Raw genomic sequence first — 288358 nt, 5'->3', positions numbered from 1 at the left:
TGTGTCATTTATTTAACCAGGTTATCTGTTGTTCTTTATCTAGGCTTATGGGGTTAGATTAAGATCTATTAACATTTTAGGTTGGAAATATGTGACAATCCTAAGGCATTCACAAACTTTCTTGCCACTGTAACATTATTGTTTGGGAATTTCTAGAGGTTTCTGACTGGCTGCTTTCAGAAACAGAATGCTAGACGCTAGATTGAACTGCTTGACTCTGCAAGGCAGTTCACAACTTGCAGTAAGCAGAACAGTGGAGGTACTTAAGGCATGATGATTGCAACATTTATGCAAGCTTTCTGGGCCCAAATGTGATGTGTTTCCAACTCAACAATACTATACCTGTGCAGATATCATTGCAGGATTAGGCACTTTTTGTTCATCATAAAAGTCATTTTGCCAGATGGTTAGATGCTGAATGTTGGCTCTTTCTCTATCACTGCAGGAGCAGCGCTGGCTTGTGAGCGTGACATGCAGTACCTTCAGAGGATGAAAGCAAAGTGGATGCTGAAGACCAGCATGCAGAATAATGCTACCAAGCAGATGCACTTCCGCATGCAAGTCAGGTTCTGAGAGTGCCTAAAGATGAGCATTAAAAGCCTGAGCTTACCTTGTTCTCTTGACAATAGAATGTAGGGAGGATCCCATCACTGAGTATTGTGGTACTGAAATGGAGGCAGATGCCTTACCAGTGGCTTCTTGTATGCTGCTATTTCAAAATCTTTCCCAAGAAGATCTCTATCCAGTATAACTTTCCTTCAGATCTTTGACTTCAAATCAATAAATGTCATGCATAAACGCACCCCCCATGTATTGCAGATTATTCCCAGTACCAACTCCCAAACATGTATACAGGTATACCCCACTTTAACATACGCAATGGGACCAGAGCATGTATGTAAAGTGAAAATGTACTTAAAAGTGAAGCAATTATCTATGCATGTACTGCACTGCAATTGCCACTAGATGGCAGCGGCGTCATGCCATTAAGTGTCCGTTATTGCGAAGCACGTGTATGTTAAGCGGGGTATGGTGGCGTATGGAGCCTGTATGTTATAGCGAGGCGACGTTAAGTGAAGCGACTTTAAGCGAGGTATGCCTGTACTGTGCAGCTGAGTTTCATGAACACTTCAAAGTGTTTCATACTACTTCCTTAAATCTTTCAAAACCATGTCAGATAGATAGGTCAGTATTATCTGCATTTTGAGATGTGCAGGGTGCTACCTGGGCTTTCTGCTTCACACCCATTTCTGAACATTATAGAACACAGAGAAATATCAAGCTTTGGTTCAGAAAAGACTACATTTTTATATATACCAGAGTGAAAAAGGCTGTGCCAAAGTATGTGTGTTTGTGTGTTTTGAGAGAGAGAGAGACTTCAAAGATGAACAGGAAAATGAGATAATGTAATTGGCATTAATTCTACCAAAACCAAATTCAGAGCCATTGACACTTCAGTCCAAATCTCTGATAAATTCCAATGGGACTGACTGATTTCCTACCAGGTTTTAAGATTGCCGTTGAAAGTGGTCATTATAACATCTTACACTGCAAACACCAGGAAGTTGTTTTCCTGTGGTAATGTTTTTGTATCCATGGACCACATGGGCAGAATCAGTGACATGTTTCAATTAAATGGTATCCTAAGTGAAACACGGACAGAAGTGTCTTATTCAGCCTCACTGGCTGTCTAGATTCCCTCTGCCACTTTTTTTGTCGGCACACATATGCCATAATGCTACATCAGTTTTTCTCAACTGGGTGCCCTCAAGATGTTTTGTACTAGCTCTCCCATCACTCCCAGACAATATAACTGGCTACAGAGTCATTTCCATGACGGAGAGAAAAGGCGCTTTCCTTCTGCTGTAGCTTGCAGCCTTCTACCATGTTATCCTATTGCTGTGCAGCACAGCTTGGACTCAGGCATTTAATGAGAGATGAATTTTTGTAAGTAGGGGGAACCTTAGATATATGCAAACTCACCTGGCTCAGTTTGTAAATCTTCCAGCTACCCAGGTTCAGCTCGCTTACTGGAATGCTATTGAATGTCTGACTTGGAAGAATATTTTTCAAAAGATAACAAATCTCCATAACAAGTGACCTTTCTCACTGAGATGTCACTGTGCATGCAATTAACATTTATCACATTCAAACTGTGCATCTCAAGAGAATGAAAACAAGGAGAATGCAAATTTATAAGAGGAAGCTGCCTGACCTCTGAGCGTAATGCCTAGCTCATCATCTTAGCGTGAGAGTTTTCATCTTCATATTCATTTGCAGTAAAGCTCTGTCACTTTTCTTTGGCAAAGATATGTTTGTAATGTTCTTCTAGCAAGTTTTCTATGGAAAGCTAGGTAAAATAAGCACAATGTTTATAGATAATCCACTATAAACTCCTATCTGCCACTTCTTGCCTGTTTCCAGATCTAGAATAACAAATCAAAAGGACTTGGAAAGCATCTTAAGAGAGATTGTTTAGATATTAACCTACAACTTCACCATATTCCTCTTAATCCCTGCCTTGTGTAGAAACTCTTCTCAGTGATTCTTTATTGTAGGGTGCACAAACGGAGAGCATATGGCAAGGTGCTAAAGTCGCCTGCATGATTCATGGAGTCTGGTGAACCATGTATACAAGACTGAATGTACATACATTATACAGCCACAGGAGTGTCTGTATACTATAGTCAGCATGGCCTTTTTGCATTCCGGAATGTTAAAGTGAAAATACCCCCCATGCCATTCTGATGCTTCCCATAAGCTCATTTCAAAACAAAACAAAAACTTATAGTCCTGAACTCAGAAACACTTGTTTAACAATGCTCTAAATTTTCAAGGCAATACACAAATCAGTTAAAGAGAAGCGAGGGTTCAAAGTGTAATAAGAGAGGGAAAAAGCCAGACCCCTTTTGGACTTCTTTCTGTCAGAGTTCTCATAATTTGTTGAAATTAATTAAAAATCAGCCATGTTCACAGAGTACCTGTAATCCTATTACTGACCTTGCCCCATAGTCTAATCTTCTGCAGTTTAAAGTTTAAAAAAATCTGGCTGATTTTCAATTAAGAAATTTAGCATTGAACTCTGTGATAAGGCCAGGCATGCTCAGTAAGAACCAACTATTAGTGTTCTTTAAAAAAAAGCCAGATTTACATCTGCTGGGCTTGCTTAATCGGAGCCACAACCACACCAGACCTTTATTTCACTTTAGACAATCATGGCTTCCCCCAAAGAATAGTGGGAAATGTAGTTTATGAAGGGTGATGAGAGGAGACTCTTACTCCCCTGACAGCTCCAGTGGCCAGAGTGGTTTAATGGTCAGCCCCTCTTCTGGGGATTGTAGCTCTGTGATGGGAATAGGGCTTCTCCTAGCAGCTCTCAGCACCCTTCACTAACTACACTTCTCAGGATTCTTTGGGAGAAGCCAAGACTGTCCACAGTGCAATAAAGGCCTGGTGTGGATGTGGCCAGGGACAGCTTTGATTTAAGTTTGGGTGGGAGACTACATGTGCCTGCTGTAGAATAAAAAGATGGGGAAAACTCTGAAAAAGAATGATACTGTTCACAATGTTTTCCTTTTGGAAAGGAAAGGGGCTTCCCCTCTGCCAGTGCCCATCCACCCAACCTCCTCCCTCTCCCCTCCCCTCTCCCCTTATCCTTCCTCCTCTTCTCTACCCCTCCTCCTCCCCCTCCCTGCCCCCCCAGATCAGTTTCACCTATCCTAAGCATGAGTGTACAGGAGTAAATCCCATGGAACTCAAAAAGCATGCAAATCTTCAAAGGTGGAGGAAAAAAATTCTGAAAAAGAATGATACTGTTCACAATGTTTTCCTTTTGGAAAGGAAAGGGGCTTCCCCTCTGCCCAGTGCCTGCCCATCCAATCTCCTCCCCTCCCTGCCCCTCCTCCAGGTTAGTTTCACTTATCCTAAGCATGATTGCACAGGAGTAAATCCCACTGAACTCAAAAAACATGCAAATGATCAAACCTGCCCTCCCCTCCTCCTCCCTCCTATCCCCTCCCTCTTGCCCCTTTCCTCCTCCTTCCTTCAACCCTCCCCTTCCCCTCACCATCCCCTTCCAATTCCCTCCTTTCCTTTCCTCCCCCGTCCCCCTCCCCCATTGTCAGTTTTACCTATCCTAAGCATGATTGCACGGGAGTAAATCCCACTGAACTCAATAAGCATGCAAATGTTCAAACCTGCCAGACCTTCCTCCTCCCTCCCATCACCTCCCTTTTGCTCCTTCCCTCCCCCTTTCTTCTCCCCTTCCCCTCCCCTTCTTCTGATCCCCTCCTCCCCGCTTCCTCCTTCCCTCTATTCTCTCTTCCCCTATGGTCAGTTTTACCTATCCCAGCCATGATTGCTTGGGAGTAAATCCCACTGAACTCAATAAGCACACAAATGTTCAGACCTGCCTTTCCCCACCTTTCCCTCTCCTTCTTTCTTCCTCTTCCTTTTTCCTCCTCCTCTGCCCACTGCAGGCCTCCCTCCCCATAGTCAGTTTTCAGTTTTACCTATCCTAAGCATGATTGCACAGGAGTAAATCCCACTGAACTCAATAGACATGCAAATGGTCAAACCTGCTCTCCTCCTCCCCCTCCTGCCTGCTCCCCTCTTCCCCTCCCCATCTCTTGTGGTCAGTTTCACCTATCCTAAGCATGATTGCAGGGGAGTAAATCCCACTGAACTCAATAAGCATGCAAATGATTAATCCATTTTCAGCAGACTTGCACAGGATCCCATTTCTTACCTCCCAAATTTAAAAGCAGAGAAATTCACTAACAGACAAAAAACCTTGCAGTTTTAAGAACATACCTATAGCCCACAGCTATTTCTATCAAACATTAAAAAGCAAGGAAATTGGGCAGCTATAGTGAATGCACCAGGGGAACAGGAGACCTGACCTCTCTGAGATATTGGACTGCCCTACACATTTGTCAAAATGCAAACACAATTTGGGTTGGTCTTTCACAGTCCAATCCACTTCCTGTGTAGCTTGGAAGAATTTGGTAACATCTTTACCTGGTGCATTCACTATAGCTGCCCAATTTCCCTACTTTTTAAAGTTTTATAGAAATATCTGTTGGCTATAGGTACGTTCTTAAACCACAAGGGTTTTTTTTACCTGTTAGCGAATATGTGCTAAATTACAAATGATCCAATGCAGCCTTTCCTAGCCCCGTGCTCTCCATTTATTTTGGATTACAACTCCCATCAGCCCTTGCCAGTGCATCCCTATCATGTGCACAGTCAATGTAGTGGGAGAATTTGTAAGCTACCTAAGAGCAATCAGGCTAGGTTTGAGCAGAGATATCTTCAAGATGCAGACCTTGAAAAAAACAAAATGAACCTATGTATCAGATCATAAAAAATAGTGATAAAAATATCAATGCACAACCCCTTTTCCATAGAGTCAGGGTTTTCTTTCATATGCCATGCTGTTCCCAACAGTTTCCTCTAGCTCTTCTTAACATTCCCACAGTGCAATTCTATACATGTCTACCCAGAAATAAGGCCATTGAGCTCAATGGCACTTACTCCCTGGTAAGTGAATATAAAATTGCAATCTAAAGGAACAAGCCTTTAAGCAGCATGTTTCTTATTCCTGCTGGTCACCTGAACTAATAGGGATCCTCTTTTTAGATTAATTGGCCCTAACGATAACCCCCATTCAAACAAACACATGACCTAAAACAGCGGCACAGACACAAGCCTCACTTTCACTCAGTCCCTTCAAAATATGGAGCCTCCCTAGCACAGCATCAGGGTAGGAGCTTCATAAATGCTTACCTGTTCGTCTGTTCAGGTACCCTTGCTCAGAGTGCATGGTCTTCAGAGAGCCTTTGTTGAGAACACCTTGCAGCTTCAAGTATATTGTGAAGGTGAGAAGGCTACAGCTCCCTGCGGTTCTTAACTTCTAAGGAAAAGAGTTGATGCTTTCAAGAACAGAAAAGGAGCCTTGCTGGAGCAGCTGTGTTGTCTAGCAATTCTCTTTCCGACAATGGCCAGGTAGATGCCTCTGGGAAGCAAACATCACCTTGAAGTCCTCTCCAGTTAGGCTAAATTGAGCCTCCCAGTCACAAAACATTTAGTACTGTGAACTTGCAAAAAAAACACAATAATGCATTTACCAGGAAGCCATTGCAATATTTAACAATCCAGGATTGTTAAACTGAAAAACCTCTTCAGAGATGGATGTTTGGAATAATACTCCATTCTTATTGCCATACCAACACATTTGACACTAGATTCCCTTTGCAGAAATAGGGTCTCTGTCTTCTACTACTTCAGCGTTAAAAACCTGGGAAACCGATTTTTTTTTAAAAAAAATCTGTAGCAGTTTATGAATGGAACAATATTAAAGAGCCATTCAGCCTCTGACCTTAGCATCTGACTTCCTGTCTCCAAGGAAGTTAGGTGGGTTGTGGCTTCTTGGTTGCAGTTTTTTACCCTTCACTAATAATAGCATGTAATTAGTGGCTCATACAATTAGTGTTATCAGTGAGTCAGCAATATATGCCTCTTGCTAGAGGTGGACAGTTCTTGTTCTCTGCTAGCAGCACTTAACATTTTCAAAGATTGGTTGCTCATTGACTACCAGCAGCCCCTGGAGCCTCTATTGAAAAAGGGTAAAATCCAACAAGACAAACCATCTAAAAGCTTTCTAAAGTCACTCGGGTATAAAACCTACTCCAGATGAAATTCAGTGTGCACATAGTCTAGGACTCTTCTTACCAAGAACGTCTGAGAATAGAAATGTCCCCCTCTCACTCTTGAAACTTGGAGCCTGATTTTCCCTCCTCATAGAGACCAGCACTTCAGCAAGCCAAAATATACATTGGAGGACAGCAGGGGTAAGAGTTTCCCCTTCACAAACCTCCATCAGCCTTAGTTTGCGGAATGTGTAGTGCCAGCCAGTAAGTCTCAAATGGGATGTCACACAAGTGACATCTTGTAGGAATTTGAGACTCCCTCCTTCAACCACTTTAGCAATCATGGGACCGGGGGAATGAGGATTTCTACCAGCAGCTGGGATAGTATTTATGGTCACATAATGCAAACTGTTTACTGGTACGCATATTCCACTATGCAATTAGATCACACAACTGCAAAAGTTATGTTCAACCTTACCAAAGATGCACAGGGTGAAGGTGAGATCACCAAACTGCAACTGGCCTTTCCCGGGTCAGAACTTAAGCTACTGGGGCTGACTTCCACTGGATTGTATCCTGAAGCCTCTCACAGCTGACTCACAAGGCATCCTTCTCCAAAACACACTGGGGTCCATGTACACAAGCAATATGGGGATGGGGGAGTTGTATCCTTTAACACTTCCTCTCTCATACCCAAACATTTATTTAACTCCAGAAGAGAAATTCAAATCTACCAGCCCCAGAAATGGAAGTCTGATAAATGAACAAACAGCACATTGATAAAACAAAGTGAATTTGCCATCCACACATGTTCATAATCTTGGGATTGGAAGAGGGGCTAGGCAGGCAATCAATATTATTTGGAGCTTTGTTGTTTCATCTGATAGGTGCAGGAAATGTTATAAACAAACAACATAAAAAAGCGTTCCATTTAAGTCCATTAAAAATCACTCTGGTAATATTACAGTCACTTCCTTTTTCATGAGATGAGTGAGCAGGTGCCATATACTGAACTGCTGAAAATCTAAAGGATCCCACTATATATACTGCCCGCTCCATAATAGTGTGTTTAGACTGTCATTCAAGCTGTGCAGTCCTTGGCATAATGGTTAATCTAGTCCAGGCTTTCCTTTCTAGAAACTGATATTTGCCAATCTTCCCAAGCAGCAGACAATTGTGCCATCATCTTGTATGAAATGTGGTGCAGTTTTAAAGCTTCCCCACCCCCCACAATCATATCATAGGCTAGTCTTAAAATCAGGCTTAATCTGAGAACCATTCTAAACATTATACAGAATAATACATTACTTAAAATATATTTCTGATTTACACAGAGCTTCCAAGGATATTTCAAGCACTTTCAAAACACACTCTGGCATAATGTTTGTTTTGTTTAAATGAGGATCACAGTCGGAAGGGGAGTTTAAGACATTAAGGGCAAAGGAATAGAGAAGATTATCAGGGAGGAAAAAACCAAGAAAAGAGGTGGGTCTTCAACTGCTCTAAGATATGGTAAAATAGATGTAGATGACAGAAGGTGAGGCAAATAAGGCAGAGAGTACAAAAGGACAAAGACAGGAAATAGAAGGGGGGAATCTTAGGTTTGGTGGCTAGAGGTTGCAGCTGATGAAGAGAGAGAATGTAGGCACTTTAAAGAAGAAGCAAAACTTTTAAATAAATGCAATATTTAAAAAAAAAACTAGGAACATGCCAGAAAAATGACATTATTCCATTCATTTTCATTACTACAAACCACACTAATTTAATTACTTATTCATTTAAAGTACTTTTTTTGTTTATATTGTTTTGCTGCAGCCTTTAGCAGCAGAGCTAATTTCAGCAGCACTGTGCTAGTCACAAACAGTATGTACTGAGACTGCATAATTCCAGGACCATGTCACTCAAGAATCCAACATCAAAGGCACTACGTGGGACTAAAATGATGGCTTCTCGGAGGTGGCTGCTGAAATCAGCCCCTGATACCAAAGGAAGGCAAGCCCCCTCATCCCCAAGTGAGCAATGAATGGGAATGAATGAGATACCATTCAGTTCAATTTTTAATTTGTTTTTAATTGAATGCACACTCATAAAAAAGGGGTGTGCCACAGTTTGCAGCTGATGAGGGATTATATATATATAAAAACTCTCCTGCATGTAGCAAACTGGCACACCAGGATTCCCTCAGCTGTTGTCTGTGAAGTTATTCAGAATCCTTCCACTCAGTCTATCTCTTCACTGGGTATAACATGTAGAATAGTGCTCAGTATGATCAATCTTAAGCTCAGATTTATGCAGTGCCTTAAAACAATACAAAATGGTTCTTGTCAATAAAAACATTGTTGACATGCTGGGCAATTTAGGAACACTTGAACATTTTCATAACCCATATCTGATTGTCCTTTCTTCCCATTTCCGTGTCAGTCTGTCTTACCCATCACATTGCCATATCTGAGTCTCTCGAAGTATCACATTTAATGGTGAAATGTATATCTACAATATCTCCAGTTTGTGATATGATTACAAGAGAAGAAGAAAGGAAGATCAATTTTTTTTAATTGCTTTGATATAGCACACAATCCCAAGGGGCTCTAGAGAGTGCTTGCTTTTAAAAAAAATAGAAATAGTGCCATAATGTTCTACATTACTAAGAAGATGTGCTCAGTGATGCAGAACCATTTTTAAAAAAACATATTAAGTCCTCCTACATGCGGAATAGATTGAATCAATCATATTTGTCATGGATTGCTGTCCTCAACTGAATCAAGGTGTTTTTGAATACAGGATTGGAAAAAAGCCAAGAGTTTCTGAAGATGCAGTCTCATATTGGATTGAAACTAAAGACTAACCTATTCTGATAAGTAATGTACCTTACCTAGGGCAAAACATTAAACTGACCACTGGGAAAGAACCACCAAGGATTGCTTTAAAAAGAAAAAGGAAAGGGGGGGGGGGAACCTACTCCCCTGACTAATCGTGCAACTGGGTTTTATCCAGTTGTTCAGCCCATTCTTTTTTCTCTAACTCTCTCTGTCCCACCTCTTCTCCTCTGCCTATCTAGTTACATAGATATAGAATGCCACCTCAAAGGTCAAGGGGACTAATAGGAACGATCCTTTCACATCTATTGCTGGATAACAGGCCAAGAAAGCAACCAATTAGGAGCTGATGTTGTTTAGTCTGTGAACAGAGTGTTGGACCAGGGCCCCAGGATTTACACTTCTTCAGAGGAAGCTCAATAGAGAAAAGTCATTATATCTGTTTAACACCCCTCTTTCCTCCACATTGGCTCATACAAATATAAAAGGAGTCATACAGGTGCTTTTCTTTTGCCACCATTAATTGTACACCATGGTATAGTGCAGTCTCATATATGAATATGAGAGTACATGCACACACAGACAGAGTAAATAAAATTGCCTCATACATACCACTTATATAAAAGTTATATATATATTTTAACATAAATCAGTCATGCAGCCAGCCTTACTGTTCTGAAATATTATAACCTGCAGAAAGCTCTTAGTGCTTCTGTCTTCACATTATGGACAAAGCAGTGAAATACAGAATGATATAGTACTATTGCAAAGGTGTCAAGATTATGCTTTTGCAGGTTGGGAGAACAGGAAAAGATCCTGCCCATTATGTTCTTTACTGTCCTTTGTATAGAGGTCCACAACAAGCATTGTTGGATTAACTGACCAAAATTGTCCATGGTAGTGCACTACAGTTAACTTGATTTTCTACAGTTCCTATATAGAGGACAAGCTTTTTCATTCTAGACTGTCCGATCTGTAATTGAAAGCCTGGTGTAGGGTTCTTACGAAAACATGAACAAAATCTACTCCCCCAAATAGACAATAATCAAAGGGGTTATTCAGGTCATTGTGATGTGACAAACATACCACCTAATGTGGCTCTTCAACTTTCATGTACACCAATACTCTCAGATGAAAATTATACTAGTTTTATATCATGTGAAATGCTTGTCGCTTACAGTAAAGAGAGATCAAGCCATGTGAACAATTCCTTTTTTACAAGAATCTTTCATATAGTACATTCATGTGCAAAAAGCCATATTATCTTTTTTTGCCTTCCTAATGGTCCTGGTATGTGCTTTCCCATTTTGTAGATAGAAAATTGAAGCTGATGCTTATTTAAAGCCACAAAGTAGGTAGATAGCCAAGCAGAGATTTAAACCTAGGTTATCCAGCTTGTCAGCCTATCAATTGTAGGTTATATTTGGCACAAGTTTAAATGCTAACAGTGAGATATACATTTCCCTCTACCTAGGAAGGTGGCTTTGCTGAGGCATTGGTTTTTTGGCAATTACCTGGAGGTGGAATTAAAATAGTGGCTTCATATAGTCCTTAATATAGCTGTATATCATCCAGGAATGCCCTTCAACTCGAGCAAAAGCCTTCTTTAATGTTTAATCACTAGTAAGTAGTGGGTTGTACATATTGGTCAAACATTTCACTCCTTGTCTACAATTTGAAAATTCTGCATTTTTGAATTAGTTCTTGGAGTAACAACACTTTGGTTGAAATCAAATGACTAAAAGCACACAGAAGAATGACAATTAACAGGAATAACACTGCTGAAAGAAAGAAAAAACTGAGTAAATAAGGGGATTAATGGCTGCCATCCCTAATTCTCCAGTTTGATTCTGAAGAACCATGAAATGAGATATAATCCTGAAGATCTCAATTATTATTGGTATAATTAGGAGAGCTTCATTGTTTCTTATAAGTGGCTATAGCTTAGAAAATTTGTATTTTGTAATTTTCTGTACTTGTATATACTTGTATACTTTTGTATGCTTGCATATGTTTACATGTATAGTTGTTTATGTTTAATTAATCATTTTTTATATTATTTCATTGTTGGGTTCCTGTGACTTTGTCTTTTTGTTACTTAATCACAAGGCAGTCCCATTCAACAAAGGTTCTCATCAAAGTTAATTAGTAGCTTTTCCCCTGCAGGTTCTGGTCTTCTTATTTCTTCTTGTTCAGCATGTCTGAAGGATTATTGATGAATTGCCACTGAATTAGTTTCTGTTCCTTTAATTATTGGTTTCCTTTCCTTTCTTTTGTAGCGAAAGAGCACTATTTCAGTAGGAAACAAGTACTTGAATTCCCTGTTCTTTTCTACATGTTTTGACTATTTGTATTATTGTAATAATATAATAATATTACATTATGCTGGCTATTATTGAAAAACCCAAAACATTGATGTAAACTTTATAGCTATAGGTGCCATTAAGTGCTTCAGGAGGAAAATGGCTTCCATAGATTTATGCCAACCTGCACATGATGCCTACCAAGTTTTTTTATTCCAAATGATGTCTTCTGTGTCATCCAAATGGAATTTGCGATCAATAATGGCTTTTCTATGCAAGTTTATTATAGGGACAGGGAGGGACATACAGTGGATGACTAGAAAACCACCAGCACCAGAGTTAGTTGTGGAACTCTTAGACCAAACTGAGCAAAAGGTGTGAAACTATTTTTTTTACACATTTTCTTTTTCGGCAAAGCTACTTATTGCAGATGACCAACATGGCAGATAATTAAACCATGGTTATGGGCTATCAAAAAAGGCTTGTGTTTGTTATCACATGGTAACAATCACTCCATATTTAGACTTCTGGCTCATAGATTTTTGCCTCAAAGTCTCTTCTAATGGGTTATATTGCAATACTATGGATCTTCTTTTATAGAGCAGCATATAAATAATGTAGATAAGTAAATAAACTATCAGTTCAAGCAATGCCAAATGGATACTATGTGCAGTCCTAATCTTGGAAAGAATAGTCTTCCAGAACTGGAAGGCCACAGTTACTCTTTGTCTCAGTTTTATAAGTAGTAAGGTTACTCTCTGCTTGGTTTTCAGCCTGCCTTTGCTCTTTAATTTTTAAGTATTTAGCTCAAAGCCATTTTAAATCTGCATTTGTTTAAAGGAGTTAACATTAGAGCACTGTTTTTCTACCCTTGGGAGAGATGACGACTTTACTAAGTGTCAAAGGTGGCACAGAAATTTATGAAACTGTTCTCATAGGACAATAGCAGAATGATTGTGTATAAATCAGAGGTGTTATTCCAGTGTCAGAAGGCTGTAAGTCAATTCTAGAAAAGAATTTAGCTTGTGATCTCAGTTCCATCAGCTTTTTTATGATGTGCAAACAATGGCAAAACATAGATCAGAGCAAATTTCAAGAAGCACTTAAATTTTGATAGACAAAGTTATTGAAGTCATTTAGAAAACAATTAGATGGCTCTCTAAGGAAACAAAGAAATGAGAAACAAAGTTGCATATTAGTGTTGATAGCTACATGCAAATATTTTGTTGACAACATAAAGAATGTGATTGCTTTAGGGCAAGTGTCCATATATTATGGCTATTAAAGCATCAGTAGAGAGTCCTTTCAGGAGGTTTCAATGATCAACGGATGACTAAATGAAAGTGGAGCTTCAGGCTGTTAACCCAGACTATAACCTCTATTAGCTGTGAGAGATGGAAGCAGAAACAAGATGTAGCTTGAAACGAAGGTATCTACATGAATATGGGGAATCAATAGATCTCATGTCGCTGGAATACCATAGTTTTATTTACAATAAAATTAACATCTTAGGATTGCCAAGAGCCTTTAACTATAACAAACTCATTTGCCTGCATACTGATTTTAGGTCAAGGTGCAAAAATAAGATGGTTGAGACAATAGTGGCAATAAAATCTAAAGATATTTAGAATAACTTGTGGGAAACAGACTAATATGAAACCACTGATAGCAGCACATAATTCTCCTAAATTAACTATTATATATATATACAAGTTATTATAAATATCACCCTTCTATTGCCACTATTGTCTCAACCATCTCATTTTTGCACCTTGACCTAAAATCGGTATTTGATTTATTTATTTTATTATTATTATTTGATTTATTTTATTATTATTTATTTAATTGAGTATGCAAGCAAATGAGCTTGTTATAGTTAATGGCTCTTGGCAATCCTAAGAAGAATCCTAACATATATATATATAAAACTCTTTTTTAAGTATCAGTTCAAAGCTACTAGTGATAAATGTGGAAACCTAAACTATCGTTCTTTTCTACTTATGTGAAGGCAGATGTCACATTTACTTGGTTGCAAAGTTGTAATCTTATACAACTTTTCTAAGCTGCAAACCTATACATATTTACTTGGGAGTAAGTCCCATCAAATTCAATGGGACTTACTTTTAAGTAGACCTGTATAGGCTAAGATTGCATCGTTAGAGATTTTGCTCTTTTATTGTTTATCACTCAGGTGCCCTTTACTCAACTATCAGAAATAGCAACTGAAGGTTCATTTACATGCACACTATCACAATTTAATATGAAAACAACTGTTACTATCGTGGTCCACATCACATTACCTTGTGAACAGTTCGGTATTTATTTCATGGTATTATTAAAAATTATATTAAAGTGACTCTATAGTCTGTGTGAGAGCCAGTGTGGTGTAGTGGTTAAGGGACTACAACCTGGGAGACCAGAGTTCGAATCCCCAGACAGCCATGAAGCTCACTGGGTGACCTTGGGCCAGTCATTGCCTCTCAGCCTCAGAGGAAGGCAATGGTAAACCCCCTCTGAATACCACTTACCATGAAAACCCTATTCATACCATGAAAACCCTATTCATCCATAAGTCGGAATCGACTTGAAGGCAGTCCATTTCCATTGTCTTTGTAGGAAGTTTTTTCACAGGAATATATCATAAAATGAAAGTGCCAGCGGTTCTGGGATAAGGAGAAATGATTTCCATCCATTATAGATCATTTCATAGGAGTACCAGAATGACTATCTGGTGGGGAGGGGAAATAACAACATGTAAAATTCTATATGAAAGTAATGAAGAGCATGAAGAAGATCTAAAATAGTGACTTCTCCATAGCAAGGTAAATTCTCATATTCCCTATAGTAAGAGCTACTGTACATATATATGTCCCCAATAGTTACCCAACAGTGGCTATTTTCTAGAGTTGTAAAAATTCAGAGGCAAAGTGGTGAGATGATAATTGTAATCCCATATGGACATCATGCTCACCTCCATGGTTCTTGTCAATGCCACAAGTAACATGCATTACAGCCAAAAAACAGGCAAACTAGACTGTTTTTGCCTTACCTAGAATAATAAGAAGAGCCTGCTGGATCAGGCAAATGGCCCATCTAGTCCAGCATCCTGTTATCATGGTTACTCATGGGAAACCCACAAGCAGGACCTGAGTGCAAAGAGAAATCTCCCCTCCTGCGGTTTCTAGCAATTGGTATTTAGAAGCACACTGCCTCTGCCTATGGAGGCTGAGCATAGCCATCGTAGCTAACAGCCATGGATTGCCTTATCCTCCATGAATTTGTCTAATCCTCTTTTAAAGGCCATCCAAGTTGGTGGCCCTCACTGCCTCTTGTGGGAGCAAAGTCCATAGCTTAACTATGTCCTATGTACTTCCTTTTGTCTGTCCTGAATCTTCCAAAATTCAGCTTCATTGGATGCCCATGAGTTCTAGTGTTATGAGGGAGAAAAGCTTTTCTCTTCACTTTCTCCATGCCATGCATAATTTTATACGCTTCTATCATATCACCTCTAACTCACTTTTCCTCTAAACTAAAAAAACTCAAATGCTGCAGCCTTTCCCCATAGGGGAGTCCCTCCATCCCCTTGATCATTTTGGTTGCCTTTTTTAAAGCTTTTCCAACTCTACAATATCCTTTTTGAGGTGAGGCGACCAAAACTATACACAGTATTCCAAATGCAGCCACACCATAGATTTGTATAATGGCATGATACCAGTAGTTTTATTTTCAGTTCCTTTCCTTAATGATCCCTACCATGGAATTTGTCTTTTTCACAGCTGCCGCACACTGGGTCAACATCTTCACTGAACTATCCACTACGCCTCCAAGGTCTCATTTCTGGTCAGTCATTGCCAGTTCAGACCCCATGAGCGTTTATGTGAAATTAAGAATTTTTGCTCCAATATGCATAACTTTACACTCGTTTACATTGAATTGCATTTGCCACTTTACTGCCCATTCACTTAGTTTGGAGAAGTCCATTTGGAATTCTTTGCATCCCCTTTTGTTTGGAAAACTCTGAACAATTTAGTATCATCAGCAAACTTGGCCACCTCACTATTCACTCTAGATCATTTATGAACAAGTTAAAAATACAAGTCCCAATACTGATCCTTGAGGGACTCCATGTTCTACCTCACTCCATTGGGAGAACTGTCCATTTATTCCTACTCTCTGCTTCCTGCTACTTAACTAATTCCTGATCCACAAGAGGACCTCTCCTCTCATTACATGACTGCTAAGTTTACTCAGGAGTCCTTGGTGAGATATCTTGTCAAAAGCTTTTTGAAAGTCCAAGTACACTATGTCAATTGGATCACCTCTATCTATATGCTTGTTGACATTCTCAAAGAACTCAGACTAGTGAGACAGGAGTTACCCTTGCAGAAGCCACGCTGGTTCTGATTCAGCAAGGCTCGCTCTTATATATGCTTGGTTATTTTATCTTTAACAATACTTTCTACCAGTTTTCCTGGGACAGACATTAAGCTAACCAGCCTATAATTTCTGGGATCTCCCCCAGATCCCTTATTAAGATTGGTGTTACATTGGCCACTTTCCAGTCCTGAGATATGGAAATGGATCTGATGGACAAGTTACATATTTTTGTTAGAAGATCAGCAATCTCACATTCTTTGAGAATTCTCAGCTGGATGCCATCTGGATCCAGCAATTTATCAGTTTTTATTTTGTCTGTTGAGCCTAGAACTTCATTTCTTGTTACAACTATTTGCCGCAGTTCCTCAGACTGCCTTTCTGTAAAAGTTAGTTCAGGCACAGGGATCTGCCTTATATCTTCTGCTGTGAAGATAGATGCAAATAATTCATTTAGCTTCTCTGCAATCTTCTTATCGTGCTTAAGCACACCTTTGACTCCCTTGTCATCCAAGGATCCAACCGCCTTCCTAGACAGTCTCCTGCTTTTAATGTATTTAAAGTTTTTAAAATGTTTTAGCAATGCGCTCCTAAAATTCCTTTTTAGTATCCCTTATTGTCTTTTTGCATTTCTTTTGCCAGTTTGTGTTCCTCATTCGGACAAGACTTCCATTTTTTGAAAGAAGCCTCTTGCCTCTACTAGCTTATTTGACTCTGCTTGTTAACCATGCCAGCATCCTTTCCTGATCTGTGGTATACACTCCAGCTGAGCTTCTAATATTGTGTTTTTAAACACTCCCAAGCTTTTTGAACTGACCCTCTGGACTCTGCCTTTCAAATACCTTTTGACTAATCCTCTCATTTTTGGGAAGTTTCCCCTTTTGAAGTCAAATGTGACAATGTTGAATTTTCTTGGCAATTGGCCATTTACATGTATGTTTAATTTAATAGCACTATGGTCACTGCTCCTAATCAGTTCGACAACACATCTCGCATTAAGTCCTGGATGCCACTTAAGATTAATTCCAGGGTTGCCATCTCTCTGGTCAGTTCCATGACCAACGTTTCTAGAGCACAGTTATTTAGGGTATTTAGAAATTTTACTTCTCTGTCATGACTGGAACACATATGTAGCCAGTCTGTTAGGGTAGCTGAAGTCACCCATTACTACATTTCCCAGTTTGGATGCTTCCTCGATTTCATTTTTCATCTCAAGATCTCCTTCAGCATTTTGGTTAGGAGGATGATAGAATGTCTGCAGTACTAAATTCCTGCTGAGGCCTGGTTACCATATCACCACACACAATGATTCTGTGGAGGAGTATGCCTCTTTGGGGGTTTCTAGCTTGCTGGATCCAATGCCCTTTTTCATGTATAGAGTGACATCATCTCCAATACATCCTTCCCTGTCCTTCTGATATAGTTTATATCAAGGGATAATGGTGTCTCACTGGTGTCTCTGTTCTACCATATTTCTGTTAATTAGGGTTACCAGATCTCCAGTTTTCAGCCGGAGACTCTGGTTTTTGGGGGTACCCTCCAGGTCTCCAGGTGTCTCACCTTAATCTCTGGACTTTCAGCTTTCATTAAAAAAAAGTTTCTAAGTGGTCTGGTTCCAGAGATATACACCAAAATGTCAACCACCCCTCACAATGTCTTAGTTGCTCTACATTCTGCTTTAATCCCGGCCCTTTCAGATTTTTATCCAATAAGAAATCAGGGTTGTGATTGACAAGGAATTATAGAGCCAAAAACCAATGGAGTCAAATTAAATAGTCTGCCTTCAAGTCTATTCTGACTTATAGCAACCCTATGAACAGTGTTTTTATGGTATTCGGTATCCAGAGGGGGTTTACCATTGCCTCCCTCTGAGGCTGAGAGACAGTGACTGGCCCAAGGCTCAGAAATGTGTTTTTCCCTGCTTTTCTGAACATCTCACAGATTGAATAAGTAAGCTTTCAGTCTTTTTCTCTCTTGTGTGTAGGAGTCAGACAGGTTTAAATTTTGAAGAGGGCAGCGTTTTGCAAATTTCGCAAATTGAAGCTTTAATCCAGTACTTGCTTTCCAGAGTAAACATACCCAGAGTAAACCCCACTGAATTCAATAGGACTTCCTTTTGAGTAGACATGATTAGAATTGTACTGTAAATTGATGGGACTTTTGAGTGAACATAGGAAAGAATTGTGTTTGTATTGTATATCTTTCTCTCTCCCTCCAATCCTATTTTAAAGCAATTAGGCAGGATTTACTTAGGTATCACTGTTTTTATTATGTAGGAAACTAATACCGTTTTTTTTAAAATGTTCTACAATGATCAACTGGTTTTGACAATGAACTATTATATGGGGTGTATGCATTCCTACATCTCCAGTGTGTGTGTGTGTATGGGAATATTTCCAACAAATCTGTGAGGTAGGGTTGCAGTCTGGAAACCAAGGCAGCTCACAATACGAAATAAATCCCTTTAAAAACCAATAACCATAAAAACAAGTATAAACAGTTGCAAAACAACTTAAAGTGGCATGATTCTGAATTTTGGGTTGCATGAATGAAGTTGCTTATCACTTGAGGTTGCAGTTCTGTCCCTGTTTGAGTAAGCCCCCCGGAATACATTGGGACTTGCTTCTGAATAAATAAACGTAGGATATCTTTACAGGTTGTGTAAATAATAAATATATTTCATAGTCATGCTTATACAAATATTTCCTCATTTTTCATATTTTTGGTTTTTGGTTAGGAACCCTGACTGGTTGTGGGATGCTTAGTTTTCTGTCTTACTCGTAGGAATCTTGTTGCTGAACCCTTTTTTCCAGAAGCAAATTGGCTAGGTTAAACGTTCCCTACCCAGGCTCCATCTTTTAGCTAAGATTTCTATCTTAATTTCCAATCAGATAAATGTTTTTATATGCAATACAGATAAATGAATTGTATGCGCCAAGCAACTGTGGTTGATGCTTAATGTATCATGTTTAATGACATCACTTGGACCTGCCCCATGATGTCACTTGGACCTGCCCATGACATCACTTGGACCCGCCCCATGATATCACTCAGGCCCGCCCCCAAAATCTCAGGTTTTGGGATACTTCTGACCTGGCAACCCTAGTTATGTTCACTATATCAGTGCTATCCTCTAAGACCAAGCACTCCAGTTCTCCCATCTAGCCTCAGAGGCTTCTAGCATTAGCATATAAACAATTGTATACAATGTCTCTCTTCAGGTGTCTTTGGAAGTTTTGAGTTGGCCTGTGGTACTTTTGCCTCTCTGGATTGCTATCTTGTGCCTCTGCACTCTCTCTGTGACTAGTTCAAGGCCTACCCCATTTACAATTTCATAATTTAGGGGTCTTTGTCTGTGGGGGAGGGATTTGTTCTGAATTAGACCCTCTTCAGTTCCTGTTAGCCTTCCCCTCTCAATCAGTTTCAAAGCTGTTCTGCTATCTTTTTTTATTTTAAGTGCCAGTAGTCTGATTCCATTCTGGTTCAAAAGGAGACTGTCCCTTTTCTACAGGCCCAGCTTGCCCCAAAATGTTCCCCAGTGCCTAGCAAATCCAAAACTCTCCTCCCGACACCATCATCTCACCACTGAACTGGTCACATTTCATCAAAAACTACCTTGGAGGTCCTGGTTTTCAGCATCCTACCTAGCAACCTAAATTTTGCTTCCAGGATCTCGTGATTGCATTCCCTCACATCATTGGTGCCAACGTGCACCACAACCCCTGACTCATCTGTAGCACTCAGGGCTGGTCCCAGGCATGCGGGGCCCTTGGGCATCAGCTTGCCCTGGGCACTGGCATGTGCACACGCACGCATGTGCATGCACATGGCCCCCCATGCCCCCCCACCTACCAGTCTCCTGTCTTTTACCATTGTCATTAACCAAGATGGTGGCCACGGTTTCCCTACGGGGATGAAGCTTTCACCGCCATCTTGGTTGATGGCATGCATGCATGCTACACGCATGCATCTCTGTCATCAAACCTCAGCCCCCCAACTTCATTAAGGGCAATGCTAAAAGGCAGGAGACAGGTAGGTGGGACAAGGGAATGGCAGGCAGGTGGAAGCTCCTGCTCTGCGATCTGCGGCTGCTGCTGCTGCTGCAGATCAAGGAGTGGAGGGGCCCCTGAGGGGGCCCCTGTAGCTCCAGGGGCCCTCAACCAGTGCCCCACCTGGCTGCCCTTTAGAACCGACCCTGGCAGCACTATTTACCAAGCTACCTAGCTGACAGGTGACATCTGGAACCTCCACGCCAGGCAGGCAAATCACCTTGCAGTCTACAGACCCATCACACATGACACTATCTATGTTCGTAATGATTGAATCACCCACTTCCAGGATCCCTTCACCCCCTGGAGAAGTATTCTTGGCACAATACGATAAAGTATCTGCTCATCCCCCATGGAATGGGTCTCTTCTAAGGGATTGATTACATCTTCCTTGGATGGATTCTGTCAATCCCCAAGGCCCTCATTCTCCATGATAGCAGAAAAGCTATAATCTTGGGAGTGGGACACAGATATAATGTCCTCAAAGGCCTCATCCACAAAGCTCTCTGCCTCTCTCAGCTTCTCTAGGTCAGCCATCTTGGCCTCAAGGAAACAAACTTGTTCACAGAGAGCCAGGAGCTCATTGTATCAAGGACACACCCACAACTTCTGTCCAACAGGCAGATAGTCATATATGTTACTAACAGTGCAAAACACTGCAAAGCTCCCACACACCCCTGCTAACTTCCTACCTGCATAATTGTTTTTGTAGTTTATTGAGTTTTGCTTAGGTCATGAAACAGAAGGGCAGAGTGAAGTGCCCTGGCCTCCTCATGCTGCTGCCAAACTCGCTCTGCTGCTTAACTCACCTTGACACTTTGTCAGCTGGGGCTGAGACACTTCATCAGATGGGATCTCCCTTTAGCTCATGGAGCAGGCTCCCTCACTAGGCTGTTCTAAATTTATATGTGTGGCTGGTTCCTCCCAGCTGCTACTGCCAGTGAGTGAGTCCAGAGGGTATGGCTTAAATTCCTGCTGTAGGTCAGTTCAGCTCCTGGGTACTGGGAGAGAACAATGGGAAGTGAACAAAGGTAGTTGATTGATACCTCACACTCACTTTTCTTCTTCCCATTTCTCTTCATCATGTAAGGAAAAATTCTGTGAACGTGCATTATAGATTTACTAGTAGATTAGTAATTTTTACTTAAAATGCCAACCATATGTGAAAAACAAAGAAATATGCTAGATCTTTAAAAATAACAAAGCATCACTATATGAGAGAGATATCCCTTTTAAAATTATTCTGATGTTTCATTTTTACTTGTAAGTCTCATATAGATAATTACTGAAATAAACTGTACACATTTCCAAATAAAGGTACCAGTCCTCCCCAGTACTGTGCCCCTCCCAGATATTTTGGATTACAGCTTCCATCATCTATGACTATTGGCCATGCTGGCTGGAATTGATACGAATAATAATCCAACATCTGGAGGGCACCAGGTTGGGAGAGGCTAATATGGATCTATCTTATTTAACCCTTCTGTCATAACCATATAGTGATTGACAAGAATTAGAGTAGCAAAATTTCATCAGTTGGAGACATAGTCTCCTGTCAAGCACTGCCCCAAATAGATCAATAAATCAAGAATTTTGAGAGATTATAAAACTCTTTTCCTTGCAACAAGATAAATGTGTTGATGCGTAATAGTTATAATGTATATTTAGCTCATTCTTTCTCCCCCTCTCACAATACTAGAACTCGTGGACATTCAAAGAAGCTGAATGTTGGAAGATTCAGGACAGACAAAAGGAAGTTCTTCTTTACTCAGCGCATAGTTAAACTATGGAATTTGCTCCCACAAGATGCAGTAATGGCCACCAGCTTGGATGGCTTTAAAAGAAGATTAGACAAATTCATGGAGGACAGGGCAATAAATGGCTACCAGCCATGATGGCTGTGCTCTGCCACCCTAGTAGAGGCAGCATGCTTCTGAAAACTAGTTGCCGGAAGCCTCAGGAGGGGAGAGTGTTCTTGCACTCGGGTCCTGCTTGCAGGCTTCCCCCAGGCACCTGGTTGGCCACTGTGAGAACAGGATGCTGGACTAGATGGGCCACTGGCCTGATCCAGCAGGCTCTTCTTATGTTCTTATGTCAAATCTCTTATATAATAAAGAAAAGATTTACAGTGCATTCCTATACATTTGGGCTCAGAAGTGAGTCTCATTGCCAGGTAAGTATGCAGCTTTACAGTAATAATAAAAAAAGCTAATTGGCAGCTCTTTCATAAGTAGCATGAAGAACAGACCATTATTATTCAAAATTTCCAGATTCAATAAGTATCTCAATATTATTTTCAAGTACTCTAGTAAAATCATGAGATGAAACATAGAAAAGTACATACAAATTCAAGACACTAGCAATTGCTCAACAGAGTCATATTTCATCTGAGAACAAAGTCTACATTTTATTAGTTCTTGTTCAATATGAAACAATTTAGGGTTTTTTTAAATGAAGGGCAGCACTCTTCATATGAAATTTTCCAATCTTCCTAGACATTATTTAGATAATATTCAGTATTTATCTGGCAACAACATCTGCTTTGGACAGGTAACATTATTTCAGTCAGGATCCCAAATCTGCTATGTTAAAATACATAGCAGACCCCCTTCCCCTGACCTGATCTTATAATATTGTATTATCTTGGAATAATTTTGAACAGGTGACTGAAGTATATGATTTGGTGCAAGAAGGACAATTGGAGAAACCTATCTAACAAACCTGCATTAATTTATTAGTCCTTAAAGGTTTGGTACAAATTAAAGAAAAAATCAAGTCCAGAAATCTCTCATATCTCTCCCTTCATTCATGAATGTGTGGCCTTTACAAGTGATATGCTGAGGGATTTAAGCATATGATACCAATGAGTAGCAGATGGCATGGAGGCAGCACCACTCATTTGACCTCTGGTCATTTGCATTACTGCTTGTTACTGGGAGACAGAGAGGGCACGGCAAGGCAGTGGGAAAGTTGGCATAGTGCAAGCACATCAGCTGGAGTGCTGGATTAGTTCCACCAGTGCATTTGCACTGCACCAGACCTACCCCTCCACCTCTACCTGCCAGTAAGCAGCAACAACGCAACCAACTAGTGGTCAGCTGAGTGATGGCAGCCTACCACACCACCTGCTACTGGAACCAATCAGGTCTAGAGTATATGAAAGATACAATGAATTGGCATATTATTATTATTATTATCAACAACAACAACAACAACAATAATAATATCCCGCCCTTCCTCCCAGAAGGAACACAGGGCAGCATTATTTCCCACTCAGAGGGAGTATAACCTTACTACTCAGGAAAGATGAGTTGCTAAGGTAGGTAAGCAAATGTGAAAAACTATCTTCTGGCACAAACAACAAGAGATTAAATAGGGTAATTATATGACTCAAGAGCCGTCAAACAGATAAGATATGTTTATGAGGATATAGCAAAGGAATAAAAACCAAGGGGTGACTATTAATGTGTGGAAATGGATGTGGGCTCAGATCTTAGCAAATCTGACTTCAGCAGATTTGAAAGAGTTTTTTGTAGATTCATGCAGATTTGTGGGGTACTTTTGGAACCCAGGTACATTTTTCAATGTGTAATTTACACATAGGTAGACCTACAGGGATGCTCCTCTAGGACATTGTCGCAAAATTTAATCTGCACAACGTGCCCAAATTTCAGCCAGTTACCGCTTGCTGTTTTCCTTCTGCAAACAAAAAACCAATGGGGGCCAAAAATATTCCATCAAAAAGCCCTTGGGGCAAATTTCTGCCTTTTGTTGTGGAATTCACACATGAGTAGACCTACATGGTTGTTCTTCTACGACATTGTCACAAACTGTCACCCATGTAACATCCTCAAATTTCAGCTAATTACCACTTGCTGTTTTCCTTCTAGAAACAAAAAAAACCACTGGGGGCCAAAAATGTTCTAGAAGTCTTGGGGACAAATGTCTGCCTTTGTGTAATTTACACATGAGTAGAGTTTTTCCTTCTAAAACACAGTCATCCATACAACGTCCCCAAATTTCAGTCAGTTATTACTTACTGAAACCCCACTGGGGTCCAAAAATACACCAGTTTACTCAATATGCATCAAGAAGGAGCCAACATACACTGCTAAGAAAAATTCTATCCCCTCTGAATAAATATGGGTTTTTTTGGCTCAAGGTGCTTTGGTAGTGCCAAGCACACTTGTGGTAACCAAAAAAGGGGGGTCTCTGGGGTACAAAATGACCCCATCCTTCCACTGGAAATCTCATTGGGGTCCAAATATATCCAGTGTGCTTTTTTTGCTGGGTCTGCATGAGGGGTCAATATCAATGACCACACAGATTTAGTTATATAGTCAAGAACTGAGGATAAATGTTGAAGGTGCAGACCCTTGGGGCAAATTTCATCTTCATATTATGGGGATGCCCAATAATACACATCTGGGCAACAATTGAACAAACAGTTAACAAAATGACAGGATATATTATACCCCTAGAACCTAATGTTTTACTACTAGATTATTTGAAGTATTCAGTATTCGTGGTATATAATGGCCAGTTGATTGACTGCTGCAAAGATTTGCATTGCAAAGAATTGGAAAAAGAACACTGCTCCAACTGTAACCAGTGGCAGCTGGTGCCCATTATACCTGATAGGGTTGCTATGGGAGTATGGCCAACGAGAACATGGAGGAGTGGCCAAGTTTTAGTTTTCTCCCCATCCTTCTCCCTTGCAAACATACTTAAGCATTCCAGTTTTGCATATAGCACCTAACTGTAAAGTGTCTTGCTTTTGTTCAGAAAGGATTCCAGCTGTCATAGCAGTATGATGGATAATAGTTATGGCATAAAGATCTCCAGAGTTTCTCTTTTATAAAATAAAGCAATCCTATTAACTGTAAGTTACTATCATTTGGAGAAAAATATATGACAGGTGGGAAAAATTTATTTAATAGGTAGTTAAGCTTGCTGTAAAATAGCAATTTAGACTTATCAGTTTATTTTCTGGATGGACATCTGGAAGACTTAGAGATTCTCCGGAGGAGAAAAGTTCAGCTACAACAGGGCAGTTTGCTGTTTGTGTCACAATCCTGCTTTAGTTTGTAATACATTCCAATTCTGTCGTTCTCCATTTCCTGCACTATTCTGTGAGATTTCTAAAATGTGCCACAGTGGAAGGACTAGAACAGGTAGTCATGGATATTGTAGTGGTGGCATAATGGTATGGGTGGAACCCCCTGATGTTTCAGGATAGCTGATTTTGAACCTGGGAAGGAACTGGAAGTTAAGACCCTCTATTACACACACTCCACATAATAAAGCTATTTCAAGAAAACAAGTTTGGTTAAATAATGAAATGGATTAGTCTTTTTAAAACAAGTCATTTAAAGATTAAACAGGCAAAAATGTTAGGATCTATGGATTATAATGGTATTTTGCAGAATTAAGAATGTGCAATAAACACTAAGCAGTAGGTACACTTTAGCTTGGTAGAAATTACACTAAGACTCTGCTATGGGAAAAATAACTATGTTTATTGTAGGAAATATTTAGGTCGAAAAGACCTACATCTGACTAACTAAATAGGATATGCTGCCTAAAAGATTCTGCTGCATCTGTGCTCTTCCTCAGGGTGCCATGCTGGCAAGAAGAACAAAAGAAGACTGAGATCAGAGAAGGAGCAGGCAAGGAGGTCAGTTTCCCCTAAGAGGAAATTTACACCTGGAGGGAAAGGTCAGTTTAGGTGACAGAACAGTCTAGAAATTTAGGAAGACGTCTATCTCTCCACTCCCATGTAGCATGCAATCCCCTCCTAGGCTTCAAGCTGAGTTGCACTGCCACATTTCCAACAAAAAGACCTGTATTTAATTAAGAAAAATCTTAGTAGAAAAAAGTAATTATCAATATACCAGGGGGGGGAATCAAAAGAAAGGAGTGGCTTACTTCTTTTTTTTCAACCAAATAGCACTTGGCAGATATTTAACTTTATTCCACCCACATGTGAAAATAAAAGTAAAAGGTTATAAGTATTTTAAATCTCTTTCTCTTTCATGGCTGTTAAGGGAGGACATTTATTCTGCAGTTGCCTCAGCCAAGAACATACAGAAAACATTTGAATGAGTTATAGTTCTGCTATGTAAGTTTATCTAGCAGCAACAGCATATCATCAGAAGGCTAACACTAACTCATGAACCAACAGATCTATTTTGAGTTTTTGGAGAAAATATGAAGGCAAGATGTTTGTTTGTTTGTTTATAAGTTACAAATGATAAGATTTTTAAACACAGAAGCATCTGTCCAAGAAGAATTACACAGAATCTTTGATGAAGTATGATTATAATTCAGATGTTCTGACTCAAAGAGCTCCATCCTATTAACCACCTTAATATTTTCTTTATACATGTTATTTCTTACATACTCCTACAGTAAACACACACAGGAAAAAAACCAGCAGCACTACAAGCAGGCTATCAGATGTGCAAATATTTTTTGAGCATGAAGAAATTCTTGGACAAGAATCCTTTAACATATGGAGGGTTGGTAACCTTTATAAGTGTTAGTTGCTCTTAGTGGAAGAGTGCTGAAGAAACATGGGGGAAGAAAATATTAAAAAGAAAAGAATATTACTTCATAATCATAAAACTTGCAGATATTAACAAAGGAAATAATCCAACATTTTATTTTAGCTGGATTCTTTGTGTGGTACACAATCCATCTCTTTCATTCCCTATAATTATAGTTTGAAACAGAGTATGGCTTTTGAACTATCTGTGTAAAAATTAGTTTCAGCGCTGCACTTGTCTATATTTATACTACGGTGTAATTTTCTCATTCAGAACGCTTAATGTGTCTTCATGCTTAATTGATTTGAACACATACAGTCCAATATTATGCATATTTACTTGGAACCCCATTGAGTTCAGTGGGGTTTACTCTGTGTGCATAGGATTGCAGCCTTAGATTGATAAATGTGCTTCAGAAAGATATTTGACACTTTCTTCCTGTGAGGCTGTTAAGTGATCCCTAAATGCACAGCTTCTATATTTTTAAAGTTTCCCAAAGTAAACATAATAACATGATATACAAGATCCTTGGATCTTCAAGGCAATTTATGAGCTGGAGTTAGAGGCTGCAATACAGAATATCTAATGAAAGTAGGTCTGAATGCTAACAATAATGGCAATGATCTAAAAGCCAACTTCATTACAGTAACTAATTGATTCATTTTTAATGGTGCTTTGTTAAAGAGGTCATATTTTAGAATTGGAGGATGTGGATGTGTTTACTAAACAGAAAGCAGGATAACATCTGCCCTTTCAATTGTTCCTTTTCTAGGAAACAACTTCTACAGTAGAAACACGGACCTGCATAGACTGTGGTAGTGTCAGAAGGTCACAACTTTACTGGATATAGCTCACATGTTCTGGCAGGACATAGAGCAAGGATCCAGTGATCAGGCAGTCACCTGCTGGATGATGCAACCGTTCCACCCCACTTACTGGGATAACATTGATGGGGCAAATTTCAAACTTTTTGCTCCTGTAAATTACAGTGCAGTGAGTCAACTTGTGGTTTGTGTTGTAGTCACTAACGCATGATCATATAGTTGATAGTTGGATCAATTTGGATTTTATTGAATTTTTAAATTTTATGTTTTTATTTTGTAAGCCCCTTTGGAGGCCTTGGCTGTAGAGCAGGATATAAATTAAATAATCATAGATACATACGCAAACCTAGGCACAAGCACTGTCCTGCATGTTTGGAACCCACTCTCTAACTACTGCATTTCCCAGATTCCATTGCTGCTATGGGGTGTGCTATTGTGCTTTGAGTATTATAAGAAATGCTGAAACCTAGAGTTGCATAAAGAACTTAGGAAGAGACAAGAGAGTGAAATAGCTACCATTATCCATCTTTGGTGTTTTTGCCTTTTACTGATTATCTACTTTTATTCATATAAAATTTGGGGCACACAAAGTGGCCTCCGCTGCCCTCCCTGGCTACTTTACTGCATTTGCAGGGTTTTTTTGTGCATCTCAGGGGAAATTGTTTGCTTGGGTCGTTGTCCCTTAGTTGGTGGGAGGGCAGCATCTGGGAAATAGTTGAGTGAGAGAGATGATGCTTGCTGGCTGAGTGTGTGTGTGTGACAGAGGGGGGGTTGCTCTTGGTTTGACGTGCAAAGATCTGAGCAGTGGCCTCTGCCTCCCTTCCCACCTCTCTTACCAGTGGAGAGACCACCATTGATATCTTATGGATAAAAAGAATTATTCTACTACCCCCTCTGTGTGTGTGTTTATTTTTAATGTTGTTTTAGGCAACTTAGGTATGCTGCAGCCAAGGCCAGCACCTTGTAGGCACTCTAGTTTTTTTTAAAAGTAACTTCAGTGTAATTGTACTGATTACTTTTGAGTAATGGTAAAGTAATCAATTCCTTTCAGAACAATTGTAATTGTAATGGTGATTTATTCCTTTTGGGGGCCATGTAACAGTAATTGTAATTTATTCCTTTTTAAAAGTAATCATCCAAGCTCTGATTCTGCTGTTCGATATGTGCTCTACCTTGACAAATCTTTAAAGCATGATGAATGAGGAACAATATGTTTTTGTAACATCCTTCTGCACAGCATAACAGGGAAAGAACAATAATTTCATGAATATTATCTTGTGGTTTTTCACACTATATTACTATATATTCTCCAAATTTTCAAGTAGTTCATTTTATTTTTGGTAATTTTTGCAAAATGTTAAATTTGAACAATATTAGTACTTGATATAAAAGATAAGCAATTCTATAGATTTCTGTTTACTACTTTTTCTCCTTTAACTGATTTATGTTATAGGGTAGTTCTTCAGCAAAAGACTTTTATTGATTTTGTATGTGCAAAGGACCAAAAAGCAAAGCTATATGTGGTGATAAATTGCTGTTTGCTACAGAACTGTATTTCAATTACCAATTAATTTATTTTGTGGTTGTACTTCATAATTGTTGTGGCTTTCTATTTGCATCAGCTTGCATCTTCATTTCCATATTGTTTGTTTTGTTAATGTATAACGATTACATTATAAAAAGTGTTATCCAGAACAGAAACAGAACTGTAGTGCTGAAAAATTCTCACATGAACATATGGAGCTCTAATACTGAATCAGAGCATTGGTACATTTAACCTAGTATTGTCTGCATTAACTAGTAGTAGCTCCCAAAGTTCTCAAGGCTGAATTAGGTGTAATATGTATGCATGTTATAAATAAATAAATAAGAGCCATTGAGATGGGAAAGCAGCATCAGGACTGCTTCAGATGGTGGAGGAGAGTTTAATCCTCCCCTGTTGTGGTACTGACAAAAAAAACCCAACCCTATCCCAAAACAGCCATTGGCCCCTCCATTGGCAGCTCTACCTTATTCAATATATCTACTGTAGCCCAGGTAATAGTTGATTGTGGCTTATACATGTCCTATAATTGGTAGTTAACAAAAAACTCTAACGATCTTGCAGACTCAAAACTAGATAAAAACAATTAGATACACACAGATTGCTCATCCAACAATACTGGAATGCACCTAGTCATTAGATTAAAACTGACAGCATTTATTTGCCTTAGTTTTTAGTGAATATATGAAATACCACCTAGGATATGTGTCCACATCCACTAAGTGTTCCTGGTATATTCTGGGAATACATTTATGTATCTGTTCTATTGTCTTTGTTAATATGGGGACTGGCTTGCTATGATCAGAATCTCGTATTTTGAGCCTATGTTCCTGAATTTTCAAAAGGTTGCTGCTAATGAGGAGCAAGCAATGGTTGAGACAATGGTCAGGGTGATCAAAATGCCCAGGATGAACTTAAGATAGAGAATTAAATCAAGGAGGCATCCAAACGATGGCATGCTGTAGTCATGGGAATTACAATCACGTAGACTGGGTATGTATGTGTTCCACTCATGAGAAAGAGGCAAAATTTCTAGATACACTGACTGTTTCCTAGAACAGTTGATCATGGAACCAACCAGAGGGGTGGCAACTGTGGACAATCTTAAGTGGTGTTCGGGATCTGGTGCATGATGGGGTTGAACTGACTGGTAGCAGTGACCATACTGCTGTCAAATTCAGCATATTTGTAATTACAAGCAGCTCCCTGTGCCTAAATTGACGTTCTCAGGAAGGGACTGAGACAAAGTGTTGAGAAGAAACAAAATTCTAGGTCTTATTGACAAACTAAAAAATGACAAATCAGCAGGTTCAGATAGGATTCCTCCTAATAGTTCTTAATGAAGTCAAATGTGAAAATTTTCTTCTTAATAAAAATATGTAAAGGGTCTCTAAGACCAGCCTCCATACCTGAGGACTGAAGATGGCCAACGTAACACCAGTTTTAAAAAAGGGATCTGGGAAATTACTGGACAGTCAGTGTAATAATGTCTGTTCTGGGAAAACATCACAAAAGAAAGATTTCCCAAGCATAAGGACAAAGCCTTAATGAAGCAAACCAGTATGGTTTCTGCAGGGCTAAAGTCCTGTCTCACTAACCTTTCAAAACTATTTGAGAGTGACAAGAAGCATATAGATAGAGGTGACATAGAGTGGACTTTCAAATTGCAAAGACTGTGAGGAACTCCAGCAAAAGGATCTCTCCAAACTGAGTGAATGGGTCAGTAAAATGACAAATGCAACTCAGTGTAAGCAAATGTAAAGTGATGCACATTGGGACAAAAAATAATAATCCTAATATCATATACATACACAAATGGAGTCTGAATTGCTGATAATGGAACAAGAAAGAGCTCTTGTGGTTGTTGTTGGTAGCTTGATGAGAATGTCAATTCACTGTATGTGTGGCAGCTGTGAAAAAGGAAAATGTTAGAGATAATTAGGAAAGGGTTGGAAAATAAGACTGCCAATATGATAATGCCATTATACAAATCTATAGTGTTATCACACTTGGAATAGTTCTGCTTGTCTCACCTCAAAAAGGATATTGTCGAACTGGACAAGGCTCAGAAAAGGACAATTAAAATGATCAAGGGAATGGAACAACTCCCCTATAGGGAAAGGTTACAACATTTGGGGCTTTTTACTTTAGAAAAAAGAAAAGGGGGACATAATAGAGTTTTGTGCATAGGGTAGAGAAAGTGGGTAGAGGGAAGCTTTTCTCCCTTTCATAATACTAGAACCTGGGGTCACGTAATGAAGCAGAATGTTGAAAGATTCAGGACAGACAAAAGAAAGTATGTCTTCACACATCACATAGTTGAAGGACAGGAGGAGTGCGACCCTGTTATTCTTACTTGATCTCTTGGCAGTTTTTGATACCATTGACCATGATATCCTTCTGAACCAACTTGGTGTTTTACAGTGATTCTGATCCTATCTTAGGGTTGTTTTCAGAGAATAGCATTGCATGATTGTCTTTCTGCCCCCTCAGCAGTTGTGCCGGGGGGTGCTGCAGGGTACCATCTTGTCCCCCATGCTGTTTAACATCTATATGAAGCCCTTGGGAGCACTTCTCAGGAGATTTGGGGTAAGGTGTCAGCAGTACACTGATGATACCCAGCTCTATTTATTTTTTTTAACATCAGTCAGGAGAAGCTGTGTGAGCCCTGGACTGCTGCCTGGACTTGGTGGTGGACTGGATGAGGGCCAATGAACTGAGTCTGAATTCTAGCAAGATGGAAACACTGTGGGTTGGTGGTTCCCGAATTCTGATAATTGGTCAGTTGCCTGCTTTGGATGGGGTCGTACTCCCTCTGGAAGAGCAGGTTCATAGTCTGGGGGTGCTCCTCGATTTATCTTTATCGCTAGAGGGCCAAGTGATCTCAATGGCTAGGAGTGCCTTTTATCAGCTTTGGCTGGTAAGACAGCTGCAGCCATTTCTGGACCGGGATAGCATGACCACTGTTGTCCATGCACTGGTAACCTCCAAGCTGGATTACTGTAATGTGCTCTATGTGGGGCTACCCTTGAGGTTGATCTAGAAGCTGCAGCTGCTGCAAAATGTGGCAGTGAGACTGTTCACTAGGGCAGGGTATCGCCAACATGTCACCCCACTGCTGGAAGAATTGCATTGGCTACCTGTTAGCTACTGGGCTACGTTCAAGGTTCTAGTTTTGGTGTATAAAGTCCTATACAGCTTGGGACCAGGATACCTGAAAGACTGCCTTACTCCTTATATACCCAGTTGATCACTGTGCTCTGCAAGTGAGGGCCTCCTGCAGATACCATCTTATCAGGAGGTCTGTTCTGCACAACATAGGAAACAGACCTTTAATGTGGTGGCCCCTACCCTGTGGAATTCCCTTCCCTTAAATATTAGACAGTTACCATCTCTATTATCTTTTTGGTACCTACTGAAGACCTTCTTTCAACAAGCCTTTTTAAGTTGAGACCTTATCCCAGTCTGCGTCTGTGTTGGAATTGCTTTTTAATATGTTTTTAAACATTTTCTTTTTAAAAAAAGATGTTTTAAAACTTAAAAAAATGTTTTTAAAGGTCCTTTGTTTTAATATATTTTAAAGTCTGTTTTTTATGTTTTAAAGTGTTTTTAGTGCTTTTGTTTGCCACCCTGGGCTCCTACTGGGAGGAAGGGCAGGATACATACAAACAATGGAATTCACTATCACAAGATGTAGTGATGGCCACCAATTTGGATAGCTTTAAAAAGCGCTATTCATAGAAGATAGGGCTATTAATGGCCACTACCATGATGTCTTTGCTCTACTTCCACTGTCGGGGCAGTATGCTTCTGAATACCAATTGCTGGGAATCATAAGTGGGGAGAATGCTATTCCACTCAGGTCCTGCCTATGCACTTCCAGTAGGTATCTGGTTGGCTAATGTGAGAACAGCATGCTGGACTAGGTAAGCCTTTGGTCTGATCCACTGGAGCTCTTCTTATAAGAACACATGACATGAGGCAGCAGCATGTGTCTCGTAAGGAGAGCTACATGCTTATGAGGATGGAGAAATTGTCCTTTCAGGGAATGTGAGGGAGCAGCTGATGCATGTGTGAATGTGTTGCCAAATGCATGAGAATTCTAATACATTTTTGAGGATCAAGGTATCCATATGAGGTGCAATTTTTCCATCTTATTTAAATATTCATCCCTAAGTGGGCAGCAGGGTAGCAGTTCCTGGATGGTCAGCAAGTTTCAAGCAACAGTGTCAATGGTAGCATTTGTTGAATGACAGGAGAGGGGTGGCTTTTATCTTTTCTCCTACTATTATTTTTCCAATCAGGGGTGATTTGTTGCTAGCACTTAAAGATGATTGATGACACAGCATCCAGCAGTATCTATAGCAGCAAAATAGGAGGCAGGTGAGCCCACTCTTTTTTCCTTTTTGGGTGGATTGTAGGCTGCTTCTCTGCTCTGGCAGTACTCTGTGTGTGTGCCTGCTCATGCAAAGTGGGAAGAGTGGAGGATTTTTTGTGGGGGTGGGATGGGAGTGAGCGTTAGAGCAGATAAGAACAGTCGTTCAACCCTTAAACAAGATTAGGCTAGCTGAGTTGATATGATCCATCTCATTCCTGTCTGAGGTGAGATGATCAGCATGAGAGCCATGCAGTCTGCAAACATTTTCTTCAGGCTTTTGGTACTGCTGTGGAAGAAAAAGGAGGGTAGCAAGGGGAGATAAAGGGTGAAACTCAATGCTAGTCCCACTCAGAGTAGACCCATTGAAGTTAATAGGCAGGACTAACAGGCTCATCAATTTCTGTAGGTCTACTCTCAGTAGGACTTAGATCAGCCTTTCCCAACCAGTGTACCTCCAGATGTTGTTGGACCACAACTCCCATCTTTCCTGACCATTGGCAATGCTGGCTGAGGCTGATGGGAGTTGTGGTCCAACAACATCTGGAGGCACACTGGTTGAAAAAGGCTGACTTAGATGAATACAACCCCAAGGTTGGCGTTACTCCTTCACCACAACAACCCATGGAGAGGTCTCAACAAAATCTAAGCTTTTGGGGGCTCTGAGGCGAACAGCTGCCAAAACTCAAGTGTGAGACAAATTCCAGTGAGGCGCTAGTCGGGCAGGGGCTTGTGTGTCAGAGGAGGAGAGCAAGTACATGAAGTCACCGTAGTTTGGAAGAACGGAGGCCGAACTAGTTTCCTCGAAAGAAAGGTATTATGAGGTAATTATACACTGTGACCGCGTATTGACGGCTGATCACATTTTGCCCTTTGTGGGCAAAGGTAGCCACGCAACTATAAACAGGGAAGGAAGGGTGGCTGGGAGAGGGTAATTAATTATGGCGGGAGGGGGGCGACGGCCTCGTCTCATATGTGCGTGTGTGTGTGGAAGGGTGGTCGTGAGGAGGCGCCTGTCGTTTGCAGCTTGAGGTGCCTTCCTCGCGCCCTCCCTCTCCCCTCCCCCCACTTGGGCTCGCGCCCGGTAACGGTCTCTAACGGTTTCTCCCCCGCCGCATTCTGAGGCGGCCGCTGGCGTCAGATGCGGGGACTCGCACGCCAGCTCCAAGCCACGGGGGGGGGGGGAGGACGCTGACACGCGGCGACCGCTTCCCTTGCCCTCGTCAGCCAGCCAGAAGGCTCCTGCCTCCCCTCCGCAGAGAGGGAGGGGGCGGAGACGACCTGGGCGTGTGGAGCGGACGGGGGGGGGCTTGTTAGGGGGCCGGTGCCATTGACTGCTCGCTTCCCCCATGAGCTGTGGTGGGGGGAGCAGCGGCAGCCCCGGCGGCGGGGAGCCGCCTAGAGACCCCGCCCCACTTTCCGAGACTCCACCGCCGCCGCCTGGGATAACGGCTGGGAAAGCCACAGGGGTACCGCCGAGCCCGGGCCCCAGTGGTTGCTCTGTGGAGGGGGGCGCTGGCCAGGGCGAGAAGCCGGAGACCCGCTCGGTGTGTAGCAACAGCAGCGGGGAAGCCGGCGGGGGCGGTGCCGGCCCCATCTGCAAGATCTGCTTCCAGGGCGCCGAGCAGGTGAGCGCTGAGGGCGGACAGGCGGGCACTGAGAGGCGGGAGGTTGCTGCAGGCGAAGGATGGGCAGAGAGACTTGGATTACCCCCCCCCAGCCCCACCATCCCTCATTCGGAAAAGATAAGCATGCACGCTTGGGACAACCGACTGGGAAACACGACCCCCTCGCGACGCAAGGTTAAGATCGATGAATGACACTACGGGGGGGAGGAGGAGGGGGAGGAGGATTCACACACGTGTCTCCCGTCCTCTCTTTAGACTATAAAGCACAAACACAGGGGAGAGGAGGGCAACCACAACCGCACAGGGCGGCCATCAGCACCACGGACAGAGCTAGTAGCCGCAAGGAAAGCTTAGCCGAAAGGAGGAAGCGAGGGATCCAGCTTTCGCATTGTCATGATAACATTGTAGTGGGGCGGAAGAGAGAGTCACAGACTTACCAACTATGACGGGGAAGCGGAATGGTGGCGACCACCGTACCCCTTCTAGACTTGTACGGATAAGTGTCCGTCACAACCTTTCCAAACTACTGTGTTTGGCCTTATACCGACAAGTTGTGTACAGTCTGTAGGTTGAGCTCGCATTTATACACGGTTGGCCATTGGCAATTTCCAGGTGCAGGCGGTAGAGAACGCTGACATTGATGAATATGTCAGTTGCGATAAAGATAAATCTATTTTAAAAAGAACATTTTTAAAAGCCTGTTGGCAAGCAAGGCAACGTGTGGATCGACGACAGTACATAGAACTGGGTTGTTAGGGAGTGATATGTGCTTAATACTGCAGTTAATAAATATTCACTAATAGGCGAAAAACCTTGCAGTTTAAGAATGTACCTATGGATGGCCCATAGATATTTCTATTAAACTTTAAAAAGCAGGGAAATTGGGCAGTTATAGTGAATGCACCAGGGGAGCAGGAGAACTGACCTCCTCTCTGAGATATTGGACTGCCCTACAAATTGGTCAAAATGCAAACACAATTTGGGTTGGTCTTTCACAGTCCAATCCACTTCCTGTGTAGCTTGGAAGAATTTGGTAGCATGTGCCTCTGAGCATATGGTGAGTGGTGGCAATACCTGTCATCTCCAAAGATGGAGAATTATATTTTTGTATGATTGTTGGTATTCTTACTTTGCTTCTTTCCTGTGTTATTAATGTTTCTACAGAGAATCTAAACTAGAAAATTTTATTTCTCTCATTATTCATCCCAGAAATATGTGTCAAATTTATTTTTATTAATTTCAACGCCTTTTTATTGGTCTATGTCATATGATGGTGAAGACAGCCTTTTGTATTTCAAATTGTTGGTTATGCTCTATTTCTATTTTGAGTGCATTAACAGTTGAATCTGAAACTGCAGTTTGATGTAAAATCAGGCTGATTACAATATGTTGCTACTTCAGCAGTGAATCTATCTGTTGGAAAAAAGGGAACACATGTTTTCAGCCTGCTATGTTTAAACCACTTCATGTAAGGCAAGGTGAGCATGGTCAATTAAAAACCTAGAGCACACGTAGAATTTTGCTAGAATATATTTCACCTCCCACTGTTTTATCTTGTGCAAATTGAGACACTCCTGAGGTCCAGTGGAGACTATTCTGCAGAACACTCAGTGGCATTATTCCACAATTATGTTTGGAGTTCTTTTAGTGTAAATTTTGCAAAGTGTTGCTGTACTTCACATATTCACAGAAATCGAAGCAAAAGAAAATGATTTCCTATAGGAAACTTCACTAAAATTGCAAAGGAAATCAAACATATTTAAAGTGACCATCTGAACTATATCCACTGTCTTAATAATGTTGCTTCCTCCCTGCTAAAACAAGATCAGCACAGCACATGTCTTCTTTCTATTATTTGGGCTGATTGCAGGTGTTGCCACCACTCACCATATGCTCAGAGGCACATGTTACCAAATTTTTCCAAGCTACACAGGAAGTGGATTGGGCTGTGAAAGACCAACCCAAATTGTGTTTGCATTTTGACAAATGTGTAGGGCAGTCCAATATCTCAGAGAGGAGGTCAGGTGTCCTGCTCCCCAGGTGCATTCACTATAGCTGCCCAATTTCCCTGCTTTTTAAAGTTTGATAGAAATATCTGTGGGCTATAGGTACAGTCTTAAGCTGCAAGGTTTTTTTTGCCTATTAGTGAATTTCCCTGCTTTTTAATCTGGGAGGTAAAAAATGGGATCCTGTGCAAGCTTGCTGAGAATAGATTGATCATTTGCATGCTTATTGAGTTCAGTGGGATTTACTCCCCTGTAATCATGCTTAGGATAGGTGAAACTGACCACAGGGGATGGGGAGGGGAGAAGGAGGAAGAGGAGGAGAGAGGGGAGGAAAGGCAGAGGGGAGGACTGGGATGGGAGCAGGCAGGAGGGGAAGGGGAGGAGAAGGACAGGTTTGATCATCTGCATGTTTACTGAGTTCAGTGCGATTTACTCCCATGCAATCATGCTTAGGATAGGTAAAGCTGACTGGGTGGGGAGGGAGGGCTGGAGTGGGCAGGGGAGGAGGAAGAAGGAAGGGGGGACAAGGAAGGGAGAGGAGAGAGAAAGGAGGGGAAAACCAGGTCTGATCATTTGCATGCTTATTGAGTTCAATGGGATTTACTCATATGCAATCATGGTTAGGATAAGAAAAACTGACCATGGGGGAGGGGAAGGGTGAAGGGGAAGGAGCATATTGGAGGGGGGCAAAGGAAGGGGGAGAGGAGGGTAGGTTTGATCATTTGCATGCTTATAGAGTTCAGTGGTATTTACTTCCATGCAATCATGCTTAAGATAAGTAAAACTGACCATGGGGAGGAGGAAGGGGAGAGGGGGGAGGAGGAAAGGGAAGGAGGGGATTGGAATGGGATGGGGATGGAGGGGCAAAGGAAGGGGAAAGAGGGAGGGGATAGGAGGAAGAAGGGACAGTGGGTTTGATCTAGGGGTGCCAGGCTCAGGGCCTGAGAATGATTCTGTATCTTTAAGAGAAGAGAAAATTCAGCCAAGTACAGGTTTCTTGCAACACTGTAATGGGAAAAACCACAAGGTGAAATTCTCTCTTCCCACTGCACAACTTTTAAAGATACAGAAGACCACTTGGAGGCTGGACCTGGCAACCCTAGTTTGATCATTGCATACTTTTTGAGTTCAATGGCATTTATTTCTGTGCAATCATGTTTGAAAATGGAAAGGGACTGCTTTCAAGTCGACCGAACTTATGGCGACCCTTTGAATAGGGTTTTCATGATAAATGGTATTCAGAGGTGGTTTTTCCATTGCCTTTCTCTGAGGCTGAGAGGCAGTGACTGGCCCAAGGTCATCCAGTGAGCTTCATGGCCGTGTGGGGATTCAAACCCTGGTCTCCCAGGTCCTAGTCCAACACTGACCTGGGGGAGGGGTGGGGAGGGGGAGGGGAGGAGATTGGGTGGGTGGGCACTGGGCAGAGGGTTTGAAAACCCTTTCCTTTCCAAAAGGAAAATATTGTGAACAGTATCATTGCTTTTCAGCGTTTCCCTCACCTTTTTATTCTACAGCAGGCACATGTAGCCTCCCATCCAAATTTAAACTAATGCTGTCCCTGGCCACATCCACACCAGGCCTTTATTTCACTGTGAACAGTCATGGCTTCTCTCAAAGAATCCTGGGAAGTGTAGCTAGTGAAGAGTGTTGAGAGTTGCTAGGAGATGCCCTGTTCCCCTCACAGACCTTCAATCAGGGTGGCTGATTATTAAACCAGTCTGGCCACTGGAGCTCTGTCAGTGGAATAGGAGTCTCCTCTCAACACCCTTCACAAGCCACACTTCCCAGGATTCTCTGAGGGGAGCCATGACTGTCTCATGTGAAATCAAAGTCTGGTGTGGCTGTGGCTCCCTGATTAACCAAGCCCAGCAGCTGTGAGGGTTTTAGAACACTGACAGTTGGTTCTTACTGAGCATGCCCCGTGTAATCATAGGGTTCCAGCCACAATTTCTTAAATTAATTAAAAATCACCCAGGCATTTTTTTAACTTTTAAACTGCAGTAGATGAAGGTCAGAGTATGGGGCAAGGTCAGTATTAGGATTACAGGTACTCTGTGAACATGGCTGATTTTTAATTAATTTCAACAGATTATGAAAACTCTGGGTTTTTTAAATCTCTTTTTAGACTTTAAACTCTCTATTCTCTCTGACTTTTTTGTGTATCGCCATGAAAATTGAGAGGGTTGTTAAGCAAGCATTTCAGAGTTCAGGACTATACGTTTTGTAAGGTTTTGTTTTGAAATGAGCTTATGGGAAGCATCAGAATGGCATGGGGGTATTTTCAATTTAACGTTGCGGAATGTGACAAATCTATGCTGGCTATAGTATACAGCCACTCTTGTGGCTGTATAATACACACATACACACTTCTTGTATGTAGTGTAATGAAAGTTTCAAACTGTAGGAAGGCATAAGGCAGATGAAGGGAGGCATGATTCTCAGGTCTGAGGAAGCAGTGCTACACCCTCATTTTCCATGAATAACCCTATTCAGCTTCATGTCTTTGCTACCTCCCAAGCTAGACTTGGCATGCTAGGAGAATGTGCATTGCTGGAGCCAGGCAAGAAAATGGCATTTATAAGAGAAAGGGAAGAAGGTAAAACCCCCCCATTAAATATCCATTTGTTCCAATCCAAGGAACATTGCATACAGCTATACATGCATTGCTCTGTATAAAGATTCCTGTCTGCCCACCTTCACCCACCAACAATTTGGTTTGTTACTTGGAAGAAGTCACAAAAGGTAGAATCAGTTTAAAAGGAAAGGGGCAAGTTCAAAGGGTTTCAGAAATACTAAGAAAGATATGTTTTATGGAATCAGATTCCTAGGCCATTAAAACAGTGCCTAATCCAAAATTAGTTAATCTGTTGAGTAAGATGATTTGATCTACAAAATGTTACATTATTGACATGAAGTAATTGAAGTGTTTGCGTATGTAACTAACTGGTTTCTCTATGTAGTTAGGTATTAACTATCTTTCCATCCTGTCTGGTGCCTTGCAGAGAGAGAGAAGTTATCTAATTCAGCACTATGTCCTAAAAGACTATGTCCTAAAATAAAAGAGAGATTATCTAATTCAACACTATGTCCAAGTTGATAATGTCCAATGCATTGTTTTAAAATCTTCAACCAATTTATTCTATAGTCTCACATGTAAGCTTATTAGTTGCATATTTTTGTTAGAAGATTATCAAGTTCACATGTGAGTTCTTTGAGAACTCTCAGTGGATGCCATCCAGACCCAGCAATTTGCCAATTTTTATTTTGTTTATTAGGCCTAGAAGTTCATCTCTTGTTATAACTATTTGCCTTAATACTTCAGACTGCCTTCCTGTAAAAGTTAGTTCAGACACAAGGATCCCCCTTGTATCTTCTGCTGTGAAAACAGATGCAAAGAATTCATTCCGCTTCTCTGCAGTCTCCTTATCCTCCTTTAGCACACCTTTGACTCCCTACCAATTCTCTTACCAGTCTCCTGTTACTAATGTATTTAAATAATATTTTTTGTAATTGGTCTTTATGTTTTCAACAATACATTCCTCAAATTATTTTTTAGCAACCCATCCTGTCTGTATGCATTTCTTTTGCCAAAGTTTGTGTTCCTTTTTTTCCTCATTTGGACAAGACTTCCATTTTCTAAAAGAATCCTTCTTGCCTCTAATAGCTTCTTTGACTGCTCCTTAACCACTCGGGCATCCTCTTAGCCTTTATGATACCTTTCTTGATTTGCAGTATACATTTTTGCTGAGCTTCTCATATTTTGGTTTTAAACAACTCCCAAGCATTTTGGAGAGATTTGACCCTCTTGAGCATGATTTTTTCAGAAGTTTCCTCTTCTGATGTCAAATGTGACCATGTTGGATTTTCTTGGCAATTGGCTATTTACTTGTATATTTAATTTAATAGCACTGTGGTTACTGAACTTACAAGATCTGAACTTACAGCATCTGAACAGGGTGGTTTATGACAGATGCTATTGGAGGTCACTGATTCATAGGGTCGCCATAAGTCATAACCGATTTGAAGGCATATAAGAACAACAATGGTCACTGCTGCCAAGTGGTTCAGCAACACTTATATCTTGCACCAGATTCTGAGCACCATTTAAGATTAAGTCTAACGTCGCCATCCTTCTGATTGGTTCCATGACCAACCGTTCTAAGACACAGTCATTTATATTATTTAGAAATTTTACCTCTTTGTCATGACTGGAACATGCATATCCCCAGTCTATTTGAGGGTAGTTGAAGTATCCATTACTACAACATTTCCTCTTTTCGATGTTTCCTTGATTTTATTCTTCATCTCAAGATCTCCCTCAGCATTTTGATTAGGGGGATAAAAGCACATACCCATTACTAAATTACTCTTGGGTCTGGTATTACCACCCACAATGATTCTGTGGTGGAGTCAGACTCTTTTCAGATTTCTAGTTTGCTTGACCCAATGCTCTCTTTGACATACAGAGTGATACAGTACTACCTCCAGGGCATCCTTCCCTGTCCTGTTATCTCCAGAATACCTAAATTAGACTTCTCCAAGCTGGTGTCCTCCAGATATTTTGGACTCCAGTCCACTCCCATCAGCCCCAGCCAGCATGCTCTACACCACAGCATTTATATACAGTTCTGGAATTCTGTGTTGAAGCTTTACAGAATATGCAATTAAGTAAATTAGAGAAGTCTGGAAATGACTTATTTGCATGTTCCACACTTTTTGTATAGTTGGACAGTTAGTTTTATTTTCTGGAATTTGGAATTTTAAGTTCTATTTTTTGCGAAGCAAAGGGAAAGAAGCTTTAGGATTCTTGGAAAGGAGCTGGAAAGAGTCTAATTCTGTTCAAGTGGGAAGGCATGGATTTTTGGCCAAAGAAACAGGCTGAGGAATGACAAAGACTTGCTCAATGACCAGTGAAATCTGCATTCACATGTGCCTACATATTCTCAGGTTTTCTTGGCAAACATAAGAACTGGAAATCTGCATTATTTTAAGAGGAAAATTTAGATTTCTGGGATTAAGGTGCAGGATACATTACTAAATGCCACATTCACCATAATGCTAATTGGGATGCCAGTTTCAGAGCCTATCAAATGCATTACAAGTGTGGACTGTGTACTCTCATGACAAAAGATGAATACACCACTTGAGTTAATGCAGCCTTACTTTATAGCTCTAAAATTATTGAGTATACAGTATAAAACTATACAGTATAAAACTTAAAATATGAAGGCCACTTGGATTCCATATATTTTTTATTAGACTAGAGTAAGAATAGCTGCAGAGGAACATTTATTACAAATGCAATACAAATAATATTGCTTTTTGCCCAAAGAGATCATTTATGTATGGATGCATTAATTTATATTTATCTCTCTTTTTTGTAAGCCTGGGATGGAAGAAATAAATAGAATAATATTTCTGAAATAAACATTAGGGGATATATTCCAGTTAATGTACATTTTTTAAAATGCTGGAAAATTGATTTAAACTCATCATTCAAGGATTTGGAAGCTTAATATATTTATGCACATATCCATTTGACATCTAAGTTTTTTTCCCCCTAGGGTGAATTGTTAAATCCTTGTCGATGTGATGGGTCAGTACGGTATACACATCAGCTTTGCCTATTGAAATGGATTAGCGAAAGAGGGTCCTGGACTTGTGAACTCTGCTGTTACAGATACCATGTTATAGCAATTAAAATGAAAAGGCCTTGTCAGGTAACATTTTAAAATTTCCAGTAATCATGACTGTCTGACTATGGTAACCAAATTATTTTTATATCTTGGTTTATTCCTCATTTTATGAACTGCTCTACTCTTTACACTGAGTCTACACATCTTTATCATAACACATGGTAAATAATTTCCAAGAAGTTCATTAGTGAGAAAGACTGTAGCAACCTCAAGCCTAGGCATAAAAGAACTTATTATCTCCGTCAATGCAACCTAGGTTAACGGCTGCTTTGAGTTCTGCTCAAATTCACTGAATAGCATAGGGTTGTGCACACCCCAATCTCTGAGTGGTGTGAGACTTCCAGGGATTCCTGCACTTATCCAGAGTTTGGTTCCCATGGAATGAAGGTCAGCGGAGACTGTGGTGTCTTTATGATATGTGATTTATTTACACATATATACAATCTGAGCATAAGATGGAGGGGTTCTCAGCATCAAAAGTCCAACAGATCTTGCTTCTCCATTACTTTTCTAGGAAACTCCTCAAAGTGCATGGGGTTCAGCACAGAGTGAGGTAGGCCTCTGTGTCTTTTCAGCTTCCAGTTTCACCTAGCCTAACACAGAGAATACTCCCTGGAGCGAGGGTGACTCCAGCCAGGTGAGGAGGGAGGAGAGTTCCCATAGCAACTCTCCTGAGAGAGTTCCCATAGCAACAGAGCTTCTTTTTAAGTATGTAGATCAGCCCATCAACAGGCCCAATAACTCACAGGCTGCCTTGGCCAGTGGAGCAGGTTTCTCTGCTAAAAACGACATGCTTAATCTCTGCAGGCAAATGGATATAGGCTGGGAGGAAACTCACATAATCCTTGTTCCAGAAGTTAAATTCTGCTCATCAGTACTTTGGTCACTGCCAAATTCCTAAATCTGGAATATGCAGGTAAAAAATGATGTACAGAAACATAAAATTATAGAACAGTAGACACATAGTATACAACCACTTCCTATATTCCTATTCCTCTGAGGCTGAGAGGCAGTGACTGGCCCAAGGTCACCCAGTGAGCTTCATGGCTGTGTGGGGATTCAAACCCTGGTCTCCAAGGTCCTAGTCCAACACTGACCCAGGGGAGGGGCGGGGAGGGGGAGGAGATTGGGTGGGTGAGCACTGGGCAGAGGGTTTGAAAACCCTTTCCTTTCCAAAAGGAAAATATTGTGAACGGTATCATTGCTTTTCAGCATTTCCCTCACCTTTTTATTCTACAGCAGCACATGTAGCCTCCTACACAAATTTAAACTAAAGCTGTCCCTGGCCGCATCCACACCAGGCCTTTATTTCACTGTGGACCATCATGGCTTCTCTCAAACAATCCTGGGAAGTGTAGCTAGTGAAGAGTGCTGAGAGTTGCTAGGAGATGCCCTGTTCCCCTCACAGACCTTCAATCAGAGCGGCTGACTACTAAAGCAGTCTGGCCCCTGTCAGTGGAATAGGAATCTCCTCTCAGCACTCTTCACAAACTACACTTCCCAGGATTCCTTGGGGGAAACCATGACTGTCTCAAATGAAATCAAAGTCTGATGCGGGTGTGGCCCCCTGATTAGCCAAGCCAAGCAGCTGTGAGTCTGGCTTTTAGAACACTGACAGTTGGTTCTTACTGAGCATGCCCGACACTATCATTCAGTTCCATGCAAAATTACTTAAAAATCAGCCAGCCATTTTTTATACTTTAAACTGCAGACGATGAAGGTCAGGGTATGGGGCAAGGTCAGTAATAGGATTACAGGTACTCTGTGAACATGGCTGATTTTTAATGAATGTCAACATATTATGAGAACTCTGACAGAAAAAAGTCCAAAATGGCTCTGGGTTTTTCTCTCTCTTTTTAGACATTGAACTCTTGATTCTCTCTGACTGTTTCATGTATCGCCATGAAAATTTAGAGGGTTGTTAAGCAAGCGTTTCTGAGTTCAGGAGTATAAGTTTTGTAAGGTTTTGTTTTGAAATGAGCTTATGGGAAGCATCAGAATGGCATGGGGGTATTTTCAATTTAACATTGCAGAATGTGAAAAATCCACGCTGGCTATAGTATACAGCCACTCTCGTGGGTGTGTAATTTATACATACACATTCCACCTCTCTGCTGTAGGAAGGTATCAAAACATGTATTTCCCCATTCAGGATGAATTACCATCTGTTAGCATACATTTCCCCTACTACATTTTTAAACAGTAATTTTCTATGGAACATTGCTTGGAAAAAGCTCTTTCCCCCCCCTCTCTCCTTCTAGAGAGTTATGTGTGGGGACACTGGAATAAATCGCACATTTTGGGAAAGTAAACTACAGTTCCCAGCATACATTAGGGGAGAAGCCATGTGCTTCAAATGTACTTTAAATTTATGGTGCAGATGTGTCCTAATCCAGGGATGATAGGTTGTTTCCTCCCTGCACAAGGAGAAGGATCAAAACAGTCCAGATACATGTGTTCACAATAAACCATTAACAATGGTTTACCTGCTATGACATGTGAACTGGCCCGGTGTCTCAAAGGGTTCACCTGCATTTCTTCGGTACTGTACTTTGTTTCTTTTCCTTTGGCCCTATTTAATGTATATTCAAACCATGGAATACCACAAAATCTTCTGATATTTATGTCTGTTTTGGCCAAATGACCATGTTTCCCCACATTCTTATTTATCAAGAAGACTGTTTTTCTAATTTATTTTCCAGTCTCTGCCTTTGCATTTCATTTTCCTCCCAATATTTTGTAAATTGCAATGTTATTTTGGTGGGAAAGGGGAGAGAATCTGGCTAATTGGAGATAATACATGGTTCTGAATACCTAAAGGATAGCAGCAACGCAGCTTATCCCTTCAATTTGCAATTCTCTGTTTTCAGGGGAAACTTTTCATAACGAGAACTGTTTCCTAGGGAGCAGTTCTACTAGGTTTTAGGTCAGAAAATGCTGGCAGTTCAGTCCTACAATACAAGTGTATTGATACTGCTTGCACTAGTGCAAGCCCAGTCAACATTCCATGCTCATGCACAGCTGCAGGGCTGACATCTCTTGACCCATTCCTTTCCTGTCCTCCATTTACAGCTTTGCAATAAAAGATCTGGGAGGCATATTGTTATTCTTACACCAATTTCCCTGAGCAGTGAGAACTCCAAGGGGGCAATGCATCCCTATGTTCCATTTCCTTGCAGGTTTATGACACTTATGGAATATATTTTTCTCTCTCCACATATATAGCTTACTTCCAACAGATATAGCTTACTTCCAACAGATGTTCTAAATTCACTGCTTCCCCTCATATTTCTAGGGACACTAGCAGCTCCATCAGATACCTACAGAGTAACTCAACTCTCTGTAGATCACTTCTCTCAGCCTTGCTCAGTCTGAAGACAAGCTTAGCTTGTCGCTCTCCTTCTGGCCATGTGGGGGATGAAAGAAGGGGTCATCTTTCTGCTTTTCTGACCCATTCACAAGCCAGTAGCTGAGCTGACAGCCATCAGTTCACAGGACATGTTTGGGCAAGATGTGGCCCAACCACAGACACACAGGGTGCAGGATCAGGACCCTTGTGAGATGATTCAGACCAAACCCCATCTCATTACAATATGTTCAGAAAAACAGGTGCTACAAGAGCAAGGTCAAAAAAAGCAGCCTCTGAAGTAGTGGACAAGTGGGAAAGAGGGCTGCAAAAGGAAGCAGGAAATGTGGATGTGAGCCCTTTTCTTGGAAGATACTGTGGCTCTGCCACAGATAAGTATATTGTGTTATTTTAGAAAGATAAATACTGAATGGAACTGGCAGAGGCGGGGGGGGAAGTAATATCAGCAGGTAATGAGTTAAAAACTCTGCGTCCCATTCCAGGGAACAAGCGCCTGACCACACAGCTATAGCACTGGACAGACAGTACACTTAAAGGATATGATACATCAACTTCCCTTCACTCCTTCAGTTGTGTATAGACAACCCTGGAATAGTTTTAAAAGTATTGTGACAACATCATTAAGCTATCATGCCAGCAGGTCCCTCTGTTTTCTTTCCATAGTGGAGTCCTCCCTTACTTTCCTTTGTGGGGTGCTTTGTTCTTATACCCCTTGTTACAGCTGCAGGGTTAAGATGCTTAGTGGATGTTTGTGTGCAGAGGCTTGAGGACAGATACCTGTGAGGAATCTGACACTGATGTTACACAGCTGCCCTTCTTTTTTTCCCCACGAGACCCTGCTGCCTTTGGATGTTGGATTGAAGAAAATCTGCTAACAACCTGCAATTGGCAAGCGTAGAAAGTGAAATGTTACATGCTTTCCATACATAGCTTAGGCATAATATTTAAAGGTGACCAGTAAATTGATTTTTAAAACTTTCATCAGCCTTAGTTATACCCTCATGGCCGAAATAATCATCTAATTTATTATTTAAAATTGGTTTACTTATTTCTTCATATTGCAGTAGCAACTTGTACTGTGAAATGTTTTGAAATACCAAGTTTTCTCTGAACCCAGAGTGGTTACTTATATTATTCATGATAAATAAAATTTATTTGCAACATTTTGCAAAACTGTACATAGCCTTATGTCAAAATATTTCATTTTATTACTGAATATTATAGCAATGTAGCCATTTGGAAAATTTCTCTTTCTCTGAAGAGGGAATAACCTTTGACTAGAAGGCACCGGTCTACATTCCTTCTCTCCTTTGAGGCAACATGAAATACCTTAATGTATACTTCACAGCAAAGTGACAGACACAGTTTCTATAATATTTCAAGAAAAAATGACTAAAGTCATACCTCGACTAGTCCCAAATTCCCAACATATGTGTCTTGCTCCAACACAGAGAGTGTATGCACTTCTCTGTATGATCTAATCAAGAAGCAGCTCCATGTGTGTACTCAGAGATAGTCCTGCCATTGAGGAGAGGGAAAGCTATATATGCATCAGAAAGTCTGTGGATCTCTTGATTTGGGTCACTATGTATAAAGCTACTCCTCTCTGGATAGGTTTTTTGGAGAGCGAGACAACTTTCAGAAGTTACTTACTGTTATAAATACAAAATAAAGAATACACATTTTATTTCAGTGACACTTTATATTTACGAACCATATTAGGATAAAACCTTTATCAGGCCAACCAAAACATCAAAATAATGTTACTGGACTACATTTTCCATCAGCCCCAGCCAGCATGGAAAATGGTTAGGAATTATGGGAACTGTAGTCCAGCAACTTTTAGGGACCCAAAAGTTGGGAAAGGCTGGGCTAGATGATGAAGAGTTCTGGAGTACTTGAAAGCTTGCACGCTATTTTTTGATATTTTGGTTCATCTAATAAAGCTATGGTCCTAATGTGTTTTTGGAATTTTTCTTATGGGCTAATCATGCTACCTTTACTTTTTACATTTAAGGACTCCCACAATCACACCCTTTTATACTAATATTAGCATACTAGTAAGAATATAATAATATTGTTATAAATTATTCTGGCACATTTTTTGTACATTAGAAAAAAATGAATCCTTTAAAATTCCATTGAAGCAACATATTAAATGTTCATATGGTTATGAACTTGAGATGTAGCCATTGCAGTGATAAATGTGGTTCTGTCTCCTTTGATAAATGTGAGGAAATAGCTGTGACCAAAATGTCTGTAATTTGATAGCATCTCTCACAGTTTTCTTCCAGAAGTTTTACTAAATAGCTGAAGCTGACAATCTTAAAAAATTATTTTTGCTGAGCATAGTTCTTTTCTTTCATCAAAAATAAAGTTTGGTTTTACAGTTTGAAAAAGAGCCTTTTAGAAGAGTAAATTATTTTCCACATGAGCATATGTGTTCTCTCTCTCTGTAGCAGGATTTTCCTGGAGACTTTCTTTCCTTTAAATATCAGACATGCTTGAAGCATAGTGAGACACATCTATTGTCTCAGCTTAAGTCAAACACTTTTTATGTTTTGTTGATTTCCATGGAGGTGATAGGCTTCAGTCTTATATCCACTTACCTGGGATTGTCTCACTGGAATCAGTGGGTTTTTTTTCTTCAGTCATCTTCTTCAGTGTATAGAATTGCACTGTAATATCTAAGCGCATATCTAAGGCTGCAGTTCAGTGCACTCTTTCTTAAGAGCCAGTTCCATTGAATTCAATGGGATGTTTCTGAGAAAACATACATAGGATTGCACTACACATCTCTCAATAAATAATGGGTCTGTGCTTAATTTTGACCTACTTGTACCTAAGGTAATTATTTTCTATTCAAGGATTCCTCTTTCATGCTACTCTGTGGTGTATATTTTCCTTTGATATATGTCCCAATGTAGCAGCATTTGTTATTATTCAATGCTAGTCCTGCTTAGAGTAGACCTGCTAAAGTTAATAGACATAATTTACTTAGGTTCATTAATTTTAATGGGTCTACTTTAAATGTAAAAATAAGTATAAACCCCATTGTTTTCTTTGTCCAGGAATGGCAAGGAGATTTTAATGGCCTAAATAAATAAATCTGTTCTTTTGTTCATGACAATAAAGGGTTTACACCTACAATAGTTCAGAGCTACAGAATTATATGAGAAATATTTCTGGAATAAGAAACGCTTGGTCCCAATCCATAAAGTGTTCATATCTTTGCACCAAGTATTTAACTGTAATTTCTAAATAGATCATTTCTGTGTGACACTCCAAGCTATTGTTTAAGTTGCTTCAGCTTTAAGCAGATTTAATGATGGAGGGCCTGTTGTAATGGTATGGTGCAGCATACGTGTAAAGAAGCTTTATGAACATTTTCATGGGTAGTCAAAATTGACTTTGTATGTTTTTGTAAAGATTTTAACCCTTATTACTTCTTCCTTTTAGTGGCAAAGCATTACTGTAACTCTGGTTGAGAAAGTGCAGATGATTGCTGTAATTTTGGGATCACTGTTCTTAGTAGCAAGTGTAACTTGGCTTCTGTGGTCGGCCTTCAGTCCCTACGCAGTATGGCAAAGAAAAGATATCCTTTTTCAAATCTGCTATGGAATGTATGGTTTTATGGATCTAGTGTGCATAGGTAAGCTCAAAAATGAAATCATTTATCCATCTTGCTAAATGTAATAAGAGATAATTTGGAATTTGTCTCTTTCTCATGTTTGTGATATATGTATGACCACCACTGGTGTCCCATAATTTGTTATTATTTATTTATTAAATTTATATCCCGCCCTTCCTCCCAGAAGGAGTCCAGGGCAACAAACAAAAACACTAAAAGCGTCTTCAAAGCAAAAAACTTTAAAACATATTAAAACAAAACATCTTTAAAAACATCTTAAACAAAAAATATTTAAAACAAGTTTTAAAAAATCATTAAAAGCACTTTCAGCACAGATGCAGACTGGGATAAGGTCTGCACTTAAAAGGCTTGTTGAAAGAGGAAGGTCTTCAATAGGCACCAAAAAGATAACAGAGATGGCGCCTGCCTAATATTTAAGGGGAGGGAATTCCAAAGTGTCAGTGCCACTACACTAAAGGTCCACTTCCTATGTTGTGCGGAAGGGACCTCCTGATAAGATGGTATCTGCAGAAGGCCCTTCACCTGCAGGAGTGCAGTGCTTGACTGGGTATATAAGGGGAAGACGATCTTTCAGGTATCCTGGTCCCAAGCTTCATAGTGCTTTGTACATCAAAAGTAGAACCTTGAACTTGGCCCAGTAGCTAATGAGCAGCCAGTGCAATTATTTCAGCAGCGGGGTAACATGTTGGCGATGCCTTGCCCCAGTCAGCAGTTATGCTGCCGCATTTTGCACCAGTTATAGCTTCCAGACCAACCTCAACTCCATATAGAGCACATTACAGTAATCCAGCCCAGAGGTTACCAGTGCATGCTCCAGCCAAAGACAGGGAGACCCTCAAGGTGCCAAAACAGAAAACAGTCTCCCTCTCTTTGGCTGGAGTCTCATTGCGTGCCTCCCTCTTTGCTTTTTTGCTACCAGTGTATGGACAACAGTGATCAGGTTATCCTGGTCCAGAAACAGCCACAGCTGTCTTACCAGTTGAAGCTGGTAAAAGCCACTCCTAGCTATTGAGGTGACTTGGGCCTCTAGCAACAAAGATGTATCCAGGAACACCCCCAGACTATGAGCCCCCTCTGTCAAATGAAGTATGAACTCATCCAAAGCAGGCTATTGACCAATTATCTGAACTCAGGAACCACCTACCCACAGCACCTCCATCTTGCTAGGATTCAGAATCAGTTTATTAGCTCTCATCCAGTCCCCTACTGAGTCCAGCCACTAGTCCAGGGCTTGTACAGCCTCTCCCAGTTAAGAGTTTACAAAGAAATAAAGCTGGGTATCATCAGCATATTGCTGACACCATGCCCCAAATCTCCTGATGTCTGCTCCCAAGGGCTTCACATAGATGTTAAACAGCATTGGGGACAAGATGGTACCCTGCGGCATCCCACAGCACAACTGCCAGAGGGCCAAAACACAATCACCTGATGCTACTCTCTGAAAATGACCCTGGAGATAGGATCGGAACTACTGTAAAACAGTGCCACTAATACCCATTTCACCAAGCCAGCTCTGAAGGATACCATGGTCAACGATATCAAAAGCTTCTTAGAAATCAAGTAAGAATAACAGGATCACACTCCTCCTGTAGTTCTCCCAATAAAGGTCATCCATCAGGGTGACCAAAGCCAATTCAATCCCATAACCTGAACCCAGATTAGAATGGGTCAAGATAATCTGTTTCATCCAAGAGTTCTTGTAGTTGCCGTGCCACAACCCTCTCGATCACTTTCCCTAAAAAGGGAGTATTTGTAACCAGGCGGTAGTTGTCACAAACCAATGGGTCCAGGATGGGCTTTTTCAGGAGCAGTTGGATCACTGCCTCTTTCAGGGCAGCTGGGACCTCCCACAAAGATGCATTGACCACACCCTGGATCCACTCGGTCATACTTCCTTGGCAAGCTTTAATAAGCCAAGAAGGGCAAGGGTCGAGAAGACACATTGCTGTCTGCATCATCATCATCAGCACATTATCCACGTCATCAGGCTGCATCAACTGAAACTGATTCCAAGAAGTTGTGGCAGACATTGGATAGCTCACTGGGGACTACAGTAGATGTAGATGGGGCATCAAAATTGCTATGGAGGTGAGCAACTTTACCCTCAAAGTGCTGTCTAAACAATTCACAGTGGGTTTCCAAAAGGTCTAAAACTCCATTTCCTGGAGTTGGTGTTAACAGACCCGTGACAATACAAAAAAGCTCCACTGGATGGCTACTTGAGGATGCAATGGAGGCAGAGAAATGAGCTATCTTTGTCACTCTCACCGCCACACAGTAGGTGCGGTTATGATGTTTTCCTTGTGCTTGATCAGCCTCATAGCACATCTCTCACCATTTGCACTCTAGCCATCGTCCAGCCTGTTTCATTGTCCTTAATTCACTGTTGTACCAAGGTGCAAAGGAAAGGGTGGTCTTTCACCGGAGAGGCCGCTCAGGGGCAACTGTGTTAAGAACCTGATGCATCTTGTTGTTCCACAAGGGCTTCAACAGGGTTACTTGCTCTATCTGTTGGAAACTCCCCCAGGGCATTTGGAAATCCAGTGGATTCCATTAGTCTCTGGGGGTGGACCATCTTAATCTGTCAACCACCCCACAGGGGAGGATTGCAGCTGTGAATCTAAACTTTACCAGGAATTGGTCTGACTATGGTAATGGAGTGACATTCACCCCTCACCTCCAGACAACCCTTTCCTCCACCTGGAGCAAAAACCAAATGGAGAGTGTGCCCTGCCCTATGTGTTGAACAACGTGAGACAGTCCTATAGTCGTCATGGAGGCCAACACATCTCAAGCTGGAACACTAGAGGCAGACTCAGCATGGACATTGAAATCTCTCAGGACTATTTTTCTGGACTCCTCCAATACCACAGCCACGAGAGTCTCTGCCAGGCTGGGCAGCAGGGTGGATGGTATACCAGCAGCAACCCTAGTTTACTGTCTCCTTGGCCTGACACCAGGTGCAGGCCCTCATAGCCAGCTCCAAGAAAGAGTGGTTTCTTCGTGACATAGATTGACGTTCTGTAGACCACAGCAACTATTCCCCCCCAGCCCTGTGGCCTGTGCTGGTGTTGCACTGAGTATCCAGGTAGACAAAGCTGGGTCAGCTCCTCCCAGCTCACCCACCTAGATGATGGAGGTAATGCATATCAAATCGGCACTCTCATCCATGATTATGTTATGAATGAGTGGGTCTTATTGGATACTGATCTGGCATTAAACAACAGCATACATAGGGTAGTGGGAACAGCAGACGAGCAACCAGGAACCTATCCGTGGGAGGAGTGGGAGTAAGGAACAAGGCATAGATATTCTTACCCTCATCTTACATGATAGCCCATTGCCTCCCCATGGCTATACCTCCCTCTACCCATGATCACTGAAATTGGGGTGGCATCATCTATGTCCCCCCTTCGCAAGACGCCTCCTAATTTCTCACTGATACAAGAATTTCTTATAAATTGTTATATAAATATAAATGCAGTAGCAGTTGGCAGGAGGGCATAGGTGATGCAACATTGCATGCCTGGCTTTCCAATGCCAAGTGTCATTGCCACTTACTGAGAGGGAGAGAGGGGAGGCACATAAAGCTCAGCATGGCATGATTTGGATTTGGAGCCAATTCAAAACTCTTGTCACCATACTTGGACCACACTGAGCTCCCCATGCCTCTCCCCTCCCCCTCTTGGTAAGTGACAGCAATATTGGGTGTTGGGAAGCCCGGTGCACTACATTGTCCTGCCTGTCCTACCCTGCCAACTGCTGCTGTATAAATGTATGTCTGTTTCTTCAGAAGCAAATAGAAAACATGGATCAGAGTTTTTCAGTTTTAGTCACAGCAGTATTCTCAAGTGTACTTTTAATAGTCAATACATAAAACAAAGGTTGCCTGACAGCAATAATTCTTACACACAACCTGACATATCAAATGTTTTGGGGTCAGGATAAATGGGATTACAGAAGGCTTTAGATTTGTAAAAAGCCCTTAATAGGTAAAAACACATAGTGGACACACAGTATAGCATCCTATATTTTATTGAGTGGAATTAGGGTGAAGCTGTTTCTTCCCTAATAACTTTGCGGAATTATTCACTTTGAAAACTATTGTCAAAAAGGAAAGGAAAGCAAGGCAAGGCACAAGGGGTGCACCTAAGAGGCAGGCTAAGACAGAAATCTAATTCTAAATATTTCCAGTGTCTGGAATATTTGGCAATCCTGAGTTCCTCTCACTCCTTTCAGACCTCCCTATCTTATGCAGTCTTCACTTTTCATGCTTTCTTTCCATTCTTGTTTAGGTGCTAGTGTACCCTCTAATTCTTCCTACATTTGCCTCTTGGGCAGATGTTAGGGATGCCTTTTAATCTTTTTTTTAGTTTTTAGTTTTTCATAATTATTTTAAAGGCTCAAACCACTGCCCAGAGTTTCTAGAAGTCTCATGTCTGAATGCAGGACAGGCATCTTTCTGTAGTACACATCCATGTAAACGTATGTGCATGACCACTAAAATGTCTCGAAGTACACATCCAATCACTTCACATACTGGGAAGTTCCATCCTTTTGAAACAGATTGTTTGAAAAAATATCTTTAAGCTAAAGAACCAACACTTCTTAGCGTTGGTTATTGTAACAGGGCGGTTGAGTTTATTCCAGAGAAAATTTAATGCAGTAGACAGAGTACAGACCCTCCGTGGGGCAGAGTGGTAAGCAGCAGTAACGCAGCCGAAGCTCTGCTCACAGCTGGAGTTCGATTCCAACGGAAGGAGGAAGTGGAATCTCCGGTAAAAGGGGTCGAGGTCCACTCAGCCTTCCATCCATCCGTGGTCAGTAAAATGAGTACCCAGCATATGCTGGGGGGGTAAAGAAAGGCCGGGGACGGAACTGGCAATCCCACCCCATATATACGGTCTGCCTAGAAAACGTCGCAAGACGTCACCCTAAGAGTCGGAAACGACTCGCACTACAAGTGCGGGGACACCTTTACCTTTTTAGATAGAGTACTGCTTGGACAGTAATCCTTGATATGAGATTAGGATGTCTTTGTTTTCATTTGTGAAATTTTGGAGGGCATGTTTTAGTGACAGGTAGTGCCTTTCTTCCAGTCAGGGTTGGAATTGGGTTGAGAAAACTACTATTTCTCTCAAATCACTGAAAATGGCTCTGACCTGTCACACCCCTGATTATGTCATTGAGAATGTGACAGGATCTGATGAACCATCCTTCCTGATGAGCCTTCAAACTCCCCTCCACCTACCACTTTATCTGGATTTCTGCTCCAGTGGCTCTGATGCAATAGAAAACGTATCTCACCCCTCCTCCGTAGCACTTAGTCTGCTGCTACAGTTGTGAGACAGGTGACAGATGGGTGTGGTAGGGGGAAAAGAGATCTTTCTTCCTTCTGTTCTACTACAGCAAGAAAGGTAATGGGTGGAAGACAGGAGGGAAGCAGGGAGGGCAAATTTAAGTTCTTTGAGAACATAGGAAAAGTGGCTTCTATGTTTTCAGAAACAAAATGATAAAAATAGTTTAAAAGAGTACAAAATAGAGACAAAAATGACTAACAAGTCCACCTGCTACAATATTCTTTAAAAACTGCTAAATCTTTTAAGCCTCATTGAACTAAATTGGGCCTATTTCTGAATAGATATGCATATGGTTGCACAATAAATCTTTCCCACTAAAATTAAAACATGCCATTTATAGGCAAGGTGCTCTTACATGTAGTGGTTCAAATATCTCTGGATGATACTAATTATCTACATCCTTTTCAGTTTGGGCTTTAATAATTTGTTTCCTTTAATTTCAGGACTTATTGTACATGAAGGAGCCTCAGTTTGCCGAGTATTTAAGCGATGGAGAGCTGTCAATCTGCACTGGGATGTATTAAACTATGACAAAGCTACAGACATAGAAGAGAGCAACCGAGGAGAATCCTCAACAGCTAGGACTTTGTGGTTACCTCTAAATGCATTTAGAAGCAGAGGTTTAGTTCATTCAACACAGCTAACTTCACCAAGATTTCAGTGTGGCTATGTTTTGTTACATCTCTTCAGTCGAATGAGACCGCAGGAGGATTCATCAGATGACAACAGTTCTGGAGAGGTTGTTATGAGAGTGACTTCAGTGTAAAAGTTATGGTCACTGTGGTACATGCACAAGGACAATGTGCCCTGAACTCTCGTGCAGTATTCTGGAATGTAGTTGCAATGAATGGTGAAACCATAGCACATAAAAATATATAAACTTTTTTTAATTTATGCTTTTATATGATCAGTTGAATTGCAAATACATCTTCCTGAAAAGAGTTTTTTTGTTTTTATACCATGATTTATCACTTTTTATCTATTTGTACTTGACATTTATAAAAATATAATTTAACAATAGCTTTAATAATGTGGAGACAAATATTTTAAACTACAGCTATTTTTGATAGTTTTAAGTGTATTTTCACAGTTTTAAGCCATCTATAATTTTCAGGACATGTAAACAAGATTAATTGGATGACTTGTGTTTAGTATACCAAACTAATTCATCCAATGTGTTACTTCCAGTTGGGTAAAGGTATGTCTTTGATTTTTGTCTGGGGAAAACATACAGTATTAGGGGAGTAGGGTGGGGTCTTGTATACTGGATATATAACAATGAAATAAAGTTTAAAGTTCATGGAAGAACTGTGCTCAAAACTGATCGGTAAAAGACAACACTTTTGCAACAGTGAGAACACTGAAAATCTCTGGATTAGTATGGAAGCCTTATTTCGTGCCATCTAGGTGATAAAAATATTATCACACATATTTAATAATATATGTACCATGGGCTAATTTTTTTCATTTGTATTTTTAGTCAGATGAATGAATGAATGAAAATCAGCATTCATTTAAACATTTCAATTGCAGGGAAGAAGTATATTTTCAGAATTGTGTTCAGGACTTCTGACTACTACGCAAGCATTTAGCTGGAGTGATTTGTTTCTCAGTTTCACAAGAATTAAATTCAGTTACATTGAAAGAAGTTGTTCTTGATTGTATTCCAGTTTTCTCCTTCTTTCTTTCTTTTCCTCTGTGTTACAATTTAACACATTTAAAATTTAAGATTTAGAGTCAAACTTCTCTTTCCACTAGAAAAGAAATTCCTGGAAAGATTATCTCTGCAGAAAAACATTATTTTTTCCTTTGATCATGAAGAGCTCCAAGACAGAGTTCCTGCTGTGATGGGGCTTTGTGATACAGAATGGACTAGAAGCAAATTTGCATTCTTTCAAAATTGTCATGGTACTTAACCAACTTTATCTTATGAGCAGAGGTGTAGTTGTCCAGGGTCTCAGACCCCTTACTTTTTTGGGAGTAGGGTCCCTATGTCTCCAGCATCCTGTGAGCCAATCAGCATGAAAGTGGTGTGTGTTTGCCACTGAGAAGAGTCTTCTTACATGCTTCCTTATCCTTTCCTGCTGATTGAAGCCAATCAGAGTGAAAGGAGGTGAGGAAGCCACTGAGAAGACTCTTCTCAGTAGCTAACACTCTCCTCTTTCACACTTATTGGCTCCTAGGGGCATCTGTTGTTGTGGGAGAAGACAAGGATCTCATTCTCAATCCGCAGCAAAAAAGGGGGAGGGGGCATGGCTATGATTAATATGAAGGGACCCTGCACTTCTGAATTTGGCACTACACATCTGTTTATGAGACTGGAAGAGGGCAAGGATTGAGGGCTGGACAAGATAATTTGTAGAAAATAGGCTTTTCATTTTTTGCTCAACTGAAGAAGATGTAGGAACCTAATAGCTTGTGCTGCCTGATTCTTTGCAGGGTTAGCAGTGCCTAAATCCATTTGAAATCAATTGGATCAGTATGCAAGGTACCCAGGCAAAATTTAGGTTTTACAACCTTCTTCAGATAAAAGGTTTGTGGATATATTTAGCTTTGTGTTTAAACCTGGAAGGCTTACATAGCTGGGCAGTGTGCAATGAGCTGGGGGAAATGGAGGACCAGAAATTTTAGATTTTGAGAACACCAGAAAGCATACCACATATCTTTGAGATTTTTAGATCATGAATTGGCAACTCACATAGCCAAGTCTAAATTCAGATTCCTATGTCTGCCATAGGATGACTTAACCTTCACAAACATGCTGCAGTAATTGATTGACACCCAATATACAATATTTTCTCAAAGCCTTCCACAGCAATTGATTTCAATTTGCTTCCCATGTGGATACAGAGCTAAGATCCACCATCAGTGTGGTATCAGTTTGAAACATCTGAATGAAGCTTTCTGAACCTCAGAAAGATTCAAGCAATGGCTATTTACTGTTGCATGGGGCACACAACATACTTTATCACATACTGTTTGCTTCAAATAATTTCATTTGAGTACGAGAGCACACTTTGCACCACAGAAATATTCTGCTTGCCCATCCTGTTGTCCGTTCCTTCCTCTCAATGCCTGCAACAGCACAGATTAAGCAAAGTTGTTCAAGTAACAAGGAAGAAGAACTTTTGGCTTGAATCAGGATAGTCTAGGCAGTTGACAATTTATGCCAGGTTGCTGAAATTAAGATTCTGCTGCATAGAGTTGGAATTATCTATAGATGCTTTTTAAAATAGTAAGTAAATGTGCTAAAATTATTAAAAATCAAATAATCTAATCTTTTGTTATTACCTCCTGAGCTTCAAAGATAATTGAAAATGTGTCTGAATGATACACTGGAGAACAACTATAAATTTTTGCCAGCCTGTAGCCATCGATTTCCTTCAATTTTCAGCCTCTTTCAAACTGAACTACCATTAACTTTACTTATCCGCCATTATTTTTGTCCTTTTGAAATCCCATGATGACATGAATTCAGTGACAAGTATGCTCATTTATCCAGAGTTCTAGGATTGCCAAAGTAGCTGGACATTTTTTTCTTCAAGGTGATTAAGAATACAATCCTATGCACACTTACTTGGAATAAGTCCTATTGAATACAGTTGCATTTCTAAATAAATATGCATATCCTTGGGCTGCATTAAATCTATTACTGTATCCCAATCCTAAAAATGTTTGCTTGGAAGTAAATCATGTTGAATTCAATGGGATAGCTGGTGTTATGTATGTTCACAATGGAATCCTGTTTTTTACTTAGTAAATCCTACTGAGTTTGATGAGATTAATTTATTTAGAAGATTTATATCCAGTTTCTACTCCATGTTTTGACTACAAAAGACCCCAAACTGTCTTATGATATAGATTAAAACCATATGCATTTAAATAATAATACCACAAAAAATACAAAATAACTGCAATTAAAAACCAGAACAATGCTAAACCATGTGTAGTACTAAGTGCAAAGTTAAAACTGGAATCAACACCAGTCAAATAGTCTGGTAAGTATATGCTGGATGGACCATATGCTTTATTTTATCTCTTTTATTTCTATATAACATATTGTTAATGGGGGGAAGCAAGTTAACTGCCTGGAAAATTTTTAAAATGTTGGCCAGTAGGGGATAGAATTTGCTGATCAGAAAGAAACTAGTCTGACCTGGTTTCAATATTATCTGTTACACAGGAATTAACTTTTCACAGCATGGAGCTAAACATGATCATATCTTAATTGCTGCAGATTAAGCCTCTGCTGAAGGAATAGCTACAAAGCTTGGTTGTAAAACTGGTAACATATAGGCTTTGGTCACCTGCATTCTGTACTATTCTGTAGTAAGAAATATAATAGAATATGTCTCTGCTCCCACCTCCACATTTTGAGGGTCCAGTGAACTAACATGGAAGGGTCTGCCTGTCTCAAGCTTTTGAACACAGAGGAGAGCCATGACACCACTCAAGATTTGTGAGGCCTGAAAGCCTCCAAATGTGAAAAGTTGGAACTTGTTCAAAATGGCTGTCAGAAACACAAGCCAATGTAAAGCCTCAGCTGCTACAACTATACCAGGAATATATTTCTCCAGAGATTTTATTTTGTTTTACTAGCATGGAAAAACTGACAGATGACTATGTTTGGCTGGCTTGTTTGCCAGCCCAAAGAGAGTGTTTGCTTTGGGATGTCTTCTTTACAAAGCAGGAAATGATTACTGTATAAATGATTCCAAAAGCTAATTTACAGTCCAAATCTCAAAGGCTTCTCTACTTCCCTGCAATTTCTGTTACGTAACCTTCTAAATCCAAAATTAATATTGTTTGGATGAAGAAATATCATTGCTCCTTAGCAGCCTCTGTGAAGTGCCTGATTTAAAATGTCCATTCAAAGACAATTCACAGAGCCTTCTGGAGAGCTCAGCGCTATTTAGAAAGCACTTGGTTGGCTCTGTCCTTGGCTAACAGCTTTTCATACCTTCAGGAGCTAAGTGGTGGAGCCAATAATTAGAGCATATCTATGTTAGATGTGCAGCCCAATCTATTACATGTTTACTTATGTAATCCTGCAGAGTTCAACGTAACCTATTCCCAAGTAAATAGGCACAGGATTGCAGCCTTAAACTGGTTTAATAGTGTGCTGAGATTCCTTGTCTCAAAGCTTTATAGTTCTTGGGGCTGGTTCAGGAGGTTCAGAAAGTGCCTGGGTCTGGGAACTGCATGGCTGCCATACTGCTTGGTGAATTAGCCTTTTCTCCTCATGCAGCAATGAGCCCAGGGATATTAGCTGTCCCCACACCTAGCCTAGTTTAAAGCGGTGAATGGTTACCTGGTGCTTGAAGTGGGAGGCAGGCAGGATATAATTTCATTTCAAGTTAGGTTTGGATCAATTCAGCTTGTGACCTCCATTTACCATCATTAAAACTGCATGAACAATTTGCTAACAACCTTGAATGAACTACTAGGGTTTTACATTTTGAAGCAATTACAGCCAGGGATCATTAACATGAGCAGAGCAGTTAGTATAAATGAAGAAAAAAACATTTAATGAATGTAGCTTAGCATTAGGCATGACACACCTTCAAAAAAGTTTCCAAATAGTCTTATGTAGTTGTTTCATGCACTTCCCCGAGGCAGGGATAGGGCAAGAAGTATAGTCAGCACAATGGTATCCTTTCCCCAATCATTTTAGTGGAGGTCCAGCCACTGATGAGCATCAGGATGAGCGCCGATTTTAGTGACATGAAGTTTCTTATTGGAGAAATGATAATATTCATAGGACCAAATGACTGAGCTTGCACAGCATGGTAAGCCAAACAGTGGCTTACAAGAAACTGCATGAATGCGTGGACTCCCGGAGTGTCAGGCCCAGGATGCGACTCAGGAACCAGACCAGAGGTTGTAGTTAATTCGTGTTTTATTAGAGTAATGTCCAACAAAGACTGAGCTTTCTCATGAAGCAATACAGGGATACAGGTCCTGCAACATTGGGAGAAAGTTGACAGAGCAAGGGGCTGTTTCCTGCCTGTTCTTTAAGAAGGGGCTAAACGGGCGCGCAACCTTTCGCTCCTCCTTAACTCCCCTCAGGTACTGCCCGCCTTCCCCCCCTTCTCTCCTGTCTTTTCAACCGTCTGCGTGTGCGTGGTGAGGGGGGAGGCATCACCTCCTCCTCTTCTGAAGTGTCCGATTCCCCTATGGGTGATAAAGAAGGGGCTGAGGGTAAACCATCTCTCCGCCTTTCTGCTGTGATCAGCCCTCCCTCTTGCTCTGAGCTGCGGAGAAGGGAGGGCCTGGGAATGTCTGGGGAGGATTCTAAAACTTCAAGGCTCTCAGGCTCCCCGTTGCTAGGCGACCCTATCTCTGGCATGTCCTCTGTTTCGGCTTCGCTCCACAGAGGGTAAGTTCCTCCCTCCTCCCTCTGCCAGCCATTTGAATCCTCTTCCGACAACCCCCCAGGAGCCCAGCTCATCCTCCCGACACCATCCTCCTTCTCAAGCTGTTCCCCCCTCCCCCTGTCTGGCTTGGGGCGGTGAGGAAAACGTTGATGGAAAAGTTTTACTAACTCTGGAGCATGCACATCATCTGCATTTTCCCATGATCTGTCAGCCACTCCATAGCCCTTCCAGTGAATCAAATACTGCAGCTTGTGGCGTCTGATCCTGGAATCCAAGATTTCCTCAACTTCAAACTCAAGCTGCTCATTTATCAGGAGTGGGGACCCAGGAGGCTCCTCCGGCCGCAGCTCACTGGGAGGGGCAGCTTTCGTCAAGAGGGATCAATGAAACACAGGATGTATTTTAAACGTGTCAGGTAGCTTCAGCTGGTACGCCACGGGATTAATTTGAGTTTCTATTTCAAAAGGACCCACCCTTTTGTCTTGTAATTTTCTACATTTGCCCAGCATCTGGAGGAAACGGGTGGACAGCCATACCTGGTCTCCTGGTTGAAGGGGGGGGCCCTCCTTCCTGTGCAGGTCAGCAACTCGCTTGTACTCTGTTTTGGCTTCGTTTAACTGCTGTTTTAGTGTTTGTTGCGCCGCTTGCAATTCTTTTAGGAAGTCCTCAGCTGCCGGTACCAGCATTCCTTCTGAGCTGCTTGGAAAGACTTTAGGATGGAATCCATAATTCGCGAAGAATGGGGTTTGTTGAGTGCTGGAGTGTAGAGAATTGTTGTAGGCGAACTCTGCAAAATGCAAATATGATACCCAGTCAGTCTGTTGATAGGACACATAACTTCTTAAATATCTTTCCAAAACGGCGTTCAAGCGTTCCGTTTGCCCATCTGTCTGGGGGTGATGGGCGGAGGAGAGTTTTAATTCCGTCTGCAACTGTTTCCACATTGCTCTCCAAAATTTGGCTGTGAACTGAGTTCCTCGGTCTGAGACTACACTGTTTGGCAACCCATGCAGTCGGTAGACTTCTTTGATGAATAACTTGGCCGTTTCCTTAGCCTCTAAGGCCCCTGCACAAGGGAGGAAATGCGCCATTTTGGTGAGTAGATCTACCACGACTAAAACGGCTGTCATTTCTTGGGATTTGGGTAGATCAGTTATAAAATCCATGGAGAGATCCTTCCAGGGTTCATGTGGGACAGGTAGTGGTTGTAACAGTCCTGCTGGTTTTCCTGTTTGTGTTTTTGTCCGCAGACAGACAGAACAGGACTTTACATAGCTTTCAATATCCCTACGCATTTTAGGCCACCAGAAGTCCTTGGCCACGTTCTGAATGGTCTTGTAAATCCCAAAGTGTCCCGCTGTGATGGAATCATGGCACTGGCGTAGGATTCTGAGCCTTAATTCTCCTTCTGGCACATATCTGGCTGTTTTGAACCATAATAGTCCATTCCTCCAGTGAAAGGTTACTTCTGAGTCTTGACTTTGTCCCGTCTCCTGCCCATATTTTAGTACGTCTGCATCTTCTTGTTGTGCCTTTTTGAGTTCCTCTTCCCACGAAGACTGGCATGATCCCAACATTAATTTCTCTGGCGGGATCACGTACTGAGGCTGGTCCTCGGATTCACTTTCTTTGTACTGTGGCTGTCTGGATAAGGCATCATCTCTCTGGTTTTTGGCTTGGGCTTGGTAAGTGATCTTGAAGTTAAACCTGGTGAAGAACTAGGACCATCTTATTTGTCTCTGGTTCAGCTTTCTGGCAGTTTGGAGGCTTTCCAGGTTCTTGTGGTCGGAGCGCACTTCGATCTGATGAGGGGCCCCCTCTAGGTATTGTCTCCAGTTTTCAAAAGAGTCCTTGATGGCCAGCAGCTCCTTCTCCCAAACTGTGTAATTCTTCTCTGCAGGCTTTAACTTCCGAGAGAAGTACACACAGGGGTGCAGCTCCTTTCCTTCTTGGTCTAATTGCAGAAGGACCCCCCCGATAGCAAAATCTGAAGCATCTGCTTCCACAATGAAAGGGCGGGTCGGGTCAGCAAAGTGCAGAATGGGCTCGGAAGCGAACCTTCTCTTCAGCTCCTCAAAGGCCTGGGTGGCATTCTCTGTCCATTGAAACTTCTTCTTTCCCCTTAAACAGTCAGTCAGAGGAGCTGTCAATTTGGAAAACCCTGGAATGAACTTTCTGTAATAATTGGCAAACCCCAAAAACCGTTGTACATCCTTTTTGGTGACAGGTTGGCCCCAGTCCAATATACAGCTTACTTTCCCTGGGTCCATCTCCACGCCTTCCGCTGAGATTCGATATCCAAGGAAGTCTAGAGACTTGAGGTCAAATCCACATTTCTCTAATTTAGCATACAGGTGATTTTCTCTCAGTCTCTTCAACACCGTCTTCACATGCTGGTCATGGTCTTCCTGGTTCTTTGAGAACACCAGGATATCATCTAAGTAACAGATTACATATGTGTCCAACAAGTCTCTAAACACGTCGTTCATGAATTTTTGAAAAATTCCTGGACTTCCACAAAGTCCGAACGGCATGTCCAGGTATTCATACTGTCCGTAAGCGGTCAAGAACCCTGTTTTCCATTCATCTCCCTGCTTCATCCTGATCAGATTGTACGCTCCTCTCAAATCCAACTTCGTGAAGATTTTTGCAGAGCGCAGTCGGTCCAACAACTCTGAGATCAGGGGCAGCGGGTAGCTGTTGGGGATGGTGATCTGGTTCAATGCGCGATAGTCGTTACAGGGTCTGAGTCCCCCCCTTCTTTTTCACAAACAATAGTGGCGCTCCAGCAGGGGATTGTGAGGGGGCGTATGAATCCTCGTCTCAGGTTTTTATCCAGGAATTCCTTCAGGGCCTCCCTCTCAATCTCTGTGACAGAGTAGATTCTCCCTGATAGAATGCTGGCTCCTGGCACTAGATCAATCGCACAGTCGTAAGGGCAGTGGGGGGGTAAAGTCTCTGCCTCCTTTTCATCAAACACATCTTTGAATTCTTCATACTTTGGTGGCAGGGTCACTTGCTCGATCTCTTGCACTGCCCCCGCTAAGGTGTTCTTGATTCCTTCAGGTTGACAGTTCTCCTGGCAATACTGTGAGGTGAACCACACCACCGCCTCCTTCCAACTTATTTTGGGTTCATGCTTTGCTAGCCAGGGCATTCCCAGAATCACCTCAAAGTTCGAGAGATCTGACACGTATAGCGAAATGAACTCTTGGTGCCCAGGGATTTGAAGTTTCACTTCCTCTGTGGCTTGTGTCACCCCTCCTGACTTCAGGGGTCTCCCATCGATAGTCTCCACAGCTAGGGGAGCGTCCAGTTTCCACCGGGAAATTCCATGACGCTTGACTAACTTTACATCAATAAAATTTGTGGAGGCTCCACTGTCAATTAAGGCAGTGGAATTAAACACCACTCCTCTGGAAGTTGTAATCCGAATAGGCAAGACCAACACCCCCTTTGAGGGAGGTTGGATCGTTGGGGGGCCTTTATACAACGCTGCCCCCAGTCCACCGGCCTGCACGTGGACTGGGTGTTCTAGTTTCCCGACGGCTCAGCTTTCCCCCCTTTTAGTCCACAGTCTCTGGCCACGTGGCCCGGCTTTGAACAATAAAAGCATAAACGTTCTCGGCGGCGTCTTTCCTTTTCTTCTTCCGACAGTCTTGGCCTAGCCCCTCCCTGTCCCTCAGCTGCATTACCTGCCATTCCTGCAGAGGGAAGGGTCTTGCTGCGAGATGCCGAGGCTGAGTATCTCGGGACCTCCTGCTTCCTTTCCAGGTGCCTTCCTTCCATCCGGTGATCTATCTGTAGGCATAGCCGGATGAGCCCTGGTAGGTCAGCGGGGGGGGGGGGAGGTCCTGGCCAACTCATCCAGGATTTCAGCATTTAATCCACTCCGGTACATAAACATCAGGGCGGCGTCATTGTAACCAGTTTCCTGGGACAGAATTTTAAAAGCGTTAGTGTACTCGGAAACAGTCCCTTTAGCTTGCTTCAGAGCGCCTAGTTGCCGCGCTACTGTTTCAGCTCTTTGCGGGTCTTGGAACATCTCGGTCATCTCCTGTATAAATCCTCTGTACCTTCTTAAGACAGTATCTTTTCTCACGAGATACGGAGTCACCCATTTTGCAGCTTCTCCCTCCAGGAGGCTAATCACGAAGGCCACTTTAGCCCCATCGTCTGGAAACTCCATGTGCCTGACATCCAGATATAACTCACATTGAGCCACGAAAGTTGCCAACTGATCACTTTGTCCCGCGTATTTTGGGGGCAATCCAATGGGAACCTTTACTGCGGCAGCTGGAGGGGCTGTTTGCATCTGGTCTATCGTGGCCTTCAAGGTTTGATTATCCGTCTTCAGCGCCTTGACTGCTGCTAGCAGGGCTTGGACATCCGTCTGCAATTCAGCTACCTTAGTCCTCAAGAGTTTCACTTCTTCCGTCTCAGAAGTGGGGTTCGTCCCCCCTGCTGCTCCCTTTGACATCTTGTCCCAGTCAAGTGAAGAGAGCGTTGAGGGTGATTTAGGTGGCTCTGTCAAGCTGTCAGGCCCAGGATGCGACTCAGGAACCAGACCAGAGGTTGTAGTTAATTCGTGTTTTATTAGAGTAATGTCCAACAAAGACTGCGCTTTCTCATGAAGCAATACAGGGGTACAGGTCCTGCGACACTGGGAGAAAGTTGACAGAGCAAGGGGCTGCTTCCCGCCTGTTCTTTAAGAAGGGGCTAAACGGGCGCGCAACCTTTCGCTGCTCCTTAACTCCCCCTCAGGTACTGCCCGCCTTCCCCCCCTTCTCTCCTGTCTTTTCAACCGTCTGCGTGTGCGTGGTGAGGGGGGAGGCATCACCTCCTCCTCTTCTGAAGTGTCCGATTCCCCTATGGGTGATAAAGGAGGAGCTGAGGGTAAACCATCTCTCCGCCTTTCTGCTGTGATCAGCCCTTCCTCTTGCTCTGAGCTGCGGGGAAGGGAGGGCCTGGGAATGTCTGGGGAGGATTCTAAAACTTCAAGGCTCTCAGGCTCCCCGTTGCTAGGCGACCCTATCTCTGGCATGTCCTCTGTTTCGGCTTCGCTCCACAGAGGGTAAGTTCCTCCCTCCTCCCTCTGCCAGCCATTTGAATCCTCTTCTGACAACCCCCCAGGAGCCCAGCTCATCCTCCCGACACGGAGACAGGCTTGCAGCTGCTTTGCTCCTTCCCGGACCTTTTTATTCCAGTGCCATGCTGAGCTAATCCAAACTTGTCCAAATCAGGACACATGGTTAAACTCTTGGCTACAGGTCATGGTTCGTGAGGAGAGGTTAACCATGAGTCCCAGTTCCGATGACATGCTAAGCCAAGGCTTAGTTTAGCTTAGTGCTGCTACAGCAGTAAAAAGAACTGGGTAGGAGGAGGAGTAAAGTGCCTGCAAACTCCTCTCCAGGAGCTTGCATTTTCTCATGGTATATATGGTGTAGATCAGTGCTTCCCAACCTGGGGGCTGTGAAATAATCCAAAGGGGGCCATGAACAGTAAAGATGTTTTTTTTTTAAAAAAAGTCTTCACTCCCTTGGTGCTGTCTGCTCCCCACTGCCACTGCAGATGACATCTTGCTCCAAATGAGAGGGGAGGACTTTTGCTGAAGCAGCAGAGTGTCTTTCAGGCATGCCCAGGGCAGAAGAGGGAATTACTATTGTGGACTCCCGTCTCCTGGTGCTGCCGCTGCTGACGACACCCTTACTCAGAATAAGAGGAGAGGGCTTTTCGTGAAGCAAAAAGAAGCAAGGCTGCAAGGAAAGACGGCTTTCCCCCTTCCTTCCTGGCAGCCAGCCTGCCTGCCTTTCTTGGCTCCTGCTTTTCTGCCACCTCCTTAAAAAAAATATTATCTGTGAGGCTGCCCAGATCTTGCCTTCAGCCCAGACGGAGCCAAGGAGCAGTGAGGAAGCTCAGGACCTGCTTGCCCCCCATCTCCCAGCATCCCCCCTTTCTTCTACCTACCCTCCACCCCCCAATCTCTCTCTCCAAGACATTGCCACAGTTGAGAGCTCCCCCTCCCACTTGTCCAAATGCATGCACGCCTGCAGATGCTTGCAGGAGGGGCAGGTGTGTTTGTGGGTGTGCGTGTGCTGATCTGTCTTCTGCTCCACTCCCATTCCCCAAGTGCACGTTAACCAGGTCATCAGTTCTGATGATCATCCCAAAGCCTAAAAGTCCTAACCCCCCTCCTCAATCTATCCACCCTGTTGTCTGCAGTGCACAATCTAGCATCCCCATCACCACCACAATTTATTTATTTAATTATTATTACATTTATACCCAAACTTTCCTCTAAGTTGCTCGAGGTGGTGCACATTTATCCTTGCACCGACCCTGTGGAGATAGGTCAGGCTGAGAGACTGTGTCTGGTCCAAGGTCACCCAGTGGGTTTCATGGCTGGATGAGGATTTGAACCTGGATCTTAGTTCAACACTGTAAGCCACTGGTGTTGGGAGACAGAACTGTACATCTTCAAACTGTGTGTGTGTGTTGGGGGGGGGGAGGGAGATACCAATTTCAATCTCCATTAAGATTCACCATTAAGATTTACTATTAAGAAAACAAAGCAATACCTCTCTATCTGCAGGGAACTATTTGTGGAAAGGGATATTTGGAGATGTGATTTTGCCATGCACCATTTTTTCAATTAACAGAGGCTAAAATTACCATTAGTGGGGGGGTGTCATGAACTTTTTGAGCTTACAAAGGGGGTCTCATATTCATAAAGGTTGGGAACCACTGGTGTAGATGACAGGGTCGTCTAAGTGGCTCTCTGGGAGCCCACACGTTCTCATGTTCTCGGTAGCCATTGACTGACTTAACCTGTTGTGCAAACCAGGTCAGTGCTGGCTCGCATTCTGCTGTTCCTTCATCAAAGTAGTAACTGCTGCTTTAAGCGGCTGAAAGTCCTTTGGCATATTGGCACAGTCAACACTCATCAGGCCCAGCTTCCTGCCTGTAAGGGCTAAGTATTCTGTAGAAAAGGATATTACAGTAGAGCAAGAAAAGTTTCAGAAAAGGGCAGCCAAAACGCTCAAGGGACTGGAGAAACTTCCCTAGGAGGAAAGATTGCAACATCTGGGGCTTTTTAGTTTAGAAAAAAGGCAGGCAAGTGGGATGGGTGGCATGATAGAGGTGCATAAGATTCATTCATTGGTGATCACTCGTGGCCGAGTAAGATTGTCTTCCATGGGGTGGAAAAAATTAAACTATGGCATTTACTGCCATATACTGTAGTGACAGTCATCAGCTTGGTTGGCTTTTAAAAGCAATTAGACAATTTGATGGAGAATAAAGCTATCAATGGCTACTATCTACAGTTGCTATATTCTACCACCCCTGTTGGAGGTGGGATGCCTCTGAATGCCATTTCATGGGAATCACAAGTGGGGAGAGTGCTGTTGCATTCAGGTCCTGCTTGAGGGCTTCTTATAGGCAGCTGGTTGGCCACTGTGAGAACAAGATGCTGGACTAGATGGACTTTTGGTCTGATCCAGCAGAGCTTTCTTTATGTTCTGGCCTGGGCTAAGTGACTTTTTGTAATTCTGATGTAATGCTGCTCTAAGTAGCATCCTGGGATAGTTTTTACATTAATTGAAAAGAAGTGGGATTTTTTAAGGTTCACCTGAAAAGAATTCCACCCCATTTTGAGCACCAGGGTGACCCCTTCTCTGCTCACTTCTGTTCCCAAAATAGCCTCCCCCCTCCACTCCCTCTATGCCTGATGCAGCCCAAGGTCAACCTTGGCAGACTAAAGGAAGGAGAAGTGCTTGCTTGTTCTCTCCCTCACACTCTGTTGTTACTGATGGTGCTACACTGGGGTGTGTGTGCAGAAATAGTGACCCTAACCGCTCTTGAGACTTGGTGGCCAAGCTGGAAGCTGTTACCAAGCTAACCAAGTTAGGGCTGCACTTAGCAAACACACTGAATTCTGGTATATTGGTAACGTTCTGACTTCTATGGAGGCCTTGATTCTCAAAGCTGGCAAGATTGGGTCAATCTTGGCGGGGGAGGGCTCTCTAACAGAATTCTCAGAACCTCAATTTCCAGGATTGTTTGTGGGAAGACATGATTGTTAAAGAGGCATAAAAACCAGTATTAATCCCGTAAGCCCTTTTACTTTCACCAAGAGGACATCAAGAAGAAGACGTTCAGGTCAAACTTTACCTCAGTGCTTCCCTGAAACTTAAGGGAGTCTTCCTATTCCATATCATCTCAACATGGGAGTAAGAGGCTGGATAACCTTTTCAGAAATAATCCTTGATCCATATTTAGTCAGTGGTTTGGAAATAGAAGATTTTGCTAGGGAAGAATATTGTTCCTGCCCAGTTTTCTTCACTTTTCATATAAACAGTGTTATGATTTACTGTATTAGTGCCAGAATATTATAGTTCAGAATAAAAGATTTGACAGTAGTAAATACTTTTGCCATCTGTGAAACACTATAATGTGCATTGGGCAGCAATGGAAGAGGAGAGGTTGAAAGGAAGGAAGAGAAGGGTTTGTTTTATTGTGCTCCTGATAGAGGGAGTAGAAATTACTATTTGATCATTGTTTCTGCAGAGTCACATTGCAATTTATGGTAGTGTTGTGTTTCACTGACTCAGTGAAACAACCTATAAAAGCTCACTAATGCCCTTCAGTATTAGCAGTGAGGTCTGCTAAGACTTGCTTGGACATCTCAGCAAAGCAAACAGCTAGTATTTATGCATTTTGTAAGCTTATGTGAATCACAATGAAATCAACTGCAATATGAAAGGCAATATTTGTTAGTCAAGCCAATTTTATACCTAACAACAGCACAGACTACTCCTCAACCCAGCTTTATTTAAATGTTGTCATATGGGACTAATTACACCAGAATATGGATGGGGATGCATATGCTCATTGAAAGCCATGGAGTATGGATGGACAGCATACACATTTAGATCTTCTTCTCTGGTCAGAGCATTATTATTGTATCCAATAAGGCTCCAGGGTAATTTAAAAATGTAAACATTAAAAAAACAGTTTGAGAAGTTAGCATCAGTTTTACAGTATACAAAAGTTAAGCTCTTTCCAACATCAAGTAGGCTTTCCTCTATAATTGTGGAAGAATTTCTGTGCTAAACCTAGAATTTGCTATTAAAGGGCACTCTATGCATGTTGTATGAAAATTTGAGAATTTTAATCCTCTTGAAAGTACCATATAAGTAGAGATATGTATCAGCTGCTTGCTTGGGGCAGGGGACATGGATATAAAGCAACCCTATGCATTTTTTAAAAAGAAAACCAGGTCACCTCTACACTAAAAAAATGAAGTAAGTGATAAAATGGTTTAAGTTATGGTTTCCCCTAAGGAAAAGTGGGAACAATAGTTTGGAACACAAGGCTCTTGCAACACAAGGATTCTGTTAGAACTCTCACAGAACATGGATCCCCACAATTTCCTGAAATGAACCAATGGTGCAACTTCTTTATCAAATTTACGTAAGTAATGATTAGCAAGTATACTGCATTGTTGTCTGTGATGTTCCTTGTAATATGTAAAGGTGCATACCTTTTATTTTTCGCTATGTGGATTGGACACTCAGTAGGGAACCGTGGCCAGTACTGGCTCCCTGTAGCATTTGAAAGTAGTTTCAAAAAGACATGCATGGCTCTCAGGGATTATGGGGAATATTGGGTGTACATATACTTTTAAAAGTGCATGATGCACAGGAAGATATCCATTATTTCTGTAATGTGTGAAGATATTCTGGATGGCTGGGTGGAAATTAATTAGATTGGGGCCATGTAGTGTATGATTCCAAAACTGGGAATACAATTTATTCTAGCTGGTTGCATTGCTGAGGTTTCAGGGTGCTGATCCAGTTTGCAACACCGTTCTGCAGTGCAATAAAATATTATAGTTGCCATTGTTGGTCTGCTCTTGAGTGCAGAACATTAACTTGTGGAATTGTTATATGCTTTTGATAGTCTTGAACAAGAAGACAAGTATGCTGGGAGGATTAATCTGAACCACGATAGGGCCCCCTTTTATGTGACCTTTACAGGTGTGGGAGCTGCTAGAGATCTATTAGAGTATTAGAGTAGGAGATGAAATTGGCCATCAAACTGGCAAACATGATGACCTTCTGTTTTTGCTTTTCAGTTGTAAGCCCTCTGATGGTTACAGTGCTTTTATTCTGTGTAGGTCTTCAAACAAGTGAATATGCCTTGGTGGCTTCATTACAATTTGTACTCTGAAGTATATATCACTCTTAAATTGCTACTAGTACTAGCTTAGTGCTTTCATGTTTGTTTGTTTTGGCAGTGTAACTATGCTGAATGGCCAATCACTGTTTAAATTGTATATAGAAGAGAGAGAAACTGAGATTAACTAGGGATGCAATGGTGTGTTTTGTCAGTAGAAACCGATGAAACCCACACCCAAAGGTGTCACTCTGGTTCTAAGTGTGCACAGTTGACAGACAGGGATGCCTGTTCTTCCACTGCATCTAAGGATGAATATAGACTTGGGCTTGCCTGGATGGTCCCAGATGAGCATTGCAATCTTAAAGATGTGCATCCAGATGCATATTTGCACCTGCATAATTTTCACACATTGATTTTCCTTGCTTGTGTGTGGGGTGTATGTGTTTCATAATCATTTGAGGATCTAGTATGAATGGAAAACACACACACACACACAGTTTGTTACAAGATTTTGTTCCTTATTCTGTTGGATTGAGCTGTGTCCCAGTGGCATTCAAAGTGAAGATCAATTAATCAGAACACCAATGCTATTATCATTAACTGATTCTAAGGAAAGGAGAATTTCTTATATTAGTTCTTTTCCCCAGGTACAGTTTTAATTCCAGTTATTGATTTATTTTCCGCTTGATTACACCAGTGGGGACTGTGTAGTATCATGTAATTGCTAACAGTTATTGCACATGATTGGTAGAGGCAAAATTTTTTAGCTCAGGATCAAGTTTTCTAACTACCAGGGAATATCCTCCTCCCCCTTTTAAAACAGACCTTTAGTGGGACAACTTATGTTGATGGACGAATATGAGCTTTTTGAGTTAGTCTGAACTATTCACTGGCAGAATAAAAAACTAATTTCCGGAAGTAACTTTCCAGTAAGGAAGGTTATCTACTAAGGAAAGGATTTGTGCCCTGATTTTATGAGCCATTTAACTGAAGGAGGAGATCATGCAATTAAGTGCCCTCTGGCACTTTTACAGCTAGCTTCTTGCACCAATGTTGGGACGTGACCCAACTTCAGTTCTGCCAACATAGCAATCGTCCATCTGTAGGGCTTGGGCTGCAGAAGACTCTTGTGGCCATTTAAGAAAATTGAGACAAAGATGAATAGAGGGCCAAGAAGATTTGCACCTTATCCAAGGATACGTTGCAGTGGTCTTCCCAAGGTACTACACGGCCATATATATGTGCAGAAGGCAACAAGGTTGCCATTAGTATCCTTTCACTATTGTCTTGGCCAAGGAAGGGGAGCCTGTCTCCCTCCAAATGTTGTTGGGCTCCAACTTCCCTGACCACTGGCCATGTTGGCTAGGGCTGACGAGAGTTGGAGTCCCACAACAGCTGGAGAGCTATAGGGTCTGCAGCCCTGACCTAGGCTCTCCTTCCCTCTTGGTTGTCTCTTTGGCGGCTCTCACTGTTAAGAAATCATCGTGATAAAGAACCATATCATCTTTCATCTCAACTCAAGCAAGATGTCCAGGGTACGGGATTTCAAAACTTTCCTTACTCCTTTAGAAGGAGCTCTTGTTTCAAGAAAGCAAGAAAGAAGGTGCCCATGTACCATGTAAGAGAATATGACAACCCATTGGTACTAGGCTACTGCTGATATAATGCCCTGCAAGGAACCATGTCAATGATCACTGTCTTCTGTTCTCTTTGCTGGCATACTAGTGATGGCAGTCTTATTAATGTGTGCTATGTAGAGTCACAACCCCCAGTTGAGTCTTCTGTAATGGCTGTGTCAGGAATACCACCAATGATATTTAGTTTATTATTTATTTTATTTTTTTAATTTATTTTATTTCATTTTTAAACCGCCCATAGCGAATAGCTCTCTGGGCGGTGAACAAAACAAGATTAAAATACAATATTACAATAAAATTACAATAAAATCAGCAACAAGTTAAACGAAAAAAAAATTAAATGAAACACATTGAACATTAAAATGCCTGGGAGTATAGCCAGGTCTTAACCTGGCGCCTAAAAGAAAGTACCGAAGGCGCCAGGCGTATCTCCACAGGTAGGCTGTTCCACAGTTCGGGGGCCACCACAGAAAAGGCCCTAGATCTAATAACAATCCTCCGGGCATCCTGATGAGTTGGTACCCGGAGGAGGGCCTTGGATATTGAACGAAGTGAACGGGTAGGTTCATAGCGGGAGAGGCGTTCCACAAGGTATTGTGGTCCCACACCGTGTAAGACTTTATAGGTCAAAACCAGCACCTTGAATCTGGCTTGATTTATGACTTCACAAAAATCAAGTAAGCCAATGCTTGCCAATAATAGTCTTACAGCAGACTCCTACAAGTTAATCACAAGTAAATCCCAGTGTTCTATAGGTCTTTACTTCCAGGCAATTGTGCACAGGATTGCAGGCTTTGACTATTCTTAGAAAATTGTCCCAACTGTCTTTATTTAGACAAGCCTTTAACCCCCTTTGGAAATGGAATGGCTCTGGTAGTGCTGTAAATTATTCCTGTCACGTTGTCTTATAACATTGAGTTATATTTATGCTTTTATGTTTTTTGTGTATGTTGTTGTTGAACTGGCCTTGCATGTTTTTGGTGAAAGATGGTTTTAAGTATGGTGGAGGAACTATATCAACTAAAACAAATTTAATACTTATTAAATACTTACAGCAGCTAAGCCCTATGCTTACAAACAATAACACAGTCATGGTCCCTTCCCTCAGGGTTGCAGTCTACAGCAGACTGACAGCAAAGGAGGGTGGAGGATATTTTAAATACAGGAGATGCAAGTGGAGAGAAGAAAAAAAAGTTAAATTAGAAAATATAAGAATGAAATGACATTTTAAGGTTAAAGTAAGCTGAAATGATTCCAGTGGGACTTACTGCTTACTGAGCAAGTGTACATAGCACTGTATGTGTTCTTTTCAAATAAAAGCAGTTTTGACGCATCACAGGGCTCTGGAAACTGAGCCAAGATTAAGTGATGGATCTGCCAGCCTTGTGGTTTGGATACAGTCTTTCACACATTGTCTTGCCATTTTATAGCACACAAATGTTTATTGGCAAGACCAACAGTTTATGAAACATCTGGTGACCTTGCAAAATAATTACAATATCAAGATCTCTGTGATTATATAGCTCCACTAGGAGTACTAGTGAGAAGCAGGGCAGAATCTGGGGAAGCAGGCAATGCCTTGGCACTGTATCTCATATGTGTATTTGGTGTTTTCTACAAATGGATGTTTTTCTGTCATGCCCCCTTTTGTTTCCACACACTGCCAGTATGCTCAGGTATGGTTTCCATGTAAGCCTGGTGAACCCAGTGGCCCCATTCAAAGATACCTGGAATAAAGTGTACATTGTTTCTTCTATGTAAGATCAAGGAGTCTATTCACAATGTTGTCAACCTCAAGTGTGAAAACATGCATTTCTCCATGTGTGTGTATACACAATGATCAAATCAAGCCATTATACCAATATATTGCTTTATTTCTTGGTAGTAGTAAATTAAGGCTTTATAGTGAGTCACATAGTACAAACCAATCTAAACATTAAAGCCCTTTTGGAACCAAGTACTGTTTTCCTTTTCCATTTAGCACAGCCAGCAAGATACCAACCTTCTTTTTAAGAAAGAAGAAAACCACACCCTTAAATCTTGCTTGAGAGACCTTACAGGTTCAAAAGGCACAATTCAGATCACAACCACTTTCCCTTCAGGACAGGGTCCAAATCTTAAGTCTAAATCTTTCCTTACAGTGAGCTAAGTGAGTGAAGAGAGTAGCTGGCAGAGATAAGGTAACATCATACTAAGTAGTCGCCTTTTAAATGGAAAGAGAAAAGAAATTAAATGGATGTTAGCTGGTATATTATAGTATATCCCAGAATGGCTTTCTTCGAGGTGATCCCCATCACCACTTCGCCTTTATCATTTTTGGACAGAGATGATCCATTTGTAGAAGAAAACTATAGAATGCTATCAGTTGGTCCATGGAAAGACAGTATTGTACAGAAGGAATGGACGTGGTCATACACACATATACCTATGCAGATATGGAAGGCTTCACAGTTCACATATAAATAATCATTCCAAAAGCTTCTCCACTTTTCCCATTGGTTTTAGTAGGAGAGATTTAAGCACATCCTTTAACCTTCTAATTGCAACCACTGGGATGTAAAAGAGCTTCATTTTGCAGAATTATACTTAAGGCAGGGGTAGCCAACCTGGTGCCCTCCAGATGTTGTTGGACTCTAATTCCTATAAGCCCGAGGCAACATGGCCAATGGTAAGGAATGATGGGAGTTGTAGTCCGGCAGTATCTGGAGGGAACCACATTCGCTAGTCCTGCTCCAAGGGAACTCTACTACAGGAATTCATGATTATGTTTTCTTTCTTTATATAAATGGAATTTCCCTCCATATCAGTGTCACTTCTTAATGTCTCCAGTACAGCTATTCCCTCCCCCTTTTTAAAAATGAAAACCAGACAGGGTGTTTCCCTTCCCACATCTCCCTATAAGAGATGTTTTCAGCATCTGAGCCTTCACTCATAAACCAGTTGTCATGTGCGCACAGGGCAGTCCATCTGGAGATATAATCACCTATGGCTGGTTTTCATATTGAAGGACAGGGAATGCCTTGCCAGACATAAAATGGGAAAGCATTTACCAAAAGGCAGAGTATCTTTGAAATGGTCTCACATAAGGAATCAAAGAAGGGGATGATAGGAAAATTCTGCAAGCTTTCCAAAGGCAACTTTTGGGTATTAATCTTAATGTCTGTGTCTTTGAAAGCTCTTAGTAATCTAGAATGAAGGTAGCAGTTTCTCTTAAATCAAAGAGCTGTCCCCTGCAACCTGTAGCTACAAGAGAGTGCTTTAGGTTACACACAAAGTTCATGGGGGGCAATGGTGAGGCTCAACATGCCAAGTCAATGGCTTGTGTGAACTAGTACGCATCCTGAAATGCGCATCCTTGGGATTCTCTGCAACACCTAGAGGTTCCATGGCAGTTGTGCTGAGGGTTCCTCAGGAGATGGGTCAATGAGGACAGCATTTTCCTGAAGCTAGAAAGTCTGAAAACCACTGATTATAAGAAAAGAAAGCTCCAATATTTATGTCAAATATGAAAGGCAGTAATTCTCTGACCTTTAGGTTCTTGAGTTTGAGAGGTGATTTCTGAGGCTGACAGTGTCATGATTTCCCCTAAACATTTAGTATTTTTCAGTCATGATTTTAAACACACTTAGTAATCTGGGCTGAGTAAAGTTTGGCTTGTTCATAAATACTAGCACCTTCAGCTATTCCTTTACAAGACACTCATGGGGTAAGACTAGAGCTTCCATGCCTACCACAGCTTGCTGGAGAAGGGCAATCGTGTTGATTAATGAGAGTCCATACAGGGCATTGCCCTTTAGGTCTGCAATGCTGCAAAAGTGATAACAATTGCCCTGCCATTTGTGTGTTTTCTTGAGCTAGAGCAGCCTTTCCCAACCAGTGTGCCTCCAGATGTTGTTGGACCACAACTCCCATCAGCCTCAGCCAGCATTGCCAATGGTCAGGAAAGATGGGAATTGTGGTCCAACAACATCTGGAGCCACACTGGTTGGGAAAGGCTGAGCTAGAGTATACAGCATCCAAAATCAGTGTTCCCAAGGCTATGACTTCATAGGTGAATTGTTTTACTGCCTGGAAAATATCTCTAGGTCCAGACAAAGAAACAGAAAATGTGAGCCCAAGTATTTTTGACAGCACAAGGCACCTATGCCATTGAGAAACAAGTATACAATGTCTGTTGTTCCTAAATGATATTACTATGAGAATTTTGCCACTGAAAAGTACAAAAATAAAAATAAAACCTATTGCCTTAAGAACCTTTGGTAATAAAATAGGATTGCTATTGTTCAAACTGCAGCTATCAAACACACTGGGTATGTAGGCTTTGCAGTTTCCCTGTCTGAATGCACCAACAGGCGGTATTTTTCTAAAGCTCTAGTGACTTTTAATATTTGGGGACTTCTCCAGTTTAATAGGATAAACTGGTTTCTATTTTGCTTTATTAAATCCCAAGCTTTTGAAAAGCATCTACAATACAGTAGGCCTTCTAGAGACAGCACAGTTTTCTTAAATGTTATTCATAAAGAAAGAATGGGCTAAGCCTCCTCAAATGTACCTATGGGCTTCATTCAGATCTGCCACACCCATGGGGTTTTTGGGGCATAAGTAATATAGCACACATTTAATAGTTGCTGTTTGCATCATAAACACTTGGGGGAAATATAGTTGCAGTTATTATCACTCTGAAAACTACCAGTTGAAAAGAGGGAAATATTTTCCCCACTTAAAACTCGTGCTGCTAAAAAAAAAAGGTGTGTGAAGAGAAATCCCTGGTCTGGATTATTGTGACTTCAGTCTATATGCAAAGCCTGCTCTGTTCTCCTTTCCCCCTTCCCCTCTATGGGGATATTTATAGATTTATGAAGAAATTCGAAAGTGCCTGCATGGATGGAATGTGAACAGTGAAGCACTTGAAAGGCACAGAGGGCAGCAGGAGGAGAGGAGTGGGAAAGGGAAGCAGGATACACGAGAGCTGGCTTAGCCCAATGAAGGTTAAGGAACCTCCAACCTTAGGTCCTTCACATTTTTCAAAACACTTCCTTCAGAACTCATGAATAATAAGGAACTGCCTTTAAACCTCCCCAAGAAGCTAATGCTTCATACTGTCTTGTCAGACTAATAAAAAACATGATGGGCATGTTTAATATTGAGTTTACTTTCACATCATGTTCTGGAGGCACTACAGGTATTAACTGAAAGTGTTGGGTGAGGACTGAAAGTGTCGTGAGCAACGATTCCATTACATTGTTTTGGCCCAGCCATGTATGAATTACTATTGGGAGCACCTCCCCGTGCTAACCTTTCATATGTTGCCTATTCCACTGAGAAAGGCGAAAGGGTTAGGCTTTGTCCACAGAATGATAAACAGACCTTTGGTACCTTTGGGACATACACAGCCTCGTGAGCCTCCGCATAGCTGTGTTTTTAGTGTACTGAACCAAGGAGCAGGCAATAATACCAGAGCCAGGCAGAAATACAAGGCCTGGTTGTGCCATGGTAAACCTTAGGGGTTCTCTGCTTGTGGCATCTGCAGCATAGGTTGGCCACCCATGTGTTAAATAGAAAGAGACAAGGCAAGCAAATCCTGAGGGGATGAGGAGAACAGGCTGGAATTGCAGGTCAGGATTATGAATTACAATGATAAAGGAATTACTCCTGTATTGTGAAGGAGAGCTGTGAGATGCACAAGAGCTTCCAGGGGTCTGAGAGAAGACCCACATCCTTTTAGATCAGGGATGGGAACTTGTGGCTTTCCAGATGTTGTTGAACTCCAGCTCCCATCAAAGTTCAGCAACGCATAACAAAACACAAAAAAAATCTGGCGGGCATCAGGTTCTCCATCCTTGTTTTAGATAAACTGAGGAGGAAGGAAGGTCTTCTAGAATAGAGTGTTGCAAGAGCTACACCATGTGCAGCCTTTGAGGGAAAAGGCTGTAGTGAGAATACTTGATTAAGTTATGCATATGCTTCCTCCGGATGGAAGGAAACGGATGCAATCTGAGTTAAAGGAAGGTGGCTTATGACACGTTTCACTTTTAGAGAATAGCTCTCCACAGGACTCCTGAGAGACGCAAAAAGCAGGGGCAGGCAATTTGTTCAGCACTGAAAGTCACATTCAACATACATATGCACCAAAGCTAGTTTGCTGACACTTGCATAATTACGATGGCTAGTAACCCACAGCTGATGGACATATTGCACTTCTGTTTTGACACCACTGTTCTTTAAACTGTAATCTTGGCACCAAAAATGTAAAACCAAAACTAAAACAGACAAACTTGACAATCTCTCAAATGCTAAAATGGGCTAAGACATTATGGCTCCAATTCAGCTAAAAGGTACCTGTGACAAAGTTCTGTTGAAAGCAACGAGACTTGTCATGCCTTCTTCCATTTGTTTCAATGGGATTTCCAGTACAATCCTATGCATGTCTACTTAGAAGAAAAGCTCATTATTTTCAATGGAGTTTACTCCCAGGTAAGTATGTATAGGATTGCAGCCTTAGTCACAATTCACTTTAGCTGGATCAGGACCCATGGCATTTGAAGTCAAACTGGGACATCTGTTACTTGCGTTCTGCTTTCTGAACTGTACGTATACCCTACTGTCATGTATCTCAGTAACCATAAAGGCTAGAGAATTATGCTTTTCAAATACCAAATGCTGGCATTTTCAACATTTGAACAAGGCTGCTGAAAGATGTCTTAGGGACCAAGTGTAGATGCTAAAGCTCTCTGTTTTCTGCCTCTGGCACAGAGAAAGCACAGTTACTGTACATGGACATACTGTGCAAATGTACATACAGACATTTTTAATACTTTGCTTTCATCGACAAGTGTGAGGTGTCATTTCAGAAAAAGGCAGGGTTGGTGTGCTCTATAATACAGCGCTTGCAATGACGTTTAACAAACCGCAAAGCTTCCACTGAGGTCTCGCAGTCCTGCACGTTCAGCATCTGCAGATCAAAGCAGTTGGCGGCTACAATCTGCAGGCCTTGTCCAGAGATGCTTTCGCATGATTTCAGGCTCAGTCTCTTCAAACTGAAGCAGTTCAAAGCCAGAAACTCCAAGCCAACATCGGAGACCAGAGGGCATTTCCCAATGTCTAGTGACTTGAGTTTTGTGCAATTTTTGGCAAGATACTCCAGTCCATGGTCCGTGATACCCTCACAGCCCCGTGCGTTGAGGTAGCGCAACTTGCTGCAGTACTTGGTGATGTAACGGATACCTACATCAGTGATGCGGGCACAGTGGGCGATGCTGAGGTACCGCAGGCGCAACTCCAGCTTTGCAATCTCACGCATGCCAAAATCACTAACAAAGCGGCAGTCGCTCACACTCAGCTCCCTGATGGACGTGCAGTAAATCATCAGGTAACGGAGACCTTCATCGGTGATGCGGATGCAGCGGCGCAGGTAGAGGTGTGTCAACTGAGTGCAATGGGCGGCAATGGTGTGCAGTCCTTCATCTTCAAGGACAAAGCAGTCAGTCATGTCCAGATAGCGGATAGAAATCTGTTTACCATGTAAAGGAGACAATTTGATGGAAGCTTCACGGGTTAAACTGATGCATGTAACTTTGGAACAACCTAAAGTTGGGGGAGAAAAACAAAAGAATTAACAACCATTTGCAGCTCTGCATCTATATTTTCTTCTCCTTTAAGAAAATGACCTTATTTATGTGGAATCTTCCCTGCTAGGAATTATGGGACGGGAGGGGCAGGGCCCAAACACCCAGACCAGGACAATGGAATTCTGCCATAAATTTGATGGGTCATGCTGGGAATGGCCAAGTTGTGGCCTGCTAGTCAGATGCACCTCCCACAACATTTTTATATGGTCTCTAGTAGCCCCATCGAGTTTGAATAAAGATATGGTAAAATATCTGGCCACAGTCTTCACAGTTTGTAAAGAAAACAGTTCACATCTTCAAGTTACACAAAATAGACATATTCCACACTCTGGTACCTCTCTCTATTTTGTATGTAACATGCAAGTAATATATAAGCTTGATGGAAGCTTACCTACCTTGATTATCTGTCTGTAAGCAATGCTATCCCTGAGTACATGTGCTCTATAACTGTAAAATGCTTCTGCTAGATGGAACCAGCTTTATCCTGACAACTACACGTCTGTCCTGGACCACAGGTGGGAGAGCAGATTGGCCACCAAGAATATGGAAGCTGGCCATTTCTGGCTTACACAAAACTGACAACCTGTGTCCATATGAGTGAGAGGAGGGAAGATACAATTCACATGCTTGTACATTGGTCTTTAGATGGGTCCAGCTGCAGTTAGGATCAATGATGTAATTGATTAATGCCTGTACCAAAAGGCTTTTGCCTAAGCTGTGGTCTGCACTCCACATATTGTGCCTCTCCTAAAGAATTATGATGCAATGGCAGAGGGTTAAAAGGAGCATAATCCATGCTAAGGAAGCTGCAATTGTTTAGTGTCATGTGAATTGTATCTTCCTTGACGCAGCACGACTATGAACAAGGCTGATGTAGCCTGCAGAAATCAGGATGATTTCTCAGATGAATACCATCTATTAGGGGAGTCTGCATCCCCTACAAGAAAGGCAGGTGCTCACCCATCACTTTGTCATAGAAAGACTTTCTGCTTACCTGAGGTTTAAATATAATGACATCTTTCCTGTGGCTTCAAGTCAGACAATAAAGATGTAAAAAAATGCAGACTCATAGCAGTTTTCCACAAAGGAAATTTAAAGGATTTAAAATGGAAGAAGAAAGTTTCAAGAGAGCTGAAAGAACTTTGGCCACTAGTTTGCAGTCAAGCTTACATGTATAGGAAGCCTGCCCAAAATGGATTTCCCCCCTAAAATGAATCATGGAAAAATCTGAATGCTAACTTCTGTGTGGTTTTGACATGAACGTGTTATTTCTAGGATATCTAATTGGACAGAACCTAGAGTAGGCTTTCAAATCAAAACAATGACTCAAATTAGGCCTTGGAAAACTTTCTAGCTGTCACTGTGATACCGATAAAATCACCTCTTTTAATATAAACACCTACATAATACCACACATCAGGCACTTTAAAGACAAATAGGGGTGTGTGGCAAGGACTGGTACCCATGCATGGTTACAAAAATATCCCCAGCAAAATGCACATTCAACAGCATGCACCCACACTTAGAAACATACAAGTGTAGCCCATGCATGCACTGAGCTGGAAACACGCCACATTCCCACACATGTTCAGTGAGCTCCATGTGACTGTGCACCCAAACTCACTGAACTTCCCTCTCTTGTTTGTTCCATCTTTCTGTCTTAATACTCACACTGTGTGCATTTGCTCATTCAGGAGAGTTCTTATACAAAGAGAAATTCAGCATATGCTTCTACTCCAGAAACTGTGGGAAGGAAATGTGCATACGTATCTCATTTTCTCACATGCACACCTCCAGGATCACTGTTTTCTGTCACATATGCTTGGAAGTGAAGGGAACATAAACTGTTAAGTCATTCCCCCACCTTTCTTCTCTCTTTTTCAGTGCTATTGGTAATTTATGCAGCTATCTGCAGTGTTTGTCATTGTGATGAGATCTGTTTAAACCCTAATGTCCCTGAATGATGTGAGATCAGTAAACTTCCAAAATCAGAGTTGCCGGAACAGTCTTCACCAGGGAAACTCTCATCAGGGGTGGGGAACTTTTGGCCCTCCAGATGTTGCTGAACTATAATTCCCATCAGCCCCAGCAAGCATGACTGATGGCCAGGAATGATAGGAGCTGTAGTTCAGAAACATCTTGAGAGCCAAGGGTCCCTCACACCTGCTCTGCTTGCGTTCAACCTTTTAAAGGTCCCTGAAATATGTTGATCGGCTAGGGGGAGAGAAATCACTGCAAGTTGAAAATGGTAGCATGAGGATGTTCTGGGATCAACTTTACAGAAACCAAATTTTTCCTGTGTAGGAAAATACACTGGCACACTGAGGTCGGGGGGAGATTCCATCTGCCTCACATGTGAAGATTGTATCCGATTTTGGGGTGTGTGCTGAGATGTCTGAAACACCTGACTCATTGGGTTATGCTCAGTCATCCATTCCCAACCTGAGTTTCCCAGTGAATGTACACTTGCCAACGCAACTACTTAATGTGATCTTAATGTGACTGGTGTGCAATTTTCCTCCACTCATACGCTGGCTCTGAGACAAGGACCAGCAGGATGAGAAAGTGAACCTAAATTCTTGCAGGCTTGAAGACACATCAGCTTGCTTTTCCCTCCTCCCATTCACCTCCCAAGCCAGAAACTGCTAATGCTGGCTTTTAACTCCTACTAGTATTCGCCTGTAATATTCACAAGGAGCTGCTGTTTGTGGATCAATAGAGTACAGATGCTGATATACATCAGTGTAGACTTCCTACCCTTTTAATATGGCAATAAATTGGGCTCAGAGAAGGCAACTGGACCGGTATGCCAAGCCGCATTAAGAACAACCTGCATATCCGTTGTTTCAGACAATCTCTCCAGCAGAGGGCAGTGCTGCACACACCATTTAACACAACAATTCTGAGACTGGATTCCAGAGGGGTGGCTGTCTTATTCTGTTGCAGCAAATGCAATGAACAGAGCTTGTGCAACAAAAACTAGCTGTTTTATTGTGTCTTGATGCAGTTTCATGCAGATCACAAGGGATGAGAAAAGTTTATCCCTTGCAGTTGTTTCCTTGCCGCTGCTGCTTGAACAGTCCTGGAATAAGAGGAAAGGACTCCTAGAAGTATCTGCCTCAAGACTAGTCCTAGGGCTAGGGGGTGCTGCCTTCTGCTTGTGAGTTGCAGGAAAGGCTCTCTTTCCTGCGGTGATTTATCTCTAACCAAGGCTGACAAATCTCTTGAAATGCAGACCAAGTATACGTCAGGCAAGTGAGGATTAAACTTCAAGCACCTGATGAAATGAGCTCTGGTCCATGTAAGGTTGTACCTAGGGATGGCCAATCTGACTATTTTGGTTTCTCTCAGCTTCTCATTTTTTCAGTTCAGCTCTCCACATTTCCACATCAGTTTGTAATAATAATAAAAAGACCTCATGAAAATTCATCAGCGTTTTAGTGCAAATTTCTTCAAATACAGTGGTTCCCAACCTGGGGGCCGGGACCCCCAAGGGGGCCATGCAGTAATCCAGAGGGGGCCGTGAACAGTAAAGAAACAAATTATTTATTATTTTTTTAAAAAAGTCTTCACTCCTTCTACACTGTCTGCTTTCGAGATGACACCTCCCCCTTGCTCCAAACGAGAGGGGAGACCTTTTGCTGAAGCTCCAGAGCATCTTTCAGGCGCACTAAGGGCAGGCATCTGCTTATAAAATACATGGCAGATGCCAAAGGAGGCTGAGGGTGGAGCTACCAGGAAGAAGAGGGGATTACTATCACTGATTCCCGTCTCCTTGCACTGCTGCTACTGGCAACACCCTTACTTAGAATGATAGGAGAGAGCTTTTTGTGAAGCAAAAAGAAGCAAGCCTGCAAAGAAAGGCTGCTTTTCCCCCTTCCTTCCTGGCAGCCAGTCTGCCTCCCTGGGGGGAGGGGGTCACACATTATTTTCAGCTTATAAAGGGGGTCCCATGCTCATAAAGGTTGGGAACCACTGTTCTAATAGTCACATTTTTGTATGCAATTTTGCCTAATCTAGACAATTTTGCAAGCATTTCCCCCTATTATGATGTATGTTTGCATGTTACTTTCATTAATAAATGCCTACTTTATACCCCAGTACGTGCATTTTTGTACACATCACTTGGCTGGCAAACTGCAATGCAAAATTTGGAGAAACGCAAATGTCAAAGGATGGCTGCGTTTCAGTTTGTGTATTGTGTTGGAAAGTGCAAATTCGGTAGTGTTGTCTTTAAATATGAACTGAATCAATTTCGCCCCCCCACCCCTAGCGGAACCACAATGAAATTGTTAAGTCTTTAAGGTGCCACAAGACTCTTCATTGGTTTTAAATACTTAAGGTAATTTCTAGCTCTGCAGACTACAATTTTAATTGGAGAGACATATGAAGGACAAAATACAAACACTAATTTAAGCACAAGGTCTCTTTGGAGAGACCAGTGCTAGCCTTGTATTTATTTTAAGATCCAAGGTAAAGAAAGAAAAAGAAGAACGTATCAGGTAGAGTGCAAAGAAGTTAATATTGGGACTCTACTTTAAAGTATACCAGTTCATCCTCACATACAAGCACACCCCATTCATCCATCACCTATCCATTTTTCTTACACACACACGCAATGGCATTTTCATTCCAGTGCAAATATCAGGTACCTCAGAGCCGATACAGGTCAGGATCCTGTGTTTGCAACAGGAGGGCTTTAACCATTTGGCCCATGCTGTGGTCCCAAATTTGGGGACCTGTGCCTGCAATTTGCACTGCCAAAAGAAACAAACAAAAGGAACAAAACCCATTTGTTTTAAGTTTCTACTCTGCCCTCCTCCAGCCAGCATGGAAGTTGGGAAGGAAGGGGTGGGGATGAGCAGAGGCCATGGGGTCTGTATGGAATGCCTCTGAGGGCCACATCCAGCCTCTTGGCTGGAGGTTCACCATCCTTGACTTAACCAAAATGCTCCAACCCAAATTTAAACATGGATATGTTTTCTATTACCTGAAACATCCAAGTGCTCCAGGTTTGGACACAGTGACACCACATCAAAAACTGCCTCGTTGGAAATATTATAGCAGCCTGACACCTCTAACTGCCTCAGTTCCGGACAGCATTGAGCAATGGTATAGAGTCCTCTGTCTGTGAGCCGCCTGCAGCCACTGACAATTACCGTCTCCAGCATTAGACAGACGTTCGGTGTGTCCTGGCAAAGTCGCCGAGTCAGAACCTTCAAAGCCCTGTCCACATTGATTGTCTCGCCTGTCAGGCGAATAGTCCTCCAGAGATGCGGGTCCCAAGCAAGATTATACCAGCGACGACACACACGGGCACACCGGCACAGCTGGTTGGTGGGCAAAAAAGAGAATATCTGGATCACTGAATGGTCTGGGAGCCGGTTGATATTAGCCTGTTCCTTCTGAAGCCGGGAGGCAGACCGGATGAGAGGATGGGTGAGGCGGGTTGGAGGAGGTGAGTGAACCATTGCAATGGTCTCCCCAGTGACTGAAGAGGAAGATGTGGAAGATCCTCTGCCATTCTGCAAAATGTGTGAATTTGGCAGACATATTAGTGCTGGGCTTGGCGTGCTGAGAGTACGCATGCTCAGGTCAGAATCTGAAAGAAACCAAAGTACAAACTGATGAGATGATGATGATTAGTTAGATTTATATCCCACCCTTCCTCCTTCAGGACAGCAAACAAATGACAAAAACTAAAAACATTTATAAAACACATTAAAAACAAAACATCTTTACAAAAATTAAAACAAAGTATCTTTAAAAAAAATCTTAAAAACAAAACATCTTAAAAAGCACTAAAAAGAAGCCTTTAAAAGCATCTTAAAAACAATTCCAGCACAGATGCAGATTGGGACAAGGTCTCTACTAAAAAGGCTTGTTGAAAGAGGAAGGTCTTCACCAGGCACCAAAAAGACAACAGAGACGGAGCCTGTTTACTATTTAAGCGGAGAGAATTCCAAAGGGTAGGTGCCACAATGCTAAAAGCCCGATTCCTGTGTTGTGTGGAACAAACCTCCTGATGAGTTGGTATCTGCAGGAGGCCTTTACCTGCAGAGCACAGTTATGGTATTCCAGATGTCTTGGTCCTCCCAAGCTGTATAGCGCTGTATACACCAAAACCAGCACCTTGAACTGAGCCCATACAGTACAGTATTGGTGGAACCCATCTTTTAAAATACGAAGTCATAACAAGGATTTGGACACTTAGCAAAGTAAGATGCATAAAAACAGATTCTGCACACATTTACAATGGAGCAGATATTCACCACGTTTGGCCATGGCTTATCCTGACAGGAACCACAAGTTCAGATGATCTGGGCAGCTGTAGTTAAGTAAAAGTGGATGTTTCAAACCTCTCTTCTTGCCTGCTTGGGAGGAGGAGCACATAAGCCCAAGGCTTGCTGTAGCTCATGCATGTCATGGGGCGTGTGAACACAGCTGTCAGCTTTCAGAGTCACAAGCAGTGACTGACAGAGCATGCATTTTATTAACAGATTTCCATTCTGAAAACACAGATATATATTTTTCGAGTCCCTTAGAATTAAGGAAACATGTATGAATGTTCAGTGATACGAAAGGGGTTGTTTTCCTGTGTGCTAAATATGCATTAGAGTGCTTTCCCAGAAAGCTGTTGTCAGGTGTAATGCAAAGTGCCCTGAGAAGGAATACCCACCCACTTTTTGCTTTGGTCCTGCCCATTTTTTTTTTTTTGCTCTGGTTTCACTTGCTGCTACTGGTACATGACCCCTGACCACTTTCCCCCAAGGAAATGTGGCCCTCAACTTGAAAATGTTGCATACCCCTGATCTAAACCATGCCACAGGGAATTTTTAACTTCTGCTAGTCTCACGCTCACGTGCACAAGTGAGATTTGAGACATCATGGAATTGGTGCCGAATTGGAGCCCTGATTGCAAGCCAGCCATTCCTTTGTGAGTTGGGACTCAAAAAGACAACCAAAACATACAGTGTCATAATCCACACTTTCTTATAATTCAAAGCACAATAGGGGAGTTCAAAGGAGAGCTCCTCTCACTATGGAACAAAAATAGAATAGAGAATTACAAAAATGGGTTGGAGTTGTTCTTTTGGAACCCTGTCCAGGCCACAAATGTAAAGCTCTTGAAATGTTGTCTATAGCAGCGGTTCCCAAGCTTTTCCCCCCCACGGACCACTTGAAAATTGCTGAGCATCTCAGAAGACCACTAAATGATTTTTTTCTGCCTGCTGTAGCAATTGTAATGTACGGTGGGTGTTTTTTAATTGCATTTTAATTGCTTCTTTTATTTTTATATTTGATCATATAACAATTAGAATTCCACAGAATTCAGACTGTAAGTATTTTTCGCAGACATGCCATGGACCTCCTGAATGAAGCTTGTAGACGGCTGCTGGTCCATGACCACAGTTTCGGAACTCCTGGCCCAAAGCATTTCAGGAAACAGAGTGAAATGCTTTGAATACCCCCCCCCAAATTATATAAGTATTGATTGATTTTATTCGCATAGTGAAAACAGAAGATATGATGCTGCCTCAGGGTCTAAATCAAAGCCTTGGTCTATCTAGCTCAGTATTCTCTTTTCTGACTGACAGTGGCTCTGGAGAGCCTGTCCCATCACCTGCTACTTGGCCATTTAACTGAAGATGCTTGGGACCTAACTAGGGCCCTTGTGCATGAAAAGTATGAGCTCTATACTGAGTTACAGCCCTTCCACCAAAAAGTCAGTGCGATGACAGAAGTAGTTGTATATATCATGCAACAATATAATCATCCATTTTTTAAAAAATCTGACATTGTTTAAGCAAGCGAAGAAATTAAAATTGAAAACTGGGTGAGGCTTCCTCGGAAACCTCTCCATCAGATCTTGGCAGAGAGATATGGAAATAGCAAGCTCAATAGTGTCGGATAGTTGCAGCTTTGAAGAAAGGTTGACTTTTTACCTTGTGTGACCAAGGCATTGTTTTCCCTATGACAGATCAGATACCAGTGTGGCTCCTCATGTCCACACTGTACAAGTAAGGGAATACACAGGGCCCATGTGTTGCCTTCCTTTCAAAAGCATAACCAGCCTTGGACCCCATGAGTAATCATGTTCTATATTACTGTTACCTGTTCCAAAACTTCTAGATATTTACAGGTACAATGTAGAGACTAAGTACAGTGCCTTGCAAAAGTAGTCAGACCCCTGACCAATGCTCTCACATTACTGAATTACAAGTAGTACATTGTAATTTCATTCTGTATGATATTTTATTTTGAAACACTGAAACTCAAAATCAATTATTGTAAGGTGACATTGGTTTTATGTTGGGAAATGTTTGTAAGCAACATAAAAAACCTGAAACATGTTGCTTGCATAAGTATTCAACCCCTGTGCTGTGGAAGCTCCCAGTTTACACAGATGAAAGAAATTGCCCTGTCGAGGACACAGTTACCTTACTATTGGCCTCCACCTGTGAATCATTAAAGTTGCTGTCGCATTGTCAGGATAAAAACCCACTGTTAAAGGATCATTGGTAAGGCTGTGGATCTGAAGGAAAATGAAGACCAAAGAACATTCTACAGAAGTGAGAGAGAATGTAATACAAATGCATAGATTAGGAAAAGGGTGCAAAATAATATCCAAGTGTTTGGCTATCCCAGTGAGCACAGTTGGATCAATAATCAGGAAGTGGAAGCTGCATCACACCACCCAGGCACTGCCAACAAAAGGCCGTCCCTCAAAACTCAGCCCTCGAACAAGAAGAAGACTTGTGAGAGAAGCCACAGAGAGGCCAACAATCCCTTTGAAGGGGCTACAGAGTTCAGTGGCTGGGAGTGGAGCAATGGTGCACCAGTCAACCATATCAAGAGCTCTGCATAACACTGGCCTGTATCAGAGGGTGGCAAGAAAGAAGCTGTTACTCAAAAAGTACCATTTGAAAGCACGTCAGGAGTTTGCCAGAAAGCATGAGAGTGCCCCAATTGCGATGTGGCAAAAAGTTTTGTGCTCAGATGAGACCAAGATAGAGCTTTTTGGCCAAAACTCAAAGTGCTATGTGTGGTGCAAACCTAACACTCCCCATACCTCAAGACACACCATCCCTACAGTCAAGTATGGTGGTGGCAGCATCATGCTGTGGGGATGCTTCTTATCAGCAGGGACTGCACATCTTGTTAAAATTGAAGGAAGAATGGATGGAGCAAAATACAGGGAAATACTGCAAGATAACCTGCTTCAGTCCACCAAAAAACTGAAGCTTGGGAGGAAATTCACTTTTCAGCAGGGCAATGATCCCAAGCACAAGGCCAAAGCAATGTTGGAGTGGCTCAAGAACAAAAAGGTGAATGTCCCTCTGTGACCTAGTCAAAGTCCTCATCTCAATCTCACTGAGAATCTGTGGTGTTCTTTGAAAATTGGGGTCCACAAGTGACATCCAACCAACCTGAGTGACCAGGAGTGAATCTGCCAAGAATGGGCCAAAATCCCTCTGTGTGCAAAGCTGGTATATACCTACCCCAAAAGCCTTAAAGCTGTTATTGCAGCGAAAGGTGGCTCTACCAAATATTAATGTGTAGGGGTTGAATACTTATGCAAGCAACATGTTTCAGTTTGTTTCTTACAAACATTTTCCAACATAAAACCAATGTCACCTTACAATAACTGATTTTGAGTTTCAGTGTTTCAAAATAAAATATCATACAGAACAAAATTACAATGTACCATTTGTAGTTTAGTAATATGAGAACATTGGTCAGGGGTCTGATTATATTTTCAAGGCGCTGTATGTGAGCCATGAACTCTTCTTTTAAATATCATCTCTGCCACATACTTAGTGGATAGCCTTAGTCAGGTCACTACGGCTTCCCTATCAGCCACTCCCTTCTCCCCAAAGTGGGAATAACAATAGAATAACAATAGAATGGCCTATTGTAAGAATGCATGTAAAGCACTCTGATCGCTTGAGATCTTGCTACACAAATGATGATGAATATTAAAAGAATAAATTAAAATTATCTGTTGCATACCTATCTGAAAAGGTGGGGGGGGGAAAATGAGGAAAACCGAGGAAGTGTAATAATTAGTGTAAAGTGAAAGAATATCCAGTCCAATGAGAACTCTGGCGGGCATGCTGTACTGGCCACTTCAGTCTCAAAATACTGCATATGGTGTACTGGACTACACTAACCGCACTACTGAGTTTACAGTATACCTTTAGTTTTGAAGGCGTACAAACCTAAAGTAGTTACCAAGAGAATGTATGGAGGGCATTAATGAAGCTCTAGAGTGGGTGTGGGGAACCTTTGGCCCTCCAGATGTTGCTTTACCATAACTCCCATCATTCCTAGCCATTGGTCGTGCTTGCTAGGGCTGATGGGAGTTGAAGTTCAGCAACATCTGGAGGGCCAAAGGTTCCCAATTCCTGCCCTAGGGACAACACAAACCGTATTTCTCTAATACAGTCTTCCAACTTGAAGCAGCCATTTGTTCTCTGGAAACAATGGTGTGGTCCCTTGTAATCAGTTACTAGCTTCACCTGTGTTTAGCCTCAGCTAGGGCTATCTGTCCTTTGGCTTTGTTTGCTCCTGGCTAAAATTGTTAACAATAAAGTTAATAGCACTGGCTATTTAGTACCCCCATCGTTTGTCACTTGGGTTAGAAAAAGCAACCAGCTGCATTAAACAAGAGTCTTCTAGATCTTACCTTACAAAATGCATTAGTTCTGGCAATGGGGTTTATTCACCATTCACCTTTATTCATTCACCATTCACCTTCAACCTAGCAGTAATTATGGTCCTTTTTAGCAACTACGGGCTGCTGCCCATGTGCACTTCACGCACCAACACCACCACATAAGCCCAGGAATGGCACCCCCACAGCCTCACTAACCATCTCAGTGCTGCCAGGTGTTGCTGCGCGGCCACCACCGCCTTGCTTGCCTGAACCCCTCACGCCCACTCGTCCTTCTCAGTCAGTCAGTTGCTCGCTTGCCCGCCTCATGGCCACCTGCCTTACTGGGCCTTTTTGCTCGCTCATTCTCCCATTGTGCCTGGCCCAGCCATGGAACGCTGAAGCATTCACATTGTAGTTTGCAGTACCATCTGTCTGTGGTGAAACAAACTGCAGCATGATGACTTCTAACATTTTTTATGAATTAGGGAAGATAAATATTCTGAGATACAAAAGAGCAATTTTCAATGGATAGTTTAAAGGCTTTGCCTTCAGCAGTTACAGAAGGTCAATTTACCAGGCTGACTTGAAAGTTTTAGTTGCAAAGGCAGCTCAGCCAAAAAGTTTTAGGCCATATTCTCCCAAATTGTAATTTTAGAAGGATGTAGAAATCCCGTTTTATCTCCTCAGTTCTTTCTCTACACTTGAGGAACTCAGATGAATTCTAAGTTTCAATTTTAATGGCAGATTCCAGCCCTAAGGTCACAGAAAATATAGTCAGGTTCCTTGGTCTATCAATAAAAACTAGGCCACAACAATTAAAGAGAAGATGAGTTCTGATTCAAGATGGTCTGTATTTTTAACTGATTGTTTATGGATTGAAAGGAACAAATTGTGTGCATGTATATTGTCTTCTTTTTTCCCTGCTATGATTGTCCTCATAACCCTAAAATGTATGTTATGTTTATGGTTGGTAGACCAAATAAACTGAAACCGAGTGCTCCAACACACACACACACACATACACACAGGGCTTCCCTCATTCTGTTCAACAGAAAGAGTAGGTCTGTGAGCAGAAATATGCAGGTGTAAATCTGCCTCTTCTATTGAAGTGAATGGGGAAAGCACCAGTTTCTTTACTAATGTCCCCAACATTCATGTTCAATCACTGCAGATGTTTCAAAATTCCCTTTGGTATGTAGCTGCTGGTTTACAGTCACACAAAGAGCTTTAATGATAGTGTGGCATCAGTAAAGTATAGCAGGAGGGCAATTTAAGATTGCCATGTGTACTTTAAATGTTATTTTTCACTAAACAAGATAACAGGCTGTTTTATAAAGGCACTTAATTGCAACACTTGTTTAAAATCCTGGAATGTGTATTTATATTATGCTGACCTTAGAAACTCAAAATTGGAAAAACTGGGCCATTACTTTTCCCTATATGATTATCAATACTTTTGTGCACAATGATTATAATTATAGTTTCCCTCCAATTCTCAGGATTGTTTGTTGACACTGAAACTAGAGTGATGTGAAGAGTGGTTGCTTGTTGAAGAATGTACGACTATGATTCTCTGTACCAGATCTGAAGATTTTTAGTGCCATAACGAAAAGAGATTGTGTGTATAAACTGAAATATTCTAGAGCCATATACTGAAGTCAGAAGAGTAGCCCATGTTCACCCTATTTATTTATTATTCATTTATTATTTTAATTTTTAGACCACCTTTCTGCAACCATGTGCTTGCGGCGGCTAATATTGGTTACAAAATAACCCTTACAAAATACCTTATAATAATAAACTATCAAAAGCATACAACAAGCACCTAAAAAGCAGGAGTAGATAAAACAGTAGCTGATGCAAAGCCATCCACTATCACCATTCACCTCATCCAACACCTCCTAAAGATGAGCTGCTGAGATGCTGTGACAAAATTCTATGTTGATACTTTTCATTAATTCAGCTCACTGGGAAGAGAAGAGGTGCAATATCTTGCCTTGTAATATCTGGTCTCAGTCAAAAGTATTTACCGTATATTCCGGCATATAAGACGACTTTTTAACCCAGGAAAATCTTCTCAAAAGTCGGGGGTCGTCTTATGCGCCGGGTGTCATCTTATAGGGTGGGTGCTGAAACTTCCGAGCCGGACTGGAGAATCTGCGGTCGGCGCATATGGTGGGGGGAGCTCAAAAACGGCCGCGGCCACATCCCCGCCGTTGCTTCCCTCACGGGGGGCTCCTTTTCCCCTTCGGCTTGGAGCGAGGCGACGTGGAGCTGGAGCCTGGGGATGATGCATATTCTCCGCCTTTGGAGCTCAGCACTCCGCTGCACTTCTACGGCTCCAGCGTCAACTCCCTCTATGTAAGTGCCTGCGGAGCTATGGGATAGGAAGCAGGCTGAGGGGAGGAGCGGCGAGTGAGTCCAGGCAAGGGCAAGAACATGAGGGGAGGGGGCAGTGGCCTGGGGAAGGACTAAGGCAGGGATCTCCATGGAGTGCTCCGCAGACAGTGCAGGGCTGAAGGACGAAAGGCAGAGTGAGGAGGGGTTGCTGTCACTGCTCTAGAAAATGGGGGCGGAGGGTCTGCTGTCCAGGCTGCTGGTCAAGCCAAACCGGGCACAGAGTAAAAGGCTCGCTGCCTGTGGAGGATTTAATTCCTAAAAGGGAGAAATGCTGGGTCTTAAGCCTGTTTGGAACTCCAGCCCTTTGAGCTGGGGGAGGAGCTCTTTGATTCCAAATGTGTTGCATGTCATAAGCAGGGGTAGTCTTATACGGCGAGTATATCCCAAACTCTATATTTTAACTGGAAAAGTTGGGGGTCGTCTTATACGCCCAGTCGTCTTATACGCCGGAATATACGGTATTTATTAAAGATCTTTTGAGGTGCTCAGTTGGCATCAGTGAACAGATGCATGAGAAGGGCTGACATGGTTCGCTCCCTGCTTGCCCTTCCAGATTCTTAATAGGCATCACGTGGGCACCGGTGTTATCATATGGCACGGTGGAGGGGGATGGGTGACAGAGGCAGGTTGGCCCATCTTAGCACTGGCGGCTGACTGCTGATTGGGCACCATCTACTCATTTTAATATGTGCACACTTTGTTTTCCAATCTTTTTTAAACTGGAGGAGGTACTGGGAGAACTGATCGGTTTGCATATGGGCTGGGAAAGTCTGAAGGAAGCAAGGGTGGAACTTCCTGCTACAGTACTTAGAACTGATCATATGGTGTGAAAGACTCCTTTTGCTAACATTTCAGCTTCTTGTTTTCTTTTGCTTTCTTTCATTTCTTTCTTTCTTTCATTTCTTTTTCTTTGAGTAATAGGAGCTTATCATTTACAGGATTGGTTTTATTTATTTATTTATTTAAAAACCCTCTGGAAATCTTTAGCCAATGACTATTATCCATCATTCTTGAACATGCTGCCCCAGGTCAGGAAGCTTCTTTCTGCATACCAGGGAATAAGCCAGGAACAGCTTAAATAAAACATAATATTCCTGAATATAATATTTGCTGTGACACATAGCTCAATCTCACATATATAACAGTTAACTATACCGAGGAGGTATGATTTAGTTGTAGTAACTAATATAATCCTATTCATTTTACTTAAGTAAACCAATTGTGTTCATTTAAGTGGGTGTACAATTGAACCCTGATCCTCCAGGTCCTAGTCCAGCATTTTAACCATTACATTTATACAATTGCAGATGCTTTCTTTAAATATGTTTTAATTTTAAAAGTTGCCAAAATGTGTCTTTTCTTTTCTTTTCACTCTTCACTTAAGTTCTTTGTGTGGTTTACTGTTGGCACTGGGGGAGAGCAGCACTCTTGTGCTTTGTGCGTGGCAGGCAAAAATTATCATGAATTAAACGTTTATTTGGATGAACTTGAACTGAAAGATTTTGTTCCTTTTTAAAATGAACTTTCCAGGCACTGCTGGTTACTAAAACAATCCTCTTCACCTTATTCAGAAGTAAGTAAACCTCCACTGTGTTCTGTGGGGCTTATTCATGACAGCAAGCATAGGACTAAAGTCCTTTGTAGTGCCTTCTAAACGTAAGTTTCCAGTAACTCACTCACTCTGTGTGTGTGTTTTTTTAAACAGGATTGGAAGAGCATTACTGAATGAGCAGAGATCTAGGTTTCTGTTCACTACTGAGGAGGTATGACTTAACTGTGTGACAGCAAGCATAGGACTAAAGCTCTGTTAGGTGCTCAGTTTTATTTAAACTGCAATGTTCAAGTGTCCACTGTTTCTTTGCAAAGGAGAAGGACAGGGAAAGATCCAGAAAGGTGATGGCCACAAAACTTTTCTCCCATCTGAGAAGCTACTGTGACAGCAGGGAACCCTTCTGAACCAAAGAAAGACACTTTACAGTTTAGTTTGGCACTATTTGTAAAACTGTAGTGCTTAAGTGTCCACAGTATATTTATAAAAGAGGATGGGGGAAAAACAGAACTTGGCCGTGCCCTCACTGGCCACGCCCCCATGGCAGAGTCACCAAGTCTAGTGGGCACTAGCTGCCACTGCGGCTGTGGCAGCAAGTCGACTTACTGGATCCCTGGGTCATCGTTTCCCTTGTGCAATCATTAGTGGCAGCACTGAGCCACCTTCCAGCCGAACATTCATGTGCCAGGGAACATGAACTCTGAAAGTTCAACCATGTGATGATGAGACAGAAGAACTAACACTACATGACACAATGGAATGACAGATCAGCCTGGAGTACAACATATGAATAAAGCTTTTGAATTCTTTAGTGGAAATCTGGAAATAATTTCTTCTTCAGCTGGTTTTGTCCCTTGCCACTTGGCAAGAATGATTTTTGCTTCCCGTATTTTGAATAGAACTAAAAATACCACAGTTGCCTTTGTTTAACAAACAAAAAGCAGCAATCTGCATATGTTAAGTCTGCCAAGACATTTTTTGGTTTTGCATCAGCATCTTCACTGGTGCCAGCACAGCAACTCTCTGTGAGTTTGCCATTGCCACAAAGTCACTTGGAAGGGGCAGCAGGAAGAGAATGATATTCCTCCAGCATACATATCAAGGATAACAATGTGTTTACACATACAGTATGTATAAGTTAAAATACACTCACATAGAGAGAGGGAATCTTGCAAAGTCCAGAGTAAGTTTTCGTATTACCGTAATTTTTGCAGGAATTATGTAACAGAAAGATCTTTAACACACAGCTGAGCATTGTCCAGCTAAGACTCCATGGTCCCTGAGGATGGTCCTTAGCAGAAACAAACAAGTAAGACCTGCAACAGTGGCGTCACTAGGGTTGGTGTCACCCGGTGCGGTAACTCATGGTGTCACCCCCCATGGACCTCCTCCCGTACCAGACCTAGGGTGCCTAGGGGTGGGGCGGCTCTGGGTTAGGGTTGCCATATTCCAGTTCCACAAATCCGGGCAGGCTAATTTGCATATTATGCAAATTATTTGCATATTGTGCAGATTATTTGCATATTAGTATTTGGATTGTCCAGTTGTTTTGTTTTTGTGCCCAGGAATTACCACCAAAAACTGGAGAAAGATGTGAGAAATCTTTTTTAAAAAAAACAACATTTTCAGCCTTAAATGCCTAGACTCTAGTTTCCAACGCTATGGAATGTTGATTGATTGATTAAGAGGATTTATATCCTGCCCTTCTGCTGTTAAAAACAGAGCTCAGGACAGCTTACAAATATAATAAAAACAATAAAAATGCACGATCAATATAAAAACACAATAAAAACACAAAATAGCAACAAACACAAAGTAAGTCAGGACAGCAGTACGGTTAACCATTACATATACAATATATTTCAGAGATGTGGTGGGTGGAGAAAAACAAGCCAAAATGTCAGGAAAAGGTGTATTTCACGCCGCATGCTCAGTTCTAAATACTGTTGCAGCAAGTTTTACAAGTTTCTCCAGTAGTCCACTGGTGCAGGCACTCAGACATTCAAAGTATCTGTATGTTTCTTAGGTTTTATAAAAGCAGAGCTTTGCTTAACTCAAAATTTCTTTTCCCTTTGATCAACCACATCTACACAAACTCAAAATGACACTGGGCCTGGAAGTGTGCAACAACCCCACACATACCTTGCTAATTAGATTACCAATGCCAGGATGTCTGTCTTATCGACTACTCTCCTGCTCCTCCCCCCCACCGGGCATCATGAAAGACCCAGTCCTGGGCTCAGAAAAAAAATAAATATCTGGTCCTCTTCAAAGTACTCATAAGCCTCTTGTTTTAATTAAAATAATAATGATAAGTTCTTGCTCTTATCACTAATGGGAGTTAATTATCTTGTATATGCTGCTGTTGCTTCTATGGCTGTAGTGGAGTGAGGTTAAAGATAAGTGAAATGCAAATAGGGAAAAAAAACACAGAAGGCAGTAACACTTTCCTAAATGTAATACCATACCAACCACAACAAGATTCCTATGAGTAAGGCAGAAAACTAAGCATCTCACAACCAGTCAGGGTTCCGAACCAAAAACCAAAAATATGATAAATGAAGAAATATTTATATAAGCATGACTATACAATATATTTATTATTTACACAAACTGTAAAGATATTTATAGTGCAATCCTAGGTTTATTTATTTAGAAGCAAGTCCCAGTGTACTCAGTGGAACTTACTCAAACAGGGACAGAAGTGCAACCTCAAGTGATAAGCAACTTCATTCACACAACCCAAAATTCTGAATCATGCCACTTTACGCTGTTTTGCAACTGTTTATACTTGTTTTTATGGTTATTGGATTTTAAATGGCTTTATTTCTTGTTGTGAGCTGCCTTGGTTTCCAACCCTACCTCACAGGGTTGTTGGAAAGACTACACACACACACACTGCAGATGTATAAATACATATAGCCCATATAATAGTTTATCCTCCGGGTGCCTACTCAGAGAGGCCGGGCCTTTTCAGTGGTGGCCCCCGAACTATGGAATACTCTTCCTGATGAGGTATGCCTGGCACCAACATTAATATCCTTTCGGCGCCAGGTCAAAACCTTCCTCTTCTCCAGGCATTTTAACATCTTAACATTTTAATCATTTTAACATTTTAATATTCTAACATCTTAGTACTTCTACATTTTTGTATTTACATGCATTTAATATGTGTTTAATTATGTTTTAATCTCTGTTTAATTAATTTATTTTTAACCCCTGATTTGTGGTTTTAATTGTGGTTTTAACTGTATGTTTGATGTTTATTTGTTGTGAACCGCCCAGAGAGCTTCGGCTATGGGGCGGTATATAAATTTAATTAATAAATAATAAATAAATAATTAATAAATATATTGTCAAACCGGTTGGTCATTGCAGAAAAATCAGTATTAGTTTTTAAAAAATCAGTATTAGTTTCCTACAGAATAAAAACTGTAATACCTAAGTAAGCCCTGCCTACTTGCTTTAAAATAGGACTGGGGAGGGTGGGACAGAAAGAGAACACAAACACAATTCTTTTTTACATTCACTCCAAAGTCCCATTGATTTTCAGCACATTCATAACCGTGTCTACTCAAAAGTAAATCCTATTGAATTCAATGGGATTTACTCTGGACATATGGGATTAGCAATGCTTTTACCCCCACAAAAGCAAGTACTGGGAAGGTTTTCAAAACACTGCCCAGGATCTGACTCCTACACACAAGAGGGGAAAAAACGGAAATGTATATACTTACCCAATTTATGAGATTTTCAGATAAACAGGGGGGGGGAACCACCATTTTCTGGCCTTGCAAAGAGGTTTACTAGACACTGCCACAGGTCAACCAAACACTTCACTAATTGGCTGCAATCCTGAACGGGCCGGGTTAAAGCTACGAAGTGCTATACAGTAGCTTAAAAAAAGATTTAACGGGGGGGGCTGACGTTTTTATGTATATCCCAAGAACCAGACCACCTAGAAACTTAATTATTTTTTTAAAATGAAAGCTGAGAATCCGGGCCAGCTAAGGGGCTAAATGGGCACCGGGTGGCATGCAAAGAATCTGGGTAAAACCCAGCTAACTGGGCAATATGGCAACCCTACTCTGGGTGACACCCCCCTCTCATGGGGTCACCCTGGTGTGGCCCGCACTCCCCGCACCCGGCTAGTGACACCGCTGACCTGCAATAACATGTTGCAGTGTGGAATGATCTTGTTCAGTGTTCTGGCCGGCCAGCCAGCCAACCAGCCAGCCAACCATGCCTTCTTTCAGGACCATAGCATGTCTGTTCCCATCTCATTTCTGTTCCAGTTTTCCACCATTACTGCACCCATTCAGCACTGTGTGGCTACTGAGCATGCTCAGTCCTCACTGAGCTGGGGGGTTTTTTTTTGGGGGGGTGACCCCCTTATGCTTTTTTCCCTAAAGACTTTTTCTGCTTCTGCAAACCTTGGGACTTCCCCTTCCAAGAATAAAACATGGGGTCATGAAAAAGGTTTTCAGGCAGGCAGATAGAATTTACCTGTCATAATGTTGTGGGAGAAAGGGGACTGCATGAGTGGCAACTGGCAGTATTTGTCTCTCAAGGGCTTCCACAATCTCACTCCCAGAATGCCATTTGATCCCAAATGTTCCCCCTCCCTTGGGCACCTGAGCCCCTTTCTCCTGAGCTGAAAAAACATAGAGGAAAGTCTCTCTAATCTCCTACCTCCAGTATGAAGAACAGAGGGCTCCAGATGTGTACAGATGTACTTACAAAAAAGAGTTTCTCTGCTGCCAAGTGAGTTTGGCTTTACCCCCACCCTCCCAAAAAGACATACATATAACCTCTAAACAGAATGCAGATTGCCTCCCCCAACATGCTTCAGGCAGGCTGTCTTCCCCATCCCCCTTTCTTAATGTCTTGTCTATCTTCCAAATGTCTGTTTAGGTGCACCCTTCCACAGTAGGCTCCCTGTTAAAACTCTGTATGAGTCTCTACACAGCTGCTGCGAGAGTCTTTCCATTCTGTACCACAACTATGCACACATAAAGATGGCTGGGAAAAGGAAGGAACTGTAGTGATAGAAGGTTTCATTATTTTCAGAGGCATTTTCTTCACATATTTATTTATGCAGAATTGGTGTTCCTAAGAAGTCCTTCTTAAGAAAAAAAAAATCTAAGGTACAGATGGAATTTATTTGTAGAGATGGCAGTGACCATCACATCGTCATAGAGACCACATTGGCTAAGGGAAACCACTTCCTTTTGGGGATTTTACCATTTTTGGTTTTGCTTTCCTAAATATATGTAATTTTTGCAATCTCACTGAGTTCAATGGGATTTATTTCTTGGTAAGTATGTTGGGTATTGCAGACTTAGGGTTGTATTCAGCACAAGGATTTAAGTTTGTGCAATTGAAGTCCTCACCTCCTTTCCCTGTGCACTCCCCAAATCTCTCTGGAGAGCTGGGGGAACTTCCAGGACAGATTTAGAGATGGGGGGAGGAGAGGGGGAAAATCTCCATTGTGCAAGCGTAAATCCTCGCACGGACAGAAGGAGATGGATACTGCTCTTTGTGTTTATAGGCATATATTGTATTTTTATGGTAAACCATCACTGGGCTCTTTTGTGAAAAGTGATGTTAAAACATAAGAATATAATGCTGGATCAAACCAAAGACCCATCTAGTCCAACATCCTGTTTCCACAGCGGCTGACCAGATACCTATGGGAAACTTGCAAACAGGATGAGCACAACAGCAGTCTTCCCAGCAATTGGTATTCAGAGGCAAACTACCTCTGATATTGGAGGTAGAATGTAGCCAACCTGAGTAGCAGCCATTGATAGCTTAATTTTTTGTTATTTTAATTATATTCTTACATTTATATCCCACTTTTCCTTGAAGGAGCTCAAGGTAGCGAATGTGCTTCTCTCTCTCCCTGTATTATCATCACAACAACTCCAGGTGGTATGTTAGGCTGAGAGACATGTGATTGGCTCCAGGTCACTCAGCGAGCTCAATGAATGAGTAGGGATTTGAACCGCAGTCTCCACATACCATAGTCCAACTACAACATCACATTGTATATCTAATTCCTCCATTAATTTTTCTAGTCCCCTTTTAAAGCCACCCAAACTAAAGCATATGACAGCCAATTCCATAGTTTCACTATCTGTTGTGTGAAGAATTATTTCCTTTAATCTGTCCCGAATCTCAAACATTCAGCTTCCAACATTATGTGACAAGGAGAAAATCTTCTATCCACTTTCTCCACCCCATGCATAATCTTAGGAGCCTCTATCACGCCCCTCCCCTTTACTTGCTTTTTTTTTCTAAACTAAAAAGCCCCAAATGTTATAACCTTTCCTCCTAGGGGAGTTGCTCCAGTCCCTTGAACATTTCGGTTGCTTTGGCTGAAGTTCTTCCAGCCTTACTGCAATATCATTTTTTACAGAATATTTAGGCCACATTCACACCATCCATTTATTCCACTTTAAACAGTCATTGCTTCCGCCAAAGAATCCTGGGAAGGGCAGTTTGTGAAGGATGCTAGGAAACTCCTATTCCCCTCATAGAGCTACAATCTCCAGAGTTCTCTGGGAAGAGGGACAACTGTTAAAACCCAGAGCTTGGAAGTAACTCGTTATTTTTAATGAGTTACTTGTAATTCGTTACAATTTTAAATAACGAGTGGGTAATTCCATTACATTTGGCAAGTAACGGAACGACTAGTAATTTCCCTACTTTTCACCTGCAACTTTAACGTTTCCACGTTAGGTTGGATGTTACTTGGGGGCGGGAACAAGGGGAAGTCAGCTCCTGGCTGTGATTGGTTAACACAAGACATGTGCCTCACACTGATTGGACCTCTGCGCAGATTGTCTCTTCCCTCATGATCTGTGTTAGGAGGCACGAGGGAAGAGGTGAATAGGCGGGGCCTGCTAGCGTCTGAGAGGAAAAAATGGACGCTGGAGGAAAAAGCCACGGCAAGGACAACGGAGAAGGCAGCAGCAGAATGGAGAAGAGCTGTGGAGGTGAGTGACGATGATTTGTGTGTGTGTGTGTGCCCCCCCGCGGCCCCTTCCACCCCCCTGTGGCATTTTTGCCCCCCCACCCCCCTGCGGCCCCTTCTGCCCCCCACTGCCTCTCCTTGCCTCGTTGCCGCCCCCTCCATCAATCACAAGGCACTTCTGAAACTTCAGCCTATTCAGAGCTTGGAAAAGTTACTTTTTTGAACTACAACTCCCATCAGCCCTAGGCAATATGGCCACTGGATTAGGCTGATGGGAGTTGTAGTTCAAAAAAGTAACTTTTCCAAGCTCTGGCCTACTTCTCTTCCTTCCCCCCTTTTTTGAACTCTCCCCCTTGTTCCCATGCATAGCTGTGTGCTGTATTTATCCAGACAGAGCACTCCTGCCTTTTAAAATGCCGGCTAGCTTTTTATTGTATATTTATTTGAACTCCATCTTTCTTTTTATTTGTATTTTTGTCCTGTTTAATCACAAGACTGAATTGGATGTGGGACAAAAACTGTCTCAGTAATAATAATAATAATAATAATAATAATAATAATAATAAATCATTAGGCTTAAGGCTGATTTTTTTGTTCTTGGCAGAGATGAGGTGAGAAGTAGGGTCCTTGCAGCTCCTCCTCTCAGTCCCCCAGCTCTCAAACTCATGTTCTGTGAGAAAGAGAGAGATTCCCAGTCCCAGAGAGAGATAGACTGTTGACAATCTCTGCTACTATCTATACAAATGTACATAACATGCATCACCTGAACTCACATGATCTAGAGTTACCTTAGATCTTGCAAGATTTGCAAATGAGAAGCAATAGGGTTTTATATTAGTTCTGATTGTCTATTGGGCTATCATAGGTTATATGTTTTTTTCATTTTCTATGGCAAAAACTCCAACTTCAGTGGAATTTATGTGATGTGTTCTAATCATTTGAATTTGGCTAATGAATGCTTTATTCTTTCATCAGAACTTTAGCAGTAGTACTAAAATATTAATAAAAAAGAAAAGGGAAAGAAAAAATACTTTACATACATCATTCAGCTGTATTGCTAATTATAGATATAGATATAAAAGATAAACGGCATTTTGTCAAAAGTATTTTTGTCTACATTTTATACCTCATCCTTGGTTTTCCAAGCTTGGCATGGAATGCTTCTCATACAGAATTAATTTGAAATGCTGCATATTTATTATCATAATCATCATATTCAAAATAAAAAATATATGTACCGCCTTCAAGTTGATTCCAACTTATGGTGACCCTATGAATAGGGTTTTCATGAGGCTGAGAGGCAGTGACTGGCCCAAGGTCACCCAGTGAGCTTCATGGCTATGTGGGGATTTGAACCCTAGTCTCATTTTGTTCTCACAACAACCCTGTGAGATAGTAGGTTAGACTGGCCCAGGCAGGGTTATTCAGTGAGCAAAAATGATGCAAATAGGATCTCTTTTAATTGTGCTATCGACCTGCTTACTTCCACTCTGACTGGGGGATCTTGCAGCATGGGGAAGAGATGCGGGCACATCACAGCTGAAGTTCACCCATATAGGAGCATTATCTCTTGTTTATTACAGAGACGCCTGTTGCAGGTTTTGCTACTGAGAGCAGCAGTCAGTTAGTGCGGCCACTTGAGTCACAGCTTGTTGATCCTGAGGAGGCAAAACTAGAAAGTGAGGTTCAGAAAGGAGGCCCTGTGCATGAGGAGGAGGAGGGCATGAAGCAGTGCCAGTTGCCCACAGCCACATCTGCAGAACAGCAAGTACCATGGTTTGGCTTTGAGAAAACTTGTACATTTGTGAGCCAGAGTGGGAAAAATGTTGTTGTACGATGCAATTACTGCCTTCCAAGGATCAAAAATCTGAGAACAGCTGTTTCCTCCTCATCCAATGTGAAGAAACATTTTGAGGTAAGCCTTTGTCATGCTGGTCCTCAAAGAGTGTCCATTGTCTACTTATGTTTAAATTGTGAAGTTCCTCTTCCATTTTTTCTTGGATTCATGCTTTGTTCTTCTTCCTCAGAGGGCACACCCTGAGAAGCTGAGAGCAATTGAAGAAGCAATAAAGGCAAGGAGACGTGGCCTTCCTGAACCAATGCATGACACCCCTCCTCCCAAAATGCTGAAGCAGCAGCAGACAACCCTTGAGAGGTGGGGATCTGGCAGGGAGCCTGTCACCCAGAGCAATCTCGACAGGAAAATCGTTGATTTCATTGTAGAGGAGACATTACCACTTCAGACTGTGGACAAACCATCATTCATTAATCTGGTTCGCATTGGACTCCCCAAAGATCTCACCATCATATGTGCCAAGACTCTGAGAGACAGAATTGAGAAGAGAGCATGCCACATGAGAGAAACTCTTGCAAACCGAATGGGTGCTGTGGCATATATAGCAACCACTGCAGATTGTTGGACCAATGGCAAGAAGAGCTACTTTGGGGTAACAGCCCACTGGATCAACCCAACTACCCTGAAACGTGAGGTCGGGGCCTTGGCTTGTAAGCGTCTGAAGGGGCGCCATACATACGATGTCCTTTCAAAAGCACTGCATGATGTACATGTGCAGTACAGGATCCACAACAAAGTTATGTGCACTACTACAGACAATGGCTCCAACTTTGTGAAAGCGTTCAGAGTTTTCATGGCCAGTGGAACCAGTGGAAGCTGCAGGCACCAGTGACGATGATGGTGATAACCAGGAGGAGGAGGAGGCTGAGGTGGAGTTTGTGCCTATCTGTGAGATCCTGGACACAGGACCTGAGGCAGAGGAAGAAGCTGCAGACTCAGCAGAGGATTTTGTTTTACCACCACACCAGAGATGTGCTAGCCACACCCTCAACCTTGTGGCAACACAAGACATAGAGGCCATGCTTTCTGACTCCTCCAAAAGTAGTCTTCTTGGTCCTTTCAAGAAACAGTTTCGTTCCTTGATGGGAAAGTGCAGCAAGTTGTGGTCCAAGCAGAACCAGTCAGCCCAGATTGCTGAGTATATCTGTACGCAATGTGGTGTGTATCTGAAGGTACCGAATAAGATCAGGTGGAATTCCACCTTTGATGCGTTGAAGCAACTACATGAGCTCCTGTCAACTGTGCCACTAAAAATGCATGCCATAATGGACCGCTGCTCCTTGTCCAGGATCACAGCTGCTGAAATTGAAGTGGTACAGGAATACACAGAGATTATGGAGCCACTAGTCCAGTCCCTAGATATCCTGCAACGGGAGAACGGCATGTTCATGGGGTATTTGCTACCAACGCTCTGCAATCTGGACCACAAGTTAGAAGGACTGGAAAACAAACCTGAGAGGTACACATACTGTTTTCAGCTGCTGAGAGGTGTGCGCGAAGCCCTAAGAAAGCGGTTTGCAGCTATCTGGGAGGACAAGAGGCTTCTTCTGGCAGCCTGCCTACACCCTCGCTTCAAACTAGATTGGCTGGAATCGTGTCAGGCCATCACCCATACCAACAAGTAAGAACATTAGAGAAGCCCTTTGGGTGGATTACTCCAAGGGAAATGTTGTCTCAAGGGAGGCATCAGAGGGCTTAAGGTGGTAGGCAGGGGCTGGGCCTTTTCTTCCTGGGGCTCCTCATCACAACCTTGGGTTGCTGCAGGTAATCCTTAAGGGTCTGCTGTGCTGCCCCATGAGTGTGGTGACTTGGTCACCTTCCTACCTTCCATGTCATCATCCACAGGCTCAGGCTGGACCCTGAACCAGGGGACATGACAAGCATCAGGAAATGAAGAGCAGATGATGGTTTCCTAACATATATGTGTTAACATATCCTCTCTCTTTCTTAGATACACAATGGAAGCCTTGTTGAAAGCTGAAATAAAGATGGGTGTACTTAATGAGGACAGTGATCAGTCTTCAGATAAAGACCAGGAAGAAGATGACTTAGAAGATGACTTCTTTAACTTTCTGCCCCAGGGCAAGAAGTCAGCAGTGGACACTGCTGAGGAGGAACTGGTGAGGTACCTGAGGTCTCCCAGCAGGGAAGTGTCATCACTCCATGGCTTTCCACGTGTGCTGCGGTGTTTTTTGCAGCACAACACAGGCATGCCTTCAAGCGCCGCAGTAGAACGCCTGTTCAGTACTGGTGGCAACGTAATGACTGTAAAAAGACATTCCTTGTCTGACATGCTCTTTGAGCATCTTGTTCTTTTGAGACATAACAGAAACATATTATAAAAGCATTTCAAGTGTAAAATTTGATTTCAAGTGTTGGGGTATCTTCATTGCTTGGGGGGATGTGAGATTCTGTTATGCCATTATGTTAATCTTATGGATAAATTTTTTTATTCTACTACCCCCTGTGTGTGTGTGTTTATTTTTAATATTGTTTTAGGCTTCTTAGATGTGCAGCAGCCAAGGCCAGCACCTTGTAGGAGTTTTTTAAAGTAACTGAAATGTAATTGTAGTGATTACTTTTGAGAAAAAGTAAAGTAATCAGTTACTTTCAGAGCAATTGTAATTGTAACGGTAATTACTACTTTTTTGGCCCAAGTAATTGAAACTGTAATTTATTACTTTTTAAAAGTAATCTTCCAAGCTCTGGTTAAACCACTCTAGGAACTGTATCTGTGTGAGGGGAATAGGGCTCCTCCTAACAACTCTCTGCACCCTTCAAAACCTACACTTTCCAGGTTTCTTTGGAGGAAGCCTTAAATGTGCGATGTGAATGTGGTCTTAGGTCTTAGAGGGAGGAAGCTCATCCTCATGTGTGTTGACTGTGACAATATGCCAAAGGCCTTTCAGCCACTTAAAGCAGCAGTTACTACTTTGATGACAGGAACAGCAGAGTGCAAGCCAGCACTGGCCTGGTTTGCACAACAGGGTAATGATGATGGCTTACTGAGAACATGTGGGCTCCCAGAAAGCCACTTGAATGACCTTGTCATCTACACCACACATAATCTTATGTACCTCTCTATCGTGTTTCCCCCCTTATTAGCCTTTTTTTCTAAACTAAGAAGCCCCAAATGTTGTAACTTTTCTCAAAACTCCCAAATGTTATAATATGGGAGTTACTCCAACCTTCTGATCATTTTGGTTTTCTTCTTCTGCTATTTTTCCAGCTCTTTTTGAGGTGCAGCAACCACAGCTGTATACAGTATTCCAAGTGCGGTCACACCATAGAAATACCTCAGATACAAAAATAAAATGTCTGTTATTGTTTTGGTTCATCCAGAGATTGATGATACTGAGCGTTGGATTAATTTATGACTACTAGCCATGATGGCTATGCTCTGACTCCAAAGTCAGAAGTGGTATGCTTCTGAATACTAGTTGCTGGAAATCCCAGGAGGGGAAAGTGCTCTTGTACTGAGGTCCTGCTTGTGGGCTTCCCATGGGCAACTGATTGGCCACTGTAAGAACAGGACTAGATGGGCCATTGGCCTGATCCAGCAGGCTCTTATTATGTTCTTATGTTCTGAAAAGTTAATGGAAAGAACTGACAATAAAGACAGCTTTGGGGCGTGGGCTGTCCCTTACTTAGATTGTGATATGGCCTCTTGCTGTTGGTTCTTTGGCATACCAGCTGTACAGACACGCAAAAAAAGAAATTAAAAATAAACCCAGACAGATACAATTCATTTTAGACTTATGCATGGCTATTTATTGGTGACTTGGACTTAACTCTCAGTTACATGAGCAACCACACCAACTTCTCCTTGAAGTTCCTGGAGCTGTTTCTTTCGCGCTATTATACATACATTGAGTGAAATCACCGAGAATGTAAACTTGGCAGGGCATCCAAAGTGTACAACAAAACAAGCAAGGCTCTCATGGATTCTTTTATGGGATGCAACTCCATCCTTCGCTAGCCCACCCTTTTCTCATAAATGTATCTAAACTCTTCATCTTAGATAGTGAGGACCCTACATTTATGAGAGCAATTAAGTCTTTGTTTAGAAAGGCTTATTTGTCTGTCTCCTATATTTTTAGTGTTTCCCACCCCCTTTTCTTTGCCTAAAGCAAACAATTCACTGTTTGGATTTTTAATTGAGAGCTGGCCACAACCAATGTTTGTTGCATGTAAGGAAATCTCTTTTTACATACAAAATGATGTGGAGATACTGAAATTTCATGAGACCTGCAACGCCAACGTTATGCGGAGTGGCTATAAGAGAACATATGTTTCTGACTCAGGTGTTTGCAAAGCTTTCATCTATAGCTTCATTGAATGAAAAGGATAAGGTTGTTTGGTTTAGGGACTCTGCCTGGAAGATAAACACCCTGACCCAGAGCCCAATGTGGTTTCTGATGCACAAATGGAGCTACTGCCTAAATGGGTTGCCTCCAGGGCTCCACTAAATTTGTGGATTTGACTGTCACACTGAAACTTCCATGTTCCGCTGGGAAATGTTTTTTGGTTTTTTTAAACACAACTAAGTGAGAGAGAGCCAGAGCTTGGAAAAGTTACTTTTTTGAACTACAACTCCCATCAGCCCCAGCCAGCATGGCCACTGGATTGGGCTGATGGGAGTTGTAGTTCAAAAAAGTAACTTTTCCAAGTTCTGGAGAGAGCCAGTGTGGTGTAGTGGTTAAGGTGCTGGACTACGACCTGGGAGACCAGGGTTCGAATCCCCACACAGCCATGAAGCTCACTGGGTGACCTTGGGCCAGTCACTGCCTCTCAGCCTCAGAGGAAGGCAATGGTAAACCACCTCTGAATACCACTTACCATGAAAACCCTATTCATAGGGTTGCCATAAGTCAGAATCAACTTGAAGGCAGTCCATTTCCATTTCCATTGCTTTCAAATGAGAGATACAAAAATAAAAAGTGATTTTCTGTTTCTCATTCAGTTCTTTGATGTTATGGAGAAAGCTGTGGAAAAGTACAAAGGGCTTGTGTTTAAAACTTCAGAGAACTGTGCAGTTGCTGAATTGAGGTGAATACAGGATGACCAAGGCACAGTTGTATAAATGTAACAACCCAAGAACATCTCTAACAGAAAGGTGATGACTTACCCTAGCATCTACTCTTCAGAGGTGTACTGTTACTCTATGCAGGGTCATTATTATACAGCCATAAGAGTCAGTGTGGATTTTTTGCATTCTGCAAAGTTAAATTGAAAATACCCCCATGACATTCTGATGCTTCCCATAAGCTCATTTCAAAACAAAACCTTACAAATAGTCCTGAACTCAGAAACGCTTGCTTAACAACCCGCTCAGTTTTCATGGAGATACACAAAACAGTCACGAGAGAATTGAGAGTTCAAAGTCTAAAAGAGAGAAAAAACACCCAGACCCTTTTTGAACTTTTTTCTGTCAGAGTTCTCATAATTGGTTGAAATTAATTAAAAATCAGCTGTGTTCACTGAGTATGTATAATCCTGTTACTGACATTGCCCCATACTCTGACCTTCATCTTCTGCAGTTTAAAAGTTAAAAAAAATGCCTGACTTAATTTTAATTAATTTAAGAAATTTTACATTGAACTCAATGATAAGGCGGGCATGCTCATTAAGAACCTACTGTCAGTGTTCTAAAAGCCAGACTCACAGCTGCTGGGCTTGCCTAATCAGAGGGCCACACCCATGCCAGACCTTTATTTCACTTGAGACAGTCATGGCTTCCCACAAAGAATCCTGGGAAGTGTAGTTTGTGAAGGGTGCTGAGAGGACACATATTTAAAGTGATTATTTGAACTATATCAACTGTCTTAATAATGTTATTTCCTTCCTGCTAAAACAAGATCAGTACAGCACATGCCTTATTTCTATTATTTGGGCTGATTGCAGGTGTTGCCACCACTCATCATATGCTCAGAGGCACATGTTACCAAATTCTTCCAAGCTACACAGGAAGTGGATTGGACTGTGAAAGACCAACCCAAATTGTGTTTGCATTTTGACAAATTTGTAGGGTAGTACAGTAGAGAGGAGGTCAGGTCTGCTGCTCCCCTGGTGCATTCACTATAGCTGCCCAATTTCCCTGCTTTTTAAAGTTTGATAGAAATATCTGTGGGCTATAGGTATGTTCTTAAACGGCAATGTTTTTTGCCTATTATTGAATTTAGCTATACTAACTGGCTGACAACTGTTAACGAGGACCCGCTGGTCTGCGCATATAACACCTGTCCTGGCCCGCCTGCACTGGCTGCCTATTTGTTTCCGAGCCAGATTCAAGGTGCTGGTTTTGACCTATAAAGCCTTACACGGTGTGGGACCACAATACCTTGTGGAACGCCTCTCCCGCTATGAACCTACCCGTTCACTTCGTTCAATATCCAAGGCCCTCCTCCGGGTACCAACTCATCAGGATGCCCGGAGGATTGTTATTAGATCTAGGGCCTTTTCTGTGGTGGCCCCCGAACTGTGGAACAGCCTACCTGTGGAGATACGCCTGGCGCCTTCGGTACTTTCTTTTAGGTGCCAGGTTAAGACCTGGCTATACTCCCAGGCATTTTAATGTTCAATGTGTTTCATTTAATTTTTTTTTTCGTTTAACTTGTTGCTGATTTTATTGTAATTTTATTGTAATATTGTATTTTAATCTTGTTTTGTTCACTGCCCAGAGAGCTATTCGCTATGGGCGGTTTAAAAATTAAATAAATGAAATGAAAATGAAATGAAATGAAACTGTTGACAGCAGTTCCATTTGAAAGAGAGCTACAAAGCTACAAGTTGCAGTTGTCTTATGAGCACAATTGCTTCTTTGGAATAAAGCTTTATTCCTATGGTATGGTCCTTTGAGAGGGATGCAGAACTGCCCCTACACTATTTAATTCCAGGAAAGGAGCAGTCCATTTATGTGCTATTAGCTCTGAGGTAGGCAATTTAGTGAATTGTCCATGCTGACCTTTACGGATGACCTTTCTTTATCAGTGCAGAAAGGTCAGGCCTACTCATGACAACAACTGTTTAACAGCATTGCTAAGGAAAGCAACTGAGAAAACATGAGCATGTTTTGAGTGCTTTCCTGTGTGGCTTGTTTAGAAGAGAGAATAAACACAGCACTGATTCCTGGGATTTCATAAAAAAAAGTCTTTTAAAGTTCTGTGGTACTCTGCTGAGTTTGCCAAAACGTGTGTTTTATTTTATGTTACTGCTGGTACTCTTTGAAGCCACTGGGATCTGCTTATCATTTTGGTAAAGCAAGAAGCAACTGCACACACCAAGTCACAAAGTTGCAGACTACCATGCTCCTACTACTCATCAAAGAAGCATAAACCATGATGTGGTTCCTATAAAGAGACTTTACAATCAGTCCATCATTTTTATAGGTTATGGTGCGCTGCCTAAAATTGTTCCAAGTACAGTGGAAATGAACAGAGAGGGGGAAAGACTACTGTATTCAGTAATACATTGGTTTGAATGATGAAAGATACAATTTTGAGAACTTTTATGTTGCCACAATTTTTTTGTGCTTCAGATGTCATGTTTTTGCCACAAGACTCAATTTCTAGAATGAAATCACTGTCTCCCTTACTCTTTTCAAGTACATTCAGCACATCCTGGCTCTGTAAGACAGCTGGGCTGATCATGTAGGGACTCGGGGTAGAGACACACTTACTGTTGTGCCGGTTCCAGTGCATCTCCACCTCTCTTTTCTGAAAACGGGCACAACACTAATCAAACTCTGCCCCTTTTTAATCTAAAACCTGGTTGGATCAGCTCAAGGTTTTTTTTAAATTCAGCTTCAGACAGGTTTAGCTACTGATTGGTAGATCAACCCATTGCCCCTCCAGGTGTGGCGAAAAGAAATGCTTTGCTGCAGGCTCAGGCAGTGACAATGATTTGCCCAACATTTTGCTCTGGGTGGTCTTGAAAGATCAGAAGTCAGCAGTGGTGAAGGGAAGCGTGGCCAGCAGAGGGCAGAGACACTTCAAAATGCAGCCAGAAAAACCATTCTCACTGCTTCTGAAGTGACTAGCATGCCCATAGCCTTAGTCTAATTAATCCAATCCTCAGTAAAATCTCTGGATGACAATGGGGGCTCAGAATACTGTTACAACAGTTGGCCTAGTTCATTTGCTTGAGGCATTTGTTATACAAGTACACCTTGTGCAGGTGCTACAGCTAAATTGTTTTGGGCACATTACAATAGAGATTGCCAAAGATATCAACCCTTTCCCCTACCAACAGGATGACACTGCCTGACAACAGTAGCATAAACTGGATGGCATTCAGGGTTCCCTCAAGGCCCAGATAAGATGGTGGCAAGGCTGGTGGGTAGCTTGGCTGCTCAGATCAATGGTGTTCAACCTGTTCTGGATGGGTTGTACTCCCCATAAATGAGTGAGGAAGAGGGATGCTCCTAGATCCAGCTATTTCATTGGAGTTGAAGTGGCCTCTGTGGCATGAAGTGCCTTCCATCACCAGCTGATGTGCCATCTGTAACCTTTTCTGGACAGAGATAATCTAGTCTCAATTATCCATGCTTTGGTAACTTCCAGGCTACACTACGGTTATGAATGGTATAAGGGGATGCCTTTGAAGATGGTTTGGAAACTGCAACTGTGAGACTGCTAACTGAGATCAACTGTGAGACTGCTGAGAATGGTCATCAAGAAGACATTTTGTTGGTGCTGAAGCATTCACACTGCCCACAGCCTGGATGTATGTGCATGTAAGTCAACAACAGCTATATTGTCTCACAAGGAAACATAGTATACCTTTTCTCATTGTGCCCTGTTCTTTCTAGAACTGACTAACATGGGAACACTGCTGACTAATCAGAAAATGTAGTACCCATGGCGGGTTCAAATCTGATCTATAATGATTAAATATAGATGTGGGGAATCTGCACATCTATAGTAGCCATCTTCAACAGCATACACAGTTCTACTCTTTGGATGCTTATCAGCATCAAATGTACAAAACAGGAAACCATCTGTTGTGTTGTACTGTAGGTCACTATTACCCAAATTTAAGTTCTAGTTTTAATGGTGATACTTCATCAATGGGAAATTAAGAAAAATCCTATCATGCAATTGTGTCCACGTTTGCTCCCACATCTTCTGAAGCTCCTCCATGGAACATTAAATTCACTTAAGACCCTCCAAGGGACTATAAACCCAAGGTTCCTTTTATGCAACAGATTAACAGAGGATGGTGTTCAAAGTTCTTAAAAATCTGAAACGTATGATGGAATGGGATGGTTGCTCATCAGGTTTCAGTACTGGCTTCAATTCATAATCCATAAAAATCTAAGAATGCAACAGAGCAAGTAAACTGGGACAACAGCCATTATGTTTTAATTTACTAATAAAAATCCAAAATGGCAAAGGTTCCTTTATGAATGTACCAATCTAACTATTTCCAAATGGAAATCATTTCATCATTTTGAACACAATAGTCTCACAAACCACTGAAAGGTCAAAGTCTGAATGCCATGAACCTGAGATATACAGGCTGACTATCTTATATTGTTACTAACAAGAAATATTACTTTGAAATAATCTGGCAGACAACTTCACCCAAAGGAGCTAAGGTGCATATACCCCTGTGGATGACATAAGCAACAACTCTAGATCAAATGCTCTGTATCTAATATAGAACCTGTGACTTGTAGAAGGATGGGGCAAAATAATGTTGCAATTGCTGTAATAGAAGAAAAGGTTTATAAACCATATGCAGTGGATCGTATATAGCCCTTTCTGAGAGTATGGATCCCTATGTAGCCAATGTGGCATCATGCATGCACAAGAGGAAGGTATCAGGAGTTTGAGAGAAACCCAGCATTTGCAGAACTACAAAAAGAGATGGGGGGGACTAAAAGGGGGTGAGGGAGACCCCAAAACACATCAGTGAGGACTATGTTCAGCGGGCATGAAATACTGATTGTTGGTAAGAAAATGGACAACTGGGGTGGGGTGGGAGATGAAATGGAGCATCCTGGAAAAGTACATGATTTGCTGGAACTCTGAACAGGAGTGCCCCATACTGCAGCTTTTTGTTGCAGGTCCTAATTGTTCTACTGAATCTTGAAAAAAAAATTCTAAATGTAAAGAATAAAAGCTACTGCTGTTTTTTCAAGTTGTCTTCATGCAGCTCATAAAGATAATCCTGCATTGCTGGATCAGCTACACAACAAGCCACAATACCTCTCCAGGGCCATCAGTTTTTCCACTTTTTAAAAGGCCCTTACTTCAGTCAGCCAGAGGTGTTTGTGTGGGTTGATTTATATCTCTCAAAGCTGCAGGACAAGTTTTAAAAGGCATGGGCTTTGCCTACTAATGTTTCAGGTATTTTCTGTATCATATGTCTACTTACCATCCACCAACAATACTGAACTAGGTGGACCAATGGTGTAACTTGGTAGAAGGGAGCTTTCTATTGTCAGTTATAACTTAACTATGCAGCTCCCTCTGTCTAGAATATATCAACCCTTTAAATGAGAACTGAATTGAATTTTTCCTGCATCTCTACCTCCGACAACCTTAATTTGGCTTTTCATTTCCAGAATTCCACCATTAGATTTCCAAAATGACTGACATTGTGCACTTATCATTGCAATCACACCAAACACAATGGCATAATGCCTCACATGAAGGGACAAGGGCTCAGAGAAATCCCTAGAGAAGACTGTGAAGTCAGAAGCCTCTGGTTGCTTTGCCTTGAACTACAAAGAGATTGTGAATTAGACGTTTGGTCTAAGATTGCCCTTGAAAAGTGTCATCCAGACTTGAACACATTTGGCTTCAATAAATAGGTCCTGTTTGATAATATATATATATATATATACTTCATTTTGACTGATGTTGGCATTCCTGAGGAACTTGTTTCCTCCTTCGGATTTTTTTTTTTTTTTGCCCTTGTGCCTCCCTCCTGTGTTTGTTTGCAGACTGCAGATAGGGCCTTATAGAGAGGAGCTCTCACTCACTCCAGGATCATGTACTTGCAGCTAGTCCAGGAAGCGAAGTGATGCAGCAGGTGCTTTCCTCTTAAGTGCCCCCCCCTTTATCCCTGGAGACCTCTACAATACTATGGCATTCCTAGAAGTCTTCTGAAAGGGGCAGGTGTGTGGGTTGTGTGACAGCACAGAGCACTAACAACAACAACAGTTACAGGGAAGCAGCTGTTTCTTCTTCAGAACTTCTGTGCAGCCTCACATATGTGAGATCAGCAAGTTCATATTAAAGAGGAAGAAACAGAAGAGAGTCGAGGAAAGAGACTCATATGGACATCTGGTCTGCCTTCGTGGACACACATGCTACGGACTCAACATGCAATAACAACAAAATAAACAAATTCAGTACAACACATTCTACTTTCCTCTTCCTTTCCCCTTATTGTTATGTACTTTTTTTGGGGGGGGGCTATGTTTATGTTTGTGTGTTCTATGTATATAATTTTGTTGTTGTCTGGACACTCAGCCTTTAACAAAGGTTGAAGAAGTATTCCTTTCTCTGTATCAGTTTTACATGCTGCCTTTTCTTGAATCATACTGTTCCAAAACGCCAATCCAAATTAACCATTTTAATCCTCACTATACACAACTGAATCCTGCGGTTAGTTGCTTTAGGCTGCAATTTAGAATATTAATACTATATATGACATCCAGACAACATGCTGGGGTTTATATACCATGGCCTCATTTTAATTAAAAAATGAAGAAATGGCTGGAATTATACAATGGATATAGTGTTGCTTTATTTTCAATGTGGAATTTTATAATATAAAAAGCAATCAGTCAAAAAGAGTAGTCTTAGGCTGCAATTCTACACACTTACCAGGGAGTAGGCGTAATTGAACACAATGGGACATATTTCCAGGGAAACATGAATAGGATTGCACCATTAAGCTTACAAATTATCTGGAGCCAGAAAAATAAATATGTGGATTATGGACAAGGACCAGTATGATAACTGAAAGAAACACTGAAAATATAAAGGGGATGGGAAGGGGGGAGAGAATACATCAGAAAAAATGTGAAATACAATATGAAATGTGAAATACAATAGATTTTAAAGTGTAATCCATGCTAATAGTTTGGGACTGCCTTTATTACCTTGGCACACGTCTGAGCATAGGTGCACATTGTGTTTAAGTAGGTGGTCTCTCATTTTGTCAGAGCCTGAAAAAATAAAGGTTTTGTGTCTCAAGAGAGTCCAACACCTTAGAAGCAGCCAATATAAAGAAATTTGTATCTGATCATGGCAGCAAGAGCATGCTTTTGTGTTTCAAGCATCTTTGCAGCTGTCTGGATGAAACCTGGTGACTATGAAGACATTAATTGTTCCAAGCACAGTATTCCATATACAAGTGTGCAGCACGCATCAAAGGTATGCAATCCACAAGCTATTTAAGCTCATTGTAGACTGTTGACACACATACATAGACATACACTCATACTTCCCCATGTGACAAAGTGTGTGGGTTTCCTCATGCTGCTTCACTCTCTACATTTTTTAAAAATGTACATCTAATATTTCTTAGTGTACACCTAAAACTGAATAGTATGAATGAAACAAACATGTGTTTGGAACTGCAAATAGTGTACAGACACATCATCAGAAAGCCAATGTTGGTTGCAGCTCACTGCAAACTTGCGTTTGCTGCCACATATTGAGTAGAACAATCCTTAAGCTCCAAAACAAAATGCTATTGACTGAGCAGTAGCAATGTGCACATAAAGCTGCCTCCATGCTTAAGCCAATGGAGAAATCTTTGCACATATGGGAATTCCTGGGGCAGGCGTTGGTTTCATTTTAATAATACTTCTACATTTGTGTATAACCAGATGAGCACTCAGTTATCTGTATCTATATTTTGTCATGAATCTGCCTGCTCTCTATGCATTCAGACACCTCTTAAGATATTGCCACCAAATTTGCAATGATGGCTCCCGAGATCAGAGAACAGGTTTTCCTCTATGCTTGGATACCACTGGATGCCATTTTGGAATGAGGTGGTGGAACTAACCTTTCAAAACTGTACTGATTAAGATACCTGTTAAAATATTGTCACAAAATTTGGCATGATGGTTCCTGAGATAGAAGAACAGTTTCTGGTCTTTGTTTGGACACGACTGGAAACTATTTTGAATCGAGATAGCAAGACTGAACCTTTCAAAATTGCATTGATTTGGACACCTCTTAAGATATCGTAATTGTTATGATCCCACTGAAGGAATCCTCTTCAGAGAAGGACCTGGGCCCGGCACTCCCTAAAGCAAATGTTACTTAGGAGCAAGTTGTGTCAATGGAAAATGAGACAGAGCAGGGGGATCTGGGGGGTCATGACACCCCAACCTCCTCCCCAAGACACAGAGGGCCCCTGCACAGAATCAGAGGTGGAACCTGATCCACCACCAACTCTGGAGAGCACCAGCACCTAAAGGTCTTGGACCAATCTGCTGCTAGACATCATGATGCTTGTCTGAAGAACAAGGGTTTTGTGGAAGTAAGGGGTTACTGGTGAGGAAGCTATACCTCATGAGTAGACCAAACTCCTCAGGCAATCCAGATGGTCTGCAGCTGTGCTCTGGGTTCTGGTGCACTGAAGGTTCATGGTTAAAAACAGGTGTGGGGAACTTTTGGCCTCCATATGTTGCTGAACTACAATTCCCATCATCCCTGGCCATTCGTGATGCTTGCTTTAGCTGATGGGAGTTGTAGTTCAGCAACATCAGTGGGTCAAAGGTTCCCCATACCTGGTTAAACGCCTCTAGTTCCTTACAGAGAGTGCTGGTATAATGTCCTTGCCTCATTTCTCTGATACATCTTCTGAGCAGACTGCCCTGTGTTTTGACTTTAAACTGTTTCTGGACCTTGCCTCTTGTGTTGCCCCTGTGTTTTGACTTTGAACTATGATCAGACCTTGCTTTTTGAATTGCCTGAGAGTGGACTTGGGATGGCTCAGTTTGGTTTCATCTGAAGCAGGTCAGTTACCACATCTGGCATGACGGCTCATGACATGGAGGTGTAGGTTTTTGTCTATGTTTGGATACAACTGGATGCCATTTTGACTCATGATGGCGAACTGAACCTTTCAAGACTGCACTGATTTTAACCAAATTTGGCAGGAGTATATATTGTAGTTTACCCAGCAACTTAAGTATATAAACACTTTTAAAAAATTAAGAAACCAAAACTATTACCCATTTATAAATTTCAGTATTTTTTGTTTTCTTAGAATATCTGAGCAATGCTGGATACTGTCTGCTAGTAAACTGATAAGGCCTCCTCCTCATCTAAACAGGATAATCTCAAAGAATGAGAGAAACTGAAATCTGTAAGGCAGAAGGTTAGCATATGAATGACCAAGAAACAAAAAAGGAGCAAAACTGAAAATACTTTTCTAATGCACAGTAATCAGTGTATGCAAACGGATTAACAAAATATTGAACCAACCCGCCCTCCCGACAGAAGTAGAGGAAAACTATATGGACAATGGAAAGGGTTGCAAAATATTTATCCAAATTAGTACTGCTAATGTTAAAGAACTTAAAGTTAATACCATTTTTGTGAGGTACTGTTAGACCTAAAAACCAGACTTAGGACAGGACACGGGGTAGTTCATACATGTATGTTTTCCACTTAATGTTGGCAATGTCAAGTGATGACCTGCATGAGTCATCACAGATATACCACCATTTCATTTTCAACATAATACTTTCTCCATCAAGTCAGTTCACACAGTCAGCTGCCAACAATCAAATGATGCACAGGCAAGCATAAACAAGCACACAATGTTAATGATACACCTATTAGCAGTACAAGTCAGCCAAAAACTTGCTGGTGAGAATATATTTTAGGCAATACACTTGCCATCATTGGGAGATATGAGAATGTTCTTTTGTTTTTCCAATGTAATATTAGTATTAGATCCATGTTGAATCTATGATTTCTATGGGTGGAAAGAGAAGAAAATATATACTGCAACTACTACCTAAAAAATCCCCATGTGGCAGCTTTAACCAATAGCCTCTAGAGCAGCCTTTCCCAACCAGTGTGCCTCCAGATGTTGTTGGACCACAATTCCCATCTTTCCTGACCATTGGCAATGCTGGCTGAGGCTGATGGGAGTTGTGGTCCAACAACATCTGGAGGCACACTGGTTGGGAAAGGCTGCTCTAGAGTATGGAATTCACTGCCAAAAGACACTGTGAAGGCCACTAGTTTAGACAGCTTTGGCAAGGGATTTTGGCTGCAGCCTCACAGTGAAATGAGCCTTCCCATGCTCCACACTTCCATGTGACTGCAGGAACATGACAATACTCAGCTTGCCACATGGGCAGAACCTAGAAGTAACTAATTCTATATGTAGCTGGAGCTGCCATGTGGAACATATTTAAGTAGGGATCACTCAAATGCACTTCCATTAAGTGCTTGTTCATTTCCAGTCAAAGGAGCCTGCAATTTGGGTGAAGTTTGCAAACAATGTAGTTCAAGAGCATCATTAACAACACTTGAATTTGAAGGACAGTAAAAGGCAACATGGAAAGGAACACCATGGGGTCACCTCAGAGCAGACTGCACACAGAGATTTGGTTATTTGAGACTCTGTGTACTCTAGAAATGACACAAGCAGTCAAAAGCACACTACCTTATTCCCATTTCATGAGTGCTGCTGAAACTGCATGACATGCCCTTTCTTACAAGCAGTTTAACTGTGTCATCTGCACTAGTGTTATGGCCAGCTGATTTAGATAACCCCAATTGCTGTCTGTTGGAGAGCATGATAAAGGTTAAGCAAAACACTATGTTACTCAAGAGGAAACCCAGGATCACGTTGCAAAAGATTTAGTCTGCTTAAAACAGGAAATACTGATAAACCTTAAGTGGTACATGGCCATGACTTCTCCCAAGAGCCTTTGCTTGGGGAGTTGTGAGCTCCTCCAGGCACATATTGATTTGTGTGTGTACTTCTAAGCTCCTCTTAACCAATGAGCATTCTGCAAAAAAAGTAATTGGGAAAGTGGCAGCTCTTCCCACTGCAGACCATTAAATTAACCACAGATTTTTTTAGGGCTTTGTGCTTTGCTGTGGTTATCTCTAGGATGGGTGGGGAACCTGTGGAGCTCCAGATGTTGCTGGATTACAGCTCCCATCATTCCTGAAGGCTAGGGCTGATGGAGTCCAACAACATCTGGAGAACCAAAGGTTCCTCACCTTTGTTCTAGAATTTTAAGGAATGCTCTGAGCCCAAATCACACTACAGTTATACCTCAGTTAACAAAGTAGATGGAGTTCCTGGACATTACTTCTTTAACAGAAACGTTGGTATCAGAGGTAGGAATAACATGGAAATAATAGGGATAGGTTCCTACGCTCACACATAGATGGTGAGGGCATCTTCACCAGGTGTCTCCCTGGCACCTATCCACTCCCCCTCGTTACCCCTCACCTCCTCCGCCTCTGAATGGATTGGATGCTTCCCTCCCCAGCCCTAGGAGAAAGCAAGAGATCTCTTTAATGCAAAGTGAACACACAGGCTTGTCAGTTTCATCCTGGCAAAGCAACAGCACAAGCTTGAAAGTTTATCCATAGCAAAGACACAGTCTAGTCAGTTTCACCTTAAAGCAAAGGCATAGGTTTTTCAGCTTATCCATAGCAAAGCAAAGCTAATCAGTTTCACCTTTAAAAAAGCCTTGCTTAAAAGGAGCTTGGTTCCTGGAGGATTACTTAACGGGTATTACTGTCCTCTATTAGACTGTGTGTCAGTCAGCAGCGAGAATAATGTTGAAATGCTCCCTTAATGTTACCATGCCACAAGACCTAATCCAGCACTGCAGGCCTGATAACCATTCAAGGGGAAGAAGGGAAGCCTCATGGAGAGGAGAAGTTATTATGTTAATTTCAGCCACTTCCCAAAGCTGCACATAAGTCTACATAGTGGCAAAAATGGCTAGTTATAGCAGCTTCAGTTACAGGTAAGTCCATTCTTAAAAAGAAACTTCTACCTGTTACAGGATTTTTTTGGGGGGGGGGAGTCAAATAGGCTCCAAAGAAGCCATTAAAATTATTTGACAATTATTTGAATTTGATTGAAATATATATATTGTTGTGCACCTCCCCCAATCTCCAAGCGGTGAGATTTTGGGTGTCCCTGTGCTCCTCCAGGGTTTGGTTTCCTTTGGGAAGAAGGTCGGCAGAGACAGTGGTGTCTTTATGAAATATGGTTTATTCATTTACACACATTCCAACTTGAGCTCAAGGATGGAGGGGTTCAATGCATCAGCAGTCTAATATCCAGCTTTTCCATCTGCGTTGCAGGAGGCACCTCAAAAGCCATGGTGCAGAGAGCCTGTCTCTCTCTGCCTGCAGGCAGCCCCAGCCATTCTCTAGCCACACTAAAAACTAAAAGCACACTTCTGTTAGCTGCCAGGAGTTGGGGAGAGGCTCTCCTCTAGAGTTTTAATGACAAAAGGGGTCTTCCTAGCCTAGCCCATTCTCCATTGCTAGGCAACTGATCGGCCTATTATCTTACCTGGCCAATCTATTTGGTTAACAAAAGACTCATTTGACCAGCAGAGAGTTCCTCATTCCAAGGCACAAGATTCCAGATCAGAGGCTGGAAAGGTGACCCACAGGAATCATCCATTCCAACCCCCCATGCTCATAACAATATTGTTCATAGCAGGGATGGGTAACCTCAGGTCCGGGGCCAAATGTGGCCCTCCTCCAGGCCACACCTCCTCCTCCCTAGCCACACACCCCTAACCATCCTGGTTTCCCACCCTCTATTCATGTGTTTGCCTGGCTAGAATGTGTCCTTGACCTCTGATAGTGCCTTTTGCTTGTTTGGATGCAGGGTACAGATGGACATGTGAGTGCGGGTAGAAACTAGCCTACTGTGTATGAAGGTAAAATTAACATTTGCTGCTCCCACCACTGGCACAAGGCCCAGAAGGAAATGCAGCCCTCAGATTGAAAAAGTTTCCCTACCTTTGGTTTATAAAATGTATAGGGATGCAATTGTAAAGGAATAGCAATGACATGAAATGTTAATTCCTATAGGGTCTCACAGATCCCTTGTATCTTACACACAAGCAAGCTTATTCAAAAGTCCACTGAGTTCAGTGGGGCTTATTTCCAGGTATGTGAGCACAAGATTGTTATCTAACACTGCAATCCTAGCCAAGTCTATTCAGATTTCGTTGTTGTTGTTGTTATGTGCCTCCAAGTCGACTACGATTTATGGCAACCCTATGAATCAGCGACCTCCAAGAGCATCTGTCATGAACCACCCTGTTCAGATCTTGTAAGTTCAGGTCTGTGGCTTCCTTTATGGAATCAATCCATCTCTTGTCTGGTCTTCCTCTTTTTCTACTCCCTTCTGTTTTCCCCAGCATTATTATATTTCCTAATGAATCATGTCTTCTCATGATGTGTCCAATGTATTATAACCTCAGTTTCATCATTTTAGCTTCTAGAGATAGTTCTGGCTTAATTTGTTCTAACACCCAATTATTTGTCTTTTTTACAGTCCATGGTATCCGCAAAGCTCTTCTCCAACACCACATTTCAAATGAGTTGATTTTTCTCTTATCCTCTTTTTTCACTGTCCAACTTTCACATCCATACAAAGAGATCGGGAATACCATGGTCTGAGTGATCCTGACTTTAGTGTTCAGTGATACATCTTTGCATTTGAGGACCTTTTCTAGTTTTCTCACAGCTGCCCTCCCTAGTCCTAGCCTTCTGATTTCTGGACTATTGTCTCCATTTTGGTTAATGACTGTGCCAAGGTATTGATAATCCTTGACAAGTTCAATGTCCTCATTGTCAACTTTGAAGTTACATAAATCTTCTGTTGTCATTACTTTAGTCTTCTTGACGTTCAGCTGTAGACCTGCTTTTGTGCTTTCCTCTTTAACTTTCATCAGCATTCGTTTCAAATCATTACTGGTTTCTGCTAGTAGTATGGTATCATCTGCATATCTTAAATTATTAATATTTCTCCCTCCAATTTTCACACCTCCATCTTTGTCCAATCCTGCTTTCCGTATGATGTTCTGCGTATAGATTAAATAAATAGGGTAATAAAATATACCCCTATCTCACACCCTTTCTGATGGGGAACCAATTGGTTTCTCCATATTCTGTCCTTACAGTAGCCTCTTGTGCAGAGTATAGGTTGCGCATCAGGACAATCAGATGCTGTGGCACCCTCATTTCTTTTAAAGCATTCCATAGTTTTTCATGATCTACACAGTCAAAGGCTTTGCTGTAATCTATAAATCACAGGGTGATTTTCTTCTGAAATTCCCTGGTCTGTTCCATTATCCAACGTATGTTTGTGATATGATCTTTGGTGCCTCTTCCCTTTCTAAATCCTGCTTGGACGTCTGGCATTTCTTGCTCCATATATGGTAAGAGCCTTTGTTGTAGAATTTGAGCATTACTTGACTTGCATGGGACATTAAGGCAATAGTTCGATAATTACTCCATTCCCTGAGATCCCCTTTCTTTGGAATTGGGATGTATATGGAAAGCTTCCAGTCTGTGGGCCATTGTTTAGTTTTCCATATTTCTTGACAGATTTTAGTCAAAATTTGGACAGATTCAGTCTCAGTAGCTTGTAGCAACTCTATTGGTATGCCATCTGTTCCTGGTGATTTGTTTCTTCCAAGTATTTTAAGAGCAGCTTACACCTCACATTCTAAAATTTCTGGTTCTTCATCATACCGTTCTTCTGTGAATGATCTGTCATCCTGGCATCTCTTTTATAGAGTTCTTCAGTGTATTGCTTCCATCTTCCTTTTATTTCATCTTGGTCAGTCAGTGTGTTCCCCTGTTGATTATTCAACGTCCCTACTTTTGGTTTAAATTTGCCTTTCATTTCTCTAATCTTTTGGAATAGGGCTCTTGTTCTTCCCATTTTGTTGTCCTCTTCTATTTCTATACAGTAACTTTTGTAATAGTTCTCTTCATCCCTACATGCTAGTCGCTGTATTGTTTTATTTAGGGTTCTGACTGTGTTTCTATCTCCTTTTGCTTTTGCTTCTTTCTTTAACCATTTTAAGAGAATGGCTGCCTCAAGCACTATTTCATTCAGAACAAAGCCTCCTGGGGGTGTAACAACACAATAACTAAATAGCATACCAAATAGTTAACACCTCCTTAACTGCCACGTTAATGTAAAGTAGATATTATGTTTTTAAATGAGAGGTTTGACCATGCTGGATTCATTAAGACCCCAATAACTTGGGAATGCACTGCCTCCTTTTCCCTCCATATAATTTGGGGGCTTAGTGAAGGTCTTAAATATCTACCCCCCTCTCAAAAAAGCCACATCACTCATCTACTTTATTTTAGGAGAATGTATATAGTACAAATTAATTGAAAGAGTTCTTATATATTTTATATTCTCCTATGAACCCCAAAGTGTTGAATAGGTTCTTTTTTAAACAACAATGAGGATTAAACATAAGTATCAAAGAGCTAAACAATGAATTTGACTGTATCTCTCCAGTATCCTAAAACCTGCACATCCCAGCTTAGCATAACCAGCGATATGTTATGGAAACAGAAAAAGAGGCCTGGATCTCACCTTTGAGACAGTCATATTCCTCATATTCCTTCAAGTCTTGTTTTTGAGAACTTACTGAAAACAGAGTAGCATAATAAAGGCTCAAAGTTATGAATTTCAATGATGATGGTTATTTACACACCTCAGAAATTTAAATTTAGAGGTTTTCACTACCACTCCCTCAGTTCACCAGAACTTTGAAGCAGTATCTCACTCAAAAATGGAAGCCAAGTAATCATCTCCCCAGGATAAGGGAACAGCACTGTAACTAGGCAAGGGGAAAAACTTGCTAACAATTCTAGGTTATTTCTTTATTTCACTTCAGTAACTTTTCTGGCACAGAGAAAAACATCTGGTATGACCCCCTAGAATTTTTCTATGATTACTATGACATACTTTCCTCATCAGATGGACAGGGGAGGGGGCATATGTTTCATCGGTTTTCCTGCCATACTAACCCTAGGAAGACTTGCACTGACAATTAAACATTGTTGGCTGTGGGAGCAGGACTGGTGGTGTGTATGAAAGAGAGCATGTATGTTCAGTACAAAGATTTTTTTTGACCCATCGTAATCTTCATTGTTACCATATTTCTGGATAGAATGAAGAGGTCCCTTCCAAACACTTTCAATACATTTTATAATAGTCTTAACTAAATGCCATGGTGAAGTCATAAAGGTAATTGCATCATAGTGTTCCCCCTGCCACGAATTCAATGATATCTACTTCCTAATAAAGATCTAATTTAAGAAGTAACAAAGAGTGATATCAAACTGTTATTCATATCTTAAAACCGCAACTGTACTAGAAAACCATTCCTTCACTGTTACACTGGTCTGTTTCTATTTTTCCCCATTTATTTAATAGTTTTTAAAAAAATTATACAGGTTTCATCATGCGGATTGCAACAAAACAGCCATCAATATTGCAGTTATACTAAACAGACAAGCAAAAGTTTAAAGACTTCTTTTAAAAATGGAAATCTGTTTCTCAAACAGAGTTCCAGGTGTGCTACGGATTATCTGAGCAAATAATGTAGGAGTGTAATTCAGGATTGTCTGGTGGAGTGTCACAGGTTCCCCTCCCCTGAAATATGGAAAGAAAGACTGGTAATTCCAACAAAAAAACCTGTTTCCTAGCACATACTGAGGTACTCAGATGGCTGGCAGCAACAGTGTATACGAGGCTCCACTGCATGATAGACAAAAAGATCTGACCCTTAGCACTGGCCCCATCTGCACTAGCATAAACCAAGGCTTGTAAACCAACAACAAACTATGGTTTAAGAGTATGGTTTGTTTGTGGTTGATAAACTATGATTAAGCGACTGGGCTGGATTCAGATGATCAAATAAACCATGGTTTAATATATCATGGCTTAGTGTTTGGCCTGGTTCACACGTAACACTGTAGGAACTCTGATGTTGATCTGAGCTCTAAAATGGATCCAACTAAGAATTACCAATCTTAAAACTCATGGCTCTATAGGAAGAGTCACAGGCCACTAATAGGAGCTGAATGAACAAGAACAATGCTCCAAATGCTCTCTTCTCTAATTAGTTTAAAGAAGTTATAGTACATGACCCTGCAGAGCTTTCTTGGCTGAGTAAAAGAAAAGCTATGTCACTGTTGCTAGTATTTTCCATCTGACTGAAAAGCAACAGAGCTGAGAAAGCTCATTTACTCAGGCAAACAGTAAAGGAGTTGGGAAAGTTAGGCGATGAATGAAAATAAATAAAAGATGTAAAGTTTTGCTTTCATTGTTTTTTGCTTGCAAGAATCTGCTGTGTAAACTGACATCCCTTTAAAATAAGCTGTGAGCTTGGTGTTAACTAACAGAGCAAAGAGAGTTTCCCGTTCATATTGTACCTCTCATTAAAGAGAGATTAAACCGATGGGCTCCTACCTCACTAAGTTGCACATTACACCAAACAGTTAAAGGGTCCTCTTATTTCTGAACCTAGGCAGCATCAACGACCTGAGGACTGTTTTTACTTTACTCCCCAAAATTACCTCATGTAATTATGCTATGAACCTCATAGGATTTAAGATGATAAAGGAGCTTAGTACATTTATACAATGCATTAACAAGGAATTATGTTTCCATGGAGGAGGAACAAGTATTCATTATCAAAGCACTACATTCATGCTGTAAATTACCACTTTCACCTTTCTAAGGCAGTGGTTCTTAACCTTGGATGTACTCAGTGTTTTTTTGGTAAAAAAAAAATGAGGTGCTGGTACTCATATCTTGAAAAAAAGTGCCGTGGATGCCAGCACAAAATGGCTCCCAAGGGCAGCAAAAAAAAAAAAAAATTGAGAGAGATGCCGGTACTCCGTATCAATGAGTACTGTCACAAAACAAAGCACTGGCAGAACTAAAGTACACTGCCCTGCTTTACATGTTCTTTATGGATCACCAGATTTTCTATGCTGGAAAACTTTCACATTTGTATGATTTTTATTTTATGTTAACATACAGTAACTTCTCGATTAAACCTACTATTCCATTCATCTTTTGTGGCTGTGGTCCAATAAAACTATTATATATCTCATTGTTAATAGATAAATAAATGAAGAGAACTATGCATACAGCCAGGAGTTTCAACTTTTATCATTCTGATTCAACTGCTGCCTCTTCATCATAAAGCTAAGTTGCAGAGCTTAAAACCACCAACCCTCAGGTTAAAATTCCACTTAGGTTGCAAGTGCCTATACACTGTTAGCAGCCACATGTTCTCTAGTGATGGTATGAACTGAGTTGTAAGTTTCAATTTTTTTTGCAGAGGATACATCACATCTCAAAGTACTTAATTGTGTTTGGCATAGATAACTATGCATGTTGCGAGTCTTTTTGTACAAAGAGAAAGATTCAGAAAAAATGGAACAAAAACTGGCTAATTGCCTTTGGGGCTGTTTTCTCTGGCAGAATAGTTGAGAAATAATACTAGCATCACTTAAGTCAACATATGCCGCCATTAACTATTTATATTCACTAATAGGCAAAAAACCTTGCGGTTTAAGAATGTACCTTTAGCCAACAAATATTTTTATCAGACTTTAAAAAGCAGGGAAATTGGGCAACTATAGTGAATGCACCAGGGGAGCAGGACACCTGACCTCCTCTCTGAGATACTGTACTGCTTACAAATTTATCAAAATGCAAAGACAATTTGGGTTGGTCTGTTACAATCCAATCCACTTCCTGTGTAGCTTGGAAGAATTTGGTAACATGTGCCTCTGAGCTTATGATGAGTGGTGGCAACACCTGCAATCAGCCCAAATAACAGAAACAACACATGTGCTGTGTTGTACTGATCTTGTTTTAGCATGGATGAAACAACAATATTAAGATAGTTGATGTAGTTTAGACACTCACTTTAAATATGTTTGATTTACTTTGCAATTTTATTGGTTTCCTATGGTAAATTATTTTCTTTTACTTCTGTTTCTGTGAATATGTGAAGTACAACAACACTTTGCATAATTTACACTAAAAAACTCCAAAAATAATTGTGGAATAATAGCACTGAGTATTCTGCACAACAGTCTCCAGTGGACATGAGGAGTGTTTCAGTTTGCACAAGATAAAAGAATGCCCAACCTTCCTTAAGTGGAGTGGTTTAAGCACAGCAGGCTGAAAACATGCATCTTGGGCAGGCTAAGTTTGTTTTTCCCCAAAGCTAGATTTATTGCTTAAGTAGCAACATACTGTAATCAGTCTGATTTTACATCAAAGCTGCAGTCTCAGATTCAAATGTTAATGCACCCAAAATAGAAATAGAATATAACTTCCGGTTTGAAACACAAAAGGCTGTCTTCACCATCATATGACATTAACCAATAAAAAGGTTTGAAAATAATAAAAATACATTTGACACAGATTTCTAGGATGTATAATAAGTGAAATAATTTTCTAGGTTAGAGTCTCTGAGAAACAGTAGTAACACAGAAAAAAAAGCAAAATAAGACCACCAACAAACATACAAAAAATGTAGTTTTCCATCTTTGGAGATGCAGCCCTGATTGCAGATGTTCCCATCACTCACTGTATACTCAGAGGCACGTTACCATAATTCTTCCAAGCTACATAGGAAGTGGATTGGACTGTGAAAGACCAACCCAAATTGTGTTTGCATTTTGACAAATTTGTAGGGCAGTACAATATCAGGAGTCGTCGGGTCTCCTGCTCCCTTGGTGCATACACTACAGATGCTCAATTTCCCTGCTTTTTAAAAGTTTGATAGAAATATCTGTTGGGTATAGGTACATTCTTAAACCACAAGGGTTTTTTGCCTATTAGTGAATTTTCTTTTACGATACACCTCACATTTTCTATCCAGTACACAAGACTTCACTAGAGAAAAGCAAAGTCACAAACTCTATGCAAACCTGATTGTCTAAATTTTTTGCTTTTTTGTTCCTTATTATTTGGGTTTGTGAAATACATCTAGGATGAAATAGAGTACAAAACTGGAGGGGAAAAATTCAGAACAAGCTCAAGTGTTACCATCAGTTACATGTAGATTATATATACACGTGCTCTTGAAAACAACATTAATCAGGAATGAAATTTTCCGAAACCCATACCTATGGATGTGCCTAAAAACAGACATTACATATAATGCTAGTTTGAAAGGGTATTATGTAGGGAGGAAGAGACAACAGTACAATGAAGATGTAGTTTATTCAAGAATAAAGTCATGCTGCAGCCAAGGCCAAGCAAGGCGGTATGTGTGTGAGCTCTTTTAGAATGTGAAGGAAGTAGACAAATAATAGTTTAATGAAGAACAATCTGCCTGGAAATGAATGGTTGCCAGATTTCTATACAATTGGAATTCATGATTCTGTGGTTATTGGTTAGATTAGATTATTACAAACCTTCAGGCTGAATAAATCTCACTGTATTTTCATATTCCTTCATCTTCTTTCTAAATACATTACATTAGTGAGCTATAGAGCATTTGTTCATTTGTACCTTCTTGTTAAAAGCATCAAACATTACCAATAAAAAACACTTCCACAGTTCCATTAGATATAGCTGCATCAGCCAGTTTCCTTAAACATCAATATAGCAATCTACTACATTTCAGCCTGCATATTTTGGTAGATTTTTGCAACAGTAAAAGTAAAAGAGGTGAAAGCTAATTCTCTATCTGTGCCAGCAAGTACTTAGACTCCAGTGTAATAGCAGGTGAATCAAGCGGGGTATCCAGAGCACAGCCTTGTCCCAATTTCTTGGATGAGTTTTAGTTGGTACAGCTTGAGGACGTTGACAAGGTGCTTGGACAGGTTTGTGCAACCACTTCTGTGCTGGATCCTTGCCCTTCTTGGCTAATAAAAGCTAGCAGGGATGGAACAGCCAGCTGGGCCAGGGAAGTGATTAATGCCTCTCTGTGAGAGGGGGTGGTCCCTGGCTGCCTGAAAGAGGCGGTAGTGAGACCACTCCTGAAGAGACCCTCCCTGGACCCAGAAAATCTTAATAACTATAGGCCGGTAGCAAATGTTCCATTCCTGGGCAAGGTCCTGGAATGAGTGGTGGCAGACCAGCTTCAAACACTCTTGGATAAGACCGATTATCTGGATCCATTTCAGTTGGGTTTCAGGCTTTGCATGGAAACAGCCTTGGTGGCCCTGTATGATGACCTCTGTCAGGAGAGAGACAGGGGGAGTGTGACTTTGTTGATTCTCCTTGATCTCTCAGCGGCTTTCGATACCATCGACCATGGTATCCTTCTGGGAAGACTGGCTGAGTTGGGAGTGGGAGGGACTGCATGACGGTGGTTCCACTCCTACTTGGTGGGTCAGCTCCAGAAGGTGGTGCTTGGGGAACATTGCTTGGCACCCTGGACTCTCCAGTATGGGGTTCCGCAGGGGTCAATTGTGTCCCCCATGCTGGTCAACATCTACATGAAACCGTTGGGTTCAGTCATCCAGAGCATTGGAGTGCATTGCCACCAGTATGCTGATGACACGCAGCTCTATTTTTATATTCACTGAACAGTATGCACTGGAAGACTCACAATAAACTAAGGGCAAAGAGAAATCTTAAATCCATACTAATGTCTAGTTCTTGTAGCTTGAAAACAATCATGTGATTTGAACACCCACTTTTCAAATGCCTGAAGCAGCGGAGTCAGGCTCTGGCGGAAGCCCAATCGCTGCCCTCATTTCTGCTTCCTGCCCAGGATTCCCAAGGATTCCCTGATCCCTGACTAGTACAATTCCCTAAGGACAAAAGAAAACTCTGGAGTCCTTTGTTGCTTTCAGATCAGTTCTGTCAGGCACTGGGGACCACCATCCTCCATCTCTCAGCCAGGGTATCTGGAACTTGTAAAAACTACTAATAGTCTTACTTTCATGTGCCATTAATAGCTCTTAAAACAGTTTATTCTGAGAACCAAAGTTACTGGTTAAATATTCAAACTTAACAAACCTGACCAAAAATGTAAAGATCCACCCGTACCTCATTAAGTGTGGAACAACTGCAGACACCTGTATTTGTTATCAATAGACATAAGCCAGGGTGGGGTGGATTCCATTTAAGAAAGGAAAGCATGCACGATACAGGGAGGGTAAACCCCACACCCCTATGCTAAATTGTTCCTTCTCCAAACTATACTGAAGACACTCTGGAGAGGGAAAGAATTGCAACCAAAGTTTGTGCATGAAATTTGGCAAGTCCACTCCTGTGTGTGTATGTGTGTAACAGCTTTTGGTATTTTGCCATCCCAAATAAAACGGGAACAGGGCTGCCAATAATAGAGAACAATAGTGGTCCAAATAAAAAATAGAAGACTTTTCCAGCCAGTCATACAATATACTAAGAGTGCTTACTTCAACCCAGACCTTGTTTTTGGCACTTTCATGGAACTTCTTACATTTTAAAAGTGTACTGTGACCTGATAGTGCAGTCAATTGACAGCAAGCTATAAATAAATATGTGTTGATTTTTATAATTTGCAAGAAAATGGAAATAAAGGTATCTTAACATTGAAAAATGGAAATGAAGTGCCTTCAAGTCAATCCCAACTTATGGCGACCCTATGAATAGGGTTTTCATGGTAAGCGGTATTCAGAGGGCTTTTTACCATTGCCTTCCTCTGAGGCTGAGAGGCAATGACTGGCCCAAGGCCACCCAGTGAGCTTCATGGCTGTGTGGGGATTCGAACTCTGGTCTCATTGACTGCTCCTAATAATACCATTTCATTTCTCAGAGCTTTCCACCCATTCATTCTGTTGCAGACCAGTCAGGTCTGGTAGAGAAGGGGGAAGACAGGTAAAAATACAAGACACAGAGAATGGAAAGGGTGGGGGACCTATTAAGTTGGTCTGCCCCCAGAGACTAATGGATCCGGATGGTTTCCAAAGGGCTCTGGGGAGTTTTCCTGCTGATAGGGCTGGCACTCCTGTCGAAACCCTGGTTGAACTGTGGAATACAGAAATGACCTGCGTGGTTGACATGATTGCTCCTGAGAGCCCTCTCCTGTGTAGAGCTTGCACGGCTTCATGGTATATCCCAGAGCTGAGAGTAATGAAACAATATAGGAGACAGCTTGCATGCAGATGGAGACGAACTCCTAGTGGATGCAATTATACACTGGTGAGTGCCTATGGTAAGCTTTATTTAGGGGCAGTGAAGGCAGCAAAAAAACAATTATTTTGGTGCCACTATCAAATCATCACTCTGCCGCGCAGCGGAGCTCTTCAGAATTGTCCGGGGGTATTACACTCTGGCCCCAGGGACATGGTAGAACCATCTGAGGCCCACTGTAATGAATTTGCTAGGCACTTCCAGAATAAAACCTTTAGCATCCGCCAGGACTTAGACTCCAGTGTTATAGCAGGTGAATCAAGCGAGGTATCCAGAGCACAGCCTTGTCCCGATTTCTTGGATGAGTTTCAGCTGGTACAGCTTGAGGACGTTGACAAGGTGCTTGGACAGGTTCATGCAACCACTTCTGTGCTGGATCCTTGCCCTTCTTGGCTAATAAAAGCTAGCAGGGATGGAACAGCCAGCTGGGCCAGGGAAGTGATTAATGCTTCTCTGCGAGAGGGGGTGGTCCCTGGCTGCCTGAAAAAGGCAGTAGTGAGACCACTCCTGAAGAGACCCTCCTTGGACCCAGAAAATCTTAATAACTATAGGCCGGTAGCAAATGTTCCATTCCTGGGCAGGGTCCTTGAATGAGTGGTTGCGGGACAGCTCCAGACACTCTTGGATGAGACCGATTATCTGGATCCAATTCAGTCGGGTTTCAGGCCTGGCTTTGGCACAGAAACAGCCTTGGTCGCCCTGTATGACGACCTCTGTTGGGAGACAGACAGGGGGAGTGTGACTTTGTTGATTCTCCTTGATCTCTCAGCAGCTTTCGATACCATCAACCATGGTATCCTTCTGGGAAGACTGGCTGAGTTGGGAGTGGGAGGGACTGCATGGCGGTGGTTCCGCTCCTACTTGGCAGGTCGACTCCAGAAGGTGGTGCTTGAGGAACATTGCTCGGCACCCTGGACTCTCCAGTATGGGGTTCCGTAGGGGTCAGTGGTGTCCCCCATGCTGTTCAACATCTACATGAAACTGTTGAGTGCAGTCATCCAGAGCTTTGGAGTGTGTTGCCATTAGTATGCTGATGACTTGCAGCTCTATTTCTCCTCTTCATCTTCTTCAGGTGAGGCTGTCAATGTGCTTTACTGGTGCCTGGCTGCAACCATGGACTGGTTGAGGGCTAATAAACTGAGGCTCAATCCAGACAAGACTGAGATGCTGCTAGTGGGTGGTTCTTCTGACCGGATGGTGGATGTCCAGCCTGTCCTGGATGGGGTTGCACTCCCCCTGAAGGAGCAGGTTCGTAGCTTGGGAGTTCTCCTAGAACCATCTCTGTCACTTGAGGCTCAGGTAGCCTCGGTGGCACGGAGTGCATTCTACCAACTTTGGTTGGTGGCCCAGCTATGCCCCTATCTGGACAGGGATAACCTGTCTTCAGTTGTCCATGTTCTGGTAACCTCCAAGTTAGATTACTGCAATGCACTCTATGTGGGGCTACCTTTGAAGACGGTTTGGAAAATGCAGCTTGTGCAAAATGCAGTGGCCAGATTGATAACAGGGACCAGACGGTCCGAACATATAAAAACAATTCTGGCCCACTTGCATCGGCTGCCTGTAGATTTCCGAGCTCGATTCAAGATGTTGGTTTTAACGTATAAAGCCTTACATGGCTTGGGACCACAATACCTGATGGAACGCCTCTCCTGATACGAACCCACCCGTATACTACGCTCAACATCTAAGGCCCTCCTCCGTGTGCCTACTCCGAGGGAAGCTGGGAGGGTTGCAACAAGGGAGAGGGCCTTCTCAGTGGATGCCCCGAAATTATGGAATGATCTTTATGACGAGGTGCGCCTGGTGCCATCACTGTTATCTTTTCGGTGCCAGGTCAAGACTTTCCTCTTCTCCCAGGCATTTTCGCATGTGTTTTTTAAATTTTTTTAATTGTGTTTTAAATTGTTTTTAAAATATGTGTTTTAAATTTGTATATTTGTTTTTAATGTTTTTAGTTACTGCAAACCGCCCAGGGAGCTTCGGCTATGGGGTGGAATACAAATCAATCAATCAATCAATCAATCCATCAATCCATCCTCCATCATCCATCAATCATCAATCAATCAATCAATCAGGGAAATGCAATGTAAGGTGCCAAAGGTTGCAAGCCAGGGATTCTAACAGGAGGAGTTTTTGTGTCACCGTTAGTGATGCAGTGGAGCAGGAATGGGAAGAGAGGAACACAATTCGAAGAGTTTTTTCAGAGCAGGGGCAATTACATTATCTGCCAGAGTGCCAAGCTAATGGACAGATCCTCCTTGCTCTGGCAAGTGAATGAAGTCATAAGAAGGCTTTTGAGTGTCACTACTGTTTGTGACTGATTAGAAAATGAGAAAAGTAAGAGAAACTGGATACTTCTTTCTTTTGATGGGGTTCCTTCTTCACGCTAGCAGTTTAAAAAGGTACCACTTCTTTAAAAGCTAAAGTTGCATTTCAGGGGCTGAATATCTTTTGTTAACGCACAATGTGTTTTACAAGCCAAGCCCATACAGTCAGAAGTAAGCACCACTGCATTCAATGGAACTTACTCCTAGGAAACTAGGAGCATTTATAAAATTTAAATCCCACCCTTCCTCTCAGAAGGAGCCCAGGACGGCAAACAAAAACACTAAAAACACTTTATAACATCTTAAAAACAAAATGTTTCAAAAATATTAAAACAAAACACCTTCAAAACATATATTTTTTAAAAAAACTAACTTAAAAAAATCTTAAAAAGCAATTCCAGCACAGACACAGGCTGGGATAAAATCTCTACGTAAAAGGCTTGTTGAAAGAGGAAAGTCTTCAATAGGCAGTGAAAAGATAAGCGAAGGGAATTTCAAGTGTCAGTGCTGCAGCACTAAAAGTCCACTTCCTATATTGTGTGGAGTGGACCTCCAGAAAAATATGGTATCTGCAGGGGGCCCTCATCTGCAGAGTGCAGTGACTGACTGGGTACATAAGAGGTAAGACGATCTTTTAGGTATCCTGTGTAGGGCTTTGTATACCAAAACTAGAACCTCGACCTTGGCCCGGAAGCTAATGCACATGAATGCAGTCATGCTACCTGGTTCATTAGGTATATGAACCTAAGCCTGCCCGGCCAAATCCTATATGCTAACCATCTTTGCCAGCTTACTATTCTATAACTGTCAAAGGATTTTAATGAATTGGATATTATCCTTTGCCTATTGCTCTTTTGTGTGTGTGTATTATTTTATATTTAGTGGATCAACACATCTGCCTGCATTTTGGACTCTCCTGGCGGCTATCATGATGAGATCCTGCACTTCAAAATTTACCACTATGCTGCTAGTCATGATGGTGACTTGCAGTGACTGCAGTGTCACCACTGCAGATACATAGAGGTTGATATTGTAGATACCAACCTAGAAGGTATCAGAGGACAACAGGGTTTCCCTTGGTCCTGTAAGGTTGTTGACTCTGGCCTGGCTCCTCAGTTTGGACAGACTGCCATATTAGCACAGGTTGAGTTGCTTGTGGAGTGTCTACTTGGGCCTGCCTCCCAGCCACCAACCCAAACATGTAGGTAGGAAAGAAGAAAAGGGCTATACTGGTTAGAGGTAGGAGAAAAGGAAGGACAGTGTAGGTTGATGGCTCTTACCAATAATCCACATTATTGCCCACTAACTCAAACTTTGCTATTCTTTTGAAAATCATGTGGTCAAACTGATAAACAGTACTGTCAGACAATCACATTAAAGATTTCAGGAACACTTTCAAATGTTCACCATGCAAAAAGGAAGTTCCTTTCAGAAGGCAACAAGCTGGCACTTTAACGGCAAATTCCAGAAATTAATTCTGGAGACCGACAAATGTTTAACTGCTACTCATTATAAATTACTTTTCAACGTCTTTCTTGCATGCTGATTGTGGATTAATCATTAACCCCTTTCATGGGTGACCCAACACTCAATTTAACATGATGCTGTCATTGCTGGAATGTTTTTGTGCGCCATGGAATGCGGCAAGAAGGCCTGATGGGTTCAGCAGGGAGAAGAATACAAATGTAGCCTGCAGCAAAGATGTGGTTGCCTCAGCCTTTGATGAGGACAACCCGCAGCTACACTGTGCAGCATACAGAGACTATCAGAGACTAAGGTTGCATCAGTGTGTTGAACTTCGCTGACCTCTGAAAGCCATTCCCAGGATCAGGCGGTAGGATGTATATCTATGAGTAAGATAGCTGGAGACAGACAGAAAAGTTTTCCAGAGTGCTGAAAGTGGCATGCTATATGGCTTACACAAACACGTTTCTTTATCCTATTTTCATCTCAACAAAGTACACTGTAGATCCAGGTGGCTTCAGTCTAAAGCTGTTAGAAATGGGCAGAACCCAGATCTGCTCCTGAAATAATCCAGAGTAGCCATATTCATTTCCCAGCCATCCTATGGCTCCCGTTCTCCCTAGATGCATGTGTCACATGTGTACAGCAGCCACCAGCCTCAATTAATTAAATTTATTTCCTGCCCTTCCTTCCAGGGCAGCTTTAGTGACTGTTGCTGCCATCAGTACTTCCACCTCCAGTTAACGTGCAGATGTGGGGTGGCAGTGGGGAGGGGAGCACAGCAGCTTGGCTACCAGAGCAGGGCCTGAAGCCATTATGTCCTGGAGAATGTGAGGGCCTGTTCAGACTGCAGGTGTCCCACTTTTAGCTTGGGGGGGGGGAAGGTAGTACCTTGGCTCCAAGTCTCACACTTTTTTGGGAGCACAAAAACCACAAACTGAAAAGCACAGGGAGTTGCTGTGTAGACCTACCATTGGTCAAAAGCTGGGATAAGCGAGAGACAGAAAAAGACAGAGATCCATATGGAAAGGAAAACATGTCTCCCAAAATTATTCTACAGAGGGTTTAATTGTTTGAGAGATTTATATCCCACCCTTTAAAATACAAATTAGTAGTCCCAAAGCGGCTTACAATCAGCAAAAAAACATGCAGGATACTGCATTCCCAGCTCCTTCCCTCTAACTTTCTCTTGTAGTCTATTACAAACTACTGCTAGGCATTTGCTTCTGGCAATGGTTCAACTAACGTGTGTATTTGAGTTATTTGGAATCCCAGCTTTTTATTCAATATTGTTCAGACTACAAAATAACAAATGACATTCATGCCTCATCTGGTATACATCAGTGGCAACCTAATCAAATGTGCAGAGGCAACTCTGTCCCCAAAAGGCCTGGCCAATAATCACTTCTGTCTGGCCCTTTCTTAAAACTAGTTCAGATCTGAAATTGTATGACCATTAGGGGCACAGTATTGCACATTCAGATCTTCTGCTCAGATTAGAGATGCTCTGACTGCCCATGATTTTGCACTCTCAACATGAAAACTAGCTATTCGCTATTTCAGATGAGCATCCTGAATAAGAAACATACCTGTAGGGAAAAAAACAAAGGAAGGTGACTTAATGCAGAAGATGTTTCGCAATTAATGAAACTACTAACAATTATTCAGAATGGCAAATCTGTCCTTTTGAATGGGGAACAAAACGATAGCATGGCCTGTTTTTAATAGGAAATGATACAGAAAGAGGGAATGCTGAGAAATAAAATGATGTACAATAGACTGAAAACATGGTTCAGAATGGGGAATGATGTGCTACTGAGCATGAGATACACAACAGTGATGAGGAACAGCTATCCAGGAACCTTCCAAAAAAACAAACAACAAAAACAACCTTACACTGCCAACAGAACATATGTACTTTTGTGCATAAGTGTTCCAAACATGTAATCCTAGTGTTTGAGAAGGTAGAAATGTCTGCAAAAATTGAATAGAAAATGGATGCAACTACAAACCTACAAATCAGTTCATGGGCTCTCCTTTTCATTGTTAAAAGGTATAGTGACATGCAGTTATTTTAAAGATATTAAAAAGAAATAAAACCTAGCAGATGTTTCTTTTTAGACCTGTCAGAGTTTTACAGGTCTGTATTTTCATTTCTCCCATGAGTCTTCACTCAGAATAATAAATCATTGAAGCACAGCGAGCTTACAATTCATATTGTCTGTTGTAGCAGAGGGTAAGGGCACTGAAGGAGAAAACAAGCATTAAACATTTTTTAACCAAACTCTTGTGAGAACAAAACGCCTGTGATGGTTCCTGCTAAGTCACAATTTTGTTCATTGTTTTTCCTTGAACTCTCTTTTGGCTAGTGTCAGCTGATTGAATCCGTGGTTGCAAGCAGCTTTTTTAGAAAATGTTTTGGGACACAAGTGTGTGTGATGATCACACAATTGTATGCTCAGATACAGCTCCTGTGCTCTTGGCCTAAAACAAAGTAGCCATTGTTCCCTGCACAATAGGAATGTTTTATGGGGAAAACAAAGAGGGAGGAGAAAGACCCATAAGGTCTTTCCTCTACAGACAAACCTTTGGCTTTGTAGCAAAGGAGAGGAAAGAAAAACTTTATCCTTTAGGATAGTTCTCTGTTTCGTGTTTTTATTCTAGCACAGATAGACATCCTATGAGAAGTTTCCAAAGAGACGTTCTCAAAAACAAGGTAGATGATTTTAGAGCTTCATTCTTAGGGCTGATTCACATACTTAATTTCTCAGTTGACAAATCAGGTGAATGAACCTGACTGCTTTAAAAATCACTGGGCACAAGTCAGTGCAGAGCTAAGTACCCTTGGAATCACTGGTTTCAGTAGGCTTAACACTCTGTCGTTAGAAAAACTCACTGTATCAATCTGGTATGACGGTCAAAAGTACTCCAAGAAAGCCATATAAATAAACTAGCTGGTGGAAGTTAAACATGGCACCATTTGCAAATGTAAAAACATGCCTTCATTGAGAATTTTACCTTTTTAGTAAAACAATACTGTTGCCCACAGGTCACTGAGGTCAACAATACCCTACAATGGAAAATACAAAAATCTGACCTCACACTTTAAAATCATAATCACAATTACCTGTAATAATTATGCATTGTGAATTACCTGTAACAATAACAAATCTCATCAACCCTGTAACCATAATACAGTGGTATCCTATGTACAATTGCATTTTACAACTGCACGAGGACAGCCAAAATGGTTACATGAAATACATAGTTGATGTGATTTTGTCATAGTGTCAGCCACAGAGATGGCACCTTTGCCGTTTTTCTTGGGTCAGCAGGAGCAGGCCCTACCAGTTCTCAGGCTGCTTCTTTCAACTTCCTAGGAGAGAGGGCCATGTGTCTAGACCCAGCCCAGGGTTTGATCACTTCTAGATCCAGGTCTATTAGGAAGAGATTTCTTTTGGGATGTTCACACCATCATGGGTTGTTCAGCTGTCAGGCAATATAGGCATTTAAACAGGTAAAGTGTACTATATTTTTTTTAAAAAAAATAGAAGAAAGGTCACTGTTTGATCATGTGTTTTGAAGTGTATATGTAGACCATCTGATCACAGGTATCCATGGAACCTTTAGTTTTATTATAATAAAGACTGATCTCGGCCTTGAGACTACTACACTGAAGAAAGGAAAAATGGGCATCTAATGTTTCTTGAATGGGAGTTGCCAATAGGTTTTGCCAACTGATAAGGTGAGGATACAGGTTGTTTGCATATATTTGTGGATGCAGTTGGGGTCACAGGCACCCCAAAAGCCAATTTAATATGTTTTATGCAAAATGATAGGTGCAACCAATAATAATAATAATTTTTTTAAAAAAAAACCTGGTTCACAAAGAAGGTTCTAAATGGAAAAAAAAACTTTTTCAAATCAGACTTGTAAAGAGATTTTGTAAACCTATGGGGTACTATTTACCCTGCAGTGGCACTGGGGTAGCTGTTGCTTACCTGGACAGGGTGAGGAATCAATAAAGTCAGGGGTTGTGCGGAGGCACTGTTGGGACCGCTGCTGCCAATCTGGCACTCCTGACAGTGCACCCCACCCCTGCTGTCTCCGCACACCACCCGTCCTGGCAAACACCCGCAATACCAGTGTTTGGAAGGTGGCTCCAGCTCACCACAGGCACTATTACTGATTCACCCCAGTGCCATTTGTAGTGATGTTAAGGAAAGTGAGAATTCACACAATTTTGGAAGACTAGATATAATATTAACATTAATTGCTTTGCCATAATTTAGTATTATTTGTTATAATCTAAAAATATTAAAGTTTTCATCAAGTCAATTAGATTTATTGTACTGTTTATTCCACGTGTATTATTATGCAATTAAAAATTACACTGTAATAATGTACTGCATCTTTTGGTGTGTTTATATATAATTAAAAATGTGAAAAAAGAAAGTGAGTAATATGTCTATTACAAGACAGACAAAATATTTTTACCCCTCTACACTTATTTTTCATGAGACACAGAAAGAACACATTCTGGATTAAGCTTCTGTAGACATGACAAGTAATTTAATAAGTTTGAACAGTATTTGGCAACTCTCAGCACCTAATGTGCTGTGTTTTTCATTTTTCTCATAGACTAGTAAAGTTGGAAGGCGCCTATAAGTCCATTGAGTCCAACCCCTTGCTCATTGCAGGAATCCAACTTAAAGCATGCCTGACACGTGGCTGTCCAGCTGCCTCTTGAATGCCTCCAGTGTTGGAAAGCCTACCACCTCCCTAGGGAATTTGTTCCATTGTCGTACCACTCTAACAGAAAGTTTTTCCTGATATTCAGTTGAAATCTGGCTTCCTATAACTTGAGCCCATTATTATTTCTCATGCACTCTGGGATGACTGCGAAGAGACCCTGGCCCTCCTGTGTGACAATATTTCAGGTACTTGAAGAGTGCTATCTTATTTCTCCTCACTATTCTCAAGGCTCAACATGCCCAGTTCTTTCAGTCACTCCTGATCGGGCTTTATTTCCAGTCTCCTGATCATCTTTGTTGCCCTCCTCTAAACCTATTCCAGTTTGCCTGCATCCCTCCTAAAGTGTGGTGTCCAGAACTGGATGCAGTAAAGATGAGGCCCAATCAGTGCTGAATAGAGGGGAACTAGTACTTCACATGATTTGGAAACTATACTTCCGTTAATGCAGCCTAAAATAGCATTTGCCTTTTTTGCAGACACATCACACATTCTGTTGCTTTCAGCCCAATGCTCCAGCCTATCAAGATCATATTGAATTTTGTTTCTGTCCTCCAGGGTATTAGCTACCTATCCCAATTTTGTATCATCTGCAAATATGATAAGTGTTCCCTGCATCTCCTCATCCAGTGTTGAAGAGCACTGGGCCCAGGACTGAGCCCAGTGGTACACCACTTGTTACCTCCCCCAATTTGAGAAGGAACCATTGATAAGCACTCTTTGAGTATGATTCTGTAGCTAACTGAGGATCCATCTGATAGTTGTTCCATCCAGCCCACATTTACCTAGCTTGCTAATCAGAATATCGTGGGGCACTTTATCAAAAGCTTTCCTGAAGTCCAGATACATTTATTTATTTGTTAAATTTATATCCCAGCCTTCCTCCTAGTAGGAGCCCAGGGCAGCAAACAAACACACTAAAAACACTCTAAAACATCTTAAACACAAAAGACTTTAAAAACACATTAAAACAAACATATTTAAAAATACCTTTTTTTAAAAAAGGGGGGAAGCTTTAAAAACACCTTAAAAAGTAATTCCAACACAGACAGGGATAAGGTAGCTACTTTGTTGAAAGAGGAAGGTCTTCAGTAGGCACTGAAATGATAAGAGAGATGGTGCCTGTCTGATATTGAAGGAGAGGGAATTGCAAAGGATACATGCCAAAACACTAAAGGTCCACTTCCTATGTTGTGTGGAACAGACCTCCTGATAAGATGGTATCTGCAGGAGGTCCTCACCTGCAGAGCGCAGTGGTCAAATGAGTATATAAAGAGTAAGACGGTCTTAAGTCCACAGCACTCCCACAGTTACCCAATCAAAAAATGAAATAAAATTAATCTGGCAGGATTTGTTCTTGACAAATCCATGTTGGCTTCTAGTAATCACCGCATTGTTTTGAAGGTGCTTACAGACAGACCACTTTATAAACTGCTCCAGAATTTTCCCAGGGATTAATGTCAGACTGGCTGGTCTGTAATTCCAAGGTTTCTCTTTTTTGCCCTTTTTGAAGATAGGGGCAACATTAGCTCTCCAGGCATCTGGCACTGATTTCACAATGGTAATAGACAGCAGTTCCAAGAGTTCTTAAAACAGCTCATTCATTACTGTAGGATGCAGTTCATTGAGCCTTGGAGATGTGAACTCGTTGAAAGTGATTAGGTATTCCTTGACCATTTGTCTATCAATCTCAAGCTGCAATCCTGCCCCTTCAACTTGTGCTTCACATTTGCCAGGAGGGTCATAGTCCCTCTTTTGGGAGAAGACTGAGCAAAAGTAGGAATGGAGCACTTTTGCCTTTTCTTTGTCACCTGTTATTCTGCCATCCTCATGGAGTAGCTGAACCACCATTTCTTTTCTGTGTTTTGCTCTGGATAAACTTGAAGAAAGCTTTTTCTATCACTTTTAGCAACCTCAGCTCATTCCAATGGGGTAGAATTGGCCTCAAGAGTCGTAAGAATTAATTGCTGTAAACCGCCCAGAGAGCTTCAGCTATGGGGCAGTATATAAATGTAATAAATAAATAAATAAATTAGAATATAAATACTAATTTTTAATTAAATTAAGGACAGCCCACTCCAAAACCTCACATGGCAATTCACACTTCATAATGACTGAGGACTGCCCAGAGCAAGGAATTGTAGAAGACTGACATAACACTGGGAAAAATCATAAAAAGTTCATCAGGGTACATTTTACCCCACCGTCAATGGAGGGTTTTAAGTTTGTGTTGGATTTGTGGATATGAAGTGTACGATCTGTGATAATTCATTCACGTATGCTAGTCACTACTTGGTGCTGAACTTAATAAGCTGGTGTTAAACATCTTAGAAGCAAGTTTGTTTGATCGTGACTGTGTGTTGCTCAAGATTCAAATCAGTTAGGTATATTCCATCTATCATAGTGAAGGAGCTAAATGTTTACCCAAAGCTTATTATAAATTGAAATGTGAATATAAAGCACTCATTAACCAAAAGAAAAAAGCTGAAGAGAGGAGAAAATGGAATTTACTAATATCTGCCACTCAAAAGCAGGACAGCAAGTTATTTTGGCGGATTGTCACAGGGGCAATGATGACACATCCCCATGGATTCTCTGCTTATTGTATTTCATCTTACGAGTGAGAAGGGTATTTTTCTGCAATTCGACATGGTTCCAATAACACTTTTACGTGTAGTTTTCAATTATCTCCTGATGTTCCAGAATGGCAACTTGTAACTCCTGGTGAAATCCTCGATTTTAGAGCTTAAACCTAGGAAAGCCCCTGGGCCAGATGCTGCACCCCTGGATCTTTTAAAATCTAACCCCGATTGGTGGGCTCCATTACTCTCAATTCTTTTTACTTTTATTAATAGAACTGGGAAAACCCCAGAGATTTGGAGTAAAGATATTATAGTTCCTATTTTCAAAAAAAGTGACAGGACCAACCCTGCTAATTATCGCCTCATCAGCCTTCTCTCAACAGTTGGGAAACATTATGCTAGGTATCTGAAATGTAAGCTTTTATTCTGATGGAGGAAAACATCATAATTGGTGAGGAACAGATTGGGTTTAAAGCAGAGCTTGGAAAAGTTACTTTTTTGAACTACAACTCCCTGATGGATACCTGATGGAACGCCTCTCCCAATACGAACCCACCCATACACTACGTTCAAGATCAAAGGCCCTCCTCCGGGTGCCTACTCCAAGGGAAGCTCGGAGGGTGGCAACAAGGGAGAGAGCCTTCTCAGTGGTGGCCCCCAAATTATGGAATGATCATGCCGACGAGGTGCGCCTGGCGCCAACACTGTTATCTTTCCTGCGCCAGGTCAAGACTTTCCTCTTCTCCCAGGCATTTTTGCATGTGTTTTAAATTGTTTTAAATTTTTAAATTGTGTTTTAAATTGTTTTTAAAATATGTGTTTTAAATTGTATATTTGTTTTAATGTTTTTGGTTGCTGTAAACCGCCCAGAGAGCTTTGCCTATGGGGCGGTATACAAGTGCAACAAACAAACAAACAAACAAACAAACAAACAAACAATGTTATTGAGCATACTTCTCATATAAAATACTTAGGGATCCGAATACAGAGTTCTGGGCTTTGGTCTGAAAAACGTAGGTAGGCAATTGATTCAGTTAGTTTTAGTCAGCAGCTTATCTTAAGATTCTTTTTTATATAAGGTGGTCGATACATTCTCTCTGCTATTCAAATTTATAAAGCAAAAACCCTGGCCCAGCTCACTTATGGTATTCCAGTCTGGATCCTGGGTTTTAACTGTCAAATGGAAACAGTTCAGTCTGTTTCTCCCTCCTTGTCTCCCTCCTTGTGTGGGTAATGCTGCTATTTATTTGGAAGTAGATATTTGTTCAGTTGTTTGTAAAATTTGAATTGACATCGTTAAATGGTGGTTACGTTTACACTTCTTAGCAGCTCCTGGTAGTTATCTTTCCTTACTACTCTTGAACTTCTTTGTGAGTCGTTGGATGCGTGAGATGAAGAAGAAAATAACTAAGATGGGCTTTTCCTCTGAAGTGTTGGGTAATTATGTTGGGTTTAAGCAAGCTTGCATGCTGCCCCCTTTGATAGAGAGATGTTCCCTCTAACCAGTGTTGGGGATATCTCTATGTATTTGTTTACCATGATGCAACTTCCTTAAAGGGTGGGGTTATTTACCTTCTTCTTCCTCCTCCTTTGTCTGGGGATATTGAGATCTCTGCATATTCTCCATTAACCTCTAGCAGAGAGAGCAGGCAGACACTCCTTCCAGGAGCATCCTCACCAATGACTGAAAATGGACTGAGACTACAGATTATTTTTGTCTAAGCTAGAGCCTATGTTTTCTTAAACATATGAAGGTTGTGAGTAAATATTCTTTTATTCTTTTTATCTGATTGTCTGTGTGAGTTATTTAACTAATATGTCTGAGAGAAGGTGTGGGACTGGTTATTCTCAAATCTGCTGTAGCATTTATATTTTGCTAAGAAATAGGACTACATATTGTTCCTATTTCATTCAAACCAAACAAATTATGGGCTTAAGAAGGCCCACATCTCTGTTGTCCAAAAACTAACAGACCTAGATTTGCAGCATTTGAGAACTGCTGCTAATAAATCTTGCTGTCCACTACTCTATAATAACTTTAACAATTACAGAATCATTGCAGGTTCTTACTTGTATTCACTGACTATTCCAAAGCACAGGAGAGCATTTACTCTTGCCTGCTTAAATGTGTTGCCATCGGCACTTTGAAAGGACGATTTAATAAGATCCCAGCCAGTGAACAGACATGTCCTTGTGGAGCTGGTGTAACGGAATCTGTTGAACATGTTCTACTGTCTTGCAATTTGTACAGTGAATGCAGAAAGAAGCTAATTTCCCCTCTATTAACTGCTTGGCCTAGGAGTATTTCTGCAAATTTTGTACTGATCTGTTTAAGGAATGTGTCACTTTCTGTTACCAAAAGTGTCACAAAGTGTTTTTTTTTTTTATCACAGTGCATATTAGGAAAAAAATGCTGTCAGCCTTCTGATTAAGGAACTACTTAATCTGTATTTATTTGGTTTGTAATTATTATCATCAGTTGTGTTTTATACGCATTTTAATTTTTGTGGCTTTTTATACTGATTTTAATATTTTGGTCTGTGACTGTAATAAATCATTCATTCATTCATTCATGCTAGTCACTACTTGGTGCTGAGCTTAAAAAGGGATGAATGTGAACTGTCTCTATGTTGTGCTGCTCTGAACCTCTCTTTCAGCTATGCCTGATTGAGCATCCTGTTATCAAAAATTAGGAAAAGGTCCATCAAGCTTGACTACACTTTGGATGTCCACAGCCCCTCTAAAGAGAAATTTCAAAAGACAAATTAAAGGGACATCAAAGTTCTAGTTTTTGTTTCGTTACCATTTTCTCTTCTCCCAAATACAATGTTGCAGTTCTGCTGCCAGCATACCAAAGAACCATGTAATGATCTCCAAAGAAAAATGACTACAACCAAAAAGACAACCAGCCACTCTAGATTTCACAAAACCATCTAAAATGTATTACGGTCAGATCTTGCTCAAAAGGTCTTCCCCCAACTGATATGCTTTCAACACTGATTTCAGCTGTTTCTACAGAAAATGTACCCTGGCATGTATCAGTTCCACAAGCTCTTCCAAGAAGTCTCACCTTCAGGAAAATGATGTATTTTTTAGCACTTCTAGTTTTTATAAAATTCCACAGGCAACCTCCAGTTGCAATAGATTTCTATGGGAAAACTGCCAAGCATGCCACAGTCGAGCCACACCTCAAGTTTTTTGTTTCAACGTTGATCTTCTAAATCATCATAAGCAACGCTCACCACCACGGCAAACTACTACAGTACAAAACACAGAACAGCCACACTTTTATGGGCTAGCACATACCAAATATATAATGGTTGGAAGACAAGCCTGAACAATATAGGGCCTTGGAGAACTGTAGTTTATGTAAGAAGGAGTCAACACATATTAAACTCCCCACGTTCCTCCCAGTGTTACCAAGCTAGAGGTCTGAAACATGGACGCTGTCATATCTTTGGATTCACGTTTCCAGTGAAAGTAGCCAAGTGGGAACACGCTGCTTGCATTGTGCCACATGCTCTTCTTACTAAGTGCGCATCAACTGTTACTGAACAGTGAACTGCATTTCTCGTCCAGAATCTATGAATTGTGCTTCCAAAAGTGTGCATCAGGTATTACATTGAACAGTGAACTGCATTTTTCACCCAGAATCTATGAATTGTGCTTCCAAAAGGATTTGGATCACTAACGTAGCATTCAACTAGAATTACCCTTGAATCAACAGTATTAGCTATTTAGGACATTTTCTTTCCCTAATGGTCCCAGCAAAAATGCACAATGTAGTCCTCCTATACTTGTGACCACTCTCATTATTAAAATGAGAAACTTACTTTATTACCACCATATAAACAAGGTTAAGGTTTTTCCAAGCAACTGTACTGGAGGGGAGATTGTGCGGTTATGATACATGCTGGTAAAAATAGATGACAGAGAAGGGCATTACTGGCTCACAAACACAACTGTAGCACCAAGATACGACATGCATGTATGAAAACGCCATCTCAGATCAAAATACCACTGATTTCATATTACCTCTCAAATAGTACTTTTCAACAGAATTAGTCCATACATTGAACATATAAACACATGTAAGTGCTGTTATACAAAGTCAGACTGTTGGTCCATATAGCTCTGTATTGTCTGCCAAGATATGAAGGAGAGGCACATCAGCTTTGCTAGCTCCTCCAGTTCGTAAAACCTAAATAAACCACAATAAACCTGAAACCTTCCCAGGGAATATATGATTGAGGCCAGTGCATAGTATTTAAGTGATACATATGCACATATGTATGCACTGTTCTTTATACATTCACAATTCTGGTTACTCTACGTTATGCTCTGATTGCTTCCTCCCCCCCCCCCATTTGAAAATGTTGGGAACTTCTGTCACATTCTCCATATACCAGGACCACAATAATGTGGCATTTCCTGAAAACGTCTAGACAGAATATCCATGACTGCTATACCTATGGAGATATAGTCCTTCATTTACAACAGGTGGGGAACCTCAGGCCTGGGGTCCGAGTGCAGTCCCCCAGTCCTCTCTATCTAGCACTGGAGACTTGTGCCACACCAATGCCCTCTCCTAGCCACATCCCCTCACCTGCCCAGCTTCCCACCCTCCTAGAGTGTTTTTGCCTGGCTGGAACGTGTCCTTAAACTCTGATAATACCTCTCACTTGCCTCAGTGGAAGATAGAAAAGGGTGTGCGGGAGCATGTGCAGAAACTAGCCTACTGTACCAAGGTAAAAATTACATTAATTGTTCTGCCTGCTCTTGCCTCTGGCCCCACCCATCACGGCCATGTGGACTCCAAAAGTTTGCTGAAAAGGGAATGAAGAAGTGATGGTCTGAAAAAGGTTCCCCATACCTGGCTTTTTTTTTTTTAAAGGCTGTATTTCCTTCTTGATTTATCTCTACCTTTCATTAGAATATGTGAGTTCATAGGAAAAGTAAAATAATACCCTTCTTCAGCCAAAGGTTCACAATGCAGTATGCAAGTTTTTGAGGAAACATTCATGATGCTGAACAGTGGGAAAAACAAATTAAAAAGGGAGAAATATGTTCCTGAATAAGGAGGACAACTCTATCTGTTTTAGTCGTACAATAGTAATGGAGGAAGACCCTGAAGGTTATTGGCAGTGCAATCCTATACTTGTTTACTCAGAAGCAAGCCCCGCTGAGTGAAAGATGACTTACTTCCACATTAGTTTGTACAGGATTGCAGCTTCTATTACTCTATTGGATTAACAAAGCTTTTGTCATGCTTCTATCAGGAGAGATACAGTATTTTGTTTCTTTCCAGGCTCCTAACACACCACCACCACCCCTTGACACTTTCTCTCTTTAAGGGAAAATTACACATCCTGTTTTAAAGAGCTCAGAAGTGATAACTACATAATATTTACTTATTTATTAAATTTACATCTCACCCTTCCTCCCAAAAGCAGCCCAGGGCTCCTTCAATACTCAAAGACAACTACAACCCAACTATGAACAGAAGGACATAAAGGACTGCACAGAGACTTTCAAATATTTGAGATGGGAACGGGGTGAGACACAATGCAAGATTTCCCCTCTTCCAGATTTAATTTCTCCTTTACTGCTGCCATAACATTATGGAAAACATATGAGTGAAGCAATACTCAGAATGTTTTTTTTAAAAAAGCAAAAAGCTTGGTTTTAACATCACATATGTTGTGCACCAGATACAATTATCCTTTCACAATGCATTACAGACGGCGCTTTTACCAAATGGGTGCAAGATGTGTGCTCAAAAGGGTACAAGCAAAAAAGGGGAAAGGGGGGGAGCTGGCAAGAAGAGTTGGCAAGCTGGCACCAACAAGCAACATTCTTGACTGCCTTGTGCAAACCCCAGAGTTTCAAATATGCTGTCTTTTTCACAGGGTGTTTGGGCAGATGTAGGGTCCATCTCTTTGGTTAGGGTTTCTAATGGAGTGTTTCCATGGAAACACTGACCTTAGCACATTGCCACTCTCTCAATTAAATCGCAGGTTTAAACCAAGTATGTGCCATAAGAGACAGGAAAGGGAATCACATTTGACTCTTATTATTGTTATTTAAACTCACACACACGCAAAACCTTTGCCAGCCTAAAACCAGAGGCCAGATGTGATTTGCTGACACTAAACACCAGAGAAGTAATAAAAGGAGGCTAATATCAAATTCTACATGCTCTGTCAAATTTGGAGACTACCCACATTCTTTACTGATGTATAAAGTGTACAACCACTACCTATATATTTGTGCATGCTTTAGGGTACTTTTAAACAACTGGATATGACAAGTCATATGACCAGCAGGATGTTTAAAACACTGACTGCAGCACTTGAGAATGAAATAGAATTGGGCTACATGCACGCTAGTTGCTTAAAAAGCAGTGAGCCATTTTGTCTGGGTGTGGTTTCAAACAAATCTGCACCTGGCTGTACACATCTTTATTGTTTGATGGAATACACCCAGCTCCACTGCTGATGTCAGAGCTTTTAGGACCTAAATACAGTATTTCCACTGGACACACCTCAGAGTCACAACAGGGTGATAGACCAAATAGCTTTCAAGTCGGTGTGAAGCTGGCTTGAAGGGAAAACGCATCCTATCTCAAAACTTCCAGATTCTGGGGGGGGGGGGGGAAGGGGGAGGAGGAGCATGACAAACATCGTGTGTATCCAGATTAAAAAAACAGAGGTGGAGAAGCAATGAAGCCAGTATAACCGCACATGTGCCTGCAGCCTTGGTCACTGTGTATCTTCCACATGCCGTACCAGATTTTTTTGGAGGGAGGAGTTACAAGCAGTGGCTCTCAAACAGCATTTCTAGGGACCATGAGGTTTTATTTATTTATTTAAGAATATTTATAGCCCTCCCTTCATCTCTGTAGATCCCAGGGTATGCTACATAAAACAAAATATAAACTATGAAAGCCAGCTTAAATAGTAAAAAGATGTAAAACTACAGAGCAGGCTAACCTATTCCCAACAAATTAATACACTAAAACACTGAAAATGCCTGGGCAACAAGTAAGTCTTTACTTGGTGCTAAAATGACAACAGTGTTGGCGCCACATCTAAGGGGAGGGTATTTCACAAGCATGGTGTCGTTACAGACAAGGCGCCGTCACGTGTCACCACATTTTGCATCTCCCCCAACACTGGTGCACAGAGCATTTCTTAAGAGTCTACCAGATGTTTTTCAATCAGAAGACTGATAACATTGGGTATGTTGACCAAAAGAGCTTGTTCACCTTTATTTGTCTTGTCCTACAATGCAGTTATCAGGGGGTATTAGCCACATTCTAGAGTGCTTAGTTCACACTAAGATAGTAAACTTGTGTCTTGGTATTTTCACTTCAATCTGCAGCTTGGAGCTCATATTACGGGATGCTCAGCGTCCAACTCACTTATGGACCTCAATTTCTCAAGATGTAGTGATGGCCACTGTCTTAGATGACTTTAAAAGAGGATTAGACAAATTAAGGGAGGAAAGTCTATCAGTGGCTAAAGTCATGACGACTATATAAAACATAGCATGCCACAGAATACCAACTTCTGGGGGCCAACACTTGGAGAGAGAGGACTCTTCATGTTCTGCTTTTGCACTCCCCAGAGGCATCTGATTGTGGGGAAAAGGCTGCAAAAAGTTGAAGAACCATTGGTCAGATCCAGCAGAACTATCATCTGCTCGCTCACAAACAGGATAAAAATCCCACCAAGGCAGCTTACAAGGAACATTAAAAGATATGTCCATTATCACAATAAACGACACATAAAATGCAAATTCCATAGGGCAGGTGGTAGCGGATGGCCCCGTGGGAGAGGAGACAGTCCACCTTCAGTAGGCTGTGATGTCTTTGCCGCCTCCTTTACTCTTCTGGGGTCTTTCCACACAGCAGTTGGACAACTAACAACAAGAATCATCAGTTCCTACACATAGAACACTAGCATGTCAGGAAAAAATTTAGGCTAGAACTCTTTCCTCCAGGGCCGACCCTATCATTAGCTTGCATTGGCTGCCTGTACGTTTCTGAGCTCGATTCAAGGTACTGGTTTTAACCTATAAAGCCTTACACGGCTTAGAACCATAATAACTGATGGAACACCTCTCCTGACACAAACCCACCCCTACACTATGCTCCATATCCAAGGCCCTCCTCCGGGTGCCTACTTGGAGGGAAGCTGGGAGGGTGGCAACAAGGGAGAGGGCCTTCTCAGTGGTGGCCCCCAAATTATGGAATGATTTTGTTGACAAGGTGCGCCTGGCACCAACACTGTTATCTTTTCGGCACCAGGTCAAGACTTTCCTCTTCTCCCAGGCATTTTAGCATGTGTTTTTAAATTGCTTTTAAAAAATGTGTTTTTAAATTTGTATATTTGTTTTAACGTTTTTAACTGTTGCAAACCGCCCAGAGAGCTTTGGCTATGGGGCGGTATACAAATGCCTTAAGTAAATAAATAAATATATAAATAAAATATCATTAGGCAGAGTGAGGTGGCCATGTCAGCCAGCAGATGCTGAGGTGTGTGAAGTAGACCGGGCTGTGTATTCCACCTAGCCTACTTAAGCTCAGGCACAGTGGAGGACGCTGTCCTGTTACCAGGGTTGAAGTAAGATTAAACTGCAAGCCAGGTCTGCTTTTATATGAGAAATGGGTGGAGGTGCAATCTTGTCTTTTGGCTCAGGCAGCAAAATGTTTTGGACTGGCTGCTTCTTCCTGACATCTGGTTTTCAACAGAGAATTTTGTTGTCGTTGTTTGGAGAGAGATTCAATAACATGAGCCCACATCTACTGTCTGAAGTAGTACACTCCAGGCACAGGTTTACTGCACAAGAATTTGAAGCTTTTTGTATTCAATCACCACTAAGTTTTTTGTATTCAATCACCTTTATTCACCATAAACCAAGAGTACACCCAAGAACACACCCCATAATCCCCAGGAACACAAGAGATCCCACAGACAGCATGTAATGGTCTTTGCTATTCATGCGGGAGAGGGACATCAGGAGGATTTCTGAAGGCCCCAAACCAATGCTTCTATTTTTCACTATCTGAATGTACAGGACTGGATTCTAGGCCCTCCTGACAATGAGTGCAATGCCACAACTTGTGGCTTTCTGTGCCATAATGATGCTGCATAATGGCTCTTGTGTTTAGCAACTGACCAGCTTGTGTTGTTTCACACTCCCCCAAGTGCTAGGAAGTTCCAAGGTAATTGTTTAAAGGATCAGTTCCCTTGTGAGGAACATGGACATGAGTCTTATGATGCTTTTGTAAATATCTGTTTATTTGCGGACATGGAAGTGAAGCAAGAGCAGGCAGACACCCACATGTTGCTTGTCTGTAAAACAGCATCCTTTCCTCAACAGAAACAGCACAGGCTTATAGTAGTCCAAGGGATGCGTCTTCCCATTGCTACTGCCCACCTGACACTGCAAAATTGTCTCCTTCAGCCTCCATTCAAGCAGACCGGGTATGTCTCAAATTTTGATATCTAGTAGTCATCAGGCACAAAAAACCACAAAGGAAGCACCTTCAGCTAAAATTATACAAAAATCTTGAGGAACGTTTAATCTACAAATCCAAAGACCATGCTTGGAACATCTTCTTTTAGCTCCTGTGGCTCAGTGGATTGAGGTCCCTGTTGTTGACAGAAAAACAGGTGCTGAAATCTTCCAGCATTTAAGTTTTTTTTGGGGAAAAGAATACTAATACCACATAATCGTACCGAATACGGAAGCATATCATTTAAAGGTGTGTCACTCATACACTGCCACCGTTTTAACAACTTGTTCATTGTACTGAGTTTTGAAAAATGTAGATTTATATCAGAACCCTCCTGTCATTTCCCATCGTACACACACATTTTTGGAATGTAAATGTAAACAAATATATATTTTTAAGTGATACAGAAATAAAATACAAGGTTTTTTTTATAAACTTCTTTAATGAGGTGTTAGCCTACAACCTCTGATGGCTTGTTTTTGCCACTAACCTTCTGGATTGATTGCCAGGCCCTGTGGCTCAATCTTGTATCACTCCAGTAGCATATGAGCATCAGTATCACAAGGAAGATTATTATGTCAGCTCGCTGTGTGCAGCTCGCTCATGTGGCAAACTGCTAAACTAAAGGTGGTAGCTTCTTAGCAAGTACCTTCAGGTACCTTCAGGCCCTGGATTGATTCCGCCCACCAAGGCTGGCCATCAGGTAGAAAGGAGTACAAAAAAGCTTCCTCTGTTCCAGCTGAAAGAAGATCTTCATCAGAGCTGCTATGTTCTTGCATCCACACAACAGCGAGTGAGAGGCTGGAGTTCAGTCAAGCAGAGGCAATGAAACCACATCCCACAACAACAAGAAGAGTAGTAGTAATGGGAGACTTCCTACTGCATGGGACTGAAACCCAAGTATGCTGAGAAGACCCATGGACTTGCCAGGTATGCTGTCTTCCTGGAGGACGAATGAGAGATGTGATGGAAGGGTTGCCATCACTCATCAAGCCCACTGACATGTATTCCTTTCTTCTCATCCATGTGGGGACGAATGACACTGCAAGCAGAGCTATGAAGAAATCACAGCAGATGTTGAAGCTTTGGGAAGGAAACGCAAGGACTTTGGGGCCCAGATAGTCTTTGCATCCACCCTTCCAGTACTTAGAAGATGAGTACAAAGTGAAAGAAAAATACTGTGGATGAATGACTTGCTATGAAGGTGATGCTGACATGAGAGATTTGGATTTTGGGACCATGGGCTATGCTTCCTGGAAGATGGACTGCTGGCAAATGATGGGTTGCACCTCACAAGGACTAGTAAGAATGTGTTTGGCCACAGCATGGAGAACCTCATCAGGAGGGCTTTAAACTGAATCCTACGGGGAAGGGAGATGTAAATGTGGAGGTAAAGATTGACAAAGGCTTAAGCACAGGATCTGAGAGAACTGTAATGGGGTCTAATAATAGTCTTCATAAAAATGGAGGGAAGCCAGACCATAAATCACATGGTCTTCAATGTCTGTACACTAATGCCTAGATTATGGGGAACAAACAGGACAAACTTGAACTCTTAATACAGGAAGATAAATACGACTTGATAGGTATAAGTGAAACTTGGTGGGATGACTCCCATGACTGGAATACAGCAAATGAAGGATATCACTTGTTCAAAAAGAACAGAAGGAATAGAAAGGGAGGCGAAGTCGCACTATATGTTAAAAATATATATCCTTGTACAGAAATACAGGAGAATAAGCTTGGTAGCTCCACCGAGATTAAAATAAAGGAGGCAAGGAATAAAAGGAACATGGTGGTTGGAGTCTATTACTGACCACCCAATCAAGGAGAAGACAAGGATGAAACTTTTGAAAAGCAAGTTGCCAATGTTTCAAGGAGACATAATGTAGTAATAATGGGGGAATTCAATTACCCTGATATCTGTTGGGAGACAAATTCTGGCAAACGTAGCCCCTCCAAGAAATCCCTGACTGGTGTTGAAGATAATTTTATCCTACAGAAAATGCAGGAAGGCACTAGAGGATCAGCTATTCTTGACTTGATTCTAACCAATAGAGATGACTTAGTGGATGAAGTGGCAGTTACAGGAACTCTGGGGGAGAGTGACCATGTCATACTTGAGTTCTTTATTTTAAAGGAAGCAAAAGCTGAGAGTAGCCATATGCATACCCTGGACTTCAGGAAAGCTGATTTTAATAGAACAATGATAAGTTGGGTATCATGGCAAGCATCCCTAATGAGAAAAGGAGTCAAAGATGGCTAGGAGTTTCTAAAAATGGAAATTCTAAAGGCACAATTGCAAACAATTCCAACAAGGAAAAAAGGGGAAGACAGCAGAAGAAGCCAGTGTGGCTTCACAAAAAGCTTAGAGAAAACAAAAAAGGACACATCTAGGAAATGGAAGGAAGGCCAGGCCACAAAGGAAGTATACAGACAAGTAGCACAGAACTGCAGGGATGGTGTCAGGAGAGCTAAAGCTGAGAATGAGCTGAGGTTAGTGAGGGATGCTAAAAGCAACAAAAAAGTTTTCTTCAGGTACATTCATAGTAAAATATAGAGTAAAGAAATGGCGGTAAAGCTACTCAGTGAGGATGGCAAAATGATAACAGATGACGAAGAAAAGGCAGAAGTGCTTGATTCCTACTTAAGCTCAGACTTCTCCCAAAAAAGGGTCTATGATTCTCCTGGGAAACATGAAGTACAAGTTAAAAGGGCAGGATTGCAGCATGAGATTGACAGACAAATGGTCAATGAATACCTAATCACTTGGAATGAGTTCAAATCTCCAGGGCCAAATGAAAAGCACCCTAGAGCACTGAAGGAACTAGCTGAAGAACTCTTAGAACCACTGTCGCAGGTGAGTCTCACAGTCATATAATGTTGGTGGCAGAAAGTCATGATAAAGACAAATAAATGAGAAAAAGAAAAGAGCAAGAAAGAACAGCAAAACAGTAACATTCTTAGACTAATGAACTACTTCCAAATGTTGTCTCTGGTTCCAATATCTTTGGTTAGATTTGTGAGATCATAGGCAGCAAGTCCACCTGCCTGTATCATTAAAAACATTTCTCCTTGGATTTTATTTTTTACACTAGGGATGCAGTGTTGATTGCTGCCTGTCAGATGTATCACAACTTCACAACGAAGGGTCTTGGACTGTTTAGGATTCGAGTCTAGAGTGGTCTGCCAAAACAAGACTGCCCTTATTTGAAGCAAGTAAAAACTTTACTGTGTTTTTACAGCAGCCTCTGCCATTCAGTCACAATACTATGAATGGATGGACCAACTTTTATTTTAGCTGTTCTAGAGGGCTTTGGAAAGTCAACTGCACTTCTGCATTTACTCTCTCATTTCTAGAAATTGGGAACCCCTAGTCTAGACAATATTGGGGATTCACAAATGCTCCCTCAGGGAGCCCTGAATGATTTGTCTGCACAAACCTGCCCACAGAATAAGGACAATGCAGTTGACTTCCTATAACGACCTAGAACTAAAAAGAGAGTCCATCTGTAAGTTCAGAAAATGCCCACAAATTTACTCTCTGCTGAGATTATTATCACCGCAGAATGGGAAGGGCTGCAAAATTGAATGGTGTCCCATGCAGAAAATATCCTGCCTTTCAACAAAGAGGGGATCATAGAAAAGGATTTGAGCTCAACCACCTCCCTGATGCCTTGATTTCTAAGTTTGCCACTGCTCTTATTTTTAACATAGGGAAGCAGAACAACAGAGGAGGAGGAGGGAATCATTGGCTCTCCAGATGTTACTGAACTACAACTCTTGTCAGCCCCAGCAATCATGGCCAATGGCCAGGGATGATGGCAGTTGTAGTTCAACATATGAAGGGCCAAAGTTTCCCAGCACCTGCAATATAGTAACTCCCACATGCATTCAGAAGTGGTACTTCCCAGAATATCTGCACCAAAACTAAGAGCTTTTTCTGTATCTTTAGATCAGCTGCAAGATGTGCTTTTTTGGAAGATATGGCATGGGTGCTAAAACAGACACTGTTCCCCATTAGTTCAAGTGGCTGATAAGGGTTGTTGCAACATAGGGGTGATCCAAGGGGCAAGGTAATTGCTTATTTTTGAAACATTTCCTTGGCTACACTGAACAGAGCTGTCTACATGAGTGGTTCTGCATGTATACCCAGATTTCTCTAGGTAGTTTCCACTGCTGTAGCTCCCAAACCCTATCTTTAAAAAATAATAATTCAGTTATAAAAGACTCGGCTGTAAACACTTTTCATGTACACATATAAATGTTTCTTTCTAGATTGCAGCTTTGGTTGTGGACTCTAGCATCAAACCAGGCACACAGGAAACTGCTGAGCAGGTGTGCCCATTAGTATCATTTTTGCCAAATTATAATTTCTGGGCTGAGAAAGAACCACTAAGCTATATATATACGAACAGGATATCCGAAGCTATGAAATTCTATTTATAGAAATCTACAAAGCACAGATGGAGTTTTTATGAATCTACCAAAAAAGAGAGAGCATATGTTCATTGATGGGATAAAAAGATTGTATATCCTGTATGTCTATACCTTTGTCTAATTGTCTATACCTTTTCCTGTGTCAGTCTTGGGTCATTTGTTGCCACCTGCTATCTGGAAAATTCTTTTGAGTGTGACTTGATCACTTACAACAGGAAGTGCTCTCTGGAAGCTTTCAGATGATGGCCCTACTATCTCTTGAGAAGATCAGATCACACAGCTAGGGAGGGCTAATGTACGTGTTGCTTACCCTGGTGGCCAGTCAGAAGCCTTTCTTGGGGCTGGTAATTCACCAAGCAAGGGGTAACATGTAGGCTAAAGACTGACAGTAGTTTTTTAAAAACATCTTTCATGTACAGTGCGAGCCCCAGATTTGTAATTTGCATGATAGATGGAGATACCAGGTAACTGAAGCCTTGTTCAGCCATTAGTCTCCTCCCAAGCTCCATACAGTAGCCACATATATGTTTATTCATTAACATCCTCATCATTCACCTCATTTTACCCTCACCTATGCATGCATTTCTGGAAGAGTTGCAAAACTGCTCTGGGCATTAAGGAGTGGGAGGACGGATTCAGAATGTCACAGGCACCAGCCATCAAGTGAACTCTACAGACAAATCTTCCTCACCATTCAGGCTCCATCCAGTTAAAAACTACATAACTGGGGGGTTTTTTTAAGAGCTCAGTTCACAACATAAGCATGGGTGTTTGGAAAGCAACTATGCTGTCTCTGCCACTATCACAGCATATGCCCCCTCAGAGCTGAAATGTATTTGAAAAGGGGACTGTTGCTTACATTGTGTGCACACATTCTCCTTTCACATGTGACTAACAAGTTTTGCAGGTCATTTTATTGTTTCAAAATATATTCCAAACAGTTTGCAAAGTACACTAATATTTTTCATGATCCAGCTTCAAGTGAAACTAATTATGTTGACCCAGTATCAAAACTGACCATCTCTGTAAGGAAATCCCTCTGCACAGATTCTACACTTTTCTTGCTTTACCTTTCCAAATTCTTCAACCCTCAGCTATCCTCAAGCCTCTACATTTGTGCAAATGTGAACACCACTCGTCTGCCACTATCCTGGATCGTTGCAGTGTCCCTGTTATTTTTTTGTCTCTGTCCTAGACATAAGGCAGTAATATTTTTGGCACACACAGAAACAAGCATTTTTCAAAGAGAGAAAAGGAAATTACCTGCTAAAAAAATTAAGGCTGCAGATTGCGCAGCAGTGCACCAAAGCAGCAGAAAGGAAATTGAAGAAGCAGGCGCCTTCCAACATCAATGTAATATGTTACTTCTCATAACATTGTGTTCCCCCTGTGTACACTTATACTGCAGCTCCTCCACACAAGTAACAATGCAGGTGGCAGGGAATGGATCCTCATTAGAGACATCGGTGGGAGCTGACTAGTGTCCAGGAATCATTAGAAACTAGCTATACTTTCATTTTTCCAGGTCTCCTGTCTCTGTACTTTTTAAATCTTTATTTTATGCTCAAAAGTGGGGAAACAAGGACTTTCTAGGGACAACAATCTCAAGCAAGATAGGAATTAAGATAGCCCCTTTCTTAGTCTTTCCAAAATTTCTACATGTTTCCCTCAAATATTTCCTGCAATGAAAGCCCTCACTGAGTAAGTCAAGGCCTGCATACTTTGCCTGCTGTATGCTATATTTCATGCCCCCTTCTAAAATGTAATCAAGGCAAATCATCCATTTTGGACTCAGAGGTGCTCAATAGAATGCTGAATGAAGCTAACTTGTTGAGTTTGCCACAATGCCTCTAAGCGGCAAGTTGTCTTTCTGATGATTCTATTAGTTGTACGCTGGTTGCCGCAATGCAGTGAGAGCTGATCTAAAAAAACTGAATGTTACTGAGAAACTCTTCTCAGCTGGAACTCTACACGAGCCTTGGAACTCTGTGTCTAGTTTGGCTGCGCTCCGAGTAATGAATGCGGTGGCATTGCAAAGTAACAGAGAAAGCAACTTTGGTTTAAACAGGATACTCTCCCACAGCCACAACTGTGTGTGGAATTGAACCTGCAAATTGACAACAACATAAGCCATGCCTGAGGAGTCCTCTAAACCCTTACCATATCTAATGTAAGCATACACATTTATTTGCCCCCAAGGGCTTCCTCCAGCAGGCACCTTCCTCCAGATTTGCATTTTCTAGGAAAGTGCCACGCTTTCCCCCATGAGCCACCTAGCTGTGAGTTCTGGTTGGCCAGAGCCCCCTTGCCAGCTCCCTGTCACTCTGTGGTAGGATACCTGTGTTGACATCTGATAATGACTCAGTACTTGGACGTAATTAGCATACAATGTCCCTTTCCGCCCAGCACTTCCGTTAATCACCGTGTTAGAGCTGACGTCTGCCAGGAAGCTTCCTTCCTGTAACTGGGTGTCTGATAGATCTCCAAATCGTTCTGTTTTGTGGGTTTAATGATTGCTCTATGTTCTCTCTTCTTCAAACCTGTTCAAGCCCTGTAGACACCTGTGGGAGTAAGGTTTCTTCTGGGTTAGTTGGATCCTATATCCATGTCTCCATCTCCCTGCCTCTTAGCTGTGTTTGTTATTTTCTTCAGAGTAGTCAGGACCCTCGTGGGAAGCATAAGGAAGACTTTACAGTATCTATCTTTGGAACTTTTTAACGGGGATTTGTATAACCCACAGTGGGAATCAGAATTTGCCTGGAGGGCCAACTTATCAGCTACTCTGCCCTCACCTGAGCTTGTCGGGGACACTTTCAGAAGAGCAAGTAAGCTGTCTCTGCAAACTGTAAAGGACCCAGACCCGCTTAACACTGCCAGGAATTCCTGATTCAGCTTCAACTGTGGTGATGCAGGGCACAGTGAAACTCAGGAAACCACTTCTCTTTACCCTCCCTTTCTTTGGACACATAGTTATTGGCAGTACACTTTTCCTTCCTCTTTCTACCTTTCTCATTTCCCTAATCTTACTGTCTTTCAACTCTCGTGTTATCCAAACCCATTTGCAGCCCAAATCCAAATAGACATTTGCATTCAAGATTTTTCCCCCAGGTGCATGTAGGCTCCCACTGCAACTGGGCTGGTTCCCCAACTTCCCCCACTTTATATAAGCAAATCTCTCCACCCCTGTCTACCTCTGTTCCTGCAACAGGAAGTATTTAAGCATAAACTCATGGTCTAGGCAACATGGGGTTGGGTAGCCTGTGTAACCTGTAACATCTAACCATCCTTGCATTTTACATGCTATACTAGCACTTCAAGCTGCTAAGCCATTTTAGTTCCTGTGTGCTGTTTTGCATATTTAAACATTTTATTTGTATCCATATTGCCATTTCGTCGTTCTTGCTAATTCCCCCAAGTAAGCAAGACAGCACTGACATTCCTAAATTGGTAGTAACATAGTGCAATAACAGCTGTTGTGCACGATTGTCTCCAGATTAAAGATCCCCAAAGTTCTGCTTCCATGAACATGTGCATAAGATACAGGTTCATGTATAGGTGTGGACACGCACATGAACATATCTGTTAACTACTACTGTTGCACAATGCCTACAAAGCTGACCAGTGAATCTGCCAAGTTTCTGGTTCAAATCTTGTTTCTTGCCACAGATTCACTAGATGGCAACAAGCCAGCATGCTTCAGTTGTCCTCAGCCTTCATCTGAAAATATCATTGACTGACCTTACAGAGTTTATGTACAGATTACTGTGATAAGGAGAGTGAGAAAGGCAGGCAAAACAGTCACCACAGCCTCCTGTAGCTGGACTGCCCTTCCTTCACCACCACCAAGTATCACCTGAGAAGGATCCCAGGAAAGCAAGAGAGGCAGGTGAAGAGGACATCAGGAGTCTGCTTCCAGCCACACTGTCCCCTTTCCCCCCACAGCCATCTGTAACTAGTTGCCTTGTGGGAACAATTCCAATAACCTGTTATATGTTGATACTGCCATGTGCGTGTATTTTAATGTGCACTGATGCTAGTTGTAACATGTAAGGATTTATATAAATCAAAAATATAAATCATTGTGATAATAATGTATAAACAGTATTTTGAATAGCCTAGAATACTACTTTATTGTTATATGTTATTACTAATTGGGCTGCTTGCTCATTAAGAAGTTTGCTGAGAATTCATTGATAATACATCACAGCGTTTTGAAAGTAATTGGTGTCTAACGAATGTAAGCTTTCTTATGATAAAAGGACTGATTCATATAAAGAGGCTTTACTAGAGTCTTATCACCTGAAACCTTTCTGTCACTTGACTTGTAGCTGAAAGTGTATATGCTTCCTTCCACGGAAAAATTAAGAGGGGGTAAGATGGTATGAAACCCCTTGTTTATAGTGTTTAATCTATGATGGTTGTTTCACACATGCAAGTCATCCCTTGATGTTACAGCTATCATGTATACATGTGTGAACAATCTCACAATAACACATACAAATCCTTGGGAAATAAACATATTCCAGCATGCTTTCTGAAATCAGGAAACGTATGTATACTTCTTTAGAATCGGACTAAATGCACACTGAAGGCCACCTTTTACTCAGTAATTTACAGAGTCATCAATTTACTCTTTCCATCCAACTTAAAGAGCAAGCAAGGTGCTTCCAGGAAAAAAAAGGGGGGGAGATATGTAGGAGTGTTAGGAACATACACAGGGATTCTGCCAAACAGGGAATTCTCCATTCCCAACACCCTACACTGCATGCCATCCTAGATGTATACAAACACACACACCCCTCCCAACAACACATCGTAAGAATCCTGAGACACTTCAGAGCAGGGACACCCAACATGGTACCATTCATTTAAAGCATTTTTATCCTTCAGCCAAAAAGACTTCCAGAGCAGTTTAGAAATGTTCATGAGCAGGCAGCCTGTGGCCTCCTCAGGCTCACAATCTAAAAGACATGACACAAAACTAGAAGGGATCAGGAAAAAGGAAAAAGAAAACTCAGGGACTATTTGAAGGAATGACCAAATCTAATTCTTTATTCTAATAAACTAGTCTTTCTTGAGCCCTAGCACTGTTCTTCCCCATTCTTCTCTATCTTCACCAATTTTCCAGTCTCTCTCTCTCTCTCTGCTTCCTATCACTTAACACTTCTTCTTGCTTACAAAGTTCTGGGCAAGTAAGTCCTCCCTACCCCCACGGACTCGCCTAACAATTCAATACACCTATAAAACGAGGAACCCTAGCAGCATGTTCCTGTGTAATAGATCAATTATACTATCCTGGCCCTCCACCACATTTTTCAAAATCTGTGCCATGAAAATTCAAGGTACTTTAAAGATCCTCAATTCTACAGAATGTTTCTGAATTTGGGAAATTACTTGCATGATTGTCTATATCTGCTCTTCTTTCTGCACTTTAATTCTTGTGACAATAGCTGTCCATCCTTGACCTGTATCTGTACCTGATTTAATCACATGACCCTGCAGTGAGGTGTTGATAAATAAGCTGAGAACATTTGATCTAAGGCATCTGCAGCATAATCAGTCTGGACATTCGATAGCACTTACTAAGTAGACAGTCAGAAGGCTTGTTAGCAACACGGAAGAATGTTGTCAAACCAAATGGCCAGCTGTCTCCCTGAAACAGGAGCTCTGTAGATATTCCATGTAGGCTAAATCTTCCGGACAGTTAAATCTGCACCAAATGTTAACGAAGGTTGCAGTTCCCCAGGCTTTTTACTTTCCCTTTGGAAGTTTAACCAACAATGGTTTTCAAGTTAGCATGCTAAAGGAAATCAAATGCAGTTAACAGCAAAATCTTTTCCAATTGTAGGTCTCACCATTCAGGATTCTAATTCTGTGTAGATTTGCTAACCACATTGGGCTTCCTAGTGCTGTTATCCCTTTCCTGAAGAGTGACTTTGGACATTATCCAAAGTCCCAACTAGAACATGCAGGAGTTCCATTTTTTGCACTTCTAACATAAATTCTACAGGAGCAGATGAAGTTTCTTTATTCATTTATTTATTTAATATCCCACCCTTCCTCCAAGATGGAGCTCAGAGTGGTAAATGATACACTAAAACTACCCTAAAACATCTTAAAAACAAAGACCTTAAAACAGCCTTTCCTAACCTTTGGGTCCCCAGATGTTGCTGGACTACAATTCCCATCATTCCTGACCATTGACAATGCTGGCTGGGGCTGATGGGAGTTGCTTTCCAACAACATCTGGGGACCCAAAGGTTGGGAAAGGCTGCCTTAAAACATGTTAAAACAAAATAGCTTTAAAAACGTATTAAAACAAAGCATCTTTAAAAACATTAAAACAAAACATCTTCTTAAAAAAAACTTTTAAAACATCTAAAAAAGTCGTTCCAACACAGACACAGATGTATCTGGAGCAAGTGCATATCCACCCCCACTTTCTTTGCTAGGTCCTCTTTGGACGCAAAGGTGCAGAAGTGCATGGCACTCATGCATAAGCTTGTTGATGTTTCTAATAACGCTTGAAGCCATTTAAAAAGTCATGCATTATGAAGTTTCAAGAGAAGATGAATACTGCTGCAGAATCAGCAAACAAGGCTATGTGAATGCTACTTGCTTAAAAAGCAGCAAGACTGTTTTGAAATTAATCTGCACCTGAGTGTACACATCTTTATTGTACACATCTTTATTGTTTGATGGAATACACCCAGCCCCACTGCTGATGTCAGAGTTTTTAGGCCCACCCATTGCAAAGTGTTTCCATTGGAGTCGCAATGAGTTGACAGACCAAAAGTTTTGAAGTCGGCATGAAGCTGGCTTGAAGGGAAAATGCATCTTATCTCAAAAATCCCACATATTGGAGTAAAAAGGGGCGGGGGGCATGACAAACATCATGTGCTCCCAGATTCAAAAAACCAATGTGGTGAAGCAATGAAGCTGCAAGTATGTCTGCAGCGTCCATCTCATGTCCTGTAGAAGCAGTGCGGCATTGTTGAACATCCCTAGCCAACTGATTGAACAGGAGCAGCTGTCAGCGTTCCTGCTCTGGTAGTGACTGCAACACACAATGATTATTGTGCTTCTCTGTTGAAGAGTGGTATTACACAAGCCTCTCTGGCTCATAAAGGCAAATGGAAGTTGGTGCAAAAGTGCACCAGGTATGTGACAATTGAGGCTCCCCGCTTCCTTTGAACTGGTACAAATAACTGCGTACAGCATGTAGCCAAAGCCAGTCCACAAAAATCAGACTCCTACTTTTAACCAATAGATCAGGCTTGTAAATAGTTACTTGGTGGTGGTAATAATAAGCTTAAGCAGATCAGGCAGAGAAATCAGAAGTTTGTTCTTTTCTCCTTTCAGACCACTGTTGTGCCAATAATGGCTAATAAAAGTATGTGTAACTAGGTGGGCTGTTTTTTGTTTGCTGTTTTTAGTTTATTTTATCATTATTTTTAATACTTTATTTTAAGCCATCCCAATAATGTATGTTTGCACTATTTTGTAATAGATTGGTTGGCCTAAAAAGGTATTGCCCTAATATTGTGTTTTGGATTTTTTCCAAAGAAGATGGGACTATTCTCTGAAGTAACATGTCCTCTTAACTGTTAGGTAAATTTACCCAATTTGGCTTCTATTGACTTTTTGGCTAGCTGTACATCTCCTAAAATTAATTTCCACCTTTGTTAATACACAGAATGCCTGGTTTCTTTTTATTCCTGTTTTCCACCTGTCAGGTAGCCCACGTGGCTTGCCTAAGAATGGAGACAGACCTGAGCAACAGCTAGTTTTTGTGATTTCAGGGACCGGGAATCAGCCATCACTGTGTTATTCTTTCACAGTAAGTCTTGATGCAACCTGATAACTGAATAGCACCAAAAACAGCCTCATCTGAATGCCTGCTTTCTGCTCCCACATTTTGCCTCAAAACTCTTACCAGCCAAGTTTTCTCTTCCCTGTCCCCTCCAGTTTGTTTCCCATCTAACCTGATTAAGAGTTCCAGAGAAAGCTTGTGACCTATTTTGTGGCATTTTGAATGGCCTAATAAAGGTATTGGCCTAATATGGATTTTGGAATTTTTCTTATGACTATTTTTATTTTTTGCATATTACTATATTTCAAATAGAAATAATACCTGATAAATATTACATAAACATTACATATATATCTTAACTAACATACACATATGCATTCACATGCCCTAAGACACTGGGATAGGGCAGAACAAATAAATCTAAAGATTTATCTAAAGAATAAATAAAGATTTTTTGTGTAAATATTTTTTATTGCAAAATTTTCATATAACACAACATACAAATGAGACGACAGATTGAATACTGCCCCTTCTCTGTTTCAGGAGTATAAAATGATATGAGCAAGTTCTGTCACCAGAAGCCTGTGATGCACTGAACTATCTATTGATAACTATTCTACTATCAAACCCTGACCTACATCCTCTGGCCCCCCTCCTCAATGGTGAGCATTTCAACTGGTTAAGCTAGATCAAGAAAAAAAACCCACAATAATGTATTTTTATTTATTTATTTATTTATTGAATTTATTAGTCCAGCCACTCTGGGCGACGTACAAAATAGGCATACAATACCTAGCCTAGACATTAAAAATCTAAAAACAATGAAGATAAAATCTAGCCCACCCCAAAAGCCTGCCTGAAGAGCCAGGTCTTCAAGGCCCGGCAGAAACTCATCATGGAAGGGGCATGGCGGAGATCATTTGGGAGGGAGTTCCACAGGGTTGAGGCCACAATTGAAAAAGCCCTCTCTCTAGTCCTCACCAGTTTGGCTGTTTTGACTGATGGGATGGAGAGAAGGTCTTTTGAGGCTGATCTTGTTGGGCGGCATAGCTGATGATGCTGGAGGCGCTCCTTTAAATAGACTGGGCCGAAACCATATAGGGATTTAAAGGTCAAAATCAACACCTTGAATTGGGCCCGGTAAGCGACTGGTAACCAGTGCAACTCTTAGCACTGGAGTGATATGATCTCGCTGGTGGCTGTCTTTAATCAGGCGCGCTGCCGCATTCTGTACCAGTTGCAGCTTCCGGACCGTTTTCAAGGGTAGCCCCACGTAGAGCGCATTACAGTAGTCTAGGCGAGAGGAGACCAGGGCATGTACCACCGATGGGAGCAGATGATTGGGAAGGTAGGGGCACAGCCTCCGTATCAGATGGAGTTGATAAAGTGATGCCCGGCTCACAGCTGAAACCTGAGCTTCCATGGACAGTTGGGAGTCAAGAATGACCCCGAGGCTGCGGACATGGTCTTTCAGGGGCAATTGTACCCCATTGAGCACCAGGTCCAAATCCCCTAAACTTCCCTTGTCTCCCACGAACAGTACCTCAGTTTTGTCAGGGTTTCCCAAACCTAGTGAGAGGAAGTAGTCACTAGTCATGTATTTCATAGGTGTTTCCAGTCCCCCTCATCAAGCACAGATGACCACTCCCCTTCCCATTGGTATTTAAGTCCCATTAAATGCTCTGCCCTCATATCTAAGAGCATAGTATACAGTCTCGAGGTGACCTCTCTTTCTCCATTGCAGGCTGTTATGATTCTTTTTTCAAAACTAGATGAATGTTTTTACAACACTGTCCTCTATTCACAAGTAGCAGGATTCACTAAAATAATCTGCCGTTTAATTGCTTATTTATCCTGATTAAGCTATTAAATATTTGAAGCTTTCTTCATATGGATCTTTTTATATCCTTTTGCTCTTCCAAACAGAAGCATATTTAGTGCTCCATTTGAAATGCTGAACGATCTAACTGATGTTTTTAATAAAGTTACGGGAAAGATCAGTTGGGACAAAACAGATATACGTCTAATTTGGCTGTAAGTTTTCCACCCGCTAAAAGAAATATGACTGGTCCAATAGTTAAACACCAAAAAGCTTGTATGGCACATCTATCCAGGTTCCCATGTTAAATTATAATAAACTTTCAACTAATGTTATATCAAACTATAATGAGCTAAATATACAAGAATGAGATCTTGTTTCCAAGAGAAAACAAGCAGTTGACAGAACTGTAGTTTGCCGCAAAGAGCTTGGTTATCACAAGCCAAGTGAGATCATCCAATTCCAGGATTTAAAGAAAATTGACTTGGAAGAAGCCACAGCTGGGATGAATTGCTTTTAGTTCTGCTGCAAAAGAAGTACACATGTACAGATTTATGGTATAAGTTATAAGCAGGAAGGGGTGGGCCTTGGGAGTTAAAGCATGCATGTTAGATGGTTTCTTTTCAGCAGCTGGAGTGTCAAATAAAAATAAAGGAAACTGTATCACAACCCTCCATCAGCTAAGCTCTGTTCCAAGCTGCAGCTACAAAATTGTTCATTGCTACCAGTTTTGCTTGGTTCTATCTTCATTTTTTTTGTGGCTTACATACAGAGCTTGGAAAAGTTACTTTTTTGAACTACAACTCCCATCAGCCCAATCCAGTGGACATGGTGGCTGATGGGACTTGTAGTTTAAAAAAGTGACTTTTCCAAGCTCTGCTTACATATTTTACTTCAATACATCAATCTATCTAAACCACAACTGCATTCACACACCCAGATACACGCACCAGTGAGCAAAAAATTCTCATGAAGTAGCAGTACAAACCATAGAATGTCTTACTGATGTTCACTTACATCTTCAACTTGTACACATTTCAGTTTCAGTTATGGACCAAAGCATCTTTACACAGCACATAAACCCCAGCTAAATTTCCTGCACAGCTTCCATTTTGTTAGGCTAGAATCTTCTCATTTGAATACTTAATTCAGATTAAATTGAAATTATTCTATTGCCCACTGACCTAAAAAAGAAAGCCAGGCTTTCTTTGGTTTGCCTAACGTAAAGCATTAGTGTCTCCCTGGACATGTGGGGAAAGGTTAAAGGGATGAGAAGTGGCATCTCTCCTTTCAAGCGAGGCATCTGAAAAGGAGAAGTCTGTGCTATTATCAGTCTTGGCTCAACAGACCCCTCACAGGCATCTAGCAGTTAGCCAGTGCCCAACCTTGCCAGCTGCTAACTGGCCAACCATACAATCATAGAGTTGGAAGGGGCCTATAAGGCCATCGAGTCCAACCCTTTGCTCAATGCAGGAATCCAAATTAAAGCATACCCGACAGGTGGTTGTCCAGCTGCCTCTTGAATGCCTACAGTGTTGGAGAGCCCACCCACCCCAGGTAATTGGTTCCATCATTGTATCACTCTCACAGTCAGGATGTTTTTCTTGATGTTCAGCTGAAATCTGGCTTCCTGTAAATTGAGCCCATTATTCCGTGTCCTGCACTCTAGGATGATCGAGAAGAGATCCTGGCCCTCCTCTGTGTGGCAACCTTTCAAGTACTTGAAGAGTGCTATCATATCTCCCCTAAGTCTTCTCTTCTCAAGGCTAAACATGGCCAGTTCTTTCAGTCTCCCCTCTGGGCTTTGTTTCCCTAGGCCAAGGTTGTGCTGAACAAGACTGAAGTAAATATTGGTGTACAGCACTTACAGCACTTTTAACTGCTACAGCACAAGACATGAAAGCAAAAATATTTGCTGCCCTATTACTTACCTGCACAGAAAATTTGAATCCAAAGAAGAGAACTATTGTATGATAGTGAACAAGGATATTATCTTTTTGCTGGCAAACAAGCTCCTGCTTCAATGATCCAGTCCATGTGATTACGATCACATGAAGAAAGCATGTCAGAAGATAACTGCTGGCCTTGCCCCCACTGTTGTGTCCCCTGCTGGCCCTGGCCCCACATTGTCTATACATTGGGGGCACATCTGCAATGGAGAAACCTACATCCTCCCCATTGCAGAATGCTCCCCGTGTGAGGATAAAGGGCGTGAGACCAGCGGGCAAGGTGCCACTCCATGCTGTGGACACTGATAACTGAAGGGGGCTTTACTCTGCTTGGTCTTAAAAGGAAGAATTTGTTGGCATATTGTCAACTGATAAGCTCTATAATATTTGGCATCAAGACATAATTTCTTACAAACATTGGCTGTTTCTAAGGCAGTAAGTCACTATGTGGCTTCCCTCAGAGTGACTTACTGAACATAGCATTCTGATAATCAGCACAGCAATTTGATTGTGGCTTTCACAAGCAAAATATTAAAGTACAATTTTGGTATGACAATGAAAAGTAAAAGTTGGTATACTCAACTAGATAAGGACCTGATCTGGATTTGGAATTATACCCCCATCCCTCATGGTTTTTGGTATATATGAACTCTGCATCTGTATGCGGGAGCCTGATCCTATGCAGCTTCTACACCAGTCTGAACGCCAGCATTGAACAGAAGCTAGTTATTGGATGTCCCTGGGAGATGTCTGTTCAAATCTTCACTGAGCCCCAAAGTTCACTAGCTTGTCTTGGTGAGTATCTGTCAAGTAAGCCTACTTCATATCGATAAGATTGGATGTCCCCCATGTATGCCCTCTTGTGCTCCTTTGAGGAAGAGCAGGCTACAAATGAGACAGATAATGAATATGCAAATGAGAGAGATATGCATGCCATTCCTTGTTGACAAGGAAGGCATCAGCATTTGGCAGTGCCTTCCTGCCAAGGAAACTACCACCAAGTAGCCTATGCTTACATAGTTATCTGTGGTCCTGATGGTCCCAAAATGTCCACAGCAGTTTAACTGAGGGGGCCATTTAGCTGCTGGTGGCCCTTGTAGGCCTGTTCTGTCCCCATCCTCTGCAGCCTGGGGAGCAGGAGAGGCATTCTCAAAGTCTCACATCGTTTGGGATTCCAGGCAGCTTGATAACAGCCTCCTCAAACTGACACTTTCTTGAATGAGAGAAGAAATTATATCACAGCTACAAGAGTGGCTGTATATTATAGTCAGCATGGATTTTTCGCATTCTGCAATGTTAAATTGAAAATACCCCCAAGGCCATTCTGCTGCTTCCCGTAAGCTCATTTCAAAACAAAACCTTACAAAACTTACAGTCCTGAACTCAGAAATGCATGCTTAACAACTCTCTAAGGTTTCATGGTGATACACAAAACACTGTGTCAGAATTGAAAGTTCAAAGTATAAAAGAAGAGGGGAAAAATCCAGACCCCTGTTGGACTTTTTTCTGTCAGTGGTCTCATAATTTGTGGAAATTAATTAAAACTTAGCCACGTTCACAGAGTACCTGTAATCCTATTACTGACCTTGTCCCATACTCTGACCTTCATCTTCTGTATTTTAAAAGTCTTTAAAATGCCTGATTTTTAATTAATTTAAGACATTTAACACTGAAGTCAATGATAAGTGTGGGCATGCTCAGTAAGAACCAACTGTCAGTGTTCTAAAAGTCAGACTCACAACTGTTTGGCTTTGCTAATTGGGGGCTATACCCACAGCAGACATTTATTTCACTTCAGACAGTCATGGCTTCCCCACAAGAATCCTGGGAAGTGTAGTTTGTGAAGGGTGCTGAGAGTTGTTAGGAGAGACTATTCTTCTGACAGAGTGCCTGTGGCCTGAGTCCTCTAACAGTCAGCCCCTCTTCTGGGGATTGTAGCTCTGTGAGGGGAATAGGGTGTCTCCTAGCAACTCTCAGCAAACTTCACAAACTGCATTTCCCAGGATTATTTGGGGGAGGCCATGACTTACTAAAGTGAAATAAAGGTCTGGTGTGGATGTGGCGAGAAACACTTTGGTTTAAATTTGGGTGGGGGAGCGTGTGGCTGCTGTAAAAGAAAAAGGTGGGGAAACCCTGAAAAACAATTGACATTGTTCACAGTGTTTTCCTTTTGGAAAGGAAAGGGGCTTTCCCTCTGGCCAGTGCCCACCCACCCAATATCTTCCCCTCTCCACTCCTCTCTCTGCTCCCTTCTTCCTTCCCTCTCCACTCCCTCCCCCCTTCTCCTCCTTCCCTTTGGTCAGTTTCACCTATCCTAAGCATGATTTCACAGGAGTAAATCCCACTGAACTCAAAAAGCATGCAAATAATCAGACCTGCCTTTTCCCTCCCCCTCTCCTTTCCTTTCCTCTCCCCTCCCCTCCCCCTCTTCCCCTCTCCTTTACACTCCTTCTCCCCTCACCTCTTCATTCCTCTTCCCCTGCCCATTCCAGCCCTCCCTCCCTCTTCTCCTCCTCCCCTGTGGTCAGTTTCACCTATCCTAAGCATGACTGCCGGGGAGTAAATTCCGTTGAACTCAATAAGAATGCAAATGATCAATCCATTCTCAGCAAACTTGCACAGGATCCCATTTCTTACCCCCCGAATTAAAAAGCAGAGAAATTCACTAATAGGCAAAAAAAAAAAAAAACCTTGCAGTTTAAGACTGTACCTATAGCCCACAGATATTTCTATCCAACTTTAAAAAGCAGGGAAATTGGAGAAGAAGGAGGCCTGACTTCCTCTCTGAGATATTGTACTGCCCTACAAAGTTGTCAAAATGCAAACACAACTTGGGTTGGTCTTTCACAGTTCAATCCACTTTCAGTGAAGCTTAGAAGAATTTGGTAACATGTGCCTCTGAGCATATGGTGAGTGGGAGCAACACCTGCAATCAGCCCAAATAACAGGAACAAGACATGTGGTGTGCTGATCTTGTCTGAGCAGGGAGGACGCAACAATATTAAGACAGTTGATATAGTTTAGATAGTCACTTTAAATATGTTTGATTTACTTTGCAATTTTAGTGAAGCATTTTCTTTTGGTTCTGTTTCTCTGAATATATGAAATAGAGCAACATTATGCATAATATACACTAAAAAAACTCCAGAAACAATGGTGGAATAATGGCACTGATTATACTGCAGAATAGTCTCCAATGGACATGAGGAGTGTCTCAGTTTGCACAAGATCAAACAGTGGGAGGTGAAATATATTCTAGCAAAATTCTAGGTGTCCTCTTTGTTTTTAATTGACCATGCCCTCCTTTCCTGGAGTGCTTTAAGCATAGCAGGCTGAAAGCATGCATCTTGGGTGGGCCAAGTTTGTTTTTTCCAACAGTTAGATTCATTGCTTGAGTAGTAACATATTGTAATCAGTCTGATTTTACATCAAACTGCAGTTTCAGATTCAACTGTTAATACTCCCCAAATTATCCACACACACACACCCAAGAAAACTGTTGGAATGGGAGACAACACTTGTAGTTAGTTACCTGAACTGGGGGATGGTAGACTGAAAGAGTAATGTTTATGTTCCTCTCACTGGTTTTCTTGTGACTTGCTTGTTTTTTGAGTCTCTTCTTCTTAGATGTCTCTTGTTTGTTCTCCCTCCATGTTATGTTGTAAGGACATGCCATCCTGGGCTCTCACTTAGAGATATGGATATATATGCTAGTAGTAAATAAACCTTAACTTTTTCTTTCTCACCTTTACCGGTGGTTTTAACAGACTGATTTGTTGCAACTGCTGTGTAACTCTGCTGACTTCCAACAAAAACACCCTCACATTTTACTTCACGGTAGGCAATATTTTGCCTCACATTCTATTCAGCAGTCAAACTGCTAATGCAGTCCTTTGTATCAGGAATTTTCAAATGCCACCTTCAAATTGTAGTTTTATAAGATATGTGTTCTGTTTACATTCTGCAAACATGAAATGTACAGTATAGCTTTTTGAAAGTCTGTTTAATCAACGCATCAAATCAACGCATCCTGTATCCAGGATGTTACACACTTGTGTCACCATCAAATGCAAACTCCAGCTTCCTTCCACACATTGTTTATGCAGATGTACCAGAGGTAGTTGTGTTACACAGTACGCATCACTACATGGCGAAACAAACATGTAGTACTTGCCACCTTTCCAAACTCTAGCTATACACTGCTTTGTTCTTATCAGGTATGCTGGGTCTTGTACTACTAAGCATCTTCTCTGGTTTGTGACTCCTGATTCCCTTCAGTGGCCTGGTTTGTACACCACATTAAACCATAGTTAAAAACAATAGTTTAATGTGAACGATCAGCGATCTTGTACTGAAGGTTTCGCTCCCCTGCTACTGTATTGCCAAGATACAAGCCAGAGTCTGGCTTGTGTTTTTTTTAAAGTTTTTTATTATATATACACTAAAGAAAGTACAAACATAAACAACAGAAAAACAAAGGCCGTACTCACAAATTACACTAACAGAGTTGATATAAGAGAGCAACTACAGTATGACATCCAAATTTCTCTCACTGAAGCAGATATGGAGTTAAACATCCTAGTTATCGGCAGAATATGAAATGCTCACCAAATTGCATAAAAGCATTCCAGATCTTCCAACCAGTTAATTACCCATAAATCATGTGTCAACTTCTCAGAAATTGCAAAATTCCATAGGTTTTTATACCACAAAAGTAAGTGAAGGTTCTAGGCTGTCTTCCATTGTTGAGCGCCGGAGATCCTAGCTGCAGCTAGCATTTATATGTAGAGTCTAGCTTGTTGTGATGTTCAAACCTGGGCTTGTTGTTTGTTTTCTCCAAACAAACAGTGAGCAGTAAGCTAAAAATCAAACCTTGGTTACCGTTCATGATTTGTTTGGAGGGAAACAAACAATAAGCCCAGGTTTGGACATCATGACAAAACAGACTCTGGCTTTTTTCCCCATGGCAGTACAGCAACAGCAGGAATGAAGCAAGAACTTTTCAGCAGTGTGCACCAGCATGCTGTGTGTTCACATTAAACTACTATTTGTTTTAAACTATGGTTTAATGTGATGTGTATATTATTATTATTATTATTGTTATTATTGTTATTGTTGTTATTATTATTATTATTATTAGCGCTTTGCCAGCAGGTCCCAGGATGGGTTATAGCAGTTTAAAATTCAGTATTTAAAATGATTAAAACAAATTACAATCACAAAAATAGGGTGAGTCTTGAACACATACATACACAGGCCAGGATAAAGAGATGTGTCTTTAGCATTCACTGAAAACTGTACAGCGAAGATGTCAGGTACACCTCTGTGGAGAGGAAATTCCTTCGCCTGGGCCACCATCGCCCAGACTTCTAAGAGTTGTAGAACTACCAAGAAGCCCCTTCTGCTGATCTTAACACCCAAGAGGATCTGCGGGGAAGAAGGTGGCCTCTCAGACATTTGGAGCCCAAGTTGTTCAGGGCTTTAAACACTAGCATGAGCACCTTGAATTGGGCCAGTAAACAAACTGGCAACCAATGCAGCAGTTTTAGAACAAGGGTTATATGAGTTCTAAAACCAACCCCACTCAGTAACCTGGCTGCTGCAGTTTGGACCAGTTAGAGTTGTGAGTTGTCTTCCAGGGCAGCCTCACAGAGTGTGTTGCAATAATCTGATCTGGAAGTTACTAGAGCATGGAGTACTGTGGCCAAATCATCTCTGTAGCTATAAATAAGTGCTCCTAGCCACTGAGGCCACCTGGACGTCAAGTCACACTACTGGATCCCAGAGTACCCCCAAGCTATGAACCTCTTCATTCCAGGGGAATGCAACCCCATCCAAAAGAGACCATCTTCCCATCTCCTGGACTCGAGAACCTGGAACACACAACACCTCTGTCTTTGCAAGATTCAGTTTCAGTTTGATGACCCACATCTAGCCCATCACTGCCTCCAAACTCCTGTCTAGTACCTCAGCCACCTCTCCGAATTCACATGGAACAGAAAGATACAGCTGGGTGTCATTTGCAAATGAGGCCAGTGAGGCTCTGCTGTGTATCCACCCTGCTAGGACTGCAGCAGAATCTTTTCCGTTCTGGCCCCCTCAAGTCAGAAATGCTCCGCTGATGGATTTCAGGATGGCCCTCTTTTCCCCAACATTCTGTCATTACTTGAAGACTCTTGTTTTCTCCTAGGGAAACACTGAAAATCCTTGTGTTGGACTAAACTTTCACTGAATTACCCTCTTCCAGTGTGCAAATCTTTTGCCAAAAGACAAGCCATCTCCCCGGGGTAGGGGTGTTCGTGCAAATAATGGTAGCTCATGGTTAGGACAGCTAGTTGTTTTTCTTTTGGAACTATAATTCTCTTAGGAATTCCCTTATACATATACATGGCGGAGAGGAGACAGTAAACAGTAAGTTCAGAAGGAAATGAAAACCAGACCATGGTGATTACCTTATTAACAGTGGCCACTCACAAAACAACAACAAACAGTAGCTGGTAACACAGATATCCTGACATTGCTAAGCTAATTAACACATGTAGTATGACAAAAATCAATTGTACAGATTCAATCCATAAGTGTCAGAACTGAACCTCTTGATGTATTCTAACTCAGCTGTTTCGTGTTATAAACTTCCCTTGAAGTTCCTTTGTTATAGCATGACCGACTTAGGGTCAACCTCCCAGAGTGTCTTGGGAAGCTACAATGAGCCTTCACGAGGGATGGGAGCCACTTGTGAATCCCGATCCATTTGTAGGCCCTTCCATCTTGCGCCTGTTGTTTCTGCCACCATCTTCATTTAACCGATCCAATTCAGTTGTTCCCCACCACCGAGCCACTGCTTGCCCCTCAAAAGGATGCCTCCTCTTCCGCCTCCTCTGCATTGTAGCCCAGCTTGGAGAGGCCACTGCTGCACCATTATTTTCTTCTACCGGGGGGGGGGGGAACCTCCCGCCTCCTCTTTCTCCTTTGCTAATCTCTCACAGTACTCTTCATGTACAATTCTGCAGCAACAAATCTGTACACTAAACAGTGACAAATAAAAGATCTGAGTGTCAATTCAGAAACAATAATTCAGCAAAGGAGAAAGAGGAGGCAGGAGAGGAGGTGCCCCAACCCCCCCGGAGGAAGCAAAGAGTGGTGTGGATGGCAGCAGCTTCTCTGAGCCGAACTAGAATGCAGAGGAGGAGAAAGAGATGACCTTTTCTGGAGTAAGTGGAAGTGGCAGCAGCAGGAGGCTCTGGAGTCATAGTGGGAGCGCCCCAATGCAACTTGCAGGCAGAGATTTGGATGGGCTCAGTGGGCCAGGGAAGGGAAGTGTGCCCAGCGGCAGCAACTAGAGGCAGGACTTGCACACTGCACATCTGTTGACAATAAAATCTGGTGTTGGGGAAAATCTGCCTTGGTCTCAAGCAAGCATGCTCACTTTGCAATACAGAGCGAGCATGCGAACTCTTCAAAATTCCAGTTACAAATCCTAAGTAAGCTGAATTCTCACCCACCCCTAGCCTCCACTGACTTTTCAATATTGACATTTCTGATCTTCCAGAACACTCTGTGAAATTGTTCTTAAGTAGTTTTCTTCTGACCCCTCTGTTTACAAATCCCACCTCCTCTAGATGGATACATGTTTGATTTTATTTTTGTAAGCTGCCCTGAGTGCCTTATTATAAGGTAGAAGGGCCGGACAGAAATATTCTAAATATTCTAACGAACGAACGAACGAACGAACGAATGAACGAATGAACGAACGAACGAAAGAAAGAAAGAAAGAAAGAAATGTACTTGTGACTTAGGATAACACTTTATGCATCTGATGAACTGGACAGTAGTCCAAGAAACCCTATGACATAATTAGTTTGTTAGTCTTTAAGGTGCCACAAGAGTATTTGTAACAGGAGGGAGTTCCAAAGGGTAGGTACTAACATAGATTCTAACATGGATTGCATAATTCTGGGACTGATGTGTCCCCTTCAACATGGAAGATATCTGCGATTCAGCCAACGGCCAGGAGGCAGCTTCCAGGGTGAAAAGAAAATATGAGTACAGAATTTCCCCATTAACTTTGCAGATGTTTCCCTCCCCAATACAGGAGCCATTTAAATTAACTACATTCCTCCTACACTGATGTGCTCACAGACCAACTTTGGCTACCACCCTTCCATAGTTATATGCATATTAATTAAATACCAAAAATGCTGAACAATGACTTTCTGCCACAGCTGTATGTAGCTTTTGGAAGGGAGGCTGCATTTCATGAATGGTTTCATAAACAAGTGATGACTCTTTGAACTTTAGTGAGATCTGGCCTGTTAAAATACACAATATCACTTTAGAAGATAAGGATGCATGAGGGTTTTAGGTGAGCTGTCCTGATATTTCTTTTCTCTTTGCTAAAACAGGTAAAACCCTCATCCATTCCCTTATCTTATCCAGATTTGATTTTAATACTCTTCCTTCTCTAAAACCTCTATTCTCTATTAAACTTTGCTGCACATCTCATTTTCTTGCTCAGAAATTCAAACACATTTCTCTACTTCAGTCTTTGCAATGGCTGTGTTATCCAGACTGTATTCAGTTTGACAATTATCTCCTTGTTGTTTAAAGGTCTTCATTTATCTCTTACCTCTTTGTAATCTCAGCAGGTTTCTCCATTTCTCCATTACCTATATGTTGTGTACGTATCTCATCTTGCCTCTGTCTATTCCCCTTGCTTTGCTATTCCTTATTTATGGAATGCTATGCTTCAATGCTCTTAGGAGGGAACTATGCATTCCAAAAACATAGGGCTGCCACAGAAAATGGCAGTTGTGTTAAGTTCTTTCACTCCTCCAATATCCTGTAGTTCAGTTTTCTCATATCCTGACATTATTACGATTAACATTTCCCAATCACTGCTCTGCATCATTAACTCCTGCTAGTGTTAAAACACTTGGCATAATGCCAGGGCCTGGGATAAACTGCAGGAGGCTTTAAAGAGGGAAAGCGGGTGCTGTTCTTGGAGCCACTATTTTCACTGGTGACTCTATGCAAGGTGCAGTTCCGCCCTGCACAGGCACAGTGCAAAAGCTTAGACAAATGTAGTGTTTTGGGTGCACTTCAATAGTAGTTGGGTCTTTCAATAAGTAGCCATGTATGGATTTAAGAAAGCAGAATTGCTTTCCCCACCCCCACCCCTACCCCAACGGAGATGAAAATCCCTCACAGTGTGAGGATGTTGTCCTAAGAGGATGGTGTATCATGTAACTTGGAAGGTGGGACCATGAAGCACACCCCAAGATATCTTGTAAGAAAGAAACTTGGTAGCGATAAAGCTTCTTTTAAATGCCTCTCTGTCCATCATTTGAGAACTTGTTCGGAGCCACCAACAGTTCTTAGCTAAGAACTAAACAGTGACAATGGCAGAACACACTGAGCTACCTAACAGACACTGAGGTTATTGAAGCCTCAGGAATCTTGATTCCGCTTCTCTGAAACAGAGGTTGGGGTGAGGAAGAAGTAGGTCAGTAACAGCAGGCCTCCTAGGGTTGCTCAGACTAGTGAACAATTCTGACCTAGGATTTTTATTTTGTATATATATAAGGGTCAAGGAGTAGCACGGATTCTCTCAAGTCTGCTGGTGTGAACTGGGTTTGATGCATAGGGATGTGAAAAATTTAGTAATTTGAATATAACACTTGATTACTTTATTCTGAACCCAATGTCTGGCTTATTGTAGAATTTAGAATGTTTAGGTAAGAAATGCTGTAGCTTCGGGAGAAAAGGATTGAATAAAGAATAGTGAGAAGCAGTGGGGTAAGAGGAACAGAGTTACACAGAGGCCATGAGACATAGGAACACAGGATGCTGCCTTGGACCACTGGTCCATCTAGCTCCGTATGGTCTACACTGACTGGTAACAGCTCTCCAGAGTTTCAGCCAAGAGTCTTTCCCAGCCCTTCCTGAAGATGCCGGGGACTGAATTTGGGACCTTCTGCATTCAAGGCAGATGCTCTACAGCTGAGCTACTAACGTGGTTATCACCGTTCAATAGAAAACACAATGCTTCTGGTTCAGCCTACATTATATCTGCCTTTTACATAGCACCTAGTTCATGGTGAGCACTTTTAAAAAAATGTAGCTGTAAGAAAAATTAGGACAAATTTAACAAGTCTAACTTCTGAACACTAAACTTTGGCCTTTTGGTCCTGGAGATCGATTTGTATGAGTAATGTAGTGTAGGGGCAGATAGAAGTTAGATCTCCAAGAGATTTGATTTGCAAGGATTTCTGACCACGAATATTAGAACAACAGTATGCAAGGTTGATTTTTAAAAAAACAACACACAACACAATTAGCCTGTGCAATGGCTAACAATTTGCTAATCTGTTTTTTAGCCTCCGTGTTTCTCAGTTGCTTTTGACTCAGTTATTGTTCAGCTCAGGGGGCATAATTGAGAGTTTCTGTTAGAATTTCTGAACCATAGTAATTCAGATATAGATTGTATATCTTGAACATGCAAATTAATCCCACATATGGCTAAAGGAGTGAAGAAGGTAATTAGCTCCACCCAAAGCCACTATTAGGACACACTTCTCTACTGGTTTAAAATGCCTGGGACATCAGAAAGAGTGACAGGCTGAAGCCACCAAGCAGGAGACTTGGACTTGGCTGACAACCCTCCTACTCCCGTGCAGATTACCATAAGGCATTGGGAATCTTGCACCCCTTGCCCTAGGTGACAAATAAAAGAGTGGCAAGGTGGATCACTTGTTGCTAGTGAGATACCCTACTGAGCTAGTGCTGGAGCAAGGTATTTCTATCCACCACAGACTTTCTAGGACCCTGGGCTCTGGGGAAAAAATAGAAACTGTCATATATAAAGCACCATTCTTTCTTCTTTGGATGACAGGGACTTAAGCAGAAAGAAGGCAGGACAACCTCCATAGACCTGTACAATAGGTTAATCTTGGGAATAAATGCAGCATGTGGAGTTGCATGAAAACTGCCTTCCCCTTGTTGGGTACCAGGATGGAAACTAAGGCTGTCAATCAGCACTTTGAGGAATTCCTACTTTACTTCCCGTAAGTTAAGGCTGCCCCATCCTGAAACCACTGAAGAGCCCTATGTAAGGCACCATGAAGAACCCTCACATAAGCCACTAGGAGGACCTCTGGGGTATAAGTGGAGCAGATAAATAAGCAAAGGGCTAGAAATTTACTTAAGGTTGTTTCCAACTAAGCTCTAGTCAGAGTAGACTACGGATGGGCTAGAATTCCGTCCAATTCAGATTTGATATTGAATTTTCCATTAATTTGCTTATTCGCTATAGTTGCAGATAGGATTTTTATGTAGTAATTTTCCACAGCTATTTTCGGAAATGGATTTTTAAAATAAAAAATCCACATCTAAAATATTGATATTAATATTAATATTTTTCCAGGGGGGGGACCAGATCAGTAAAAGCAGTAGCTACAAGACAAAGAACAAACCCAAACCAATACTAGCCTATTAGGTTGACAGAATGCTTTCGAACCAGCACCGCCAACAGATCCCATCCCTAGAGTAGACCCACTAAACTTTAGATACAACCCTTTGTTTTTAAAATTAAAGCAGAATTTCTCAGCACCAAATTTTATGCCAGATATTAAGACCTTACAGTGTATTATGAAAAGGAGCAACTGTGTTCTTTGTGTGTGTTCATGAAACTGGGGAAATTATTTTCAAGGACAGGATAACAAAATACATACATATCAATAGAATAAATATTCTATCTGCCCTCATAAAAATCACATTCATTTAAAAGTTTAACATTTGCCAATCACACACTGGGTCTTTGCTACAAAGATATTCCCAAACAACTCCACGAAACACTGCTGCTACTACAGTATCATGGAGATAGTTGCTTAAGCAACCATTATCAGGCTCTTCTATTGTCACAGTACTCAGCACTCACCCAACACTTCTCCAAAAGCATTTTTGTAAGCTCTGTCATGCCACTTGAGACCAATCTACACATGACAGAGGTTGGGAAAAAACACCCCGCTATATATCACTGATGTTTACCCAATAACCCAAATTCTAGCTGTTGTCAGACCAATAAAGCCAAACACAGAGAGAACCTGATTTATGTGTCAAGCTTGTTGTTAGAATAAATAATGCAGAAACTGTCAGGGCCACACACACACTTAAGCCAATCCCCACCACCACCACCATCACCACAAGACCACCAATGAACTGCATTTAGTTACTTTACAAAACATATAGTGGATCTCATCTGAAGGGGTTCAGTTTTGGAGGCAAGTTGGGGAAATGAAACATTATTGTGACACAAAACAAGATGGTCACATGCTCTCCAGAGTTTCTCAAACTTTTTAAAACTCAACCACTGGTGCTAACCTTACCCTACCTTTGGGCCACCCAGCCTAACACCAAGTAATCTGTTTCACAGGTGAATGCGCAGAGATCCCAGCACACCTGCTGAGTGTAAGGAGCATTGGACAGTGATCTCACAGACTGTGGCATTAAAAGAAGAACAAGACAACAAAGTTTCACACTTCTTCTGATGTATCTCATTTTAATCTGCTGTAAAGTTTTGTTAAGTTCCTAGCTTTATCCATTTGCAGTGCAACTCTATAGTCCAGAATTTTAATTTTTAAAATATGTATCTTTCATTTAAAAAATTAATTTGTGGGGATTTTATTTATTTTGGCATTTATTTTATTTATTTTTGCCTTCTGCAGATAGCCAATAGACACAGGCAGAAGTAGGAAGTAAGGAATTGTAACAGTTTTGGAGTACAGAAGACTCATATAGTGTATGACTAGTAAGTGGGAAGTAGGATTGTCACTTTTTTCTGGCAGGGCATATTAGTTATTCGACAACCAGAAATTCAGTAGCTGAAGTTCTCTCTACCACTGTGTCAGGAAAAGCTTCACTTACTGAATTTCTGCATGCCAGCTAACTGTTAAACGCATAGGAATTCTGCTATAAAAACAGAAGTAATAAACAATACTAGTAGGAAGACCATGGTTCAGATCTCACGAAGTTCAATTCATAGGGTGGTCTTAATCAAATTTCTTTGCCTCAATCCCTCATTTGTAATTTAGGTATCATAATATTTCCCTTAGTTAGTGGCAATGGATTCACAGAGAGACAGACAAAGTCCGATTCACAGACCATCCAAAGCCCTCCATAGCTTCCTGCAACCTATGAAGGCTAGATTTTTTTCTCTCTGACATATTCACAATGAAAGCTGAAATTTTCTGGGCACCAAATGATGCACGAGATATCAGATCCCACCTTTGTGCAGCAGCCCCAGAACTGTGTAAGACACAAGGTTCTGCCAGTCTTCCCAACAGCTTTCAATCTCTAACTTGCAGAAGTCCACCCAGTAAAAAGGTATCACTTTTCCTACCATGTATCTGTTAAAACAAAAATATGACCACCTCAGGGAAATAAGAGTGAACTATCTTAATTTGGGCAAACTGGGGTGGATGACCTCCAGTTGATTTTTTTTTTTTTTTAAGATACTTGCAGGCTTCAAATAATTGTTAAATGGAACCTTGAAAAATAATATCTCACCCCAGGCAGAATGATGGAATTTACCTCAGATGTTTTTTATTGACTTCTAAAGCACAGATCAAGTCTCAGTTATCAGGATCAGAGCTTGGAAAAGTTACTTTTTTTGAACTACAACTCCCATCAGCCCCAGCCAGCATGGCCACTGGGTTGGGCTGATGGGAGTTGTAGTTCAAAAAAGTAACTTTTCCAAGCTCTGATCAGGATCAGGTGAACATAAAATCCTGTGTGAATGACTGATTGGCTTCAATCACAGGAGGCTAACTTTAAACATAATCCATTTGTTCCTGTTCATTTTTATTTTATAAATCGCATATGCCGGCTGTAAATTCAATTCCTATGTTGTACCCAATCCTCTAACATGGTGGTTTCAAACTCTGTTGGATATAACCCTAGAACATCTAAGCAGCTTACTGGGGTTTCCTCAAAGAGATGTTCAGCAATTGCAGTGAAGCCTCCCTGAATGAACAACTTGCCTGCCATTGCTGATCTTCCTTAGCAACGAACAACTGTAGGATGGTAAAATTAAGCTTCCACCCACCCCAACATTGTTTTTCAAATCTACCTTCACAGGACCCTTTCCACACCAATTCTTTTGAAGATGCAAGGCTAGTCCTGTTGGATCTCACTACTGGTGTTCTGCATGAACAGAAGATGCACCCTAGAACACAACCACTATCACCACTCTGAGAAATATTTCTGCTGTAGCCAAAGTATGGATCAGTTTTATACCCTCAACTATTGGGAGCAAGACTGCACACAGTATTTACATAAAAACTCCTAACCTGGTGACATTTTCCTAGCATTTTCATTGCTACTGTGGATAACCTGAATATTTTAGCAATGTGAAGTTTATCTTACATACCGTACAGTCTCTAAATCTCATGTACAGACAATTCAAATTCTGTGCTAAAGCTGGATTCTGTAAACGTATAATTAAGCAAAGTTGAATACATATCTGGTCATGGGGAGAAGGCAGCAAGTTTAGCTGTGCCCTGAAGCCCCATGCCATAAAAACTGGACATCTTTTTTGGCCACCTCTATTGCCCATTTGCTTTCGAGCAGATCACTCACTTTTAAGTAACCACATGGGCATGGAGCTTTTTTAGCTAATGAAAGCTGAAACAACTGTGATGTAGGTGACGTGATCACAAGAAAGCTTCTGTAGAGCATATACTGTGCATTAGGGAAGACATAAGGCTATATGTAGAATTATGGAATGGACTGATACATTTTTTCCAAATTTGAGTAAATACAGTAATTTTTATTTATTTACATAATTTATTTCTTGCATCTTCATCACAGATTTATGTTCCTAAGGTGGGTAGTTTTTGGATAGCTATGGATGTTTTAGGAAGATAGTTGATATATATAACTGATATTTCTAAATGGACATACAGTACTGTATTTTGATTATTCTGTACTTTTGTAATTTTGGTAATTGTTCTTAATAAAACAAAGCCAAGACTCTGGAGATGTTGAATTCTGTACCCACTGAGTTTTCTGAGTTGCCATACAATCACAGCACACATACCACTCTGCCTATCAGGGATAGGGTCCACTGCATGGTTCTGATCCGCTTGCATTCCAATAGTCCGTCGTTTAATCCCGATCCGCCATTTTTTTGTTCCCGCTTGCTCTTGCACGTGCCAATTCGATCTGCTGTGCATGTTTTTGGGTGATGCAATCTGCATTGTTTTTCCCAGTGGCCAAAATTTCGTAGTTATCACTGTCAGGAGCCATGGAGGTCTCAAGGTATTATAATGTATGTTAAATGTCTGCATATGTGTTGTTTGTTCATCTATTTTTACCAAAGAAAGGTGGATCCCAAAGGACCCTCTGGGAAGAGAGGAATGGTTTCCCCTTCCTCTTGCAACAAGCGCTTTCTGGATTCCAAGGCAAAAGCCTCGGAGGTTACCTGATTGGAGCCAAATGGTGTCAGGCTTATGAATGGGTTACCCTGTACCCTTAGGACGATCTAGATTCAAAACTGGCTTCATTGAGAACATGTCTGTAAAATACTAAGGTTCTAAAATTTGGGGGACATGAGAGCAGAGAAAAACGGGGCTAAAGAATGAACCCAGGAGGTTTCACAGCACAGCTCTTTGCAAGTACGATGAAACACAGTTTAAATTGGCTAACTGAAGCTGCATTTCCTTGTCAGCAATGCCCGGGGCTTGGTGAGTGGTTGATTGACAAGTGATGGAGGTCACATGGGTATGAAATGCTGGCTTCTTAATGGGAATGCACCATTTACAGTATGGAGCATTAGAAAAATAACTCAATGTAAAATAGGGGGGAAAGTTCACAAGAATAAATTCTTGATTTGCAGCCGCGGGCGGCAAAGTTTGTGCAAATTACAAGCACAGCCTACAGCAAGAAATAGGTGCCAGTCCAAAAACATGGTGAACTATCGAATTTGGCTGGAATCCGGTGCCAGGTTTGATTTGGCAGATATTCTCTCCCATCCCTACTGCCTATACTTGACCATTACAAAAAAAACACCTCCCCCCCTCCAGGAATCCTTATAGCAAGCCAGCCAATTTCTAATATTTCTTTGGAGATTAGTTTAAAGTTTCCTTGGGGCAAAGATGCCACAATATAGTTATTACAGCAGACCAGCATGAGAGCTGGACAATGTTCAGCATTGCACATTATACCTGTCATTCTCCCAAGACTGAAAGCATCATTTAAACAAGATTTCTCTCAGTAATATCAATTGGTAAAATGCCACTGCATCTACTGAGGTGCTATTTTGCATACTCTTCAGAATACATTCACAGTGCACACTTTTGAAACCTTAGCATATAGGTCAAAGCACACATATTCAAGGCTTCATTAAAACCTTTCTTTCTCTCTCTCTCTCTCTACAGGCCTATTCTATATCGGAGCACTGAATGCACTGTATATGTCATGGTAACCAACATGGTACCCTCCAGTTGTTGTGGACTATAACTCCCTTCATTCCTAAACAGTGCTCTCTTTTTTTGGTAAAAAAATGAGGTGCCGGTATGCATATCTTAATAAAAATGATGTGGGTGCCAGAACAACATGGCTACCATGGGTATCAAAAAAGAGGCTACAGTACTCAGTACTGACAAGCAGTGTCACACACACAATTCCTAACTGCAGGCAGTGCTGGTTGGGACTGATCGGGAATGTAGTCCACAAGAACCATTGTGGTGTAGTGGTTAGGGTACTGGACTATGACCTTGGAGACCAGGGTTCAAATCCTCACTTGGTCATAAAGTTCACTGGGTGACCTTAGGCTAATCATTCGTTCTCAGCCTAACCTACCTCAGGGTTATTATGAGGATAAAATGGAGAGAGGGAGAAACATGTATGCCACCTTGATCTCCTTGGAGGAAAGGTGAGATAAAAATATAATAAATAAATAATAAAATAAATAATATCTGGAGGACACCATGTTGGCTACCCCTGATTTAGATAATGCTGATTTCCTAAATCTCAAACTGGATTACTACATTACTGCCTGGAACAAAGATCTTTCTGGCTCCACAAACCCAGTTTGAATTTAATTACCAATTAAAAGATTCACCCTTTAATAGTCAGTCTCCAAACGCGCAATGGAAATTACTCCTTTTAAATCCAAGTAGCTGATTATATTGTAATTAGGAGGGAATCAAATTACCCTCTTGTAATTCTGAACTAATTAGGGGTTCTTTAGTTGAGTAAGGTAACAAAAAAGTCTCATTATTCTGATTATTAATTAAAACATTTGACAAAATGTTGTACTTTAACTTTGCTGCATGGATTTCTGAAGAAAGGTATGGAGTCCATTTACATTTTAACAACATACCAGCATAATTTCTTCAAAAAGTCTTAGAATCAAGTTCTCGTTCATTTTCATCTGACTCCACATAATAAATATGTTGTATCTGTCAAGTTGTTTTGTCATTGTGTTGCTCCCAGTTTTTGCTAAAAAAAAATGTGCAACTAAAGCACTTTTTCAATGAAAGCTACTCATTATGACAGCCATCACGGCCAAATACTATGGTCACAGGCTATTAAAAAATAGTACCTACTTCAGGGATGGAAGACGATTTTCATAAAAATCGGACATGGGACTGGATTTCCATGTAGTTTGCATTTTCACCACCTTTATGAGCTAACCTTGTTGCCTGTGAGTTTTGTGGCTTCGTCTGTCACTGGACCAGTTTTTTAAAACAACTTCGATGATCTGACCCTTCCTTTTATCGCAGCCAGGAGGAAGAGAAGCCCTGAGCTTGCTTGCTGCTCCCACCTCCTCCTTTGCTCTGCAGGAAGGGACCTCACATGCCATGTCCTGTCGCCCCCCCAATCATCCCCCCCTTGCTCCCACTCTTCCCCTTCTCCAGCTTCCTCCTTAGCTCCCAGCTCTGGGACTGACAAGCTCAGCCACCCACCGCAACCTTTAGCTGGTTGGAGAGAGGCACCTCGATTGATTCTGCTGCACACGATGCCAGCTGAGCAAACTGCTTCCCTTTCCAGTCACAAGAAAGGGGAGGACAAGTAGAGTAAAGAAAGAAAGGGTGGGAGGGAGAGAAGAACACACACACACTCCCTTCCTATTTCACACACATGCACACGCACCGAGGGGGAACGAGAGAAAAAAATTAAAAGGGCACAAGGCTGTTCATCACCATCATTAGCTCTCAGACCAAAAAGGCCAAGCAAACATTCCTGGGTTCTCGGCGCTGCTGTTGAGATGGGAGAGGTTCTCTGCATGGGCATGGAGGAAAGTTGCAAAGCAGGGAGGTGCTTGCTCACTCTCCTGCCCTCTCACAGCACCTGCCTTCCTCCTTCCTCTCTGACAAAGGCCAAGCCAATTTTCCTGGGTTCTTGCTGCTGCTGCTTTCAAATTCTCCCATAGCTTGGGCAACAGCTACCAGACACTGGCCACATCAGACAGTAGCAGTGAGAACCCAGAAAGAGGTTGCTTATTTTCATTATTTATTATTGAATTTATATACCACCTTTCCTCCCAGAAGGAGCCCAGAGCTTGGCCTTTAACAGAAACAAGGAAGGCAGCAAGACACTGAGAGCGCAAGAGAGTGAGTGCCTTTACGCTTTGCAACTTCCCTTCTCTCTCCCTTCAGCACCCCCAACACCCTCACGTTGGGGAAACACCAGATCTGACTCTCCAACAACCAATCCCAACACACACACTTCCTATGTCTATAGGTGTATAAAACTATGGAGGGACACAGCCAGCTAGCCCAATTGAACAGGCAGGCAAGATGCAGCCACCCCTACCCCCGTTACCTTGTTTATTCACCCCATTTTTAGACCCTGGCCCACAGGCTAAAACGTGAATAGTCACAGTCTTCCTTAACTCTCATTCATCTCAATGGACATGCTCAGGAGACGTTCCTGCCAGGTTGTGCCCACTGTAACTGAAAACTGTCCATTATACACAAAGGAAACAGCTTGCAGAAGGACACAAAAGCATAGTCCCCAAAACCCAACCCAGCCTTCCATTATGTAAATGAATACTAGGAAATGAGTTGCAAATGGCTTATTGAAATAACTGCACTGAGCTAACATCGCGCTTGTCTCTTTGAATTGTCGTCAAAAGACAGTTATTTATTTCAATAACATTGTTCACGAGATTGTTTGTTGAAGACTTCTATTACTGGAAAATCATAGCGTTTTTCTTTCAAGTTGTGTACATATGTACAGACATCATTTTTTCATAAACATAAAGGCAGTATGATAGAACCATCACTACCGATGGTACAGGCACTTAATTTTGCTCTTTTGCTCTTGTCTCTAGTCAAACAGGTTTTCCCTGGTTTTGTAGAACTTATTTTTTCATTTATTATGATTTTGTAATACTTCATAGTAGAACAGCAACAATGGCTCTTTCACACTGCCTTCAAGTCTCTGAAATAATACTTTCTCTCAGGGCTGCGGAGTCGGTACACCAAACCTTTGACTCCGACTCAGACTCCTCTATTTTTCTACTGTCCGACTCTGACTCCAACCCCTTCATAAATGGCAAATGTATATTAACTAGTAATAACAAATTTTGTTGTTCTGTAGCAACTTCCGTTTGTTCCTCAGTTCCTCAATTGCAGGAGTGTGCTCTTCAATTTCAAACATTCCTATATCTCTGAAGTGTTCTTCTAGCTGTTGGTCACCTTCATTACCTGCATTCATTAGTTTAATTGTACTTAGCATGTTTGAAGCACTGTCAGTTACAATACAAAGAACTTGTTCTTTTTTAAGTTCATAATCTTGCAGAACCTTTTCCACTAAGACCTGGAGAAATTTGCTGGTGTGATGAGCTTCTTTGTCTTTTACAGCCAGTGTCTTGGTAACTATTTCATTCTTGTCACAAACAAATCGGACATTGATGGCAAAATAGTTCACTCTGTGGCATATGCAGGCATCCATTTTAAGAAATACAAAGCGTCCCTTGAGAGTTTTTTTAAGTTCTTCCTTTTAGTTAAGGGCTTCTTCAATCACTATTTTTCTAATACTATCTCTTTCCAGAGAAACACCAAGTTTGAAGGCCATTTCTTGTTATAGTATTATACGTTTTTATTTCGAAGCTGGAGTTGGAACATTTCTACTGACTCCGACTCCACCCAAAATTGCTTCTGACTCCGAGACTCCACAGCCCTGCTTTCTCTACATAGCCTTAGATCACTTTAACATACCTTATGTGTAGAGGCTTAAACTGCCTTCATAATGTTAACAATGGTTTGTTACTTTAACCTTGATAAAGATCACAAACATGCAAAGAAACCATTGTTTGTTTGGTACAAATTCAACAATGGTTAATGCAAAACATGGCTTCATTTGGGGCTGATCCTTTACCTTGGTTTAGGTGTACAAATTAATGCTTAATCCTGCTAAGGAAAATGAACTACTGTTAAACATACCTGCATAGGGCCCACATGATAATTGCAATATGTAGATTTCCACTGACAGAAAATGCCCCTAGCATCAAGGGCATACTGGGGGTGGGGGGAGTCTACACATTGATGTGGTCATGCACAGTGTTCACAAAGCCATGTTTAATAGGAACAAAATGAAATATATAAGACCACCAAAGAAATACCTAAATGCATAGCTACCTGTTAAAATGAAAGCCCAAGAATCTGTGTGTCCAAGGACATTATAGATCCCCTCGCTTTCCCAATCTTTTTTAAGTAATGAAAAAAGAGAGAGTTTGCTGAAAGCAATGTAGCATGGCGGGGGGGGAGTAAGTCAAGAAATAAATTGTTTATATTTACAAACACAATATATACACATGTGCTATAGAAACACAATACCCACATTCCTGTGCTATATATACATCATGTACCAGTTAGTGGGAGAGAACAGAATGCTGGAAAAGGCAAATCACTTGGCATGTCTCAGAATCAACTCACCTAACTTCAAAGTATAAAATTTTAAGAGTTGGAAGGAATCCCAGTCCCAAATCTTACCCTGAGGAACAATATCATATGCCTAAACTAATGCTGAACTGACAGCTAGCTAGCTGTCCACCTTTTTTTCCCCTGAAAACCTCCAAGACAGACAATTTTGCACCCCCTCTGGCTCTAAAAATGCTGAGCTACTTCCATAGTGAAAAAAGCTCTGCTGCTGCTAAGCCAAGGAGAGGAGTCTGAAGGGTCGTTCAAAGGAAGAGGGCTGCCGAATACAATGGGAAGGGGATGATAAATCTGTGTGTACAGTGCCATCTATTAACACAATTTTAAAAAACGGGACAGGGGAAGACCTCACCCCAATGTAAAACTTTAAACAGCAGGGAGCAAGGGATAAGAAAGACTAAAAACTGATGAATGTGAGAAAATGGAGTTGCATATACTTAAGACTTCATTATGAGAAAGACTTCATTTATGGGAAAAACTGATTTTGAAGAGAACAGTAATGGTATCATGTAGTTCTGAAAGAAAGCTGAAAGCATAACAGGCAGCAAGGGAGAATGGCACCAGTGGGAAAAGAAAGGTGGCATTAAAACCGGGCACAATATGAAGCAGGGAGGGCACTGTTGGCATGGGAACTTAACAAGAAGTAAGGATGCAGGCATGGAAGCAGGTTGTGACAGTCTATTGCCTGGACAGCTCAAGTTCAGGAATGGGATGGAGCAAGATGCTGGGATTTTGGTGGGGAAAGGTGGACATTTGGTGGACATTTTTACATAGGCTAATAAAAGTCCTTCATCCTATTCAGAAGGCTAAGCAATAAGGGCAACTTCACAGAGTATATTTTTAGGTGTACACATAGTTGTTTTAAACGGTAAACATTTATCACAAAGATACATTTAGCAGCTCCCTATTGCATATATACTTGGTGGCAAGTCTGCACAAGATGTGAAATCAGCCCAAGAGAAAACAGGAGCCAAACTCAAACTAACATAAGAAGAGCCTGCTGGATTAGGCCAGTGGCTCTCACAGTGGCCAATCAGATAGCTCTTCCTTTAGAACCCTTCTTCTTACTCAAGGTCAAGGAATATAGTATGTCCGTCTGGAGGACCCAAACACCACACAAGAATCCAACCAGATGGCCTGGAGAAGATGGCAATGAGTTCCAAGGCATTTTAAAGATCAGATGCCAGTACCTGGAGAGATTTATTGATGAATGGCAAGGAATAAGGATTACAAAATGTATTAAATATCTTTCCCCACCCTGAATTCCAGATTTCATTTCTGCAGAAAGAAGGGAAAATATTTTAATTCACTCCTACTGAATTCCCTAACTTGGCTTTTTTTGTGTTCATTCCTGGCATTAGTAAAAGCAGGAATCCACAATCAGCTGTTACTTCAATTCTCTTTCTACATCACTCTTTGCTTTATAGCCAATCACATTTTTATAACAGGACAAAGTTCTCTACAAGGGCCCTTGCTGAGCTGTTTCTGTAAATCAAAACCTTACGCTATCGGTCTGCTTTCTGGCAAGGGAGCTGGTTTGCTTTTACCATTTATGGTTGTAAAACTTACCCAGTATTTTTGGAGGTTGTTTTTTTTTTAAAAAAAAATCATTTATTTCTCCAGCTTCACTAGAAGGAATAACATCTCAATTTTACCTACAACCTTGTTGAAAGTTAGGGTTCCACTTTAACAGTTCAGATAATTATCAAAGCCTCCATATATTTGTTCTTCAGTTATTTAAAAAGGCAGAACTCAGAAGGATGCCTAATAGAAATTTGAGTTTGATGGATTCACTGAATTTAGATGAGAAGCACATATATATTTTATTTCAAATGTTTCTGTCATTCTTCAATCTAAAAAAACAATACAAAACCCCTACAAACACTCTGCAAAAAAAGAGAGGATACTTGCATGCATTACAAAATGTAGTCTTCATATAAACCTGACAAACTGCTACTGCTACAATGAGTTATACATGGTAGATAACTGTAATCTCCAGTACACAAGATATAAGCTTGCTAGACATTAGCAGCAAAGGGCTAATTGTGATATATACAGAACTTGGCAGTTGCACATTTACCTCACAGCAGTGCTCAGATTATCTCCTGGGATTATGGATAGGGTAGAAATTTGATTCTGTTCATACTTAAAGGCAAATCTATCAATTTTGCACTTCCCAAAATAACATGAGCAGTGCAGAGCTTGGAAGTAAGTTGTTACAAGTTAACGACTTACTTGTAATTCATTGCAAGTAACGACTTACTTGCAATTCATTACTTTTTGAGTAACAAGTGGGTAATTCCTTTACATTTTGATTGTAATAGAACTAGGAGTAATTTTACTACTTTTGTGGAGTAATTGTAACGTTTCCAGAATTACTTTTGGGCATTACTTGGGGGAGAGCAGGGGAAGTCTTCTGCTCCTCTGATTTGTGAATGAAAATCTGGTGCCTCAAACTGGGCTTCTGTGCAGTGTCGCTCTTTCCTCATGCTCTGTGGATGGGCAGAAGGTGACGAGGGAGGACGCAGAGAGTGAGATGGGGTGGAGTAGACAAAACAATTATTTAAGAAAACGGATAGTGGTGGTGAAGAATGGAGTGGAGGGGAAAAGGATCTGGAGGTCAAGAACATGGATAAAGGAGGAGAAGGAGGCAGCAGCAGAATGGAGATAAAGAACTGTGGAGGTGAAAGATGACAACATGTATGTGTGTACTGTGTTTGCACTTAGCACACAAAGTGGCCTCCACCACCCTCTCTGGCTACTCTGCTGCATTTGCAGTATTTTAACTTTTTTGCATCTCAGGGGAGAATGTTTGCTTGGGTGAGTGTCCCTTAGTTGGTGGCAGGGCAGGGTCTGGCAGGTGGTTAAGTGAGAGAGATTATGCTGGCTGGCTGAGTGGGGGGGTTGCACTTGGTTTGGCGTGCAAAGATCTGAGTAGTGGCCTCAGCCTCCCTCCCCACCACCCTTACCAGCAGAGAGACCACCATTGCTATCTTATGAATAAAAATAATTATTCTACTACCTCTGTATGTGTTTGTTTATTTTTAATGTTGTTTTAGGCTACTTAGATGTGCAGCAGCCAAGGCCAGCACCTTGTATAGTTTTTTTTAAAGTAACAAATGTAACTGTAGTGATTACTTTGGAGGAAAAGTAAAGTAATCAGTTACTTTCAGAGCAATTGTACTTGTAACGGTAGTTACCACTTTTTGGGGGCCATGTAACTGTAACTGTAATTTATTACTTTTTAAAAATAATCTTCCAAGCTCTGGAGCTGTGGTGTATTGGAAAATTTAGAAGTCCAGGGTCCCTTCATGAGTCATCAGGATCGGCCTCACAGGCCAAATATGACAGGTGACTGGGGGCACCCATCTGTCAATCACATCACATTATTATCCAACCCACTTATCAAAACTCCTTGTAGGGGGTTCCCAAGCCACAACAACCGGGTGGCCATCAGGTGCTTGTAATCACTGCCCATTGAACGTTGCCAGCCCTGTGTCAGGGCTTCCCAAAGCACCAAACATAGAGCTAGCAAAGTGGTTGTTTCTCCCCTCCCCATGGGGGGCTGGGGACAGAGAAGCTGGTATTTTACAGGCATTGCTGCATGCAAGAAAGGTCCTCCTCACAGCTGATCTGCAAAAAGCAGGTTTCTTCCCCTGCGGTTTGTGTATCAGCTGAGAGAAGAACTTCTCTCTCACACATGATGCCTGTAAAAGACAAGGGGCATTGCTTGACAAGCGTTTGTTTCTCCTTGCACAGACTCACTGCAGCCAATACGGAGGATGCACAGGGACAGGGCTAAGAAGAGTGGGTGGAGAGTGAGGTGAGGTGAGGTGGACATTTCCTCACAAAGAAGGGGGCAAAGGAAGGCAGAAGAAAGGAAGAAGGGAGGCTGTCTGTAAAGCACAAGGATAATTGCTTGTAAAGCAGTTCTTTTTCCCTCAATTGTGTTTTTTGCAGATTGTCTGTGCGAAAGTAGAGGGGGAAGAGAGAGAGCCTCATGGAGGATGGGGGAAGATAGAAAGAGCAGAGGGCTAAAAATGTGGCTGCCTGTATTTTACAAGGGGAAGAAACCTGATTTTTGTAGATCAGTTGTGAGAAGGAGTTCTGCCTCGCACAATTATATCTGTAAAATACCCCACTCTTCTTAGCCCTTTCTCTCCCCCCCCCGCACCCTCCACTTTCTCTCAGACAATCTGCAGAAAGCACCACTGAGGGAGAAAAAAAGCTTTACAAGCAATGCACCTTGTATTTTGCAATCAGTCTTCCGTCTTTCAGCCTTCCTTCCTTCATCCCCCTTCTCTGTGAGAAAACGCTGCTTTGCCTCCCACCCCATGTAGATGTGTTCACCTACCTTCCGCATTGGCTGCTACGGGTGTGCATGGGCCTGTTTGAAAGCCCTTCATTTTAGTAAGACTGATGCAAACCCCCTCTTAAATCAGGCGTGGCTGGCGCTCCTCTTCTCAGTAAGCTTCCCTCTCAACTCCTGTTGACTCTCTCCCTTCTCTCCTCCCCACAATGCATGATGGGAGCCAATTAGCATGCAAGGAGATTCATGCAGACTGCTGATTAGCTGTTGTGACTCCTGACCTTGAGGGATTCTCCAGCTCTCCTAAGGCAAGAGGAAAGGGCGTAGCTGTTAAACATAAGCATACAGCATACACTCCACGTTCAGGAATTGCAGTGGCTTGGTTGCCAGAGACTCCAGGAGAGGGCTGAATGCAAAAAAAAGTAACGGGTCTGTGTCCCTGAGCATCCCCCCAGGAAAACACACCTGACTATGAGAACCAAAATACAGCCACCTTTCAATATTTGCACTTATCTAAATTTTGCAACGCAGTTCTCCAACCAGTGTTTACAAAAATACATATATTTGGAAAAAGTGTGCATAAAAATGTATATATTAGTGAAAGTAACATAAAATGCAGAAAATTAGGGGAAATTGCTTGCAAAAATGTGTAAACTGATCAAAACGTCATACAAAATGTTTTTATTAGGAGAAATTAGCAGGAAAATGCAAATGAATTTTAATGAGGATTTTTTTTAAAAAAAAATTGCAGTTTGCTGCAGAAATGTGGAGAACTGAATTTAAGATAAAAAAGTGAGAAACAGAAAGAAATGAAATTGACAGATCCTTCTATCCCTATCTGGGGCCCAGGATGTGAACTAAATTATATATCCTGTAATCTAAAATATCCCATATTCATGGATTATGTCTCACAAACGTCAGGTGTGGACTGTACCACTTCAGACTATTGGTAATGGAACACTCTTTGTACACTTAGGAAACTAGATACCAGGATTCTAGCCTAACTTTCCACCTCATCTGTAAGTTTTCTTCATGTATGAAAGTTTTTCCATGGGGGGTATTCTATCGTGAGAGTCTACACCTGCAGTCTGAAGTGATACAGTTCAGGCTAAGTACTGCTAATGGAAAGGTATAGAGATGCATTGCATCAATCCTGCATTCTTCTCTTAAAATGTAAATGTACTGCCTTCAAGTCGATTCTGACTTATGGAGACCCTATGAATAGGGTTTTCATGAGGCTGAGAGGCAGTGACTGGCCCAAGGTCACCCAGTGCGCTTCATGGCTGTGTGGGGATTCAAACCCTGGTATCCCAGGTAATAGTCCAACACCTTAACCACACTGGCTCTTATTCTTCCCTTACTCCCTCCTTAATATGCAAACTCCAATCTTTCCAACTAAAACAGAGGAGACAAAACCAAATTATTTGTTCTTGAATGTCAGACATACAAGTAAACCCAGAATAATCCAACCAAAGCTAGTGGCTTTACACAAGCTTAGCCAAGAACAATTTGGCAAGAACTCCAGCTTTGAAACTTTTCATCAACTTCTAAGATGTAATGACAATTTTACTGAATTACTTCTTTTTGCCACTCTTGAATAGGAATGCCAGTAAATTCTATCAAAACCGACATTCCTCATTCAGCTTTGACAGGTTTTGGGGCAAAGCTGACTGAGAAGAAATTCTCACATCTACCCAGAGCTGTGTGTTCAGTATTGTGGGCCCTATTCTGTGGAACTCCCACCCAGCTGAGATCAGACAAGCCCTCCTCTGCTGAACTTCAGGCACTTGGTGAAGACTTTTTAAATTATTATTATTATTATTTCAGCAGGCATTCTGAGTATGTTTTTCTGATGTTATGGCCAATTTTAACTGATTTTATATTTTGTATCTTTTGTGACTTCATTGCCCACTGCTTAGAGACCACAGTGTTAAGCAGTATATAAACTGTTGAAATAAATACATAAATACATAAATAAATATCGGAATCTAGTGGTGTTTCCATGAAGTTCCAGAAAGCCCCCATGTTAGGTTTTGCTGGACATATAGAAATCCTCTGTACCTTGTATGGATCAATGTTATGGACATTCTGGGGAAAGCCAAAGAAGAATACAGTCAAATATGAACCTTGGATTTCAGGAAAGCCGATTTTAGCAAGCCCAGGGAAATGATGGGTAGAATCCCGTAGCTAGATAGACTAAAGATAAAAGGAGCCCAAGAAGCGTGGGAGTTCATGAAGAATGTATTACAAAAAGAGCAATCGCAAACAATTCCAAAGAGGAAGAGAAACGGAAGACATCGGAAAAAGCCAATGTGGCTACACGGAAGACTGGTGGAGGAGGTAAAAGTAAAAAAGAGCATGTATAAAGAATGGAGGGAAGGACGCATCACCAAGGAAGAGTACCGACGAGCGGCTCGGGCTTGCAGGAATAGCGTAAGGAAAGCTAAAACCCAGAATGAGCTGAGGCTGGCGAGGGAAGCGAGGAACAACAAAAAGGGGTTTTTCAGATATGTTCGAAGCAAGAGAAAGACCAAGCAAATGGTGGGACAGCTGCTCAATGAGGATGGCAAAATGTTGACAGATAACAAGGAAAAGGCAGAACTGCTCAACGCCTATTTTGCCTCCGTTTTCTCCCAAAAAGGGAACAGTGTGCAACCTCGCATCGGTAGCAAACTCAGTAAGGGGTCGGGATTGCAGTTCAAGATTGATAAGGACATAGTCAGGAAATACCTAGTTAACCTAAATGAGTTCAAATCTCCAGGGCCTGATGAACTGCATCCCAGAGTATTGAAGGAACTTGTTGATGTACTCTCGGAACCCCTTGCCATCATCTTTGAGAAATCCTGGAGAACGGGAGAGGTGCCGAAGGACTGGAGACGGGCAAATGTCGTCCCGCTCTTTAAAAAGGATAAAAAAGATCTGGGGAATTACAGGCCTGTCAGTCTGACTTCAATACCGGGAAAGATATTAAAACAGATAATAAAAGAGTCCATTGGCAACTATCTAGATGACAATGCTGTGATTAGTAGGAGCCAGCATGGGTTTGTCAAGAAAAAATCCTGTCAAACTAATCTCATCTCTTTTTTTGATCGGGTCACTAGCTTAGTAGATGGTGGAAATGCTGTAGATGTCATCTATCTAGATTTCAGCAAGGCGTTTGACAAAGTCCCCCACAACCTTTTGATTAGCAAACTAGTCAAATGCGGACTACATGGAAATACTGTCAGGTGGATTCACAACTGGTTGGAAAACCGTACTCAAAGAGTGGTCGTTGGTGGCTCTGCTTCGGACTGGAAGGAGGTCTCGAGTGGAGTGCCACAGGGTTCTGTCCTGGGGCCCATACTCTTCAACATTTTTATCAATGACTTAGATGATGGGGTGCAGGGAAGCCTTATGAAGTTTGCGGATGATACGAAACTGGGAGGGATAGCTAACACAATGGAAGACAGGAATAAAATCCAAAGGGACCTGGATAGACTAGAAAATTGGGCTGAAATTAATAAAATGACATTCAATAAAGACAAATGCAAGATTCTGCATTTAGGCCACAAAAACAAAATGCACGGGTACAGGATGGGAAATACCCGGCTTAGCAGTAGTGCGTGTGAGAAGGACCTTGGAATTGTAGTGGATCGCAAGTTGAACATGACCCAGCAGTGTGATGCTGCGGCAAAAAAGGCATACGCGGTTTTGGGCTGCATAAACAGAGCTATAGTTTCCAGGTCGAGGGAAGTAATAGTCCCACTATATTCTGCATTAGTCAGGCCTCATTTGGAATACTGCGTTCAGTTCTGGGCGCCTCATTTTAAGAAAGATATAGACAAGTTAGAGCGGGTTCAGAAGAGGGCGACGAGGATGATAGCCGGTATGGAGAACAAGTCTTATGAGGAAAGGTTGAAGGAACTTGGCATGTTCAGTCTGGTGAAGAGAAGGCTGAGGGGTGACATGATTGCACTCTTTAAGTACCTGAAGGGCTGTCACATAGAGGAGGGTACAGATTTGTTCTCTGCTGCCCCAGAGGGTAGGGCTAGGTCTAATGGTTTTAAGTTGCAGGAGCGTAGATTCAGATTGGACATTAGAAGGAACTTCTTGACAGTAAGGGCAGTTCGGCAATGGAACCAACTGCCTAGGGAGGTGGTGGGATCCCTTTCGCTGGATGTCTTCAAGCAGAGGCTGGACAGCTATCTGCGGGAGATGCTCTAGCTGTAGATTTCCTGCTGTGAGCAGGGGGTTGGACTCGATGGCCTACAAGGCCCCTTCCAACTCTATGATTCTATGAGGTACAAGAAATCTCTGCATATGCACAGTAAGGGTCATCTTGCACTCCATTTTAGAGACCAGGATGACAACTCCAGAAGCAAAAGTGGATTCTATACTGGGTTCCAGATAATTTCATCAGCACACAATTATTTACTAAGTGGACCACAGTGGTTCTGATCATCTTCTCACTTAAGTAAAATACAATGGGCAACTCAAGTACATTGTATTTTAAAATTTAAACTTCAATGTGGATAAATGTGGTTTTATTGTCTGTGTTTAATGAACTGTCAGAACTTAATTCACTGTTGTCCTGGTATGTCCTGGGAAGAGGGACAAATTGGTTAGTAGCATTCCTTCAAAAAAAAAAAAGCTGCAGAAGCAGAAACATCTGCTAGGTTCATTAGTCACTTGCTGAAGTAAATTCAGAAGCACAGCAGACTGCAGTTGATCTGTTTTTCCTGTACCCTAAGGAATCAGTGAACAGGCACTTTCTGACATGGTCTACAAGGAACATGGTTGCTAAAATGAGAGGACTCAGGCACAAAACACTGATTTGACTTTAAACCAAAGTAGCAGCATTTCAAAAGTTCCATCATAATTTGCTGCTCTGATCTGGAGAATCCAGCTTTCCATACTAGCAGTGTCAAGCTACGAAAAATTGAGTCTGCTCACAGCAGACCACAACCAAAAATCCAGGACTGGCTACAGAAAGGCACAGATTTATGCCACTGCACTTAAAAACTCCAGGCTGTTTGGACCAACAACATAAAAACCCACACAAAAATGAGATAGACAACATGGAAATTTAGGACTCAGAAAATTAAATATATAACTTCCCTTTTAAACAAAATGAATGTGGAAAATATCTTTTGCCAACCCAGAAGTTTAGTGGATTAATTGACACTACTTTAAATGAAGTGACAAATTAAAATAGAGTTTTATAGCTTCTGCAAAATCATTTTGGATTTAAAATTCGGAAACCTGAAGATGATGCTTTCAGACAGCCACCAAAAAATTCAAGGTATCCCCTATCAAAATGCAGCTGGGAGGTGGAGTAGTGGTGAGGGAAGAATAAAGAAAGGTTGCCCTCTCTCTGTCCCTATGACAAATTACTGAGACATGGATCACATATTCCAGATAGGATTCAGTTGTAAACAGCATAAGATTGTGTATGTGTGTATCTACAAGCTCCACGTGGTGATGGCAACACCAGCAGGGTAGGAACAGATCACATTCACAACAGACAAGTCACACAAGGAGCAAATGAGAGATGCGGTGGTCAATGAAACACAGTGGTTTGGGGATGCAACATTTTCCTGCCCAGTTTTCATGCTCTAAAGTTTTGTAAGATGGTGGTGAGGAAGAGCCAGCCTTCTTTTTTTTCAGTTGTCCTTCCTCCTAGTAACTTCAGTTAAACATCTCTGCTAAGTTAGGACTGCTAACTTCGCCACCACACAGAGTGAGCAGGGGAACACCAGTGGCAAAAAGATTTACAAGTATATTTGTGTAAGGCTTAAAGCCGTTTCTGCTTCAATCTGTTTAAAATAAGGCTGACCAGCAAATACTGGGCAAAAGCTCCTTCACATATTTCTTTCTTCAGTTTGTCTTCTGCACAGTAAGGCTCAAAGGCATGAATCTGATGAAAGCCGTGAATGAAGATTCACTCAGCTACTTTGCAGTCATGTGCGTGACTCCACAGATGGAGCGCCAGCGAGACTGGCGTCTATGGGCAGGACTTGCCCCTGTGGCGGGTGGTCAGCATGCTGGTGCTGCCAGAGGGGCTCATTGCCGTCAATGCCTGCAACTCCCTCACCAACTTCAGTGTCCCGTCCGCCACCGCCATTGCAGGTACGCCATGGCTCGCCCTCATCCAGCGGGGCGGCGGGTGCACCTTCTCCGAGAAGATCTACATGGCCACCAAGCAGGGGAGTGCTGCTGCCACCACCATTTACAACTACGGCGGGATGGGGAACGACATCCAGGCCATGACCCACCCTGCTTCTGTGGGACCGGCTGGTGCTGGGGAAAGCTTACTCGTATTTCCCCATCGGAAAGGGTGTGAGACAGGGATGTATTTTATCACCCTATTTATTTAATCTATACACAAAACATATACAGAAAGCAGGATTGGACAAAGATGGAGGTGTGAAAATTGGAGGGAGAAATATCAATAATTTAAGATATGCAGACGATACCATACTACTAGCAGAAACCAGTAATGATTTGAAACGAATGCTGAGGAAAGTTAAAGGGGAAAGCACAAAAGCAGGTCTACAGCTGAACGTCAAGAAGACTAAAGTAATGACAACAGAAGATTTACGTAACTTTATAGTTGACAATGAGGACACTGAACTTGTCAAGGATTATTAATACCTTGGCACAGTCATTAACCAAAATGGAGGCAATAGTCAAGAAATCAGAAGAAGGTTAGGACTGGGGAGGGCAGCTGTGAGAGAACTAGAAAAGGTCCTCAAATGCAAAGATGTATCACTGAACACTAAAGTCAGGATCACTCAGACCATGGTATTTTTGATCTCTATGTATGGATGTGAAAGTTGGACAGAGAAAAAAGTGGATAAGAGAAAAATCAACTCATTTGAAATGTGGTGTTGGAGGAGTGCTTTGCGCATACCATGGACTGCAAAAAAGACAAATAATTGGGTATTAGAACAAATTAAACGAGAACTATCTCTAGAAGCTAAAATGATGAAACTGAGGTTATCATACTTTGGACACATCATGAGAAGACATGATTCATTAGAAAAGATAATAATGTTGGAAAAAACAGAAGGGAGTAGAAAAAGAGAAAGGCCAAACAAGAGATGGATTGATTCCCTAAAGGAAGCCACAGACCTGAACTTACAAGATCTGAACAGAGTGGTTCATGACAGATGCTCTTGGAGGTCACTGATTCATAGGGTCGCCATAAGTCGTAGTTGACTTGAAGGCACATAACAACAACAATAGCTATAATTATGACAGTTACAGAAGTTGGTATTTTCTTTGTAGAAGTTGGTGTTTTGATTTTTAAAACTTAAGAATGTGCAGGAAAAATTAAAAGAGTAAAACTACATTCCCTTTTCTGCCAAAACTCTTTCTATTGAATGTATGCCTTGACAGGAAACAGTTTCAGGAAGTATAACAGACCCAGAATGCTTTGCCTTGTTGCCAGTAAAACAGACCATTGGTCTCATCTGAAAGTGTTGTTCCCAAGTGTCATGCCATCAAGAGGGTATTCGCGCCACCTAGTGTCCAAGGCAGGAATGCACAGGAGCCAAGACTTCTGGACAACTCACACGCAGGATCCGCAGTCAACTCAGAAGAGCAACTCAGAAGAAAGGTTAGTCAGAAGGAGCAGCAAGAAACAACTGGAAAACTCTACTCGATTCCCAATTAAACAGGAACATTAGAAAATAGCCTTAGCCACAGTGAGAAAAAACAATTTTGAACTAGTTAAAACAGATAACTGTAGGTAATTTGCATCCTTTCCCAGAGAATAGGCAGCCCTTCCAATAAGGGAGGGCCTGAGATATGCCAATACATTTTGATCTACTTTCTGCCCACTCTGCTTTTAAAATGCTATCCAAAAGCTAAACATTATGACATAGATCATAAAAAGAGATACTGATGATCACTTTTTGATACTGAGCTACAAAAAACCATCAAAACCACAGCCCAGACCTTTCCTGTTTCCCAAATACCATGAAAGGTTTTCCAGGGAGCAGAGTATGTTACAGTGGGAGCAGCAGGCTGGAAAGCCCAATTGATAAATAATTTCCCCCACATTTATATTTTAAGTGTAGTTCTGTGGCATGGTATCCTCAGGAAAGAATCGGGTGTACCATGTTGGAAGAATCATTTCAGTTCAAACTCTTTTAAGCAGTTTGTTTTTGCTGCAGCCCCCTCCTCCTCAAAATATTTTCATATATAGAAAAGGAACCGAATCAGAAGGAAGGCAAGAAAGAAGACAACGCAGCGTAAACTCACAGAGAGCTACGGCAAAGGATGCAACCTAGGACTAAGTCAGGAATGGACTGGGATCTCACCAGAAGGAGCACCAGAAGTCTTGACTCCCGTGCATTCCTGCCATGGACACTAAGTAGCGGCAATACCCTCCTGATGGCATGCTACCTGAGGAAAAGTAAATTGCTTCAATGGCACATTTAATAGTGTCTGAAGCTGTTTTCTTTCCTGGCAGCAAGCATGTGTATAACAGAGACTGTACACTTGTCGAAAGTTACATGTGAATAACTGTACGAGTGTACAACCCAACTACTTGTGTACCCAGGTACATAGACTGTACACTCATTGGATATAATGTGTGAACAGGGCTATTCACACACTCAATAGAGAAAGTGGCTCTGAATGTAAGGAGTGGTTCCACCAAATCATCCACCAAGCTATTATAAGCAGCAGCACCGTATCTCAAGGGCCCCAGCTCAGGGTAAAGATGTATATGGAAGGAATGGCAACACTGACTACATGACCTGCTCATTCTCTCAGCCACAACACCTTTTCAATGAAATGTTGCCAAATGAAGACTCCTAAGCAGCAAAGCGCACTTTGACTCTGGTTGACAAACACAGATGCAGTTATGCTGCTCTGACCAATAATTAACTAGCGATTTGCATTCAGTGGCCTGAAAATACTTCATCTCTCTCTCTCAGAAAGCATTTATTATACAGCCACGAAAGTGGCTATATACTATAGTCAGCATGGATTTTTCACATTCTGCAATGTTAAATTGAAAATACTCCCCCTTGCTATTCTGATGCTTCCCATAAACTCATTTCAAAACAGCACCTTATAAAACTTACAGTCCTGAACTCAGAAATGCTTGCTTAACCACCCACTCAATTTTCATGGTGATACACAAAACAGTCAGAGAAAATCAAGAGTTCAAAGTGTAAAAAGAAAGAAAGAAAAACAGACCCCTTTTGGACTTTTTTCTGTCAGAGTTCTCATAATCTGTTGAAATTAATTAAAAACCAGCCATGTCCACTGAGTACCTGTAATCCTATTACTGACCTTGCCCCATACTCTGACCTTTATCATCTGCGTTTTAAAGGTTAAAAAAATGTCTGGCTGATTTTTAATTAATTTAAGAAATTTTACTTTGAACTCAATGATAACATCGGGCATGCTCATCAGTAAGAATTAACTGTCAGCGTGTTCTAAAAGCCAGATTCACAGCTGCTTGGCTTGGCTAATCAGGGGGCCACACCCACACCAGACCTTTATTTCACTTGAAACAGTCAGGCTTCCCCCAAAGAATTCTGGGAAGTGTAGTTTGTGAAGGGTGCTGAGAGGAAACTCCAATTCCCCTGACAGAGCTGCAGTGGACAGAGTGATTTAACAGTCAGCCACTCTGACTGAAACTCTGTGATGGGAACAGGGCGTCTCCTAGCAACTCTCAGCACCCTTCAGTAACTACACTTCCCAGGATTCTTTGAGAGAAGCCATGACTGTCCAAAGTGAAATACAGGTCTGGTGTAGATGTGGCCAGGGACAGCTTTGGTTTCAATTTGGGTGGGAGGCTACATGTGCCTGCTGTAGAATAAAAAAGTGGGGGAAATGCTGAAAAGCAATGATACTTGGTACATGTTGCCAAATTCTTCCAAGCTACACAAGAAGTGGATTGGACTGTGAAAGACCAACCCAAATTGTGTTTGCATTTTGGCAAATTTGTAGGGCAGTACAGTGTCTCAGAGAGGAGGTCAGGTCTCCTGCTCCCCTGGTGTATTCACTATAGCTGCCCAATTTCCCTGCTTTTTAAAGTCTGATAAAAATATCTGTGGGCTCTAGGTACATTCTTAAACCACATAATTTTTTGCGTATTAATGATCACTTATAAAGAACTAAAAACAGTGTCAAATATGAAAGCAGTTGGCTGAGTTGTGCTGTAAGGAAACATTAAAGATCACCAAGAGCTACAGACGCAACTACCTCCTGAGGAATTCACATTCTTCCAAGCACCTAGGCACTGAAGAAGTGTTGTCTGTCCCTAACTCGAATTGGACATGGTTGCTCCCTTGATGTTGCTTTCCTCCTGGTCTGTTGATCTAGTTTCCAGTAGCTTTCCCTTTTTTTCCCTACTGTGTAAGAAGTACAGAAGGCCCAGCTGCCTCTTCTGGTTTCCATTGCTGTAGCAGCCATTCTTTGCTGTTACCAAAGCCAATTTTCTCCTCTGAAGGGTCAGTGTGCCCCAAAGGTACACTTCAGGTAAGATGTGAGGGATGGAGCTCTAGCTCAAGGCCTCAATGGACTGCGTTCTCATAGAAGAAATGCCTCATTATAGAGTTATAGGCGGGACAAAAATATACACATGGCAAGTGTTGCCCACAGACAATCTTGCATTGCATTCCCATATCCTCACCTGCTAAGAGGAGTGCTCCCGCTTAGGGCTCTTTATAGTCTGGAACAGGAGCCTTACTGTTCAGGACTCATAATCGGGGGGGGGGGGAGAGTTTTCAGAAAGGAGGACACCTTTATCCCTCTCCTGTTCCCCTACCCCAGCTCTTCCCCTGCAGTGCTAAAAGGAGCAGGTAGCAGGTGATGTGACAGACCTCTGCCTGGAACCCTAGACAGCTGCTATTAGTAGAGAGTACTGGATTAGAAGGACAAACAGTCTGACCTAATCTAAAGCAGTGTCCTATAGTGCTAGAGGACTCAGTGTGCAGGTGACTGCCAGCAATGAACCTCATCTTTTTATAGCTAGGTAGCAGGAAGAGGGGTGCTTTCGGAGAGTGCAGTAAACATCCCCAAAGAGTACAGGGAGAGATTTTTTGTTTTGTTTTTTAACCTCGCAGCACACATTCCCCCAAATTGTAATCCCCCCCTCCAGAACACTTGCTATAAACTGTTAAAGAGAGAGATCAGATCAGCACCCCTTTTCTTCCTCCTCGTCAGAACTGGCACCTCAACGTTTATATATCCTGGAACCAAACAGGTCCTGGTCAGGTCATTTGGGGCTTTTTATACTTTTACTTTACAAACACATATATTTCTGCACACCTAAGAAGCTCCCCCACGTATGCAGAAACCACAGTCTTACTTTTGGATTTCCCTGTTTTCCTTCCAAACCACTGTATTCAATCACCCAAGTTCATTATTAGAAGGGATATTATCATATGCAATTGACTTCAACAGCTTAATTAAACATTACGTCATGAGAATTTTCTGAATATACTTAATGTATACAGTATTTACAGCCTGAGGATGTTTGTGCCCCCCATGACTGCGTTCCAAGCATTGCTCATTTTCCCTCCAGAATGTTAACTGAGATGAGCGTCGTCATGCCCATTTGCAAAATGTATCACTTTTTCTCTTTCCTGTTGTGAAATGGATCTGTCTGATGCATCCTGCAGCAAAATTCCCAATGAGCCCTTCTTCTGCAAGCATCTGGTTACCCAGCACCATAATTAATCTTGGATTCCATTTCACTCATTGCATTTCCTGTCCTTTTATGACTTCAGCGTTCATGAAAGATTCCCCTGTGGGAAACACATTAAGGCACCTTTTAAGAGTGAGTTTTTAAGTTAATCTTATTTTAGGCACATTGATATGGGGCAGTGTGTTCTGTAATTCTGTACATGTGCAGAAAAAGAACAGCAAGTGGTGTGGAGGGCCAGATGTAGGATGCAGCATCTTGGGAAACTCCACTTTCATTTTTAAAAAACTCTATTCTCTAATCATGGGGAGAGCTGAAGTGTGCAAAAGAATCTGGGTTACCTTGAAATACCTTTATTTAAGCGCTGAGTATACATGGCACATAAGGGGTCTTATCAATATTCAGATCTGCCATTGTTGAACACATCAAGCTGCCTTATGTGTGCTTCGCCCATCTATCCCATTACTGACTGTTCTGACTGCCAGAGGTCTTTGCCAACCTTGCTACCTGCTATCTGTTGAACTGGAGATCTCAGGGGCTGAACTGAAGAACGTCCGCCATGCAAAGCGTAGGAGGTTTTGTTTTGATAATTATAAAGAGACTGCTATTCATGCTTTGGTGTATGTTTTGGAATGGAAACCATGTAGAAGCTCTTGAAGGACTTGTCAGATGGCAACTAGAAAGGACTCCAGAGGCAGTCACTGCAATCTCTAGTCAAGCAGTAGGCCCAGCAATGCAACCACCTTCCAGTCCCTTTAAAAACCGATGATAAATAATGCTGTGCATACCATGCAGTCTGAGGGTATAGAAATCATCTCTTCGTATGGTTACAAACGCAGTGTTGTATGTTTCAGCAGCTAACACATGGTGCTCAGCCATCTGTTTCCATAGTGTCTACTGAGAGGTAAGACAGAGGGTTTTTTTTTAATGTAGTGGGTAATGAATTACATGTCAGCCCTACGTTCAAATCACACCTCTGCCATGAACTCACTAGATGGCTTTACTTGAGCCATACTTCCTCAGCTCCCCATCTGCAATACCGGGATAAAACTGATCTACTTGACTGTCTTCCTTGTTAGTTAACGTGTATTACGAGCTTTGTATAAATGTCAACCGTTATTATAATGAAAGAAAGCAAAAACTCTTTTCAAGTTCAGGCTAACTGAGATATACTTGGATGTCAAAGGCTGCATAATTTTTCAGGCTGTGTGCTGATGATAGCTTTTCAAGACTTGGAGATGGCAATGCAAAACTGCCATTGCTCATGATACATTTTTTGTGTCTTGCCATGGACTCTGGGTTAAAGCAGTATTGCAGACTTTTGTGATGCTTCAGAAGGGAAAGGCTGGAAAAGCTAAAGCTAGGCCCTAGAAATGTGGATGTTTTTTGTGTTATTGGTCGTTCGGATCTTGCAACCCACTTTTCTTTCCTCTGTCACATTAGAGCAGTTTTGAACATATGTTTAAAAATTATATCCAATAAAACAGTTACACATTATTGTACCCATAACAGAAGCTGAGAAAAACCACATATGCACACATAACACGTGTAATTTCGTTTAAGAGCAGGAGCACGTGATACTCTGTGTAGAAAATTTCACTACATTTTGAGTTGCATGGGTGGACTAAGGCTGTGTCAGAAAGGAAGCTGGGATGGAAAGTCAAAGTTCCTTGCCTATAGAAAGCTAGATGCCAGGGAGCAGCCTTGCTTTTCTCCTCAACATATTCATCTTTTATGGGAAATGTGTTTTTCTATATGAAGGAATGAACGTTCATTTGCTGAGCCCCCGGTCTGCATGCAGTCTGAAGTGGTACAGTCCAGACGCAGGCTTTTCTACACATATCTCTTTGTCACAACCTGGCCTAAAAGAAGTGGCTACAGTTTGTAATTAGAAACAAAAGATGCAAACTTGTTGGTTCCCTACATGTCACGCACAGCAAGCCCCCTGCTTTCTTCATTGTGTTTGTCAACAATAAATCAGAACCAAGGTCCACAGTAACCGGTAAGGAGAAAGTTGCTCCTATGGCACCCACAAAAATCCTAACCCTAAGCCTCTTTCTCTGGGAAGAATATTACATCAATAAAAAGGTAGCAATTGTCTTGATACAGTTTTCATACATTGCCATTGGATCAATGACATTTGACTAGAACTGGGCTTCTCATTCTGAAAGGAGCTGTCAACAGCAACTCTGCAAGTTTAGCCCATCTCATTTGCCAGTTGCTTGACAAGTGGATCCTGCTTCACACTAACCAATACAGTTGGCATTAGTCTTGGTGCCTTGGCAGAGAGGCCAAGAGCTGAATGCATGTGATAGTCTGAAGGGCTATCTTCAAAGGCAGACTTTTTCCAAAGGGTTTTAGAAGTGCGGCATTCTTGGCTGAAAACACAAGGAAACTTTAACATTGTACATGTGAAGATCTGGATATCCTCACTTTGCAATGCAGAGGTGGCATCAAAAAGGCATTACACTTGCTTACTTGAATACATTTTTATATATTCTAACTGCTTTGCTTTTTGGCTGATTACATTAAATGAAAAAAAGAAGGAAATCAAATACAAAACTTCACGTGAACTTCTGATAGTGGTGCGCAATCTGAGAATAAATAAAACGACAGGCAGTAAGAGCCTCAGACAGACTTTGCAAGCACTAAAATAACAGTTTTCTTAAGGGGGTGGCAGAAAGTGTAAGCAAATGGGGTTGTGTTATTTCTGGAACATGACACTGAGTGTTCATAATCTAAGAATCATGAAACATTTGCACTTCTACTTCTGCTTAGCACTTTTCAAGGCTGTGAGTACTCCTGCACTTAAGGGGTGGGGGGGAGAGAGAGAGAAAGGGGAGATTCTGCACCAAATTCTGTTCCAAGATGAAATCAGCAGCAATCTTCACTTTACACAAATTATGCATGTTAGACATATTTTCTCATTTTAAACAGTTTATTCAAAGGTCCACCTTGGGAAATGTGTTTTGCCACCCCTTTGGCATCTAACATTTCTGCAGGAAATGATCAATCAAACAGAATTCACAGCATTCAAACAGCTCTCCATTTATTGGGCCAGGAATTTGCTAGGTGTAGTAGGAATGCAGAAGAGACCATTCCTGTCAAGAGGACTTACAATCTACATTGGCCAACTGTCTCCTTTCAATGAGGACAGCCAGTGTACACCCAGATTTGCTGTCTCTGTGGACTTGCACAAGCCAGTGCTCATTGCACAGCCACTGGTAGAGCAATGCTAAAAGAACCAAGGAGTTTTGAGCCCATGCTCAGAGATCCAGTTGAGCCAAGCACCTTGCCTCAGTTAGTCCTGGACTGGTATGGCTTGTTTTTGTTATTAAAACTTGGAGACTTTTGCTACACCATTTTTTCTGCTGCAGAAACACCCCCCCCATGTAACAGAAGATTCTGGAACATGTTCCAGGGTCTACAGTCAGTTCATTCACAGGATGGTCATGAGTACTGGGCCTGATGAACTGTATACAAGGCAATACAAGAGGTTGTGAACAATATAATCGATCTGGCTTGATCTACACACACACACAAAGGCAGTTGCTTGTTGGCCTATTAACAAACTTGCCAGTCAGATATACCATTGGTATAGTCTGAAATCTAAGATGACTAAACACATGCCTAACATGGGGAAAAAGTTAACACCCACAGATAAATCTGACTAGAAAAGGGTTGCTTAATTTCTACATACCAAATGGAGAACTTGCAATTCTTTATATTTTGGAATCTTCAGCGAAAACCACCTCCCTGATTTTGAGCTCAGAAAAGTCTTAAAGGAAACTGAACAACTTCATATCAAATTATTACCCAGCCTTCTCTATTCTGCAGCTCTAAAAAACATGAAATGAAATGAAATGGACAGCCTTCAAGTCGATCCTGACTTATGGCGACCCTACGAATAGGGCTTTCATGGTAAGCGGTATTCACAGGGGGTTTACCACTGCCTTCCTCTGAGGCTGAGAGGCAGTGACTGGCCCAAGGTCACCCAGTGAGCTTCATGGCTGTGTGGGGATTCGAACCCTGGTCTCCCAGGTCATAGTCCAACACCTTAACCACTATGCCACACTGGCTCTCCTAAAAAACAATATTGGCCCGACATTCAGGGGACTTTTCCTTAATACAGAATCATGGACTCAAAAGCAAGTGTGCTTTTAGAGAAGGGAGATGTACTTCAGCTCTCATAAATGTACCAGGTATACTATGCATCCAATTAATCTCTACTAGATGAAACTCAGCTTGCTACACTATATAAAAAGCAACAAAACCTTTTTATCATTGGTAACAACAGACAATGATTCTACAATATATAGTATCTTATAGTTTCCATTGAACTGGCAGATTAAATTTTAATTGATGGGTGTGTCATAGAGGCCTGTTCAATGGTATGACCATCCAGAACCCATTTATATCACTTTTCCCTTTTGGCAAGCACCACCGCTTTGATCTTATTGCAATTAAAAAATAAACCTCCCCATTTAAGTTCTAAATTTGTTCAGTAATCTTCTCACACTTACTTGGGATAATGAAACAAAAAATAGATTGTCTGCATTAAGCAGCACTAGATTTTTTTTATTACCAACCGGGGGGGGGGGGAGAGAAAGCTCCTGAAATACATAATTTACAGAAAGATTATTGAATAGTTGGGTCAGAATGCAACCCATTTTACACCCTTTGGTTATATATTGAATCTGAAAGATAGCCTGCAAACCTAGTTTAATTTTTACATCAATATTAGAATAGAGCTGCTGCATAAGAAATCACAGTCGCATATCCAATAAGGTAGTTCCTAATATCTTCCATACTTGTTTAATGGAGTCACAGGCAGATGAGAGATCAACAAATGCACTATGGACCACTAATGTGCTTTTGAATAAGATAGTACAACTGATGAGTGTTTTACTTTGAATTATGTCCCTTCTGAAAGCCAACCTGCACTGAGGACAGAACCTGGTCTCTCCAAACCATTGTTCTAACTTTTTGCATACATTTTTACAGGATCATCAAGCAATAGTTGTGGGTGTCATCCCAATCACCTTGGAACTAAAATGCTAGGTGTCTAGCCAGCTGGCAATACTCCAGTTGAATTTATTGTTGTCAACAAAGTGGCCACCAGGCTAGATCAATATGAACAAATCCAGGTGGCAACATGCCCCTTCTACTTCTATTTCACATTTACAGGTGGCCAATTTGGTAACATCTTCTCCTATTTACTACTTCATATATCACAACAGGCACTGCTTGGAATGAGTGCTATTAAATGTATTTTCAAAATGTGAGACTCACTGAAATATGACCACTCCATAACTGGTTTCAATTGCCTAGGTTTATGCACTACAAGATTCAAAAGCATTTTTCATTTTTCTTAAATTACAGCTTGCCCAAGATCTTCCCAAAATTTATCAAAATCATTTAACATGATTTCTTTCTTTCTTAAAAGGTTTTTATACTTGCTTCACTCGCCAAAAAACTCTCAATTTACTTATCTGATTTATTTGCCCGTAAAGATCTAGCTACTTTTAATAGGGATTGTTTACTTCTACACTACACATCAACCTGAAGGTAGTATTCCAATTTTTCCTACCAAGGTCCCTCAGCATAGCACTGTAACCAAGAGATTTGGGGCCAAGATACTTCAGATACTATTAGATTACACCATCCCAAAATTTCCATTCCCAATCCTTTTAAATTGTACCAAAAGCTAAGCACTCATGGAGGTTTAAGAACAAAACTCTAATTTATTGACAGCAGCAATATTGCAGTTGCTAATGAATGGAAGAGCTGGAAAGATTCTCAATTTAAAAGGCTGATTCCATAGAACTCAGTTATGCTTATCTGCCTAATCTCCCTGGTGGCCCTACCAAACGTTTAATCAAGATGTGGTGAAGGACTGACATCCGTTTTTGCAAGGAAAAGATCTAAGTGGGGATAGGAAGAGAGAGAGATATCTAGTATATAATGATAAAGCTTTGTTCAAGTGTATGTACTCCATAACTGTAATTGTAAATGGTACCAACTATCTTACAGAACGTGACCATTTTGTAGGTGATCAGTTTGGGTGGCAAAATATATTTCTGGAGCCAGACCACTGTCAGGAGAACACAATGGCCCACAGACTATAGCTTTCAAGGAACTATCCCTAGTAATTATTTAAGTATGTTTATTTTTAAACATAGTGCTGTGTTAGTTATTCTTTTTAACCAGCATTTTCACATTATGAATAACTGCGACTTTGGACATATGTGAGTGAAAAGGTATTTTCCATCTCCACTGCAGTGTTTCCGAGTCTTGCAGCCATACTTTAATGTAGCCTTGGAGAAGATTAAATTAATTGCGACTTCCTCTCTGTTTCTTTGCTTTAGAATTCTCCACAATATTGCTGAAGCTGCCTAAAAGTGAATTGTAATATGATGTATTCATGCCTGCCTTGTTCAGCCAAATTGGCCACCGCTTCAAGGAGCAAATGAGCAGGCTGCAAGGAAAGCTTTATCCCACATTTGGAAGGCAGAAAGCTGTGGTCTACAAAGGACGGTGGCAAGACATCCACTTCAGTATATCCCAGTTTAGCTTGACCAGAGCTGATAAACTGCAGCTGTCAGGTAAATGACATATTGCAATATCTTGAAGAATGAGCCTCATTTAAGGATCATGGGAAGAAAGCAGGGTGTTGTGTGTGCTTCTTTTTTTAAAAAGACAGATTTGTTCATCTAACTTAAGAGATCTCCACCCTACCTTATTGCAATCAGTATTTTCCATGGATGAGGCCCAGCCTTCCATATTAAACAAAATGGGTGTTAACTTTGGGGAAAAGCAAGGGGAAGGAAAAGGTTACCTGCATTTCAAGACAAGCTTCCCAGGAGCTTTCTGTCCCTTCTGTCAGTCTTTTTTTTTTTGTAATAATTTTTATTATTCAAATTTTTATAAAACAGACAACAAAATCAAACAACAAAAACAATACAGCAAAAATAAAAAGAAAAAACTTGACTTCCGATTTGTTACAGATCAGCTATAGGTACATAATATATATCAAACTTGACCCCTAAAACATACAAAGTTCACTTTTTTCCATAGTCTATCTTGATTAATCATCAAATCCCATTATCATCATTTCATTTTTTTCTTTCAACAAAAAGTCCAAAAGAGGCTTCCATTCCTTAAGAAATGTATCTGTCATTTTTTCTCTGAGAAGGCATGTCAATTTGTCCATCTCGACTAAGTCCATTAGTTTCAATAGCCATTCTTCCATTGTTGGTATTAATTCCATTTTCCACTTTTGTGCATATAATAATCTTGCTGCCGTGATCATATATAATATTATTCTTCCATATTTCTTTTCTTTTTGTTTACCCATAAAGCCCAATAGAAAAAATTCTGGCTTTGACTGAATATTTATCTTCAAGATTTTTTGCATCATCCTACCTATCTGTGCCCAGAATAATTTTGCCTGTTTACACGACCACCACATATGGTAGAAAGATCCTTCTTGTTGTTTACATTTCCAACATACATTAGAAACATTACTATACATTTTTGACAACTTTTCTGGAGTCATATACCAACGATACATCATTTTATAAAAATTTTCTTTAAGATTATAACATAATGTAAATTTCAAACCTTTTTTCCACATATTTTCCCATTGATCCATTTGTATATTATAGCCAAAAATTTTTGCCCACTTGACCATACACTCTTTTACATGTTCTTCTTCCATATCCATTTTCAATAAAAATTTATACATTTTTGCAATTATACATTCATCATTTGTACACAAATCTACTTCAAAATCAGATTTATTTATTTCAAACCCATACATTTTTTTATCCATTTTGTATCTTTCTAACAATTGTAAGTAGGCAAACCATTGAGAACTATATCCTTCCTTTATTAGTTGTTCTCTCTCTTTCATTATATATTCTCCATGCACATTTTCTAATAATTCTTGGTAAGTTAACCATTTCTCTTTTCCAGCCATTTCTCTTCTATAAAATGCTTCTTGACTTGAAACGCATAGTGGTATTTTCGAAAAGAATCTTGTTTTGTATTTATTCCATATTTTCAACAAAGGACGTCTTATAAAATGATTGTTAAAATCCACATTAACTTTTACTTTATCATACCATAGATATCCATGCCATCCCCACTTCAGGTTATGACCCTCCAAATCTAATAATCTTTTGTTCCTCAATACAATCCATTCTTTTATCCAGACTAAGCAACAAGCAGCAAAGTAAAGTCTCAAATTTGGTAAACCCAATCCTCCTCTTTCTTTGGCGTCTTGTAGTAATTTAAATTTAATTCTTGGTTTTTTCCCCTGCCAAACAAATTTAGAAATATCTTTTTGCCATTGTTTAAAAGGTAAATCAGAGGATATGACAGGTATTGTTTGAAATAGAAACATCATTCTCAGCAATACATTCATTTTTATTACAGATATTCTGCCCATTAATGACAACTGTAATTTATCCCATTTTAACAAATCGTTCTTAATCTCTGACCATAATTTTTCATAATTGTTATGAAACAACTTTGAATTTTTATTTGTCATAATGATACCTAAATATTTCACCTTTTCTTCTATTTTAAAATCTATCTTCTCCATTAACTCTTTTTGATCTCTTAAAGATAAATTTTTCACCAGCATCTTCGTTTTTTGATTATTGATCTTAAATCCTGCTAATGGTCCAAATTCTTCTAATTTGTCCATCAATATTTTGATTCCTTCCAAGGGATTTTCTAATACAATTATCAAGTCGTCAGCAAATGCTCTCAATTTATATTCCTCTTTTTTTATCTTTCTTCCCGAAATCCTTTTGTCTTGCCTTATGTCTCTAAGCAGCACTTCTAGAACCAAAATAAATAAGAGAGGGGACAGTGGACATCCCTGTCTTGTGCCCTTTTGTATTTCACATGAGTCCGTTAAATCCCCATTGACAATTATCTGTGCCTTCTGTGATGTATAAATCGATGTGATCCATTTTATAAAATTATCTCCAAAGTCCATTTGCTCTAGAACCTTAAACATAAATTTCCAATTCAAATTATCGAATGCTTTCTCAGCGTCCAGAAAAATCAAGGCTGCTTGTATGTCATTTCGTTGTTCAAGATATTCCAACAAATTCAAAACATTCCTGACGTTATCACATAATTGTCTTTTAGGTAAAAACCCCGCTTGATCTTCCTGAATAAATTGTTGCAATATTATTTTCATTCTTTCAGCCAAAATCGTTGTAAAAATTTTATAATCATTATTCAATAAAGATATTGGTCGATAATTTTTTGTTTTAGTTAAATCCTGCTCTTCTTTAGGTATTAATGTTATATTGGCATTTTTCCAACTATCCGGTATCTTCCCTTCTTGCAAAATAGAATTCATTGTGTACTGTAAAGGTAATAGAAGTTCCTCCTCCAAGCATTTGTAATACATTGCTGATAGTCCATCCGGTCCTGGCGCCTTTCCTAATTTAATTTTACTTATAGCCTCAGATATTTCTCTTGACATAATAGGACCATTAATAGCTTGTCTCTGAAAATCTGTAATTTTAGGCAAATTCTGTTTAGATATATATTCTTCTATTTTTTCAGAGGGAATTTCCTGACACTTGTACAAAGTTGAATAATATTGATGAAAAACCCTTTGGATTTTTAAATTGTCTGTCAACATCTCATCTCCTTCTTGTATCTTTAAAATAAGATTTTTTTGTTGTTCTTTTCTTAATTTATATGCTAACAATTTCCCCGGTTTATTTGCAAATTCAAAAGTCCTTTGTTTAGCAAAGTTTAATTTCCTTTCAATTTCTCTAACTGTCAACATTGACACTTGTTTCTGTAACATTTTAATTTGATTTACAGTAGAAGCTTTGGTTGGATTCTTTTTCAATTCTTCCTCTTTTTGTTTTATTTCTTCCAAGATTAATTGCATTTTCTGTTGTTTCTTCTTTTTTAATTCAGAGTTACATTTAATAAAATATCCCCTCATAAATGCTTTACTTGTGTCCCAAACAATATTTTCATCTCTTCCTTTATATAAATTGTGTTCAAAAAACTCTTTTAATTTCTTCTTACATTCCTGCACTATTTTATCATTCTGTAATAAATATTCATTTAGTCTCCATTTAAATCCAAGATTTTTTTTTTTTTTAAGTCAATATCACTGGATTGTGATCCGAAAAAGGTTTTGGTAATACATCCATCTTGGAAATATCTTTCACTAAACTTTTAGACATCCAAATCATATCAATCCTCGAAAATGTTTTATGCCTTTCTGAAAAATAAGTAAATTCCTTTGCATTATTATTTATATGTCTCCAAGCATCCACCAATTCCAAATTTTCCATCAATTCAAAACAAATCTTCGGCAATTTGCCCTGTGTCTCTTTAATATTTTTCTCAGAAAGTCTATCCATTTTTGGTGAAATTACCCCATTCCAATCACCCATGACACACCAATGATCATATACAAACTCTGATAATTTTTCCATAAGTCCAGTATAGAACCTTGTTTTATCTTCATTGGGAGCATAAATGCCCACTATCAAAATTTTTGTACCCTGTATGGTAATTTCAACTCCCACAAATCTGCCACTATCATCCAATAATATCAATTTAGGGGACAATTGTGAATTAATGTAAAGGACCACACCATTTTTTTTTTTGATCCTGCCGAAATAAATTCTTCGCCCAAATTTTTACAGATTAAATATTTGGAGTCTTTCTTCTTAATATGAGTTTCTTGTAAACAAATTATATCCAATTTTAATTTTTTCAAATAATGAAATACTTTCATTCTCTTCTGTGACAAATTAGCTCCATTTATATTCCAAGTTAGATATTTGTAATCCATTTTTAAGCATGTATTTTAGAAAAGTCTGTACCTGTTGCTCCCTTTGATTCATCATCATCCTTTTCTTCTTCTACCTGTTTCTGTTGACTTTGTTTCCCAGGAATTGTATCCATGTCTTTGAGTTTATCTTCTTCCATATCTTTTGAAGCTTTTCTCAAGAAATCCCTTGCTTTTTGAACAGTATTTAATCGATACTTCTGTTGTCTGAATGTAAAAATCACTCCCTCTGGAATATCCCATCTAAATTGAATTTTACATTGTTTAAGTTTTTCTGTGAAAAAAGCATATTCTTTTCTCTTTCGCAAAAGTCTAATAGGAATTTCCTTCATCACCAATATTTCTTTACCGTCAATTTTGAAGCCATTGTTAAAATGGTGTTGCAATACCGTATTTCTAGTCTTTTTTTTTAGAAAATCAACAAGTACATCTCTTGGGATTTTTTTCATTGTTGCATATCTGGAATTAATTCTGTAAACTGTATCTATTTCAAATTCCATCCGATCTTCATTCATTTCCAAGGATTTTGCTAAAACAGTAACAATTTTCTCTCTGATGTCTTCACCTGTTTCCTCAGGAATTGCACGGAATCTCAAGCAATATTCTTTATCTCTAAGTTCCATAACAGCAAAATAATCCAGATTTTTTCTAATTCCACATTTGCAATGTCAATTCTATTCTCCAAGGTTTGCACCTTATCTTTAACATTTTTTACTTCCTGTGTTAATTGCCCAATATTATTTTTAATCTCACCCACTTCTGTTTTGATATGATCTTGTAAATCTTTATAGTCCTTTTTCATATTGTGAAATTCATCTTTAAATTGTTGTCTGTCCTGTTTCATCTCTTGTTTCATCTCTTGTTTAAAATCATTAAATCCCTCCATAATTTTCTGAAACATGTCTATTCCTTCCTGTGTATCAGTTGAAACTCTTCACTCTAAAACTTTGGCTGCTTTCCTGGTTGTCATTCTGAAAAAGTAAAACTTTTTCTATTATTAACCAATGTTTCCAAACTTAGTGGCAAACTGTTTCTTACTTTTCCTCAACAACTAAAGAGTTAATATAATCAGGCTTGTTAGTATGATCTTAGCCAACACAGTTCTTATCTCCGGCACGTTCAAGAAGGTAAAACAAATCCAGTTCTCAGCGTCCAGCAGTCAGTAACATACACGAACAGCAGATTCGTTGAAAAAAAACAAACATAATCCAAAATAGAAAGGAATAGAAAATAGTCTCAGATATATTTCCTTCAAATAATCAAAAACATCTTGTCCAATAGGTTGCCTCTTATTCGTTTTAATCTTTATAATTCCAAATTTAAGCCAGCTTTTTGTCATATAAAAAAAAAGAAAAGTAAAACAGGTTCTTTGAATTGCTCCCTTCTTCCTTAACTTTATGCAAAGCAAAAAAAAAGTGTGACTCACCCAAGTTTCTTAATTAGCTGATTCGTAAACAATCCTCTTTTACGGTAGTATTTTGAGTCCAAGATAAGATTTAGACAGATGGAGGCTAGCTCGTTAAAAACGTTTTTAAAGAGAGAGAAAAAAGTCTCGCTTACTTTCAGCACAGCATGTTGGAAATCCAAGCTCCGTCTTCCGTTGCCAGGTAAGCCTTCTTATCTCAGGGGATTCCTGATCAAATCCAGCTATCTGCAACTCGACGAAGTTACGTGGATAATCTTCGGTTCTCCTTTTATCTTGGAGAACATTTACGCCAGTCATAGATTCCTCTTGATTGACTTTAAACTGAAATAAGCTTTCTCTGAGATAGAGCTCCCTCAGAGACAACCACCAGCCAGCACTCCTTCCGGGAAGTCCCCTTCTGTCAGTCTTCATGCAGGCGTCCTTGCAACGAGGAAAGTGAAAATATCTTACAGCTTAAATTACAAATGGAGGACTTCAGTCAAAGTCTGTTTGGCTGTTATTTCAAGTCAGGATGACCATATCCCGTTACATCTAAAAGGTCCTGGCAACATACTACACTTTTCTCTGCCCTTTTTTCCTACCCCCTTTTCCTTTCCTTCCTCCATCATTTCCTTAGACCACTTCCTCTTCCAACCTAATGCCTCCCTTCTGTCAGCTGGCTGTGTTTTCAAGCTCCTCTTTTCTGAAGCTGCTAGTTCAATCTCCATTTCCATACGGCCTAGACCCTGCCTTCTCCCTGCCCATCTCTAGTTCAAACAGTGGTAGCCAGGGAGCTTCTAGTGTTGTTTCTCCATGATAATATGGCAGTTCAGCCTATCCTCGCCACAGATTTCATCATAACTTAGTTCCCAAGCATCATTTCTCTGGGCAAAGAGTACAAACAGACATCAAGTCCCACTCCTCTTACAAGAGGCCTTGTTTATTCCATGTAGGTGAGTGAGTTGGGAATAGGACTATTGATTGATGTAGTTTAACTTCTTTAAGGCCATTTAAGCTCCTTATGACTCCAAGCTGCCTGATTTGGACTTACAGCCTGGTGGCATGCCTGTATATTCATTATACATGAGTGACATAACACTCATATCAGACATTCATTCCACTATTATTCCACTTTAAACAGTCATGGCTTCCCCCAAAGAATCCTGGAAAGCGTTGTTTGTGAAGGGAGCTGAGAGTTGTTAGGAGACTCCTGTTCTCCTCACAGAGCTACAATGCCAAGATTGGTTTAACAGTCAGTCCCTATTCCCAGAGACAGCTCAAAGTTCAAAAGGTTCCTTGTTCTAGCTCCGTTTCTGATTGGCTCCAGTAAATCTCACATAATCTGGACAGGACACCCCAGAAACATAAAGGCAAATAATTTTACATCATCATCAAGAGTGATTTACAACTTAGCCTCAGGGTTTTTTCCTTGCAGTAGTGGGCTTGCAACCTAGGCTGCCCAAAAGTATCTCCCTTCCCCCTGCAATGCACAACCCCTGTCACCACTCTAAAATCCCTAGATGGCAGGCACATTCTGTCGCCTGGTATTTTTATTCCCATCAATCCGTTAATAAGCTTGAAACCATTAGAATATTGGTCCTCTCTAACTGCAGAACAGAAATGCAGGAACAAGCTGTTTGGTAGCTGAAGACTGAACGAGTCAACGCAGTAGGCACTGCAACAAGCTGTCTCAACGGCTTTTGCACTTTTAACATTTGGATCCTCTTTGCAGCTCATTTATGTAATTTTTTCATAGCCGATAGGCATTTGTCTTTCTCTCCATTGAAATGTTTAAATATGTTGTTCTTGGCAGGCCCAGCCCACACAGTAACATACTTCACAATGGCTACATTGAGCAAGATGGAGCACAGTAGTGCGTAATCCTGTAAGCAAGCTATATGAATGTTTTGCACATTGCAATGCTCTCCAACTTATTGGCTGCACACCAGTCCTTTTGCAAGGGATGGCAGTAATATGTTCTAAAGTCTAAGCAGTGAACTGAATTAGGAGCAAACAGCCTTTTTCAGAAGAGCCTCAAAAAAAGAGCCTTTTACAGGCCCAGCGCCAGCAGGCAGCCAGGTCAGCCAAGGGCCCCTGCAGCTGTACCTCCTGCTATGTGATCGATGCTAGCATTGGATCATGGAGCGTGCACCCTCAGACCCAATGCTGGTGTGGATCACAGAGGGGGAGCCACCCTCCCAGGTAACATCCCTTCACCAGCACAGGCTGGCATCACCACTTCCTGTGTCGCTGCATCAACGCATGCATGGTTGCCACCACCCAAGATGGCGGCGTGGGTATCAACGTTCACCCACTGCCATCATGGGTAATGGCAGGCATGTGTGCACAGCATGCTAACACCGCCAGGCCTATTTAAACCCCTGGGAGTGGAGGTAGTGCCACCATGTCACCGCCAGTTTCAAGGACCTGCTGCAATCTGATGCCAACCCTGGTCTTTTACACAAACCTCTGATATTACATGTAGTGAATTTTCATCCAATATAGGCTTACACCACATTATTGGGTGCCTTCCCCACCCCAAATAGCCCTATTTCAGTATAAATCTACACATCATTCTCTCACACACACTTATCTAAGCTCTGGTTTTCTAAGACTTTGGGTATCTCTTTATGACTCGGATTCTCAAACTTTGCCCTGTAACTTTACCTCCACCCCTTCCTGAACATATTTTGGCCATTTTCTTGCTCATGAAAGGCAGCTAGCAGCTGACTTCAGGTGTGACAACGTAATAATTGACAAGCTGATTGGAAGAAAGGTAACTCATCTTGACACCACATTATGTCTTATGTCCTACAAAGAAAAAAAGTTGAAACCTCTGCAACAACCTTTATTTCTATCCAAAATATTGATTGCTTATTTCGTTTCACCTCTTCACATTTATATGGAGTCAACAATGTGCTAACTTCTGTAAGAAGCCCAGTTTCTGCTGAGGGCAAATGGCCATGGGCAGAAAGGCACCATGAACAACACCTTAATCACCCACAATCATGCCTTTAATTCATAAAGGTCCATTCTTCTATCACTGGCTTTCAAGTTACAGGATTACAGGCCACAGCCACAGAGGTGGGAAAGATTCTTGGCTGATGCTAGAGAACTACCCATCATAGTAGATGGTACTAGGCTTAGTGGATCAATGGTCTGACTTGGTATAAACAAACTGTAACATCCGAAAGGGTTCAAATTAGGAACAATTTTAAAAGCCCAAAGCCAGGTGTCACATCTTGTTTTATCAACGTAAACGTGTACTAATGAGTTCATGTACAAAATGTATGTGTCTTACAAACTGAAAAATGAAAGCTACATTGAGATCAGACTGAATTACCATCTTGCTCTCCGTTTATCCTTCAGACAACCCACCACTTGTTGCGTGAACAGCAGAAGGGGCCACCAGCTTGCTTCAAGAGGAATAGTGCCCATTTCCCCCCCAAACTACAGTAAAAACATTAAGCAAATGCCATTCCACAAGCGGAAGACTGCTGAAGAAAAAGATGAAATATGCTGCTGCTATATAGGCCTTGCTTGTTTCTAGTCTTGAATCCCAAGCAGCTTTGACTTACTTAAGAAAAAAACAATGTGTGTCCGGGGGGCCGTTACCTCTGACAAAACTGTCTGAGGTTACAAGTGCCAGGCGCTCAGTTCAGTGCCTCACAGATCCCAAAAGCCATCTACATGGCATCCTTGCTCTTGGTCTTGGCAGACAATCCTCTCCTCCCTCAGAACACAGCTAGTGTCCATGGCAATAATATCAAGAGCAGTTCTCAAACTCGTATGTAGTATTTCAGTTAACAAAGTACATGAGTTCCCGGACATTTTTTCTTTAACAGGAACTTTGGTACCAGAGGCAGGAATAACATGAATAGGGATAGGATCCTACAGCACAAAAAAGAGGCGTTCAACATGTTTCAGCAAACTTTTTATTTAAAACTAACAATATGCATGTCTGAAAATGAAACAACCAAGTCAGGCAAGGCTTGCATATAGACCACTTGAAGGCTTCTTCCAAAATGCATCCAGGGATGCCTGCCTTGCCTCTTTTCTTTTATCATAAATCATCTTGCTATAGCAATCTAAATCTTTGAGCACAGTTCTCTCTGTACATTCAAAGAGGCAGGCAAGGGAAAGCCGCCACACCCACCACCGCCACCACCCTGTGCTTGCTCTCTCTCTCTCTCTCTGCCATCCTCCCCTACACTCGATCAGACACGTCTGCAGTGAACAGTGCTTCCAGGGCATCCGAAGCACTGTTTACTGCAGAAGTGCCTGTGCCGCCTTGCAAGGAGCTCTATTCCAGCCACATGTGAGAGAGCTGCCTGCAGCCGCTGCAATCTAGTAGACAATTTCAGTGATCATGGGTAGACGGAAATATAGCCATGGGGATGTGGTGAATTACCATAGAAGATGAGGGCAAGGCTATCTGCAACTTGTTCCCTACTGCCACTCCTCTCATGGATGGGTTCCTCGTTGCTCATCTGCTGTGCCCGCTGGCCTGTGTGTGTTGTTTAACGCCAAATTGGTATTGTTAGGGACTGTTGACATCAACACCAGGAAATGGAGTTTTAGACCCTTCGGAGGCCCACTGTGAATTGTTTGCAAGGCACTTTGAGGGTAAAGTTGCTAGCCTCCGTAGCAGTCTTGATGCCCCCTCCACATCTACTGTAGCCCCCAATGAGGTGTCCACTGCAATGTCTGCTGCAACTTTTGGGAATGGTTTCAGTTGATGTGGCCTGATGACATAGATAAGGTGCTTGCAATGATGCGGCCAGCAACGTGTCCTCTTGACCCTTGCCCTTCTTGGCTTATTAAAGCTTGCCGAGAGACTTTGACCGAGTGGATCCAGGGTGTGATCAACGCATCACTGCGGGAGGGAGTGGTTCCAGCCGCCTTGAAAGAGGCGGTGATCCCACCACTCCAGAAAAACCCACCCGGGACCCATTGGTTTGTGACAACTACCGACGGGTTGCAAATACCCCCTTTTTAGGAAAGGTGATTGAGAGGGTTGTGGTGCAGCAATTGCAAGTACTCTTGGATGAAACATATTATCTTGACCCATTCCAGTCTGGGTTCCGGCCTGGTTTATTTATTTATTTAATTAACTTGTATACGGCCCCATAGCCGAAGCTCTCTGGGTGGTTTACAACAATTAAAAACATTAAAAACAAATATACAAATTTAAAAACACTTTTTTAAAAAAAGCAATTTTAAAACACATGCTAAAATGCCTGGGAGAAGAGGAAAGACTTGACCTGGTGCCGAAAAGATAACAGTGTTGGCGCCAGGTGCACCTCGTCAGGGAAATCATTCCATAATCTGGGGGCCACCACTGAAAAGACCCTTTCCCTTGTTGCCAGACTCCCAGCTTCCCTCGGAGTAGGCACCCAGAGGAGGGCCTTGGATGTTGAGCATAGTGTACGGGTGGGTTCGTGTCGGGAGAGGCGTTCCATCAGGTATTGTGGTCCTAAGTTGTGTAAGGCTTTATAGGTTAAAACCAGCACCTTGAATCGAGCTTGGAAACCTACAGGCAGCCAATGCAAGTGGGCCAGAATAAGTTTTATATGTTCGAACCATCTGGTCCCGGTTACCAATCTGGCAGCTGCATTTTGCACAAGCTGCAGTTTCTGAACCGTCTTCAAAGACAGCCCCACGTAGAGTGCATTGCAGTAATCTAACTTGGAGGTTACCAGAACATGGACAACTGAAGCCAGGTTATCCCTGTCCAGATAGGGGCATAGCTGGGCCACCAACCAAAGTTGGTAGAAGGCACTCCGTGCCACCGAGACGACCTGATCCTCAAGTGACAGAGATGGTTCTAGGAGAACCCACAAGCTACGAACCTGCTCCTTCAGGGGCAGTGCAACCCCATCCAGAACATGTTGGACATCCACCATCCAGTCAGAAGAACCACCCACTAGCAGCATCTCAGTCTTGTCTGGATTGAGGCTCAGTTTATTAGCCCTCATCCAGTCCATTGTCGCAGCCAAACACCGGTTCAGCACATTGACAGCCTCACCTGAATAAGATGAAGAGGAGAAATAGAGCTGCTTGTCATCAGCATACTGATGGCAACGCACTCCAAAGCTCCAGATGACCGCACCCAACAGTTTCATGTAGATGTTGAACAGCATGGGGGACAGAACTGACCTCTGTGGAACCCCATACTGGAGAGTCCAGGGTGCCGAGCAATGTTCCCCAAGCACCACCTTCTGGAGTTGACCCGCCAAGTGGGAGCAAAACCACCGCCATGCAGTGCTTCCCACTCCCAACTCAGCCAATCTCCCCAGAAGGATACCATGGTTGCTGGTATCGAAAGCCGCTAAGAGATCAAGGAGAATCAACAGAGTCACACACACACTGTCTCTCTCCCAACAGAGGTCATCTACAGGGCAACCAAGGCTGTTTCCATGCCAAAACCAGGCCTGAAACCCGACTGAAATGGATCCAGATAATCGGTCTCATCCAAGAGTGTTTGGAGCTGGCCTGCCACCACTTGTTCAAGGACCTCGCCCAGGAATGGAGCATTTGCTACCAACCTATATTTATTAAGATTTTCTGGGTCCAGGGAGGGTCTCTTCAGGAGTGGTCTCACTACTGCCTCTTTCAGGCAGCCAGGGACCACCCCCTCTCACAGAGAGGCATTAATCACTTCCCTGGCCCAGCCGGCTGTTCCATCCCTGCTAGCTTTTATTAGCCAAGAAGGGCAAGGATCCAGCACAGAAGTGGTTGCACGAACCTGTCCAAGCACCTTGTCAATGTCCTTAAGCTGTACCAACTGAAACTCATGCAAGAAATCGGGACAAGGCTGTGCTCTGGATACCCCGCTTGATTCATCTGCTATAACACTGGAATCTAAGTCCTGGTGGATGCTAAAGATTTTATCCTCGAAGTGCCTAGCAAATGGGACTGAATCGGACTTAGTCGCCCTGATGGATTATCTTTATCGGGAGAAGGGGGGTAGTGTGACCCTGTTATTTTTACTTGATCTCTCAGCAGCTTTTGATTCCATTGACCATGGTATCCTTCTGGGCCGACTTGGTGAGATGGGTATTGGAGGAACTGTTTTACAGTGGTTCCGATCCTATCTCCAAGGTCGCTCTCAGAGAATACATTGGGTGATTGTCTTTCGGCCCCGTGGCAGTTGTGCTGTAGGGTGCCGCAGGGTACCATCTTGTCTCCCATGCTGTTTAACATCTATATGAAGCCCTTGGGAGCGCCCATCAGGAGCTTTGGGGCAAGGTGTCAGAAATATGCTGACAATACCCAGCTCTATTTCTCTGTAACATCTGAATTGGGAGAGGCCATGCAAGCCCTTGGCAGCTACCTGGACTCAGTGGTGGGCTGGATGACGGCTAATAAACTGAGTCTGAATTTTAGCAAGATGGAGGCAATGTGGGTTGGTGGTTCCCGAGTTCAGATAATTGGTCAGTTGCCTGCTTTGGATGGGGTCATACTCCCTCTGTGTCAGGCCCAGGATGTGACTCAGGAACCAGACCAACGGCTGTAGTTAATTCGTGTTTTATTAGGGTAATGTCCAAACAAAGACTGCATTTTCTCATGAAGCAATACAGGGATACAGGTCCTGCGGCATTGGGAGAAAGTTGACAGAGCAAGGGACTTCTTCCCGCCTGTTCTTTAAGAAGGGGCCAAACGGGCGCGCAATCTTTCGCTCCGCCTTAACTGCCCCTCAGGTACTGCCCGCCTTCCCCCCCTTCTCTCCTGTCTTTTCAGCTGTCTGCGTGTGCGCGGTGAGGGGGGAAGCATCACCCCCTCCTCTTCTGAAGTTTCTGATTCCAGGATGGGGGATAGGGGAGGGGCTGATGGTAAACTGCCTCCCCGCTTTTCGGCTGTGAGCAGCCCTCCCTCTTCCCCCTCTTGCTCTGAGCCTGAAAGAGGGGGAGGCGTGAGAATGTCCAGGGAGGGCTCAGGCTCCCCGTTGCTAAGCGACCTTATCACTGGCAGTTCCTCTGTTTCGTCTTCGCTCCAAAGGGGGGAAGTTCCTCCCCCTTCCCTCTGCCATCCATCCGAATACTCTTCTCCCAACTCTCTGGGATCCAGCTCCCCGGGATTGGGACCCCAGCTCTGCCTTCCGACACCATCCCCCCTCCCAGGCTGTGCCCCTCTCCCCTTGTCTGGCTTGGGACGGTGGGGAAAACGTTGATGGAAAAGTTTTACCAATTCTGGAGCATGCACATCAGCTGCATCTTCCCATGATCTGTCAACCACCCCATAGCCTTTCCAGTGAATCAAGTACTGCAGCTTGTGGCGTCTGATCCTGGAATCTAAGATCTCCTCAACTTCAAACTCAAGCTGCTCATTTACCGCGAGTGGAGCTCCGGGAGGTTCCTCCGGCCGTAACTCACTGGGAGGGGTGGCTTTCGTTAAGAGGGATCGATGGAACACAGGATGTATTTTAAACGTGTCAGGCAGCTTCAGTCGGTACGCCACGGGATTGATTTGAGTTTCTATTTCGAAAGGACCCACCCTCTTGTCTTGTAATTTTCTACATTTGCCCGGCATCTGGAGGAAGCGGGTGGACAGCCATACCTGGTCTCCCGGTTCAAGGGGGGGGCCCTCCTTCCTGTGCAGGTCAGCAACTCGCTTGTACTCCGTTTTGGCTTCGTTTAACTGCTGTTTCAGTGTCTGTTGCACCGCTTGCAATTCCTTAAGGAAGTTCTCAGCTGCCGGTACCAGCATTCCTTCTGAGCTGCTTGGAAAGACTTTAGGATGGAATCCATAATTAGCGAAGAACGGGGTTTGTTGAGTGCTGGAGTGCAGAGAATTGTTGTAGGCGAACTCTGCAAAATGCAAATATGATACCCAGTCAGTCTGTTGATAGGACACATAACTTTGTAAACATCTGTCCAAAACGGCGTTCAAGCGTTCCGTCTGCCCATCTGTCTGGGGGTGATGGGCGGAGGAGAGTTTTAATTCCGTCTGCAACTGTTTCCACATTGCTCTCCAAAATTTGGCTGTGAACTGAGTTCCTCGGTCTGAGACTACGCTGTTTGGCAATCCATGCAGCCGGTAGACTTCTTTTATGAATAACTTGGCCGTTTCTTTAGCCTCTAAGGCCCCTGCACAAGGAAGAAAGTGTGCCATTTTGGTAAGTAGATCCACCACTACTAAAATGGCTGTCATTCCTTGGGACTTGGGTAGATCAGTTATAAAATCCATGGAGAGGTCCTTCCAGGGTTCGTGTGGGACAGGCAACGGTTGTAACAGTCCTGCTGGTGTCCCTGTTTGTGTTTTTGTCCGCAGACAGACAGAGCAGGACTTTACATAACTCTCAATATCCCGACGCATTTTAGGCCACCAGAAGTCCTTGGCCACGTTCTGAATGGTCTTGTAAATCCCAAAGTGTCCCGCTGTGATGGAATCATGACACTGGCATAGGATTCTGAGCCTTAATTCCCCTTCTGGCACATATCTGGCTGTTTTGAACCATAACAGTCCATTTCTCCAGTGAAAGGTTACTTCTGAGTCTTGACCTTGTCCCGTCTCCTGCTGATATTTTAGCATGTCTGCATCTTCTTGTTGTGCCTTTTTAAGTTCCTCTTCCCATGAAGGCTGGCATACTCCCAACGTTAATTTCTCTGGCGGGATTACGTACTGAGGCTGGTCCTCGGATTCACTTTCTTTGTATTGTGGCTGTCTGGATAAGGCATCCGCTCTCTGGTTTTTGGCTTGGGCATGGTAAGTAATCTGGAAGTTAAACCTAGTGAAGAACTGGGACCATCTTATCTGTCTCTGGTTCAGCTTTCTGGCAGTTTGGAGGCTTTCAAGATTCTTGTGGTCGGAGCGCACTTCAATTCGATGAGAGGTCCCCTCCAGGTATTGTCTCCAGTTTTCAAAAGAGTCCTTGATGGCCAGCAGCTCCTTCTCCCAAACTGTGTAGTTCTTCTCTGCAGGCTTTAACTTCCGAGAGAAGTACGCACAGGGGTGCAGCTCCTTCCCTTCTTGGTCTTATTGTAGCAGGACCCCCCCCGATGGCAAAATCTGAAGCATCTGCTTCCACTACGAAAGGGCGGTTCGGATCAGCAAAGTGCAGAATGGGCTCAGTAACAAACCTTCTCTTCAGCTCCTCAAAGGCCTGGGTGGCGTTCTCTGTCCATTGAAACTTCTTCTTCCCCCTTAAACAATCAGTCAGAGCAGCTGTTAATTTGGAAAACCCGGGAATGAACTTTCTGTAATAATTGACAAACCCCAAAAACCGTTGTACATCCTTTTTGGTGACAGGTTGGCCCCAGTCCAATATGCAGCTTACTGGGTCCATCTCCACGCCTTCCGCTGAGATTCGATATCCAAGGAAGTCTAGAGACTTGAGGTCAAATCCACATTTCTCTAATTTAGCATACAGGTGATTTTCTCTCAGTCTCTTCAACACCGCCTTCACATGCTGGTCGTGGTCTTCCTGGTTCTTTGAGAACACCAGGATATCATCTAAGTAACAGATTACATATGTGTCCAACAAGTCTCTAAACACGTCGTTCATGAATTTTTGAAAAATTCCTGGACTTCCACAAAGCCCAAACGGCATGACCAGGTATTCATACTGTCCGTAAGCGGTCAAGAATCCTGTTTTCCATTCATCTCCCTCCTTCATTCTGATCACATTGTACGCTCCTCTCAAATCCAACTTCGTGAAGATTTTTGCAGAGCGCAGTCGGTCCAACAACTCTGAGATCAGGGGCAGCGGGTAGCTGTTGGGGATGGTGATCTGGTTCAATGCGCGATAGTCGTTACAGGGACTGAGTCCCCCCCCTTCTTTTTCACAAACAATAGTGGCGCTCCAGCAGGGGATTGTGAGGGCGTATGAATCCTCGCCTCAGGTTTTTATCCAGGAATTCCTTCAGGGCCTCCCTTTCATTCTCTGTGAGAGAGTAGATTCTCCCTGATGGGATGCTGGCTCCTGGCACTAGGTCAATCGCACAGTCGTAAGGGCGGTGGGGGGTAAAGTCTCTGCCTCTTTTTCATCAAACACATCTTTGAATTCTTCATACTTTGGCGGCAGGGTCACTTGCTCAATCTCTTGCACTGCCCCCGCTAAGGTGTTCATGATTCCTTCAGGTTGACAGTTCTCCTGGCAATACTGTGAGGTGAACCACACCACCGCCTCCTTCCAACTTATTTTGGGTTCATGCTTTGCTAGCCAGGGCATTCCCAGAATCACCTCAAAGTTCGAGAGATCTGACACGTATAGCGAAATGAACTCTTCGTGCCCAGGGATTTGAAGTTTCACTTCCTTCGTGGCTTGTGTCACCCCTCCTGACTTCAGGGGTCTCCCATCGATAGTCTCCACAGCTAGGGGAGCGTCCAGTTTCCACCGGGAAATTCCATGACGCTTGACTAACTTTGCATCAATAAAATTTGTGGAGGCTCCACTGTCAATTAAGGCAGTGGAATTAAACACCACTCCTCTGGAAGTTGTAATCCGAATAGGCAAGACCAACACCCCCTTTGAGGGAGGTTGGATCGTTGGGGGGCCTTTATACAACGCTGCCCCCAGTCCACCGGCCTGCACGTGGACTGGGTGTTCTAGTTTCCCGACGGCTCGGCTTTCCCCCCTTTCAGCCCACAGTCTCTGGCCACATGGCCCGGCTTTGAACAATAAAAGCATAAACGTTCCCGGCGTCGTCTTTCCTTTTCTTCTTCCGACAGTCTTGGCCTAGCCCCTCCCTGTCCCTCAGTTGCATTACCTGCCATCCCTGCAGTGGGAAGGGTCTTGTTGCGGGATGCCGAGGCTGAGTATCTTGGGACCTCCTGCTTCCTTTCCAGGCGCCTTCCTTCCATCCGGTGATCTATCTGTAGACATAGCCGGATGAGCCCTGGTAGGTCAGCGGGGGGGGGGAGGTCCTGGCCAACTCATCCAGGATTTCAGCATTTAATCCACTCCGGTACATAAACATCAGGGCGGCGTCATTGTAACCAGTTTCCTGGGACAGAATTTTAAAAGCGTTAGTGTATTCGGAAACAGTCCCTTTAGCTTGCTTCAGAGCGCCTAGTTGCCGCGCTACTGTTTCAGCCCTTTGCGGGTCTTGAAACATCTTGGTCACCTCCTGTATAAATCCTCTGTACCTTCCTAAGACGGTATCCTTTCTCACGAGATATGGAGTCACCCATTTTGCAGCTTCTCCCTCCAGGAGGCTAATCACGAAAGCTACTTTAGCCCCATCGTCTGGAAATTCCGTGTGCCTGACATCCAGATATAACTCACATTGAGCCACGAAGGTTGCCAACTGATCACTTTGTCCTGCGTATTTTGGGGGCAATCCAATGGGAACCTTTACTACGGCAGCTGGAGGGGCTGTTCGCATCTGGTCTATCGTGGCCTTCAAGGTTTGATTATCCGTCTTCAGCGCCTTGACTGCTGCTAGCAGGGCTTGAACATCCGTCTGCAAATCAGCTACCTTAGTCCTCAAGAGTTCCACTTCTTCCGTCTCAGAAGTGGGGTTCGTCCCCCCCGCTGCTCCCTTTGACATCTTGTCCCAGTCAAGTGAAGAGAGCATTGAGGGTGATTTAGGTGGCTCTGTCAAGCTGTCAGGCCCAGGATGTGACTCAGGAACCAGACCAACGGCTGTAGTTAATTCGTGTTTTATTAGGGTAATGTCCAAACAAAGACTGCGTTTTCTCATGAAGCAATACAGGGATACAGGTCCTGCGGCATTGGGAGAAAGTTGACAGAGCAAGGGACTTCTTCCCGCCTGTTCTTTAAGAAGGGGCCAAACGGGCGCGCAATCTTTCGCTCCTCCTTAACTGCCCCTCAGGTACTGCCCGCCTTCCCCCCCTTCTCTCCTGTCTTTTCAGCTGTCTGCGTGTGCGCGGTGAGGGGGGAAGCATCACCCCCTCCTCTTCTGAAGTTTCCGATTCCAGGATGGGGGATAGGGGAGGGGCTGATGGTAAACTGCCTCCCCGCTTTTCGGCTGTGAGCAGCCCTCCCTCTTCCCCCTCTTGCTCTGAGCCTGAAAGAGGGGGAGGTGTGAGAATGTCCAGGGAGGGCTCAGGCTCCCCGTTGCTAAGCGACCTTATCACTGGCAGTTCCTCTGTTTCGTCTTCGCTCCAAAGGGGGGAAGTTCCTCCCCCTTCCCTCTGCCATCCATCCGAATACTCTTCTCCCAACTCTCCAGGATCCAGCTCCCTGGGATTGGGACCCCAGCTCTGCCTTCCGACACTCTGAGAGAGCAGGTCCGTAGTATGGGAGTGCTCCTGGATCTATCTTTGTTGCTAGACGCCCAGGTGACCGCCATGGCTAGAAGTGCCTTTTATCAGCTTTGGCTGGTAAGACAGCTGCAGCCATTTCTGGACTGGGATAGCCTGACCAGCTGGTGCAAAATGCGGTGGCGAGACTGCTCACTGGGGTATCGCCAACATGTCACACTGCTGAAAGAATTGCACTGGCTGCCCATTTGCTACCAGGCCTAGTTCAAGGTTCTAGTGTTGGTGTACAAAGTCTTATGCAGCTCGGGACCAGGATACCTGAAAGACCGTCTTACCCCTTATATGCCCAGTCGATCACTGCGCTCTGCTCTCCTCACCCCCAATCCCTTTTCCAGGAAAGGGTTTGGAGTCAGCTTAATATCTCTTGAGTGTTATGAAAGACCGTCCTATCCCTTACATACCCAGTCGATTACTGCACTCTGCAGGTGAGGACCTCCTGCAGATACCATCTTATCAGGAGGTCTGTTCTGCACAATATAGGAAACGGACCTTTAGAGTGGCGGCACCTACCCTGTGGAATTTCCTCCCTTTAAATATTAGGCAGGCACTATCTCTTATCTTTTTGGTACCTACTGAAGACCTTCCTCTTTCAACAAGCCTTTTAAGTTGAGACCTATCCCAGTCTGCGTCTGTGTTGGAATTGCTTTTTAATATGCTTTAAACCTTTTTTTAAAAAACAATATGTTTTTTAACCCTTTTTTAAAGATGTCTTTAAAGCTTTTCAAAATAATGTTTTTAAAGTTGCTTCGTTTTAATGTAATCTAAGGTCTGTTTTTATGATGTTTCTTTTTAAACAACGTTAATATTTTGTTATTTAAATTTTTGTGCACTGTATTCTTTTTTGATGTGTATCTTGTATTTGTGTTTGGGTTTTTTTGTGAGCCGCCGTGAGGGCCTTTTGGCCAAAAGGCGGCGGCATAGCAATTTGGATGGCTGGATGGCTGGCTGGCTGGCTGGATGGCTATGTCAGAGTGTACACACCCCCAGAACCCAAACAGACTTTGTTACAAGGAGCTTCTTTCCTGGAGGATTTGTTAACTGAGGTATTACTGTACATCCTTCCTCTCTCTTCCACAAGAAGTAGCCACTTTTTCCGTAGGATATAACAATATCCAGTTCAAGTGTTGACACTTAGGGAGGAGTAGGGGAGAGGAAAGGATGGTGTGTACAAACCAAAGACTTGTTCCTTATCAGAGTTTGAAAGGGAGGGTAATAGATATTGCCTCAAAAGGTCCCTTGACTTCACCTCCCACTGTATGGATTATGCTCTCAGGACAAACATTAAGATATGCAAGACTAGTCAACTGCAAGACAAGTTTTTTCCTGCCCAAGGTAGGGTTTGAATCACATTGAATTTGTGGTTTTCATTTGCTCCAGAACTTTTCAGAGAACGATGCCTAGAATTTGCCAGTGTTAGACATGCTGATATTTGCTCTATAAGCTGTTATCCAGGGTTAGTCAAAATTGTTTTACTTAATTATCTTACACTCCAAAACCACACATTCCAGACCTTGTTTTGACAAAGAACATTGGCCTTTATTTTCACCACAAACCAATTATGAGCGCTTCTTCACTTGCAAAAGGTTTTTGCGAAAAGAAATCTCAATGGAAAATGACCACAAGTCTGGATAGCATGCCCATCCTAGCTCAGCACACAGAACTGGTTTTCTCATCAGCCAGTTTCCTCATTTGAGGGCTTAGAGTATGAACAATATTTAAGAGGTTTGGGATCCACTATATATCCTTTGGTCCACCAGGTATTAAGTTAAAGGCTTATATCATAGCTAATAGATTTCAAAATGAGACTAAAAGCAAAGGTAGTGCTGACCACACAACAGGCAGCAAAGCTCGTGCGCACACATCAAACTGCGAGAGGAGGCAGCTATAAACTGCTACTTTAGCTGGCCAGTCTTCTTATATCTTCTGATTTCAGTATTCTCAAGAGTAAGCTCAGTCCATCTTGTGTGCACAAGGTTACTCACTTCTCTGAAGAGCAAGACGTTTGAGGGATAGTCACTCTAGGGTTTGCTGGGGACAATTTGCTCAATGGGAGCTACGATAAGCAGAGAAAAGAAGGATAGAGAAGGGTGGCCAGAAGCTCCCAAATCCCAATGTGCTTGTCTATAGAGCCCTCTAACCTTCTTTGCCTCTCTGGGGGAGCTTGAGATTACTCTCAGCAGGCAGGTTCTGGCTTTCATGTGGCTACTTTTGACAAAAATACATGGCAGTGCGTAGCTAGACTCTTGTGACAACAGACAACTATGGTTAAAGAATTGATGTGGTTTGTTTCAAAAACCAACCGTGACCTACTTTTGATTTTTTACTAGTGCTGGACCAGAGCCAAGTTTGTGTGAAAATGCCTGTCCCCAAACTTTCATTATTCTAATTTCTAAAAATTGAATGAGGTAGTCTTGGTTTCGCTGTTGCGCTCTCTCTTTTTGTATTAAAAAGGTCTTCAAAAGCTAAAAGTCAAACCCTGCTGCTATAGATCCCTGACACGTGGCCATCCAGCCACTACATAAAAACCTCTAATGAAGGAGAGCCCACCACCTCTCACGGCAGTTTCCTCCACTGTCAAACAGCTTGTACCGTAAGGAAATTCTTCCTAATATTTTAGATGGAATTCTCTTGTAATTTGAACCCACTGGTTTTCTTTTTGAAAAAATGACCAAAAATCTTGCCATACTTCAGGAAGCAGCTTGGTGGCTCCAGCCACGCTCTTGGACAGAATGCCTCTGGGAACAACGTTACTGGAAAAAGACGGCTGCCCGTATCAGCTAGCATTAATTTTTTACACCCTTGTAGTCTTTCACTATATGGCCGTGATCGTTCTCTTTAGAAGGGCTTTGGGATGATACAGTCTGCAATTCCTATCTGAATCCATTTGTCAATATCTATGTTGCTTTGCTCCTGTCTTATTATTGATAAGGAGGGGGCACCGTTGGCCCTCCAGATGTTGTTGGGTGTGGCCAATGGTCAGGGATGGGAGTTATAGACCAGCAATATTTGCAGGCTTACAGGTTCCCCACCCCTGTGCTAGAGAGTTCTTTTAATGGTTTTGCTCAGTCTTTGATTATGGTACTTTTTTGTAGATTATGTTTCTTGTGCTACTTTTAGGAAAGGCAGGGTTATCTTCTTTATAAATACTTAATTTCAACTAGGGGTGCTTATGAATTTTTCCCTGGATGTTGGGGTTCCAGGTTACCTGATCTTGCTTTCAGAATGGCACCAATTTGTTAGCAAACCGACCACTCTTCTGATTTTGTTTCTAAATGTTATCCATACAGTTGTGAATGCATAGTTTGCTACAGTTTTCAGTTTGCAGTGGGCTCTAACACATACTCACATTGACTTAATCACAGCAATAAGGGCCAAAGCATATGCCATGCTAAATGCATAGTTTGCTTAGCTGTCAGTTTTTAACATCATTTAAAGTTTTAAAAACTAAGCACAAGGCTGAGATGCAAACTAAAAACTGAAGGCAAATATGCATCACTCCCAAAGGTAATTTTAGGAGCTTTCCTAGTTAAATTGTAAAGCAGAACAAATGGCAGAGAGAACCCATGGAGCACTGGACTGGGGAAATCTACTCTCTCTAACTCTTAACTAATGGGGAGCATTCTTTATCCTGCTGCAATGTTTCAGAGTTTTTGCCTCCTCCCATCTAAACTGAGCTTTATTTCTCCTTTTTGGCACAATTCCATATTGTAGCTTTACACCCCAATGAAGAAGTCCCAGTGCTTGCAATTGAACATGAAATTGCAGGAAGCTTACTTGGGTTGGGGTTTTGTGTATCATGATTAACACAGAAACTCCTTTGATTGCTCAAAGCCAACTGAACACGAGCTAGTTTATAACAGCACATAAAAAGCATATTTTGCAGAATGAAAGAAAATATATTTGGAAGGTAGAAGAGTCATGAACACATAACAAGGCAGTTGAGATGGAGAGGGGAAATCATGTAAATAGGGGTGAACAGCTTGTTCAGCTGAGTCATGGAATCCAGTCCAGACTATAGTGATTAAGGGACATGAACTTCAAGAAGAGGCTTACTTCTCTATTGTTTTGTTTGTTTTGCTTTTTGATTTTCTTATTTGTTCTATTCATATATTTTCTTGTTTATCCTCTATGTACACCGCCCAGAGAGCCTTTTTGGCTTAGGGCGGTATATAAATAAAATAAAATAAATAAATAAATAAATAAATAAATATTGTCACAGAAGAGTCAAAGGAGGTCTTTGGCAGGAATGCAGCTCTGAAATGAATGCATGAAAACTGATAACAGTTTTCCTTTTCTGTCTCTGACTTTATTATCTTTTGTACATTACATTTAAACTGCATTCATATAAACTGATGTGTCCTTTATTCACCTCAAGTGTTGTCCTTTTGAGACACTTCATGTTAAGCACTGGTAATGGTGGCAGAAAATTCTCAAATATTACTGAGAAAGAATATCCAGCTAAATACATTTCTTCTGATTCCAAGCTAGAAATGCACACTACTTGAATACACACTGAGACAAGCTATGCACCCAGCACAGATAACCCACACAGTACTTATCAAGCAGTAAGATTTCCTACCATGGATTTGCTATGTATATTTGCAATTATCCAAGCTATTTTTAAAAGTCATTATGTCTGCGGGTGCTTTATGAGATTTTTCTCATAAACTATCTCTGAAGTTAAAGTTCTGCAAGTGTTTTATGGTGAGGAGACTAGGTGGTGTTTGTATGATTTCAATTTCATATATGGATAATTTAAAAGAACACATAACAGATGGCTTCAGAGGGTTAAACAGCATAGGTACAGAGAACTCTGAAGCCTTAAAAGCAAACAATCTTTTTAAAAGACTGACTTTTTTTCTAAACAAGTAAAATAGTAACTCTAAAGAGAAGGGATAATTAGTATTAAACTTTTTGAAACACCACCATTATCAGTATAAATAAATGTTTTAGATTATGAGGAAAGAAACCATTCACTTCCCTAAACAAGGAAATAGTGACAACACACTGCAGCAATCCATGGAGGGAAAGATCTTCACTCCACAGTGGAGGGTTAGTGTGGTGGCATAGTAGGGTTAAATGTAGTTTCTGGCTCAAGCCTGGCTTGCAAATCAGGATCGAAGGCTATCAATCACCACACATGACGGGAGGAGAGCGCACATGAACCAAAGACAGTGCTTGCTCCTCTTCATAATGCCAAACTATAATTGGCATAAAATCTGAATAGTTCATCTTCAAACTACATCTCTTCCAGTTTAATGCCTGGACTAATCAGATGTCCCAACTTTTGATGGCTTGCTACAGATAGCTAAAAACATACAAAGTTTCACAAATTCGGCAGAGACTCCAGATTTTTAAATGGTCATTTGGAGCAAAGTGTTATGCCAAGTTCACCCCTACCTCAATGATCAGTTCTCAAAGTCCATCCCCCATCTCACTCTGGATACAACCTCAGGGATTAATCATCACCTAAATCAGCTGAGAAAGATTTTTACCTCTGAACCTTTTCTGCTCTCCTCACCCCCAATCCCTTTTCCAGGAAAGGGTTTGGAGGCAGCTTAATATCTCTTGAGTGTTATGAAATACCGCCTTATCCCTTACATACCCAGTCAATCACTGAGCTCTGCAGATAAGGGCCCCCTGCAGATACCATCTTATCAGGAGGTTCGTTCTGTACAATATAGGAAATGGACCTTTAGAGTGGCAGCACCTACCCTGTGGAATTCCCTCCCTTTGAATATTAAGCAGGTGCCATGTCTGCTATCTTTTCGGCGCCTTTTGAAGACTTTTCTTTTTCAACAAGCCTTTGAAGTTGAGAGCTATCCCAGTCTGTGTCTGTGTCAGAATTGCTTAATATGTTTTTTAATAATGTTTTTAACCCTTTAAAAAGTTTTTAAAATGTTTTTAACGCTGTTTTGTCTTAATGTATTTTAAGATTTGTTTTTATGATGTTTTAAAGTGTTTTTAGTGCCTTGTTTGCCACCCTGGGCTCCTGCTGGGAGGAAGGGCGGGATACAAATTAAATAAATAAATAAATAATGTTTAATAGGCAATGGTAAACCACCTCTGAATTCTGCTTACCATGAAAACCCTATTCATAGGGTCGCCATAAATCGGGATCGATCTGAAGGCAGTCCATTTCCATTTCATATATTTTGAAAAGCAAGCCCAAAGTGGTTGGTACAAAACAAGAATATAAAATGAAACCAAACCATGCTAGTATAAAAAGCCTTATAAAAAAGGCACACACTTTGGGTTCCCGAAATCTTTTTATTTTTTCAAGCATGAATCTAAATTTGTTTTTACAAGTATGGGGAAAAGAAGCCACTGGGGTACTGGCCGCAAGTCTCAAAACAGGCTAATGCGTGACACTTAATCTATATAAATAGAGAGAGAGTGTCACGCATTAGCCTGTTTTGAGACTTGCGGCCACCACTTACTCATTGACAAAATACTTTGTTTACACCAGCCAGAGAGATCAAACTCTAGAGTCAGTCATTTCTCATGGTAAGCCAACCCCAGCAAGCCAAGCTGCATGAAAACACCACACTTCCTTTTGAAAGTTGTCTTTGCTATATAATACCGCTGGTGTAGAGTAAATAATCATTTAGATTGATTTATCTATGGAAGTTTAATAAACCAGATAAACAGTCATTTTTCACTACCAGATCTCCACCAAAAAGAAAAATTTAAAACAGGCTTTTAAATTGTAGTGGTTAAGGTGTTGGACTACGACCTGGGAGCCCAGGGTCCGAATCCCCACACATCCATGAAGGTCACTGGGTGACCTTGGGCCAGTCACTGTCTCTCAGCCTCATGAAAACCCTATTCATAGGGTCGCCATAAGTCGGAAACAACTTGAAGGCAGGACATTTACATTTAATAAGATTACTTATTCATCTGGTTAGTTTTCTTCTTCAACAAACAACAGCATTAACAAAACACGCGCATGGATTTTCGAATGGTTAACTATTTCAGTTTTTAGATAAATGTAAAGTTTTTTAAAAAATAAAATATAGGCAATTTCAACCAAGTCAACATGAGAAACTTAAAATATTGGATAGTACAGTTAACTCAGTCTTCTTCACCTTTGCCTTCCTTGTTGATTGTCTGGAAAAGAAATACAAGCTTTCCTACTTTTTCAGTCCCCAATTTATTTCCCAATTTACAATGAATTAGTCCAAAGGAAGAAAAAATTCTCTCCATCTGCACAGGGCTGTGGAGTCGGAGTCGTGGAGTCGGAAGCAATTCTGGGTGGAGTCTGAGTCGGAGTCAGTAGAAATGTACCGACTCCGACTTCAAAATAAATTTTGATTAACAATTTTTTAAAAATATAAATTCAAAATGTCAAAGAAGCTTCCCATGAAGTCAGCTGTACTTGAGCATTTCACCATAACTCAAGATGGAAAACATTTTGTGTGTCAGTGTATGACACAGGACCCAGATGAAGACAAATGCTGTGATGCCAAGATCAGCACATATTCAGGCAGCGATAAAAATGCTCCTATGAGAGCTTCCAATTTAAAAAGACATTTACAGCCCTTTCCAGGGCTGTGGAGTTGGAAGCAATTTTGGGTGGAGTCAGAGAGTACAAAATAGAGGAGTTGGAGTCGAAGGTTTGGCGTACCGACTCCACAGCCCTGCATCTGCAGCAAAGGCTACTGCTGCTGTTAAGAGCTGGAATACCACTTCAGTGGTCTCCTCCTTGTTCAGATCTACTTCATCTCCCCAAATTCTCTATTCAGTGACCTTCTCTATCTTTGCACTTAAAGAGAGGCAAGGCCGAAAGAGAGAGAGAAAACATTTCATATACATCACCTGCAGAATAGGCCTGATTAGGTTATCTCCCATCTCCATAAACTGTTGTTAGCATATCCATAGAATATAATTAGAAGTTGTATAAATCGTATTTATGATTATATCTTTGAACTAGGCTCTTTTTTTACTAACTGTTTTAAGAAAATTTTGAAACCTGATTTTTTTTTAAAAAAATCATTTATTTTTATCAACCCTGTTCTTATTGCCAGAGAGTAGATTATTAGCCACTACAGAACTCCCCCTCAAACATAATTCTATCAGGGCATCACATGCTCTATGTGTATGTGGGAACTCAGCCATGTCCTGAGTACCTTCTTCATGCACACATGCTTCTTTTCTTGAGCACTTGAGCAGAACTTTGGACTGGAGTTAAAATGTTATGAATATGGTACGTATACGAGTACAAGTATAAGCAGGAGCAGCTAGCATGGTGTGACAGTGCAGCAAAACCGGTCTCCTAGCAGAAGCATCGCGGTCACTTTTCAGGGTGGGGTAGGGCAGGGCAGGACAGGATAGTCAGGAGGACAGGGGGCAAGAGCACACTCAGAGGAAGCAATATGGCATTCCCGCTGGCACATGCATCCTGCCCCAGTTAAGGGGTGATGATGGCTCCACAACACTGTCCCACTCCACCAGCTGCTCCTGTAAAAGCACCTTCAAAAACTGGCTGTGTTCCAAATTGTGCTTCAAGATAGATCTCTCCTTACACCCCTACCACACTCCTTCATCAAAACATCCACAATCCAAAAAAGACATATTTCCTCTTAACTCCAGGAAAGATCAATCAATGGAAACCTTTCAAATTGCCACTGAACTATAAGTCTAATTTTATGTACTTTAGCTTGCTTGGCACAAACTTCTAAGCACCAGGAAAAACACTACACTCAAGTGTAGTCGATCGACTTCCAGAGTAATTCCATTACCACCTTTAAAAATAAAGGTCTAGCCCAACTGTATAAAAATTAAGACCCAGGAAAAATATTGTACTATGCTAAAGTATGTTAAAATAATTTTTCTGAATGTCCCTTAAAGTTATGTTTTCTACTGTTATGAACCCACACACACACACACACACACACACAAATAACAAATGCAAAACTGAAGGTCGGAGTGAGAATAATGTTGCTTTTTAGTTGTTCACTTGTTTTTGTTGTTGTCTTTAAAACAAACTATAGCTCGAAAGTGGAAAAGCAATCCTCTCCAATGTTAGCCTTTGGAACAGAGACAAGGAAATCATCTGCATACCTTCACTGGTAGCGGCATTCTTTTGAGTTTTGGTTGGGGTGTGATCTGTACTTGAACTCACGTCGGATGAGATGCTTGAGCTGCCTTTACCTACAAAGGAAAAATGAGAGCATTAGAAAGAATGATTTTTCTAATTAACACATTATGTATATGGTTGTAGATTTCAGCCAAAGTCTGGATTCCTAAATTAGAGGCTGGGTTAATTTTGGAAACATGCAAAAGCAGGAAAGGAATTCTTTAACAATCTCAGTACACAGTGGCAAGGCTTATACTGTCCAAGCCAGTTTACAATGCTAGTATAAAATAAGCTGAATGGCCATGACCCAAGCACTCAGACAAACCTCGTCCAATGTGTTCAAATGTATTTTGAACAGCAAGCGCCATCACTGCAAGTCAAACTACTTTAAGCAGAATTTCTGAAGCATTTTGTAATACATCATAGACAACTACCCTTCAAAGAACACTGAGCATGTTCAAGCTCTACAGAGTGTGAAGAGTAGTATTTTAGATACACTAACTAGCCAATCTTAAGACCAATTAAGAGAAGAAAATAACTACTAGATAAGCACCAAAAGCAATTAGATAAAATCCACTAGCACCATTTTGCCATGTTCAGACATCTTGTGAAATAAAAAAGGTAGGAACATAGTAAGGCACCTGCTGGATTATGCGAAAGGGCCATCTAAGCCCAGCATTCAGCTCTCACAGTGGCCAAACAGATGCCTATAGGAAGACCACAAGCAGGACCACAAGCAACAACACACTCACTCTCTTTCTAATTACACACAACTGGTATTCAGAGGCATACTGTCTCCAATGGTGGAGGTAGAACATAGCCATTGTGGCTAGTAGCCATTGATAGCTTTATCTTCCATGAATTTAAACCTCTTTTAAAGACATCCAAGTTGGTGGCCATCACTATCTCCTGTAGGACCAAATTCCTTACTTTAACAATGTGTTGCATGAAGAAGTACTTTCTTTTCTCTGTCCTGAATCTTCCAACATTCATCTTCATTCGATGTCCCTGAGAGGGATGAAAACTGTTCTCTATCTGCTGTCACCACATTATGCATAATTTTATATGCCATGCTTTCTCTCACTTGCCTTTTATCTAAACTAAAAAGACCCAAATATAAACTTTCCTCATAGGTTATTGCTCTATCCCTTTTGGTTGTCCTTTTCTGAGCTTTTTCTAGCTCTATAATATATTGTACAATATACAATGTACTTTCTGAGATGAGGCAAACAGAACTGTGCACAATATTCCAAGTGTGGTTGCACCACAGATTTGTGTATCATCATCCTGATATTCGCAGTTTTATTTTCAATCCCTTGCCTAATAATCCCTAGCATGGAATTCCCCTTTTCACAGCTACCACCCAGAGATATGGGATGAGATCACTGAGCTATGCACTAGGGCCCCAAGGTCTCATTCCTGCTTAGCAGCTGCTAATTCATATCCCATGAGCAATGTATGTGAAATTTAGATGTTTTGCCCCAATGTGCATCACTTTACACTTGGTAACACGAATTGCATTAGCCATTTTAGTACCCGTTCACCTAGTTTAGATACATCATTTTAGAACTATTCACAAACCTTTTTTGTTTTAACTACTCTGAACAATTTGATGTCATTGACAAAAGTGCCTAACTCACCGCTTAGTCCTAACTTGTTTATGGACAAGTTAACAAGCAAAAAAAAAATCATTGGTCTTCTCTGCAATATCAACATCCTCCTTCAGCACACCTTTGATTCCCTTGCCATTCAAAGGTCCACTCAGCTCTCTGGCCAGTCTCCTTGCTCCTAACGTTTTAAAAGAATTTGTTGATGGTGGTCTTTACTGTTTTAGCAATGTGCTCCTCAAATTATTTTTTAGCATCCCTTATTATCTGCATGCATTTCTTTTTTGTTCTCATTTGGACAAGACTTCCACTTTCTAAAGGAATCCTTCTTGTCTCTAATATTTTCTTTGACTGCTCATTAACCACACAGGCATCCTCTTAGCCCATGTAATTCCTTTCTTGATTTAAGGTATACATTTTTGCTGAGCTTCCAATACTGTGGTTTTAACAACTCACACATTTTGGAGAGATTTGAACCTCTTGACTTCGCGTTTCAATTTCCTTTTTACCATTCCCCTCATTTTTAGGAAGATTCCTCTTTTGAAGTCAAATGTGACTATGTTGCATTTTCTTCATAATTGTCCATTCACATATATATTGAATTTGACAGCACTATGGTCACTGCTCCCAACCAGTTCAACAATTCTTAAATTCCGCACCAGGTCCTGGGGGCCACATAACATTAAGTCCAGTATCACCGCCCCTCTGGTTGGTTCTAGGGCATAGTCATTTAGGGTATCTAGAAATTTTACCTCTTTGTCGTGACTGGAACAGGCATGTACCTAGTCTATTTGAGAGTAATTGAAGTAACATATTACCATATAATTTCCTCTTTTGGATGCCTCCTTGATTTCATTCTCTCAAGATCATGCTGAGCATTTTGGTCCAGAGGACAATAGCACATCCCCAGTCCTAAATTACTCTTGGGGCCCAATATAACCAAATTTAGAAGCTGCTCTGCAACCTTTTTGATTTTAAGCACCAGGTCTTGTGTGTCTTTTTAGAATCTGAAGGGAACTAGCCTGTTGAAACATCTGAGGGTGAGAGTTTGTTCTACTGTATAGGTACCATAAGAAAAAAAAGCCCTTTTAGAATCCTAGACAATTGTTGATATTAATAATGGTCAACAACTGAAAACTGTGGCAAAAAGCAGATTTCTGCTTCTTCAGAAGAGATTTCTGAACACCGCTGTGGTATAACAAGATCAGAGAGAAAAAAATACCAGATCATGTTTCATATTTGAATACCATTTTTGTTCAATGCAGCGTATTAAGAACGCATTTCTATAGATATGTATCATAGAGCAGTACGCGTCATGTAGTAATATCTGAAACACCTGTGTTATGTTGCCAGAAAAGATTATTATAAATCTCTTCTGCGAATATTATATGAAATTGGGTTTTTTTAAAAGCTGGTTTTTAATACAAATATGTTGAAGGATTTATAAGCGGAATGACCATTATTCCAGCACTCAAACAAACCTAGTCCCGTGTGCCCATATGTGCTTTGAACAGTCATTATCCAGAGGAAAAATGTGGACCGCACAGCAGCAGCAGTGGGACAAATAGCAGCTCCAGTGAGGATTCAGGGCTGATTCACACGGAGGCTGAACTTCAGATTAAAGACGCAGCGTTTGGCATTGTGATAGATTTCAAGGTTCACACTTCCCACCTTCCAATTTGCTGTTTTTCATTCACACAATTGATGTTCCTCTAGAAAGGTTTAATATCGCTGTTTCCTTGTGGCCCCACGGAGACTGTTTTTCCTTCTCTTTTTGCATTTTCAGGGGATTGGTTTAATACAGATTTAACGGGGAAAGCAGCGACATACCTTCGCCCTGCCTGCAACGTCATGTGAACCCTGTGTGAACCAGCACTCAGACTAGGAAAGCAGCATTGTTGGAAAGGGTTAAACCCATCATCACCCAGGGCAACTGCTCCAATCTGAACCTGGTAGCTGCATTACGCTTTGAAGAAATAAAAGCAGGAGATCCAATTGGATTATCTTGTCATCTAATCTCACCCTTCACCAGGCTTGTAAATAGCCACTTACCTGGGGCACTTACAACAAGCAAGAAGGAACTCTACGTGACTAAATACGGAAGTTTTTGTAAATTGCAAAAGGGCTGATCCCCCCCCCCCTTTGCAATCATCAATGTACTGTAAATAACTATATATGGGTAGGCAGGCTTGTGAAACATTTTGGGGATGAGTTACTTGTGAAAATGCATTTGTACTCTGGCTGCAAATTACAGATTTCAATATTAAGAAACACAAGATTTTTTTTTTTACAAAAGAAGCCCCAAAGTAACACATTAAGTAGTTTCAGAATTGTGCTTTAAAAGGCTTTATCATCTTAGGTTTAAAACAGTTCTTAAAATAACAAAAAGAAAAAATGTGATGTTATCCATGGTATCAAATCAGAAAGAAAGATTCCTTCATACAAAGACCATCTATGAGATCATCTCTCAGGCATAAATATTTAACTAGTTTATGCATATGTTCACACGCATGTTGGACTCCATGTTTACACAAAGAGCAATTGTGATAGATACCGACTTGCATTTGTGGCAGGAGGCAAGACCACACAAGGAGTATCTTCCTATTATAAAAGCAGCACAAGAACATGATAGTTAAAAACCTTGTTTATACTCTCACAAGGGCTTCTCTTGAACTGGTGGAGGAGCACATTCAATGGCAGAGGTCAAGATCAAATGTGGCATACGCACAACTTCAGTGTTAACATGAAACAAATACCTACGGGCAATTTTAGGTACATATCTTTAAACCAATGGTTTAATGTCTTTGAATTCTTGTCACTTTGAGGATAAATTAGTGACATATCAATTTCAAGTTCCCTTTTCACGTAATCTTTCAACAGCATGGAAGCCAGTGCTGCATACCTTCTTCCCGCACTGCTTGGATAACTTAAGGAAACCTGTTGAGTCATGTGGGAGGAGCTCACACTAGGGCCCTTCTCCATGCCCCTGTTGCCTGTGCTAATGCTGGCATGGGGAGAGGCCACAGCTTGGGTACCTCCTAAATGGCCTAGGCCAGAACTTCCAGCACTAGGAAGAGCCACACTGCAGGAAAGAGCCATGCAGCAGTGACTCCACACCAAAACTTAACATGGCAAAGATTCCTAAGCATCAAGTAAAACCTGGAAGCCAATTAGGACCCATCTTCCAAGTACAGAAAGTGACAATGAGCTGCTTCTTAAGACAAGAAGTTTTTCTAATCAGGATTGATTGAAGAGCATCTGAAAACATCCTTAAGATTGGTCAAGTTACTACAGTCATGGGGCTACGCAGCAGCAGAATACATTATCTGGGAAATAAATACTTTGAAAGAATACTTTTGCATGTCACAGCATCATCTCCAAATGTTGCCACGTATGTGCTGGCTATTAAGCTAAACCTACAGTTCAAAGAATGTGTTAAGAACAAGTAAAAAACCCTGGAATGAGAGTCCCAATGGGGAGTATCCAGAGAAAGGAGGGGGGGGAACAACCAACCAAGATACACATTTATCTGTACATTTGAAAATTTGGCCATGCCCTAAGTGTGTCCAAATGTACAGAAGTTAGTACCTCACATACATAGCCCTATAAACAATTAGACTGGTCAGCTGCTTTTGGCTGCAAGGAGGATGAAAGAATGGACTGATCTAGATCTCCCCCACCCCATATGGTGGCTCCTCCAAACTGGCTGACCTGCACTACCACCAATTTTCTAGTTAGGATACACACAAACAATCCCAGTAGCTGGGTCAAAGGAGGAAGCACATGTGCAACACTCATTTGTCCCAACGGTGGAAGATTTAATGAGTGAACAAAAGGGAAGAGAGATGCTAAACAAATTATAAACAGATGGCTAATCTGGCTCATTCATTACTGATGTTCTCAATGGATGTCCAATAAGATTCTGAGGAACCTGAGGATTCCCTGGAATATAATTTGAGTGCCCCTATCTTATACAAAACCTGAGACAGTAAAATACTTTGGCTGACAGACAGCAATCTGCTTTTTGCATTACTGAAATAAACAAGCAACCAAGGAATTCTGTAGTTTTTTGTAGGATACCACACCAGCTGCAATTTAATAGCCAGAATTATCTAACAGTACACTACATCTGGGCCTGGGAGGCCCGTGTTCAAATCCTGTCTGTGGATGAAAATAAGGGCTTTTTTCTGGAGGGAGTGGGGTCTTGCTTTTGTTTGGTCCATTTTGGTAATAATTCAATCACCTCATTTTTCATATAGCTCATCTTATACCGCGAGACATTTCTAAGCCTGACTAGAAGGCATACCATATGGCATGAGCACGATTCCCAGAGTCTCAAGGCACGGAAGCAAGTAACAGCCATGAATATGCAACATCAGATTTGCAAATATTAAGGAGCGGAAATTTGTGAGCAACTGATAGAGACAGGAGGAGGTAGGGCAGAAACAGGAGATTCCCTTCGTGTTGCCTTGCCTCCTTCCCCACCCCTCATCCCATTAATGGATACAGTGAGACCCTGGGAAGGCTGTTGGGGCTTCCAGAGAGCTCTTGGGACATGGCACCAAGCTTCCTTAGAGCCTCCACAAGACCACGTGATGCATTCTGGGATAAGAAAGTGAGGGGTATGCTTCCACCCCCTCCTCTTTGTCTTGGGCTCAGGAGATAATCCAAAGTCCTCTAGACCCCGCAACTGGTTCAGAGAAACCTCACTCCACCCTGCAGTCATCACAGGGGATTTTTCTAGGTGAAAGACAAGCTTCCTGTTTCTCTTCCATCACTCCAACTTCCGACATGAGCCAGCCAAGAGCTGGGCCTGTGTCCTGTCCTCTGCTGCCACTCTGGAGTAGAAGGGGTGTGCAAGCGTAGTAATGACTGGTCAACAGAGCCGCCTCTTCTAACAGCCCCTTCCAGTGGAAAATATTGTTGCAATATAACTTTCTCCCAATGCCATGTATATAAAAGATTACTGTCAGGCAGCTTTTCAACTCTATAAAAGCCTTGGAAAAGCAAGAGCCTTTCTCCAACTCAGCCTTCAGGTTCCTGAGGTGATGGTCACCATGCCTCTAGCCAAAAGAAACTGGAATGAACTCTTAGGAGCCTGGTTGGTAATGCAAGACATTTCCTTTCTAAGGTCACAAGGGGTTGGATAAACGGCTTTCTGCAATCCAGATCCAATAAGACATGGAAAGAAATGGCTTACTGCTCCTGTTGTCTTAGTAGATTTCCCTACAGCTCTTCGAGCACACCCAGCATTAGCAGACTTCAATTTCTCCAGTACTGGATTTGTTGCACTCTACTCTCTGAGCAATCACAAACTATATTCAAGCCTCTATATATCTGGCAACTCCTCACAATCACAGAAAACCACAAAATTCAAGATGGTGATAATCTGAACCATTTTTTAATTTTTTAAATGACGTTTCCTGCTCTTATAACTCAAACATGCACAAAAGAGTGTGGGTAAACTACAGATAAGATTTTGAAAGCCAGAGTGGGGTTCAAGTAGGAATTTCCAATTATCAGGGCTAAGGTCTCAGTTTAGTGACCTTCCCCACAACTAGTAGAAATTTTAAAAAATGTGAAGGAAACATATGTGGATTTGCTGAATTTAAATTCAGCATTGAATAAAACAGAATTGCTTTTTAATGTCTTATACATATCCTTGACTTTGTCCTTCTAGTAATTTTGGTTATGGGTTGCTTGAGTGTGATCAGCCCATCAAGTACTGGGATCCATCAGGCAAGATCAGAAATCTTTAGAGCAGCAATGCTCCTCCCTCCTTTCTTGTTCATTGTTCCACTCCACCCAGCTCAGTGGCAGGAAAGGGATGAAAACCGCCCTTCCTGGACTGAAGCTGGGCCGGGGCAATTTTCTTCCTCACTGCTGCACTGGCTGGAGCAATGGGCGAAGGGAAGCGGAGGGAGGAGCAGGGGTCCTCCAAGGATTTCCAGTCTTGCCAAATTGTGCCAGAGTAGGCTGGAAGTATGAAGCTGAGCCACCTGGGACTTTGTATGCTACCATGGTTGCTGCCACTAGCAGACTGAATCAGGGGGCTACAATAATACTCCCCCCCTTTACCCTTCATCACTTTACGTTTATTTTAAAAAACAAAGGTCTGTAAGAGTCTTGATTACTTGTACGAGACAAGCATGTACGGCAGCTCGATGTGTGTAACATAGAATCTAACATAAGCTATAGGGCATTAGAACCATAAATAAATAAATAGCTCATGCATATGAGAGAAGGGATTTCCTCAGCTTTGGGAGACAAAGGCAACTTGTTAATCATAGTGTGCTTGTGAAAGACTACTTAAGTTAGATTAAAAACAAGCCATAAACACATGATTTTACAATTAAAAGCTACATTTTTAATAAAGGGCATGATATGCTTGTCAGGAAAGGCTTTTCTTTAGCAGTCACCCTCAGTCTGTCTAAACAAGCCTGCAGATTGACATACTGCAGAATCAACACAGAGGAACGTAAGGTCATAAAGCATTAAATCATTTTTTGAAAGCACAGATAGTATAACTGGGTAGACACACTAAGGTGCAGAGGATTAGACCAGATAGAAGAGTCTAGCTTTCACAGAAAAAAATCTACAAAGCAGAGTGACCTAGATTAAAGTTACACATTTTTGGAAGATGATATGAAATTTGGAATGAAACTCCTCATAAGAGACCCTCATAATAGCTCATTCCTCAACCTCAAGCCAATTTACCTCTTCTCTCTCAAAGTAAACTTCGTCCTCCAAAAACCTTGTTCTACAGATTTTGTTGTCTTAACCATTTTCAGAGCATCCAGATGGTAATAGCAAGCTGTTGAAGACAGCCCATTTTTAGAAGGCTGGCTCCCTTTTTCTAGAAAAAGGTGCTGAAAGAGACAGACAGAAGAATTTGATGTCAGTAGAACAGAGTCCAACTCACTGTTCTTGAGTGCCAGTATTTAGCAATGTGAATACTGCAAACTGGATAAATTAATTGCCTTCTATCCAAGAAGCATGAGCTTCTGGCCATTTGCCTACCATAACAGCATAAATCCAACTTTAGTTGGCTTTTTCAGTCAACTCTGCTTCTATCTGCATACATTAACCAAGTTTCATAAATAAAGATTTCTAAGCACAAGTCAAAGCAGTTGAATACATATCCAATTTGAGTTGATGGGAAATGACAAATGGAACAGAAATATTGTTTTCAGCAACAAATGTAAAAGTTTCCTAAACAACGTACCTGAAAGCAAGTCCCACTGAAAATGTTTGAAGCGGCATACTCATGCTCAGGATTGGATGCATAAGTCTCACCAGCATGCACAAACAATGACATTCACTGCAGCAGCATTGTACAGTTCTACCAGTGCTACTTGGCGCATGCGCATGCATGCACACACCCGGATATGGCTAAACCTATAGCCAACAGCGCTCGGCTAGCACAACAGAATGCCAGGTGTATCAAATTCCACATTAATTCAGCATGTCGCTTCAGGGTAAGGCCTGTTGACCATCTCTCTGTAACAACAGGAGCTCCCTGGGGTGTGGCAGTCAGGGCTAAATGTTTATGGACAGGGATGTTAGCATTTCATTATTGACTACTGATACATACATACACACACATATATATATATAAAGGAAGGTAAAGTTGTACAGAAAAGCTGAAATGGAAGCTAGTAAGTATTATTCCTCCTCTCTAGAAAAGAAAAATAATTATGAATTATACTATATGAATTGCTGAAATGCTGTGCAGTTTCCTCTTGATCATAAGGCAAGGGCACATATTTCCTTAACTTCCCCAACTTACCTGCTCAGTTGACCTATAAGGCTACATACCACATACACTTAAAGCACATACTTCACCGGCCCACAGAATCCTGGGAACTGTAGTTCGTTAAAGACTAAACAATTCGGAACCTTCACAACAAGACTAAATGTATGGTGTGCATCTGCCAATAAAGCACATCCACACAAATTTAAATCACATAACTTCCCCAAAGAATCTTGGGAACTGTGGTTTCCCCCTCACAGAGCAACATATTCCTAGTAACCTTTACAAACTGCAGTTCCCAGGATTCTTTGGGGGGGAGGTTATGAACTTTAACTGCACACTGGATGTTCTTTAAATGTATGGTGTGGATCTGCCACCAACAGATCCAGCACAGACTCACAGCCCTCATGCAATATTTAGATGCGTTATTTTAGGGCAAGATGAACTCAAAATAGAATACCCACAGAAACATTTGCTATAAGTAGTTTTACAAAACTCATCTTTTGTTTAAAGCTATTTATTGAAGACAGATGAACAAAAAAAATGGTTATGCAGGGAAACACTACAAGAGCAGTCTAGAGAAAGGAAGCATCACCATGCTGTCAAGAATTCAACAGGAAAAAGTGTACAATCATAGCATAAGTAGCATTTCTAGATCCTTCTCCCAACTGGGCATATGAATTAAGGCTGCAATCTTATGTGCACTTCTCTGGGAATAAGCCCCAATGAACTGGGACACTGTCTTGCATTTATTATGGGAATAGGAATTTCTATTGCTTGTCATGAATCTCTGGATTTGGACACTGAGAGATCTGTGCTAGCAAAAACGAAACGTGGTTATGATGGTGAAAAAGCATGGGTTCTGGTAGCCCTTGAGAAGCCATGGGAGCTTGGTTTGCACAGAAGACTAGAAGACCCTTCTGTTCTAGCACTGCTTCTTTGCCAGACAGCACTGCCTTGAATTCTGGTTTCTATTTGGGTATGGGTGAGGGAGAGAGAATAATTAATCTACATAAAAGAACCCCTCTGACCCTCTAGAACCCATTTCCTATAATGGCCTAACAGATGCTTCCAATGAGACTTGCAACCAGGGTAAGTGGTTCTATACAGCCATCGTGTCTGTCAATTGACAGACCCATCCTCCATGAATCTGTCTCATCCCCTTTTAAAAGATGTCAAAGCTAGCTATACCATTGCTGCATCTTCTACCATGGAGTTCCATAAAGTATGTTTTGTGTGAAGTACTTTCTTTTATGTTTCCTGAGTAACTAGCAAAAAATGACATAAATGTCTCACTGTGGGTGGGATGAGTGGGGGGAAAGTAGAAGTGAGCAGGATGCAGTTCTTTCTAGTCCTGCTTGCCTCTATGCTGTATACAGTATTTTCACTGCATGGAATTCAATGTAGCTTAGTGGTTGAGGTATCCCTCAGTTTGCATCCAGGGAATTGTACAATCAAATCACATGCTGAGGGTCAGCAGAAATGACACATTCATTTCTGATCGTAAGCTCCCTGAGGCAATGACGTCTTGTTTTGCTTATACCTCTGCAAAAGTGCAGACAATACTGACACTACTATAAAAATAGTGATTCAACAGTCGGTTCCATTTACTGCCTCAGTTGTGAAACTCCTGGTGTCCTGTGGTATGAATGGGGGGGAGCACTCTTTCCTATTAAATTAGTAAAATACTCAGTGGCTTTCAATTCCTCCGCCTACCCCCCAAAAACACTCCTTTGTAAGTGAGAAAGTACACTGAATACAGACCCTTCCAGGTTGAATGCATGGTTTGTGTTACTAAAATGTGTGCTACATACTGTACTACAATGCCACACAGGAGTAGAGCTGAGGCTTTCGCCCATAACGAAGATATTTTATTTATTACATTGAAAAGCATGCATACGTAGTTTTCACTGAGACATAACCAGCAAGCTTCATTTTATGCCTCATTTGTGACAGTATTTATTTTATAGTAGCCCAGATTAAAACACAGAGGAACTTCCATCCCGTTTACTGTGGCCGAATGCCCAGACTTAAGTCCTCCCCCTCCTGCTTTTCCATACTACTGTTTAAATCTAAGCTATGAACTGCTTCGGCATCAGACACATGGAGGTCCAAAGAATCATGGGTCCCTTTAGGCCCAGGTAGACTTCAATGCCTTGCCAAATCTGGATTCTTTGTGCTAGAATGCCTGCTGAGTTACAAAAGACCTGCCTAGCAGGAACAGAAAACTTGCAATCCATTATACCAGTTTAGATTCCACTAAGTCTGTTTACTCAACCACTTTTATCATTGTTTGTATTCCAGAATCGTTTGCAATTTTTAGGGTAGCTTTCATCAAAGTAATTCATTAGCTTTTATTGAACATCCTGTACACTGTGGCGTTGTCACTCGCTGAATGGTGATAGTGCCCTACTCCAGAGCTTTGGCTGCCATTCTAATGCATATTTCTCTCCAATGGAGAAGGCAACTGCACATACAATCCCTTCACAATCACAGAGCTTTCTGTGAAGTCCTGGGAGTTCAATGTGCATTATGAGAGCTCCTGCACCAGCAAGACATCCAGGACTGGAGGATGAGTCACAAGCTTACAATGCAGATAGTCTGGTCTAAAGGAGCATTAGGTGTAGGAAGATACCAAATAAGTATCTGGAAGGCAAACTAGAAGCCATCAAGACAGCCAACTGGCAAAAATATTGCAAACAGATGAAACTGCAAGGTAGGCAACTGTCAGAAGGCCCCAACTGCACTATACATTTAAAGCAATATTATACCACTTTAAACTGTCATGGGTTCCCACAAAGAATCCTGGGAAGTGTAGAGTGTTAAGGTGCCGAGAGTTGTTAGAAGACCCCCTATTCCCCTCACAGAGCTACAACTTGTCTTACAAAAAGGGTCTCCTAGCAATTCTCAAGGATTATGGGAGTTGTAGGCCAAAGCTACCGGAAAACTGAACCAGCTGGAAGAATCACTTTTTATTATGACAGCAATAAAAGTGGGGACTTGAAAGTGGGCGTTGAAAGTACAAGTCTCTTCACATAGTAGAAGAGTGGGAGGGTCCCTCTTCCATGCATGATGATGAGAGGGCTTCATGTGTAAGATGTATACACATTAGAGGAGGCACCAGGGGATAATGACTTTTATATTGCATTAAACAAAACAATGGCCTGTTACTCAGAAACAAGTTTAACACAAATCATTACAGAAATGTCTGCATCAGCATTTCAAGGTACCACACAGAACATACTTTTTTAAATAAAAAGCATGCCCTTTAAGAGGTGTGATTTCCCCAAGACATTTATTTAGTCTTTTATAATGCTGCAGTAAAGACAGCCACTACCCAGGTTCTTAGCTCCATGTTAGCCAAGTGCACACACACTGAACATAAGTTACTGGACCAAAGAAGCATCACTAACTATAGTTATATACTCTTCTACATGAGTGACCAGACCCTTATACTCAACAGAGCCCTTGGTTTTAAATAACATTTTGGAAAAATGGTTACGGTGCTTATAATCACAGGCAGCACTTTTGCACGTATGATGGATTTAAATCATAGTTTACGAATGAAAGTCCAAACAGCAAAAGCAGTGTTTTGTTTTGTTTTTAAAAAAAGATTGTATTGGCTTAATAAGATGAGACGTGAACAAGCCTTTCGCCATACACTGAACCCCTTCTCTCCTCCATTTGCAGCATGCCTGTATGAAATATTGACGCCTTCAGCTTCATAACAAGAATACTGGTGTTGCACCTGAACTAGGAAACTAAGGGTACTAATTTCAGAACAAGCCAGGATCCTAAACTATGCAGTTAATTTGATATTAGTCCACATTTAAATGTCATCCTAACCATGGGTTAGGGTGAATGTGCTGGCTCCCAAGATCACGGCCACTTTGCTCCTCCCTAGGCTTTTGAGGTCAGCACAGCAAGGCAGCTAAGTCAAAATCTGGTTTATTTATTCAGACAATTTATATACTGCTTACATTTAAATGAAACTCTAAACAGTGTAAAACATAAGCTAAACATCTTAAAAAGCAAGTACAACAACAACAAAAACTACACAATCTATAAAATACAATTAATAACTGAACAGAACATCTTCTTTAGTATCAACATTTAATATAAACAATGCATATAAAAATGAACCAAAAGAACAATCATAGCAAACATAGTAGGCTGAACAAAATATCCCCTAGGCTTCAATAAAAAAATTAATAAAAATCAAGTTAAAAAACATCAACCTTATTTTTAAATGTGGTAAATTGAACAAAAGAAAATCAACTCATTTCTTAATCAATATATAATAATTCACTAATAGGCAAACAACCTTCCAGTTTAAGAACGTACCTATAGCCAACAGATATTTATATCTAGCTTTAAAAAGCAGGGAAATTGAGCAGCTATAATGAATGCACCAGGGGAGCAAGAGACCTGACCTCCTCTCTGAGATATTGTACTGCCCTACAAATTTGTCAAAATGCAAACACAATTTGGGTTGGTCTTTCACAGCCCAATCCACTTCCTGTGTAGCTTGGAAGAATTTGGTAACATACCTGTGGGCTATAGATATGTTCTTAAACCACAAGGGGTTTTTTTGCCTATTAGTGAACTTCTCTGCTTTTTAATGCAGGAGGTAAGAAATGGGATTCTGTCCAAGTTTGCTAAGAATGGATTGATCATTTGCATGCTTTTTGAGTTCAGTGGCATTAATCCCCTGCAATCATGCTTAGGATAGGTGAGACTGACTACAGGGGATGGGGGGGGAGAGAAGAAGGGCAGGTTTGATTATTTGCATGTTTATTGAGTTCAGTGAGATTTACTTCCGTACAACCATACTTAGGATAGGTAAAACTAACCGGGGGGAGAGGGACAGAGGGCTGAGGTGGGCAGGGGAGGAGGAAGAAGGAAGAGGGGAGGGGAGGAGGAAGGGAGAGGAGAGGAGAGGGGAGGGAGGGGAAAGGCAGGTCTGATCATCTGCATGCTTATTGAGTTCAATGGGATTTACTCCCATGCAATCATGGTTAGGATAGGTAAAACTGACCATGGGGAACGAGAAGGGGGAGGGAAGAGGAGAGGGAAGGAGAAAGGGAGCAGAGAGGGGAGCAGAAGAAGGGGAAGGAGGGGATGGGGAGGGGCAACGGATGGGGGAGGGAAGGGGCAAAAGGGAGGTGATGGGAGGAAGGAGGAGGGCAGGGCAGGTTTGATCATTTGCATGCTTGAGTTAAGTGGGATTTACTCCCATGCAATCATGCTTAAGATAGGTAAAACTGACCATGGTGAGGAGGAGAAGGGGAGAAGGGGGAAGGAGGGGGAAGGAGGGAGAAGAAGGGAAGGTGGGTTTGATAATTTGCATACTTTTTGAGTTCAATGGGGTTTATTTCTGTGCAATCATGTTTAAGATAGGTGAAACTTGTTGTGGTGTAAATTTGTATATTTGTTAAGCAGAGAGTAACAGTGGTCTGAAATGCGTGTGTGCCAGTGTGTGTGCGTTTACCTAAGAAAGCAGGCTTTTACCCTGCATTAGGATCACTGAGACTTAAGATTTAGTAAAATAAGAAAAGCTAGTTTATTTATAAAAATACATAGCGGATAGAAAGGCATACCTAATTATAACTAACTAAGTTGGAGGCGCAACACCCAGGCTTGGGAGTTGCCCTCATGGCTAGGAGAGAGAAAACAGAGACAAAGGTGTCTCCTCTCTCTTGGATAGTCGGAGAAGAGAAGAGAGGAAAGGACGGAAGAAGGTGTTGACCCATTAGGCCTGGTTGTTTTCCACCAAGTCTGAAAGTCTTGAAATCTGGAGCTAGGAGGAGTTATGTCTTTGCTGGCCTGGGAGCAGACAATCCAAGGCCAGCTGTTGCCATGGTAATGGGAGATAACAGCTGGGAAAGATGTGACAGCCTGCTGTTAGTTCTTCCTTCTTCTGTGTCTTGTCTCTAAACTGGGAGCTTCTCCTTGAAGGGGGGAAACTCTACATGTAATCTACCTTTAAGCTTTAAGCCGTAATGTCTAATAAAGACTCTTAACCTGATCTACTGCCTCTGTGAAGCTTCTTGCTCAACTTAACTCCAACGTAACATATGCTGTTTCACGCAACAACGCTCACACATCAACAGGGTTATGGGCCCAGATCCACAGCGCGTTACACAGGAGTAAGTGGCTGGTCTGAACAGCAGACGGCGTTCCAGAGAGGGCAGCTTGATTGATTGTGCCAGACAGCGGTGAGCAGGATGGCTGCTGTAAACATGTCAGGAGGTTTGCCGATGGAATGACTTAATGAAAAGAATTATGGAAGCTGGAGGCCAAGGATGCGGGCTTTGTTGATAAAAGAAGATTTATGGGAAGTTATAGATGGAAACCCCCCGGCGGTACTGACCGCGGCCTGGAAGCGCCGAGACCAGAGGGCGCAGGCGTTTATAATCTTGGCTCTATCGGATTCTCAACTGATGTGTGTGAGAGATGAGCCGTCGGCTAAACAGATGTGGGACGCATTGCAGGATTTGTCCCAGGAATGGCAGCGGAGGCAGAAGGCACAGAGAGCCGAGCTGATGGAAGCTGTCAGAAGCAAGGAGGTGAAAAGTGCCGTGCCAAAGGAGGCTGTCGGAAACAAGCAGGAGCAGCAGCGGCTAAAGGCTTGTTATGTTTGCGGAGCTCGTGGGCATCTCCAGAGAGACTGTGCAGTCAAGCGAAACTCCAGGGACGGAGGCTGGAAGACGCATAGCGGCAGTGTGAACTTTGTTTGTAAACAGAAGTCTCAAGATTTAGGACCTGTTGACTGGATTCTTGACAGTGGGGCGAGCCATATATTAATCAAAGACAGGAGTTTGTTTTACATGTCTACAGATGAGCAGGACTTTGTGCAACTGGCGGATGGATCGCAGAAGAATGTGGAGGCTCGAGGACTGGTGAGGTCTGATAAACTTGGAATACTGTCAGATTGTTTGTACCTGAACTGTCTCATAACATATTGTCTGTAAGAAAACTGGTGAATTGTGATTTTTCAGTCTTGTTTGACAGAGACAAATGTTATGTAATGAGGGGAGATCAAGTGTGCATGCAGGGAAGCCTGAATGATTCACAGTTTGTAATAAAAAGCAGTCAAGCAGGGTGTGCTGTGTTAAACGCTGAGGCACAGACACATCAAGGCTGTGTCCATGAATGGCATCAGAGGCTGGGGCATGCAAACTTTGACACGATAAACCCCTATGCATAGTGAAAACATGTGGTTGAAAGATTGTGGACAGTTAATGGATTGTGATGCATGTCATAAAGCGAAAATGACAATTGCACCAATAAACCGGGAGGCTGAGAGAACCACAACAGCTCCCTACCAGTTAGTTCATGTTGATTTATCAGGGCCAATAAACATTTCACGAGGAGGTGCGAAATTCTTTATGGTAATTGTAGATGATTTTTCTAGATACACTAATCTTTATTTGCTCAAGCATAAAAGTGAAGCTGAGCAGAAGCTGAAACTGTTCATTAAGAGAATCGAAACTCAACATGGCGTTACTGTGAAAGCGATACACTCAGACCAGGGAGGAGAATTCACGAGTAAAGCATTGAGTGACTTCCTTGAGAGTAAAGGAATAAACCAGAATTTTACTGCTCCATTTAGCCCGTTTTCCAATGGAACTGCAGAGAGAAAAAATAGGGTGCTTCAGGAAGCAATGAGAGCCATGTTAATGGATTCCAGTTTAGGGAATTCTTTCTGGGCAGAGGCAATTTTGTATGCGAATTACATTCACAACAGGGTGTTACATAGTGCCACTGGAATGTCACCTTATGAGAAACTCACTGGGAGAAAGCCGAAAATACAACACATTCAGAAATTCGGGGCACGTTGTTGGGTACACATTTCACAGGGAAAAAGAAGAGGCAAGCTTGCACCCAGAGCGCAACAAGGGTTTGTTTTGGGATTTCAGAATGCATATTTTAGAGTTTGGTTACCAGAAACACAGCAATTAATTCTGAGCAGAAGCATTAAAGTTGCAGAAAAGCCTTGGGATCAAAGGCAAACAGTCATTCTTACAGGATCAGCTGACACAAAAGCACAAACACAAGCACAAACATTCAAACCAAACCTTGACATAAAAGTGGAAGGCACACAAATTCCTCTTAGGGATGCGTTAAATCAACTCATTTGTGGGAAACGCAGAAATAAGAAACGCAAGGCTGAAGAAATGGATTCTCCGGATCAAGCTGTGCCAAGTACCAGCTCAGATGGGGGGGCTGAGAGAGCAGAAGCTCTAGTTCCTTTGAGACGCTCTACAAGAGCAAACATTGGCAAACCGCCTGAGAGATTTACTGTGGGGGTAATTACCAGCCCAGGTATGCATAAACAGGTTGAGATGGATCCAGAAACACTATATTTGACCTGTGTTCAGCCAAAGTTTGATTGAATAAAGTTTTGAAATGTACTGAGATGTTCTGAAATGTACTGAAATGTAAACTGGATCTGTATGATGCTATGTATTGAAATGTACTACCTTTGTATTGTTGACATGTATTGCTGAGCTTTATTTGTAATTGACAGACATGATGGAAAAAAGGGGGACATGTTGACCCATTAGGCCTGGTTGTTTTCCACCAAGTCTGAAAGTCTTGAAATCTGAAGCTAGGAGGAGTTATGTCTTTGCTGGCCTGGGAGCAGACAATCCAAGGCCAGCCGTTGCCATGGTAATGGGAGATAACAGCTGGGAAAGTTGTGACAGCCTGCTGTTAGTTCTTCCTTCTTCTGTGTCTTGTCTCTAAACTGGGAGCTTCTCCTTCAAGGGGGGAAACTCTACATGTAATCTACCTTTAAGCTTTAAGCCATAATGTCTAATAAAGACTCTTAACCTGATCTACTGCCTCTGTGAAGCTTCTTGCTCAACTTAACTCCAACGTAACGTATGCTGTTTCACGCAACAACGCTCACACATCAACAGAAGGGGGGGCAGGCAAGCTTCCCTTAAGACATATCAGTCTAACAGCCAGAAGGAAGTCAGAGCATCACAGGTAAAGGTAATCAAGCCTATCCATCTGCAGGACCCTAACTATCTCCCTTCTGCAACATAAACAAAAGAACAAAACAGGAGTTGCTCTTGCCACACTTCCAACAAAACTGGCCTGGGGCAGGTGCAGGGGGGGGGAGATTGGGTGGGTGGACACTGGGTAGAGGGGAAGCCCCTTTCCAAAAGGAAAACATCGGGAACAGTATCATTGTTTTTCAGCATTTCCCCAACCTTTTTATTCTATAGCAGACACATGTAGCCTCCCACCCAATTTTAAACCAAAGCTGTCCCTGGCTACATCCACACTAGACCTTTATTTTACTTTAGACAATCATGGCTTCTCCCAAAGAATCCTGCGAAGTGTAGTTAGTGAAGGGTGCTGAGAGTTGCTAGGAGACGCCCTGCTCCCCTCACAGAGCTTCAATCAGCAGCTGACTGTTACACCACTCTGGCCACTTGAGCTCTGTCAGGGGAATAGGAGTCTCCTCTCAGCACCCTTCACAAACTACACTTCCCAAGATTCTTTGGGGGAAGCCATGACTGTCTAAAGTGAAATAAAGGTCTGGCGTAGGTGTGGCCCCCTGATTAGGCAAGCCAAGCAGCTGTCAGTCTGGCTTTTAGAACACTGACAGTTGGTTCTTACTGAGCATGCCTGACATTATCACTGAGTTCAATGTAAAATTTCTTAAATTAACTAAAAATCAGCCAGGCATTTTTTAAACTTTTAAACTGCAGCAGATGAAGGTCAGAGTATGGGGCAAGGTCAGCAATAGGATTACAGGTACACAGTGAACAAGGCTGGTTTTTAATTCATTTCAACAAATTATGAGAACTCAGACAGAAAAAAGTCCAAAAGGGCTCTGGGTTTTCTCTCTCTCTTTTTACACTTTGAACTCTCGATTCTCTCTGTTTTGTGTATCACTATAAAAATTTAGAGGGTTGTTAAGCAAGCATTTCTGAGTTCAGGACTATAAGTTTTGTAAGGTTTTGTTTTGAAATGAGCTTATAGGAAGCATCAGAATGGCATGGGGGTATTTTCAATTTAACAGCGAAAAATTCACGCTGGCTAGAGTATACAGCCATTCTCGTGGCTGTATAATAAAGCAAAACAGAACAGCCAGCCCCCTTTACAATAGCAAACTACAGTTGGAAGTAGATATCATTCAATTAGTGTATCATTTGAATCTAGTATTACAGTTAAGGCCTTTCCCCCTTAACCACAATCTGCAGACAAGGTTTTTTTCTATGGTTGTCCAAGGTTTGCTCTCTTTGGGAGCCAGTAAATTCACAATGTGCCAAACAAGCCACTGTCTTATGCCAATGCTTGTCAATAGTTTCCCAGTTCTGATATAACGGAAAGCTCTATAGTTAATGGAAGACTTCTGCATTTCATTCACACACATTTCAGAGAGGAGAAAAAGAGACTGTGTGCACAGACATGAAACTCATTCCTATCTTGGCTTATGATGCCAAGATAAGCTGAGCTCAGCTCTGTGATTGAAGAGACCCAGCATGTTGGATGATTAAAGCTCTCACATTTTAGTTTTAAGGAATTCAAGAAAACTATTACCCCTTATGGGTAATAGAAAGCTTAATATTGCCTCTTTCCCCCACTATTTCAGTAAGAACTCCTAGTAGCTTTAGCATCATACTGGGACTTCTCACAGCTCAGTGCTATATCACACCCACTCACAGACACTGCCTTGCTCAAGTGCACAGCTTTTATACACACTGAGGTTACAGCAGTCCCCTTTAAACCAATCAACATGCAACAAGGTTGCTTAAGCTAAGGGACTGTTAAAGGCCAACCACCTGCTTATAGCCTTCTACAGGTTCTCAGTTCAAAGCACTGAAAGAGGAGACATGTGAACAGCTTACCAAAATAGAAAATGCAGTAGCATCTTTGAAAGAGGAAGCATGGCATCCAGAATAGGGTCAAGGGAAAAAATATGAAGAAATAGATTCCCAACTAAGCAGCAAGACCACATAAAAGGTTCTTGGAAAGGCTTGAACATAACTGTCACAAACACATGGAGCTCCTCCGGCCATAGGCCCATCAACCTAGTACTGTCTAGACCAGTGATTCTCAAACAGTGCGCCCAGGCACACTGGTGCGCCCTAAGACGTGGCTAGGTGTGCCTCAAATATTATGAAAGTATATTTTAAAAATGAGAAGAAACCCATTTGTATAGAGTAAATAATAGTTTTCTATAGTTTATTTTTATTCATTAATATATTTTTAATTTTGTACACGAAGTGCACCAGAAAATTTGTATATGTTTTACAGTACGCCGCGAACCAAAAAAGTTTGAGAACCACTGGTCTAGACTCTAGTCTGATTAGCAGTGGCTCTATTAGATCTCAGACAGATGTCTTTCCCAACTTGTTAATGAAGCTCCTTCTAAATGGAGGTACCACAGACTGAAAGTGGAAGCCTGTGCATAGAGACCTATTCAAGGCAGAAGGAAAGAGACTGGTTTGTTTGGGACAGTGCTGCATTCTTGTTCCTGCCCCAATCCCCTATTCCACAAGAGTGGGAATGAAGACATCCCAATGGTAATCAAGAGGGGTGAAGGATTTATTCAGGAAAGAGGAAGAGTGTGATTCGGGAAAGGGGATGCAGAATGGACTTGTGGGCATATAGTCCAGAGGAACAACGGTATCAAGTCAGACAGGGCCAGGATGTGCAAGAGACAATGAGATGCCTGTGCACGTGTGTGCTGTGTCTGAATTGGAGGGTTTGTGAGAAATACTGGCCCAGTTCAGACGACATGGCCAAACCATGGGCTGACTGCCATGAACGGTAGGGCTCACAGACTCCTACCTCTTTGGAGGCCAAAGTGGCATCCACAGCACACCAAGAAGGGGCAGAATCATCCAAATTTGATTTACTTGTCACTCAAAAATTACTACACCTTAGGCTTATCTTGCAGTACACGTACAGTAATAACTCAGTTGACGAATCCTCCAGAAACTAAATTCCTTTTAATGAAGGCGTTTTAAAAAGTGAAACTGACCAGTATTGCTTTGCTATCAATACACTTTCAAGCCTGTGCCTTTGCTTTGCTAGGATGAAACTGATTAGCCTGTGTGCTTGCTTTGCATTAAAGAGGTCTCTTGCTTTCTCCCAGGACTGGGGTGGGATGGCTCCAATATAATTCAGAGGGGGAGGAGGGTGCCAGATAGGCACCCTTTAAAGCCCCTGTTGAAGCTGCCCCCACCATCTATGGGTGTAGAATCCTATTCCTGTTCTTTCCATGTTATTCCTGCCTCTGGTACCAAAGTTTCTGTTAGAGAAGTAGTGTCCAGGAACACATCCACTTTGTTAACTGAGGTATTACTATATTCTAAAAAAACAGAATGTGCACTACTTTTGCAGAGTATATATGCCTTTAGCATCTATTTTTGGTTGTGATTTGAGAACAAGTTACATAAATTTAAGAGTGGCAGACATGATTTCCTCCAATGTTTAAAATAAATGTTCAAATGTTTCTCAAGTGTTATTTGCACTTGTTATATTGTATGGGTCAGTACATTCTTTTTTAGGATACTACATTACTATTAAGCCGGTTACCATGAACACACAATAGAGACACTCATTCATTCAGTCAGTTATAACCATTCCACACTAACCAGAAAAAGCAGGGATTTTGTTTTCAATGCTCAAGTTCGCATTTTGATTTTAAAGATGGCATCCTGTGCAAAAGTGGAGAGGAAAATAAACTGTCCAATATGTTTAGGAGCAATAAATCTAATTTCTTACAAGCCTAACATTTTTGAAGTTGCAGGATTACAATGGGTTGTATCCAATACTAGTCCTACTCAAAGAAGACCCATTGATGTTAATGGACATGACTAACTTAGGTTCATAAACTTCAGTGGGTCTATTCTGAGTAGGACTTAGTTGAACACAACCCAATCTCTGTGGAAGGAAACTGCATACAGTATTTTTAAAAAATCCTCAAGGTTAAGAGCAGTAAAGAGAAATGGATAAACATTTTGGGGGAAAAATACATGTATGTTTATGCATGTTTCAAGAGACATACAAGTCTTGCTTCCAACAACTGTGGGTCTTGCTGAGAGATCATTCTTTGACATCTAAGGCAGGCACAAGCAGCTTCTACTATACCAGTGAGGCCTGCAACTAAATGTTGCAGTATATCATCCCTCCTTAAAAATAGTGATCCTGTTCAGGGTTCCAGCGATTCTCTCCCACAAAGCATTCCACCCCAACCCCCAAATTCCTTCTCTCACGGAGAGAGCATTTTGCAATTCCAATTGAAAATAGCATGGGAAGGAGTTCAGATTCCACTATCTTCCATGCAGCCACCTTTTGTTGGGCTTGGCAACACTTTGCCAATTAGGAACCTTCAGGACACAGTCATCTGCATGAAAGAGGGATGTTCCTGACTATTTATTAGATTTATTAGTCAAGGTTTCCAGGCGACTTACAATGATGTTAAAACAAAAATACACATACTATAACAACAAAACAATACTGTAAAACAACAACACCCTCACGCAGCCACAGGAAGTTTTGGCAGCATATTAGTAACAGACTGAATCATCTCAGTTTATCAAATGCCTGGGGAAAAAAAGACTTCTTTATCTGGTGCCGAAAAGCCATAAATGAAGGCACCAGGCAGACCTCATTGGGGAGCGCATTCCACAGATGGGGAGCCACAACTGAAAAGGCTTTCTTCCTTGTCACCATCCTCCAAGCCTCCCTCAGAGGGGGGACCTGGACAAAGGCCTCAGAAGATGATCTAAGGGTAGGTTCATATAAGGTGACGCATTCTAGAAGATAGTGGGGTCCTAAGCCGTAAAGAGCTTTATAGGCCAAAACCAGCACTCTGAATTGGGCTCAGAAGTGTACAGGCAATCAGTATAAGTGGAACAGGATTGGTGTTATATCCTCTGTTCGCCTTGAACCCATGAACAATTGTGCAGCCGCATTCTGCAACTAACTGAATCTTCTGAACCGTTTTCAAAGGCAGTCCTACGTAAAGTGCATTGCAATAATCGAGCCCTGGGCTCCTACTGGGAGGAATGGTGGGATATAAACTGTGGATTGGGCGCAGTTGGGCCACCAGCCTAAACTGATGGAAGGCACTCCTTGCTATTTAGGCCACCTGTGCCTCAAGCAACAGCAATGGATCTAGGAGAAACCCCAAACTACAAACCTGCTCCTTCGGAGGAAGTGTGACCCTATCTAGAGTAGGTCACATACTGCTTAGCTAGTCAGAGGAACCACCCACCAACAACATCTCAGTCTTGTCTGGATAAAGCTTCAGTTTACCAGCCCTCATGGAGTCTATTATCGCAACCAAGCACTGATTAAGCACATCCATTGCCTCACCCGCAGAAGATGAAAAGGAGAACCAGAGCTGCTTTACATCAGCATACTGATGACAATGCACTCCAAAACTCCATATGACCCCACTCAGCAACCTCATGTACATGTTAAACAACATCTAATGCCCACAACCCATCATGTCTGCTCCGAAGCTGCAACTTTCCCTAGTGCCTGTGGGGGGCACTCCAACTGGCTCCTGACTCAAAGACTCACTCTCCAGCAGCTGGAGTGCAGTATGCTATTGCCTGAAAGAGGTAAACAACAGTAAAGCAGAGCTCAGCGCACTCTAGGGATGGAAAGATTGGTCAATTTACGTACTCTCAGTTTCTCATGTTTCCAATCTTAAATTCAGTTCTCCACATTTCTGCTGCAATTTGTGGGATTTTTTTTTCAAAAATCCTCATGAAAATTGTCCAGCATTTTACTGCAAATTTCTCCTAATAAACACATTTTTATAGGTGGTTTTGATTAGCGTACACATTTCTGCAAGCAATTTCTCATTACATAAATGCACTTTTGCATGTTATTTTCACTCATATATTCATTTTTATGCACACTTGCCCATAACATATGCATTTTTGTAAACACTGTTTGGCTGGTGAACTGCATTATAACATTTGAATAAGTGTGAATTTTGAAGGACGGCTGTGGTTGGGTTTCCATGTTGTTTCTGAAAGTGCGAACTTGATAGGTTCGGCTTGAAATGCAAGCTAATCAAATTTCTCACCCATCCCTAGCGCCGGATGCCAGAGACCAGAAGGAAGCAGGCAGCAACAGGAATCCTGCAAGAGAGAAATTCCCTCTTCCTTCCAGTTTTTACAGTCCCTTTGCAAGGGAGTGATTATAGGAAGGGAAAAGGGGATGATACACAGCTATAGCTGGTTGTTTGTTGTTGTTACTGGAAGAGGTGAGGTTTTACAGTTGTTATGTAGCTCGCTCACTCACTCTTCTTTTTTCCTTGTTGCTCCTTTGATGATCCTCTGATCATTTCTTCTCTCCCTTTAAACTTCAGTTTTCCAAGGGATCTGGGTCAGTCAAATTCAACAGAATTAAACTGAGCCCTGCAAAGCACACAGAACATAAGGCCTCAAGCAGGCCTCCATTTAGTCAGAAACCTCCATCCAACCAAAACGGTTATATTGGTTGTTCATGCAACAGAGAACAGCAGGGGATTTCTGGGGAGGTCAAGAAGGTTGTATCATGGAGAGGAGGCTGCAACAGGGCTCTCTGGATATTAGTCAATAGTCAATTTATTTACATACTGCATTTTCCACAAATTGTTTTGTGCTCAAAGCGGTATACATAAACAAACAGTCCAAATACTGTAGCATAACAATACGTAATAAAAAGAACAATCACTACAACACTAAAAAAAAGCATATAATATACATCAAAATATAAATGAGCATAAAGCTCTACAATAAAGCTCAAGCCAAAATATCCAAAAGCAACCCCCAAAGCTAATTTAATAAGCACTTCTATCCCCCCCGGGCCTTCACCTTCTGCTTCAACCTAAAAGACAAGAAAGTCTTCTGGAAGCAGCTCCCTTAAGGTGGGAGGGTGGGGCAAAGCAGATGGAAACAGCCATCCCCTGATGGCAAACATAGAGAGCTGGTTCACTCAGAGTTTTAATGCGAGATGGGCACCACCTCCCCACCCCCGTTTAATTTGCACGGTTTGTAGACAAAGGGAAGGTGAGTCGGTGCTTTTCCCTTTAAATCCAACCTGCTGAAAATGCAATAAATGAAGGGAAAACCGTCACTGCTTTGCTGCACTCCTCCCACGTAGGTGCTTTGCTCCGAAGTTATTTTGCTGGGGGTGAATGTCACTTTCAGATACTCCCCTTCCTCCGCCCACTAAATTCTCAATTTTTTTCCTGGTGGCTGAAGAAGCAACTTCCGACTGGCTGCTCCTGAACCCCTCCTTTCTTTCATCCCTTAATTGCCCAGTAAACTGCCTTCCTTCACTCCTGTTTTTTTTAAAAAAACTTTGGCACAGTTCAAACTCTTTCCATTCTAACTCCCTTGGGCTTTGCAAAAACAAAGCTGAACTACCCCTGTGACTTTCCTGCACAGCACTGGTGGCATCAGCAATGCCCTGGCGTGACAGAAACAGGGTAGCCCAGAGTACATAACTAACAACGGCCCTGAGCGGGGGGGGGGGGGAGTAACAGAAAGAGACACTTGGTCAGACACATGCGTAGCGAGGAAGAAGAAAGGTGTTTCCCCATAGAAACAGCGCAGCCCCCTTGGGAGAGGGACAGCCCTGGAGCTTGTGTGAATGTTTCCTCTGAAGTAAGCCCCACTGTGGTCGGTGGACCTCCTTGTCTCTGTGGCTGAAGAGGGATTTGGGTTGATACTGAGCCCTCTAAGCCCTGTTGAGGCTTACTAAATAAGGACAGAGTAGTAATTTGATGCTGCAGAAGGCGCACGCACACATACACTCTTCCACTAATAACTTGCATCTCATAACTACCTTAAAAAGGGGGGTTGCCCCCCACGCTCCCCCAGCTTCAGCATGCAATTGACAGGAAACAATGAAACACCTCCCTTCCCCTTCTCCCTTAGCAATACTCTGGAGGAAGTAAATATGTAAATTTGGGGGTGGGGCCACAAGGAAACAGCGATACTAAGCCTTTTGATAGGAACGCCAACTATGTGAATGGAAAACAGCAGGTTGGAACGTTGTGGAAAACAACATATATGAACGTTGCAAATCTATCGTGATGGGAAAAGCTTCGTCTTCAATACAGATTTTAGCTACCATGTGAACCAGCCCAGAGTCACTCTTCCCTCACAGTTCTGCTTCTGGAAGCAGTTCCCTTAAATTTCACAAATGCTAAAGTAACCCACAGGGGGCTGTTGCAGCTGCCTCTCCATGTTGCTATCATTGCCCGCTTACTTGCCCTCTTTGTCCAAATGCATCCCCTCAAATATTAGAGAACCACATTCTTCCAAAGAAGAGGGGACCTGGGCTGCTATATGGAATAGGATCAGGGCTGGTGCCAAAGGGCGGCCAGGTGGGGCCATGGCAAAGGGCCCCTGAAGGGCCCCTCATTAGGGTGGGGGAGTAGTGCTCCTCTTCCGCAGCAGGGTCCTTGCTATGGATCGCAGGGAGGGAGCTGCCCACCCACCCTCCTGCCCTCCCCACGCCCACTCGCTCGTTCGCTTGTTGGCCTTCCCCCCTGCCCTCTTGCTCGCCCACCCACCCATTCTCTCTCTCGCCTGCCCACCCGCTCTCTTGCCCATCCGGTAGTTAGGTAGGTAGGTGGGGCGTGTGTGCATGTTTGCGTGTGCCAGAGCCCAGGTCAAGCTGGTGTCCAAGGGCCCCGGCATGCCTGGGGCTGGCCCTGAATAGGATACTTGATTCCCATATAGCAGCAACCCATGCTTCTTAAGAATGTCTCTCTTTAGCAGACCAAAGCCTGTTACTTTATTATCCGTTCCTCATACATCTGGGGTGTTAGTACAAAAGGAGTGCAAAAGCATACTTTCCTGAGGCTGATCTGCAAGTTGCACAAGTCAAACACTTTTTCTAGCTACTCTAACAAGACATCACAAAGAATTATATGTTCTTCTTCCTACTCATGTTGTTTGTCTTACGAGATAAGCAGCACTAGAAGCAGCCTTTAGTAGAACAGCATTTCATATGCATTCAAAATTAGGAAAAATATATTCTCTGATTTACCTAAGCATCATACAGGAAGAATCCCTAGTATTCTCCGACAGAGACAGAAAGAGGTTGACTCCAATGACCAGAATGCATTTACAAGAGCAGAGAGGAAGTTATCGACTGCTCAATTCCAGTGTGAACATCTTATCTTACAACCCATAGAGAAACAAGTGTCACATGATTTATCACACTAAACCGGGCACAGGAATTTCCTGTTTCAAGGAGAATCCTGAACAAGGACTTCCTGTTTGTTTTTCTTTCTTCCACTGGAAGGGTGTACTAGATGTACCAGACACTTCTTTCCCAATTGCACCGTTAGCACTAGAAATACCCACACCTGAACACACACTCATACTTTCACTCTTTTGTTAATAAATCAATTCATGATTATTATTTTTAACTGATCCAGGTCTAAGCCTAGGAATCTGCCATCCTAGAAAAAACAGAGTAAGGACAGTTATGCAGTTAAAGTCTCAGGCCCTACAACCCAGGGGCCCCAAATGACCTCCCAGAGAGCAACAGGTGTTGATGTAAGCACCTGGGCTGGCAAGGACATGCCAGAGAACACTGGGACTGACAGTTGGGGTGGGGGAAAAATTGAGATTTGTTTGCATTTTATTGAGAAACCACCTAATTTGCACTTCTCAAACCAATATGTGAACCAAAAGACAGCAATCCTTTAAAATGCCACTTATCCAAATTTTGTGACGTAGTTCTCCAACCAATGCTTACAAAAATGCATATATTATTGAAAACTGTGCATTAAAATGTATTAGTGAAAATAACCAAAATGCATTGTATCAGAGGATGCTTACAAAAAAAGTATAAATAGTCAAAACTGCATACAAAAATGTGTTTATTAGGGCGGCTTTCACACTACACTTTATTCCGTTATTCCAACTATTTCTTACCTGGTAATTTGCACATTTTATTTGATTGTCATACAATGTAAAAGCTAGTTCTGGAAATGTAGTGGAATATAGCTGAAGCTTGGTGCTCACTTCCATGATAAATGATTCCAAAAAGAAACCGTTTGCAAGCTTGGGAACCCATAAAATTGTGGGAGTTTTGTGCTAGCTCATGTGACAGGCATCCCAGCATGCCATGCATTCCCACCCTTCAAGCAAAAGTCAATGTTTTTGCCTTAATTTTTTGCCTGAAAAAAGTTGTACCAGTATTCCTACCTACCAGTGTAGGTGCGGGTAACTTGCACAGTGAATTACGGGGGAAGTTCAGTGTGCATGAGTATAAACAAGTGAGGGAAGAAAATGAGACATTTGTTGCGGCAGTGTGAAAGACATTTGTGCAAAATGCCAGTATATTGGCTGAAAAAGCCTCAGTTCCTTAATGCAACAGGTATTGCAGTGTGAAAAGAATTTTAGACATCAGGACAGAAGCGCTACCATTTTAATCCGCAAAACTGATGCAGTAAGTCTTATATGTGAAAGCAGCCTAGAAGGGATCTGCACTAAAATGCGGACACATTTTCATGAGGATTTTTTTTAAAAATGCAAATTATGGCAGAATTGTGGAGAATTGAATTTAAGATTGGAAAAATGAGAATCAGAAAACCTAAACTGACAGATCCATTCAACCCTACCTGACACTGGCTTTTGTGGCATTGCTGCTGCTTCTTTTTTTAAAAAAGTTTTTTTTAAAAAAAAATTACCATGCTGGCTGGGTCTGATGAAGTTATAGTCCAAAACATCTGGAGGGCACCAGGTTGGGCACCAGTACTTTAGAGGAAATGTTAAAAGTCCCAAATAAGGCAAATACAAGCATCAAATTCAAACCAAGCAAGCACTAATAGTTTTCAGTCACACAGATCTATCTTTCTATATCCTTCATTTAACCCAAAACTAATACCCAACATAATCTCATACACAGAATATCTAAACACAGTTGACTATTGCCAGTTGTTACTCAAGAGTTTTGACATTTTTCAATAACTCATATAAATTACCTGATTTTTTTAAGTCTACCAGTTGTCAAGAAAACTATTCCTGTCACAGAGCTAAAATTCCCAGAGTGGTTTTATAATCAATTTCTCTTTCCAGGGAACTTTGAGAATTGTAGTTCTGTGAGGATAGGGGTCTCTTAACTCTCAGCACCCTTAACAAACTACAGTTCCCAGGATTCCAGTTTCGTAGTTGCCTCTCTCAAGGTATTTTTAAAGAAGGTAGCTCTGCAACTAACGTATGGTACAGAAATGAGGGTATATCAATATTTCTATTTTGGAGGTGGTGCAGAATTCTTCTATGAGATCTCCGTTTCCTATTCCTCAGGGTACACGCACAGTTCTCTTAAGAGCAAAAATTGGACTAATCTCTATTGAAACTTGTGCTCATGTTGCACTTGCCTTATATTGGTTGAAGCTCGCTTGCAAGAATGTCTACCAAACAAAATAAAGCACTTTCAAGAACTATAAACCTCATCCCAGATGTTTCAGTAAATTCTGAAAGAACTACCCTACATGCTTATGGGATTAATACTGAGATTTTACCTTTTCCCCCCAAAGAGATGTTAGAACAGAGATTTTGTTGTTATGTGCCTTCAAGTCAATTACAACTTATGGCGACCCTATGAATCAGTGACCTCCAAGAGCATCTGTCATGAACTACCCTGTTCAGATCTTGTAAATTCAGGTCTGTGGCTTCCTTTATGGAATCAATCCATCTCTTGTTTGGCCCTCCTCTTTTTCTACTCCCTTCTGTTTTTCCCAGCATTATTGTCTTTTCTAGTGAATCATGTCTTCTCATGATGTATGATAACCTCAGTTTCATCATTTTAGCTTCTAGCGATAGTTCTGGTTTAATTTGTTCTAACACCCAATTATTTGTGTTTTTCGCAGTCCATGGTATGCGCAAAGCTCTACAGAGTTAGATTCTCTCTTTAATTTAATTTAACAGAGATAGATTCTCTCTTTAATGGGGTGGGATTTGTACCCAAACACACAAATGTCTTATTCCTATTGGTATCTATTATATGAAATAACATTTGGCCCAGAGACTTACTTTACAACCCTCACTGCAACTCCTTTAAGAAAATCAAACTGGAACAGGTTCAGAGAAGGGCTATAAGGATGATCAGGATATTAGAAACAAAGCCCTATGAGATGAGACTGGAAGAACTGGGCATGTTTAGCCTTGAGAAGAGAATATGGAGGGGAGATATGACAGCACTCTTCAAGTACTTGAAAGGCTGTCAAAGAGGAGGGACAGGATCTCGTCTCAATCATCCCAGAGCGCAGGACACAGAAAAATGGGCTTAAGTTACAGGGAGCCAGATTTTGCCTGAACATCAGGAAAAACTTCCTAACTACTGGGTATGAGTCACAATGGAACTGACAACCTAGGGAGGTGGTGGGCTCTCCAACACTTGTGGCATTCAAGAGGCAGTTGGATAGCCACTGGTTGGGTATGCTTTAAGTTGGATTCCTGCATTGAGCAGGGGGTTGGACTCAATGGCTTTACAGGCCCCTTCCAACTCTAATATTCTATTATTCTAACATCATTCATATCCTTACATCTTGAGTGTATACCCTTTGCTTTCTTGGATGAGAAGTTTAACAACATTCCAACCCATCGAACACTGTATCAAGGATGCCTCCCATTAATACAAACATTGTTAAGCACAAATTTCTTATACCCTTTGATCCCTGTCAAATAGAACCCCCTCTTGGACTAGATTTGTACACTGCTTGTAGGCAAAGATATATTCACTACCACCCAAGTAGCAAAATTCGCTCTGGCAACCAGGCTCCACAAAAAAAAAACTTAGAATAGGTGGGATGTGCATGTATTTCATTATATTTAAACACCTATATAGCTTATTGTGGGGCCAACACATGATTTATAAAGGGGGCAAGGAGAAGTGTTTTTCTATTTCTTTTTGTCTGTATATTTGCTTGCTGAATATGTTAAACTGATTCTTTTGCTGTATTTACACTGTAGTAGTGGTGGTTTATGGCTTTAAACAAAATGTTATTAACGCAATACAAACAACGTTAGTCATCCTTAAATCCCACTGAAATCAATGGAGAAGTCAGTAGGAACCAACTTCCTATGATGTAGAGTTAGTTAACACAGCCTGATAAACTACTGTTTGTTTGTATACCGCCCCATAGCTGAAGCTCTCTGGGCGGTTTACAACAATTAAAAACAAATATACAAATTTAGAAACACATTTTTAAAAAGCAATTTAAAAACACATGCTAAAACGCCTGGGAGAAGACGATGGCTTACCATCAACATGAAGACTGCTCCTGGACTTCCGGGAAGGGTGACTTCGCTTGTGCCTGCTTTTGGGACGGGCTCCCGCCTCAAAAGAAGCTTATTCAGATATAAATCAGTCAGAACATTTTTTTTTTGACTGATGAAATTTCTCCCGGGCAGGGAGAAACGTAGAGATCAACCTCAAAAGCCTGTTTTTGTTGGGAGGACTGGATTTCATTAATTTATGAGATAAGGTCCAGCCAACAATGCCGGACGGACTTCCTAACAAGCTCTATCTGCTTAAGCGATACGTTTATCTTTTCTTCAAAGAGAGAACGGACTAACAGGCAAGCACCCTTCTTTCTATTATTTTTTTTACTTGGTTTAAATTGTTGCAGCAAAAGGAGATTTGTCAGATTGATCGGCTTTGGACAACTTCTGGGTGAGATATAGCTCTTCTCTGTTATTCACGAAATTAACAGCTTATCTCTGTTTCTGTCGCAAAAAGCTGTCCTGGAAGTGCATTCTAAAGATAATAAACAGAAGAGGGATTTCTATTCCTGATTTCTATTCCGAGGAATATTATATTGTCTGGGACTATTCTCTTTTTGGTCTATTTTATTTTGACGAATCTGCTTCTTCACGACGCCACTAACTGTTTTGATGCTGGGAACTAAATTTATTTTGCATTCTTGAACATAGAGAGATAAGGCAGGTTGCTCTGTTTATACTGTGATGTCATCAAGCCTGGAATATTAACCCAATTGTTGCTGAAATAAGTGGTTCTTCTTTATTTTTGTTTTGCTTTGTTTTCGTGGTTTTAAAAATGGCAATCAAGAAAGTGGCTGAGAATCTGGAAGTAATTATGTTTCAGAAAATAATGGATGAGATTGAGATAACGAAACAAACCCTGCGACAGGGTAGTAAGGAGCTGAAAATTGAACTGAGCAAAATGACGCAGGAGCTTAAAGAAATAGGGGATCCTGTGAGAGAGGAGAATGAGATCAGAGATGAGAAAAGAAAAAATAAAGGGAAGATACAACCCCTGGAGATTGGAACAAATGTGGAATTGGAAAAAGATCTGGAGTTTATGGATTTTAGAAATAAAATCTACTGTTTGGAATTTAACGTTATCTCTGAAGAAATTAATGAAGATATTAGAGATAAAGTTATCAATGGCTTGGATAATCTTCTGGACTGGAATGATGTGATGGAGCTTGATATAGAGAAAATATATGGAATTAACTGCAGCCATGTGACAATGGAAAAACTCTTAAGAGATGAGCCAGTGCATTTTGTAAAAAAGAAGAACACAGATATGACTTTACAACAGTATTTCAGCAACTTATTCAGAATGGATGGCAAGAAAATATTTGGGATAGAGGAAATTCCCATCAGACTCTTATTATATGACTATGGCTACAACAGCAAGATTATTATGGAATACTGATAATGGAAGATTGGACACTGAAATTACTGGACTTAACAGGACTATTGAAGATGGAAGATGGAACTAATAGGGATAATGGAATAATGGCTATTGAAATTATTGGACCTAACAGATTCTGATGAGATGGATTAATCGAAATGTTTATTTGGACTATGGTTATGACAATAAGATTATTATAATTATTAACGAGATGGATTAATTGACATGTTTATTTGGAGAAAAATTGATAGATATATTTCTTAAAGAATTGAAACCTCTCTTTGACTTTTTGTGGAAAGAATAAAGTAATGTTTATGAGATTTGATGATTAATTAAGATAACTACTGGAGGAAAGTGATTTTATAATATGATTTAAGAGACAGGATTGTTATATATTGTAGACCTATAACTGATTTGATATGTGACAAATGGGAAGTCAACATTTTATTTTTTTTTGTTTAATCATTTTTGTTTTGTTTTGTTTTTTGTCTTTGAATGTTTTATGATTTTGTTTTCTATGTTTTATGAAAATTTGAATAAAAATTATTGTAAAAAAAAAAAAACATGAAGACTGCTCCTACTTCACTCCTCTCCTAGTGTGAGCAGGAGCAACAAATGACAATCCCTGGTTTAGCATTGCATCTGAATTGGTGATACTGATTTGTTTTGTTGAAACAAACCATGACTGTAACCAAACGTTTGTTCATGGTCTTGTTCATAGTTTGAGTGAAGCAAACTGTGATCCCCAGTTTGGACATAACACTAAGCCAGAGATCATGGTTTGTCACTCCTGCTCATGCTATGGGAGGAACAAAGCAGAAGCTATCTGCTCATTATGGTAAAACATTAACTATGATTTACTGTGATGAGTGTATGTAGCCAGTCTATGCGAAAGGCAAACTTTAATCCAAGTCTCTTATTATCGTCCTCAAATTTATTGTACTAGCCATTGGCCTATAGTCAAGACCAACTCTTTATCCAATGTATCATACTGGCTATATAAATCTTAATGATAAAACAATGGTGGCCATTTTGGTCTTTAAAAAAGCTCTGATGACACCCTCTATTAGACTAACTGTCCAATTATTACTCTTTTACTGAGCTGGCAAAATGGCAGACTATTTTTGATGAGATTATGCAGAAGAATGCAAACATCAGACCACAGCTGGGAAACCACTGGCCTTTCAGATGCTGTTGAACTCCCTTCAGCCGCAGCCAGCATAGTCAATTGTCAGAGATTATGAGAACTGTAGTCCAACAACATCTGGAAAGGCAAAGGTTCTGCATCCCTGCTTTATACTAATCTGAGAACAATTTTTTTCAGAGCTTATTACTATTGTATTCACCTACACATCAAGATAAACAGAATATTAAATGAAGCGGGGGGGGGAGAGGACAACTGACATTTCATTTCATTGAAACCATGCATTTCTCCAGATTTCCAGCATCTCTGAATGATCTACACAAGTGTACATGTCTCCACAGCAGGATAAAAGCACAGTATGCAATAGACTCCTGATGGCATTGCTCTCAGCTTTTTCAACACTCTCAAGCCCCCTCTAGGATGCACACCTTAACGTGGTGGTGGGGTTGAGAGTGTTGAAGAAGCTGAGAGCAATGCCGTCAGGAGTCTAGACCAAGACACTAGACCCCTAACCAGGGGCACCCAAGGCGGAATGGTCAAAGCCGAAACACCAGACTAAGATGCATCCAAACTCAGATGAAGGGAACGGTAAACCACCTCTGAATATCTCTTACCACGAAAACCCTATAAACAGAGTATCCAAAATGCAACACGAGATAGTGCTGGAAGATGAGACCCCCAGGTCAGAAGACACTCACCGAGCTACTGGTGAAGAACAAAGGACAAGTACAAGTAGCCCTGTGACTAATGACGCAGCTGGGTCAAAGCCATAAGGAAGCCCAGAGGCTGATGCGCACAGATGTGAAAGGAAAGTCCGGAGTTGTATGATGCACACAATAGTAACATGGAATGTGATAAGCATGAACCAGGGAAAGTTAGAAATTGTCAAGCAAAAAATTGAATGTATCAACATTACAATACTTGACGTGAGTGAATTAAAATGGATGGGAATGGGTCATTTTCAATCAGATTTGTGGAATCTGTTCCACAGAGGATGTGTATTACCTGTTTTCAATTTTCTTCCACTATATCTTCTCCATATATGTGCATGTGTATTCTTTCTCTATTCTTTTCCTATGGAACCTTCATATTCTGGTTAACTAAAACTCTGCAAAGGGATCAATTGACAAAAGGGTACTGGTTGAACTCATTGGGTCTTTTCTAATGGGTGTTCCGCCCCTGACAGAAGGTGGCTTTTTTGATCCAATGGAGGCTTCTGGCAGTGTAACAATGAGAGAGGCTATTTCTGTCAGATCTCTATGCCACCTCCTGTGCTGTTTTGTGAGAGTTTTATAAATATAAATAAGTATTTGCTGTCTGGGTGTACTTAGATTAGTATATTAATTATTATGGAATTATAGGCATGCTATGTTAAATACGCTATAGGATTTCCTAGACTCTTGGGAAACTGTGTTCTTACTATTATTTGAAGATACCATAAGAATCAATTAGTATCACAACCAGAGGATCCTTGGCTGGCAAGGAAAACTTCTAAATAACTCACCCTAGCCCTCATCCTGCAAGAACTGAGAAGGCGCTAGAATGCACCCAACGTTGCCCTGCAACTTGCACATAACAGGAAGAGTAGTAGTAGACATGACCTTCAGAAAAATGTGATTGCCATTATGCGATTTCTCTAGGGATCCTAAGAATACAGTTGGAAATCACTACTTTATAGTGGTGGGCTCACGCCTGAGGTAGTTAGCTGCAATTCTCATGGCTGGCCAAACCATGTTTGATTATGTCTACACATGACAGCCAAACACCTGTGCATGCTCACAAATAGAGGCATTAATAGCTCTGGAAGCAAAAAAGAGGGGATTAATTCAGCTGACATGCTGTGGAGTACTTTCTTTGTTCATGACCACAACCAAGCACATGCTGGTGGGTGGCCAGTGGCAGCTAGACTAGCACACCACACAGTCCTGGGGCTGAACACTCCTGTTCTTCACTTAAGCTTTAATACACATGAGATCTAGGAGAAGCTTATGACAGGTGCAGGATGTGAGACCTGATCGGGTGGTTGTGTTTGCAGGCTCATTGTCATGTTTGTTGGCTATTCAGAATGGAGACATAGGATGTAAAACAGTATTGTGAATGAGATTTGGAGGTTGAATACTGAACTGAAGCATATGGGTATTCTAGCTCAGTTTTGTTGGATCCCAGCTTATGTGGGCACTATTGGGAATGAGATAGCTGATCAGGTGGCTAAGAAGGTATTGGAACAGAGGAGCAATGCTTTTACGTCAGCTCTGTCCACTTTGGGAGTCAAAAGTAGGGTTAAACCGTTGATGCTGAGTGAGTGGTAGAAGCAGTAGGAGATGGAGACTACGGATCGAGGGGTGTTTTTCTTCTGTCCAACTCTGAAGGACTTTAGAGTGTTTCACTTGAAAGGATGACAGAGACAGGTTAGCATGTTTAGAGTCCTAACGGGACACCATGCTCTTAACAGTGGTTGTTCAGGGTAGGGTGTATGGACTCTGAGGACTGTGAGCTCTGTGGGGTGGTAGAAACGGTGGATCATGTTCTTTGGTATTGTATTAGGTACGTGAAAACTAGAGAGTCTCTCCTCCGAAAGCTTAGTGTTTTGGCGATAAGAAATTCGAATGTGGGTTTGGCCCCTCAAGACAAAAGTCTCTGGGGCTTGGTACTGGAGACTTTTTGGCAGTTTGTTAAAGACACCAAGCTTTATGAAAGGTAGTGAATGAGTTGTTATAAGGTTGACAGCAGGTGGCGATAATAGGGCCTTGTCTTGGCCTTGATGTGCCATTAAACACCAGCAGAAGCTTATGACATGACATTTCATGTAATCATCCACTCCTTTTTTAAATAAATCCTATTACCAAAACATCAATATCTTTGTGCTTCCATCCTCTCTATTCATTTTTCCTCTGGCCCCTTTTGCCAAAGCAGTTGTATTCCAACAGTAACTGTTCTCATTTCATCCACATCCTACAAGGCTCTAGAAACAAAATTTTGCAGTCGCAAATGGAATCTATACAATGAAGAGCAAGACCAAACCCTCATAGGTCGTAGTCCAAAATGGTGAACATGGCACTTCTCTGGTGTATTAATGTATCCATTTCTCTGGTTACAGGGTATTTCCAAATCAAAATTCAAATGATTGCCCTATGTCTGAATGTAAACAAAGCACATCACATACAAATATAGTAAGTAAATGGGGGCAGGGAAAGGAGGAGATAAATTCTTGAGTCCAGCATCCATTGATGTTATTTGCATGGTGGTGGTGGGGAAATCCCTGTCCCCACTGTGACCTATTGTGTGCCCACTGCCATCACAAGGCCTAGTGAATGCCTGGAGCACCTACATGTACTTTGGTACATGCAACCCAGAGCTACTGAAGGGACCCAATACAAAAGCATTCTAGCCTTTCAGATTATATCTGGATGTCTGGCAAAAAACAAAAATATACATACAAGAAAGATCCAATTAAAAGTTAGCAAGTATTTCAGAAAGAACCTTTGGTGAGTACCACCAATTATTTAAATATCATATGGCAGGTTTTGCCAGCAGTTACTCTTTTAAACAGGGAAAACACATTTATGGAAGTGCTCCAATTCTGAAACACAATATACATCTGATTACTATGACACATGTAAAATCTTAGTCAGCACATTTGCTGGCCTTTGGTTAGAGAAACCCAAGTTTAAGTGTCACCTGGGCCACAGACTCACTGGATGGGCATGGGCAAGTCATTGTCTCAATCTCAATTAATCAACGCATATTAATAACGCTAATGAGAAATCAAAGCAAAGATTGTGAAGCATTTTGCAAATACAAGCTGCACACTTATGCCTGCATGTATGTATGGGAGTACATTTGACTAAACCGAGTGGAACTCACTGAAAAGCAAATAAACCTAGGATAGGGTTATAATTGCTCTATAAATAGCAGACAACAAGACTGTTTGTGCATGACAGTTCTTCATCTCCAGACCACGCACTACAGACACAAATTTTTCAGACTATTCAGACAGCACATTCTCTTTCCTTGATAATCAGTTAGAGAAGTAAATCCCTCCTTGCTGCTGCTAACCCTGATAACAAAGGCACAGCAACTGCCAACCATCATGGCTCCAAGCCCCTTTGAATGATCTAGCAGGTGGGCAGACGCAGCTTTCCCAATTGGGGTCTCTGCATACCAAGGAGAGATTTGTTAATGCCAGGCGAAAACACTTAGGGGTATGAGGTGGAATATGGAATAACCAAGATGGGAAAGGGTTACAACCTGCAAAAAGCATTTCTCTAAGATACAATTGCAGGAAAAACAGATACAACAACATATACAAAGGGTGGCTCAGCTGCACTAAAATAACAGCACTAGACTGACTAGGAACCTTAGAGGACGAGGATGAGAGTGAAAATGGGAAATACTGAGTTTGGGTGTGTTTGCACTTATGGTCTCCAAGAGTGGTAGTTTATACCCACAGTAAACTTCAGCAACTGAGTATGTCACCTCTGTACTGTGCACACCGCCAACTCATTTTACTCCTCCTGAATTCAGTACAGAAGCGAAATGACATCTCGGCTGCACGCTTGCAAACAGCGTTCCTTGGAAGAGTAGACTATTGCTGTTAAGAGACCTAAAGCGACTGTAAATGCATCCAGGGGATGTGTTTTTAGAAGGCGGGTTCTTTGTACTTTGCCTTTGAGCTAGACGTTCTGTCTTAATATCAGTTTGTCAACCCATAAATAAGACACTCCCAGGCATCTCTCTCAACAAATAACAAATAACCCCCCTTCTCGTACACAACATCTCCCGCACCCACCCTTATCCCAACAAGCCGCAGGCACGCTGTGCGTCCCTCCCATCCACCCCCACGCCAAAGGGAAGAATGCCCCAGAAGACCACCCCAGGGGCATACACAATGTTTAGACTTTAGAGCAATTTCTACTAAACTCTGTGGGGCTAACTTCTGAGTAAACATGTATGAGGATTTGGGGGGGGGGGTTGCGAGAGGAACACCCTCTCAAACTAGGGAAGGAAATTACAACCCTGCCTTGAACTTCACCAACTGACATGGTTGGCCACTGTGAGAACAGGATGCTGGACTAGATGGGCCACTGGCCTGATCCAGCAGGCTCTTCTTATGTTCTTATGACATCCAGATTTTCCCGGAAAAGGGGTTGCAACTTTACAGTGCCTGAATGGCCGGAGGGGGGGAAATCATGCTGCTCGGGGAACGTCTACAAATTCTCAGGACACTTCGGAACGGCTGGCAGCGCGAGGGAGCCCATCTCACGCACACCACTTAAAGCCATCCAAGGACGCCCTAGCAAAGCGGACTTACCATCACTGCCGTACTGCTTGCCATTGTTCGCTCCCATCCTGCCGACTTCATACTCTCGTCGTCCTCTTCCTCCCAACACCCACCATGTCGAACCACAGAAAAATGTTTGGGCCGGGGAGGGTCGGAGGAGGAGAAAGAGACAAAGAGAATGTTCGGCGCTGCCTGTTAAAAGGCCACGGCGGCGGGTGGAGGGGAGACTTTTATAACCTCCAAGCCGTTCCTTTTCCGTTGGACTCTCCCCCACCTCTGCCTTTTGCAAAGAAGATGTAGACAAACTTGGAATCCAAAAGGAAAAACTGAGCCTCAAAAAAAAAAAACACAAGATGACGTGACGCCGAGGAAGGGCGGCAGCAGCTTCAGATATAATCCACCAAATCGGTCGAGGGGACACAGGGAAAGTGATGTTGTACAGCCCAAAGCAGAGAGACGCGCTCCTTTCTGCAGAGCTGGCCGGGGAGTGGCAGCGCTCTTCGCAAACCAGGTTCTTTTTCAGGCTTTCCCTCTTGTTTGTTCCCTCCTCCCCCTGGCGGTGAATCGCGGCCACTTGCGACCAAATTTGTTCTCCAAACAAACGCGCGCTCCCTCCGCCGCCGCAGACTTTTGTTACCAGCCGGCGCCTTCTCTCAGTGTCAATCATCTCCCCAGCCGGACAAACCAGGAAAGGGCTGGTGCCGTTTAAAGACACAGCACACTCTTGGACCCTGTATGCTTTCACGCAAGTAGTCCGAGTTTTCCTACAGTAGTAAAAGTATTTTCTCTTCAAGGGATATTTTCACTGTCTCCCTTCTCTCCTTGAAAGGAAACTTTCCCAAGGGGGTAATTTTGTAAAACGCGTTTGGAATTAATCTGGCGAACTATGCAAACATACAAACTCAACGGTTTAATTTCTAAAAAGAGCAGTCTCTAGGGTTCAAGCACTCTAGAAAGCCTGCATCCTAGTTCTAGATATCTACCATGAAGGCAGTTACTTGGGGCTGAAGGAAAGAAATTCAGCACACGTCCAGAGGTACCCTTTTACTACTTTGCCCAAATTCCAGGCTGAGCCCTGACATCCTAAACAGGTTCCGCACTCGTCGCTGGTAGATTCCCACAGTAACAGCACGATCCTATTCCATAAGGCTTACTGAAATCAATCCGTTTAGGCTTAAGCATGCCTAACTGCATAGGCCCAGGCTGCATGGTAAAATCCTAAACATAATTATGGAGTAAGGTCCACTAGGTTCAATAGGACTTATTCTCAGGTAAGTGTGCATTGGATTGCAGTCTCAATAAAAGCAACTAAGCATGCATAAGATCAGATTGTAAGGCTGGAATTTTATGCACTCTTCATTTGGAGGAGTAAGCCTTATTGAACTCAGGGGAACTTGTGAACGTGCTGCACTCCTCCTGAGAAAACCTATTGGGATCTTTGGCATGTCTGAAATTGTCTTACCATGCATCCATCCATCCATGGGCATGGCTTGTGATAGATGAACTATTCTGAGGATCCTGGACTCAAAGAAACCAGGAGCTTTCACAAACAAGTTCCTCACTTGCAAGTTAACTACCACCATGTAAGTGACATGTAACTGCATATGGAGAAAGTCACACAAAAATCAGATCTGTAGTGGCTACATTACCATTCAAGTGAGTGCTCCTTTTGTTGAAAGACAACAGCAGTAAAACATTAGCCTTAGCTGCAGAATGCAACTTGAGAGGGAAGGCCAAGAAAGAGATTGTTAGCTTGGTTTTGAAGGCGCGGGCACACTAGCTATGGTCAGAAGATGACTAAAAGATGCTAAAAATGAAGAAGTCAAGATATTGCAGACAACTGGAAATAGGGAAAACAGGGTCAGCTTATTATTAAATGTCTATCACTTTCCCTATAAGGATTCTTAACATTATTCAGAATGCAGTTAATATATACATTTCCTTAGTAGGAGAAAAAATGATGTAGCTGTAGTGCCACCTGCCAGTTTCTCCCTGTTTTCCCCTACCTCTAGCTCAGATAAAGTCCTACCCATTATAACTGGTGAAGAGGGCAGAAGAGAGGACTGAGGAGGATTGCAGAGTATGTGGGGAGAGATGGCAAAGCTGTCTCATCTCCTCTTTCAATTACTGAGCTGCGAAAATTGCAAGCTGGGAATCCTAGTGGTGGTGGGATGATCGGGACTAGATGATAACCAAACAGAGATATGGGACTAAGAGAAAGACAGGTCAGACGTGTTAAAATAAACTTGGAAATTACTGTGTAACAGTGAAGAAGGAACCCTGCTAAGCATCACTGGCTATGCTGCATAGTTTCATACCATGACAGAGGACTTGCAACTTTAAAACGTGAAAATCAGTAGGCCTGCACAGAATATGAGTGACTTGAGGGAGGTTATATGGAAAGGGTGTGATTTTATGCACACTTGCTGGGGAGCAAACTCATTAAAACTTAGTGGGACTTTTTAGTGAGTAAGTCTGCACACATTAAAATAAAGTAGAATGGAGCTGGATCAGATCTCCTTCCCAACAAACAGAGTGCAGTAGCAGATACTTGGGGATGGAAAGCAGGTTTCTTTGAGACATATGTAAAACAAATCAATTAAGCTAAAACTACACATTTAAATAAAGAGTAACCGGATTGAGTTTTCACATAGTTAGTGGCTATATAGCTGACAATTATAATGACAAGCATGATTGACAAGCAGACAGAGGCAGGATTAATCAGGCAGTAATCCCATTGAAACCAGACATTTAATTAAGGCTTCCTCTAGCCGCTTTTGTTGAATCTTATCCTGGGAAGGGGGCACCAAACGTCCCCAGAGGAATCAACGGAATTGCAGGCACACAAAAATGTCCATTAATAAGCCCCTTGATAAATTAAAAGACCAAATGATTTGGGAGAGCTGCAGGAACATATGCAAGTGCAGAAGAGCCAAGTTTATAACAATTTAGGGCAAAATTCCCAATCATTAATTTAAACAAAAATTTGCTTTGTTAGCCAACCTGGTGGTCTAATAGATTTCTGCTTTTAATTTAGATGTTTTTGTTCCTTTTTGACTTCCATCATCCCTCTTTCCAAGGCCCTGCCAACCATAAACTTTTTAAATGTTAAAAAAAAGATGCTATAGAAGTTGTGATTCCTATTTAAGACCTGTGTCTGCAATCACTTAATCAAATATGTACAGCAAAATGGAATAAAATTTTGGCTTATCTTGCAAGACCCAAATCTGCTGATCTCTCCCGAAAAAAGGTCTTATAAAGTTCACTAAGTAATTTTAATGAGTTTGCATTTCCCACCCCTCAAAAAGGGGAGATGACTAAACTCATAATGTGTTCTTACAGAGGTTAATTGAAGGTTCCAACTCCTACATCCATAGTTACCAAGAGTACTTTATTAGAAGGGAATACTCTTGATTAGATCTGCAAAGTTCATACCCTAAGAAGTTCAATAAGCTTTTCTCCATCACACTGTTCTATAACAGAAGAAGCCACAACTGGTGGAATTTTCCTTTTTTCACAGTTTTCCTTTTTCTTAGTGGCAGAGCCTCCTCAGCATCTGGACCTTGTAACTCAAAGTACTAATCTGACAAAGCCATGGAGGAGAAATCCAACATATACAACAGCATTACTTTCTTATATTTCCCACAAATTCAGCAGCACAAATTTTCTTTCCTATTCTTTGGTGCAGCCTGGCTGATCTTTCTCCAGAATGGTAGAGTTTTCCATTGCTCCCTGGAGTTCCTACCAATCTGGAGTGGGAAAAGAAGCTTCACGCCAAAGCATTTTTCTTTAATACAATTATATTAATAGCATTACTCAGGAATAAACAACTTGAGGATCACAACTTAGCAGTCAATCCTTGATGCATGCACTGGCACATTTGCCTACCGCTTCTACATAAACATCAAATGTAGTAACATTAGAACATTGCAAGTAAGGCCACAAATGCTGCTGCTGCTGCTGCTGCTGCTATTTTTCGCTTACAATGAAACATTATCCCAAAGCGACTTACAGTTATTTGTCCTTATGCCCACAATGTGTACATAAATTTATTTATATACTACTTTATATTTGAAAGAATTCTCAGTGGTTTATATTTCAACAAAAATCAATATAAATTCTACATTCAATACAGTTGCTAATAATAAGAAAAACAATAATCCACATTTTAAGTAACATAATTGAGCAATAAACCTCTAAACAACGTACATAAAAGGAAGACAAAGTGAATCATATACCAAAAAAGGAATATAACCATTATAAAACATACCTAAAAATTCACATGGATATTACAATAAAAGCATGTATGCAACATCTTAAGCCTGTTTCAATTGGAATTAACTATTGAAAGGAAGCCACTACTAAAAATGGACACCTACAGTGGACACCAGCATTGGAGAACAAAGAAAAAAGATGACTCTTCAACCTTCACAGAGGATTCAGGGGCACTGCAACTGGCCGGTTACATTCACCAAACAGTAACTCAAATCTTGCATCCAACAAAATCTTATGATGTGTTGGGTTTTTTGGTCCCACAGACTTTGTAGCCCTTCATCAAGACCTCTGCTTCCAGTGTAGCCCACTCCCCAGGGCCTTCCTCATCCAGCTGCCTGATGGCCTTCAGTTCAATCCACACTGTTCCAACTATGGTGTCCCACATCAGCCTAAATGTTCCTAGATGTTCCTTTCATCCATCACAGAAGCCAGCATACATCACAGCAAGGGGAAGACCAACGTTGCTCCACCCATAGATTCAAGAAGGAGAAGCTGCAGCTTCATTTGATTCATAAATCATGTTCATTTCTTTACCTAGTTGCCTGGAGGCAGTTCTTACCACAAGCAGCCAGGCAATTGGTTATTTACAAGCCTGCATTACACTGACACACTATTCAGTACATTTCCATTCCAAATACTTTTATTGCTGGGACAGCAAATCTTACAGTTGTGCTGCAAATCACATTTGAAAATGGCACAACTGGAACGGAAACAAAACTGGCTTGAATCTTTTTTTTTTTTCAATAATTTTTATTCAGATTTTCATAAAACATACAAGACAAAATCATAAAACATTCAAAGACAAAAAACAAAATCAAAAATAGTTAAACAAAAAGAAAAAAAGAAAAAAAGAAAAAAAAAACAAAAATAAAAAATAAAGAGTAAAATATTGACTTCCCATTTGTCAAAGATCAAATCAGTTATAAGTCTATAATATATAACAATCCTGTCTCTTAAGTCATATTATAAAATCACTTTCCTCCAGTAGTTATCTTACTTAATCATCAAATCTCATAAACATTACTTTATTCTTTCCACAAAAAGTCAAAGAGAGGTTTCAATTCTTTAAGAAATATATCTATCAATTTTTTTTTCCAGATAAGCATATCGATTAATCCATCTCATTACTAATTATGATAATCTTATTGTCATAACCATAGTCAAAATAAACATTTCAATTAATCCATCACATCAGAATCTGTTAGGTTCAATAATTTCAGTAGCCATTGTTCTATTATCTCTATTAGTTCCATTTTCCATCTTCCATCTTCAGTAGTCTTGTTAAGTCCAGTAATTTCAATATCCAATCTTCCATTATCAGTATTCCATAATAATCTTGCTGTCAAAGCCATAGTCATATAGTAAGAGTCTGATGGGAATTACCTCTATCCCAAATATTTTCTTGCCATCCATTCTGAATAGGTTGCTGAAATACTGCTGTAAAATCATATCTCTGTTCTTTTTTTCAAAATACACTGGGTCATCTCTTAAAAGTTTTTCCATTGTCACATGGCTGCAGTTAATTCCATAGATTTTCTCTATATTGGGCTCCATCACATCATTCCAGTCCAGAAGATTATCCATGCCATTGATAACTTTATCTCTAGAATCTTCATTCATTTCTTCAGAGATAACATTGAGTTCCAAACAATAGATTTTATTTCTAAAGTCCATAGACTCCAAATCTTGTTCCTGTTCCACGTTGGTTCCAATCTCCGGGATCTCCTCTCTCACAGGGACCCCTATTCCAGTCTCCAGGGTCTCCTCTCTCACAGGGACCCCTGTTCCAATCTCCGGGGTCTCCTCTCTCACAGGGACCCCTTCCAGGGTCATCTCTCTCACAGGGACCCTTATATCTTTAATCTCCTGCTTCATTTTACTCAATTCAATTTTCATTATCTCAATCTCATCCATTATTTTCTGAAACATAGTTATTTCCAGATTTTCAGCCACTTTCTTAATTGCCATTTTAAAAGAAAAATATAGGAAAACCACTTCTTATTTCAGCAACAATTGGGTTAATTCTCCAAACTTGGTGACATCACAGTATAAACAGAGCAGACAGCCTTATCTCTCCAATAGTTAAGTAAACAAAATGCAGTTCCCAGGATCGAAACAATTAATGGCAATCGTCAAGAAACAGATTCGTCAAAATAAAATAGACCAAAAAGAGAGTAGTCTCAAAACAGTATAATATTTTTCAAAATAAAAATCTGGAATAGAAATCCCTCTTCTGTGTATATCTTTAGAATGCAAATCCAGGACAGCTTTTTGCAACAAAAACAGAGATAAGCTATTAATTAGTGCGTAGCAGAGAGAAGTTATGGCTCCCCAGTGAGATGTCAAAAACTGATCAATCTGGCAAATCTCTTTTAAACAGCAACAATTTAAGTCAAGTAAAAGAAAAATATAGAAAGAAGGGTGCTTGCCTGTTAGTGCGTTCTCTCTTAGAAGATAAGATGAACGTTCGCTTTAACAGATAGAGCTTGCTGTTGAAAATCCGTCCCACCTTCGTCGGCTGGACCTCGTCCCATAAATTAATGAGATCTGGTCGTCCCAACAAAAATAGGCTTTGAGGTTAATCTCTTCGTTTCTCCCTACCCGGGAGAAGTTTAATCAGTCAAAAAAAAAAGAAAAAACTGACTGATATATCTGAATAAGCTTCTTTTGAGGCAGGAGCCCGTCTCAAAAGCAGGCACAGGCTAAGTCACCCTTCCCGGAAGTCCAAAACTGGCTTGAATCTAAGTACTTTGGTTTAAGTGGGTTGTAGATAGAGTTGCTGAACACTTCTGAGATTCTGGCTGATTTATGCATTTGTGATGAGATATTTAATGAAAGCCCTTGCATCAAGGGATCAGGAAAAAAACCCTGTAGTGATCTTTGCTACTGTTACTATGTTACCGGACAGGGTGCAAATTACACATGGTTCTTAGGATAATTGTTTAACACAGAGTTATGGAGTTCTGTGAATGCAGAGATGAGCCATTTATAGCGTAACCTGACTAGAACAAAATTGTTTACAAAAATAAGGATTTTAATACAGGAATCTGCAAGAGGTGTTAAAATAGCCCCACCCAATGGTGACACAGCCTTTCTGTTTAACACCTCTCCCCTACACACACACATTCAAATTCCACTTGTGTTAAGTTTTAACATAAGCCAGGAGAAATAGGTCCATGGGAATAATTAGTTTATAGGCTATGCATGTCATTTTTCTGGTGTTTGTTTTTTAATTAAAAAAGTCTTTAGTTGTAAGTGCATCACCAATAAAATCTTTTTACCATCATATCTATTTCACTTTTAAAAAATGCTTTAAAATTCACCCAGCAGTTGTTGAATAGCTGATCAGTTTCCCAGTTCTTAAAACAATTTGCTTTTTATCAAGCCTTTTTTTTAAAAAAAAATGCCTTCAAATTCTGTCAGTATGCTTAACTTCCTCCCTGCTTTATTACTTTAAAAGGTCTAATCTGAATGTATTAAAAGAATGAGATAATCACTGCTTGTACTGACAACATGATTTCCTGATTTGAACATATTTTATGATCTTGCAACATAACTTAAGAAGATACAGAGCACTCAGCTGGATCAGACCAAAGGTCCATGAGAGTATTATTGTTTAATAACCAGTCTAATATCTTGTTCTAATATTTAAAGAATATTGTGAGAATGATGAATTACTATAATGTTGTCAATATAACGTTCATTCATTTATATCTGAACAATTATTTCCCCATCTATTATATCTTTTCCCTCTTTCAATCTGCAAGCCAATATAATATGCTGATTACTTTTTACTTTGGACCCTTCAAAGATGACTAAATTTCCAAATAGCTGTTCATCTTTCATAACTCCAATGAGCTT

At 41.5% G+C, this 288358-nt stretch overlaps 4 protein-coding genes across 8 annotated transcripts in view; 3 read left to right on the top strand and 1 right to left on the bottom strand.

Annotated features, from left to right (window-relative positions):
* ZNF622 (zinc finger protein 622) overlaps positions 1–802 on the top strand; it is a 16188-nt gene extending 15386 nt beyond the window's left edge. For all 5 annotated transcript variants that reach the window (XM_061589620.1, XM_061589603.1, XM_061589610.1 and 2 more), the window contains one exon: positions 446–802. In XM_061589620.1, the coding sequence (XP_061445604.1) occupies positions 446–573 (128 nt within the window). In that variant the 3' untranslated portion in view covers positions 574–802. The remainder of the gene's footprint in view (positions 1–445) is intronic.
* A 34029-nt stretch (positions 803–34831) lies between these two features.
* MARCHF11 (membrane associated ring-CH-type finger 11) lies at positions 34832–55976 on the top strand. The gene is made up of 4 exons (XM_061610544.1): positions 34832–35110; positions 42681–42836; positions 49639–49831; positions 55635–55976. Exons 1-4 carry the CDS (start codon positions 34832–34834, stop codon positions 55955–55957), a joined length of 951 nt encoding a protein of 316 aa, XP_061466528.1. The 3' UTR covers positions 55958–55976.
* A 19264-nt stretch (positions 55977–75240) lies between these two features.
* FBXL7 (F-box and leucine rich repeat protein 7) lies at positions 75241–280876 on the bottom strand. Its single transcript, XM_061589580.1, has 4 exons — positions 280253–280876; positions 240758–240847; positions 86006–86617; positions 75241–80971 (listed from the first exon to the last, which is right to left on the bottom strand). Exons 1-4 carry the CDS (start codon positions 280287–280289, stop codon positions 80235–80237), a joined length of 1476 nt encoding a protein of 491 aa, XP_061445564.1. The 5' UTR covers positions 280290–280876; the 3' UTR covers positions 75241–80234.
* On the top strand, positions 105829–106826 carry LOC133390667 (uncharacterized). Its single transcript, XM_061639767.1, has 2 exons — positions 105829–106079; positions 106410–106826. Exons 1-2 carry the CDS (start codon positions 105841–105843, stop codon positions 106798–106800), a joined length of 630 nt encoding a protein of 209 aa, XP_061495751.1. The 5' UTR covers positions 105829–105840; the 3' UTR covers positions 106801–106826.
* Positions 280877–288358: the final 7482 nt, after the last annotated feature.

The sequence above is a fragment of the Rhineura floridana genome, chromosome 1, assembly GCF_030035675.1.
Source record: "Rhineura floridana isolate rRhiFlo1 chromosome 1, rRhiFlo1.hap2, whole genome shotgun sequence".
NCBI classification, from domain to species: domain Eukaryota; kingdom Metazoa; phylum Chordata; class Lepidosauria; order Squamata; family Rhineuridae; genus Rhineura; species Rhineura floridana.
This window is presented reverse-complemented; position numbering and strand designations above follow the sequence as displayed.

Coding starts and splice junctions, on each gene's coding strand:
- MARCHF11 (XM_061610544.1), top strand. CDS start 34,832: ATGAGCTGTGGTGGGGGGAGCAGCGGCAGCCCCGGCGGCGGGGAGCCG. Junction 35,111..42,680: donor GCTTCCAGGGCGCCGAGCAG/GTGAGCGCTGAG, acceptor TTTTCCCCCTAG/GGTGAATTGTTAAATCCTTG. Junction 42,837..49,638: donor AAATGAAAAGGCCTTGTCAG/GTAACATTTTAA, acceptor TCTTCCTTTTAG/TGGCAAAGCATTACTGTAAC.
- LOC133390667 (XM_061639767.1), top strand. CDS start 105,841: ATGTTCATGGGGTATTTGCTACCAACGCTCTGCAATCTGGACCACAAG. Junction 106,080..106,409: donor GCCATCACCCATACCAACAA/GTAAGAACATTA, acceptor TCTCTTTCTTAG/ATACACAATGGAAGCCTTGT.
- FBXL7 (XM_061589580.1), bottom strand. CDS start 280,289: ATGGGAGCGAACAATGGCAAGCAGTACGGCAGTGATG. Junction 240,848..280,252: donor CAAGCAGTACGGCAGTGATG/GTAAGTCCGCTT, acceptor TTTCCTTTGTAG/GTAAAGGCAGCTCAAGCATC. Junction 80,972..86,005: donor GGAGCACTTGGATGTTTCAG/GTAATAGAAAAC, acceptor CCCCAACTTTAG/GTTGTTCCAAAGTTACATGC.